At 40.8% G+C, this 288,358-nt stretch overlaps 6 protein-coding genes and 2 pseudogenes across 13 annotated transcripts; 4 read left to right on the top strand and 4 right to left on the bottom strand.

The window, feature by feature from the left end:
- The first annotated feature begins 3,179 nt into the window (after nt 1-3,179).
- TMEM245 (transmembrane protein 245) lies at nt 3,180-94,759 on the top strand. Of its 5 annotated transcripts, XM_014834455.3 has the most exons (18): nt 3,194-3,913; nt 13,646-13,763; nt 15,332-15,433; nt 24,274-24,390; nt 26,944-27,162; nt 29,558-29,727; nt 32,621-32,644; nt 37,275-37,379; nt 46,113-46,195; nt 51,703-51,793; nt 58,614-58,712; nt 60,943-61,074; nt 64,835-64,957; nt 65,086-65,231; nt 75,478-75,578; nt 77,218-77,392; nt 79,909-80,103; nt 89,718-94,759. In XM_014834455.3, the coding sequence occupies exons 1-18, from the start codon at nt 3,224-3,226 to the stop codon at nt 89,761-89,763; spliced, it is 2,736 nt and encodes a 911-aa protein (XP_014689941.2). In that variant the 5' UTR covers nt 3,194-3,223; the 3' UTR covers nt 89,764-94,759. The 5 variants fall into 5 exon arrangements, 3 of the variants coding, with proteins under 3 accessions (XP_070375172.1, XP_014689941.2, XP_070375171.1); XR_011506296.1 differs by lacking the exon at nt 75,478-75,578 and having other exon boundaries at nt 3,180-3,913; XM_070519071.1 differs by lacking the exon at nt 24,274-24,390 and having other exon boundaries at nt 3,186-3,913.
- A 1,712-nt stretch (nt 94,760-96,471) lies between these two features.
- CTNNAL1 (catenin alpha like 1) lies at nt 96,472-155,304 on the top strand. The gene is made up of 19 exons (XM_014834463.3): nt 96,472-96,778; nt 112,641-112,830; nt 118,754-118,941; nt 120,537-120,656; nt 123,072-123,161; nt 124,192-124,362; nt 127,295-127,495; nt 129,896-129,982; nt 133,147-133,305; nt 136,433-136,525; nt 139,383-139,533; nt 144,874-144,911; nt 147,014-147,064; nt 147,158-147,312; nt 150,352-150,400; nt 153,199-153,255; nt 153,397-153,510; nt 154,188-154,271; nt 154,410-155,304. Exons 1-19 carry the CDS (start codon nt 96,638-96,640, stop codon nt 154,473-154,475), a joined length of 2,205 nt encoding a protein of 734 aa, XP_014689949.2. The 5' UTR covers nt 96,472-96,637; the 3' UTR covers nt 154,476-155,304.
- Nucleotides 155,305-155,443: 139 nt separating this feature from the next.
- Nucleotides 155,444-162,147, bottom strand: ABITRAM (actin binding transcription modulator). The gene is made up of 6 exons (XM_014834464.3): nt 161,970-162,147; nt 160,824-160,875; nt 159,682-159,811; nt 157,629-157,705; nt 157,480-157,549; nt 155,444-157,383 (listed from the first exon to the last, which is right to left on the bottom strand). Exons 1-6 carry the CDS (start codon nt 162,046-162,048, stop codon nt 157,246-157,248), a joined length of 546 nt encoding a protein of 181 aa, XP_014689950.2. The 5' UTR covers nt 162,049-162,147; the 3' UTR covers nt 155,444-157,245.
- A 57-nt stretch (nt 162,148-162,204) lies between these two features.
- On the top strand, nt 162,205-214,208 carry ELP1 (elongator acetyltransferase complex subunit 1). 4 transcript variants are annotated; one of them, XM_014834467.3, is made up of 37 exons: nt 162,205-162,618; nt 165,503-165,665; nt 166,469-166,621; nt 166,834-166,915; nt 167,657-167,737; nt 170,969-171,054; nt 172,489-172,585; nt 172,924-173,014; nt 174,362-174,485; nt 175,476-175,569; nt 178,019-178,249; nt 179,581-179,751; nt 180,555-180,654; nt 182,391-182,573; nt 184,643-184,749; nt 185,077-185,180; nt 186,343-186,396; nt 186,481-186,586; nt 187,663-187,778; nt 188,137-188,210; nt 188,936-189,014; nt 189,110-189,189; nt 190,380-190,517; nt 190,627-190,712; nt 191,023-191,171; nt 192,863-192,986; nt 193,904-194,001; nt 195,506-195,707; nt 197,784-197,845; nt 203,056-203,118; nt 203,703-203,763; nt 205,154-205,267; nt 205,791-205,902; nt 207,026-207,153; nt 207,619-207,773; nt 209,323-209,398; nt 212,360-214,208. In XM_014834467.3, the coding sequence occupies exons 2-37, from the start codon at nt 165,516-165,518 to the stop codon at nt 212,425-212,427; spliced, it is 3,999 nt and encodes a 1,332-aa protein (XP_014689953.2). In that variant the 5' UTR covers nt 162,205-162,618; nt 165,503-165,515; the 3' UTR covers nt 212,428-214,208. The 4 variants fall into 4 exon arrangements, with proteins under 4 accessions (XP_014689953.2, XP_044635021.1, XP_070375170.1 ...); XM_044779086.2 differs by having other exon boundaries at nt 162,265-162,515; XM_014834469.3 differs by having other exon boundaries at nt 162,384-162,618; nt 166,491-166,621.
- A 4,008-nt stretch (nt 214,209-218,216) lies between these two features.
- ACTL7A (actin like 7A) lies at nt 218,217-219,877 on the bottom strand. Its single transcript, XM_014834501.3, has one exon. It carries the CDS (start codon nt 219,706-219,708, stop codon nt 218,362-218,364), a length of 1,347 nt encoding a protein of 448 aa, XP_014689987.1. The 5' UTR covers nt 219,709-219,877; the 3' UTR covers nt 218,217-218,361.
- Nucleotides 219,878-222,960: 3,083 nt separating this feature from the next.
- ACTL7B (actin like 7B) lies at nt 222,961-226,062 on the top strand. Its single transcript, XM_014834500.3, has one exon. The coding sequence runs from the start codon at nt 224,686-224,688 to the stop codon at nt 225,937-225,939; it is 1,254 nt and encodes a 417-aa protein (XP_014689986.1). The 5' UTR covers nt 222,961-224,685; the 3' UTR covers nt 225,940-226,062.
- Nucleotides 226,063-259,945: 33,883 nt separating this feature from the next.
- Nucleotides 259,946-260,261, bottom strand: LOC106826882 (large ribosomal subunit protein eL42-like; annotated as a pseudogene).
- Nucleotides 260,262-285,731: 25,470 nt separating this feature from the next.
- LOC106826872 (ribose-5-phosphate isomerase pseudogene) lies at nt 285,732-286,806 on the bottom strand (annotated as a pseudogene).
- Between the last annotated feature and the right edge of the window lie 1,552 nt (nt 286,807-288,358).

Here is a 288,358-nt window from a genome sequence, read left to right on the forward strand (position 1 = left end):
AAATTCTGTTGCAAGAAATGTAAAACCCAACTAAAACTGGCTTAAATGATTAGGAAATTTATTGATTCATACAATAGGAAGGCCAAAGGCAGTGTGGTCCCAGAGTCAGCTTGATCCACTCCTCTGAGTCCATTTCATCTCCACTGTATCCTGGATGCCCAAGGAGGCTGTTCTTCCATGACGTCGTCGCAGTGAGTTGCTGTGTAGGGCCAAGAAAGAAAATCCAAGTGTTTGCGACAACGTGGATGGACCTTGAGGGTATTATGCGAAACGAAATACATCAGACAAAGACAAACACCGTATGATTTCACTTATATGTGTAAGACAAGCAAACACTGGATAAGGAGAACAGATTAGTGGTTACTAGAGGGGAAGGGGTCAGAGGAGGGCAAAAGGGGTAAAGGGGCAAGTATGTATGGTGACGGATAAAAACTAGGCTATCGGTGGCGAACACAATGCAGTCTATACAGAAACTGATATATAATAGTGTACCCCCAAAATTTACATAATGTTATAAGTCAATACGACCTCAATAAAATAATTTTTTTTAAAAAGGAAAGAAAACCCAAGTACCCTAGCATTTTGGAGGAGATGCCTAAAAGCACATGCCCTGTGAGCTAGAGATTTAAGTGGAATGTGTGTGCCCTTCTCAAATTTAGTTTGTAGGTCCTACATCTCAATATTTTAATTTTTCTCTGCTCTCAACCATAAGAATACCTGGCAGAAACATCCCCAGTGTTTCAATACTATTTTTCACAGGAAGCACAAATAGGCTTTTTTGAAATCATACCATTCATTCACTTGCTCAGCAAACACTGAGCTTCCACTCTGTACTATGAAGATCCTATGCTGTGTCAGGTGCTGGGGACACAGAAATGAAGCAAACCCATGTAAATGATCGTAGTGTGGTGAGTGCAGTCCTATAGGGATGAGCAAAATCCTGCGGGAACCTAGCCTTGCGTTAGGCTATATAAATGTCAGTCTAGTTAGTTTCTAGTACTTCAGCCTTCATTTCTGTTAGAGTTCCATTTTTGACGAGAAATTCTGTCAGAGACCTGTCAGTTCTATTGCTTTGGCCATGAGAACAGTTTTGAAATGTTCAGCAATTTTGCCTTTCATTGACACTTAGAAGCAGAGCACCATGACAGGGCATTTTCGATTTGCTGAGCTGGGGCCCCAGCACAATTTAGGCACATTACCTCTGCCTGCTCATGTCCAGGGCATACATATGTCAGTTTCTGTTTGTATCCATTGATAGATGCTTTCGTTATGTAACATGGAGCTTTCCTCTTGTAACTAGAGGAAGAGAGCCGAGTCTTTGGTTGGAGGAGGACAGAGGGGATGGTTTGATCTTTGTCCCCTCACTGACCCTTGGATGGGTTTTGAGCCCCTGTACTTTGAGGCCTGAAGGCCAGACATGAAGGAAATCTTCATGAGAGGAGTTATCATACATTGGGCACAAGTGACCTGGTCTAGGGCTTGAGTGACAAAAGGGCACAGAGTCAGCAAGTCAGGAAGAAGGACTTCCACCCTATCTCTGAGTGGAACCCAGCTCTGCTTTTGCACCCAGAGGATTACAAGTTTGGGAGCATCCAGGATCTGGGAATAATGACACAGGTGCTGGACTCAGTGAGTTGTGTGGGCAGCAGGGTGGACAGAGGTGGTTGGTGGCTGACTCATGTCTCCGGGTGTGTGTGAGGCAACCCCTTTGGAACTCCCTAGAAGCTGCTGAGGACTTTTTGGGAGAGAGACTGAGGCATTGTTGTTATATAAGTGGGAGCCTGAGTCACTGTAAAATGGACACTGAAAGCAGATGTGACCATAGTTTGTAATCATAATCTCAGCAGCCGTAGACAAAGTAGTTAAGAAGCAAAGCAAATGGCAGTACAAGGGAAGCAAAATATTTACAGAGTCCAAGTCCAAAGACCACTTGAAAAACAAGGACCATGACCTGAAACCTAAAAACAAGGTGGAAAGGAATTACTTTTTCTTTATCCACTGAATCCCCTTGCCTCTAAGTCTTAGTAAGCAGGAGTTTCTTCATCTGAAAACTGTAGTTAAGGATACCTGTCACGTCTACTTTAGAAGAGAAACAAAAATTATATTGAAATTAGTAGGAAAGCTTATTGCAAACAGAAAAGGGATCACCTGCAGGATTTCAAAGCACTCACATATTGATATTCAATAAAAGCTTGCTTTCTTTCCCTCTTGTCTTTCCTTCCTTCTTTCTTCTTTTTTAAAAAATAAAAATCTGTTTGAGATATGTTATGAGTAGTAGGCTCGGATCCCAGGATCTTTCCAGCAGGAGAACAGAAGCACCTTGCACTGCTCCAGAGCTTCCTCTTTTTCACACAACGCTGAGACAAGAGCTTCTATTATTATCATTCCCATGTGACAGACGGAAAATTTGGGTTGGGGGCTTAATTGACCTGACTCCAGGTCTCAGAAAGAACTAATGGCAGTTTGAGACTCTGATCTAGAGCTCTTTCAGGAGTTTAGATTGCTCCCACACTGACACCTGCACCAATGGTTGTCAACAGTTGTTGCACATTACACGCCTCTGAGGAGCTTTAAAAAACAGGCCAAAGGATCACCTGTTAGACCAATTAGCATGGTAGGTGAGAGAATAGATTTAGGAGCTAGACTCTGAGTTTGAATCCTGCCTCTGCCACTTACTGGCTGTGCGACCTTGACAAGGTACTTCTCTGTGCCTCAGTTTTCCTCTTCGTAAAGTGGGGATAATAACACCGCCTTCTTTGTAGGGCTGTTCTAAGGATTAAATGAGTTAATGGGAATGAAGCACTTAGAACAGGGTCTGCCATATGGTAATCGCGATTTAAAATCCTGCCAACTACACCAGAGCAAACACTTTAAGTGTTTATTAAATAAATAAATCAATAAAATAGAATCTGGGGATACGTCTTTTGCTAAGTACTCCCCCATGGGATTCTACTGTGCAGCCTGGGTTTTCAATCTGTGACTGCAGTGCCTCTTTCGAGATTCCGCCTCCCGAAAAGTTCATATTAACCAATGGGGTGAAGGGAGCTTTTTTTTTTTTCCTTTCCCGGTGGTAAACTGTCGAGCCCAAAAACCTGTTACCTGGATCCTGCAGGGACCAATGAGCCCGGGGGGCGACGGAACTCGCCCTATACTTTCTGGGAGTTGTAGTTCCTCAAAGGTCCAGTAAGCGGTCGGTGGCCAACTAGGAACTACAACTCCCACAATGCCACGCGCCGCGCGCCCTGCCTCTCGCCCGCGGCCCTCGCCCAGCTTCCCAGTACCGCCTCTCGGGGGCGGCAGCGGCAGAAGTGCTATGGCCGACAACGACGGCAGCGGCGGCGGCTCTGACCAAGCGCCGAGTCCGCGGGGCTCCCCGGACTCGGCGCCGCGGGTCCCAAGCGCGGTCGGGCCGGGCAGCGGCGGCGGCGGCTGCGGGGAGACCCCGCGGACGGCGGCGCTGGCGCTGCGCTTCGACAAGCCCATCAAGCAGGCCTTCTACAACACCGGGGCCGTGCTGTTCGTGTGCCTGTGCTGCGGCGCCGCCGTGCTCGTCTACTTCATCCTGGAGGCCTTCCTGCGGCCGCTGCTCTGGGCCGTGCTGTGCGGCACCTTCCTGCACCCCTTCAAGAGCTCGCTCACGCGCCTGGGCCGCCACTGGCTGCAGCGCCTGCACCGCGCGCACACGCCCATCGTGCTGGCCGCGCTGCTGCTGCCGCTCTGCTTCGCCGACTACGGCGTCGAGGCCCTGGGCGAGCAGGCGCTGCGCCGCCGCCGCTTGCTGCTGCTGCTCGGCGCCGGCGGCCCGCTGCTCTACGGCCTCTACAGCCTGGGCAGCTACCTGGGCGTGCAGGTGCTGCTGGCCTACGCCGGCGCGCTCATCTGCCGCGGGCTGGACTACTTCAGCAGCCTGTGGGTGAGTGCGCCCGAGCCCCTCCGTGGTCCCGGCGGGCGCACAGCACCCGTCGCCACACCCCTGGTTCGCCGGGGTGCGGTCCTGCTGCTGGTCCTCCCTGGGCACGGGCGATCAAAGGTCCACACTTGGGCGGCAGTGATTGTCAGTCTCTGCCTTCCTCCTCATGCACTGGAGGAACTTGGCGCACTTCCTTGCAAAGAGAAGGAGGATGTGATTTGAAACAGCCTCCCTGTCCCCCGCCCCCATCCTATTAGACCCTCTTAGGGGACGTGTCCCCTGTTGGGAATCGCTGTTCAGCATCAGCAGGTGGACTTGAACTTACCCCTGGGCAGAAAGTGGGGGTGCCCCGGCCATCTTCCCTTCTGCTCACCTGGGACTTTTTTGTATGTCAGAGCTGGAAGGGACTTTAGAGATTCTAGTCCAACTTGCCGTCCCACAGATAGGAGAGGTGACTTCTTACGAGGCTAGAGCTAGTTAGGGACAAAGGGGACGGGTTGACTCACGTTTCTCAAGTTCTAAAACAAAGCTTTCTTAGTAGTCCGGGGCCGCGTCTCAGGTGATTTCAGGATGCTTTGTACGAGGCACTGGGAGCTGAGCCACCTGCGCCTGTTCCTCGCCGTGCTTTCCTTCTTGGGAACTACTTAAGTTGGACAGTACATCTCCTCCCGCCAGGGTTACTTGAGCAGACTGGGTGAAGGAGAGGAGGGTTTCTGATTCTTGGATCACTCTGAGCTTATTCATAGAAAATCAGGGAGCTTTAGAATTGGAAGGGATTTCAAAGATAATCTGCTGACACGTTTCCTAACTCAGAGCAGATTGTAGACCAGTTAATTATACAAATATTTAACTGGGAACTGTTAAAAACAGGTGGATATTTAGTGCACAAGAATGCTAATTCACCACCAACAACTACCATTTAAAAATAACTCCGTTCACTTTTGTCAGAGTTCAATGCACCTTGACATCAGGTTGCAAAGTAATTCCCCTTATCTGTCAGGCAGGGTTTTGACTTGCCCCAAGGTTATCGGTAGAGTGATCGTTGGTCACAGAACTCCTGTTTTTGCTTGCTCTATCATTACCACCTCTCAGTTCAGGTTAAAAGTTGATGATATTGAGGGCCAGCCTGGTTGCACAGCTGGTTAAGTTTGCACGTTCTGCTTCGGTGGCCCAGGGTTCACTGGCTTGGATCCCCCATGCGGACCTACACGCCACTCATCAAGCCATGTTGTGGCAGGTGTCTCACAATATAGTAGAGGAGGATGGGCACAGATGTTTGCTCAGGGCCAGTCTTCCTCAGCAAAAAGAGGAGGATTGGCAGCAGATGTTAGCTCAGGGCTAATCTTCCTCAAAAAAAAAAAAAACTTGATTATATTGTTAGGTACTGGGCTTTGTGAGGTATTTAAAAGGAGTAAGGTGCAGGCTGTCTTCAAGGTGCATATAGTCATATGTGAGCATATTGTCATGGAGGTGACAGACACAGATAAGTGTTAATTACCCACCAGTGATGGGCCAGCAAAGTATTGCAAGGTATTGGGGAGTGCCTCATCTGTAATTTTGGGATGCTGCCTGTGTGTACAACTGTTCAGTGATCAGGTAGAAGTCTTGGCCTCCAAGAGGCCTGGGCTCTTTCAACTGTAGTGGGAGGGAGGGATGTGGGATCACCTTCTCTCACTCATGGGCTTGCTAGATTGTCAGGGGAAAGTGATCCTAGAATTAGTTTACTCCACTGCCTGATGCTTGCCACTCTTTTTTTTTTAAAGATTTTATTTTTCCTTTTTCTCCGCAAAGCCCCCTGGTACATAGTTGTGTATTTTTTTTAGTTGTGGGTCCTTCCAGTTGTGGCATGTGGGACGCCGCCTCAGCATGGCCTGATGGAGCAGTGCCATGTCTGCGCCCAGGATGCGAACTGGTGAAACCCTGGGCTGTCGAAGTGGAGTGCGTGAACTTAACCACTTGACCACGGGGCCGGACCCATTGGTCCTGTGGTTTCTCAGGGCCAGAGAATGTGATTGTCCCAAACTCACTCAGATTGTCAGCAAATCCGCATTCACATTTATGGAGTCCCCGTTCAGCGTTATTTCTCCCTTACCTTGTTTCTTAAGTTGGTTGAATGTCTCTTATATAGAAGACAGAATACTGTATGCTGTTAAGAAATATGAAAACTATTATGACTTGATTCCTATCCTCAAGAAATTCAGTCTTGTTGAAGTCAGACACATTTATAGATTCTGCTAACATTTTTGACTGTTGATACTGCAATCTACTGTAAATTACTGTAGGCAGGACCAAGCAGCATATCCACTAAACTGTAGGAAATTAGAAAAGAAAGGCCTAACATATCTAAATAGTGTATTTTCATGCTAGAGTAAGAAGTTGAATACATGGGTAAATTGGCATGATTAGTGGAAAATGAGGCATTTCTGCCTGTCTCTCTTAAATAGTAGAAAGAGATGAGGAATTGAAGACTTGGGAAGAAAGGCCCGCAGCTCAGTGTGTATAGCTTTGAATATCTTCTTACTGAAAATAAACCCTCATCTTGTCTCTTACTTAAATACCCTTGTATGGGTTGTGGATGAGCGGAAAAGAAGTAAGGGCCAAGGTTGAATAAGCTGGAAGGGGAGAGGAAGGTCAAGCCAATCAATGATTTTACAAAGGCTTGAAACTCGGCTGTTTGGGTAAAGTGGTGGGGGCAAGGGAGAAGAGGAAGGGGTGAAAAAGCCATTCTAAAAGAGACAGTATGAGTTAATTAGAAAATGAGTAGGGAGTGTTAAAGGGGCTGAATTGAAAGTGGAGCGTCGTGGTTGATGTGAGTTTGAGAGAAACGCGGCCTACAGTTGTGTTTTCTTGAAGCGGCATTTAGGGGTGGGGTTGAGATGGGGGTGAGGTGCGCCTGGGAAGCAGAGACAGGGCGTCCTCAGCCAGAAGTGCTGATCAAGGCCTGACATGAAGTGAAATCAGGTCATGTGACCGGGCAGGGGGCCCACTCTCCGACTTTCTATCTTGTAGTTCACAGCTGGTTTGGTTTTGTGAGCCCAGGCAGGGCTGCCTGTTATAAAAAAAAAAAAAGTCTTTATGCTTGCTAGACAACTTGTAAATTTGGGCCTACTGCTGAAGAGAGCTATAGGTGGGAGACGCAGAGAGAAAAGTTACATGGAAGCAGGTCTTTGTTTTGGAGAGCTGACAATTCATGCATTTAAGATCCAACATTTGAGCATCTACTGTGTGCCGGACACTGGATTAGATGCTGTCATGTGTGTTATTTCATTCTCACAACGGTCCTGTGAAGTAGGAGGGAGGAGTTTCATAGGTGAGAAGACTGATTTAGAGATTGATCTGTTTGTTCTATTAGTAAGTAGCATTCAGCAGACCTGTCAGCACTTGAAGTCCCTTTGTCATCAAAACTTCTTCAATAAGGATTTAAAAAAGTTTTCACCCAAAATGTTGTATTTAAATTTTCTAGTTTAATTTTTTTTAAGAATAAATTGATTTTAGTTATTAGGAAAAAAATAGAAGAATATCAGGATTGGACTGACCGCACAAGTTCCCCCCAAACCCCCTGGATTCTAGTCATCTAAAAACTTTAGTCATCTTTCTTTTCTTCTCTTTTCTCCTTGTATCTGTTGAGTTGTTTCCAAGACCTGCCCAGTTTTCCTTTGTAGTGACTTCAGGACTTGTGTTTTCTTTTACCAGTTTATCCTTCCATTTCAGTTCCTCTTCACTCCGCTTTTGGGTGACTTCAGTCTCCTAGCTCTTTTCCTTGCATCTAATCTCCTAACACTCCATCCTGCTTACAAGTGAAAGACTAATCATTCATGGTATGAGTCATTCTTTTTAAACAGTTTGAACTGTGTTAGAATATTGTACAGACTTAGTAAGTGATTTCTAAACACCTAAAAAAAAATCACCTGTTGCCCCAAGCTCACATGTGATTGAGTCCTTAGGGTCCTTGGCCTCTTCCCATGGTGTAGAGTTGTCAAATCTGAGAAGCTCATTTTCTTTGCTGGGAGTGTTTTGGTCTCTGATAGTTCACACTTGTCAGGAAACTTGAAGACCATTTACAGTTTTTGCAATAGTAATGGATTGTTTTCTCCATGGTCTCTGATCCCGTTGTTTCCATTTTACTTTATAAGGAAGCGTGAGGTGGAAAGAATAGGAGCTGAAAGATGAGAAGTCTGTAAATTCTAAACTGAGCTCTGTCAATAACTTGCTTTGTGACCTTGGACAGACCAAGGTCCTTCTCTGGGCTGCTCAGCCCCAATTGTGTGAAGCGTGGGGTTGGCTTGGATGGTTTCTAGGGTTCCTTGCTGTTCAGTTTTACAGATCCCGAGAGTTCGGTACTACTGTCCAAGAGGCTCTTAGGAAGTGTACATTAGCCAGCCAGGCCTACTGCACTCCACTGCTGAACCTTTTCTAGGTGTGTTTTTGCTTGCCTTGCAACAGTATGGAGGAAAGTTTCCAATGCTTAGGTTCTTTCTCAGTTAAAGACTTTGATTGTAAGAGGTTCTTGACTCTAAGTTGACACACCACAAAGAGAACAGTTTCCAAATTAGAATAAAGCTGTTTTTTTTTTTTTTTAAAGATTTAAATTTTTTTCCTTTTTCTCCCCCAAAGCCCCCTGGTACATAGTTGTATATTCTTCGTTGTGGATCCTTCTAGTTGTGGCATGTGGGACGCTGCCTCAGCGTGGTTTGGTGAGCAGTGCCATGTCCGCGCCCAGGATTTGAACCAATGAAACACTGGGCCGCCTGCAGCAGAGCGCGTGAAGTTAACCACTTGGCCACGGGGCCAGCCCCAGAATAAAGCTGTTTTAAAGGAGAATGAAGTACCTGAAGGGATTGCTGATGGGGGCTGTGGCTCCAGAACTTGGGAAGAAGTCTGTCGTTTTATTGACTTTAAAAGACTTAGGAAACTGTTTTGGAAAAATATGCAACAGAAGAATGCCAAGTTGTTTTTCCAGTTAATGCCCAAATGACAATAAATAAAACAAAGACTTAGTCTAAAAGGCAAAGTCTACTTAGGCTTTAGGCATTTAAGATTTTATTTCATCAGAAATGTATATGTGGTTAATAAGTCAAATGAAAGGAAAATGTGATTGTTTATTAGTTTGCTTTACTTGCAGTGTTAAATAAATGTTGCCCCTTTTATGCAGTCTTATATAATATCCGGCGCACATTGATGCTTTAAAATGTGTTGAATGTATATTTTGAAAAGGACACATTGTTTGAAAGAGCATCAATTTGGGAAACTATGCCACCTCATGTATAAACTGTGGCTCACTGGTTTATGCCTGGAAAAAATTCATACTTGAAGGTTTGCTCAGAGGCTAAACGTATCTTTCTGAGAGACAGAAGTAAAAAAAACTCTCTTAAAGGCGTGCTTTTGGGAATCCATACTAGAAATTAATGACATTTGAATGTACAAATCCTATTTTCAGTAAGTTATTTTAAAGAATATTTAGCAGTTTAAAAAGTTGACTCGAGTAAAACATGCTTGTTATATAAAAAACCATTTAAGCAGCCTAGAAGTTTCTGTGGTAGAAGTTAATCGTCGTCTCTTTTCTCTGCCACCGTTCCCCCCGTGTAGTTGTCACTATTGTTAACTGATGAATAGCCTTCTAAATTTATTTCTATGCGTATGTGAACATTTGAAGTATAGGGTTTTTATTTTTTAAAACAAAAATGGGCTAACGTGTGTATAAAACTCCACACCTTGCTCTTCCGTTTATCATTCTATTGTGGACACCTTTCCTTGTTAGCACTTACAGATAGACCTCTTTCTTTTAATGTAGTAGTTCTATAGTATAAAAACTTTTTTTTTCTAGATGCCTTTTAGAAAGTGTTCCTACCAGATTATTTTAGCTCTGAATTTGGATTAGGATAATCTGATAAACATTGGTGATTGTATAATCATAATGGTTTAATAGAAACCGTAAAGTGTTTTTAAATGGCCATACTTTTTGAACTAATGTTCTGTGACTCTTTTCTGAGGAAACACTTCAAACTACTGAGAAAAAAATCCATAAGCCAAAAGAGGTTTGTGTTTTTTTTAAGTTAAAACCATTTACTGTTTATAAAAACAATAGTACTCTTAGGGGAAAATTCAGTATTTGAAGAAAAGTGTACGGAAGCAAATTACCCCCTGAAATTCAACCATCTAGACAGAATATTTTTTAACACTTTGGTGAGTATATTTTCACTGTTATCAATTTGCACACGCATAAATTTATACTGTGTCATTGAATATAGATATTCATCGCAGCTTTGGAAGTCTGAATAGTTATTCCATTTTTGGAGATACCGTTATTAAACAATCCCCTATGAAATGACACTTAGGTTGTTATCAACGTTTTTATATTTGAAACTGCCACAGTGAACATTTTTGTATCTGTCTGCACGCATGTAGTGCTTCTGTAAACCAAATTCCTGGAAGTGGAGTTGGGGAATGTATTTAATAAGCGGTTATTTTAAAGTGAAATGAGGTTATCTATGAGTTTCTGTTTTACTAGTTGGAAACACATGCTCTCTAGACCATGAATTTTCCTTAAAAAATCTGAAGTATACAATCTCTTATTTTTTCTCTCCCTGCAAGTGATACTAATTCCTTATAAGTACAGATAAGAAGCACTTCCTGGAGATTGGTTTAAAAGTATCATAGGCTTAAAATCTGAAAGTGTATACCTTTTGTGATTCTGTAGTTCAGCTTCTACTTCAGGGCAGGCTCTCTTACTTTGTCGTCCCTGACTTAAAGGTCAGCTTTTTTGCCCAGACACTTTTAGTGATGACCACTTATTCTGTTGTTAGACTACTAAAGTTTGTTAGAAAAACTTATCCTCGTATTAAGATGAAATGTTTTGCTTGCTAATTCCCACCTATTCCTTCTGCCCTCAGAACCACAGAAAATTAAGTCTAATGCCTCTCCCGGATGACATTTTCCCAGCTATTTGATGATAGCTTCAAATCTTGATATTGCCTTTTCTTTTCTAAGCTAAATTTTTTTTTTTCCAGCCATATCTGTATCTGCTGTATTGTGATTTCCATCTCCTTTCCCAGTCTGAATTTTATTGCTGATGTGTTTGATAGTGCAAATTCATTAAACACTTTCCCTGCTATGAGTGTTGCGCTTTTATTAGTCGACACTCACACCAGTGATACTCCTGACTCATACGGAGCTGACGAGTGGCTTAGCTGTCCTCTTCCCATTCTGTACTTCTGCAGCTGAGTTTTGAATTTAAAAGCAGAACTTGGCATTTCTCTCTAGTAAATTTAATCTTAGTTGGATTAGCTCATTGTTCTAACTTCAGGATATCTTTTTGAATCATTATAATCATCTCAGTTTTTATTGACTTCCCAATTTTGTGTAATCTACGAGTTCGATTAATATGCCTTCTAGCCTTTTCTCTAAATTACTGACTTAATGTTTAATAGGGCGGGACTAATTACCTCTGTAGTCCCTGAAGACCATCTGTTTGCTGAGGATCATTTTTATTTCAACAATTTGTAGTTTCCCAAATGGATTGTTTTTATTTTTCCTTGTGAATATTGGAGCAGCTTTTCCTCTTTGTTTTTCTAGCACCACCTGTCTTTCGCCTTATGGTTAAGAAGGCAGACTCTGCAACCAGATTCCTGGGTTCTAATTCTGCTCCGTCGCTTTTTAGCTGGGTGACCTTGGGCAGGTCACTTCTCTGAAGTCTCAGTTAGTTTCATCTGTAAATTGGGGATGTAAATAGTACTTACTTCTTGGGGTTATGAAGATTAAATGAGTTTGTGTATATCAAGTGTTAGAATGGGGCCTGTCCTATAGTGAGAGTTATGTAGGTATACTGTTACTACACTCCGATTTTGTTCTGAACTCTACAGTCATGTCTCAAATTCTCTGAATTCCCGGGGTTAAATTCGTGTGGTCCTGTAAGCTTAAACTTTTTTGAAGCAGCTTTAGTTTCACTTCCCATGTGCTCACGTATCTGGGGCTTAAGCTCTCTTTAATATTTCATCTAATAGAGTTGCTTGAGGAAGAATATTTTAATATCCTTTTCATTATGAAAGAATTAGTGCTATTAAAGGCAATTTGGAAAATATAGAAAAATAGTAGAAGGAAAAACGACATCTTACCACCCAAGAACAACCACTAACTTCTTAGTACATTTCCTTTTCCCCCCACCATGCAGTAGATATAATCATGTCTTATGATTTTTTTGTATTTTGCTTTTTCTTTAATAATATCGTGGGGATATTTTTAATTATGTGGTCTTTGTTTGAAAAAACCCTATTGTAGTGGTTGCATAGCATTTTATTGAGTGAATCATCCATAGTTAACCACTTCACAGTTTTTGAACTTTTAGATTATCGACTTTTCGCTATTCTAAATTACACTCTGATGAACTTTTTTATTTTTAAACCTTTTTCAGAATCTGTCATTATTTAGTGAGGTTCCAAGGCTGAATTCTCAGGTAAAAAGCTGTAAACATTTTTAAGACCTGAAGACTATTTTTATTGATAGTTATGACCAAAATAAAGTAGGAGGTAATTTTTTTCTGTCTTTTGTAATAATCCTATCAGTTCCTTTTTATTCATTCTCTGAGTTATACTTGAAGGTTTTTCTTTGTTTTAATTTGCCTTTTTTCCCCCCAAGGTTCAGGTTATTTTGATAAGTTCTTGGTGCTCACATTTGTTCTGGATTATGTATTCTGTCCATCTTTTGTAAATGTTAAAATATTAAAATATGAGATTATTAGAGAGTTTCTGTGTAGGCCACACTGATGCTCCGTAAGTGCTGGAGTCGTTTAGTTTTAGTGTAGGGAAAACTGAGGAGGGGGCCCTGGCTGGTTCTTCTGTTTCAAGTCCTGCTGTTTCTCCCTTTAGTACTGTTTTTTTCAGCCACGCTTCTTCAACTATGCCTGTAACTTTGGATGAGGTTCTAACCATCTGTTACCTTGATAATTTTAGCAGGGTCACACTTCAGCTGGCTGCCTTCTTTCTAGCTTTTAAAAATTTCTTTTCACAGTTACCAGCATATTTCCCAGGATCCAGTGGAATCTTTTAACCTGATTCTTTTCAGAAAGCGTCCCTTTTCTTTTCTAAACGTTAATCTATAGAGAAGACTTTAAGAATTCCACAAGATTAAACTGTTAAGTCCATGGCTTAAAAATGGAATATTATATCTTAAATGTCTTTATGCATGCAATAGTTTTTGAGCTTTAATGTAAATTAAAACTATATTTATGTAATTTTTGTTAAAAATATTTAAATAATATCACTACATGGGATTCCAAATGCCTGTTTCTTTCTTCTTCTTTTTTTTTGTGAGGAAGATTAGCCTTGAGCTAACATCTATTGCCAATCTTCCTCCTTTTTTGCTTGAGGAAGATTGTCTCTGAGCTAACATCTGTGCCAGTCTTCCTCTATTTTATGTGGGGTGCTACCACAGTGTGGCTTGACAAGCAGTGCTAGGTCTGTGCCTGAGATCCAAACCTGCAAACTTTGGGCCTCCGAAGCAGAGAGCGTGAACTTAAGCACTACACCACTGGGGCAGCCCCACCTGTTTATTTCAAAACTTGATTTATCTAAATGGAGGATGAAAACCTATACACACTCCTTCCAGCACCACCAGCTTTCATCTTATCTGTGTTGTATCCATAGCTCTCATGCTAATAGATGCTTGCAAATTTTATATAATTGTATTTTTACTTTCATGTGTATGTATTTTACAACTGTGTCTATATTTCATTTGTTTAAGATCTGGACGTTGGTAGTTGGCTATGTGTTGGCTGTTTCATTCAAGTGGAATGCAAGCACTGAACGCTACTTGAGAGCAGTTTCAATTCCTGTCTGGATTATATTGCTTTTTCATTTAGGTGGGTCTCTTTTTCTAAGAGAGTCTAGCTTAAGGTCAGCAGAGGCTGATCGTGTGAATCAAAGTGAATTTTTGATAGTGTGATATGTTGCATTTAAAATTCTTTAAAATAAATTCCTTAAAATAATCTTTAGAAAATGTTCTGGTTTAATCTTTCATTAATCTTTAATGAAACTGTTATGCTTTAAAATGTGTATGTTTTAATTATATTGAACGTTCATTTTCAAAAAGATCCTTTAAAGATAAACATATCTTAAAAAGTAGCGCACACGTGGACTACCATGGCCATTTCTGCGTGTCGTACTTAAGGAGCATAGAGATAAGGAGTCAAGGATGCTGAGAGGTGCTCAGATTCCTGTGTGAGAAACAGTTAAAGGAACCAGAGATGTTTACTCTGGATACAGGAAGGGGCTGGGACCGCAGGTGTGGGGAGGAAGTGGAGGTGGGAGGATGTCAAATAGGGAAGCCTGTTTCAAGTGTTTGAAGGACTGTCCCGTGAAAGAGAGGTTTAGACAGATCTCTGTGACCGTGAGGGAGAGATGTCAGCAACAAGTAGCTTCCGAGAGAGAAATCTCTGTTCAGCACACGGACGATCAGCATCAGAGCTCTAAGTACTGAGTTCCCTGTTATTTAAGACTCTTCACTGTCCGCTGAGTGGCTGCTAGGATGCTGTAGTGTGTGTTTTTGGGGACTCTTATCTCTAAGTCTCAAGTCTATGGAAACGTTAAGTTCTAACTAAAAAACAAAATTCAGTCATCTAGACAGGAATAGAGCCTATTTAGTTTTTAGAGCTGCTTATTGTTAAAAATAAAATATAAACAAAGTTGATTGAAAATATGTCTCTGCTTAGAGTCTGCTATTGAGCAAAGCAGCCTTCTCTAGCTCTGCTGACTTGGAATGCTAGAGGAGTTTATCAGCGAGGTCCCCTGATGTCTGATGTGACGCATTTTGAGTTTGGGGAAGGCAGAGGCGGGAGGCAGGCAGGTATGTCCATGAGATCCTAGACCAATTCAGGGAAATGCAAATGGCTGTGGGTGGACCTGATCCTTGGCCCCTTGTTAGCATGTTTGCACTATACACTAAGGAGGATACATTGAAGATTTTGTAGTGCTCTTTTGGGCCATTTCACCCCTTCTTAACAGATAGAGTTCACACCTAGTGGTATTTTCAGGAAATCAAGTCAGTGCTACGACTTTAGGATCTATGCCTAGTGCAGGTAGTTCTGGGGTTAAATGGAGGGGTTTGAGTTCCAGATGGTCTTAAACCCTGGATGCGCTTTAAAATGAACTTGATTCCTCAGGCGATACAAACCCATTAAAGGTAGGGTGGCACATGCCCAGTCGTTTAGACCAGGGACCTCTGAGAGAAGGGCTGGTCCTACTGAGAGAAGTCCTGAATTGAGGTTTTGTCTGTCTGATGGCCTTTTTTTGAAAAAAATTTTTCCCCATAAAACAATTTTGTTATTAACATATATGCCAAATTGTTCTGCCAGTCTACTAAACTGAGTCTTTTAAAGACAACTGCTGAGTTTTTATTTCACTAAAAATGTTAACTCTTAATAATTTGCAGCATCCCTGGCTGGCTCATGGAGAATTCCAGTATTCCTGGTTATTGTTTTCCTGATGTCTGTGGGCACCCTCTATGAAAAACAGAATGGAAAAGAGTCTTCTGGTAAGAAACAGGGCATTCTATTAATATTATTCTTAAGTATTTGGGAGAGTAGCTTTAAAAGAACATGCTATGATGAAATGGCTTTAAATCTGTTTAAAAATGTGCATTTTTTTCTGAACAGAAAATAAATTTGTTTAAAATATTTTAGGTTATTAGACCATATCCTACCTCCCCTTTTTTTTTGCATTTTTTAATTGAGGTATAATTCATATACAGTCATGCACCACATAATGACGTTTCGGTCCATGACAGACTACATATTTGACGGCAGTCCCGTAAGATTAGTACCATACAGCCTAGGTGTATAGTAGGCCATGCCATCTAGGTTTGTGTAAATACACTCTATGATGTTTGCATGACAATAAACTCTCCTGACCCATTTCTGAGAACATATCCCCATTGTTAAGTGATGCCTGACTGTAATATAAAGTTTACCTTTAACCATTTTAAAGTGACATTTCATACATTCACAGTGTTGTGCAACCATTCCTTCCATCTAGTTCCAAGACATTTTTATCACCTCGAAAGGAAACCCCGTACCCATTAAGCAACCAACTGTAAAGTTAGGTTATTTGAGATCTTTCTTTTTTCTTAATGTAGGCATTTGTCGCTATAAACTCCCCTCTTAGAGCTCTTGTAAACTGCTGTGGCATCCCATAAATTTTAATACGTTGTGTTTCCATTTTCTTTGGGTCAAGATACTGTTTCATTTCCCTTTTGATTTCTTCTCTGACACATTGGTTCATCAGAAGTGTTATTTTTTGATTTTCACATATTTGTGCATTTTCCAGTTTTTTATCGCTTGTGCTTTTGGTGTCCTCACAAACCATTGCCAAATCCAAGGTCCTGAATATTGACCCCTGTTGATCTTGTATCCTGCAGCTTTGCTGAATTTGTTTATTGGCTTTAATAGATTTTTTGTGGATTCTTTAGGATTTTGTATATATAAGATCATGTTGTCTACGAATAGAGAGAGTTTTACTTCTTCCTTTCTTATATGGATGTCTTTTATTTCTTTTTCTTGCCTGATTGCTCTGGTTAGAATGTCTAGTACAATATTGAATACACCATGTTCTTTGAAAGGTTATTTTTGAGGTACGTTGGTTGCAAGTGGCCTTTATCCAGAAACAGTTTGTTAAAGATACAGGTTTCTAATGAGTTGTGAGGGATTGGTGGCCAGATACAGTAATGGTTCTCAGGTCATCAGACTGGACTTGTACTTACCCAGCCATGCGGAAGCAGCTGCGAGGTAAATCTGAACAGCATGCAGTTTCTGCAGTGACCGACATTTGTTCCTTGCTCCTTTCTGATGGTGATATGTAAGCTAAACCAGCAAATTGCTAATTGCAGCAGATTTTTAGAAGAAAAAAATTTAGTTTCTCAGATATTAGTTTGTTACAGTTAAGTTAGAAAATACAGAGAAACAAAAAGAAGAAAATAAAAATCACTCAAAATCCCACCGCCCACACATTGTACCAAAATGTTAACTAATGGTTTTTATACCTTCAGACTTTTTTTTAAAACACAAGAAAACTGGATCATAGTGAACCTTCTCTTTTGTAACCCACGTTTTAAACTTAATTATGTCATAACTCTTTTTCTGTGTCGATGAAGATATTTCTACATTATTTTTCACATCTGCATTTTATGCTAATCACAAGGCTATTTGTGCCACTCTGGTGTATTTGTACAGCTACTTTATAAAAGTTTTTTTCTTTTTTAAATTAAGTTGCTCTTTTTTTAAAACAGCATTTTGTGTATGTGTGTGTGAGGAATATTGGCCCTGAGCTAAAGTCCGTTGCCAATCTTCTTTATGCTGAGGAGGGTTAGCCCTGAGCTAACGTCTGTGCCCATCTTCCTCTATTTTGTATATGGGACGCTGCCACAGCATGGCTTGATGAGGGATGTGTGGGTCCATGCCAGGGATCTGAACCTGTGAACCCCGGGCCAAAGCAGAGCACATAAACTTAACCACTATGCCACCAGGCTGGCCCCTGAAGTTACTCTTTGTTTATTATTTGATTTAGTAAATGAGTAATGTCTGACAACTTTAATACATCTTTTATTCATAAATATTGTTTAGAATTTTAAAATAACTACCTGCAACGAAGAAGCCTTAATTACTTATCTCTCAGACAGTGGTAAATAGGAAAGATTTTATTCTGTATTTTGCTGTCTTTCTAAGTTTTCCTTGCTCAGCCTGTCTTCCTGATCACAATCTGTCAGACTCTGTGGTTATATATCTGACCAGCAGAAGTAAATTTCCTGTTTGGCCATTAATATAGAAATTGGTGGTTTCCTTTTTCTTCTGGTTAGCCTTATTTCCTTTTTTGCCCCTAATAGTAATGAGTCAGACATTTGCTTATTCCTCATCCCTCATCCCAGGACCGTTTTCTCCTTTCGACTGCAAGTATACGAGTAATGTAGGTCTAAACCAGGGGATTCAGGTGGGTTTTCTCTCGGGTGTAAATTCTAGTCTGCTGGTGATGGCAGCCTAGAGAGCTGTGAGGACAAGAATTCTAAGACCAAGTTTTGAAATCAAGAAAAGACAACCATGTCTGGTTATTATAATCATCCATAAACCCAGGATAGTGGTGTGTTGGCATGCAAGCCAGATTGCTGGTATTTGTTTTCCTGACTGTTAGAAAGAAGGAACTCAGGGACACAGAACAAATCTTGAGACCAGATTTGGAAATGCTGGTTTTCCTTGGTTTGTTTGCTCTCATTCCACCCTGCTTCAGAATAGATTATTCCTGATCTAGAATCCTTGTATGGACTTCTAGTCTAGATAATCCGTATCATAAAATAAATCTTTTAAACATTTTTTCCAAATTGTTTTTTTCCTGTTGCCCCAGAACCTTGTTTCTCTTAGGCATCAGAACTCAAACTCTCTCTTCCATATTGGGAAAACTTTTCCATTTCATTATAGTCATTTCCCTCCTGTAGATGTCACTATAATATAGTTAGGTACAGAAATGCTTCAATGTACTGCCATGGCAGTGTGTGCTCTTACTCGTTTCTTGTCATTTCCACTGTCCTGTTGTAGGACTTGCTGTTGTCTCCTGGTCACCTGTGTAGGCATCTTTCTCTGTGTCTTCTGAGTTTTGAATCTTTTGCTGCCGTAGGATCTTTTATGATCTCTGGTTCACTGGATTCACCGAATTAATATTTTGGGTTTCATCAGAATTCAAAGCATGAATTTCTTTAGTACATAGACCCAGAAAACTTGTGGCTCACTGCTGAGTTAGTTTCACTAGTTCCTGCTGAACCCGGGGGCCTTACTTAGTGGTTTTCTTTCTTAGATCTTGGGAGCTCTTTCTTGGTATTTCCAGGAACCCCAAGATAATGTAGGGAAAAAATGTTAAGTGTTTACTATGCTTTTAAATGTACTGTATTTTTTAATCCACAAACAAAACAAAAAAAAAACCCCAAAACCTTATAAAGTCGATATCCCTGTTTTGCTGATGAAGGCATTTACTTCCAGAGCTTAACTGACTTGCTCACAGTCCCACAGGTGACTGTTAGAGCTAAGATACAAATCTAGGTCCTTGACCCTAAGCCCAGTGTTCTTCCTCTTCGCCAGGCTCTCTGACCAGGCGTCAGGCACCCTGAAATAGTATTGAGTGCTGATCCCCTCACACCCAGTTGTGGTTATCAGCTCCTTCAGTCTTCCCTGTGGCCTTATTGGCCCCCCACAGCTGCTGGACCCAGCGCCACTGCCTCTCGGATCCCAGGAGTCTCACTTAGTAGATCCTGGAATCCAGCTTTGGTGTGTCCCTTGGCCTGTGAGAAAAGAGCAACGCTAGCGTTATTGTTAGTAATAACAATATGGGCAAGGCCCTTTTAGGCTCTTTAAACACGCTATCTCATTTAATTTTCTTAGTAATCCAGTGAGACTGGTATTATACTTACTTTACAGATGAAGAATCTTAGGCACAGCGAGCCATTTACTCTGAGTATGAGAAGTGCTTCTTCAAAATCTAGGCAAACAAGCGTCAAGTGTACCCTTAATAGCCTGGACACCCAGCCTGAGAAGTCTGGGAAGTGCACCTGGATCTGTTCCTCCTGACATTGGTAATTGTTTATGAACAACCAAAAGTATCTTTGCAGGGAACGCTTGGTTGTTGCCCTAATCTTTTTGGGGTAGCATGTAATATGAATGAACAAGTTTGGTCCAGTTAAGCCCAAGTTGGAAAAAGAAAAGGAAAACATTAAATTTCTTATTGCTCGTCTCCACCTCCCGGTTCTGACACTGTCAGTTAAATAGGCCTAGAGACACTCCTCCTGGTCCACGTCTAAGCCCGTGTTACTGACCAGTGGTACAGTGAAGTGAGACTAGAAGTCGACAGGATGTATTTTCCACATTAGTGATGGGAACAGAAGCCTTCTTCAAAGGGCGCTTTGCACACTGGGGAGGTTTTACTTGATACGCAGGGCCTCCTTCCAGTGAGCATCTTTAGATATGTTTTTGGCAACTGCCACTATCTCTGTGAAAGAGAACAAAGTCGATCAAGTATCTCCTTGTTTAGACTGGTTTCAAAATGTATTTTTCCCTTGATTATGAAAAAAACTGTTCGTTATAGATTTAGCCATATTAATAAGTATTATATGAACATGTGATCTGTTTCTTACGTGCCTGACTGTGAGTTTCTGTTCCCTGGTGCTAGGCTGCTAATGTCAGTGGTCTGCTTGTTTGGACTTGTGTAGGTCCCTGTTACTATTTGGGCCTCCACTTAATGCTGGCCCTGTCCCTGGGCGGATTGACACTTGAAACCTTGGATGCTCTTTCCTTTTTTTGTTTATAGTTCTTGGATCCCAAGATTATGTTCTCTTGTCTGTGTGCCTATTTTTAGCTGGGCCTTTTTTTCCAGGACCATGGCTTTGCCTAGATTCTCGGTCCTGGCATTCTTCTGTCTAGTTTATCATCTCTCTGCCCGAACCCTCGGGGTTTTTGAAGTGCAGAAGGATATCAGAAGTCATTAAAGTGCATATCTGTTGGATAAGTAAGAGCAGTTGCCAAATCTTATATCCATGATTCTCAAATACTCTTGGTTGATTTTCTGTGCGTGCTATTCCTTTCATTGCTTCTTGAAGTTTCAGGTGCTATAAAAATTTACTGAATCATTTGTGTATTAACCAGGATGATGTTGCATAGTTTTCATTGATTTAGGTAAGGTTTATTGAATATTTATTGTATATTTTAGTGACATCAGCAAGTTGGAGAAAGAGTTTTAGTCTTTAAGGCATAGTCATGAAGGTTTAATTTATTGGTCTTAACTTTTCCTCAAGTCTTTCAGTGCCTGCTGCATGTAAGATGTTTTGTGTAGTTCTGTGGGGAGATCTAAAAATGTCTACTAAGGGGGATAAGACTTAGGGAAATGGCTATAATATAAAGTAGAAAGGGGGTGAGAGGTATAGAGAAACACTGTAGGAGTGCTTGTGGCTTCTCCTTATAGTTTACGATGATAATAATAGCTAACATTTATTGAGTCCTACATACCAGGCATTGTTCTAACCATTTTAATACATATCGTTTCACTTGATTATCACGTGAGGTAGGAATTTGTATAAGCCCTATTTTAACATGACGAGACTAAGGTCACTAGATTATAGGTAGCTTGCCCATGGTCCTCCAGCTAGTAAGGACTAGACCTGAGATTTGAACCTGGGCAGTCTTGTTTCCTCACCTGTGCTCCCAGCCACTGGATTGTCCTTCCTCTGTGCACAGTAAATATGAGACCTTCCATTCTCTGGTTCCATTGTCCCTCTGCATCCTCTTATCTCTCCACTCTTCTCATTGTACCTTGTGTTCTGGCCTTCGTGGACTTCTTAGAGTTCTTTGAACAGCACACTCTGATTTTTCTTGCCTTTGTGTCTTTACGCCTGCTTTTTTGTCTTCCTGGAAAACTTTTCTACCCCTGCCCTCTAAGACACCAGCCTCTCCCCTCCTCCCCAGGATAGGGAGATTGTTAGCAAGATAGACTAATTTGTTTAAAAGGATTTAAAGGATGGCATCTTTTACCGTTCTTGTCAGACAGCTCCTTTGGAAACCCTTCCCTGATCTCCGAGGTGTGGGTTAGGTTTCTGTCCTCTGTGCTCCCCAAATATTGTATACTTCCCTTTACATTAGCTCTCAACACACTGAGTTGTATCCAAGTGTTTAAGTGTTAGACTGAACTTGAGACTAGGTATACTCTCTTATCTCAGTGTGTAGCCTGGTCACCTGTTTGGTGAATGAATGCTTAGCGGGAGTTTAGGAATGTGTCAAAATGCAGCCAAAGTGAAAGTTCATATTTGGGGATCTACAAATTGATCTTGTTATTTTGGAGCTACTTAAAAACCGTCCCGGGACTGACTTTTTGGAGTCTCTCAAAGATGAATCAACACTTCATTAAATTACTTATGAAGAGGTGTGTTTAGTAATTCAGAATCCTTGACTGGTCTTTAATCCTATATAAGACAGAGTACTTTGATTTTTTTGAATTTTGACTGGAACCGTTACTTTTCTTTTTATACTCTACTGTCCCAGGCTATCATTCATTGTTCCCAACCTTTGCTCTTGAGTGGAGCCTGAGAAATCTCTCTTGCGTGCACAAGAAGCTAAGTCCTGTCTGGTTTCTGGTGTAGTCAGTTTGTTTTTGAAACTTGTATCTGGGAGTCTAAAAAGAATTTAAATATGGCCAAAGTCTTTATCCATTTCCCCTGCATGTTTATCTATCTAACCATCATCTGGAAACTTGGGGGTAATCTTTGATACCATCATCTCTTTCATTCCCTTTATTGGTTCATCACCAAGTCTAGTCTGCTTTGACTACTCCATGTCTCTTAAGTGCAGCCACTTTTCCCACTGCAGACCATACTATCGTTGTGTCTTGCCTGTATATTGCAGTAAGTTATCTCCCTGTGCCTACTCTTGGTCCCCTCCAGTTTGCTCTTGACCAGACAGCAAGAATGGTGTTTTTATATCCCAAAACGGATCATTTATTTACAGAATGGGGAGGTGGGTGTGGTTATGAAAGGGCAACATGAGAGATCTTTGTGGCATGAAACTAAACTGTTCTGTATCTTGTATCCATGCTGATATCCTGATTATGATATTGTACTACAGTTTTGCAAAATGTTACATTGGCGGAAACTGGATAAAGGATACACAGGATCTCACCGTATTATTTCACGTAACTGCACGTGAAGTTACAGTTATCTCAATAAAATTTAGTAAAAAAGACGTTCTTATCCTGTTTAAAACTCTTCAGTGCTTTCCTGCTTTTAGGATAAAGACTAAAGTCCTTCCTGTGGTCATCTGTGACTTGCATCATCTGGCTTGCTGTCTGCAGCCTTGTTTGTTCAATACCAATGTCCTACCCGCTGTCTGTGTTCCAGACACATGACCTTCTTTTACTGTCTTTAACACACCAGCTTTTTCACTTACAGCCTTCCTGCTTACTTTCTTCTGCCTAAAATACTATTCTTTACATGCCTTTGGTTAATTCCTTCTCATTCTTTGTGTATCAGCTTCATTTTTGCTTCTTAAAGAGAAGCCTTTCCTGGCTTCTCCAGACTGAGATTTCTTCTGTTAGGAGCTCATAAAATACCTCGTAATTTTCCTTTATAGCAGTCATCATAGTTTGTATACATTCATGTTTGTGTGGTTCTTTAATTCATATCTGTCTCTTGTACCAGACTCCATGGGGGCAGGGTCTGTGTCTTCATCCCCAGCATCCAATACAGTGAGAAATAAGAACATGTAAGACATGAAAGACCATGTCTTTCTCTCTCAGCCTTGTTCTCTTCTTGGCATCTAAGAGATACCTTAGATACTTAGCCCAGGAGAATAGGTCCCAATGCAGATATCTTGCTTTCTTCCCAGATCGTGAGTTTGAATTTCTCTCGGATTGCCTAAGAATAAAGCTCTTTCAGGTCACAGAGGCATTTCTTAGAGGAGGGATAGGATACAGTTGAGCAAGATGAGTGCTCTTGATCCTGGAGGCTGAATCTACGCCAGAGCCATCTCGTGCCTTGGCCTGCTTATCTTTGCGAGATGGCCAGCCTTGGATTTGTTGGGTGCAAGGAGTCTGTTTGGAGCTGAAATTCATTGACTTTCTGAAGGGTCGATATTGTGTGAGCTAATTTCTGTTTTCTGCCATAGCAGGTCAGAGACTGACCATTACAAACAGACCTCATTGACTGGTAAATGTTTTATTTGAATCTAATGCAAATGATTACTACCTATTGGTGTGCTACCTATTAGAGACTTAACAAGAAACAAATAACATGAAACAAGTAATGATGTCCTCTTAGATTTTCAAACGGTGGATTTTGCCTGTGCCAAATTATGTACTTCCGAGATCTGTGTGGTTTTGCATAATATCCATATGTTTGCATATTCATTCATAGAATGTTATTGAGAGCACCAAGGATGGGCTGTCTCATACTGTACTAGGAGCTAGTGATGCAAAGGAAGGTAAGACAGTCTGCATTCAGGAAGCTTACAGACTGGGTGTGGCAGTGTTTTTCAGCAGAGATGTATGTTAAAATTAATCTGTGAAGTTAAAAAATGAAGTGCGGCACTCTGTGTTTTTCTATCCTCTGTCACATGCAGTATCATGAAGTTCCCAAATGAGAGAGAGACATAGAGAGTCTAGGAGCCTGCATTTTTAGGAGACTTTCCTGTTGATTCTTAAGCATTCTCCCTTGGCAAAGAACCACTGGTCCAGTGGGTCAGTAATAACTGTTTTGTTTTATTGCTGTTGAAAACGTAGGGTTATGTTTCAATTTGTAAGTTATTTCATACTTTTTTCATTTGCTTTAAGAAGTTTTAAAAATGTCTGCTTGTTTTCCAGGGGCAGAGTTACCAGGGCAGGTTATCTCCATGGCAGCTTCTACTCTAGCGACGTTGGCCATCTCTATCACAGGGTATGAATCGGGCACTGAAGACCAGCCCTCAGCCCAGCCTGCAGGTGACTGACCTTATGAAGGAATGACTTCAAAATCGTTCTGGAAAATGAAATATACATAGATGTAAAATTAAGAAGGACACCAGCATCACAAAATGCTACTTACTGGTTCTTCATTTTTCTCTCTGATCTCTATTTTTACACCTTTTTGCCTTTCATCTTTGTTGTCATATATCCCTTTTTTCATGTGTTTCATTATTTACCTTCTTAGGTTTCATATCCTGATCTTTCATCTTTTCCTTTTTTTTAAATGCTTATTCTTCTTTTGTTATTCTTTCTCACTTTCCTTTCATATTATTTTTCTCTTCTCAGTCCCCAGTTTACCTCTGTCCGTATTTTCCTCCATTGAATCCTTTTCTTGCTTTCCATTTCTTCTACTTCTGTCAGTCCTCCTCCAGCGTTCTGTTTTGCTCTCACTCTTCATGTTGTTCTTTCTGTTGTTCCCTTTCTCCATCTCTTTCTCTTGGCTTTTATTTTCCATCTTCAAGTCATCCATTTCTTTGGCATTTCTTGCTCTTCTTCTCACAGTTTCCTTTGCTTGCCTCATCGCATGCTCATATTGACTGTTGCCATTAAAACGGAGCCCTCTGGTTGTTTTGGACTCAGTGCTCCTGGGGGATCCAGCTGGTAGATTTATACCAGCTTTAAAGGCACGCCGCGCTCACACAGAGTTCAGGAATGTAAACGGCTGTCCCTGTCTGTGCCACAAGGTCGGTGCCACGAGGTCCATTAGTGCCAGAGGTTTTGGAGTTAGGGAGTATTTTTGGTTAGTTCTTCTCAAAGAATTGACTATAGAAAAGTCTTGAAGGAAGGGATCAGCTGAGAAGAAGTCATTTGGGACTGTAGGAAAATTTATTTTTCTTTTTTTCCTTTTTTGTTTTTCCTTCTCACCAAAGCCCCCGAGTACATAGTTGTATATTTTAGTTGTGGGTCCTTCTAATTATGGCATGTGGGACACACTTCAGCATGGCCTGATGAGCAGTGCTAGGTCCATGACCAGGATCCGAACCGGCGAAAGCCTGGGCCGCTGAAGCAGAGCACGCGAACTTAACCACTTGGCCACGGGGCCAGCCCCAAAAAGTACTTTTCTTGCACAGTGAATCATGTTTGCAGAATGAAGAGGGTATGATGTTTTGGTTACGGACTTACTATTCTTCTGCATGTCTGCCACATCCACCAACATGAAGTTTCCAAATTAGAAAGATACTCAGAGAATAAAGTCCAACAGAAGCATATTGTAACTAGCTTTGGCTTTAGCCTCAAACCTGAGGTGAGGTGGGCTGACTTACCAGGGTGCTAGTTATAGCAGTAGTAAAAATTTACTCACGGCTAAACATTTAACTTTAGAAGAAACACTAAGGAAATGATGATATACTAATCAGAAGGCTGCTATGCACTCACTTATGAAAATTATGAAATAACAGTTAAGTCATTCTTTGAGCATATATTTAGTGAGCTTCTACTGTGTGTCAGGTACTGTTCTATGTGCTAGGAATTCAGTGCAGGGGGAATAAGACAGACGAGGTCTTAGCTGTCCTGGAGCTGACACTCAGCTGGAGGGAGGAAGTGGACAAGGGTAAGTGGAACGTGATGCAACTGTGTAAAACTATGTGAAGACTCTGAGGCAGATGGGGGGTTGGGATTATGGGTGTTCTTGTTTCTTTTTTTTTCTAGACTTTCTGAAATATGATATACTTTGTCATTAACATTTTTTTGTGGAAGGCAAAAATGCAAGTTTTAGGATCTTACTCATTTCTATCATCATAGGGTATACTGGGTTATATTGCTTTAGGAGTTATATGATTTCTGATATATATAGTATGTTTCGGTAAAACTAGGAAATGTAACATAGTAGTCGCATTGTTAGAGAACAGTACCTTGTGTGAAATAATTCAGTCTGATTTCCTTTATTTGAAAATTCCTCACCCACAGCAATCTGTCATTGTTTTATATCTCATTCTAAGAGAAAGACATGTTTCAGAGTCCTGGGTTCTTGTAAGAGCAGTTGGCTCCATTTTGGTAAAATGATACTGAAAAGTCATATTGTGTCAGAAATGTGTATAGGCACATCGAATATAAAGTTACATTAAAAGAGGAGGAACTTTTAAATATAGGAATTCTACTGTATGTTAGTATTTGTTGCTTTATATGGTTTGATTAATTTTCATGGACTAATTATAATTCTCAGCTATTTTGACATGTATTTTCTTTAGTTGTTTGTTTAAATAAATATATATAAATAAATGATATATGACATAAAAAACTTGAACAGTGTAAAGCGTATACAGTAAAAAATTCCCCGTCCCCAGCCCTACCCCCCAACAAACTTAATTTCCCTATTAAGGATTTAAGTACTGTCAGCATTGTAATTCTCCACAGATTTCCCAGTGCATGTGCAAACATACATCTAGATCTTTTTTCTTTTTGAACCCACTGTAATTATACTGTCAGAATACATTTTGAAGGCTTAAAATTGGGTAGCCTAGTGAATTGCTCTGTATCACTGTTTCTAATGTGAACTAGTATGGTGGGTGACTTTTTTCTTTCCCTCTTCAGAAACCATGGACAGAGGAGAACCCCCTCCAACCCTGTCCTCCTCTTCCTCACCCTCCTCCCCGTCACCCACCCTGGGCAGACAAAGGCCTGAAATCGGAACGTTTCTTAGAAAGAAGAAAACGAGCGACATCTACTTTGTGTCTCTCGTTTGGGCCATCATTGGAGTCCAGATCTGGTTGAACCTGTGGATTGTGCAGCTGCTGCCGGTGCCCATTGCAGGTAATGGGTTAGTTAGGATCTTTCCTGTCTTCGAAGAGGTTTTTTTTTTTTCTTTTAGATTTTAATATTTGAGATAATTTTCCTGTCTTTTTGAATAAAACAATTGTATGTTTGCATTTAGATAATCAACATTATTTTGGAAATTTATTACTTGGATACTTCTTTAATATTTCACTTTTAAGCTTGAAAATGTGTTTAGCCTCTTACAATTTTGTGTGGTATAAGAAACTGGTCGTTCCATATGGGGAGTTGACTGTTCTGCCATTCGTGATTCTGTGGAGGAGAATGTTAATCTTGAGTTTTGGGGTTTACGATTGAGTTTTGCGAGCTGCTCTTAGTGAAGCGCATTTTACATTGCATTGTTAATTCAAAGGAAATATGAGTTTTAAGAAATATGTATATGCAAAATCTTGATTCTTCATTTGATAGAAAATTGAATTACGTGTATGTGTATCAAAATGGAATCATGTGGCTTTCCATACGTCATTAAGTTGGGTCTTTGTCCTTGAATACCGTGGTAATTTAAGGCCCACTTCTCTTGTGGTGTTCTCTCTAAAGCTGTCTTCTAAGACTGGCAAGAGCAAGGAGGAGTTTTGTAGGTGCATTGTAGGAGAGTCTCTTATTCTATACTTTGCTGATTGTTCGGGCTTTCCTCTTATTGCAGTCATAGTCTGTGCCACATTCATTAAGGCCTCAGTGAATGCTCTGGATCCTGCCGTCCAGATACCTTCTAATTTGATTAGTCCTTGTCTCCTTTATGAAGGTTTTTCACTATCGATTTAAACACAGTCTGATTTTTAGAAGCCTCTTTCCCACCATGGTCCAAAAGTCTAAACTTAGTGGACCATTTACCGTCTAGGTCATTCGTTTTCAAACTTCTTATTCTCGTTAAATTGGACAGCTAATTAAATAGTTACCTTTTTTTTTTAAAGATTTGTTATGACCAGAACACTGTGTAGTACCTGTCCTTCAGGAACATGGGATATAAGTGGTTGAAATTTGTATCTGCTTCTTGCATTCTTCAAGCAGAACTTCTGTTTGGCAGTTGGAACAAGATACAGGTGTAATTAAGCAAGTCACACAGAGTACATACCATAGCCCTGCTTTCTATTAAGGAATTTATAGAAATGCTTAATTTAAATTGCTCTTCTGGATTGTTCCGTACTTTCTGTTTTGCCAGGTGATTTCTTTTATGCTGGCAAATCATGTGTTAGTTGCTGTTGGAACCTCCCTTTCTTTAAAGTTCATTAACAGGAGTTAAACATTTGTCCTAGTCATTTCTTAACCTACAGGCCATCATAGGAATTTGACATGGGCTTGGGAGAGCAGGCCGGAAACACGGTGGCGCTCAAAAGGTTTCTAGAGCCTATAATTACCCTAGGCTTATTCTAGGGGGTGTAGGAGCTTTCCTAAGACCTCTTTAGAGATTTAAGAAAGCTAATGAAGAAATTGTTGAACCAGTCTGTACCACTGAGCTCTTGGTTCAAAATAGTAATCTGAATTGTTAGGTTACAAGGCCAGAGATAAGGACACAGAAATCCCTGGAGTTAGGGAAATTACAGTGCTTGGCGTCAATTATCTAGAGTCCAAACTTCAAGGCAACCCTCACAGATAAGTAACACTTCCTTCTAGTCCCACCACCTTCTTAGTCGGCCTTTAGCAGGGAGCTTAACCCCAGCTTGAAGGGCCACCACCCTGCCCAGCTGTAGGGGGGACATTCATACTGTGGTCTGTGAATGGTCCCTGCTGAAGTCGTGCAGTGCACGGCCTCAGGCCATTTATAACAGCCCTGCTTGTACCCACCCCACTTCTCCACCAAGCCCTGGAAAGGATTCAGATGTGCAGAGCAGCATCAAGTAGAGAAACAGGAACACAGATGAAAATGTTACCCTGTGGTGGTAGAAAATCGTGATGCAAATGGAATACCTTATCCTTTTCTAGTCACTAAACATCAGACAGCTAAGGAGGAGAACAAAATTTGAAAAGAGCAGCTGTAATAGCCAAGGAGATCGGGACATGTCAGGGGTTAGAATTCTCTACCCTGGAAGGTGAAGGTATGAGAGGCCAAGAGTGCAGTCACTAGAACCTTCAAGATCAGAGTATCTTATGTTTATGTGGGCTGCGAAATAATCCCTGACTTCTTCAGGGATTCAGACTTCACAGAGAAGATAGTATCCAGGCAGGTGGGGATTGTGTGAAAACTTATTTGTCCCAATATCATCAATGTGGAACACCTTGAATTTGTTTCTCTCTCTCCCTCCTATTTTTTTTTTTTTAGTTAATCTTTATTTTAATACTAGCTTTACTGTTTTAGAAAGGTCACATGAAATTCAAGGACCTTTTTGTGTTATAATTTTGTAATCTGTATTTTGTTTCTGTATGTATTTCTTTATAGTCTGGATACTCAAAAAGCTCATCATTCACTTTGGAGTTGTGAACTTCCTGGAGAAGCGCTGCTCCGCGTGGTGGCGGGTGGTGGAGCGCTTCCTGAAGGAGCGGCAGGAAGCTCTAGCTCCATGGCCGATTATCGGGCTTGGAAAATTCTTGTTAAAAGTCGATAGTAAGGTATTGTATCTTAAGAATTTGGGCTGTTCTAATGGAGTTTATGTATTTCATGGTCTGAAGTATTCTGTTTCATGGTATTTAGTATTTACACTGTAATTTTTGATGACACATTTAATGTCTAATTCCATGATGAAATTTAAAGTTTGAAATTATAGCTTATATAAGGATAGGATGGATTTAGTTAAAGAAGTATTGTGTTAAGTAGTTTTTCCTCTTAAAAATGGGAGAAAAGGATCTTATGGAACACCTCATTCAACTCCCTCATTTTATAAGGACCAAATTGAAATCCAGAAGGGTTAAATGACTTGCCTAAAATTATATAGCTGGGTAGTGGCTCAGTTCAGTGAGTATTTCTGGAGTAATTCCCACGTGTCAGATATTGTGCTAAGTCCTGGTAAAAATCAGGTGAATCACAGAAAAGTAGATGAAGAAGCTCTGTTTAGTGGAGAGACAGCAATCCCTTAAAATTCAGAGGGAGTGTTCAGATTCAGAGGCTTAGTGGTTAAGAGCATGAACTCTGAATCCGAACTCTGATTTCAGATGCTAGTTCTGCTACTCATTAGCTGTGTGACCTTAAATGAGTTTGTTAACCTTTCTGTGCCTTGGTTTCCTTATCAGTGCAATGAGTATAATAGCATATACCTCATAGGGTGGTTGTGAGGGTTAAATGAATTAATATGTGTACACTTCCTAGATCAGGGCCGGGTGTATGTAAACTCTGTGTAAGCGTTAGCTCTTATACTTTGTGGAGGAAAAGGATGTACAGGATACAGTGGTAGTACTGAGCAAGAAATGACTCACTGTTGGTTTTACAGAGGAGGTGATGCCAGGGTAAGTTTTGAAGCCCAAGTAGGAGTTTATTAGGTAGACAGGGCAAGAAGAGCAAGGTGGATGGAGCAGTGCAAAGGCACCGAGCAGGATTCTTAGGGAACACCAAGAAAATGGTTGGCTGGGTTATATGAAATGGTGATTAGTGGGAGTGGAGACTGGAGAGTCAAGGACGAGACTGGATCAAGAAGGTCTTTGTGTACCGTGCTGTGCAGGCTGGGCTTCATCGTAGAGGCCAAGAAACATTTCCTTCTACAGCTCCTTACATGACTGAAGGTTGAGAAATGCTGTCAGGTGAAGCGAGTGTAGGTGGAGATGAGGATGTGTGAGTTCATGTTGCGGGGGTGGGGGGGGGGGTGAAGTAAACCTTTCAGATTCACAGTGAAATCTCCCAGGTCAAAGGAGATGCAGCGGATGTGTTTTCTTATGTGTTACCTTACTGTCTTCCAGAAAGTTTCCCAGTTTTAATTCCCACCAGTGCAACATATAAGAGTGCCCATTTCCTTGAGTTCTTGCCAATACTGGATATGATAAGATAACAAATGTCCTTTTTTAGTTTCGTAAAAAGAAGTATCTCAGTGTTGTTTTAATTTGACATTCTTAAAAGTAAAAATGAAGTTGACCATCCTTTTGTATGCTTATTGGTTATTTATATTATTCTTTTGTGATTTGCCTATTTGTATTCATATTAATTTTTTTCAACTTTTTAAAAAAGAAGCTAAGACTTCTTAGAAATTTCAACCTATTTACCACATCTCCTTGGTGCTGGGTGAAGCTTTATCTTACTAGAGCAGATTTAGCACTTCAGGCTGTTTAAGGAGGGTAACTCTTATTTCAGTTAACTTCTTTGTCTTACCATACTATCAGAAGGGATAGAAACTAGATCCTATTTTCAGCATTCTCCTGTGCTTGTATTTGAAACCCTTCGTTTAGGAAAACTCCACAGTTGGGTCAGTTGAAGTTCCAGGGGCAATTTTATGCCACTCTGTCCTTCTTAAGGAAGAGAGACAGTAAAATGAATAAAACCAGTGTTTTCTGTTATATATAACAATACATATCAGAATAAATGGCTATCACAAATAATATTTAAATATAATTGATGCTAAAATTATATTCTTTCTAGTGTAATCTATATGGGCTGCTGCTTTGGGGAATAAATCTATTTTTCACGTTTCTATTAAATTTTAATTGATTGGACCAGTGTTTCTGAAATGGTCCATCTACAGGAAATTGAATATGTGTCTGAACATGCATTGGGTGGACTTCTTTAGGGATAACTCTGCAAAGAGATTTATAGTCACTGATGAAATTATGCTTTTTAGCCTTTATACTGTTTATGCCACTAATAATGCCTTAAATCCTACGTCTACTGATTTTCAGATTATGTGTCTACTAACTAGCATTAGTTATTATAGTGATAAATATTGTGAGGTTTAGATGAGGTAATGTTTATGTGAAAAAAAAGTGGGATATTATCTATAGTAGAAAAATGTGTGCCTAAAAATTGGGATGGGAGGAAATGCACCAAATATTAACAGAATCTTAGATATATTTGCTTTTGGCCAGGTGTTCGCTGTTCCAAACGAGCACTGAATTGCTTTACTCTTGAAAAATAATGTGAAACAATTAATACTATGAAGCTGCGACTACAAAGTTCACTGAAAATGTTGTATATGAACATAGATCAGTTTATACAGGGACTAAAAATCTTTTTGGCGCATGATGTGTGAAAGAATCTTAATTATTACCCTCATCTTTGGAATTTGGTGTGACTGTTTAAGCCTCCGAGCTTTCAGGTTACTTTATGAATTTTTAATTGTTGAATTGCCAACAAAGCTTGTGGTTATCATCATTTCGGTCATTGTATATGTTAAAGGAATACTACATTCACTTGATTTTAAAACTTCGTTAATGCATTACAATTTTTTTTTCTAGTTTTTCCTTTGGCATAATTTCTTCCTCATGCCCTCAGTGACTTCCTTTTCTTTTCATACTATTATTGCATTCTCTAATGATGTTCCACTGTTCTTATCTTCTCTTTCTCACCTTACCCCCTGTCCTCAAGCTCTGGCACTGGCTAAATAAGAAGGTAAATGAACACACAGATGTTGGTTTTTACTGTTGAATTCTGTAATTCCCCCCTCCCCTTTTATCTCCCTTTTCACTCTGTGTTTCTGTCCATTTGTCAAACTAAGTTTTTGTTTGTTTTTAAAGTTCTAATTATAAGCTATGGAAGGTCGTGAAGCATTAATACTGTGACAGCACAATTTGCTAAAAACACAAAGGCCTTTAAATCGCCATTAAATCCTAAATGGATATGAATGGTATCTCCTTCCCCCAATGTTTCTAAGAAGTTCCATCCTGTAGTGGTTTTGTTCACTGTAAAAGATTTCCATTCCTCTTCAGCTTTATAATGTGGTTCAGCCTGAGGCTCTGGTCTCCTTTCACGTGTGAAGACACATAAGGCAATAGTTACTGAAAGGGAAGAGAACTCTTTCTTGCTGCTTTTTCTGTAAATGACAGGACTTTTTCAAAAAGATAAATCTGTGAAGTAATTTTATGATTCCCTCGGCTGGTAATTTTATATATTGTCTTTTTTTGTGAGTAGCATTCCAAAATTTTATTTTTAACTTAAAAAAGGTTATAGTCATAGCCTGTGACATCTAATTTCATGCATTTCCCAGGATATGAGGTTGTATCTTTGATAAGTTCTTCGCTTGATTGGCATGGAATTATAATAGGTACATTTTTAATAACTTCAATAAGGGTGAATCCTGATACATTAGGAGTGCTGTAGCTCTGACAGCGTCCACATCTAGTAGTCCCAGACTTAATTTCATTAAATCCTTAGGACAGATAGCAAGAGATGACATCATTTATGTGTGTTTTGTTTAAACACAGTAAGATTCTAAAACTCTTCAGTGGAAATATTATCACAAGCCTTAAGATAGATGTACCTCTTGGAAATAGATCAAAATGACACTTTGAAGTGCAGAGAGGCGTTCATTCTGGTGAAACAGAGGAGAGACTTTCAACAATGCCTAAAGTTTTAAACTTTGGATTGAAAATAAACATTGTATAAAATAAGTAAATAGACACAGACACCCCCCAACCCCCACCCCTACCCTCAACCCCCACATGTATAGTTGTGTATATAGTCATGCATCATTTAACCATGAGGATGCGTTCTGAGAAGTGCAACATTAGGCAATTATAGCGTGCACTTACACAAACCTGGATGGTGCAGCCTACTACGCACCTAGGCTGTGTGGTACTAATCTTAGGGGACCGCCATTGTATATGCAGTTGGTTGCTGACTGAAACGTCGTTATGCGGCAAATGACTGTACTTCCATTTCTTACAAAACTAGTATGAGTAAAGGAGTTCAATCCTTGGCAGATGATATTGCTGCAAACATAAGTCACAGTTTCTTATTTTGATCAAAATAGGTGGAAATATGTTTTTCCTTAATTTGTGTGTATTGAAATGAAAGTGTCCTCAAGAGGTGAGAGACAGGAGAGCTAAAGTCGTTAGGTTTAATTCAATTTAACCTTCGGTGACTAAATGAGTTACATTACCTAATTTGTGGGCCTAGTTCACAGCTGACTAGTGAGTTCATTTTAAAGGATTCCTAAGAGATTGGGTAACTTTTTTCTCTGATGATTCTGTGCAGCACAGATAAAGCACTGGTGTAGAGTTGGACTAACTGCTTGAAGTTCTGAGAGAGTGCTCCAGGAAAGCACACAGATAAGTCGGGGACTATTTTATTACGTTGCCTCTGAGGCCAGAAAGTGGCAGCATTGGGTATTTGGTCTTCCAAGTTCCAGTGGGGTGAATTAGGGAACCAATTCAAGAGAAGTGAGGACGATAGAGAACACATCTTATGGTTAATTGAAATGTAATCTATTTCTCAAGGCTTGTTTTATTTCTTAGTATATTGATTATTTGCACTAAGACTCAACTAGAATTTGGTTAAAAGACTCAGAGCAAAATGAAAACCTACAGGCCCAGAAAATGAAATAGGAGAGAAAACTCAGCCGTGGAAGGACACTTTCTTAATAGCCTGATGAGTAAGGCCAGGCAGTGTAGAATTTCAGTGTCTTTTGGTATAACTCTAACTTTGCCAACATCTCTAAATTTTAAAAAATACATGCCCTTCATTCACATTTGAAACATTTTAATATCATTTTAAAATGACTCCCTTCCCTTTTTATCATCGGAGACTGGGGGAATTCCTAGAGGCTGCGGCTTCTGAAGCAGGACAGTGATGACAGGTGGTGTGGTTTCCTTGACCCCAAGCAGAGCACACGAGCAGAGGATGGCCTCAGGGGACAGCACCTGTGGTGTTTCTTTAGGAATTCTGCCTCCATCCCTTTCCCCTTCTCCATTCCTCTCTGTTTCTCTTCCTGTGTCCGTGAGTTTCTCTTTCCTTGTGAGTCTTGTTCCATTCGCTTGTGCACGAGGTTCTCTTCCTCCGTGTGAGTTTTGTCTGCTTTGTGTTTTCCTCTCTGTTGGTCCCTAGTTCTGTGCACCACCTACCCTCTTCCCATATTTTTAAGTCTTTCCTGACTCTTTCCCACTCTTTTCTCTCTTTTGTTGTCTCCCTTTTCATCCTGTTCTTTCTCCTTATCTTAGCTGGCCATAATGTGAATAGAAAAAATTCCAACTTTTTAGCTTGTGTATTGAACATCTTAAATGACTTTGTTTTAAATTTTGAATGAAACATCTAACCCTCAGTGTTATCCCTTGAGTATAAATTTTTATTTAGATGACTCTTAGTGTGGATTTTTTCCAACCCTTAGGTATATGACTCGTGATAGGAAACTGCTACCCTGGCTGAAAAATATATAGTTTGATTTTGTAGTGTTGACGCACGTAAGGTGTTTGTGAATATTCTGTGTTTCATACTTTAAAATACCTAGACGTGAACTTAGGTATTCATACTTTCTAAATAGAATGTTGTGTTTAAAAATGTATTTCAGAATATGACTTTTCTAAAAAATTTGAGCCTCCCAAGTTATTTTCAGAGATTGTAATTTGTGAATACAGATCTCATCTTAATTCTGAAATTATTCTCACCTATTCAGACATCTATTAGCCGAGCGCTTGCTGTGTGCCAGGCACTGTTAGGGTTTGGGAGGAGGAAGGGGCATCCTCCCACGGTGGTGCTTTCCTCAGGAAGCTGAAGCTGGCTCAAGAGCTAGGTGCAGAGTTGGTTTCTGATTGTAAACCTTCCTGGTTTCATTGATTTTAGAACTTATGTTCAAAATATGAAATCTGACCTTCCATATCTTAGAAAGCCTGTTATTACTTATTTTAATCTCTGCATTGTCTTTGATGCTTTGGTAGCATGCACTGAAAATTAACTCTTCTGTTGGAAGCTGTAATTGTCAAGGTAAAAGATAACATTTTATCTTTGAGTTCATTATAGCTTTGATCTCTTAGTGACAGTATCCTTCATGAAAGATAAGAGGGATGCAAGCTTATAAGCATTGAGTGGAAAACAAATGTTTTAGGAGTTATGTTGTTTTTTAACCAGCATTCTGTGCTCTCGGGTGTTTAACTCACTGTTTGGAGAGCATAATTCAGATTTAAATTGAGAATAATTTATTCAGCAATGCTCTAGCTCATGTTGGGCTAAGTGTTGCAATGTGGCCTTTCAGCCATCATCAGTCTAATTGTACTTTTGAAATGTTATATGGTAACTTTGCATGTCAAGAATTCTAGAAATCTATCACAATTGTTATATATTCTGAAAAAAAAAATTTTTTAAGTGTAGGATTGTGATTGTGAAAGATGAGGGAAGTTCTACTCAAAATAGAATTTTAAGTAGCATTTAAGGAGAGCGTAATTTAAATTATTGATTAAAGAGTAACCATTACATTAATGATTATATTTTATTTACAGTCACTTAATAATTTGTCATAAAGCTTATGTTTTAAAAAATAGAAATTTCAAGTGGAAAGTCAGATTTTTAAAAGTATTTTACTATGAACTATTTCAAATATAAAAAGATATGAAGAACACCTATGTGCCCACCCTCCAGCTTGATAAGACATTACCTGTATAATTGAAAGCCATTTTATACCTCGCCCTGATTGTGCATCCACCTCTCTGCCCTGTGCCCCCCAGAGTGACCATTATTCTGAAATTGTTATTTATTGTTACCTTAATGTTAGATTTTTGTTATTGCTCTTATTGTAATCCTAATGACATCAAAGGGAAAAAATACTTTGAATGTAATTCCTATTTTAATTTGCTCCTAGTTTATCTGCATAATTTAGGACATACCTATTTTATAAGAGGCATACTTTTTCTAAAGTCATTCGTATTTGCTAATTGACAGTAAAATTTCATGAGCTTTGAGGTCAGCTAATGGATTGTCGTCATTTTGTTTAGAATATTTACCAGGTTATAAATTATAATTTGAAATGTAAATGTACCACATTATGTGATTTCACAACTGGATATAGGTTATGTCGAATTGACTGCCTTTTCTTAGATGTGACAATTCAGAAACTCGATATAACAACAAAGTAATTAATACTGTTAATTTTCTAAAGTTGCTTACAGCTTTCACTGCTTTAATCGTTATGCCATAGTCTGCTTTGCAAGCCTGAATATCCTATTTTGTCTTCATGATATTTGAATACATGTGTGTTTTTATTAAGTTGTTTGTACTTGAAAGATAAGTAATTCTCTTTCTCATTTCTGTGCAGATGATCATCTGGTTGGAGAAGATGTTAGACAAAATAATTAGCATTTTCATCATATTTCTGTTAGTGATAGGAACCCTTCTTTTAGCCCTACTCCTGACTGCAAAGGTAGAGTAAAATAATTACTATTACAATTAATAACCTCTTAATTGTTAGAATTGTAGTATGGATAAGATGATAGCAGAAGCAGCATGGAAAATGTTACTTTGTTTATAAATATGTATAATGTATATGTATAATGTATAAATATGTATAACATATTATGATTTTTGTATTACTAGTTTTGCCATGAACTTGCCAAGTATATGTTTTACATGCATTTTTATTTTATCATCAAAATTTTCAGAGGTAAATGCAGATGAAGAAATAGAGATACTGAGCCACAATTGGCTTCTTCTGTCAATAGGATAACTGTGATCTGGTCTCATGACTCCTAATCCAGTTAGTACCCTGTTACTAGATCAGAATTTCTTGATTACCTCCTTCCCTTCTTGTCTCATTGGACTTTCTGCTGGTATACCATAGGATCTTTATTTCTCACTTTCCAGGCCCTGCCAGCTTACATTTCCTCTCCCCCTTCTTGGTTTGGACTGCTATAACAGAATGCTGTAGACGGGGTGGCTTAAACAGCAATATTTATTTCTCACAGTTCTGGGGGCTCAAAGTCCCAGATCAGGTGCCAGCGTGGTTGAGTTCTTGGTAAAGCCCCTCTTCTTCTTGTATCCTCACATGGTGGAGACAAAGATCATCTCTCGTGTCTCTTCTTATAGGGCAACTAATCCCCTTCGTGAAGGCTCCACGCTCATGACCTAATTACCTCTCAGTGACCCTACCTCTTTTTTTTTAATTTTTATTTTTATAGCAGTAATATTGTATTGTAACATTATATAACTTTCAGATGTACATCATAATATATTTCAAATTCTGTGTAGATTACATCATGTTTACCACCCAAAGACTAACTATAATCCATCACCACACATGTGTGCCTAATTACCCCTTTTGCTCTCCTCCTTCCCCCTTCCCCTCTGGTAACCATCAATCCAGTCTCTGTTGCTATGTGTTTGTTTGTCGTTGTTTTTTATCTTCTACTTATGAGTGAGATCGTACGGTATTTGACCTTCTCCCTCTGACTTATTTCACTTAGCATAATACCCTCAGGGTCCATCCATGTTGTCACAAGTGGCCGGATTTCATCATTTCTTATAGCTGAGTAGTATTCCATTGTGTATATATACCACATCTTCTTTGTCTATTCACCAGTGACCCCACCTCTTACTCGTCACATTGGAGGTTAGGACTTCAACATATGAATTTCAGGGGGATATAAACATTCAGTCCATAACACCCCTCTTTCATCTCATCGAAGAAAATCACTCTCCAAAGTGCAGCTGGAAGTTTATCTCTACAGTGATATTTCTTAGTGACTTTTGTTTTTCCGACTTTTATGGCGTATTTTAACCTTTAGTTTCTCTGAACTTCACTGACCTCCACGTCCCAGATTTTGATATGTTGTCTCCAAGGAATCCTGAAGCTTACGTGAAATCATGGATATGAAAAATTTTCATACAGTGCTGTAGGGATAAAGTAGTAGCTCTTGTTGATAAATAATCTGACGTGCAGCACTTTGCTGAAGGGTTGCGTTCTTTCTTGCTATGTGACATCTCCACTTGGGAGTTCTGTTCTTAGTCATTCTCAGCTTCAGTATGTCCTCAGTCTTATCGTTTGCTTCTAAAATCCTGCTTTCTCAATACCTCTGTTTCAGTCTCTATACAGTTCCTATGTGTTCCTTGGTTATTGATCATGTGTAGTCCCTTATATACACTCTACAGACTTGTTTAGAGACCTTTCTTTGTTTTCGTCTTATTTCACCTAAACCTGCCACTATACAATCTTATCTTCCATTCTTGTTCTTCGAGAAACCTTTCACCAGTATGGTCTTCCATTTTCCTTTTTTCTCCTTCTCCTCTCTCTCCTACTCTTCTTCTATTCCACTTTCCCTCCTTATCCCTTTGCATAGGGTCTTCTTGGCTGCCCATCTCAATTATGTTCGTGTTTCAGGTCCTTTTTCTTTGTTCATCCCGTGCTTTCAGTGAGCTTTTGCTTCCCTGAACTTTGATAACTTGTATTACTGAACCCCTTCTTTGTGGTCTGGGACCAAGCAAACAGAGCTTTTGAAGGAAACTCATTGGTTACCTGTTCATTCTCCCAGCCAATAAAGGGATCATTCTCTAAAACACCATGACAGTAACTACCTGAATGTCTAATAGACATCTCAAAGGCAGCCTGTCAGAAACTGTGCTTCAGATCTTCCTTCACTTCTTGTCCATTCTTCTCATACTCTTCCCATTTCAGTAAATGACAACTCTGTTCTTCTTGCGCATGTGAAAAGTCTCAGGGTCATCCTTGACTACTTTCTTTCTTAGTTTGTCAAAGGATCCTTTTTGGCTCCATCTTCCTAATATATCTTAGGATAATAGCAGGGTGAGGATGTCAGGTAATTCCTCGCCACAGAAAGCAGGAATAAAACAGTATAAAATGTTTGAAAACACCACCTCAGGGTGTTGGAAAATGACCATTTAGGCAACAACTTGAGGACTGTTTGCTCATGAAAAACTGCTACTGCATCTGGTAAAAACAGGTAGCTTGTGGCTTTCTTGCTTGGCGTTATTCTCATCCTGCATAGCTTGGGCAGCAAAAACTTGCAACTCTTCCTGTGGGAGGTGGTGGACTTGGTTTGGGGCTGGCAACAGAGCAGCTGCAAATTAAAGGGAGAGATTCTACAGCAAGAAAGCTGTAGAAGGGCTGAAATTAATAAACCATACAACCTAGTCTGATTGCTAAACTATGCATGTGTATGGGAGACCCCAAGGAGCCCCGTAAATATTGATAGCCTTCAGAGAGTTGCAAATTTGTGTCTTTGATTGCATTTCTCAACTTACACATCTCAGGCTGTGGAGGGTGAAGCCTTCTAATGAGAAGTGTCTGAGCATACCTTCTGCCAAAATCATTTACTGATGCTAAGCTATGCAGGTGCAGGGAAAATCCTTAGGGAACCAGTCTTTAAAAAAATAAGTAAAAAACACTGAGCAGAGACATCAGTGACAGGGAAGACACATTTTTTTAGTTTGAGTAGAGATAAGTTAATTGCTTACTGAAATAAAATAACAGCTCTTAGAAGAACAAAACAATCCAGAGTTACTACAATGTATTTATTTCAGTGTCCAATTTTAAACCAAAAATTATTAGACATACAAAGAAACAGGAAAATGTGACTCATACTCAGGGGGGGAAAATACAGTCAAAGAGGTGGACACGTAAGTGGCCCAGATGTAGGATTTAACAGACAAAGGCTTCAAAGCAGCTATTATGAATATGTTCAGAGAATTAAAGGAAAGTATGCTAATAATGGGTAAACCAATGCAGCCTCTCAACAGGGAAATAGGGACTATAAAACAGAACAAATAGAAATCCTAGGGCTGAAAAGAAAATAACAAAAGAAAAATTCACTAGATAGTCTCAATAGCAGATTTTGAGATCCAGGGAAAAAACAATTAGTGAACTTGAAGAAAGATCAGTAGAAAGTATCCAGTCAGAACAACAAACAGATTTTTAATTATTAACAGATTTTTAAATATTGGTTGAGCAGAGCCTCAGGTATCTGTAGGACAATATCCAACATTCTAACAGACATATAATCAGCATCCCAGAAGATGAGAAGAGAGAGAGAAAAAGTGGAAAAAAATATTTGAAGAAACAGTGGTTAAAAACTTCCCAAGTTTGATGAAAAACATTAATAGAACCAAGAAGCTCAAGAAATCCTTAGTAGAATAAATACACACAAACACAAAACCATGCCTAGATGCATCCTAGTCGAACTGCTGAAAGCCACAGATAAAGAGAAAATCTTGAAGTGAGACAAAAATTATGCATCACACTGGGGAACAGCAAAACAATTAAGGACTTAATTCTCATAATAAACAGGGAATACCAGAAGACATTGGAATGACATATTCAAAGTCTTGGGGGGAAAAAAGGTCAAGCAAGAATTTTATATTCAGGGAAACTATTCTTTAAAAGTAAAGGCAAAATAAAGACGTTTCTAGACAGACTAAAACTGAGAGAATTTGTTAATATCAGATCTGTACTGTAAGGAATGCTAAAGGAATTCCTTTAGACCAGAGAGAAATGACTCCAGAAATAAGTTGTATCCAAAGGGAGAAATGAAGAGCTCTTGGTAAATGTGTTTTTTTCCTCTCTTCTTTTAATTTATTGAAAAAAAAGACTATTTAAAGAAAAATTGTAATACTGTATTGTAGAATTTATAATATATATAGATGAACTATGTATATGTACAACCATAGCACAAAGAAAACTGGGAAATGGAACTATACTGGTATGAAGTTGCTATAAATATTTTTATTTTACTGGAAGTAAGCGAATATTAACTTGAAGTAGATTGTGATAAATTAAAGGTGTGATAAGTTTAAGATAAATAGGAATTATTAAATAACACAAATTTTAGGGGAACTAAAATGATGTATTAAAAAATAATTGCTTGCCAACAAATTGGACAATCTAGAAGAAATGGATAAATTCTTAGATTCATACAATCTCCCAAAACTGAATCAAGAAGAAATGGAGAATCTGAATAGGCCAATCACAAGTAAAGAGATTGAAACATTAATCAAAAACCTCCCCCAAAATAAAAGTCCAGGACCAGATGGCTTCTCTAGAGAATTCTACCAAACATTCAAAGAAGACTTAGTACCTGTCCTTTTCAAACTATCCCAAAAAATTGAAGACGGAACACTTCCTAACACATTTTATGAGGCCACCATCACCCTGATCCCAAAGCCAGACAACGACAACATGAAGAAGGGAAAATTGTAGGCCAGTATTACTGAAGAACATAGATGCAAACATCCTCAACAAAATATTGGCAAACCAAATACAGCAATACATTAAAAGGGTCGTACACCATGATCAAATGGAATTTATACCAGGGACGCAGGAATGGTTCAACATCTGCAAATCAGTCAATATGATACATCATATTATCAAAATGAAGACTAAAAACCTCATGATCATCCTAATAGATGCAGATAAAGCACTTGACAAGATCCAATATCCATTTATGATAAAAACTCAATACAATGGGTATAGAAGGAAAGTATCTCAATATAATAAAGGCCATATATGGCAAACCCACAGCCAACATCATACTCAATGGGGAAAAAACTGAAAGCCATCCTTTGAGAACAGGATCAAGACAAGGGTGCCCACTCTCACCACTCTTATTCAACATAGTGCTGGAGGTTTTGGGCAAAGCAATTAGGCAAGAGAAAGAAATAAAAGGTGTCCAAATTGGTAAGGAAAAAGTGAAACTCTTGCTGTTTGCAGACAACATGTTTTTTTATATAGAAAATCCTAAAGAGTCCATTGGAAAACTAGTAGAAATAACAACTACAGCAAAATTACAGGGTAGAAAATCAACTTACAAAAATTAGTTGCATTTCTATACTCTAATAACAAAGAGAACTCGAGAATATCCCACTTACAATCACAACAAAAAGAATGAAATATCTAGGAATAAATTTAACCAAGGAGGTGAAAGACCTATACAATAAAAACTATAAGACATTATTGAAAGAAATCGATGGTGACATTAAAAAAATGGAAAGATATTCCATGCACATGAATTGGAAGAATAAACATGGTTAAAATGTCCATATTACCTAAGGCAATCTACAGATACAATGCAATCCCAATCAGGATCCCAATGACATTTTTCACAGAAATAGAATAAAGAATCCTAAAATTCATATGAGGCAAGAAAAGACCCAAAATAGCTAAAGCAATCCTGAGAAAAAAGAACAAAGCTGGAGGCATCATAATCCCTGACTTCAAAATATGCTACAAAGCTATAGTGATCAAAACAGCATGGTACTGGTGCAAAAAAAGACACACGGATCAGTGGAACAGAATTGAAAATCCAGAAATAAAACCACACATTTACAGACAGCTAATCTTCGACAAAGGAGCTAAGAACATACAATGGAAAAAGGAAAGGCTCTTGAATAAATGATGTTGAGAAAACTGGACAATCACATGCAAAAGAATGAAAGTAGACCATTATCTTTCACCATACATGAACATTAACTCAAAATGAATTAGAGACTTGAAGGTGAGATATGAAACCATAAAACTCCTAGAAGAAAATATAGGGAGTACACTCTGACATCGGTCTTAGGAGGATCTTTTTGAATACCATGTCTGCTCAGGAAAGGGAAATAAAAGAAAAAACAAACAAATAGGACTTCTTCAGACTAAAGAGCTTCTGCAAGGCAAAGGAGACCATGAATAAAATGAAAAAACAACCCAGCAACTGGGAGAAAATATTTGCAAATCATATATCTGGCAAGGGGTTCATCTCCCAAATATGTAAAGAACTCGTACAACTGAACAACAACAAAAACAACAACCTGATCAAAAAATGGGCAGAGGTTATGAACAGACATTTTTTGAAAGAAGGTACACTGATGGCCAACAGGTGAGTGAAAAGTTGTTCAATATCACCAATCATCAGGGAAATGCAAATCAAAAGTACAATGAGATATTTCCTTACACCTGTTAGGATGGCTATAATTGCCAAGACAAAAAACATCAAATGTTGGAAAGGATGTGGAGAAAAGGGAACCCCTGTAACTCCTGGTAGGAATGCAAACTGGTGCAGCTACAAGGGAAAACAGTATAAAGATTTCTCAAAAAATTAAAAATAGAAATACCATATGACCCAGCTATCCCACGACTGGGTATTTATCCAAAGAACTTGAAATCAACAACTCAAAGAGGCTTATGCACCCTTATGTTCGTTTGCAGCACTGTTCACAATAGCCAAGATGTAGAAGCAACCCAAGTGCCCAATGACTGATGACTGGATGGAGAAGATGTGGTGTGTATATATACCATGGAATACTACGCAGCCATAAAAGAGACAAAATCATCCCATTTGCAACAAGGTGGATGGACTTTGAGGGTGTTAGGTTAAACAAAATAAACCAGACAGAGAAAGACAAACACCATGTGATTTCACTCACGTGTGGAAGATAAATACATGGACAAAGAGAACAGATTAGTAGTTACCAGGGGGACGTGGGTGGGGGGATGGGCAAAGAGGTAAAGGTGCACATATATATATGGTGACTGACAAATAACAATGTATAACTGAAATTTCACAGTGTTATAAATGACTGTGATCTCAATTAAAAAAAAGTTTTCTGCAACTGAAATTTCAAAATGAAAATGGTTTTTTTTGGTCAGAAAGATTGGCCCTGAGCTAACATCTGTTGCCAGTCTTCCTCTTTTTGCTTGAGAAAGATTGTTACTGAGCTGACATCTGTGCCGATCTCCCTCTGTTTTCTATATGGGATGCCACCACAGCATGGCTTGATGAGTGGTATACAGGTCTGCATCCAGGATCTGAAACCGTGAACCCTGGGCCACTGAAGTGGAGCGTGCAAACTTAACCACTATTCCACCAGGCCAGCCCAAAAAGATTTTTAAAAGGGTTTATACTTAAAAAATTGCTTAACATAAAAGGCAATAAAAGAGGAACTATAGAGATGAGACAGATAGAAAGCAAATAGCAAAAAGGCAGACTTGAATTCAGTCATGTCAGTGCTTATATTAAATGGAAGGCAATTAGACAATGAAAAAGCAGAGATTTCCAGACTGGATATAAAGAAGCAAGTTCCATGGTATCTATAAGAGATTCACTTGAAATTCAAAGACATAAAAAGATTGATGGTAAAAGGATGGAAAAAGATAAACCATGCAAACTGTACACAAGAGAGATGTAGAGTGAGTATGTTAATGTGAGGCAACGTAGTTATAACAAGAAATACTACTAGAGACAAATAAGGACTTTTTTTCGTAATGATAAAAGTTTATACTGCAGTAAGGTATAACTATTATAAATGTGTATGTTCTAACAATAGAGCTCTAAAATATATGAAGCAAAATATTCAGAATTAAAAGGAGAAATAGACAAATCAATGATTATAGTTAGGAAGTCAGTAATACTCCTCTTGCAATAATTGAGAGAATAGGTAGATAGAAAATTAGTGAAGATATAAAAGCCTTGAAAACGAGTCAGTTTGGCCTGACTGACAACAGCAGAATCTTGCTCTTTTCAAGTAAATGTGGAATACTCACCAAGATAAACCATATGCTCAATATGTTTAATAAATTTGAACATAGTAAAATTGTATAGAGCATGTTTCCTGACATTGGCTTGTTACTTTTTTATCTCCCTCATTTTGTTGGTTATTGGGCAAGGTAAATTCTAAGCAGTTTCAGTTGGCTTTTTTTACTCAGAAACCTTACTCAGTTGCTTATTTGCTTGTATGTCTTACATTGCCTAATAATTCTATAAGCTCATGTAGTGTTGTTGTTGCTTACATATGTATATACATACACAAGATATGTATACATATACTATATAGTATATATACACGCACACACTTTTATATGTGAACTAAATATATATGTGTTGTGTGTATATGTATTTGTATGTATCTAGTTACATATATTTTTCCTTAAGTAAGTTGTTGAGCTTCTTGAAGCCAGGTACCTATTATGTACGTTTTATTTCCCATTATGTGTGTCATAGAATATTATCTATAGCAGCTGTTCAGTGCAAGTTTTTAAATTAATTGCAACTAAGATGTGAAATTATTTGACTCTAACAGCATTATTTCAGTGATAGTCTAGAAAAATAAATGTTAAATTGGATTTTTTTTAATTGAGATTTTTTTTCTTTCCTTATCTGTAATACAGGTGCATCAAGAGAGTGTACACATGATTGAAGTCACAAGCAATTTGATTAATGAGACTCTAGCAAATCACCCTGAGTGGGCAAAGTAAGAATACTATTTTGATAAAAACAGAGATAAATGACCTAGGTTCAGTATCCGTTTGCATGAAGTGGTCTTCATTGATGCAGCTACCTTGGAGGAGGAAAGATAGGGTTTGCCAAAGCTTTGATGAATGTTGTTGTTTTTGCATAAGAATTGCATGTAATGTGGGAGGCGGGGGAGTGCTTAAGAGTTGGGGAGCAATCTGTGGTAAATGATACCTTGTATTTGAATTGAGATTTGCAGTTTACAACATGTGTATAACGTACAAAGCACTTTCACCTGCAGTGTGACCTGTCTTCCTCACAGTGACTGTGTGTGGTAGGGTGAAGAAATTATCCCTGTTTCACAGCTGAGGAAACAGCATCAAAGGTTGAGGAACTTGAAATCGTAATCCCCCAGGGGCAGAGTCAGCATTCACGCCCAGTGTTTCTGATCAAGTAAAGGGAACTTGCCAGCATGCCATGTTGTTCCTCAAGTTTCTGTATAATTCTTGACGTATTCCCATGTTGTATCATTTTGGAGTCAGGGTTGGCAAAATGGCCCAGGACCAAATGTAGCCACCTGTTTTTTAAATACAGTTTTATTGGAACACATTCACCCCCATTCATTTACATATTGTTTATAGCTGTTTTGGGGTTGCAAGGGCAGACAGAATTGAGTAGTTGTGACACAGATTATATGACCCCAAAAGCCTAAAATATTTACTCTCTGGCCCTTTACAGAAAAAATTTGCTGATCTCTGTCTTAGAAGATCTCTTTGTGTACTTGTTTAATTTGGCTTCCGTGAGAAGCGTTTTCTGTCCCTGTGGGGAATGTTCGCAGAGCTACGCTGTTCACCTGATTGAGCTTGAGGACAAATTACATAGCTTCCATTTTTTTACTAATGCAAAGGTAGTCAGTAATTTATGTTAGGAAATACTCTGCCAGTTTTAGGATTGAAAATTGAGATTTAACTTAGTTTTCTCCTTTGACTCAACTTTACTTCATTATATAAAAGCTAGTTAGGACGTTTCTTTACTTGAACTTGGTTTAGAATCATATTTGAATATTTTTAAAGGGATTTCTTTCAAAATATTTTTCTGCCCACTTATCTCCTTTAACCAGAGCATACTCAAAGTGCTTGTCCTCATTATTTCTTGGTAGTTACAAATTGTGATATATCCATACAATGGAATAATACTTAGCATTAAATAAAAGTGATCTATCAGTACTGGCAGCCACATGAATGAATCTCACAATAATTATGCTGAGTGAAAGAAGACAGGCAAAAAAGAGTCCATGGGATATGATTCCATTTATGTAAAGTTCTAGAAAATGAAAACTGATCTATAGTGACAGAAAGATCAGCGGTTGTGTGTGGCTAGGGGTGAGCTCCAGCGGAGAGCACAAAGGAGCACAAGGAAACTTGAGAGTAATAAATATGTTCATTATCTTGACTAAGGATATAAGAACAGAAGGGGCATAAACAGATTTTATTCTAGAGCAGTCTTTCCCTCTGCACTGAGGAGAAAAGGTGGAAGGGGTACAAGAGTTGAGCCTTTTGACTAGTTAAAGGCCAGAATAAACCAGGTGAGAGGTGATGAAGCCCTGCATTGTGGACACTTGTAGTGGGGGTGAACAGGACGGGCCCATTGGTAAGATCTTAGTGGGGTTAGTTGGTGGTTAATTGGATATAGGCTGAAGAAATCTAGCATGACGCATGTTCCAGCTTTGGAAGTTAGTGGAATAATGGTGGATTTACCTATATAGGGAAGAGAGGAGCAGATTTGGAGGGAAAAAATAGTTGATTTACTTTTTTACCTGTTGAGTTTGAAGTGTCTGTGGTAAATCTAAGCAGAAATCCAGTATGTCATTGGCTATGTTGGTGTGCAGTTCAGGAGAGGGATCTAGAGTGAAGTTAAAAATGGCAGCCTTAATGTCTGAAGACCTCCTTTTCTTTCACGATCATGCTTTAGTGAAATGAGTCCGGAGCCCTTGTGTACTGGTTTTCAGTTGTGGTAGCACTATCTCTGCTAGCGTATTAAAGGCACACACAGTATGAGTAGCCCCAGATCAGGGTAGTTGTAGAAAGGTGGGGGTCTTTCTTTTGTTTTGAATTTTTAAATAATTATAGACTTACAAGGAGTTGCAGAGAAGTGTACAGAGAAACCCCATGGGCTCTTCACTGCACTTCCTCCAATATCGTCATCTTGCGTAACTGTAGTACAGTAACAAAACCAGGAAATTGACATCGGTTCAATACACAGACCTTCAGATTTCACTAGTTCTACCTGCAGTCGTGTGTGTGTATGTGTGTGTTCTCTGCAGTTTTATCATATGTGTGGCTTCCTGTGAGCTCTCAACACCGTCAAGGTTCAGAAGTCTTCCATCACCACAAGACTCCTCAGGCCACCTCTTTACAGCCACACCTACCCTCTACCTCCTCCTTCAGCTTATCCCTAACCCTTCCTTACCAATAATCTGTTCTCCATATCTATGATGGTGTTTCAATAAAGATAGATAAATTGAATCAGAGAGTATGCAGCCTTATGAGATTGGCTTTTTTCACTTCGCGTAAGTCCCTTGAAGTCCATCGAAGATGTGGTATTTATCAATGGTTTGTTCCTTTTTATTGCTGAGTCTTAAATTCCATGTAGGAAGGTTTTCAAAAGCTGTTTAGACTTTGGTGATTCATGGAAGGTCTGATTCTTTTGCAGCAGATTAGTGAGGGTGGCCATGAATTAATAGTAATGGTTTCTTGCAAATCTCAGTACTCAGTGGATTCCCGTCATGAAGATGGCGGTTGACCTAGTGGGAAATTCACGTAGATGCTCCTGGTGGAGGGGATACAGTTAAGAATTGATCAGGTGTGCTTTCTTCCATCGTGGTGCACGTTTTATATCCCCTGTGTAGATACCTTGACTTCCCATGGATGTGCTTCATGGGCTGTTGGATGAATTAGAAAGACTTAAGGTACAATCATCCTAGCAGAGCTTCAAAGAAGATGAAGTTGAAGCACACCTTAATTCTTGTCTTGAACAATTCTAATAGTCTAGAACCTATTTTCTACTTCCTACTGAGTAGTCTCAAGCCTGTTGATTCTCAGGGCCTTCGTTAGGAGATGGCATTGAGATGGTACTGAACGTGCCCTGCCCTTACTTGGAGGAACCCAGGAAGCTAAGCTAAGTTGTTGTCACTGTGGCTTGTTTTCTTGTTAGGTCGTACCGTGATAGAGATTAACGTTTTCTCAGGAGGCTGAGCGTGGGCCAGTCCAAACTGCAGGAACTTAGTTTCTCCTGGGGGATCCCTCTTGACTGAGAGTAGGGAAGCTAGTGATTGGCTGAGGTAGTGAATATCCTAAGGAAGGAGCTCAGTTAGAGGCGTTGGTTGGTATTAAGATGAAGGCACATCCCAGTTCATCCCAGCCAAGGTTGCTCAGGTGTTTCTGGCCCCGTGTCTCATCGTGAGGAGGTCTGGGCTGAGCCAGGGCCTTTGACTTGGCCTCACGACAGCTCCTCTTATCTAGTGCTGTTAGGACACCTGCATGAGTACGTTGGTGGAGCATTTTCACTGCAGCCAGCAAGACTTCTTGTCAGGCCTGATAGACATTTGTTAGTCATTCAGGATCTATTCAGGTTCTTCTGCGAATCCTCACACTTTTGAATAATGCTACAGGATAGAATTTTCCCCGTAAAAGTGCAGTACCATATAATTGAAAATATCCAGGAGTCCCTTCAAACCACTGATAAATCTATAGATACTGGAGTAATTTAAAAGCTGCTTAATTAATTTCTCCCAAATCACATCTCTATTTAGAGATCCAAATTTCCTGTTCATATCCTTATACTGTAAGATTATTACATTTATAAGCATCTCTAAAATTTTGTTTTACTTGCTGAGAAGAATCTGAACTGGCTGAGAATTTTCAAAAAGCTTCACAAACGTTTTAAGTATGTTTGGAGTGTAGCATGAGCTGGTTAATATTAAAGATTCAAACTGTTACTGATTTGACATTCCACTTTTTAATTTGTCCACGATGTCTTTTTTTCTGGTTAAAGACCATGACTTTCCTAGGCATCATTACTTCCATGACTATCAGTGGCAGTTGGCTTTCTCTGTAGGATCATTTTACACACACACACACACACACACACACACACACACACACACACGCAAGTTATCACTTCTGATTTACTGTATAAATTACTACAAGTACGTAAAGCTGCTGTGAGTCAAGGAGGTTGCACACTGGGCCTGACTCCCTATCTGATTCTCTACCATGTGCCAGCTGTGTAGCATGTTATATTTGGGCCCCAGGAAAGTAATTGGTTACTGCTTGCCATGGCCTTTTGACATCACTCATGAATAGTTAAAATCAGGACTGTTAAATTTGTGAATGTCAACATCTCTAATATACAGCATTGTCAGGAGCAGTTAAGAGAACATATGGGGGCTGGCCTTGTGGCCGAGTGGTTAAGTTCACGTGCTGCACTTTGGCGGCCCAGGACTTTGCCAGTTCAGATCCTGGGCGCGGACATGGCACCACTCATCAGACCATGCTGAGGTGGCGTCCCACATAGCACAATCAGAGGCACTCACAACTAGAATATACAACTCTGTACTGGGGGGCTTTGGGGAGAAGAAGAAGAGAAAAAAAAGATTGGTAACACATGTTAGCTCAGGTGCCAATCTTAAAAAAAAAGAATATATGAAAATATTTTCTCCTTTGGAGAACACCGGGCATATGTAATATATTATTGATTAAGGCAAACGGCTGCTTAGTTAACAGGAAAATGGGGAGGCTGCCTCTCTCTACACCAGGAGTAGAGCCTGTAGACTGCAATTCCTCATACAGCTGAACTCTGCTCAGGAGTCCCTCACATCTTAAAGAAAAAGGTCTTCAATAGATAAAAAACTGAAAATAGTGATTCACCCTCTTAATTTTCTTGTTTTCTTCCTCAGTTCACTTCCTTAGATCAGTGGTCCTCAAATGTTAGTGTGCATCAGAAGCTCCTGCAGGGCTTGTTAAGGTGCAGGTTGCTGGGCCCTAGCCCCACAGTTTCTTTTTCGGGAGGTCTGGGGTTAGGCCCAAGAATTGGCATTTCCAACAGGTTTCCAGGCCATTCTGGTGCTGCTGGTCCGTGGACCACACTTTGAGAACCACCATTTGGAATCCCTGATGCTGACTATCCCAGTGTCTCAGAGCCACGTCTGCTGGTGCTGAATGAGGCATATGACCCAGGACATGTATGGGCAGAGAAACCAGGTGGAGAAGAATGAAAGGGAGCTTGTGGGAAAAGTGGGTTTAAAAGATAAGGAAAGCTTGAAGAGAAATTCTGGATGTGAGAATTAGGCTACTTAGGCCTGGAAGTCCAGGAGTCCTGCAAGTAATTCATTTGTATCTGTGTTGATGACTGATCAACTGTTTATCAGTTACTGATTGCTTAATACATTGAGTTCAAAGAGTTATTGGTGCAGTACACTAAAAGTGTTCTAGTTTTTTCACTTTTTTCTTTCTTTATTTAAATTAGTTGGCTTCCTGAGGCTCAGGTAGTCCAAAGAGCCCTTAATTCTGCGGCTAACAACGTGTATCAGTATGGACGAGAATGGATAACCCACAAGGTAAGGAAGAGCCTCTCTTTCTGGCTTGCTCTTTGCAAGGTCTTCCTTGGAAGTGATTTCTTGCTTTGATAAAGTATAAGTAGAGATTCTGTTCAGAACAATTTCCGTATCTGAAATAGGCTTATGTCTACAAGTCAACAAGCAACACAGTGAAATTAAACCTTCTGGATGATCATACTGAATAGTGCTGGTAGCCTGAACAATCTGAGAGGCTGGCCCTTTGCTTCTTGTTCAGGATGGATCTGATTCATTATTTGTGCATTAGGACAGAGTGATCCAAAGCTTGGGTGGTCAAATTCGGCTTTGAAGAAGAAAGTATTAGCACATAGAAAATTTTATTACCTGCTGGTAACTGTGCTTGGCCGTTTCCAACAGGTTTCATTTAATCTTTCCAAGAAACCTGCAGTCTTCTGAAGTATTTTGCCCACTTTACAGATGAGGAAACAGACTCAGTAAGGCTCAGTAAATGCCGAGTGGTCATGTAGTCAGTTGCAGAGCTTGGTTTCCCATGGAAGACTAATGCCACATCCCTTGCTTGCTCTTCTGTGGTGTGCGAGAAGGGCGTGCCCGGAACTGGGGGGAGTGCTTCACTGTGGCAGGTGAGATAAAGCTTGAAGGAATGATAGGTCTTAGATGACTAAAGAGAAGGAAGAGAAGGATATTTATGTGAGCCAAGATGTATAAACAGGAGTGTGCTTGAGATTAGCTTGACTAAAGCTTTGTGAAGGGGAAATGAAAGAGAAAAGACAGTTGTCTCAGTTAAGGATCAGACTCCATGATTTGAGTTTGGGCTATCTTTTCCCCCTACTATTGCCTATGAGAATGAAGCTAATTTGAAGTTGTAGTATATTGAAGTCATTAGGATCATCTAGGGAATGACAGAATTTGTTGGAGTGAGATGTGTGCCCAGAAAAGTATTAGTTTGTGATTCTGTGTTCAAAATTCAAAACAAAGTCTCAACAAAAAAAAGGTATCTTGGAAATTATAATGCACAAATGTGTGTAGTAATCTATTAACCTAAGGATGGAATTGTGGTCAAGTTAAAAGTTAAGAGAAAGATGTGGGGCTGGCCCGGTGGTGTAGTGGTTAAGTTTGTGCTCTCTGCTTAGGTGGCCTAGGGTTAGCCAGTTGATCCTGGGCACGGACCTAGCACTGCTCATCAAGCCATGCTGAGGCGGCATCCCACATAAGAAGAACTAGAAGGACATACACCTGGGATATACAACTATTTACTGGGGCTTTGAAGAGGGGGAAAAACAAAGGAAAATTGACAGTAGGTGTTAGCTCAGTGCCAATCTTCCTCACCAAAAAAGGCATACCTTTAAAAAAAAAAAAGAGAAAGACATGTTATTGATTTTCTTGGGTCTATACCAGATAACCTAATCAACTGTCACATGGAAGTGTAGAAAATATTTATTGAAAAAGTGGAAGATAAGTATATGGATATAGATCTTGGAATTATCACAGAAGGAAGATTCAGCCATTGCAGAAGACTTTTAGCCTTCTAGATATATGTTGGCTGACTTATTCTGCTGAAAACGTAGTGTTCAGTTTGTTTTTTCTATTTGGGATAAATAGATTTTTATTCTAGAATTCTTACCTATTTGGGAAAAGTGTAAAAAAAGGAATTTGGGTGTGGAAATGTGCCTTAGATTTTAAAGAAGTGAGTTTCAAATTACTTAAGAGAAAAAATAGGTTTGAAACCTTTTGCTCAAGATTCTAAAAGGGAAGACAACTGAAGAGAGATGGTCATTGCTAACAAAGTTGTAAAATATATGTAATCATGACTTAGAAGACATGGGGATAATATCTAAAAGCAACCGTTGAAGGTCCATCAACTGATGCATGGATAAATACAATGGAATATATCCATATAATGGAGTATTATTTGGCCATAGAAAGGAATGAAGTACTGATATGTTCTACAACATGGATGGACCTCGAAAACATTATGCTTAGTAAAAGCAGCAGTCATAAAAGACCACGTAAGTATGATCAATTTATATGAATGTCCGGAAGAGAGATATCTATAGACTGTCAAGTAGTGGTTTCCAGGGGTACAGGGGATTGGAGAGAAATGGGGGAGTGATTGCTAATGAGTGTGGGTTTCCTTTTGGGGTAATGAAAATGTTCCAAAATTGATTGTGGCAGTGGTTGCATAGTTCTGAATATACCAAATAACTATTGATTCTACATTTAAATGAGTAAGTTGGAAGGTGTGTGAATTATATCTCAATAAAGTTATTAAAAAAAGAAAAAGGAGCCGTTATAATGGCAGAGGTAGCTTTCTAATAAGCTCAGATCTTATCCAAATAAGAATCATGTCAGGATTGGGTCCTAAGAGCTAAAGTCCAGAAGGGGCCAAGGCTAGGAAAAAATGTCATGCTCAGAAAACGAAAAGAATTTTTTAGGGTGTGTTTAGAAATGAACAGAGAAGGTTCCTGTCTGTCTGCCCCCCATCCGACTTTGTCAGCCTTCTCTCCTATGTCCTCTAGGCCTTGTTTGAATTCTACTCAGACCTCCCAGTTTGCTGTTTTCTCAGTATCCAATTTACTTTTTTCCTTCGACATCCTTGCTTGAGCTATTCCTTCTGCTTGATACGCTCTTTTTAAAACTAGTACCTGGAGATGCTGCCCTAAGACAGCAAGAGAATAAGTACTGAATGCGTTTCCTCTGTCGCTTCTCCTGTGCCTAGAATGAAGAAAGTGACAGCCAGTCTACAAAATGGCAGGCACTGTTCTAAGTGCTGGGGAAAAACAGTAAACCAGGAGTTACCACTGTTCTGGAGCTTTCTAGAGCTTACGCTCTGGTGAGAGGAAACAACCACGTAAACAAATAATTTCAGATCTAAAAGTGCTATGACCAGAGTTAACAGGGTAATGTGGTAGAGGGTGTCTCAGGGTGATGCTTTTGCTGAGATGGCCAGAGAATGTCTCTGAGAAGGTGATGTTTACTCTATGACTTGAATGATGAAAAGGAGGCAATTTCTGAAGGTCTGGGAAAAGAATATTTCAGGCTGAGGGCATAGACAATTCAAAGGCTCTGAGATGGGCACAGTCTTGGCTGATGGAAAGAAAGAAGGCCAAGATGGCTGGAATAGGGAATGTGGTGATGAGACAAGCCATAGATCATAACAAGACGTTGGGATTTTGTTTTCGTTACAAAGGTAAGCATTATATGGATTTAAAACAGAAAGAGATATCTGACTTAGGATATTGAAAGCTCATTTTGGCTGCTTTATGGAGAAGCGGGCAAGAATGGAGCAGGCCTAGAGACCACTTAAAAGATTATTATTCCAGTAGTCTAAGTGAGATGTTGATGGTTTAGACTAGGATTGTAGAAGTGGAAATTGAGGGAAATGGTCATATTTGAGCTATATTTTTGAGGTTGTTCTGACAGGAATTACTCATAGATTGGACATGGAGTGAAAGGGAAGGATGTTTTTGGTTCGTCTAGCTAGGAGGATAGCTGTGCCGCTTACTGAGATGGAAAGACTTGGAGGTGGTAGTGGGGTGTAGGTGTTACGGATAGATGAGTAATTCTGTCTGGGGCATATTATGTTTAAGATATCTATTTGATATCTAAGTAGAGATACGAAAAAAGGCTATTGGACATTCATAGCGGGAGCTCAGGGGAGAGACCTGGGCTATAGATGGAGGTTTGAGTATCATCATATAGTACCCACAGGATTGGATGAGATGTTATTTTGCTCGTTGAGTGTTAATTTGCTAGGGCTGCCGTAACAAAGTACCACAGACCAAGTGGCTTAAACAACAGAAATTAATTTTCTTACGATTCTAGAGGCTAGAAGTCCAAGATCAAGATGTCAGCAGGAATGGTTTCTTCTGGGGCCTCTCTCCTTGGCTTGGTCCTCCCTCTGTGTATGGCTGTGTCCTCATCTCTTTTTATAAGAACACTAGTCGTTGGATTAGGGCCTACCCTAATGACCTCATTTTACCTTATTTACCTCTTTAAAGATCCTATCTCCAATACAGTCACATGCTGAGGTACTGGGGGTTAGGACTTCAACATACGAATATTGCGGGGGCGGGGGGGGACACAGTTGAGTCCATAATATGGCCTAAGGAGAGAGTGTAGCTAGAAGAGGATCAAAGATAGACCCGTGGAGCACTGAAGCTTTTGAAGGTCAGCAAAGTCAGCCAGCAGAGAAGACTGAGGAGGAGTAGCCTGTGAGGTAGGAGGAAAACCAAACTTTGTCAGAGGCCTAGAGAAAAAAAAGTTTCAAGAAAGACATCATCCGCTATGGCAGACACTGCCAAGATTTCAAGCAAGGTGAGAAGAGAGAATTACCCGCTGACTTAGCATCTCCACTTTATAGATGAGGTTATTTGCCTTAAGTGATAGAGCTTTCAAATGGCATTTTGACTGCTCTTAATGCTTTATTGCCTTTCATATACAAAGAGCATCTTATATACCACCAACGGTATGTGTGTTTTAGTGATGATTCTTATAGCAGCGATATGTCCCTAAGACTCCGTGGTCTCTGGCCCACTCTTCCTTGTGACTTGCAATATGTATGTAATGTCACAGGACAGTATTCCGGGTGTGTAGTGTTCTGCTTTGGTTGATAGCACCATGAGTTTGAGAAGAGTGTTTTATAGCGTGCTGTACAATTATGTTGACCTCCCCTTTATTTTAATAGTTGTGATATTTTAGTTCTTCTCTGTTGTTCTGGGAGTGAGACTGCTAAGGAAGATGCCAATTTGAAGTAGTGCTTTATAGCAATAAAGGCCACTCCGCGGCCAACCTGGACCGGGTGCTGTCAGTAACCATTTTAGGCCTCTTCTGGTTAAAGGGAGATCTCAGAAGCTGATAGAGTGACAGAAAGAATTGGTAATGGGAAGTCCTGGAGTATCTGACTGTTATAATATATAAAAGACAAATTTAAAGTAACTGGAGGAAAGTAGACTAGAGGTAATTATGATTTTTAATTACTTTGGGTAATTTGCACTGTTAGGTGTTCTTTGTTCGTGGGTTATATACGCTGTAGTTGAAAGAATATTTGAGAACTTTTAATCCTGACTCTGCCACTTAGCTGCATGACCTTGGGCCTGTCATACATCCTTTCTAAATCTGTTTTCTCAAGAGAGCAAAGGTGATAACAAAACCTTTTCTGTCTAACTCTTAGAGTTGTAAAGATCACATAATGTAGGTGAAAGCCAATTGTAAATTGTGTAATGTTATGCAAAGATAAGTGGCCTTTACTCTATTCACTGGTTTATATTTGGTTTATGAATAAATCAAGTAAATGTAAAGGAAGACATTGGGCAGATGTATTTATATTAAACATGTCTACAAACTGGTTCAGGTATCTTTAAGGCCAGCATCAAGTGGGCAAAAGGTATGAATAAGGCCATACAAGAGGAAATACACATTGGAAACTAGCATGAAAAATGGTCACTCTCGTCACTAAAGAAGAAAAGTTTAAATAATTCTTTACCATTTCACACTTATTAAATTATGTAAAATTTATCAGTTAGTCCTTAAGTTTTTGGGAAAATTGGTTCATTCATGCAATGTTGGAAAGTATTAGTTGGTACAGTTCTTAGAGAAGACAGTTTGGCAGTGCATAGCAAGATCCATTAAAATGCTCATTTCCTTTGATTCCTATACATTTATCTTACTATTAGTAATAAGAAAAAAATTGTGTATTAGGGTATTCATTGCAGGGTTACTTGTGACAATAAAAATTGGGAATCATCTCTATATCCTATGATTGGGTAATGGTTAAATAATAATATTGAAACTTAATGAACTAATATAGAACCATTAAAAATAAAGATGAGGGGGCCGGCCCGGTGGTACAGTGGTTAAGTGCGTGCATTCCGCTTCGAGGGTCCAGGGTTTGCCGGTTCGGATCCCAGGTGCGGACATGGCACCACTTGGCAAGCCATGCTGTGGCAGGCGTCCCACATACAAAGTAGAGGAAGATGAGCACGGATGTTAGCTCAGGGCCAGTCTTCCTCAGCAAAAAGAGGAAGATTGGCAGCAGATGTTAGCTCAGGGCTAATCTTCCTTTTCCTCAAAAAACAAAAAATAAAGATGAAGGTTAAAGGTGAAATGCTTATGATGCAAAAGAAAATACAAAATTCTAAATTATATCTAGCCATAGGCAGAAAGTTGCAGAGGAACTGGAAAAATGGAAACAGTTGTGTTAAGGAAGTGGGACTACGAATCAGTGTTTGTCTGATGTAATATTACCATCTGGTTTTAATAATAAATAAAATATGGGATAGGATGTTATAATGAATAGCTTTCTTCTGACTTATCTTGTCTCAGTGCACTTGATTTCCACGAGCCCTGAAGCCAGACTTGATCAGCCATAACTCAGACCTGACATCTCTTAGCAAACAAAGGGAATACTGTGTGTGTGGCTAAGTTTCTAAAATTTTTCTTAAAGTTCTGTGGTAATTCTTATCATAGTGATAAATGTAACGTGAGACTTCTGTATAATAGACGGGCACTTGGGCCACATGCAACAGGTTTTTCTCTGGGCAGATGAGCTTAGAGAAGTCAGTAATCAAGGCTCCATTTATACCAGTCCCTTATAACCTAAAGTGACTCTCTTAGAGAATCAAGAATAGAGGAGAGAAAAAACGCAAAAAGCTAAGAAAGGCAAGGAAATTTACTGGGAATATTGAGGAGTAGAGTTTAAGAAAACATATGTGGGCAGAGGCAATTAAATGGTCTGGAACGTTTTAGTTTGGTTTGGAACAAATGTAAAGACCCAGCTTGTATTAATTTTACTGGATTGTTGCCTGAAAAATATTAAAACAGATTATATCTGTATTTCTTCCAGCTTCATAAAATTCTGGGAGATAAGGTGAACAATACTGCTGTAATTGAAAAGCAAGTACTGGAACTTTGGGACAGACTGTATCATTCTTGGTTTGTAAAGGTAAGTTATTTTATGAAAGGATTATAATGAAGTTGTAATAAAAGGATTATAATAAAAGGATTTTAGTAAAATTGTAAACTGATGAAGTCCTTTTATTTTACAGACTCATTGACTAGATAGGATTGTATTAACACTGGGATTTCATTTATTGAAAATTTTAAGCTGCAAGGTCTTAAACCGCAGGTCACTAAAAGTCAGCTTGAGTTGATGGTTCATCTCCATGGTAGAACCCGCTCCTCCCTCTGGTGTATCCGTATTCCATCCTCTGTTCATCATTGTCATCAGCAGCATCGCACCCTCTAGACTAGCTCTGTGCAGTAGAAATGTAATGCAAGCCACATATGTAATGCTAATTTATCTAGCGGCCACATTAAAAAAAACTCAGGGGCCGGCCTGGTGGCACAGGGGTTAAGTTTGCATGTTCTGCTTCTCGGCGGCCCGGAATTTGCTGGTTTGGATCCCGGGTGTGGACATGGCACCGCTTGGCAAAAGCCATGCTGTGGTAGGCGTCCCACATATAAAGCAGAGGAGGATGGGCATGGATGTTAGCTCAGGGCCAGTCTTCCTCAGCAAAAAGAGGAGGATTGGCAGTAGTTAGCTCAGGGCTAATCTTCCTCAAAAAAATAAATAAAATAAAAAGTCAGGTGAAATTAATTTTAATACTATATTTTAATTAACCCAATATATTATTATTTCAATATGTGATCAATGGAAAAATTTTAATGAGATATTTTACATCCTCTTTTTTTTTTTTAAGTAAGTCTTGGAAATCTGGTGTGTATTTTACACTAACAGAACATTTCAGTTTTTGGACTAGCCACATTTCAAGTGCTCAGTAGCCATACATGGCTAGAGGCTACTGTTTTGGACAATACAGCTCTAGACGTTTTCTCTTTGAGAAAGTGAAAATAGAGCCAAAAGTTTAGAGATCTTTATTTTAAGTCAACCTGGTATACTACGTGGGCCGATGTACTCTTACTTCAGAATTTGTGATGGAAAATAATAGCATTTTTCACTAAATGTAGAAATGCGGTTTTGAAAGCAGCTGGTTGTGCCGGGCCATGCTGTACACTGGGCTGGCAGGGCCCATGGGCCATGAGGAGCTGTGCTGTGGAGGATGCCTGTCTCGTGGGGAAGGAGGAGAGTGGGGCAGAGTTGATGACGATTTTTCCCGGGGTTGATCCACGGAGAGGAGGAGCATATCTAAATCTAACTTGGGGTGGAGGGGAGGAGGGCGCCATTTTAAATTCGGATTTGCTGCCTAGTGACCTGTTTGGGGTTTTGTACTCTTGTCCTGTGAGGAATTGAGGGAACAGTGTTGGTTTTTATGGGTTTCAGAGACTAGGAGTTAAAATTAATTGGGGAATCTCTAGGTAGGTAATCTACTGAAGAGTCGGACAGTTGGAAAAGTTCTCTCTATTCCTTCTGCTAACTCTTGGGGCTTCTGCTTACAAACGAACAGCTTTTGCTATCCCTCATCCCCTTTGAGCTTCATTTTATGGTCCAGGGAGGTCAGTGTTTTAAAAGCATCGGTTTGTAAGGGTAAGTAAATTGCTTTCTTCAGCTCTTTCACTGGGACCTAATGTCCATCGTGTAATAAAGATTGACATCACTGTTCTCTTAGCAAAAGTTGGAGAATGGGACACATGCAGAATGTTAAGAGCCTACCTCTGTTTCTGAATTTTAACCTCCCCACTGTGTTTATTCACGTCTCTTTCAAGTTTAACTATTCCTGCTTTCTCGCCAGGGTAGTTCTCTTCCAGATGGGCAAGTTAGATTCCCCCCTATTCTTGTTTGTTTTTCATATTCTTGTCTCCCCCTTGCTCTCTTTCTCTTGTATGGAAGATTAATAAAGGCGATGAGGAAAGGAGGAAGAAGCAAAAGTGGGAGACCGAGAAAAAGGTAGAGGGGCTACACAGGAGGAGAAAAACAGCTGCAAGTCAGTGCTGTGTTGGTGCACAGCTGAGTATATTGAGGAATAAAGTGTGTGCACAAATGTACTTAGGAGGGAAACACTTGAGCTAATCTGAGACACAGTAGCTAGAATGTAAACAGAAACATTATATTTCAGCTGTTTAGGTGGAGTTCTTAGTTTCTTAAATAATGCAGTTTTTCACCTTTGAGTAACTACTAAAGCGTTCAAGTGGACCTAAAACAAAATAGGCTATTTACACGTTTTAATCTGTAGATTAAGATGGAGATTTCATGTCTGAACTGTTTTATGCCGTAGAACGTAACGCATTCTGGAAGGCACAAAGGACACAAGATGCATATAAATCGTCAGAACAGCTGGCTCGGAGACATTCTGGACTGGCAGGATATCGCCTCCTTTGTTCATGAGAACATCGAGACATTTCTTTCGGTGAGAAATGTTATTTATATTTGAATTGGACTTAGGAAAAAACACAAACTAATTCCCAGTTTTCTTTACACGCTTAGAGGCCTTGAGTTTTTAATGCCATGACATTTACAGTTTTGAGGATTCTAAGTGCGCTAGAAAGATGTCCAAAAGCCATAGGCCCCAGGTGTAGCTTACCTGATGCCCTCTCTGTGGTTGAAGAGTAACCGAGAGATGCTGAGTCAGGAAGCATGTGTGCGGTGCTAGTGCGCTCAGATTCCGAGACAGGCGCCCTCGTTCCCTTAGGCTGACTAGACTGTCTCCAGCTGGACCACTGGAGAGGGTTAAAGCTGCCTTTCTAGTGGGCGACGCCCTTTGGCAGATGGAAATATGGTTTCAGTTACATCAGAGAGACTGGACGTTTAAAGGCTTAGCTTGTTATTGTCCCACCTACTCTCCCCCCATGCACCATCCACCTCTGCCTTGTTTTCCAAAAGATCCAAGGCAGCAAGGAACAGTTGGCAGTGTTGCTAAGTTTTAATGACTGCTCTTCATTCCATAGCGTGCTTGGTGAGGTGTCTCAGCCTGTGACTCATCAGGTTAACTGAAGTTGAAGTTCGCAATGCTAGTTTTTTTTAAATTTAATTTTATCAAACTAATAGATGGCCATAGTTGATAAGTCAAAAATGCTTTGAGATTTTTAATAAAAAAAATAGTAGTGTCCTACTCTGTGCTTCCTCACTTCCGTCTCATTCTCTAGAACCAGTTGTCAATTCTTTTAGCTTTCTCTGGGTATCTATCTCTAAATTTCTAAAATAATGTTTTTGCTGCTCTTTCTTCATTTTGCAATTTTAGATATTATCTTTTGGCTTCCTAATATGGAAGATGAAGATAAAGATGTGACTTTTTTACAAGTCCCTCAGTGCTTTCTTATACTTCCCTTGGGGTTTTTTTTTCAGCTCCTTTTGTTCCTACCCCAATCCCTGCACTCACATGTTCTCTTCCTCCCGTGCACCGAATATAGCTATAACAGTTTGAAATTAAGTTTAGAAATTCATGTCCTTCGGTTCTAAGAATTTTTAATAATCCCTTCCATCTGTTTTCTCTAGTCCAGTGGCTCGCAAACATTTTGGTCTGAGGACTCCAAAGAGCTTTAGCTTACATGGATTCTGTTGATGTTTATTGTATTAACAGTTAAAATTGAGAACTTTTAAAATATTTCTCAGTTCACTAAAAAGTAACGTTGCATGTTAACATAAAGAACACGCTTTTTGTTTTCCAAAACAAAAAATATGCGTGTAGGGTTGTTCCCTTGCAGTGTTACTTGTGACATTAAAAATTGGGAACCATCTCTATATCCTATGATTGGGTAATGATTAAATACTAATATCAAAACTCAATGAACTAATGTGGGTCCTTAAAAATAAAGATGAAGGTTAGTGATGAAAGATAAAGATGAAATGCTTATGATGCAAAAGAAAACATAGAATTCTAATTATATCTGTAAATAAGCAGAAAGTTGCAGAAAAAAAGGAAAAATGGAGACAGTTGTGTTAAGGGTGGGACTGCAAATCAGTGTTTGTCTGATTTTCCAAAACAAAAAATGATTTAGTGAGAAGAGTGGCTTTCTTTTATATTTTTGCAGATCTGTTTAATGCCTGGATTCTCATATCTACTTCTGCATTCAGTTTATTGGAATACTTTAGGTGAAGTGTATGAGGAGAATTCAGCCTCACACAGATATATAGTTGGAAAAGAGGGGAGTCTTTTAATAACGTTTTCAGATAATTGTGGTGGTGTTTCTTTGATACTACACCAAAACTCAACAAATGGATTTCTTAAAGGTTTGTTGCAGTGTGGAATTTGAAACCATGTCAGTGAACTTTTTGTGCTCTTATGTTAAAGTCCGTTGCTGTGTTTTGGCTAGGAATGGATCTTTTACCTGTACATGGTTTTGTAATATGCACTGGTCATTTGGAATATTGGTTCACTGATTTCTGTACATTATCTAAATATTGACACATTTTATACAGTATAAAAGGTCACATTGTTTAATATCACTGCTGATCTCATCAGACAAAAATTTTAAGCTGTCAAGGTCAACCCTTGATTGAACTTTTTATTTCTGCCATCAAACTTGTAATACCCAACAGCTCTTTTGTATATTCTGAACCTTCCTGCCTAATCCCCGTGACTACACGGAAAGGTTACTTGATGTTTTTGGCAACTACCAGTCTACAATTAATATATGCAGTTAATTTCTTAAGAATTAGCATGGACTATTTCCTATCAGCATGACCCAGAAACTATTTAAAAATTTTTTTGGATGAAAAATTCCAAAATGAATGAAGCCTCTAAAAGAATGCTTGTCAAAATCACAAGTAAGGGCATTGTTGGTTTGTTTCTCGGAATCAGTGGCATTATTCATTCATTCTTTATCCCACAAGGTCAAACAGTCAATCGTGCATATTTTTGTAGGCATAGTGAAGCGTTTTCAAGATTTTATGTAAGGAGTTATTATTGTAAATGAAACCAGCCTGCCAGAGTTCTCTTATGAAGAGCGAGCTGAGGTTTGCAAGAAATGCCGAGGACAACAAAATATGCCTTGATAAAGGGTACATTTGAGATAGGAAAGGAATGGATGGGCTTTTTACTGAACAGATGGTATAACTTGACCATATGACAAAAAACAGAACTTCTGTTTTGGAAAGGGCACCAAAATAAAATCAGATGTTAGGAGTTCTGGTTCCAGCTCTCTTTCCACTTATTAGTTCCATGCCTTTGGTCAAGTCTTTAAAAATCTCTGAGCTTCTTTTTGTATATATGTAACATAAAGATGGTATCCTCTGCATTGCTTGCCTCACAGCATTGCCGTGAGGTTGGTGGGAGCATTTTGAAAACTGTAACGGAAGGTGTTTTTCTGATCATTTTGCTTCCATGTTTTTCATTAGGAGGAAGGATAATTCTCTTAGGAAGAATAGAGCAGACATTATTATGAGGGAATTTAAGTTCACGAAGAGATAAAACATGTAGGAAATAAAAACATGTAGGTGTGCTATAGATATTGTACATCTTCTTTTAGTAATGTTTAACATATGTTAATAACCATTTTAATTCTGGTTCTAGTGGATAACCACTTGTAGGTGATGGATCGAATGAACTCAGTAGGTCTTGATGTAAGGGTCATGTCCTTCTGAGGAAAGATTTTCAGCTGCAGCGCTCTGCTCTCGACCCTGTCTGTTCAGTTCTTTTATTATGATTTTATTGAAGTCATTGAAGTGATGCTTTTGTGTTTGTAGATGAATCTGAGTTAGAGGTGGCAAGGAGGGAGGCAAGACACATGCTGGAATTTCATGGCCTGTGCTTGTGATCCTACAGGCTACCTAGAACCATAGGTTGCATTATGGCATGTTCTTCTGTAGGTATTTTTTCTATGATGCCATTTTTAGATAGTTGTAATCATGCTATCTATAAAATTTTTGTATCCTGATTTTTAAACTTACCGTTATATGGTAAAATATTTTTCTATGTTATAACAGATGTTTTTAATGGCTGCCTGATATTGTTTGGAGTAGATTCACCATAATTTACTTAACCATTTTCCTTACTAATCAACATTCAGATGTTTTCAGATGATTTTCTTTTTTCATTTAAAATAATAATACTCAGTTCTTATCTTTTCAGTTTCTGGTACTAAAACACATTATTATTATTATTAAAAGCATATATTAGACACTTCTTTCCTGAGGATGAGTTCTGATATTGAGCTTTCCCTCCTGGTCAGATCTTAGAGTCTCTGTGGATTGTTATGAGCCGGAATGTCAGCCTGCTTTTCACTACTGTCACTACGCTCCTGACCATCCTCTTCTACAGCGGGACTGCCCTTCTCAATTTTGTGCTGTCTCTGGTATGTACCCAAGATAAGTACACATCACATTTCTTTCCGCAGTAAAGCGTATTCTTGGTTCCATTTGTGTTTCCTTCCTGTCGTTTCCAAATGTGATTTTTTAGGAGATACTGTCCTTTGTTTTGCAGATAATTTTCCTGACCACACTATTTTATCTGTTAAGTTCCAGTGATGAGTACTACAAGCCAGTGAAGTGGGTGATAAGCCTGACACCACTGTCTCAGCCAGGTCCTTCTTCTAATATTATTGGCCAGTCTGTGGAAGAAGCTATCAGGTAGGGATAAGATGTATGTTATCCTTATTTCCTTCAGAAAGTGCTTTCCATGAGAAGCCCATTTTCTGTCCTGAGCCTTCTTAGTAACAATCAGTGCTAAACTAATGATGGACAATGGTATTTAAAAAAATTTATGTCTTTTTGAGAGGATAATATGAGCAGTGCAAATGATGGCAAGAAAAAACTTCAGCAGTTTCAATATCCTACCTTTCAAGCCTGTGATTTACAAAGACTTAATGGTCTCTCCCCATCAGCCTTCTATCCGCAGGCTCTTTCTCTAGCTCCTAATCATTGCTTGGGAGACACCCTCTTGCACCACATGCCTCACCTTCTCTCAGAACCCTCCTTCTGTGCTCAGGAGTTCTGGCTTGGCTCTGGGAGGAGAGTAGATGGCCTTCCTATTTCTTCCTTTCTTTCTGCATCTGAGCTGTGCCCTTGGCAGGGAGTGGTTTAGATACTGGAAAGGCAAAGTCTTTGGTCATCTCCAGGTCATAGGCTCTATGTGCATCACAGGTTCTGTTCAGAAACTTCCATGATGTCATCTGCGGTCTGTGTATTGCAGGCTGGGTTTCTGAATGAGGTGATTCTTCAACTTTTATTCTCCATACACTCTTTCCAAGTCAGTGGCTCCTGCCCCCTTTTCTTTTTCCTCTTAGCATTTCGGGTAGGGAGAGGCCATTTGCAGCCCAGGCCTGTCTCAGCTCCTTCCCCAACCCTTTTCCCTTATTGCTGTTAACTCGTTAATAAGCCTCTACTACATTTTTACTTGTTATGGATAGCTACTCAAATTGAATCCTCATGTTATCCATTAGAGCTCCTTTTTCTAAGAAGTTGTTAGCCAGGCAGTCTTAAGCTTGTCTTGAATAATGAATCTTTGGCTTACATTTTTGTTTTTACATATTTTGTAAAAATACCATTGCTTGGAACTAGTCTTCTGCAGAAATCTTGATTTGACCTGATAATCTTGTCTGACTGAGCTTGGCTTATTTTTTCACTGTATTCATGTCACAGCTGAAGATACTTCTTTGATCTTTGAAAAACCTTCCGTTACATTCAAATAGGATGAATGCTCCTAAAATATACTCTTTCTGAAAACTTGGGTAGGTTTTCTCCCCTTTTCCTACTAGCAAGGCCTGAGTAAAGACTTGATCGATTTTTTTCCTTCCTTGATTAGACATCAAGTGGGATAAGAAAAAAAAATCCGTTATACCCTGTAGTGCCCTCGGGTATCCACATGGGTCCATCCATGTAAAGATTGCAAGTTTGGGAGTCTATTATCTAATGTAACAGCTCTTAGGGTGAAGCTGTCTTCAGGAGGAACTTACTAAGCCGCCTAAGCCTATGTAACTGTTGGTTATCACCTTTATTGAGTCAACAAAATGATGGGAATTCCAGCAATAGATTAACTTTTTCTCTCTTTTTTTTTGAGAAAGATTAGCCCTGGGCTAACATCTGCCACCAATCCTCCTCTTCTTGGTGAGGAAGACTGGCCCTGAGCTAACATCTGTGCCCATCTTCCTCTACTTTATATGTGGCACGCCTGCCACAGCATGGCTTGATAAGCAGTGCCTAGGTCGATGCCTGGGATCCGAACCGTGAACCCCAGGCTGCTGAAGTGGAGTACATGAACTTAACTGCCGCACCACTGGGCCAGTGCCTAACTTTTTCTAAGTGACATCTATCTGACTCAAAAAAGTTTATGCAAATGCTCTACCAAAAAGGAAAAATCACCTTCAACCTTCTCAATAGGATAAAGCTATTGAATCAACCATGCCAAAGGCTGGCAAAATCCTCCTGTCAGTGTGACTTAAGCTAAGCTTTACAGAAAAATATCTACCTCGTCCATGAAGAACTTCAAGAAAGATGATACTCCATTTTCCTAAAGTAACCTTAATTAGCACTGACTCTTATTCTCACAAAAGCTTTTCTATCTTCAAATCACAGTTCTTGAATTTTCTCTGTTTCTGCTTTCTTAGATCATTCTCCAGATGTCTGTCATTGAGTCACTTTTTTTTTTTTTTTTTTTTTTTAAAGATTTTTTTTATTTTTTTCCTTTTTCTCCCCAAAGCCCCCGGTACATAGTTGTATATTCTTCGTTGTGGGTCCTTCTAGTTGTGGCATGTGGGACGCTGCCTCAGCGTGGTTTGATGAGCAGTGCCATGTCCGCGCCCAGGATTCGAACCAACGAAACACTGGGCCGCCTGCAGCAGAGCGCGCGAACTTAACCACTCGGCCACGGGGCCAGCCCCTTGAGTCACTTTTTTTCATGGTGTATATGGTATGAAATCAAATTGTCCCCCCTCCCTTTTTTTTTTTTTTTTTTTTGATGAGGAAGATTGGCCCTGAGCTAACATCTGTTGCCAATCTTCCTCTTTTCGCTTGAGGAAGATTGTCACTGAGCTAACATCTGTGCCAATCCTCCTCTATTTTCTATTTGTATGTGGGACACTGCCACAGCATGGCTTGATGAGCAGTGTGTGGGTCCATGCCGGGGATCTGAACCTGTGAACCTTGGGCTACTGAAGCAGAGTGTGCAAACTTAACCACTACGCCACCAGGCCAGCCCCACCAAATTATCCTTTGTTTTAAACTTAATTCTCTAATGTCATGATTGCTCGAAGTTGGTAAGCAGAGCTGTGATTTGCACCTTGGCCCAGTGCTTGAAAGCACGCGTGCTTCTGATACATCACGATGCCTTCTTCCAGGAGGAGCTGGCTGGGGAGAAGCTCATGAGTTACATTTGTGGTACTGTTAAGACCGTTCAGATGGGTACATGAGTCTGGTGGCTAAAAATTCAGTTCTTTGGCTCAGGAGGGAATATGAGATTAGAAAGAGTGTGGTCATCTACAGAGATATGAGGAAATATCTGTCTTTTTACAAATTAGATTTGTCTTATCTTCTTCAGATTGCGCACACTAATTATGCATTACAATAGTACCCCATGTCTTGGTTGCAAAGTATACTGGAACAAAAGCCATTCACTTTATCATCTTATTTTTAATACAGAAAAAATTTTAACAACCTTCAGTACCATAACTGTAGTCCTAATGGTTCTCAAACTGATCGATTTTTCTGAGTTGGAAAAATATGATACAGACTAGAGAACTTGTTATATAGCCTGCGCTGTTCTTCTAACCACAGCTACATCAAGTCAGATAAATTAAAGATTGTAATTCAAGGTGATTTTTAGCAGTCTAAGTGCTTTTGGTCTATTTCTTTACTCAGTTAAATTCAGGACTTCAATCAAAATGTACAGGTTTTCCATAGATGCCTCTAAGGAACCTTCTCATATATATGAGAGCAGTGAGTTCTAGTTCTAAGAGCTCTTGTCGGATCTTTCATTCTGAAGGATTGTGTTCAAGATGAAATGTTTCTTCATGGAGAAAGATTTTAAGAGGAAAAATATTATACACTTGATTATGAAAATGTTATAATGTCCTGAGGGTGCAGTTTAGTCTGCAAATCAGTGATACAGACTTTATAAGCATCAGTTATTAGTCACCTTCAGTGTTGCGGTTAAGTGGAAATCATTAAACTCATTTTATATGACCCATCAATAAGTTAAAAGTGGTATTGAAATTGGGAGTTAACTGCATGCCCAGACAGTGAAAATGTCTTTGTTCTTTAAGCTTGGCCTTTTGAAATATGTGGTTACTTTATAGTCACTGTCTCATTGAATTTTTGAACCTTAATTATTATTCTCAATCCTGAGTAAGTATTCTTCTAAATTGAATACATTTGTGATGGAGTTGTCATTTCGTGAACTTTTGAGAGAGTGGCATGCATCCTTTATCCCCAGACCATTTTCCCCCCAGAGCATGTTGCGTCCTGAATGTTTGCATCGCACCCTTCCTTCCTGATGCTCCCTTCTGCTTGCTCTGGTGGAGATATTGCACATTACTAAGTTGCACGTTGTCACGGCCTCAGTGCAATTTAGTGTGTGTGATATTTTCACATGAGTGCATGCACACGGGTATGGCTCTTGCTTGTGGGATTACAGCTTTTCAGTGCTGGCGGGTGGGAGTCCTACTAATGAATTAGGTGGGGAAATGTATGTACTGCGAGATTTTCATTTGGAAAGTGAACATGCTTCCCACCTTTACCCTCCAGTTTTGGAGAATTAAAAGTATTTGCGTTAAAAAAAATCAGCGTCGATCATTTGGTAAATCAGTATTTCCATTTTTGACTTTTAGCAAATTAAATATTCCTTGGAAAGAATTTCTCATGGATTTAAGATTATACTTTATAACCGTATTTGTTTAAATTAAAATGATAAGGAAGAGTTTAAAGCTGTTGGAAAATATATTTTCACTTATTTGAAGAGATATCTCACCTAACACTGGAATAGAGAGGCAAAATGTCTTTTTTGTAATTGTGAAAATTAAATTAGCTAGAGTTCTTAAGTAATAATTGTCAGTAAATACAATGCCTTTTTAACTACTTGATTAAAGATCAGTCTAATAAACCTAAACCTCTATTTCTTTAAGTTTCCAAGAAAAATGACCAGAAAAAACTTTGTCTTGTATTTAGTTTCTCATTGTGTTGCTTTAAAAATTGCTGAATTCACTTTAATAGGCTTATAATAGTAGTGTTGAGATACACGTTTGCTATTTGCCTATATAAGTGAGACAACCCCTTGTTAACTTTTTAGTTGGCGTTAGAGTAATCTTCATAATAACCCTATGAGGTGAATCCTATTATCTCTATTTTACAATCAAGGAAAGTGAGGCTCAGAGAAGTTTTACGGTTTTTCAAGATCGTGCCACTAATAAGTGACAGAACTGGAATTCCAAAGCAGTTGGCGACAGAGCCAGGACTATTTCAGGTCTTAGGACTGTCATTTCCCTGTTCTTTCTACTGAATCCATGTCCTTTTGTTTCTCCTCCTTAACATTTCTCATTTTCCGCGTTCTTTTTTCGTTATCTTCCTCCCCGCCACTCTGTTAGTTCCTTCTGTTGTTCTCTCTCTTATTAGTCTTCTAACTACTGGGCCCTTGGCCTCCAGTCTCATCCCTTCTCTCAGTCCGTCCTCCACCCTAACATTTGCTGTCAAGCACCGAGTTACATGCTTTGCGTATGTTATTTTACTGATTCCCTGTTAGGTCCCCTTGTTCATCCAGAAAAAGAGACCTTTGGTCAGAAATCAACTAAATTTATTAAACTGGGAGTGTAGCTCAGTTAAGAGGAAAAAAAATCCCTCAGAATGAGGGCCTGAGTTTTTCCAGGTAAAAAGACAAGAACAGCCCTCTCGAAACTGTAGGATCTGTGTACTCGATCACTCTGGTGTACTACCTCCCAATCCAGGCACCCAGCTCACTGAAGGCCGAGACACTGGGTGTCAGAACGGGATACGGCAGTTCCATATCTAGTTGTACCAACAAGGCGTGGACGCTCACACTGTGAGCACCATTCCTGGCTTGTCTGGTCTCTTGTTGCTCTTCCGTTTCTCTGCCCCTGTCCCCTGCCCCCATGTTCTATTTCTGTTTTCCAGAACACTTTACTCTAATAGGATGACTAGGATCCCAGTTTGTCTCAAGATGGGTATACTGAGCCCCTATCCCCTTTTGGAAGTGGTCAGCTAGGATAGCCATTTTATCAAATCAGGGCCCTGGCCAGGACCAGACTCACGCTGTAATGCAGCTGCCCGGACTTCTGTTGGGTGGTCTCTTGGCTTTGAGGACCATTAAGTACCTGGTTGACCTGAGTGAGAATATCTTAGTAATGTATAATAGAAATCTGGATACCAAAAACGAATATTCACCCAATGTCTTGGCTTTTGGTGACTGGGTGTCTAGATTGGGAGTTAGGACACAGAATGATCTAGTACCTAGATCCAATAATTTCCAGAAGGGTTTTTTCTTGCCTTTTAACTGTGACTACCTCAGGCCTGCCCTGCTGTCATTTTGAGTTTTTTTCTTATTTCTTTTCTTTTTTAAAAAACCATACTAGACTTCCAGTTTAACAGATTTACCTGATTTCTGACCAGGAGTCTCTTTTCTGCGTGGATGAGGGGACCCAACAGGGAATCCATGACATAAGCAGATGCAAGGCATATAACACAGTGCTTGGCACATAGTGGGTTATATTATTTTTCCTATTTCCTGTAATAGTTTCCTATTGCTGCTGTAACAAATTACCATACACTTAGAGGCTTAAACAAGACAGATTTTTTGTTTTACGGTTCTGGAGGTCAGAAGTCCTGAAATCAAGGTATCAGCAGGGCTGCATTTTCTTGATGGCTATAATAGGGGTACATCTGTTTTCTTGCCTTCTCTAGCTTCTAGAGGCTGCCTGCATTCCTTGGCTTGTGGCCCTTTTCTCTCCACGGCCAGCAGCATAGCATCTTCACTTCTCTTTCTCTCTGACCTCTGCTTCTGTCCTCATGTCTCCTCCCCTGTCTCTGACTCTCCTACCTCCTTTTTATAAAAATTTTTTTATTCAGATAAAATTCACATACATAAATGCACCATTTTAAAGTATATAATTCAGTAGTTTTTAGTATATCTGCAATTTGTGCAACCGTCACCACTATCTAATATCAGAACTACTCCCTCTTAGAAGGACTTTTGTGATTACATTGAGCCCACCCAGTAATCCAGGATACTCTCCCCATCTCAAGATTCTTAATCACATCTGCAAAGTTCCTTTTGTCCTGTAAGGTAACATATTCACAGGTTCTGGGCATTAGGATATAGACATTATTGTGGGGGCATTATTCAGCCTACCACGTGGGTACTTAGCAAATGTTAGTTTCTCTTGACCTGACCATCTCAATTCAGATACACTAAGCTCTTGAGGTGCTATAAACTTCTAGAGTCTTCATCATCATCAGAATCCTCTGAGCGCTGATCGACTGTACTGATCTCAGGAAATCTGATGACAACAGTAGCTCCAGTGACAGCTGTTGTTTATTGAGCACCTAGTGTGCGCCGGGTCGGTTACCAGCAGCTTCAGGTGCATTGTCATTTAGCTTTTCGTGAGCTGACTTGCTCTTTCTATCGGTATCCACCCACATAATACCATGAGTATGGAGTTTAGCCTCATACCTTGGGGGATGGGGTATGATGTAGCAGGCAGCGACTTCTGGCTGGGTGTTCATGGGCTATAGACATTTTCTCTAAATTGGGAGATCGAAACAATTGTTAGTGATTCTTAAAAAGTTGAACAGATACCATATGACCCAGTGTCTCCACTCCTAGGCATTTACTGAAGAGCACTGAAAGCACATGTCCACACAAAGCCTTGTGCTGAAATGTTCATAGCAGCAGTATTCACAACAGCCCCAAAGTGGAAACAGCCCAATGCCCATCAACTGGCAAATGGATAAACAAATCATGCTATATCTGTATAATGGAATACTACTCAGCAATTAAAAAGGAACAAACTACCAGTATACTCAACAATGGGAAGGAATCTCAAAAGCGTTGTACTAGGTGAAAGAAACCAAACACAAAAAGCTACATAATGACAGTGTGGATGTACTTGATGCCACTGAACTATACACTGAAAAATGGGTAAATGGTAAATGTCACGTTGTGTATATTTTACCACAATTTTGTTAAAAAGCTACGTAATGTATGATGTCCTGTTAACATGAATTCTAGAAAAGGCAAAACTGTAATGATAGTGACAAAGCATATTTAGTGGCTTGTCAGAGACCAGGGTTCAGGGGCATAGACTATAAGAGGGCATGAGGGAACTTTTTGGGGTGATGGAATTGTTCTGTATCTCGACTGTAGCGGTGGTTATGCAACTGTATACATTTGTCAGGACTTACTGAATTGTACACGAAAAGATGGTGAATTTTGTTCTTTGTAAATTATAATTCAATAAAGTGGTAAAAAGAGAGGAGGAAAAATGGCTAGGATTTTGAGGGAGTTAAGAAATTCTATCTCCCAGTGAATCGTTAGAGGGTCGTTCTCTGGTGTTTTGTAAAGCTTGTGTACCAGATCGTAAGTCATAAGGTAGAGGAGAATATCTTGTCTTTTCCTCCCTCCTTGGGTTACATGAATGTATTTAGTAACTGCAAACAATATGTAATGCACTTACGGTCCACAAAATTACTTAAAAGTTGCCTAAGTGAGAATATCACAAACAAGCAATATTCCTAGAGGAAGGAGAAAGAAGACCGTGTGTGTTTCCTGTAAGTGGTCCCTTTTGGATTGAGCTTTGCTTGCTTGCCACCCAAAGGGGTGACTCAGTTGAGATATTCTGTTGCACCTTTGATGTCAGCTTATTTTTGGCTTGAAGATTTTTAAATGACATAAAGTTGATGAAAGTACCACCTCTGTATCTTTTTTGATTGACACCCCGCCCCCAGTTCTAGTCAAATTCTGTGCTTTTTTTCTTAGACTTTATTCTCATTAATCTCTCTGTGGGCATTTGATATTATTCTCTCCTCTCAAAAGCTTCCTTCTTCCTTGATCTCTGGGAATGGTATACTCAAGTGATTTTCTTTCTCCTACGAAATGATTTCAGTATCTCTCTGGCTGGTCTATCTTTGTCCTTCGGTCCCCTGTGAGAACACGGCCCATTGCTCCATTTTCTCTGTGCTTGCCTCTTGGGACGTCTTATCCTTTCCCGTGGTTAATCCATTCTGATGCATCTCAAATCTGTTATCTCTGGTTCTCTACTAAGCCTTGTCTCTTATTTCCAGCTACCTCATCATCCTTTTTTCTTACAATCGCCCAAACTAAATGTATTCCCTTTTCTTCCATGTCCTCTCACATTCTGGGCTTTTCTGTCTTTGAGACACTGCTGTTCTTTTCCCCTCAGGTTTAAAACCTGAAGCTCCGCCATTTTCATTTTCCTCTGTCTCCTCTATCCAGTTACTGTTTAGATTTTTTTTTTTTTTTGAGGAAGATTAGCCCTGAGCTAACATCTGCTGCCAATCCTCCTCTTTCTGCTGAGGAAGACTGGCCCTGAGCTAACATCTGTGCCCATCTTCCTCTACTTTATATGTGGGACGCCTACCAGTGTGGCTTGGCAAGCAGTGCCACGTCCACACCCAGGATCCGAACCAGTGAACCCCAGGCCGCTGGATTTTTTATATTTCCTGTGGGCTATCTCCTTTCCTTTCAGTCTTTTTGATACCACTTTCATCTGTGTCCTTATTGTCAGAGATCACATGGTACCTTTAAGACATTCTTGAGTGAAAGCTGTTGGTCAGGATGACAGAGAAGGCACAGTTTAGGGAGCCGCTCTGTCACCAAATCCATGTCTCCGAACCCTATTAAGTGACTGAATCACCAGACTCCAGAGCTTGGCTTTGCGACAGTACACCTCTTGCGATGCTTTGGAAAAGCTTGGTGTTTGCTCTTGTTTGTACAGTGTCACCTTTGCTGCCGTGGTCTCTGCTTTTTCCATTGCAGATGGCTTTTCCTTCTCTCGTGAGTATGAGTATGCCTCCCCCGTGCCCCGCAGATTCCTGGGTGTTTGTAACTTTGGGGTAACTTAAGGTTTGCTGCCTTTGGGCTCTCTCTGAGAAGTTCCTTATTTCTCCTCCATACACAATACTACCCTAATAATCTTCCAACTGAAAGCAAAAGTGAAGCGCCTGAGATTGCAGATTTTCATGTACTTCATTCCTGTTAGTCACTGATTGTGTGTGTCTGTTTTTACCCCTCTTGTATTTTCCTCTCTGATTTTACTTTGGAGTTAATAAGATTTTTCTTTCCATAAATTCTCTCCCAATGACCTACATTCTTTGATAGCATTTGTAGAAGTTACCTTGTAGGTTTGGTTGCATAGTTGAAGAAATGTGGCAAAATTTTGTTAACAAGAGAAGAAAGATGGATGAAGTTGAAGTTATATTATCCCTCACTTACTCTTTCCAGAGGGTAGGGCTGGCTGCAGCCTGGATTTCTTACAGTTTAACTACATCCTCAGAAACATGATCTTCAATCTCAATTTTCTTTCCGTTTATTTTGATGGTGAAAAATCTGCTTTGGAAGTGAAAAGTGGATGAGTTATTTCAGTGAGTAGGGTATTTTAAGGTATTTTATTTCAGTTATCTTTTTATCAGAGAGAAATTTAAAGAACAGTTTAGTAAACCCATTTCAGGGTTTTAAAATACGGTCTTTATGTGTCTTTGAAACGAAATGAAAACACCATTCTCAGGCCATTGGAGATTTGGAAGCTATTATGAGATTTGGACTGCAGTAGCCAGAAACCTAGACATATTGATGTTTCTGAATCACAAGATGATCCTGTGTGTGTTTACTTTCCCTTTGTCTTGGGCCTTCTAGAGGGGTGTTTGATGCTTCCCTCAAAATGGCTGGTTTCTACGGACTGTACACCTGGCTGACTCACACTATATTTGGCATCAATATTGTCTTCATACCCTCAGGTAACAACTGTATCATGACTTCCTCTGTCTTCTATTTAAAGTTAAGCCATTTTACGTACATTGGGAAATGTCATCTTTCTCAAATTTTAAAATAGTGAATTTTGAAATCTAATCTAGTCCAGATTAGGAGCAGAGATATGATTTGTAAGGTTTATTTATTGCTGTGTCCCAGTAGCTAGAACAGTACCCAGCACATAGAAAGCGCTGTATCAGTATTGTTAAATGGACGAATGACCTAGCACTTAGCACAGCACCTGGCACGTACTTGGTGTTCAACAAGTGTTTGACTCGAACTGATGGCAGGGAACGGTGAGTCGTCAGATAGCTTTGTGCCGTGATGGGTACGGCCCCGGGGTAAGATGAATACCTCTGAAGACCCTAAGCTGTCTGCATACCTCCTAAGATCTATTCTGATGATACCCCCATTCCATAAGCATCAAGGAGGGTTTAATGACCATCTTTTACTTTTCCTCTGTGTTATCTCTGCTCCTCTCCTTCCGCTTTTTCTTCTTTTATTTCTGTGGCCGCTTGTCTTCCTAAATATATCTGCCTTCCACATTTACCGTTTTCCCCCCTTTTGTCTGTGTACCCTTCTTTACATTCCCACGTTCGTTCAAGTTCTCTCCTACTTCACTGTTCACTGAGCGACCCCCTGACATGCAAGCAGCCTGAGAGCACATGGAGGTGGTGGTTTCATAACCGCCCTGGGAGGCAGGCAGGGTAGGTCGTGTCCTTGTTGTGTAGAGGAGAAACCACAGTTTTCCAAGGTCACATAACTGCTTAATGGTAGAGCCAGAACCAGAGTCCATGTCTGCTTGTCTCTTAGTCTGGAGGGGAGCCAGACTCTCTCCAGAGTGCTCGAACCTGCACACTGCTCTAGAAGAGGGCAAGCGTGAAGTAAGGTCTTTCAGCTAGCAGGGTTTTTCTTTTTCTTTTTTAATTACGTTTTATTTTTATTAGAAAGAAGCAAGGTAAAGAATATACATTTGTATATGAGATTTAGAAACTAATTTCTGATTTGGCTTTGGACTCCATACAAATTTTGACCAATGCTCTATAGTTATAGGACTGTATAGTAACTAACCGTTGATTCAGAATGACAACTGCAGGCCACTAAAGTTTTGTTGCTTAAAAACAGATTCATGGGGGCCGGCCCAGTGGTGTGGTGGTTAGGTTCATGAGCTCCACTTCGGCGCCCCGGGGTTCATGGGCGCGGACCTACACGCTGGTCATCAAGGCATGCTATGGCAGCGTCACATGTACAAAATAGAGGAAGATTGGCACAGATGTTAGCTCAGCGACAATCTTCTTCAAGCAAAAGGTGGAAGAGTGGCAACAGATGTTACCTCAGGGCCAATCTTCCTCACCAAAAAAAAAAGCCAAAAGAGAAAACAGATTTGTGAGGTAGACACACACTTTAGAAAGGTTTCTAGTATTAAGTTTTAAGATACTGGACCTTCTTTAACTAGCAGATTCAGTTAAACAGGGCATATCATTCCCCTAAAATTTAAGTTTGTATCTGTTTAACTTGTTTTGGTGGACATTTTTAAATAGGAGGAGCTAGTGCTTGGGTTCTGCTGTTTTGTCATTGTTTTGATGATGATGTTAAGTTGCTTTTCCTCTTTTAATCCTTTCTCAGCTTTAGCAGCAATCCTCGGGGCAGTGCCATTTCTGGGAACGTACTGGGCAGCGATACCTGCAGTTCTGGACCTGTGGCTTACACAAGGCTTAGGATGCAAAGCCATCTTACTGTTGGTTTTTCATCTCTTGCCAACCTACTTTGTAGATACTGCCATCTACTCTGATATCTCAGGGTAAGTATTCCACGGAACTTCTGAAGTTGCTGGTGAATCATATCCAGGGATTTCTGTGGCCTTTTTTAAAGAGATTTTTTTTTTTTCTTCAAAGAGGGGAGAAACAACAGCTGGTGGGATTTTTAAGTGAAGTAGTCTTTTGTGATCCCACCAATTTAATCAAAGTTTAATTTAATATGATTAATATCGTTTACAAGGTGTATACTCATTTGTTATTATATAAATATTATTTACAATAATTGAGACCCTGGGTTAAAACAAAATTATGAATAATCTTCTGATTTAGTGACATTTAACCTAGGAAAGAAACATTGCATAAAATATTTCAAGTACAGTAACGAGTTAGAGTTTATTTTCAGAACTTCTTTGCTTTTGGAGAAAAACATCATTGGGTTGTATGTCTAAGGATTTCCATGTGAAACCAGATCTTATCAAGTTAATGTCTGACAAGCAGAGCTCTCTTACTTGAGGTCGTCAAGTATGGTTCTATGATGAATGCAGGTTAAATTTAAGGCAGAAGCCAGACTTTGGCCATATAATATAATAAATAAATATCTGTTTTTGTAGGTTTTACTATCTCTTTTAGAAATTGCATTAGGTAAATCAAGCCAATTCTCACTTAGTCATGTATCCAGAGTAACATTGCTTATTTGAATCTAGGATGTGACCAAATGTTGAATTTTGATTAGCTACTCAAATTCAGAATATTAGGACAGTCCTACTGAAGCTATCATAATAATTAATATATTAAATTTTCTTTAAGTAAAACTCACTTTCACAATAAGGGTAGACGGGGTCTGTTTTTATAGAAAGAGTAGCCTTCAGTTAATTTGAAATTTTGTGGAGACAAAGCGTATACCACCTTGTTTTCTCTCTAGTAAGTTAAAGTAGAAAATTAATGTTGTGGAACTACTCTGAAGCCCTGAAATTCCAGAGCAAAAAAGAAACAACTCATTAAGCAAGCCCTAGGGGAACTATTATGCCTAAAACATGAGGGAGAAAATTAAAGATAAAAGGAGAACGGCAGAGTGTGGTTTACGTGTTTATCGGCTGAGATTTTAACAGTAACAGCAGTTACATGATTTATGGTTAAGTGTTTTCATTTCTTTAAACTTTGCTATAAATTTTATATTAAGGTTTCTAGCTAGAATTTAAGACTTATGTGTGGTTTTATCTTAATAAAGTAATACCTTATTTAACCAGCATCATTAGGAAAAGAAAGGTTTTGCATAAATTGTTTTATTTGTTTAAAATGAAGCTTTTATTTAAAAGCTCCTACACTTTTTCTTTTAAGCTTTAAGCATTTTTTGATAAAAATTTTCCTTAAAATGTTTTGTTTAGGGAAAAAGCTTGCTTACATGGCATACGTGGAATACTGCCCTAAATCCTTTTTTGGAATGAGGAAGTCATATAAATTATGAATATAATGTATTGGTGTCCTGAAAACTGGCTCACCTTAAATATTACTTACTGAACTGTAAGATAATACAAGACATCCTTCCAGGCTCTTTAGTTAGTTGCCCCTCACTACATTGTTCTGACCATCCGTGTTTAAAAATTAGAAACAAACAGGGGCTGGCCCCGTGGCCGAGTGGTTACGTTCGCGCGCTCCGCTGCAGGCGGCCCAGTGTTTCGTTGGTTCGAATCCTGGGCGCGGACATGGCACTGCTCATCAGACCACGCTGAGGCAGCGTCCCACATGCCACAACTAGAAGAACCCACAACGAAGAATACACAACTATGTACCGGGGGGCTTTGGGGAGAAAAAGGAAAAAGTAAAATCTTTAAAAAAAAAAAAAAAATTAGAAACAAACAGAAATACCTCATTTCCAAGTCCCTCTATGTCAGTGGTCATTTGTGATCATTGTCACTGTGCTGTGCTGCTGTCGTCTGTCTTACTTCATTCCATTTATGTAAGTGATATTGTGATAAGCTGGAGGACAGTTATGACTCTCCCGTGAATTAAAAAGCTTGGGTTTTGTGACAGATATTTTCCTCATGAGGCCTTTTTTTTTAAATCACTACCTGTGTTAAAAACTATATTGCCAGAAATCTAAGCTGTGAATAACAGGGATGCTGTTGTATTGTTGTCATCTTATGAAAAGCATAATTAACTGAATTACATAGTAAATTGTGCTCATTTAATTATCCCTGATGGGGGTAAACTTCACAGGTGGACTTAGGTAACCAGTCCTAAGCCAGCATTAACCCACCTCAGACAGCCACCTAACGGGTACAAGGTACCTGTCAACAATCTGACTTTACTCCTTCGGATGCTGGACCTATAAAAAGGCAGATGTCACACATGTTATGTAGGCTGGAAAATTCTTGCATCTTGATATTATTACAATCAATGTTCAGTTATCCACATTGAGATGATCTAAAGAAAACTGATAATGCATCAAAAGCCTGGTATATTAGAGCATGAACATGGTGGCAGAGAATGTGTTTCAGATTTACTCTGAGATTTATGTTTCTTCAAAGTCATGAGCTAAGCAATGTGCTCTTCATTCCAGAGGTGGCCATCCTTACTTGACGGGCTTGGCAGTGGCTGGCGGGGCATACTACCTAGGCCTGGAGGGAGCGATCATCGGGCCCATCCTTCTCTGCATCCTTGTGGTGGCTTCCAATATCTACAGTGCCATGCTAGTGAGTCCCACGAACTCAGTGCCCACGCCACACCAGACCCCGTGGCCTGCTCAGACCCAGCGGTGAGTTAAAGCAGAAGGATCGTAAACCGTGTGTGAATTTGAATCTCTGTTATTTCTTTTTTTGCTTTCTCCTCAAAGCCCCCCGGTATGTAGTTGTATATTTTAGTTGTGGATCCTTCTAATTGTGACATGTGGGATGCCGCCTCAGCATGGCCTGATGAATGGTGCCATGTCCATGCCCAGGATCCAAACCGGTGAAACCCTGGGCCACCAAAGCAGAGCGCGCAGACTTAACCACTCGGCCATGGGGCTGGCCCCCTGAATCTCTGTATTTTTGACCTGAGCAGTGTTGTCAAGATACAAGTATTTCAGTGCCTGCGCTCTGCTAAAGATTGTAGGAGACACTAAATAAATAGAAGTGATTGGTTTGCAGACTTTGGGGCTTCATATACTAGGAACATTTAAAAGCTAAATTGGGTCAGAATTGTTAATGTCCTGAAAGACTAAAAATAAATGAAAAATGGAAAAGACTGTGTTGGGATGTGGAATACTGGATTAAAGGAGAGTAAACAAATAGGACAGCCGAATGCAATGCATGAATTCATGACAGGATCCTGGGTTAGGAGTGGGAAGAGTTTATAAAGAACGTTTCTGGAACAATTAGAGAAATTTGAATATGGACCAGATATTGAATAATATTATGTGAATGTTAAATTTGTTAGGTGTGATAATGGTACTTTGGTTATGTAGCAGACTATCCTTTAGGGCTGAGATGTCATGATGTCTGCAGCATATTTTCAAATAGTTCACCCAAAGCTGAGAGAGGGAGAAAGTGACTGTAGCAGAATGTCAGCAGTTGGTGACTCTAGATGAAGGACATATGGTTGGTAGTTGTACTAGTCTTGTGATTTTCTGTGGGTTTATACTTGTTCCAAATAAAAACTTGGGAAAAAATTATTTGAGTGTACCAGTATTGAGCTACAACTTATTATTTTGCAAGTACAGACATTGAAATCATAATTGTTGTCATCTATCACACACATTTCGTAAAATAAATTATAATGTAATATAAATTGTAATTTAAAAGATGTTCCTGATTGTGTCATAATTTTAAAAAAACTTTATTCACGTATATCTTACATGTGGTGAAATGCACATCTTAAATATACAACATGATGATTTTCTTCATATACTTATACCCATGTAAGCATCACCCATATCAAGATATAGAATATTTCTGTTTCTCTAGAAGGCTTCCCCATAGCCCCTCTCAGTCAGAGCCCTTCTCTACCAATAATCTGACCACCATCACCTTAGGTTTGTTTGGCCAGGTTTTGAACTTGTCATGTAAAAGGAATCATATAGTATGTACTCTTGAATCTGGCCTCTTTTGCTCAATGTCCTGTCTGTGAGAGTCACCCCTGCTGTTGCATATAGCAGTGGTTCATTCTTTTTTCATTGCTGTCTAGTATTCCAGTGTGTGAATTTATTTGGTCATTGTAGAGATGGACATTTGGTGATTTCCAGTTTCTCACTGTTAGGAATCATGCTGCTTGAACTTTGTTGTGCGTGTCTTTTGGTGGACATGGTTGCTTACTTCAGTTGAATATATACCCAGATGTGGAGTGGCTGGTGATACATCTGGTTTAACTTTCTTGGATACTTGCAAAACAGGTTTTCTGTGTGGTTGTGCCAGAAATTACATTTTAACAAAAGAAACGTAAGAAGGACTTTTAACAGCAAAAAAGCAAGAAGTCTCAGAATAAAGGATTTTAACTTTCCAGAGACTATACTGCATTGGCCTTATTATTCCCAGTTGGAAAACAGTTTTGCCTGCCATTGGGTATTCTAGTGTAATTGAGGAGTCATTAACAAGTTGATTCTGAAAATGTGTTTAATGAAACTATTTTTTATTTAAAATTTTTTTTAAATGTGGTTCTTACTTTAAGTGTGATGTTTTGTGAAGAAAGACATGGTCCTTCAACTCAGAACACGTAGAATAAAGTTTCTGAGTCAGAGCTGGTTGGTTAGAGGGCCATTTTAGCTAATGCGAGGTGCTCACTTGGTGGCAGGGAAAAATCAAGTCCTTAGAATAAAAGGAGACGAGGTACTGAGAGGGTTTTCACCAAGCCTTCACCATTTTGGGGGTGGTGACACTATGATATCCTTTTCTGCCTTTGCCTCTTAAAGGCAGCTACGTGGGTACCTGAGAAGCCAGTGGACAGTTACTTGAAAGCCATAGAGTGTGCTTGCTAACTGCATATACTACTCCTTGGGCATGCCAAACAAGCAAAAAGAAAAGTGGCTGATCAATATTTTGCAGTTATTTTAGAAGAAACTTTTTTCTTCTTCTTCTCCCCAAAGCCCCTGAGTACATAGTTGTATATTCTAGTTGTGGGTCCTTTGAGTTCTGCTATGTGGGACGCTGCCTCAGCATGGCCTGATGAGCAGTGCTAGGTCTGTGCCCAGGATCCAAATCGGTGAAACCCTGGGCAGCTGAAGTGGAGCGCATGAATTTAACCGCTGGGCCGTGGGGCCAGCCCCTAGAAGAAACTTCTAATGATTCCATGTTAGTGAACCAAGAGTTAATTTTTAAGGGGAAACAAAAGAAACTAATATGAATTCTTCTAGATGCAAATGACCTGTTCCCCCTCCTGAAGGTAGAAGGTTGTTAATCAGGTAGTTTGGGCGTTGAAAAAATAATGTGAGGAGGTATAGCCGTCATCTTTTTCTCCTTCAGTTGTTTATGCATGCAATTTAAAGAATCAGAAATGTCTACAAAGCTCGTTGTGAAGAGTAGCCGTCCTTTGCCTTCTCCCTGCCCCCTCTTCCCTCTAAGAGGAACCGCTTTTCGACTCTACCTGATAATGACCTCCATATCTTATTTATTTATTTATTTATTTTTTGAGGAAGATCAGCCCTGAGCTAACATCTGCTGCCAATCCTCCTCTTTTTGCTGAGGAAGACTGGCCTTGAGCTGACATCCGTGCCCGTCTTCCTCTACTTTGTATGTGGGACGCCTACCACAGCATGGCTTGCCAAGCGGTGCCATGTCTGCACCTGGGATCCGGACCGGCGAACCCTGGGCCACCAGAACGGAATGTGTGAACTTAACCACTGTGCCACTGGGCCAGCCCCCTGACCTCCATATCTTGAAATGTTTACTTCTTGATTTTTTTCATGTATACGTGTTATCTATTTACTTCCCACTGGGAAGGTGAGAAATTATCTCTCTTACTATGCATCCTCCCAATATTACTAAGCTGTGATATTGGTTAGATCAACATTCAGTGTTTGCATTATTATGACTCTCAATTGTATTTGTATTTGAGCCTTCTTGTATATTATGTCTATATTTCCTTGCCTATACAACTTTTTGCTTTCCTTTGAGTTATAAAGATACTGTTTTTTATTTGCTTTGTTTTCTGCCTGTTTATAATTAGTCCAACTCCAAGCTTTGGGCCCGCCCGTGTTTACATCTCCTCTGCTCAGTACATTCAGTTGCATCTGGTATGTTGCAAGTTTTGGCTTGCTGAAGAAGCTGCTCCTGGAGACTTCTGATCTGCTGCAGCAGAGTGCTGCCCTCTTGCCTGCTGTGCAGCTGGACCCTGGGGATTCCCTCAGCACCTCTGTGTTGGAATCTTTATTTTCCATAGGATTTCTCATATCATTTTCGTTCTTGATTTTCCCCCCTCTTTTTGGTGGAGCACATCCTCCTGTAGATTTTTGGGAAAGAATGTATCTCAACTTTTTGTTTTGTCTTTGCTGTTTTTCTATTTGGCTCCATTTTCTGGGTGATTTATTCAACTTCTAACCCCTCCATAGAGGTTTCCATTTCTGCTCTCATATTTTTTCAGTCTGGTTTATTGAGGCATTATTTACATAAATAAAATTAATCTTTTTAGTATACAGGTATTTATTAGTTTTCTAAGCTATGTAACAAATCATTGCTAACTTAGTGGTTTAAAACAAAATACATTTATTATATTAAAATTTCCGTGGCCTGGGAGTCCAGGCACAGTTTAGCTGGGGCTTCTGCTTAGGGTCTGACAAGGCTGCAGGCAAGGTGTCAGCAGGTGCTGGGGTTTTGTCTGTGGATTGGGATTCACTTCCAGGTTCTGTTGCTGGCAGAATTTGTTTGCTTGCAGTGTAGAGCCAAGGCTGGCAATTCCTGGAGCTGCCGCTCTCCATAGGCAGTTCATAACATGACTGCTTCTTCAAGGCTATCAGGAGAGTGTTTTTCTGACTTCTGTTTCTGACTGCTAAAATCCTTTTTTAAAGGGCTTGCCTGATTCATCTTGGCCCACACACCATCCTCTCCTTTTTGGTTAAATTTGACTGATTAGGGACCTTAATTACATCTGCAAAATCCCTTCACCTTTACCATGTTAATACAACAGAATCATGACATCAGATGCTTTTGGCTCTTGGCTCATATTAAGAGTGAGACACTCAGGAGCTGTGGGTGGGTTATTGTGTGTGTTACTATTATATAATCTGGCAGGGCCATTGTCTTGTGTAACCTTTGATGTCAGTGCTTCTTTATCCTTTTTTTGGGCTGGTAAATTCCTCAGAGAAAGATCTAACCTCCTGCCTAGAGTTTGACGGCTTGGCTGCCATCATTCTGGGAGCCAAGGGGGGAAACGGACCGGACAGCATTCAAGATATAAACATTCGCGTACTCTCCCAGTGTCAGTATGTACCCCTGCCCCCTCTCTGCCTGTCGTCCCCCAGTGCAGAGACTCTTTGTTTTACCTTCTCCAGAGGGAGAACAACTCTACTTTTCTGCTAGTGATAGGGGCAGTCGCTCGGCCAGGTGGAGGTGGGTGAGGATGTTGGAGCGCTGGAGTCTTATTGCTGTTTAATCCGACTTTAAAGCATTCCTCCAGTGTTTAGCCCCACCTTAACCCCAGTCCAGAGTTACTTGATATTACCAGTTCCTGAGCCTCATGGGGGATTTTGCTGAATAAATCAGATTGCTTCTTGACTCTTCCCACTGTTGGCTTAGGATCGGGTTTTGGCATATGCTGGGTCATAGGACTTGTCCATCTGCTTTCCACCTTCTAAATGTTTGTTGCTCTTACCTCTTAGATTCTCTTTTTCGCCTTTTTTCAAGTAAGTTTATACCTTAAAAAAATACTTTTACTGTCATTCTAACGGGGTTTTGAGAGGAACTGAAGGAAATGTGTGTTCAATGCATCACTTTTTAGTGGGAAGTCTAAATGACCTCTTAAATATAACAAACACAACCCCTGCTGACATTTATTGGTACTTAGTGTGTGCCAAGTTCTGTGATAAAACTTTGCATGTGTTATTTAATCTGTCCAGTGTTTTCATACGAGGTTAGGAACGATTGTTTTCCATGTTTTATAGATGAGGAAACAAGGCTCAGAGAGGTTAACTTCCCCATAGTCACATGGCTAAAAAGCAGCTGAGCTGGTGTGCTTCAACCACTGATCTTTCTTTGCCTTCTCTAACCATCCTCTGCCCTTCCACAGTAAAAAACATTCTCTCTGTTTCCTGCCTCAGTGAATGTTATTCTCCCTTACATATGCCAGTGTGTACTCATCCTTATTACTTCCTGTCTCCTCATTCACCATCTTTACCACGTCCTGTCAGTTTTACCCCATATCTGTCCTTGCCTGTTTCTCTCCCTGGTACCGCCCCCCTGGTCTAAGCTGGGCCCAGCCGCTGCATTTCTCACCTGGACTGCTGTGGTCATCTTAGTCTTCTAACTAGTCTCCCAGCCTCCGCTCTTACTGTTCTCCAGTCCATTCTCCAGGCTGCAGCTGATGTGTTCTTTTCAAAATGCAAGCCTGGCTGATAGTGATGCTCTCTTCCCGAAAATGGCCACCTGTTGCTGTTAGGAGGAGGATCAAAATCCTTAATGTGGCTTGCAAGGCCCTACGCGATCTGACCTGTGCCTTCCTCCCTAATCCTCAGACATTTCCCCCTTGCTCTCTGAGCCGCAGCCATACTGGTTTTCTGTCAGGGCCTCGGATACTCCAGGCTCCATTCAAACTCTGGCCTGTACACATGCTGCTTTCTCCATCTGGAGACTCTCCCATTCCCCCATCTTGCCTTGCTTAATGAACTGCTAATCATTCTTCAGATCTCAACTCAAATGTCAGGTCATGAGAGAAGCTTTCCCTTGCCTCCCACTGAGGTTACGTCCCTCCTGCTAGTTAATGCTTTTCTAGACACCATCTTGTGCCTTTCCTTTGCAGTACAGTTTTCATGTATACACTTGAATATTCATCTTTTGTCTTCCCTCTTGACTGTGGTTGCTGTTACTCCAGGGGCCATGTCAATTTTAGTTAATTGGTGTATCCACAGCACCTGTCGACAATGTTTTGCACTTGAAAGGCACTCAATTCCTAGTTGAAGGAAAGAATGGGCTGTGAAGGAATAGTCAATACAGAGGCTGAGGTGTGGAAGGGCTTGGCTTATTTTAGGAACTCTGTTATGTTGTTACAGTGTGATAACAGAGGGTGTGTGGTCGCATTTCATTAGGCAAATGTACCTTCTTGTTGCAGATGCAGGCACTGGGGTCTAAAAAGACACATTCGCAAGACTATTTTTGTGTACTACTCTCCATCCTGAAGGACAGAGGACTTCTTTTCTCTGATTTTCACTGTTACTAGTCGTGAATGCAGTATCTGATGGGGGTGAATGTCTTGGACACAGCACAGCACTGGGTTCCCAACTATTTTGACCTCAACTCAATAAACAGAACATAGCACTTCCTCTGTTCTGTTAACACCGTGGGGAAGGGCAAAAACACTCCTGCAATCACGCATGTTAGAGTACCATCTTAATTTTTTAGGTTGTGGAGTTTGTTTTCTAGGAGATAATTAGAGGTTTGTTTAAGATCAATGTTACTTCTATAGCGTTTTACACACCCGCCCTCCCCGTCTCCACCCTGAACATCTAGAGAATGCGTAATGTTGAGATGGAAAACTCTTAGTAACTGTTGTCTCAGCTTGCGTTACTTTGTTGTCTTCCTTAGTCCTTCTGGAGGCTTTCTTGGCCTGGAGGCAGAATTGAATAGTAGGTATGAATTTCAAGGTTGCAGCTAAGCTTGCTTGTCAACAAAAGGCAGTCACTAGGCCAACCACAGACTTAATCTTATTTCATGCATCTTTGCCTCGAGGCAGAAATTTTCCTTCATAATTTAGAAGCATTGAAGCGCGCTAGCGATTCAGACTTAGAGGTATCTTAGAAATTTGAAAAGATGTCAAAGGGTGAATTTAAAAACCTGTTGGGTGTTAGAAAATGCTTTGTAACATGGGCCAGTTTTTGGTTTTTGTTTGTAAAGAGTTTCCAGGGCTTCCCAGAATTGAGTGCTGCCTGAAATTCATAGCATCTGAGATAGCTTGTAGCCAGTTTTGCATGTATACAAACATAAAAGCACAAATTTAGGTGAGTGTGAAAAATAGATTTATAAATAAATAGGTAGATAGATAAATATCTAGATCAGTGGTTTGAGGGGAGAGTGTGTTTTTGCTCTGCTCCTGGGGACAGTTGGCTGTGTCTAGAGACATTTTGATTGTCACAACTCTAAAGGGTGGAGGCAGGGATGCTGCTGAACATCTTATAATGCACAAAAACATCAATAGTGTTGCTACTGAGAAACCCTGATTTGACAGGTATATAGACAGATGGATATTAATACATATAAAACGTGTGTGTGTATATAAATCTTCGTTTTGGGGAATTTTTTTCAGAGTATAACAAATATTTAAGGAAACAAAATTTATTCCAATTCTTTGACCTATCAGCTTATATTCAACATGGTGGGTCCGGCCACGTCACACACAAACCCTTTCATGGCCACAAGAGCTGTAGCCAAGAGCCTTACCCATTCATTCCTGAAAGCTGTTCCTTTTGAAGTAGAGCTCTGCTAGTTCCAGGCAGGCTTCAGAGGTACAGGAGGTGCCTTGAAGGTCCCTCAGGGCACCATCCAGTGAAAGAAGCTTGAGATAACTGACCATCCTTGAATGTAATCTCTTTTCTGTAACATGTTACCTGTGCCCCTCTTAACATTGAAGTACTTCCAGCATTGTGCTAGAAGGTAAGTCTTTAGTTTACCTCTGCCCTGCCTATCTAACTCTCCTAAATATTTGTATGACCTGAAAATGGAGAACAAAACGAGTAAGACAAAAGGAGAAAGAGAAGTAGCATGAGTGTGGAATTACCTCTGAAAGTCAGATTTTTTGCTGTATAAATTTTTAGATGATTTGTACCTAATGACAATTTTTTGTTAATCTTTTGTTTATGCAACTGTGAGCTGTTCCTGAAGTTTTGAAACACTTCCTTATATTTTAGGTCTATTTCTAATAAAAAAGTTGAGTAATCTGTTTACATTAACCAACACTTGGTTGTAGACATAAAAATAAAATGGGCTTTATTTGAGTGATAAATAATCCAAGAATGACGTGGCTACAAATTAATGTAACTTGAAGACTTTCAAATTGTTTTGAAAAAGGCAGGTGTTTCAAGCTCAGATATTTTTGTGTTCCTCATTGGTGCTATTGTTGTAAAGGAGCGGTAACCTCTATCTGAAAGATTGGTGATCAACTTGTGCTTCATATCTGATTCTTTTAAGATAGATTTGACTGTATATAAACAAAAACTGCAAAAGCCCCACCGTCAACAGAACGCAGGACAACAGTGACTTAAATCTGTCCTGGTGAAGGCAGTCCAGAGGCGGGCACTCCAGGGCTGGTATGACTGTTCCGCAAACCTCCATGCCCAGCCTCCCTGCATCGTGCTATTCTGCCAGCCTGGCATGAGGCCTTTTAGTCTAAGATGGGTGCTTGAGCTCGTGTTTGTTGATAGACTCTGACCTGGCCATTTGGCTACCAACCCAGACGCAGACCTGACCGGGTGACGTCATCCTAGCTCAGGCATATAAATTATGTAGCAAAGGCAAGCTAGCTACTATAGTGCTGAGGTAGGCCCCTCAGATATGCAGCAGACCACCTCCATCAAGCACAGATAGCACCTGCCAGTTCGCAACATTCACTTGGCTTGCCCGATGTGGTCAGAGACAGTACAAGCACAAGGGCATTTGATGAAAAGACCTACTGCATTTCTGCTGCCCTGAACCGTATCCCTCAGAGCTTGGCCTCTGCAGGATCTGGTTTCCTGTTTTGCAATAAAACTCATCCACTTAGCATTTAATCTTTGGTCTCTTTGTGTTTTTCTCTTTAACGTCGTTGTTTCCACTTTCCAGCCAGTGAGGAGGGTGAGGGGTCGAAGAAGATCACCCTTGTCTTTTAAGGACACTGCCCAGAAATCACACATAACATCCACTTACGTCTCATTGGCCAGAACTTAGTCACATGGTTTTAGTTTCAAGGGAGTCTGGGGAAGTAGTCTTTTGGACAGGAGACAGTGGATTCAGCAGAAAACTGGAGTTCTTGTTTATAAAGAATGAGAAACAGCTAGCAGGCTTTGAAACAATACTCAGTGAAAATACCAGGAAAAAATAATGACTATATAACCTCATCAAGGCTCTCAGGTTATAAAAATAAGGCATTGTTCTATGACAATTAATTACTGGTTGGTGCTCTTTTTCTTTTCTTTCTTTTTCTAGTATCTTTGTGGTTTTATTTTTTCCCCCTCCTTTCCAAAGGCAAAACTAATTATTCTATCTTTTCTTCTTATAGGACTTTCCGTGACATTTCTGAAGATCTGAAATCTTCGGTAGACTGACATGGCTTCCACTGCAGTGGTTTCTCTAGGAAGTTCAACCTTGACCATGAATTCAGCTCAGCTGTGGCCTTCTGTCCTTTCAGCTGTGCCTGGCAAGCAGAGCCCAGGAAGAGCAGCAGCAGCAGCCTCCTGGCCTTCCATACAGAATGCCTGGACACGAGAGAGCTTGCTGTGGGCTGCTTTGCATTTTAAAGCACCGCTTTAGAGCTCAGAAATGTGGTTTGTTCACTGAACTGTTGCTAAGATGGCTTGAAAAGTTTCAGTTTATACACTGGTACCATGGCTTGAAATTTTCCCACTTTGGTTATCTATATTATTATATTGTGTATTTATAAAGTTATTTTAAGAGCCTAAACTACCTGCTGTTAAAATTGTATAGATGTCATCTTCTCCTGCTTTAAGAAATCTATTTTTAAAGTTTTCTATGACGGTCGCTTTTCGATGAAGAGGGCTTTCACTTTTGAGTATATAGTTGCTTGAGCAGGAAAAATGAGTCTTGTCCCCTTCTCACACAGTGTATGGTCCTCCCTGTAAGAAAGAGCAGATCTTAAGTGTAAGGGCGGGGTAGCTTATGTGAAGTTGTTAGTTGTATGTAGCAACCATAGGACACACAGAAAGACTGACTCTCTTCCTCCCCTTTCTTCTCCCTCCATCCCCCATTACACTATTGCCAAATTTCTAAAACTTGACCCACCACATTGAAGTTAACTACTTATTAAGCTGCTATTAATGGTAACAGTATGATAGAATTCATGTTGTGATGTTTTTCTTTCCAAATGTTTTAACTGAAAAAAACCTCAGGTGCAGCAATACTCTGATCTGTTAAATGTGTCCCTGTTTCATTATTTGGAATTCTTCCGATTAGTACTTATTAGCAGTAGAATTTTATATTCATGTGGTATTTTTCCATCACTTAGCACAGTGCCTTGCACATAACACTCTAGACAAATGGTTGTTGAGTTCAGTTGTGACTTTTTAAATATCTCAGATGTCACAGTAACCAGCATAGTGCTTCACATTTTACAAAGTCTTTTTGCACATATCATTTCACAGCCACTTCCCATCAGCTTTCATATAGCTTTGTATTATTTTCCAACAGTTTCACAAAGATGGGGAAGCTAGGGTTCAGAAAAGTGACCAACTCAAAGACAGAAAGTTTAGTGAGATTTGACTTCAAATCTTTCTGACTCCATAGTGTGCAAACTGCTATACTATAGTGCTCCTTCCAGTATTTTATGCAGTTTTTCCAGTGCTATGAGACAGAATAGGACACCTCGAACCCAGCTCTTAGTTCTGTGCCCTCTCCACTGTACAAAATGATCATCAGGCTCTTTCTCTGCCCCCAAGGGAATATGGAGGAGAAAGCGTTCTTAAGTATCAAAGATTTCCCTTTTGGAAAACATTTAAAAGTAGAATCATCTTTTCTAAAGCATCTTCTCACCAAGAAGCATAGTTAATGATAATTACCTTAAATTTATTCTGATATTACACATAAGAAAAACTCCATCCAGAAAAGAGGCTGCCATGACGTCTTCATTCGTACAGTAGACTACATGCAGAGCTCTTATTTTTACTATGAGTCCTTCAAAAATTATAGCCTGATATTCCACCAAGTGTTACATTTGGCCACTAAGGAACTCATTCTCTTCTTTAGTCCGTTGTTCTATCATTCATTCAGTAAAACATTTGTTGAGACTTTGCCAAACTCCAGGTTCCATGCCAGGCACTGTCCAGGGTGCTGTAGGGGACAACTCAGAAGAAGGTCTTCTCTCACCTTAAATCTTAGCCAGATCATGTGTATTGCTAAAATTAAAAATTTTGCATTAAAAGACTTAAGAAAGAAAGCAGGTTTGTTTTTGGTAATGGTATACTGGTAAGTTTATAGATGTAATTAGCACATATTTATAAGAGGCAAACATTATACACAATGAGTTAGTGTGCATATACAAATTTTGTTCCTCCAAAGTGCTTTTAGCTGTATAAAGTGATGTTGCAAAACACTAGACTTGAGCTAATGTATGGCTGTTGCTGGTCATAATTACTAGTATGAATACCAGGTTCTTAGAGGGGAAGTCTGAGCTCTAAGAGAGTAGTTTAGAGCTGCCAAAAGTAGCAGTGGGGCAATATCACAGGAGCAGAGGTGCCCCAGAGTGCCAGACAGTCCTCACCAGGACCCTTGAACCTCCCCAGTCCTTCAGCAGCAGCATAAGGACTTGAAAGTCATCTAGCTGGGGGTGGTCTTCCTGGAACCCTCAAAGATGGAGAGAAACATGCCCGTCAGATATAGTGAGGAGGTTTTACAGGATTGTCACAGGGCATAGAGATCAAATGGTATGAAAAGGTAGGAAGCTCAAGCTCATGTCTCACAGATGACTTACCCTCAGATTCTCAGGATTTGACCAGGAGTTTCTCTAGGAACAGACAGTGCATTGGTGAAGTAGAAGGAGCCTCAGTAAAAACCACATGCGGAATCCTCTCAGTGTCTGGCATGGTATGGCTTTGTTAGAGATTAGTTTGGAGTGCACATTCACTATTTCAGCTGTAAACTAATGGGGGAATGGGAGAAGGAGATGCAAGCTCTCCACACAGTGTGCTTCGCTCTTTTCTGAGAGAACAAGGTTTGGGATTTTCAGCATCGACTCCATGTGACCCAAGTCCTGCTTCAGTTCCAAAGTTCCTGTCACACTCTGTTCCTGGAAGTGCTCTCTGTCAGACTGCCTTAGGTACCAGTCTTACTTATTTTTAAATTTGCAAGGATTCTAACACCCTCTTCCATTAGAGGTGGTTAGCTGGCAGAGTCCTTCCGTTAGAGGTGGTTAGCTGGCAGAGTTTTCCCTTGACTTCTGAGACTGGTGTCGATTGATTGTTGACGATGGGAGGATATCCAAGAAGTGTTATGGAGATGCTGTATTTAAACAAACTCAGTAGCTTTGGGAATAGCAGCTATATATTCCAGTTAAAGGGCAGCTAAAGGGCTTGCAGATAAGGTGCTCTTGCTAACCTTGGTCTTCACACAAACCCATCGTGACCCATCAGGACTTTCCAGGACCTCCAGTTCCCACTTTGGTTGTGTTTAGCACTTCAGGATGCGTCACTGCTGGACAAGAAATACTCAGAAATTTAGGCTGTGAGGGGTTAGATTAGAGCCAAGTAATTTTAGGTGAGCTATCCAGAGCTTTCAACCTCAAGGTTTATAGGAAGAACCCCTTCACAACTTGCCATGCTCTGGTCCTGACTGGCAGTCTCCTCTAAGGGTCTGCCAAGACCCTTCCAAGAGGATGACAGTAGGCATTTCACAGTGGAAACAGCCTCTGGGAACGTCCTTCTAAATGCGGATTCCAGATACCAGCTAAGAACAAGTACTTTTTGTTTTTATTAATTTCTCATCTTTACACATTTTGTCATCAAAATATATCCATTTCATTAACTTATTGAGGACTTGAGAAAATACACATGCTATCTGAAACCACTGAGCAGTTATTTTTTGATAGTTTAAAAATAAGAGAATTGTAAATCAAGATATTCCATCTACTGGAGTCATAGAAATTCTCTGTTAGAATGGGCCTTATTTTAATTAGGTGATCCTGGCATTTTTTAGAGAAGGAAACAAATCCACAGGTTAAAGTGGCTTTTCTAAGACACACACAGCCAGTTAGTAACAGAAGTCAGAATAAAAGACACTTCTTTTTCCCCCACAGTCCCTTGTTGTACTTCTCTTCCCTTTCCCTCATAGTTGAGTAGCTTTTGGAAAAATGTGTTCCTTATAGCAGTAGTTCCGAGGGATGTTATTAGACGTTATAAGAGAACAAAAGTGTGTGTGGAGGGAGGGAACTCCACGGTCAACTAAAACTGAGGAATGCTGAGTTTGTTTCCTTCCTCTGGGATTTCTAAGAGGTTTTAGTGTGCTATTATATATGGTGAATTTATAAGAGGGGACAAAGACTGTTTACTAGAGTAATTTGACCTTAAACCACACTCCCATCCTCCTCTTCTCAGAGCATCACGTAGGACTGCTGGTCCTTTGGGAAACATGGCTCTCGAGTAAGTTTACAGCTCTCCTAGAAGACATCCCTAATGGAAATTCTGAGTGGTGAATCTGCTACCATGGTACCATGTAAACTGTAATGAATCTCAAAGCTTAGAGAGGTACTAGAAAGAAAACATATTTGCTGTTCAGAGCTATACATAAAGTATAGAGATTCTTTTCCACCTATGGTGTGTAAAATCAGTATTTGTGTTTAGTTTTGCAGGTTTTTCAAGGATCACTTAATGTGAAAATACGGTGGTGATATACTGATACTCCATTTTAATAATGCTTTTGTATGGCACTTTATAGTTTTCAGACTGCTTTCACAACAACCCTGTGAGATAGGCAGGTGTTAAGTATTATCAAATGAGGCACTGGAGGCTCAGAAAGGTTTCTTTTGTGACTTCCCTTTAATTTATACCACAAAATGATGGAGCCAGAATTCACGTGTAGAACTTCTGACTCCAGGTCCAGAGTTCTTTGCTCCACACCTGGTTTCCTCTTCTTCCTCTAGCTTTCTATTTTATAATGAAAGATGTGGAAGCAAATCTTAAAGTAAAATCATTTGGCTTACTATCAAATACTATATATTTTTTTTTTTATTGCAGTGACCCAGAAAATGTAACTCTTATTAACACTATCCCAAAGAAAACCCTTCTTTTGTGTTTTGTTGTGCTACTTGTTTAGGTGACTGGAGTGTATTTTGAATATCATTTGATTTTGAAATCAAGATTGGATATATAGTTGTAATTGCTTATGTGACTTTCGGAAAATGTATCATCTCTGCATTCTCAGGCAAAGTAGAGATGGTTTGAAAATAAAGATTATTCAAATACAACAACACGTGTTCCTTATTCTCACACAAATGCTGTTTCTTAGCTTTAACTTGCTTTGACAACCTACTGATGTAACTTCTTTGTAAATGTAAAATATTTATATTTTGAAATAAAATTACTGGTGTTGAAAGAGTCAGGTTGTAAACTTTGTCTCATTTCTGTTGAGAAATTTGATCTTTAGCGAAGCCGAAACTTTCATGAATATATCTATCTGACTCTTAGGCCTTGTATCTTCCCTTTTCCACTGGCACCAATACCTACACAGAATTTTTATGAAATGTGGGTAACTTACATAAGGGAAGGTGCGTCTGGGGAGTGGATGCCGGGTACTTTAAGACGTGAAAAGGTCCACAGCTGAGGCGGGAGCCCTCAGTGCAAAGGGAAAGGTGGCCTTGTAGCAGATAAGGAAGTGGTGAGGTGGGTGGCCTGGGAAATTAGGAATCAAAGGAAAAGAAAGTTGGATACAAGAACTGCACATTTTGAAGGAAGAAAATCCTAAGTTAGGGCTATCTTCAATAGCACAGATATCTGTGGAGCACTGGCTGCCAGAGCCAAACCCCCATGTGGAAGTACTTAAACCACATTTCAACAGTGCTTGGGAAAGAACTTCCTGACACCTCGAAGTGGTGGTATTCAGCTCATGAATCCGACATTATGGATGGAGAAACGACCCTGGTAGAGGTGTAAGGGTGGACTAGCCAGCCTCAGATTCTTTTCTACTCTGATAGTTTCTTCTCAGCAAGTATGCTGTTCAGAAAATATTTCTTCATGTTGCTCAGTCTGTTTCTTAAGCCTGGGACCCTTTCACAGGGTGTGTGTTTCTGACAACCTCCCTTTAGCTTTGCTCCTGGAACCCTTAGGGTAAGGGGTGTTCAGTTTCCCTCCCATGTCAATCACGCCTAGGCTCCGTGATTTTAGCATTACCCTTGGTTTAGTCAGAAATATATACTAATGATCTTTTCAGTCCATGAACAGCTGTTAAGGAACTGCTCTGTGCTAGGCACCAGGGGAAGACAATTTTGGAAAGTAGTTTTAAAAAGTAATAGTGTTGAACAGTAGGTGAAGCTTTTCCATATGCTCTATTTAATTTCCTTTGGAAGAGTAATTCTGAGCAGTAGCCTGAAAGATACCCAAATAACTGTTTTCTTGCCGAGTACCCGGACACTCCTTAAACGACTGCATTACCAAATATTTCATCTTAGGTCCAGCTGAAATTGTGAGAAAGATACCGTCAGAAAAGGAGCAGGGTGGAGGGGAAATGGGACCTTCCGGAGAAGCTCCAGAAAGCATGCCCCTGCAGACTGGACTCGGGTCCTGCTCTACCAGTTAGTTTCAACGCCAGTGCAGCTTCCAGAAATCGTCGAGGGAATTCATAGGTAGGATGAATTACCTATCGAGGGGACGGGAAACTTTGCTGGGGACTATTGTCCCTGCCCTGGTAAGAGGCCACGTGGCCGTGCGAGGCCCTCAGGTATCTTAGTTACTCTGGTGCGAGCAGGCCGTGCGTGGAACCCGCTGAAGAGTGGTCTGAAGAGAGAGAGACTGGGCGGAGAAGCGGGAGAGAGGTGGGGGAGTGGGCGGGGCCGCCCTGGGGGGCGGGGCTCGGCTGTGGCCTCCAGGCCGGAGGCGGGGTCGTGCCAGGGGCGGGAACAGGTTGGGGCGGGGAAAAGGGGGGGAGTGGGCGGGGCCACGCCGGGGCGGGGGTGGTGGTTGCGGTGCGGCCCAGTTAGGGGCGGAGAGTGGGCGGGGCCGTTCCGGGGGCGGGGTCCGGCAAGGACCTAGCAGGCTGGGGGAGGGGCCGTGCCTTGGGTGGGCCCGGTTAGGGGCGGGGAAGAGGCGGTGAGTGGGCGGGGCCATTCCGGGGGCGGGGCCGGACTGCGGGCTAGCAGGCCGGGACTGGGGGCCGGGCCCCGGGCGGTGCTAGTGCATTGCCGCCGCCGCGCGCGGGCTAGCTGGCAGGCGGCAGGCCCGCAGTGGCGCGGCGTCCCGGCTGCGCGACGCGCGGAGGGCCATGGCCGCCTCTCCTGGCCCCGCCGGCGTTGGCGGCGCCGGAGCAGTGCAGGGCTCCGGCCCGTCGGGCTTCGCCTTCGACTCGGGACTCGAGATCAAAACTCGCTCGGTGGAGCAGACTCTGCTCCCGCTGGTTTCTCAGGTAAAGTGGCGCCCGGTGCGGCCCCTCGTCTCCCTCCGGCCGCGGCCCGCGATGGCGGCGGCCGTGCGCACAGCCAGGGCCGGGCCGGGCCCGGCGAGAGGCAGCCGATGCCCGACATTCCGCACCCAGATTCCGGTGTCGGTGTCGGATGGCCTGTCTGGGGCTTGGCTTGAGCACGGGGCTCGGCTGAGGCGGCGGGAGTCTGCACCATCCGAAATCCGGTGGCGAGTCGGCTGCGGGGCGGGGGCCCCGTGCGGACCCGAGTTTCCGGCCGGCAGGTGCGCCGCCCGACCTGCCCCACGGGCCCCGCCTTGGGGCTGCGGCGGCCCCTGGCCCAGCGAGGCCCCCTCAGCGGGCAGGCGGCGAGCCCAGTTCCCGGGAGGCAGAGGGGACCCCAGCGGGGGCTCCGCTGGCATTAGGGACCCTCCTCGGTGCCGCTCTTACCCGGCTGCTGGCACGCGCTTGCATCCCCAGTGCAAACCCGGACTTCGGGCATTCCCAGCCTCCGGTCCAGCGTGCTCTCCCGGGGCCTTTGTCCTCTGCCCTGCGTGTCGGCTCGCCAGTCTCCCGTTTCCCCCGGGCCACGCTGCCCCTGCCCCTTCACCTGCCTGCTCGCTCCAGTTGCCTTTTGTCCGGCCTCGGAAGAGTGAAGTGAAGGACTGTCTGATAGTTAATCTGGATCCTCGTCGTTTTGCTAAATCCCATTTGGGATGTACGCTTTACTGTACTTGTTGGTCATAACGGACGTCTGCAATCAGCTAATCGACGCGCTTAGTTTGAGAAGTTTTTCTGTGAGCCGAGTTCTCCGCAGCCTGAGGGCTAGAATTCCTCACCTAGATCTGTGGTAATGTGCCAAACACTGTGGGGAGTGAAGAATTCTGTGCCTTCGGGAGCGCGCTGGCGAGGTGTGACTCACAACTGGATTGTAACGTCTTCATGATTCACGCTTGTGTTGCCAAGATTTTAGAGGTGGAAGGAATCTTAGAGGTTAACTGGCTGTAAATGAAAAAATTCTTCCTTACAGCATCCTTGACACCTGGTCACCATCCCCTGCTTGAACATGTTCAGTGATGGGGAGCCTGGAGCTGTTCTATAGAATTTTTAATGTTATCTCTTCATCCCAGCCCCGCAGATATTTGAAAACAGCAGTCACACGTGTCCCTAGCTCCCTTTTCTTCACCTGTGCTCTTGTTGGCCTGGCTAACACAGCAGTGAAGGAATACACCTCACAGCCCCTCCCCTTCCCTTCCGTGTCTGATAGAGGCACTGACCAGGAGGAGGGAGCGCTCAACCAGTTAGTCACGTCTCCGCCTCTCCTGCCCCCCAAAAGAATACCAGCACCACCCATACAACCACAACCAAAAATGAGAAGTACTGGGGTAGTTTTAAGACAATGGTGGATTTCAAGCTGGCAGAGTTTTATCCATTTATTTAACATGCGTACATCATGCTTACTATGCACTAGGCCGTATTCGAAGCGCTTTATAAGTATTAACTCCTTTAATTCTCATAGCGGTCCTGTGAGGCAGATCTGTTTATTCTCATTATGTGGATGAGGAAACAGGAATAGTGAGGTTGAGTAACTCGTCATGGGACTTTCAACTGTAAATGTCAAGCTGGGGTTTGAACCCACGCTGCCTGGCTCCCGAGTTTATGCTCTTACCTCCACCATATGCTGTGTTCTCTCTAGCGTAGAAGCAGTGATGAGGTCAGCTAATAGCAGGTACAGAGCAGAGAGTCCACAGTGGAAAAACAAGCTGGAAGGTTGTTGTAATCTGGAGAAATGGTAATTTTTCACAGTATCACCACTAAAAATGTATCAGTCCTACAGCTCTGCATTGTGTAATTCTGGGCTAAAAGAGGGTGGAGAGAGTGGGAAAGTGGAGGAGGAGACGTGTGAATAGCTGCTGAGGGTTAACAAGAGGTCAGTGCCAAAGGGGGAAGATGCTAGGGTTTTTTTTCTTCTTTTTTCTTAAAGACTCATTCAGGGCCATAGCTGAGGTTCTGAATCCCACACGTTATGTATCCACAGTTGTACCATGACTGATATTCCTAATGATTGACTGCACTCAACAATAAAAAGTTAAATTGTGCTTAAGATCAAGAAATGTATAAACCATGGCCAGAATACTAAGAAAGCAAGAAAGCGTGGAATACAATTTAGAATGGTTTTAAAGTTTCAGTGAGTATCCGTGGATTTAAAACTGCAGCTGTATAGAAAACTCAAGTCCAAGAGTCTTATTTTTTAAGGATGCTGCATTGTTTCCAACTCGTCTTTCACCATCTTATCCACAAGAATATGTTTTTTTAAAAAAGATTGGCACCTGAGCTAACGTCTGTTGCCAATCTTTTTTTTCTTCTTCTCCCCGAAGCACCCTCAGTACACAGTTGTGTATTTTTAGTTGTGGGTCCTTCTAGTGGTGGGATGTGGGACGCCGCCTCAACATGGGCCTGACGAGCAGTGCCATGTCCACGCCCGGATCCGAACCAGCAAAACCCTGCGCTGCCGAAGCGGAGCATGCGAACGTAACCACTCGGCCACTGGGCCAGCCCTCCACGAGAAGGTTTTAAGCAAGCTTTTGTTGTATGCTTACTGGTTGCCGCTCTTTGAAGGCCTTGCATTCTGGTTGGGAGACAGGACATGTACAAAATAGCACATGCCAAGTGTCAAATGAACATCATCAATGGTAAGTGCTCTAAGAGCCCGAAAAGGCACGCCTGGGTTAGGAACGATGCTGTAGAGGAGACAGGGTCTGGAGGTGAACAAGTAGGACTAGCATTGTACAATTTAGTGAGTTTTAAATAGTTTCTACTCTGATAGCTTCTAACCACTTCTGACTTCAAGTAAAAAGTTGTAAGTTTCTACCCTTATTCTAGGAATGCAAGGTTGAGTCAATATTAGACAAATGTATACCATTTTCTGCATTCACATATTAGAAAAGCTTTGTGTTCTTAACCATAGGTGAAGAAAAAGCATTCATTTAAATTCAACTTCTAATTGTGATAAAAAGACTTAGCAAACTAGTAATAGAAGAAACTTCCTTAACCTGTTAAAGAGTAACTACAGAAAACCTACAGTCAATATCATAGCAACAAGTCAAATTTATTATTATTTTTATATTTATTTTTAAAATATTTTTATTTGTTTTATAGTACTTTTTTTTTTTTTTTTTTTTGGCTTGAGGAAGATTGGCCTGGAGCTAACATCTGTGCCAGTCTCCCTCTATTTTGTATGAGGAATGCCCCCACAGTGTGGCTTGATGAGCGGTATGTTGGTCCATACCTGGGATCTGAACTGCAAAGCCCAGGCTGCTGAAGTGGAGCATGAGAATTTACCCACTACACCACTGGGCCAGCCTGCAGCAAGTCAAATTTAAAACAAACATTTCCTTTAAAACCAGAAACAAGAGGAGGGATGCCTGCTATCATAGTTTCTATTCAGTGCTGTGCTAGAAATCCTAACCAGTACAACAGGACAAGGAGAAATGGAAAGTGGAAAGTCAGGAAAGGAAAAATCAAAACTGTCATTGTGATATAACTATCTACATAGAAAACTCATGAGCCTACAAATAAATTACAAAAATTAGGAGATTTAGTAAGTTCACTGAAAGTAGGATACTGAAGTCAACTGCATTTTCCCACTTTAATAACAAATAGAAAAAGTAATTCTAAAAGAAAAGACCAGCTAGAATAAAAATGACAGCAAAAAATGAAGTTCCTAGGAATATATGTACAGCAAAGGAGATGCCAGACTTCATGGAGAAAAATTAAAAATTTTGTTGAAAACCGAAGTAGATCCATATAAATGGGAGAGAAGTGCCATGTTCATGGCTAGATTGACTTGATATTATAGACATAGCAATTTTCCCTATTGATCTATAAATGTAATGAAATTCCAATGAAAATTTCAACAGGATTTTTTTGGTAGAATTTGATAAAAGCAATTCTAAAATTTATGTGAAAAAGCAAAGAGCCAAGAATAGCTAGAAGAGAAACAAGGTGGGTGGACTTGCCCTGCCAGATTTCAAGACTTTTTATAAAGCTATAATAATGAAGACAATGTGGATATAAGAGCAGATGGATAAGTAGACCAGTGAAACAAAATAGAGAACCTAGAAACAGACCCACACATATATGGAAACTTGGTAAATCACAGAATTGGCATTGCTGGTCAGTGGGGAAAGGAAGAACGTTTTTAAAAATGGGGCTGGAACAATTTGTTCTCTAAATAGAAACACATGAAATTGGATCCCTGTCTCACACCATATCCAAAAATCAGTTCCACATGGATTAAGGACATCAATATGAAAGTGAAAACTTTGACACTTTTAGGAAAAAAAAAAATAGGGCACTATCTTCACCACCTCGTGATGGGAAAGGATTTCTTAGTACACCAGAAGTACAAACTCTAAGCAAAGACTGATAAATTTGACTCCATTAAAATAAAGAATCTTTGGGGGCTGACCCCGTGGCCGAGTGGTTAAATTCGCGCACTCCACTGCAGGCGGCCCAGTGTTTCGTCGGTTCGAATCCTGGGCGCGGACATGGCACCACTCATTGAGCTACGCTGAGGTGGCGTCCCACATGCCACAACTGGAGGGACCCACAACTAAGAATATACAACTATGTACTGAGGGGCTTCGGGGGGAAAAAGGAAAAGAAATAAAATCTTTGAGAAAAAAAATGTAAAATAAAGAATCTTTGTTCATCAAAATTGAAAGGAGAAGCCATAAAGGGAGAATATGATTACAACACAAATAACCAACAAATGATTGGCAGTATGCAAAATAATAAAATGACTCCAATGAATTAAAAATAAGATTACCCATTAAAAATTGGTAAAATAAGTAGTCGTCTTGCAGAAGAGGAAACAGATATCTAAAAGATGTTCAACTTCATTAGAAACAATCAAGTACAAGTTCAAACCACAATGAGGACAAGTGTTGGTGGGGAATGTGGAGCCGATGGAAATGTCAGTAGTATAGCCATTTTGGAAAACAGTTTGATGTAATCTATTGAAGTTGAAAGTGAGTATTACCTATGGCCCAGCAAATCCACTCCAAAATCCATACCCCTGGAGAAACTCCTGCACGTGTGTTGGAGACATGCATTGGAATGCTGATTGTCTTTTTACTTCTAATGGCCCCAAACTGGGAACTACCCAAATGTCTTTTAATAGTAGGATGTTTAAATAAATTGCACTATGTTCATACAATGAGCTACTATACAGAAGTGAAATGGATGAACCGCAGCTGTAATTATCAACATGGATAAATTTCAAAAACATAATGTTGAGTGAAAAAAATTAAAGGTTCAAAACCAGGCAAAACAAAAATCGTATATCATTTAGGGATATAACATATATGCAATAGTTATAATAAAGGAGTGATAAGCACAAAATCAGGACAGTAGTTCCTTCTGGGGGAAGGGAGCAGGGTGATATAGAAAGGGAGGGGCCCACAGGGCACATGGGCTGTCAGAGGTGCTGGCAGTGTTCTCTTAAGCTTGGTGGTGGGTGCATTTGTCTCTTTTTCATTTCTTTAAAACCGAACGTGTGCATATTATATACATTCACTTGTTATATATTTTCTAATTCAGGTAGTTTTTTTGAAAGCCCTAGGTTAATTCCCAAACACATTTTCTGCGGAGCAACTCCCCACATTCTTTAATAATCACTTTATTCTTCCTGTCAAAACTCCCACTCCCAGTCTTATGTTTTTATCCAAGGAAGGGAAGAGAGAGATCTGCCACATAGCTCCACCCTAATGTGGAATGTTTTTCTACCACCCACTAGTCTTTTCCTGTCCATGATAGATTTAGTTCAGACCCTTTACATTTCTAAGGTAGCTCATTTCGTCTTCCCATTTCTCTCTGTATTGTCCTGGAAGATTTTCAGGATCCTTGTCTCACTAAGTTGGAGATGAATACAGTACAGATGGGGCCTTCTTTGCTGATGTGTGTTTGTGAATATATGGGTGTGTGTGTGTGTGTTTATTGAGGTCATACTGGCTTGTAACATTGTGTAGATTTTAGGTGTACATTATTATATTTCAGCTTCTGTATAGACTGCGTGTTCACCACCAATAGTCTAGTTTTTGTCATCAGTATACATGTGTTCCCCTTTATCCCTTTTGCCTTCCCCCTACCCACTTCTACTCTGGTAATCACTCATCTGTTCTCCTTATCTATGTGTTTATCTTCCACATATGAGTGAAATCATACAGATTTTGTCTTTCTCTGTCTGACTTATTTCGCTTAGTACAATACCCTCAATGTCCATCCATGTTGTTGCAGATGGCACGATTTTGTCTTGTTTTTATGACTGAGCAGTATTCCACTGTGTATAGCAACCACCTCCTCTTCATCCGTTCATCCGCTAATGGGCACTTGGGTTACTTCCACGTCTTGGCTATTGTGAATAATGCTGCGGTGATCATAGGGTTGCATAAATCTCTTTGAATTGTTGATTTCATGTTCTTTGGCTAAATACCCAGTAGTGGGATAGCTGGGTCATGTGGTATTTTATTTTTAATTTTTTGAGAAATTTCCATACCGTTTTCCATAGTGGCTGTATATATGTGTGTGTTTTTGTTGTTGTTGTTGTTGAGGAAGACTGACCCTGAGCTAACATCTGTTGCCAGTCTTTCTCTTTTTGCTTGAGGAAGATTCACCCTGAGCTAACAGCTGTGCTAATCTTCCTCTATTTTGTATGTGGGTTGCCTTCACAGCATGGCTTACAAGTGGTGTAGGTCTGCACCCAAGATCCAAACCGGTGAACCCTGGGCCACTGAAGCGGAGCATGCCAAACTTAACCACTATGCCATGGGGCTGGCACCTATATATATGAGTGTTTTTAACTGCAAAGATAAAACACATAAAATTCAAACAATAAAATGGTATATAAAGTGAGTGAAAGGCCTCTTTTAAAGCACATCCCATGATTTACTGTGTTTTCTTCCATATTGGTTTCCATAGCTGATTAGCTGATTTTTATGTCTAATAATTTTGAGAACTTACTGATGGGTTAAGCCCAGAGATGAGCTTCTCCATCCTGGGCTGGCTCCTTTATTCTTCACCTCAGGGGAAATCAGGCTTTGTTCTTTTCTCTGGGCTACAACCATTTCTTTTTTTCTTCCTGGTCTTCTGTTGCTTTCTTGCCTCCCCACAAAATAAGTAAATAAGCTAAGAAAATCCATTTCAATCAAGAGATTACTGTCATTTATTCTAGAAAATAAGAATAACATCACAAACATGAGGGAAGAACAGAGATTTTAGAAATGTAGACAGTGTAACAATATCTTACAATTAGGTAGTGCTAACTGTATACCAGATGCTATTCTAAAGTACTTTATTTACATTTACTAATTTATTCCCCACAGTGATTTTATGAGATGGGTACTGTTATTCCTGTTTTTACAGATGAGAACACTGAACCACAGAAAGGTTGGATAACTTGCCACACAGTCACGTGGTGGAGTCAGAATTCAAACCTGCCAGAGTTCATCTTCTTGACTACTAGGATATACTTTGTTGGCGATTGGTACTTCTTGACACTCTTTGTTAGAAGGTGTAAAGTAAGCCCTAGTTCTTATTCTTTTATCCTGAAACAGTGTTCTTAAATACATCAGATCCTCTTTCTTCCCCCTGGGATGCCTTCTCTGCCCTCTTTTCCGCTTCATTCAGGCTTTCTCTAGACTCCGGTGTCTGGGCAACTCCAGGTTGTGACTCCAAATTTAGTATGCCTCCTATTTTTGCAGAACAATGCTAAAATTATATTTGGCACATTGTAATTTACAAGGTATTTTCACCAGCTGTCTTTCCCTTGATCCTTGACATAATCCTGGGAGGTAACAGGCATTACAGTGAGTAAGGGTGTAGACAGTTTACTGACTGTAACCTTGGGCAAATTCCTGACCTTTTCAAATTTCTGGTTACCTGTAAAATGAGAGTAATAATAGTATCTATTTCATAGAGATGTAAACATTAAATGGATTAATGGCCTTAAAACATGTAGAATAGTGCTTGCTATTGTTGTGCTTAATGTTAAATGTTAACTAGTCTTATTTTTTGCGTGATAAGGGAATTGAAATTTGATCTCACTTTTGTAAAACTGTGTGTTTAAGTATGTATGTGTATAAAACAAGACTGAAAAGAATTATGCCAGAATGCTCACCGGCCACTGGGATGATTTTTATTTCTTTAGGCTTTCCTATATTTCCGATGGTTTTGGGGTTTTTTTGTTTGTTTTTTGTTTTTAAACAATTAATGTGTAGAACTTTTGAACCTCTCTTTTAAAAAGTTTGAAAATAATTTTAGGACATAAGTAGAGCTCTTAGTAGGACTTTTATAAATGGACTTGGCTTCACTAAATGTTAGTTTTAAAGGCATGACCCGTATTTGGATTGAATATTTTCCAGACTGCTTCAAGTAAGAGGAAGACAGCCACACCTAGTTATGCACTGGGGAGGATGCTTGTAGTGAAAGCAAAATGTGTGTTTTGGAACTGAACAGCAGTTGGTATTTTATCCTAATTGCAGGATCTTTTCTTTATAATTGAAATTTTAAAACTTTCTGTAAATAAGGGATTTAACAAACACAACTTAAACTTCCTTTACTCCAGAGTCTCTACCAACGTGGTCGTTTGGAATAGTCAGCAGTGGTCAAGCCTTCTGTTCTCCAGGTGGTATAAGAGTCCCCTAGTCTATCAGGTGTGGGGAACGACTAAGCCGGTGCTAATAGGATTCATTTTTGTTTCTCTGCTTCCCGGCATCATGACCCACAGTCATCCTCAAAATTCAACCATAGAAACTCTTCTTTGATGTAATTACCTAATGGGCTTTTAGATAATATTTTATTTTGAAGAAAGTGTTCTGCACTCCTTCAAAAAACAATTGGAAAGATTGAAAACCTCCGCTAAAGGAAAAGAGTACTGGGTGGGTTTTGGTGTCACATAAACCTGGGTTCAAATTCTAAACTAGGCTACTTCTTAGCTCTGCGAGTCAAGTACTTAATTTCACTCAGCCTCAGTTTTCTTATATTTAATGATAATTAAGGATTAAATAAGAGAGCTAATTATAATATACCTTTGAATGCTTACCATAAACTAGGTACTGAGTTAAACGCAGTCCTGGCATCATTTCATTTAATTCTCTTCTCAGCACGTGAGGCAGAGAAAGCAGTGTGGCTAAGTGGTTAAGAGGTTAGGCTCTGGAGTCAGACTGTCTGGATTTCAATCCTAATTCTCCTATTCGCCTTCATCTCCACTTTCCTCATTTATAAAATGGGGATAATATTAGTACATATTTTATTGGGACTTGGTAAGATGTAATAGGGTAGTATTTTAAAGTATGGACTCTGCATCATTATCCTGACACCAAAGCCAGATGAGGACACTACAAGGAAAGAAACCTACAGGGATCAGGCCAATATCCCTGATAAATATAGATGAAAAATTCTCAACAAAATACTAGCCAACCAAATTCAATAGCACTTTAAAATGGTCATACACCATAAACAAGTAGGTTTTATTCCTGGGATGCAAGGATGATACAACATATGTGAATCAATAAATGTGATAAACCACATTAATAGAATGAAAGATAAAAGTCATATGAACATTTCAATAGATGCAGAAAAAAGTGTTTGACAAAATTCAACATCCTTGCATGATAAAAACTCTCAACAAATTGGGTACAGAAGGAATGTACCTCAACATAATAAAGCAATATATGACAAGCCCACAGCTGACATCATCCCCAATGGTGAAATGTTGAAAGCTTTTCCTCTCAGATCAGGAACAAGAGAAGGAGGGCCACTCTCACCACTCCTATCCAACACAGTACTGGAAGCCCCGGCTAGGGCAGTCAGGCACGCAAGAGGAATAAAAGGCATCCAGGTCAGAAGGGGAGAAGTAAAATTGTCTATTTGCAGCTGATGTGATCTTATATATAGAAAGTGCTAAAGACGCCACCAAAAAACTGTTAGAGCTAATAAATGAATTCCGTGAAGTTGCAGGATAAAAAATCAACATGCAGAAATCAATTGTGTTTCTATATGCTAACAATGAAATATCTGAAAAAGATATAAAACAATCACATTTACAATAGCATGAAAAACAATAAAATACTTAAGAATAAATTTAACCAAGAAGGTGAAAAATCTTACACTGAACACTGTAAGACTTTGATGAAAGAAATTGAAGAGCACATATAAATGGAAAGATATTGTGTGCTCATAGATTGGAAGAATTAATATTATTAAAATGTCTGTACTACCCAAAGCCGTCTATAGATTCAATGCAATCCCTATCAAAATAACAATGGCATTTTTCACAGAAATGGAAAAAGAATTTTAAAATGAGTAGGGAAGCACGAAAGACCCTGAATAGCCAAAGCAATCCTGAGACAGAACAAAGCCGGAGGCATCACACTTGCTGATTTCAAACTATAAAACAAAGCTATATAATCAAAGCAGTATGCTATGGCATAAAAATAGACACATAGTCCAATGGAACAAATCAAGAGCCCAGAAATAAATCCATGCATGTATGGTCAAATAATACTTGACAGGGGAGCCAAGAATACTTAATAGGGAAAGGCTAGTTTCTTCAATAAATGGTGTTGGGAAAACTGGATAATCACATGCAGAGGAATGAAATTGGAGCCCTGTCTTACACACTAACAGAAATTAACTTGAATTGGATTAAAGACTTAAATGTAAGACCTGAACCCATAAAATTCCTAGAAGAAAACATAGGGAAACATCTCGACATTGGTCTTGGCAATGATTTTTTGGATAAAGCACAAGTAACAAAAGCAAAATAAACAAGCAGGACTACATCAAACTAAAAAGCTTCTGCATAGCAAAAGAAGCAATCTACACAATGAAAAGACAACCTATGGAATGGGAGAAAGTATTTGCAAACCATCTATTTGGTGAGGGGTTAATATGCCAAATATATAAGGAACTCATACAACTCAATAGCAAAAGAACCACAATCTGATTTAAAAATGAGCAGAGGAAGTGAATAGACATTTTCCTAAAGAAGACAGACAAACGGCCAAGAGGTACATGAAAAGATGCTCAGCATCACTAATTATGAGGGGAATACAGATCAAAATCACGAGATATTACCTCACACCCCTTACAATTGGCTATTAAAAAAGATAAGATAGCAAGTGTTGGCAAGGATGTGGAGAAAAGGGAACCTTTATGTGCTGTTGGTGGGAACGTAAATTGTTACAGCCACTATGAAAAACAGTTTGGAGGCTCCTCAAAAAATTAAAAATAGAACTAACATATGATCCAGCAATCCTGCTTCTCGGTGTTTATCCAAAGGAAATGAAATCAGGATCTTGAAGAGATGGCTGCACTCCCATTTTCTATGCAGCATTATTCACAGCAGTCAAGCTATGGAAACAACCTAAGTGTCTGGCTGTGGATGAATGGATAAAGAGGGTGTGGTATAAATATACAATGGAATATTATTCAGCCATGAGAAAGAAGGAAATCCTGCCATTTGTGACAATGTGGATGGACCTTGAGGGCATTATGCTAAGTGAAATAAGTCAGATAGAGAGGGCAAATACTGTATGATCTCACATATATGTGGAATCTGAAAAAGCTGAACTTACAGAAATGGAGAGTAGGATGGTGGTTGCCAGGGGCTGGGTGCTGGGGAAAATGGAAAGGAGCTTAGTCAAAGGGTACAAGTTTCTAGTTATAAGATGAATAAGTTTTGGGGACACTTGAGCAGCCGGATGCAGAGGCTGATATGAGGAACTAAGGCGTCTGACCACCAGCTAGCAAGGATCTGAGGTCTCCTGCTAACAGATAGACATGTGAATGATCTAGAACCACCTAGGTAAGCCCCTCCCAAATTCCTGACACACAGAAACTAAATAATACATGTTTGCTGTTTTAAACCATTAAGTTTGGTGGTAATTTGTTTTGCAGCAGTAAATAACGAATGCAATCTCAAATGTATGTTTTTTAAAAGAATACTCTCTTCTGGGAGAAAAGTAGATTGCTAAAGTGGCAAAAGTGGAAGGAGGGAGACCAGTTAGGAAGCTGTTGCAATAGTCCAGGTAAAAGATGACGATGTGGCTTAAAATAAGGCAGCAACAGTCAAGATGGAGAAAAATGGATGAATTGGGCAAAGTCTTGAATATGACTTGCTTGATAGATTAGACTGGTGCTGTCAAAGATGACCCCTAAACTTGTGGCATGAAAAATGGGGTGCACTGGCATGACACTAACATCTCTATGTGGCAGGCACAGAAAAATATTTTACGTAAATAACCTAATTTAAGCCCTACAATAATCTTAGTATGTAGGCACTACTTTATCTCCTTTTTACAGATAAGAAAACCAGCATTAAAAGATGCTTATTTAAGGTTGCACAGCTATGAAGTGCTTTCCTAACACCATTTATTGAAGAAACTATCCTTTCCCTATTGAGTATTCTTGTCTCCCTTGTTAAATAGTTGACCATATACATGTGGATTTATTTCTAGGCTCTGTTCCATTGGACAAGATTCAGAGTCAGACAACTGACTCCAAGGCCATACTTTATTTTTCAAGCTTTACTGAGATATGATTGACACGTAACATTGTGTAAATTTAAGGTGTACAACATGATGATTTGATACACACATATATTGCAAATGATTACCGTAACAGGATTAGTTAATAACCTCCATCACCTCACATAACTATCTTTTTGTTGTTGTTTTCTGGTGGTGGTGAGAACATTTAAGATCTACTCTCTTAGCAACTTTCAAGCATATAATACAGTATTATTAACTACAGTCACCATGCCTTATTTTGTAATGATCTGTCTCTTTCAGTCCAAGCTGGTGGTGTTTCTCCTGACATACTTATCTTAAAAATTTTTTGGGTCTCCTGTGAATCTTATTGGGCTCACTCCATTAGACAAACCATACCCACAAGTCTCTCTGCGATAAGCCCTTCTCTAACTTGGGCTTCTGCTGGGTCTCCTGAGGAACAACCTTCTTATAAGACCTGTTGTTTGACTGAATGGATCTGTGGAATACCACCTTGAATCTTTCTGAGACATTAATATAAGATTTTATAGTCATACTCAGCTTCATCTTTAGACCTTGCTTTCCTGACAGTGCCCTGGATTTTATTTTTGCCTGGAAGCCGTTCTTAATTTTAGCATCATTTGCCCTCTGGAGAAGCTAGGAATTTTCAAATCCAATAAACCCTGGCTTCTTTTTAATAGCTACTGTCTCTCCTCTTACATTTTACTGTAAGCAAAAAGAAACCAAGTGGCACCTACAAAATCTGCCTTGAAATCTTCTTAGCTAGATCACCCAGTTCATTAGGTATATTTTCTAATTTCCATGTTACTGAGGGTGACTTTCTGCCACCACATAACAAGGATCCTCTTTTCTCCAGTTTCCAATAAGATTTTTTCACCTGTAGCCTCCTCAATGGTCATCATGCTTCTACAAAGTTTTTTCACCTCTCTTCTAGCTTTTCTTAACTGCTCAAAATCTTTTCAGCTCCCACTGCTCAACTGCAAAGCTCCTCCCACATTCTACATTTTGTTACAGCACTGCCCCAGTTCCAGGTACCAAAATATGTGTTAATTATCTATTAATAACAAATGACCCCAAATTTAGTGCCGTAAAACAATAAACGTTTATCATCTCATGGTTTCTTTGGGTCAAGAATTCTGGAGTGATTTCACTGGTGATTCTGGATTAAGCTCTTTCATAAGATTGAAATCCAGATGTTGGCTGAGCCCATAGTAATGCAAAGGCTTGGCTGGGGCTGGAGAATCTGTTCCCAGGTTCACTCATCTGGCTGTTTGCAGGGAGCCTTGGTTCTTCACTTTCTTTTGGCCAGAGGCCTCAGTTTCTTACCATGTGGGACTCTCCATAGGGTTGCTTGAGTGTCCTCCACAATATGGTATCTGGTTTTCTCCCCCAGGGATTGATCCCAGAGGGAGAGAGTGAGATGGAAGTCACAACATGTCTTATGACCTACCCTCAGAAGTACACTATTGCTTCCACTTTCTTCTGTTTATTAGAAATGAATCACTAAATTTAGCCCACACTTAAGGGGAGAGAAATGAGGCTCCACCTCTTGAAAGGAGAAATATCAAAGAATTTGGGGGCACATTTTAAAACCACTACAGAGATTATACCACTTTCCTGCTTAAAAACCCTTCGGTGGCTTCCTGACACACTTAGAATAAAATACAAACTCTTTACTCCAATTCGCAGCCTTATGTGGCTGGCCCCTGCCCACCTGTTGGGTATCAGTGTTGCACTTGCCCTCTTACCCACTGTTCTTTAGCCACTTCTGGCCTTACCTCATTCCTTGAACAGGACAGGCTCATCCCTAAGGGACCCTCCACCCCATCCCCCTCTTTTTTTTTTTTTTTAACAGTTATTTCTTCTCTCTAAAATGCTTCATCCCCTGATGTTGGCCATCCTGGCTACTTGATATCATTTAGATTTCAGCTTAAATATGATTTCCTCATAGAAGGAAGATCAACTAATCTCAGGTCTCTACACATACTTTCTATCACATTACCCTATTTTAATACTTTGCATAGCATTTATGTTAAAAAATTTTTTACTTACCTATTTTTGTGATTATTGTATCTCCCTTCTACTAGAGTGTAATCTCCATGAGAGCGTGGGCCTTTTCTTTCTTGTGCATTGCTGTTTCATCATCGCCTAGAATTCTATTTGGCGTGTGATAGGTGTGCAACAAATATATTTTGTGTAATCGAGTTATTGTTATTCTACTAGACTGTGAACCAAATGGGGTCAGGATTGTGTTAGTCTCGTTCACTGATGCGTACTCAGGATGTGGCATCTAGGAAATATTCAGAATTTGAGAAGCAATACTATAGATGAGGGAATTGAGAGAGAGAAAGTAAATTTCCTCGGTCATTTAGCTAGTAATGGCAGAGCCAAGACTCAAACCCAGGCCTTCCTGATTCTAAACTATTAATACCATAACATATAAAGTGCTGGCACATCGAGTTGCTCAGAGTGATTCCTTTGCTCTTAATTCTCTATTTTAGTCTTTGTTAATATACTCATATAAATAATTTTAAAGTTATACTCAGTGGACATGTACTATGTGAGATCTGTATTTTTGATGTAACATTCTTTAAATAGTTTTTTATGTCAGCAAACTTTATGTACTAATTTTCTAAGATATTTTGAAGATTTATGTTTGTTTCAACCAGCTTAACTTGTCACCTTTTGTATTTTATTTCAGGGCCTGGAACCAAGTGTTAAAACTGTTGGTATTTCATTTACTTTGAGTGTACAACAAAACTTAGAGAAATATAGAACAGATTAAAACGGTCATTCTGAAGGATCTAGTTAATTCAGTAAACATGTATGGCACACGTACCATTCTGTGCAGCCCTTGCACTGTGCTAGGCAATGGAGCGGAATGCAAGGTGAAGAAGATGCTGTCTCTGCTCTCACAGCTGCTTGAGTCATAGTAGAGGAAATTAGACCCAAAGTGCTTTGGTTTTCTGCGGATTCTGTGAATGTAATAATCCATCCAGTCCTGCTTTTCTCCTGTCTTTAAGATTTATTGAAATATCTGGAGGGCTTCTGGAACTGTGTGCCCCAGATAACTGCCCTCAGGTACGCTTGGAATTGTTACCATGGAAACATTGTCCTGAGGAGGGATGCAGGATGCTTTGCTGCTTGTCTCTGGGTTGAAGCATTAGAACTATCAATTTAGTCTGTTAGGCTGGTTCAGTGTGCCAGGCTTAATTTCTTTGGCTTTTCTGATAGTTTTTTTTTTTTAAGGTATTAAGATAAAATTTAAGCAAGTTGTTTTTATCTTTTATTTTCAGATCACCACACTTATTAATCATAAAGATAATACCAAAAAGTCTGATAAAACTCTGCAAGCCATTCAGCGTGTGGGACAAGCCGTCAACTTGGCAGTTGGAAGATTTGTTAAAGTAGGGGAAGCTATAGCCAATGAAAACTGGGATTTGAAAGAAGAAATAAATATTGCCTGTATTGAAGCTAAGCAAGCAGGTATGTGGATATTGAGATTGAAGCCTATTTATACTAATTTTGTTGCTTTGGATATGATGAAAAATTATTATTTTAAGTAGAGATGTGTACTGTGCTTTAGCCTTGTGATTACAGATGCCTGGGACATGAAAGGCCAGGATTAGCTTCTAGGAATATTGAACTTCTCTCTGCTCAAGTCCTAAACCTGAAACATCGAACTCTGTCACCGGGCAGGGTGGTATATTACCATTTTTCCCATTTGCCATTGAAATGTGAGAGAGACAGAGGAGTGTGAGGGTTGGACTCTGCCATTGGGGTGCACATTAGCCTACGTTGCCACCATGTTGGAAATGGAAATAAAAATTAGCATGCGCCTGTACTCTACTGCAGACAAATCATAGTGACCGCAAATTTCATGATGATCCACAATTCTCTGTAGCACAGAAGCCTGAGAGAACCTGGGGTGTTTTAATGGATACAAATAGTTCAGCTTTGTTGAACTATCATTTATCCATTTATTCTTTAAATAAATATTTAGAGTGCTGGCTCTAAGCCATGAGGATATAGCCATGTACAAGTCAGTGGAAGTCTGCCCTCAAGGAGCTTGCATTCTAGTGAGGGAGCTATAACCCACTCTAGTGAGTGAGATCATAAACAATGAATAAATAAATATACAATGTCAGCTAGTGATAGTTGTCATGGAGAAAATAACAAAGTAGAGAAGGGTTAAGAGACCAGTGGAGGTATATTTTAGAGAGGGCAGGGTTTCTCAACTGCAATGCCATTGACATTTTGAGCTGGATAATTGTTTGTTGATAATTCTTTGTTGGGGGTGGGCGCTGTCCTGTGCATGGTAGAGTGTTTAGCAGAATCCCTAGCTTCTACCTATTAGATGCCAGTGGATCCCTTCTTCCCCATTGTGACAACTAAAAATGTCTCCATATATTGCTAAATGTCCTTTGAAGGGTCAAAAACGGCCCCTAGTTGAGAACTACTGAGATAGAGGGTAAGGAAGTCCCTCTAAGGAAGTAACATTGGAGCAGAGACTGCAGTGAAATGAGAGCCATGTGAATGTCGAGGGGAGGGGCATTCCTGGCAAGGAGAAGAGTGAGAACAGGTCTGGCCTTCTGGGCAATGGCAGGACTTTGCTCTGTGTTCTAAGTGTGCTGTGGGGCTAGTGGAAGGTTTTTTTGCAGGGTGGTAATGTAATCTCATTTATGTTTTGAAAGGATCGCTGGTGGCTCCTGTGTGGAGACTAGATTTTAGGAGGTGTAGGGGTGAAATCAGAGAGACCAGTTAGGAGGTTGTTGCAGTGGCCCAGGTGATAGATGATGGTGACTTAGACTAGGTGATAGCATTTGAGGTGGTGAAAAGCACATGCGTATGGATATATTGTCAAGGTGGAGCTGGCAGGATTTGCTGATAGTTTGGATGCAGCATGTGACAGAAAGAAGAGTCATGGGTAATTCCAGGGTTTGGAGTATGAACAGCTGGGTAAATCGTGGTGCTATTTACTGAGATAGGCGACGCTGAGAGAGGAGCAGGTGTTTTTGGAGAGTCATCGTGGGAGGAAGGGAGTGGGTAAGATAAGGCCAAGTAAATACAGAGGGGCCAAGCAGATCACTTGCGGTCCTGTAGGTTATATGAATGACCCCAGTGTTATTCTATAGGTGATAGATTGAGGAATTCTGAGCTGGATGAAAGAAATATAGTTTTGTGTTAGAAATCTTTCTGGCAGTATGGAGGAAATGAATGAATGAGGGTTGATTGAGAGAGAGTTGAAACTAAAGGCAGGGAGATTAGTATGGAAGCTTTTACAATAAGCCAGGCTAAACCAAGCCAGTGTCATAGTGATATAAAGAGTAGGCAGAGGACATAAAATACTCATTAAGGTGGTTAAATAGATAGAAATGGGTTATTGATTAAAGGAAAGGGAGCATTCTGGATTGACTCTTGGGTTTTAGCCGCTCACTGGGATAGAGAACGGATTTGATGTGGGGATGGGGGGATGGCCTTATTCTATTCATAATTTATATTTTGCCTACGTTTTTAAAAGGATTTGAAACAGCTTACAATAGAAGCTATGTTCAAGAAACCCATTAAAATAGGAGATGAAAATAGATACACTGGAAACTTCAGCCAACATTGTTACTCTAATTAATCATAAAATTTATCTTTGTATTTCCTGGAAGGCAAGACAAAAATGTGGGAAAGAAAGGGTTATGTAATTCTCATTGTTTGTTGAAAGGAAACAAGCCAGCTTGTCAAAAGGAGAGTGACTTTTTTCCTGGCGCTAAATTATTGTGTGGGCACTTATACAACAGACATTACATAATGCAGTGGACAACTCAACAGAAAATGTAGAGATATTCTTCACATTATTGTTTCTTATAGCAGCCCTTAATTAAAGCAAGAGTAGAGGTTTATAAATGAAAGGGCAACCTGAGTCCTACTCACCTTATTGGCTTTGTAGCACGCACCGTGCTCGGGTTGGGTGAGAGAAGAGGCTGTGGTCTGCGGAGCTGAGCTCCAGTAACTGGTGCTCTGCGTGTGCCGTGAGCCCAGGCAGCTCCACAGAGGAGTCTTTCTGAAGCCTGATGTCATGGGCTCCACATGTTGTCTCTTCCCACATGAAGTGCCCTTTCCTTTCTTGAGAATGGCTCCTTATAATCGCTCAGGGAAGAGAATGAGAATGGTGCCTCCTGGAGTTGTATGATCTGGAAGCCCTATTTTCTCTTAATATGTGCAAATTTAAGAATTAACTTAAATCACTGCTGAAGTGTTTCTAGCCCTCTGAACCCATAGCAATCGTTTTCTCCTCTGGACAGCTTAGAATTCACTGGAGGAAAACAACATAAAATAGTGATCGTGAACTGGGGCTTTGGAGTCACACTGCCTGGATTTCAGGCCCAACTCTGCCATTCTCTGGCAGTGTGATACTGAGCAAGCTATTAAACTTTTCATACCTCAGTTTTCTCATCTATAAAATGGGGATAATGTTAGTGTTTATAGAAGTGTTTTGATGTAATGCATTTGGCATATAGAAAGTGCTCAGTAAATATTGTCATTATAATTATTAGTTTTTTACATATCTTTCCCTGTGTTGAACTCTGCATTGTCTTTTTACTTTCTTTTTTTTTTTTTGAGGTATAATTGACACACTACATTATGTTAGTTTCAGGTGTACAACATAATGATTGGATATTTGTATATATTGCAAAATTATCGCCACAATAAATGTAGTTAACATTGTCATCATACATAGTTATAATTTTTTTTTCTTGTGATGAGGACTTTTAAAATGTACTCTCAGCAACTTTCAAATATGCAATACAGTAGTATTAACTATAGTCACCGTGTTGTATGTTACATCCCCAGGACTTATTTATTTTATAATCGAAAGTTTGTACCTTTTGACTTCACTCATTTCATCCACCCCTCACTGTGTTTTTACTTTTTACTTGGCTACTAGTCAGGTTTTATATTTTATATGGGAGCTCAGTACTCAATAAATATTTGTTTTTGAATGATTTTGGGTTTTTGCATTAAGACACAACACTAACTAGTTACATATAACAAGTTAAAAATGACAAGAAATGCTATAAATGACAGGAAGCTATAAAACAGCTTTGTGACTTTTTCAGAGAGCTAATTTCTGAACAGTCTACACTTTGAACAAGTTTATAATGTTAAGGAACCATTTGACCATGTTGGTGGAGCCAACCAAATGTTACCATCCCACGTACTTATGAGTTTAGTTCTTGGGGTTTAGTCAGAAAAAAGAAAGGTTAAATAATGCCGTATGTGCAGGCTCATATGTAATAGCTTTGGTGATTGAGAGCTACAGGAAAAAGTAACATTTTCCAGAGGTACAGAGGAAACATTTCTATCCTTTCAGCTGTTGCAAACTGATACTTTTCCTACTGCCCCTTTCTGTGTGCATTAAGGTTTAAATCTAAACTCTTTTTGTCTCTGTATATTTTGCTATATAAACTTTGTATTAGTTACCTATTGCTGTGTGACAAATAAGCCCAAACTTAACAACTTAAAATCATAAACATTTATTACCTCACTGAGTTTCTGAGGGTCAGGAATTAGGATGTGGCTTAACTGGCTGGTTCTGGGTCAGTGTCTCTCATGAGATGGCACTCAGAGTATTGACTGGTCCTCCATTCATCTGAAGCCTTGACCAGACTACAGGATCTGCTTTCAAGCTCGTTTTCTTGGTTGTTGGCAGGCTTCACTTCTTTGCTGGCTGTTGGCCAGAGGCCTCAGTTTCTCCCCATGCACGCCTCTCTGTAGTAATGGCTGCTTACAATGTAGCTGGCTTCCCTCAGAGAGAGAGAGAGCAACCAAACCGGCTACCTCAGTGTCTTTAATAACCTAATTTCAGAAGTGACATACCATCACTTCTGCCATACCAACCCTGGTATGATGAGGAAACAACACAAGGGTGTAAATACCGGGAAGGAGGGATCGTTGGAAGCCATCTTGGAGGCTGGCTAACACAGACTTCATCTGTTAGTAAAGCTGCTATTGCCGTGATACGTAACCGGTCCATATCTAGTGGCTTATCTTTTGGGTTTTCCTGTGTGGTTTCAAATTCCTGTTGTCAGAAACCAAATTTATCATCTGTCTCTCCATGCCCTTCTGATTTTTTTAAGTGACTTAGGTTCACAACCTCGAAGCCATTTTTTTTACTTTTCCGTTCCTTCTAATCACTCTTCAGGTACTGATTTTATGTTTTCTTTCCTCAGTATCTCTCAAATCATCTTTTTTATATTCCTATGGCTACCATCCTTACTAGGATTTTACTTGGCAAGATCCTTACTACCTCATACCCACAATTGAAATAGCTGCCTGATTAGTAGCCTGGCTTTTTGTCTCTCCTTTCCAGTCCGTTTTCTATGCTTCCACCAGACTGATCTTCCTAAGTTTTGACTTCATTATGTTACACCCTGTGGTCTGTCTGTTAATATTCGGATCCTTTCACTCTATGGCCTCACACACTGTTGGGTATATGTAATAGTATTGACTAGAGGGCTTTTATGAGAAAATCAGTCCATTATGCACCCAGGTTTATTTAGGACTTCAAAAATGATCTTGAGCATTACAAGATGATGAAACGTTTATTTTCTTAATCTTGTTAAGTTAAACAGTAAGGTTGGGAAAGAATTACAGCCTGGTTTCATTTTCGTGGAGAACAAATATTTATGTTGCTTCATTGATGGGTAATTGCTGTTACCGAAATCAGAAGGTTTGGATAGCCACAGTGAAGAAAGACCTTTTCTAGAGGGTGGGGAGTCCATTCGGTTCATGCTGGCATCACTCGAAGTCAAGCCTCTCAGCAGGCAGGCTTTGCTTTTCTTCTGTTTTCCCGCCAGAACCAGGCTGACCAGCAGATGAAACTGCTTCCCTTCACCTACGACTTATTCTTCGAGGCCCCCTTTTCACTGAGGATGCCTCCCACTCGGTTTTCTCTCCCTGGGTGTCTATAAAACCCTAACCAATATCCCCCATATTCCCCCTCTTCCCTCCACCCCCTCCCCCTTAGCCAAAGCCTTAGCAGCTGCTTACTACTCTGCTTTTAGATTCTTCTTTGCTTATTGGCTCCTGAGATTTCTCTTACTTTCCTGTGGAGCAGGAGGCTTTTTAGATCACATGGTTAACCATTCCACTGGAGACAAAAGTTAGAATGTTTTTTGAACTTGGTGAACACAAAAATTTGTCACAGCTCTTAAGCATATGCTATTATTTTCTCACTAGAGAGCCTCATGTGATAATCCTCGCCCTCATCAAGGATAATCTGTTTCTTGTTCCTGAAGGAAGACTCTGAAGCCGAGTTTCCACTCACTGAGCACGTAACCTTGAAGATTAGAGACAAGTCTGGATTAGAATTTGTGGCTTCCTCCCAATTTAACTTTTCCCTCTTGCCTTTCTTTAGGAGAAACAATTGCGGCGCTGACAGATGTCAGCAGCTTGAACCATCCAGAATCTGATGGCCAGATCACAATTTTTACGGACAAGACAGGAGTTATAAAGGCTGCAAGATTACTTCTTTCCTCGGTGACGAAAGTGTTGTTGCTGGCAGACCGAGTGGTCATTAAGCAAATAATAACATCAAGAAATAAGGTACTTGCCTTTCTGGTGTTTCTATACTTGTGTCTTTCAGGCTTGTTTTAAAAGTGTTTTTTTAAGTTAATTGTAGGCAATTTGGCAGTGCTTGTTTTTAGCGTTTATAACTTTGTAGCTTAAAATGATATTTCTTCTGTACCTGTAATTCCTAAATAGTGTGTGTACTGGGCCTAAACTTTTGAATGCAAAAAGTTTTCTCAGAAAACCGTTTTCTACTTGTTGAGGCTTATTGGTGAAAGCTTTTCATGTGTACAAATTTGGGAAGAAAAGCCAAGTGCCACGACAATGTATGTAGTAGAAACCTACTTGATAAAAATATGGAATTCCTCAGTATCTTATTTTTCCTAAGTCAGAGAGTAATACTTTATAAGCTTAAGAAAAAATTCAATCTTCTGAAACCACAGTTATCCATGCCACAAAATTTCTGCACGCGGAGTCCCTAAATATTACTGAATAATCACAGAACTTAGAGATTGGAATTAAACTCTCCCAGTCTAGAACTCTTATAGTCTCTCAGACAACGTTATGCTCCTCAGTCATCTGGGAAGCCAGGGCGTGAACAATCACTTCTCTCCCTGGAGAATATCCTAGGCAAGGAAGGGGGCCACCAGCCAGGGAAGGATTGTCCCAGTAGGGCTTGAGGAAAAACCTACCTGACGAGTGTTGAGTGAATTGCAAAGTGTAAGTTTTGAGAAAGAAATTGGAGAGGTGGATCGCACAGTGCTAGAGGAATAGGGGAAAGCTTCCTCTCTGAAAGAAGGACCTTCTGCTTGGTGGTGGCAGTCTGCCTTCTCTCTCTTCGTTGCCTGGACTTTCTGAGCTGCCAGGGCAGATTAACACGCCAAATATCCATCATATCCTCATTAAAAATAAGTAAACACAGGATATCTGTGTTTTCTTTACCTGTCTTGGTCTGACTAAAACTAATCCCGTGCTGTTATTTTAGAGAAAAGTATTTGAAAATATGTTTCACATCTATTTACTTTATTTCTAATGTCAAGAAAACACATAACGTTGCCTATTGGCTCTGCTACTGGGTCACACTCTCTCTTCACCCCTGGCTGCCCAAAGCTGCTTGGCAACTCCTGACTGACCCAGACTGTTTTCCTGCTCTTGAAGTCCCAGACCTCCCTTTCCACTCCTCACTCTGCGGGTAACCTTCCTTCCCCTTTCCTGAGAAGAATGGAGTTCCCCCAATTCTGGTTCACTGAACCTTAAAGCTTTCATCTTTTGTCCTTACCCCCTTCCTAGTTCTCTGAAGATTTTATTACTTTAGTCTTGCCCATTCCCACCTTCTCCAAACTTTGCTACGTAAATGACCTCTTGTGTATTTAGTCCTTTCTTTGACTCTTTTTCCTGTTAATTTTCAGCTAAGCCCAAGTCTGCTGTCTGAAAGCAATCATTGCCTAGAGGATTCGAACCTCTGAATCTGCTTCTCCTTTTCTGAGCCCCTCCTTCTCTGTCTTCTCTGACTCTTCCTCAACTTTCTCCTAGAATTGAGAATTTCTCTATTTTCCCGCTCTCTACTTAGCCTTGACATCTCAGTCTCTTTCATATCTACACCTGATAATAAAATATTCTCTGTTTTGCAGGTTCTTGCAACTATGGAAAGACTAGAGAAAGTGAATAGCTTTCAAGAGTTTGTCCAAATATTCAGTCAGTTCGGAAATGAAATGGTGGAGTTTGCACATCTAACTGGAGATAGACAAAACGTATGTATTGACCACATTTAAAAATCTTCAGATACATGCACTTTTCAATTTGGATGGAGGCGTGATCTTTGTGATTGTTTGAGTTGATTTCTTTGCTTATTAAATCTATAGGCTTGGTCTTGAAAGCCTTTCATAAATAAGCCAGGATAAAGTCAGTAAATCTGTATGTCTTTTTTGAACACACACATAATAGTTAAATATGTTCCCACCTCATACACTGGGAAAGGCCATATTTTGCCTTCAAGGGTCAACTCAAGTGCTTCCTTTTCTATGAAACTTTTCATTTGACTCTTCTACCAGGGCTTGGGCAAATAAATTGAGTCATCATATGTATTCTTGTAGTATTTTGTTGTGTATCTCTGTTATTATTCTTTCCGTAATTTGTTATAATTATTTTGTTATATGTTCCTGTAATTATTCTACATTAGATTAATAGCAATAACTCAAACCATTATTTATTTGCATTGGCTGTGTGTCAGGTACTTAATATACATGATCTCATTTAATTCTTAAAACATCCCTATAAAGGAGGTATTGTTATTACTGTTTTACTCATGAGGAAACTGACCCTGAGAGGATAATAAACTTTCCCAAGGTCACTCTTCTAGCGGATTGAACTCAGTTATGTCTGATTCTAAAGCCTATAGATTTCAAACTACACCATGATATTAGTTCTTTTTAGGTTTGTTCCCCAATTCAGACTCTAAGCTCCTAAATTTAGGGAGGTGTAACACCATATTTTATCCATGATTGACTTTTTCTTGTTGGGGTACTTCTGTATGAGTCCATCTTGTCAGCAGTTTAGATATATAATAATTGACATTTTCTTGAGATGATTTGGTATAGTCCCATAGACTATAATTTTGGGCATAAACTTTCCTGGTTGCAGCTGGAGTTGGAAGATGGGTATTGGCCTGGGAAGTGGCAGGCTAGATTGTGATGCTTCTTGGTACTTGGTACTTAGTCCTTCTTGGACCATCTGGGTTTTATGGAGGCCTCTGTTTTGTCCTCTGGACCAGCCCTCTAACAGATTGCCATCTTTTTCAATCACTTGCTATCACCATATAATATATGGTGTCATGTATGGCTTGTAAGTATTATGTATGGCGTATACACTTGATGTGTTGTCAGTAAGACTCACAGGTTGTTTTGCAAGAAGTCCTGTCCAGTACATTAAAGATGAGAAGAATGGGTGGAAATTTTAGAAGTGACCTCAACCTTTATTTTTGATAGGTATTCGTGGTGGGTGATATTCACTGGTAGAATACAGTCCCGTGGGATATGATCTTGTGACCTGAATTAGCTTTTGGGTTCTATGCAGTGTCCCACGTACTGGATGTAACTGTTTTTTTCTTTCCTACTAAAGAAAGCAATATTGGGATGCCAGTGAGTGAGAGTGGTATTATTTTAAGGATAACTTTGAATTGACTCTAATTTACTAAAACAAATAAAAGGCAAATCGTTCTCAAACTTTAGATGTTTGTTATTTGTTAGAAAGGGCTTTTCACTCAACTCACAAATGAAAAAAGACTAATGTGACAGGTAAAAATTTGATGTAATTCAAATTTCAGCGGCCGAAAGTAAACTTTTATTGGAACTCAGCCATGTTCATTTGTCTATGTATTGTCTAGGGCGGCTCTCACACTGCAGTGGCAGAATTAAGCAGTTTTGACAGAGACTGTATGGCCAAGAAGACCTAAAAAATTTATTTTCTGGACTTTTATTGAAAATGTTTGTTGACCTCTGGTTTAGGTAGTCATAACCAAATTATTATGAGAGCATTTGATTCTGGATAGGTCAGCACTATTCAGGCACCTTCTGTGATCGTACACATTCTGTCAAGGGCTCTGTTAAGAACAACCAAAAGAAAAAAAATGCAAAACACAGCGTGTGCCTCAGAGTGCATAATCTAGTTGGGGAAAATTGTATACCCAAGACACATCTCAAGAACATTACAGAGCAGCATATTGGTTAAGTTTAGGACAGACTTCACATTGAGATGAATAAGCTGAATAATTAGATGGGCTTAATCAGACACGGTGCCGGAAAGAGTTGACTTCTAATCGTCTATTTTGAAGGAAATAATAGCCCATAGATGCTCAACAAATAAGTCACTTTTAATTAAGTAAAGTGTAGGATGGTGGTTCCTGTTTAGGAGTGGAGTGTGTCCACGGGGGCACAAGAATGTAGGTCTCATTTCCTGGCTCTACTGCCCTTAATAAGGGCAGCTGTTTCTTTCTACTGTATTGTGTTGATGTATTTAAATTGAAGCAGTGACGTTTTATAAAACTTTATTCCGTTTTTTTTTGTTTTGTCACTTTTTTAACGTTACCTAATTGTCGAGTAAATGATTTTTCAAGAAATTGGATTGTTTACATGATCCTAGACTGCTCAGTGATTTTATTTCATTTTTAGGATTTGAAAGATGAAAAGAAAAAGGCAAAAATGGCAGCGGCTAGGGCAGTTCTTGAAAAGTGTACAATGATGCTTCTCACAGCTTCCAAGGTAAAAAAAAATTTTTGCTATTATAAATTAATTTTAAATACATCTAACTTAGATATTTTACATTTTTTAAAAGACCAAAGTGATAAATTGGAATCTAGACTACAATAGTCAAATCTTAGTTATTCTTTAATAAGAGTGCTAATAACTTCCTTCCCCAACTCCAAACAGCAATTTACCTACGAGTCAGCTTTGATCGAGCAGCTAAGCAAAAGATGGCTTATTAGGTGTTATGACTCGAGGCCTGTCGCTCATGGTCACTGTCTGCAGAGTTTTGCCAGTCTTGCTGGGAAGCCAGCACATGTGCTCTAGAAAAAGCTGGGCAAGTTAGAATCTATTAAGTAACAGTGGAGTATTAAGCTAGCCCTTAGTTTGTTTATTCTGTAAATTCATACCTCTAATTCCTTATTCTACTTCTAACAAATTGTCAGTCAAGAGCCTATAATTCCAAACAGCGGTTTGCTAGCAAATTGGTACAATTCGAGAATGAACTAGTAAACATCTCATTAGCAGTGTGTTTAGAATTGCCTGTTCATAATATTTACTCTGTGCTAAGATCAGGGAAGCCACAAAAACAGAGTTCTCTGGAGCCCACTAGGAAGGCTCTGTTCGTATCTAGGCCCTTGAGTAGTTTTTCATTTACATCATTTTTTAAAAGTCAAAGATGCATCTACAGTCATATATCATCTGTTCATTTTTCCTCATTCTTTTTTAATTCTTCACATGTAAGGCAACATTTTAAAATAGTTTTAATCGTGGTGAAGTAAAGGGTTTTTTTCCCCCAATATTTTAAGTAAACTTATTATTGAAGTATAAAGATACAGTTTTGCACTCTGCCTTTTTCACTTAACCTTGCTATCGCTTTTTACTCATCCTGCTTCCACTTGTAGTGAGGAGAAGCAGCTGGGTGAGCCAGGGACCCAGGAGATTTTGGTAAAGAACCATTTTTATTAGCATGACATGTTCTCTGTAAGATTTTGTGTATTATGATATGGGTCAAATCTTAAAATAAAGAGCTTCAATGGTTTCGAAGACATGTCTCAGGCATCCCCACTGCGAATCAGCCCATAAAAATAAAGGAGGAGTGTTTGACCGAATGAAAGTGGCATTGGATAAGGTAATTGAAATTGTGACCGACTGCAAACCAAGTGGAGAGACTGACAATTCATCTATCAGTATTTTCGCTGGAATTAAAGAATTCAAGGTAAGAATAAAGAGAATATATTTTGACTTTTTCTTTCCATTTCAAAGGAGCATCATTATATGTAGTATCCATATTTTTGTGTAATATTTTAGAATAGGTGCTTCACAAAAGCAGGTATTTCTCTTTAAAACAATGCCACTATGTACAAACTTAATGTTCACTAACATTTGGCTTAGTGTCGTTTGTACAAAGAACACTGGTCTTGGGTGACAGTAGCTGCTGTGGCCCTGTTTAGCTGTATGGTTTAGCTGTAGCCTCCTGTCCTCTGTTTAGAAAGGTGTTCCCTTCACAGTCTTTTGAGCAGTGCATGCCATCCATGGGTGATGACAGACAGCAAACCATTTCTGTTGGCATTCTTGCTCTTCCCTGTGTTATGGGGCTGATACTTTGAGACTATAGTAATAGTATTAATGATAATTAAAATTTAAAAATAAGCAATAATGCATGCTAACATTTATTTAGCGGTTTCTCAGTGCCAGCCCTGTTCTGAGTGCTTTAAATGTATGTATAGGTTTAATCCTCACAAGGACTATTGTTATATTATCCCCATTATATAGCTGAGGATACTGAGAAACAGAAGTCAAGTAACTTGCCAGCTAGGAAGTGCCAAAGTTGAGATTTGAAACTAGGCAGGCTGACTCAGAATCCTCACCATTTTAGGGAAGACCTTCTCATCAGAAGTCAGAGAGATGGTGAAGCTGCTTTTTGGGTAAGAGTGGTGTATGAATCAGGAGGGCCAAGGAAATGTTCTGGCACAACCCCCTCATCTGACAGATGGGAAAACCAGAGCCCTGAGAAGTTATCCAATATGCTGAGGGTAACCCGCCTCTCAGACAGGGCTACGACAGGGATGGTGTTCTTTTCATCTTACTACACTTCAACTTTTAATTGTGTCAAGGTCTAAGGAACATTAGGTCAAACAAAGTAATGGAAAGAACATTTATTTTTAGGGACTGTGCTCTTAATACATATTATCTCATTTAATCTCGAATTCCCCTTTTAGGTGGCTAATATATCCATGTTTTTGAGGAGGAAAGCTGATAAGTGGTGAAACCCTTCTTGAGAACCAGGACTCTCTAATCCCAAAGTCCCTGACCTTTCAGTTTACACCTCTGGGTTTGTTTATATGCTGCGGGACCTAGCTCTTCCTGAGGGGAAAGAAGCTACAAGGGCCAGTCATTCTCTTAGAGTTTTTATTGCTGAAAGGGATCTTAGAGATTATTTTTCTAATCCTCTCTTTTTATAAAGGCAAAGGGAGATGATGTCTTGTCAAAGGATAATTAGGGAAACAGGGTTAGAGCCAGGCCTTTTGCCTCTTGACCCTGCATTTCTGGTTCCAGGCTGACTAGGGGCAGTGCTATACCTGTGGCAGCTGCCGGCTGCGCTCGCTGCTGACCCTTTCACAGTCAGTTGTTCTGGAGCACGGAGCTGTCACGAATAGCCTCAGTCTTACTGTCAGTGGTTACTTTTTGGCATCTTACCTTTTTTCTGATGGAAAGTATAATCCGTAGAGGGAAACTGGATACTTTACTGCATTCAATACTGTGAATATGTGGACAAATCTTATAAACCATATAAATGAATGACCTTCAAAAGAAAAAAAAACTCTACTAAGTTGTTGTTTAAAAACATATGTATGTTCTTTCCGAAGGGAAAATCAAAAACCTTAACATAAACGGTGTGTGGTCAACATGACTGATTTTTATGTTGTAATTCTATTTAAATTCTCAAATTCTCAGATCTTCATTGATAATTCCATACCTCGCTTTTATTCATTTTCTTTCCTAACTTAAAAAATAATTCTGTCTACTTAGGATGATTACTGGAGACAGCTTGGGCCGAGAGCAGAAGGGGAAGCTAGCACCCCCTACAGCTTCTTGACCTTCCCAAATCTTAGTATTTTCCAGGGCATGATAAAGTGGTTATATGTAAGGATTAACTTGAAATATTGTTTGTAAAAGGACTTTAAAGTGCTAAACAAATGTATCCTTGTCATCACATTCATTGTGACCACAATTATGATCATCACTGCTTATTGCCTCTTGGCCCAAGTTGTTTCTGTGACCTATTTCAAGGGCTAGAAGTTAAAGAAGGTTGCGGTGACATGGCATATCTTAGAAAGCTGAGAGAAGGAGAGATTGCAGCAGTGAACGTGTGTCCATCACATATTCAGGGAACTCGAAGCACAGCGTGGCTGACGGGGAAGGTTGTCCTGGTATTGGGTGGGGCTGAGATAGACTGTTGGAAAGAGATGCAAAGATAAGACCCTAGAGGATGTTGTGCCATGTAGTAGAAGTTTGGGCTTGATTTTATAGGTGGCAAGGAGCCAATTGGAGGTGGCAATATCAAAAGGTTTAGATTTTAGAAAGATTATACAGGCCCACTGGTGGAGGACATTTTGGTCATGTAGGTGCTATTGGGGACATAAGAGAAAATGTAGGGAAATGAGTTAGGTGACTAGGAGAGTTTTTTGAATTAATGAAGGAAAAATCGATGCCTTTCTCACTCCAATCCATACTCCACACCCTCTGCACCCTTCTGCCCGGGCTCAACACATTCATATTTGTTTATAACAGCTTCCAGGACTTTGCGTTGGCATTTTCTCAGATACAGATCCTTTACCTGGAGGCTGGTTCATTTTTCCTACCAGTTGCTACATGATAATGCTCTTTCTGCCTTAGTATTCACTGATCTTATAGGAATGTTGTATTAACAACTATAGGAACGAAACTCTGCCTGGCCCTTGGTGGCTCTTGAGTAATGTGTCCTTCTGGGTTAGAGGAGAATATAGTCTTGACTGGACGCTGTATTTCCCCTCAGCCCTTCGGGAAAGAAATGGCTAGTGTCTTCTGTAGCACTATTAGAAATTATAGCCCATTTTGGTTAGGTGGGAATATTGATTCATATGGATGTATGTCCTTTTTGTTCTTAGATGAATATTGAAACTCTTCGGGAGAATCTTAATTTTCAGTCAAAGGAGAACCTTTCAGCGATGTTGGAGGTTATCTTGGAGCGTACAGAGGACTTCACAGATTCTGCCTATACCAGCCACGAGCACAGGGAACGCATCTTGGAACTGTCAACTCAGGCGAGGAGGGAGCTGCAGCAGTTAATTTCTGTGTGGATTCAAGCTGTAAGGACTGTTTTTCATCGAAGTAAATCTTCTCTAATAGCTTTTTCCCAAAGTTTTGAGACATGTGGAAGCTAACATAAGCACCGGGAGTATGAATGTGGTCCAGAATGAGACAAAGATGCCTCATCCCTGTTTTCGCTCCTACTCGGCCGAGGTGCCTTTCCCATCCAGCACTCACGGTACTCAGCATTTCTAGGCCTGTCGTTTCTCATCCAGGCCAGTCTGGGTTCTGTGCCACTGTTACCATCACTAGGTCACCCTGTTGTCCCCGCTCTTCCGCCAAAGTCACCTCTGGAAAATTCCTCCCCAGAATGCTTCTTCAGAGTGAAGAGCAGAGGAGTAGACCCCTACCTAGAGGTTCTTGGGACCTGAGTTTTACTGTTGGAACCATTGAGATGTACACACTTCTTAATTCTGAGGACAGCTGATTTACAGACATACCGATTTAGAAAACTTATTGAGATCTAGATGCAGTGAGGACAAGGGTAGACCCAGCTGGCAGGTAAAAGATTTTTCACCCTCGCATGGATTCCTGGTCTAAGATTGGTGGGCAGCCACTTACAGAGCCTTAAATAGGCTGCTGGGTTGCTTAAAACACGGGAGATTATTCGGGCGAGAGTGGTAAAGACTGACAGAAGCTGGACAACATAGGAAGCGTGTGCCCAGTCTCTTATAGAGCGTGGATTAAGAAATTGGGAGACAGAGCCCTGATACATATTTCTGGCACCATTTATTTATTTCTTAGAACTAGGGTATGTCAAAAAAGTAGTTGACATGGTTTACAACATATAGCATGGATGGAACAAATCTGGACATCATGAACAAGAACTTTGGCAGTAAAGATGAAGGAGAAGGATGAGTGTGGCCAAGAGTGTAGCAAACGAGGCAGCAGTTTACTCTCTTGTAAACAGATTGACTTACGAAGAGCAGATTTGAATCACAGATTTTTCTGGTGTTTTCTTGGTATCACAACGGTGCAAATGCTCATATTAACAGGGAAACTTAATGCAGAGTAGAGTGGCATCAGGGATATAAGCAATATTTTGCATTTAGTTTGAATTGTCTGTGATATCTAATCTGAAGTATAGATTGCCTCAGTGTTGAATTTTAAGTCCGTGATTCAGTATAAAGAGTTTCTGTGAGGAAGTGCTCTCTGTGTTGGGAATCCGATTCTATCAATACTTAAATGTGAAATTAGCCCCTTTCACATTATTCACAACACTCAGATCTCTGATTCTGCATGCCAGATGTACTGGTCATTCATTTATTTCAGCAGCCATTACTGAATGCTTTCTATATGCCAGGCACTGGAAATCTAAAGATGAATAAGATAAAATCTTTGCCTGCAAGAATTTTGCAGTATAGAAAAATGTGGGAAGGAGTGAGGCAAGTACAGACAGTTTTGCAAGTGTCCTGAGAGAAGGCGCAGACCATGTGTTGAGAGGGTTGGAAGGAGGGTGCATTTATGTTTAGGGAGAGGAATAGAGAAGGCTTCACGAAGATGTTGATATGTAACTTTGATTTCTGCATTCAAAGAGCTGAATACCTTCTACCTGCCGTTTGCTGTGCCAGGTGTTGTGGATTCAGTGGTGAGCAAAATAAATGTTATCTCAGCTTCATGGAGCTTTCCAAGGCCTAATGGGGAAGATAGACTTTTTTTTTTTTTGGAGAAAGATTAGGCCTGAGCTAACATCTGCCGGCAATCCTCCTCTTTTTGCTGAGGAAGACTGGCCCTGAGCTAACATCCATGCCCATCTTCCTCTACTTTATATGTGGGACGCCTACCACAGCATGGCTTGCCAAATGGTGCCATGTCCGCACCCGGGATTCGAACTGGTGAACCCAGGGCCGCGGAAGCAGAACATGCAAACTTAACCGCTGCGCCACCAGGCTGGCCCAGAAGATAGATTTTAAACAAGAAAATCAAAAAATAAATGTGTAATTGCAAGCTAGGATGATTATTTAGAAAAAAGATTAGAGTGGGTAAGAAGGGAGTCTAATTTAGATTGTGTGACCTGAGACGGCCTTTTTGAGAAAGAGACATTTATGTAAGAACTTGAAGATGAATAGGATTTTAATTTTTAACTAGGTTAAGAGTGAAGGGATGGAGCATTCCAAATAGATTAGATAAAGTAGATTCATTTTAGATATGATAACTTTATTAAAGAAAATTAGATTTTAAAGGACTCACCTGTTTATAGTTAGAGTAGAAAAATATAACTAAACAATTAAAATTCTATTTTTCACTCTAACCATAAACAGGTGAATTTTTTAAATCTGCTTTTCATATAGCTCACAGAATGATATTATGCATTTGTTATAATTTATAGTTCAAATAAAATTGGAATAACCAGATGAAAAAATGAGGTAACATTCATATATACTTTTTAAAATTTTTAGCAAAGCAAGAAAACGAAAAGCATCGCTGAAGAACTGGAACTCAGTATCCTGAAAATCAGTCACAGCCTCAATGAACTCAAGAAAGAAGTAAGTATAGTTTGAAATCTGGCCTTTTTTAATCCTTTACTAATTTTCATGTTGTGTGGTATGTACGATATACATTAGTGTTAATATGTCCACGTACCTGGAAAATGGTTTTAGACGTTTTCCTTTGACCTAGTTATTTTGAAACCACCATTTTATTAGTGCCATTATCCTCAAAGCTTGTATGAGAATGTTCCTAGCAACTTTATTTATAGTAGCCCCAAACTGGAAACAACCTAAATTTCCATCAACAAGGGTCTAGATAAATGAATTTTGGTATAACTATACCAAATACTATTCAGCCATAAAAAGGAACAGTATCAGTACAGGTAACAATATAGATGAATTGCCAAAATGTTACACTGAGTGAAAGAAGTCAGACACAAAAGAGTGTGTGTATGTATAATTCCATTTAGAAAAAATTCCAGAAAAGGCAAAACTAATTTATAGTGACAGAAACTAGGTCAGTGGCTGCCTGGGGTCAGAAGTTGGGGGCTATTTACTACAAAGGGGCATGGGGGAACTTTTTGGGATAAAGGAAATGTAAATATTGATTGTGGTGGTGGTTACATGGGTGTAAATGTCTGCCAGAACTCATCAAATCGTACCCTTGGTACATTTTGTTGTATATAAATTACACCTTAATAAAGCTGGTTTTTAAAAATATTCTTTCGGTTGAGAAGATTTCCCTGTTTCCTGAATGAAAACTTGGTCATCTCGTGACTTATTTGGTCATTCTCAGGTAATTGGTCTTTAAGTCTGGGGTTTGCAAACTATGACCAGGCTGTCTGTTTTTGTAAAGTTTTTGGGGACACAGTCCTGCCCGTTTGTTTAAATGTCGTCTGCTGTTTTTTCACTGCAACAGCAGAGTTGGGTATTTGCAGTAGTGACTGTGCGACCTGAAAAGCCTAAAATAGTTACTCTCTGACCTTTTACAGAAAAAATTTGCCAATCTCTGCTTTAGGTCATAAGAAACAATCTCAGTTTGAAAATGAGAATGTTCATTCCGATACATTAGTATTTAAATTCATCCCATTGTAGGACTTCTCCCCTGTTTCCCACTTCCCCAGCCCCACCTGGGGCTTTTGCGAAAGGTGTCCTGTCTCTTTTTCAGGCCCTTCTTCCCCTGTTGGTCTGGCTTCTGTTCCAGATCTTTGCCAGGTTGTGGCACAGGGAAAGAAGAGAGGAAGCGGGGAGGCGGGAAGTTCTTGGTGGCTGGCGCCCTTACAAGATGCACTCAGCTCAGTAGATGTTTCAAGTTGACTCTCCTCTCATGGGTACTTGGGCGTGTTCTACAGAGGCTCTCTTGTTGCCTCGCCTCCCCCAACAGCCTTTACTACAACTCCCATGTCATGTTGTTCCCTCCACTTTGGGGTGTGTCTGCAGGTGGGACTCAGGGTAAACGCCATCAGCTCTCCAAACAGATCCTCCTCACAAAAACCTCTCCTCCCTCATCTCTAATTTCTTTATTCTTTTATATTTTTGAAGCGGGTCAAGGGCTCAGGAGAATGAAATTGGTTTGGGACATTTCTTTTGTAAATTATATGCAGGGTGATCTGTTTCACATCTTACTTGGTATTGACCTCTATTGAAACCTTCATTTTTAACATCCTGTCAAATATGGAAGGATATGGTTTTCTATGGTTTATAAAAAGCCTACCCATTTTTTTTCAGCCTATTCAATTTTAACTAAACTGTTGTTAAAACTATGACTATCAATAGGGCATAAAATCCTCTGGCGAAAGGCTGAATGGCTCTCCACAGCTTCATTCCCCTTACCTTTGCAATGGGTACAACAACATCAGCCTAGAAGAATTTTTATAAGGATTAAGGGAGATAATGTCTATAAAGCTGCTGTTGGTACACTGCACAGAGCAGGAACTTGGGGTTTATTCACCCTTCTTCCTTTACGGTTGTTAATAAGTTGTCTCCAGAACCATTGGTAAGATGTGCGTGATCCTGGACAGGTCACTCAGTGTCTAACGACCTGTTTCCTCGTCTGTAAAATAAAGGACTGGCGTTATGCATTCTCTAGGGCCCTGATGGTTAAACAAAACCTTTTAAAACTCTTACGTACATTTTATTTCCAAAGGAAAATGCATTTTAATGTCTTTGTTTCTGACTCTAATTGTTCGCACTTGATTGCACGAATGTGGACTACCCTATTGTTGATTTTGTAGAAAGTCCTGTAGTTTGAACTGACATTGGATTACTTCCAGGAAAAAAAGAATCACTTCATTCGAATAGGCTTAATTCAAAGTCAGATTTTCCTTAGGACAGTGTTATTAAAAATGATCTCTTTTCTGGAGAACCCCAAAATAACCTGTCACATGATTAAAAAAACAACAACAAAAGGCAAGATACGGAGAAGAATAGATTTTGGAGTTAATAGTACCCAAAGATGCCCAGAGAGAATGAGCTGTGCTTAAAATCCGTTCCACCCAAAGTCAAGTAAAACTTTGGGGTTTTTGTTACTCTTTTCTCGATCATTTTTCTTGTGACCCAAGAGTTAGAGAATACAGCTCTGGATGGCAGCTATAGATACACTGTAACCCCGCGAAGGGAAGCGGTTGTGTCCTACTTGTCGTGTGTGCCCAGCCTTGAGTACAGTGCCTGCCATGATGTAGGTGTTTAACAAACTGTGTTGAATGCCTGATTGACTGAATCTCACAGAGGCTTTTTCAAAAGTCTGTTAAAAAACATATTAGTGATCGTGAACTGCCATTTGATTTTCCTCTTACGTACTCTGATACCATACTCTTAACACTGTTCTACTCCTCACTGACTTTAAGAGTTATTTCTTTAAGAAGCATTTATTTAAGAGAGAAGCTGTATGGAAGGAGCTGGTTGATAGTAGGATGGAAAAGGGACCAGGCTGCTCTGGCACTGGGTGACCAGTTCGTCTTCTACAAACAGCATTGCTGCTCCCAGCAGGGGACTCAAAGATGTCAGTATCCCTCCTGCTTTTGGGAGAACTGGCAAGCTCCCCAGTGCCACACAACGGCTGCTGTTACCACAGGGAGCTTTCCGTTTTCCCCTCAACAGATCTGGTGGGCTGCGTTGAGGTTGCTACTCTTTCGTTTTAAAAGTGCTGGCAAGGTGCTTGGTCACAAAGCCTTATTGTTTGTTGTCTTTCTTTCACGACTCTTCACCCCTGACGTCTGCAGCTTCATAGTACAGCAACTCAGCTGGTAGCAGATCTGTTAAAATACCATGCTGATCATGTGGTTCTAAAAGCATTAAAACTTACTGGAGTAGAAGGAAATTTAGAAGGTTTGGCTGAATATGCCTGCAAACTCTCTGAACAGAAAGAGCAGCTCGTTGAGGTGAGTAAGAGGTTTGCTTGTTAAAGAAATTGTAGTTTAATGACAGCTGTGCTAGCATCAGAGCATCTTCATGCAAATGCAGTTTTTGGTTCACTTCTATGAGCATTTTTTTCTCTCTCCTTTGGAATTTTAAAGATAAAATGTTTATCTGTTTTGTTGTTACAACAATCTGGCCTCTCAAACAAAACCACAACAAATGCTGGAACCCACAAATGCACTTCTTAATCTTCTTGCCCTTATTGTCTCAGAGAGATTAGACATTGGAGTAAAGCAATGGAGATCCATTGTATGACCTTGTTTCTATCTGAATCTGTGGGGTCTCAGGAGGAAAGAGATGGCACACTCATTGGGATAATTTAAAGAGGGTTTAGTAAAGGACCTATTGACAATTGCATAGATGGGGTGTGGGGGAAACCATGGGTATGCAGTAATTGGCGTTAGTGATAGCAAAGCTGGTACCACTCCTAGGCCCAAATTAACAGAGGGAGTGAGTGGTTAGTGAAAACTGGAAGGGCATAGAGTCTTTGAGAGAGCCACCTTGAGAGATGATTTTAGGACTAGACACAGAGTGTCCAAAGCGACCTTGCAGGGAAAGAGCGTGAGAAGAAAGGCCCTTACTTTCTTCATCCCCGTTGGTCTATTGGTGGGGCTTCGCATTGGCCAAACATAGCTGTAGACCTCATTCAGTCAGTCTCCCATGGCAAAAAGCAGGTTTGAGAAGGGAGGAGAGTGGATATGGAGGGACAAAGAGAAGATACTCAGCAAAGATTCCTTTTCTGAACCTCTCCTGCCCAAATCTCTCTTATGTGTTACTGGTGCTGCACCTTCCACTTTTGTTATAATTCCAATTATTATTTGATATTATAAGCCTTCTACCTGTTGAAAATGTCAGACATATTTTAGAAAAAAAGACATATACTTGGGGCTGGCCCTGTGGCCTAGTGGTTAAGTCCGGCGTGCTCTACTTCGGTGGCCTGGATTTGGTTCCCAGGCGCAGACTTACACCACTTGTTGGTGGCCATGCTGAGGCAGCAACCCACATACAAAATAGAGGTAGACTGGCATAGATGTTAGCTCAGGGCGAATCTTCCTCAAGCAAAAAGAGGAAGATTGGCAACAGCTTGTTAGCTCATGGCAAATCTTCCTCAGCAAAAATTAAATAAATAAATAAATATACTTAAGCTAGGTATACCTTATACACATGAGGTATGTCCAACACATACAGTCGTGCATCACTTAACAATGGGAATACTTTCTGAGAAATGTGTCATTAGGCAATTTCGTCATTGTGCCAACATTGTAGAGTGTACTTACACAAACCTAGATAGTATAGCCTGTTACACACCTAGGCTATATGGTACTAATCTTATGGGACCACTCTTGTATATGTGGTCCATTGTTGACCAAAATGTCATTATGTGGCGCATGACTGTATATAAATGCACAGATGTGAACCATCTAGCAGTCTTCATGATATCTAATATACCCTGCTCACTGAATCTCAAAGACTAAGGGTGAGGAGGAACCTTTAGACTAACTAGACTAGCTTCCTCTCCTTTACTTGTTTACCTCTGAAAACTGCTAGAGAACATTTTTTTTTTTTTTTTTAAGATTTAATTTTTTTCCTCTTTCTCCCCAAAGCCCCCCGGTACGTAGTTGTATATTCTTTAGTTGTGGGTCCTTCTAGTTGTGGCATGTGGGATGCCACCTCAGCGTGGCCTGATGAGCAGTGCCATGTTTGTGCCCAGGATCCAAACCAGTGAAACCCTGGGCCGCTGCAGTGGAACGCGCAAACTTAACCACTCTGCCACAGGGCCGGCCCTGAGAATATGCTTAAAATGACTGTAGATGCATCCCCATTTTAAAGTAGATTTGATGCTTATGTTTTTTTAAATAGTTTTTTTTTCAGATATAATTGACACTGGGGCCAGCCCAGTGGCACAGCGGTTGAGTGTGCACATTCCTCTTGGGCACTGGGGTTTGCTGGTTCGGATCCCGGGTGTGGACATGGCACCACTTGGCAAGCCATGCTGTGGTAGGCGTCCCACATGTAAAATAGAGGAAGATGGGCATGGATGTTAGCTCAGGGCCAGTCTTCCTTAGCAAAAAGGGAGGATTGGCAGCCGACGTTAGCTCAGGGCTAATTCCTCAAGAAAAAAAAGATATAATTGACATATAAACTTGTGTTCGTTTAAGGTGTACAACATAATGATTTGATATATGTATATATTATGAAATAATTACCACAATAAGTTTAGTTAACATCTATCATCTCACATAGTTAGAGAAATTTTTTTCCTTGTGATGAGAACATTTAAGATCTACTCTCTTAGCAACTTTCAAATATACGAAACAGTATTGTGAGCCATAGTCATACTATACATTACAGCCCCAGACCGTGTTTATCTTATAACTGGAGATTTGTACCATTTGACCATCTTCACTCAACCCCCCCACCCCCAGTGCTGTTATGTTTATAAACCAAATATAACTGTAGACAAACTCTTGCTCATTATAGGAATCCTGCAGCAAATATTTTTAAAAAGTGAAATTTTTTTTTTCAAACTTTGTCTCAAGATTTTCCATAATTTTCTCTGATATAGGCTCTCTATTTATTACATCAGTCATGCTTAATTCAGCGTTATCTCCTGTGAAAGGTGTTTTAATTAATTGACCATAAGGGGAAGTGTTGTTTGTTGATAGAAAGAATGTGTAACTGGTAGTAACTGTGACATAGTTTAGGTGAGAACCTTGGGCGAGTCACTTCTCTGAGCTAAGTTTCTTCATATATAAAATGTGTGGGCACTGGTAGATCCTTTTAAAGATTCCTCCTGCTTCTAATATTCTGTGACTGCCTTACCATGATCAGGTGGGAAGTAGAAACAATTTGCTCTACCCTCATTCGTGCTTCATTCCTAGAGAATCTGTTGGTAACTAGTATAAGATTATAATAATCTTCTCAGTAATGTACAAATGTATTTTTAATAAGGTTTAATGAGTAAGGTAATTTAATAAGGTTTTAGTAAGTTTTATGTGTAGAGTTTTTTCTTTATTAATTATAAAATGATACTATGAATTGTGAGGAATGAGCATGTGAAAGTTGAACTATAGAAATGTTTTCTCGTAGACCTGTCGATTGTTACGACATGTATGTGGGACAGAACCTCTTGAAATAACCTGCATACACGCAGAGGAGACATTTCAGGTGACTGGGCAGCAGGTATGATCAATAGCAGATTGTTCTTTCTTTATTGTGTCTTGTCTGAGTATCGTAACAAATTGTGTGGAAGGAAGATGTAAATGGTTCTGCTTAACTAGACACCAAATCTACAGAGAGAAATAAACATAATGGAATTTTCATAGGTAGTGTGCCAGAACATAGCTGACATTCCATTGGGTTATCTGGTCATCTGCCAAACTGAAGATTGGCCCATTTAATCGATGTCCTAGTTTACATCTATTTTAAATGGAGCTGTTTACAATGCAGGTTGTTATAACACGTTTGAAAAGTAAGTTATAATTATGTAACAAGCCATAAAAATATTCACACGTTTTCACCCAGTAATTTCTAAGGACATAAAGAAATTAAAAAGAAGAAAAAAACTAAACTAAAACGATGTTTGTTATATTACTTGTAATAAGATTCAATTGGAAGCAAAATAACTATCTTAATTTAGGCAAATAATACATTATGACTTTAAAATAATAATTATGGTAACTAGAGTTAGCAACATTGAAAGATGTTTGGTCAAAATTTTGGGTGATAAAAGCAGGATACAGATTTGTATATAAACTATAATTGCTACTATATAAAATGTACATATATAAGAAAATGTAAGGAAATCTGCAGAAATGAAAATTGTGCTTTTTTGGGAGAACTGTGAGTCTTTTTCTGAGTTTTCTATAATATTATTTTGTATTTATAATTTTCAAAAGCTTTTAAGAATGAATATCCCATTTAATACTGTCCCTGTCAAATTAATCTAAGGAAAAAAGTGAGGGACAGAACTTCTTTTCCTTTTTAGGTCTAAGCTCCAAACTACAATTTACCTGATGTTCTTGTTTCTTTTATCATCATCAGCCAAAAGGACTTACTCCTACTTGCAGTATTGCATGATAGATGTCGGAACCCTGGATTTATAGTTGAGGACAGTGAGAGTGACTTGAGACAGTGGTGGTGTGTATGCCCTGTAGCAGAACCATGTTGGATGTTGGAGGGAGTCAGAGAATAGTATCAAAGGCTTATCATGGAAGCAGGAACTGTATGAGTGATCATCTGCTGAACATTTTATTATAACCAGAGGATCTCTGTTTATTGGGAGAAACTTAGGCTTCGGTATTTGCTTGCCCACTTGGGAGTCATCGTACTTGCTTTGGCTATAGATATATTTCAGTAGAACTGAAAGCTTTGACTCTCCCGCCATATGCCATCAGCTCTTATCAGGCCCTACTTGCTATTTGGTTGCAATTCTCTGCTTCCTGATTTTATTGCAGCAGGGATATAAGGAAAAGCCAGATTTTCTTCCCCAGGATGGTGGTAGAGCCTGTTATCAACTTCTATAATTTGAGAAGTTTTTTCTGTTTCCATAGCCTCAGCTTTTACGCCTCGTCTTTGCCATCTGTCTCACAGAAGGATCATTTAAGGAAATAGAGCATGCCTCTGGGATAATTTATATTTATTTCTGAGCATCTCTGTTTTAGCAGTGTCATTTTTATATTTCCTGTAAAGTGTTAGATCATTTCCAGGGCACAATTGAACAGTTTGTACACTGTCCAATGGCTCCTGGTTGAGGGGACAGCAGTGCTGAAACCTAGCCCGTAGTCCGCTGGCAAGCCATGTGCCTACCCTCCCTGAAGATGGGGAATCTTGTTCCTCTCATAAAGCTGCCACCTGCTTGTCAAGCCCTGTGCCTGTGGGACTGTGCCCACCCGGGAGGAGCACCTAGCTGTAATTCCCTCGAAGGTAGCATGACTCTGATTATATCAGTCTTCTGAAAGCTCTCCAATGACTTCCTGTCTCGCTCAGAGTAAAGTCCTGTCCTTACTGTGCATCTTTCTCTATTACATGGCCACTGGCGACCTTCGTTTTTCTCATGTCAGTCCAGTCACACTGGCCTACTGGCTGTTCCTCGAACACACCGGAAATGCTCCCACCTCATCCCAGATGACTTTCCCGAGATTTTCCTGTGGCTCCCTCACCTTCTTCAGTTCTTTGCTGACGTGCCACCTTTTCAGTGACCACCTAACTTAAAATACTCTGAACCACCTAATGCCCTCCATCCTCCCTACCCTTTATTTTTCTACATATCACTTATCATCTTCTAAAAATTCTACATTTTTAATTGTTTGGCTCCCCTATTATATTGTGAGTCCCATGAAGACAGGGACATTTATCTGTTTCATTCACACCTGTTTCCCCAGCACCTGGAACATGGGTACAGTGCCCGGCACATAGTAGCTGAATGAACAGCTATATATTAGTTGCTCAGTATCTCTGAACCTCAGCTTCTCTAGCTGTAAAATGGGAATAATGCTTATTTGGGAAGGGTAGTATTTTGTTTCTGTGTTTTGGGGATTAGTACTAATGTATTCAAGCACCTAACACAGTATCTCAAGAATGTATCTACCATGTACTCATAGGTGTGTGTATATGTTACTACTACTACCACCGCCACCACTGCTACTACCACTCTTCCTGCTACTGCAGTAATCTCAGTACTCTCTTCTACTGCTGTGTGCAGGGTACTCTTTGAAGTTTGAGCCTAACTCTTTGAATTATGCTATAGAAATAACTTTGTTGAAACAGAGTTTTCCTTGAATAAATATAATTGCTTCCTGAATAAAGGTTTGTATATAATAATGCATACTATTTATTTGTAGATCAGGTTATAGGGAACAGAGAGCTTTGTTCTACTGTGTATCTCCACGCCGCCCAACATGGGGCTTATGTGTGGAAATTACTTCACAGTTGTTTATTTAGTTGATTTGAACAGTACAGACTTAGAAGTTTGGTCTCAAGGTTGATTCTGAGAGCTAAGATTTTGAAGTTCACACCTGTGAAAATTGTGTTTCACTAGATAATTTCTGCTGCTGAAACATTGACATTGCATCCATCTAGTAAAATTGCTAAAGAAAACCTAGATGTATTTTGTGAAGCCTGGGAATCCCAAATTAGTGACATGTCAACACTCCTAAGAGAGATCAATGATGTGTTTGAAGGAAGACGAGGTGAGAAATTGTCCACATGTTGAAATATATTATTATTTAATGTAACGCTAGCAGTTTTTAATGTCAAACCTCAGATGCAAAATGAATTATCTTGTAATAACCTAATTTGGTTATTTTTATAGTAAAATATCTTGCACAAAAAAATCATGAAAGTATTATCTGTCCTTCTTCATTTTAGTATCTAAGCTGTAAAATTTGTTCTACAGCAATATAGTAGATTTCTTTGAATTAATATTAACATTCTAGTTTTCCTATTGAAATTAAGTCATTTTATATACCTTCAAAATTATTTTTTAGTCTTAGTGCAAAAGCTCTTCTGTAATACAGTAATTCTCTGATTTAATTCTACTAACTTTGTAATGAAATGAATGTAGTTATTTGATTTTTGAATTGCTTTCCTTCCGCTTGGATGGAATCTCTTTCCTTGATGACTACATAGTCTTGGAATATTTCCTGTGGTGGGTAAGTTCATTGGTATTTCTACAACATGTAGAATAGCACCTTACAATGCACAGGAAGGCATCATTTTTATTGTTTATTTTAATATCAACTGGGGGTTTTGTTTATTTCCCATTGTACTGTGTCTTGTTATTTATGTTTATGTGTTTTTATGTATTTTTTTTCCTTCAAATGGCTTCTGTTAATGTCAAGCATGCTTTTTTAAAAAATAAAATGTCAAAGTCATTATAACATCAAATTACATATTTATTTTTACTGAATATGAACATTTAAACATTTCATATTTAAAAAAATAGCCATTTAAGATAATTGCTGATTTACTTAAAAATCAGGGAATGATAGAGTTTGTAGATATAATTTGTGAAGTATAGTAAATGTTTACCATGCTTCTACATTTAAAGATTTCTGTTGATAGCTAATCTGAATGCCATATCATTTTGATGCTTTGATAAAATATTCATAGTTACATGGATCATTATGTGAGGCAAGTTTCATATATTAAAATGTAAAGTGGTAGAATTAATCTACATTTAAAGAAGAATGATCACTTAACCATAGGACTCATTTAGGAAATTAAGAGAAGTGGCCTCCCCCTCTTTCTTAGCACTAGCATCCATTACAGATAGACTGGAGTTGAAATAGGAAAATCTCGTACTTATTTTTGGACTACATGGTCATTGTGGTTTCTTTTACTTTCAAGCTGGATATTACATAAAATATCTCTTCTTTAAGTTTGGGTAACCCAGCCTGAAAAAATCAAGGTTGCCTTAGCTTCCTTAGGGCTGAACAGAAATTCCTCCTTAGGTGGGAAACTCTGCTGCCTTCAATCAATGGGACTCCCATTGTTTAACTGGTAAAGTATCTTGCTGTCCAGAAGGCATCCTTACGTGGGGTTAATTGAGATAGGGTTGGTTGATGTCTTGTACTGCCTTTCTTTGTCCTGGCTTTCATCATGAAGCTCATAGAATAGCTTTTTCCACCAAGAAGTTCAACTCTGGACTAGCCATTATTGACCAGACTGAGTCCAGTGTCACAGTGTTGCTCTTCCTGTTCTGTATGGTTATTATGACAAGGCTGCCTGTTACTTGCATCTGCCCACTGCTTTCCACACAAAGGACAGAGTGCATTCTTCAGATCCTGATTTCTCTTTGCTACTGTTATAACTATTATTGAAAAGCCTTTGCTGTATTCTACCTACCTTAGTTCTGCTCTGCATAGCTTGACTCTTTTGACTGGGAAAATTATCAGATATGTTTGCAAGTATCATTTAATTAAACAATTAAGTAGCAAACAGCATGCTAAGCAATGAGAGGGAGGCTTTAGTGTTCTCACACTTGAAGTCAGTCTGAGAGCTAGGTCATTGTCCCCTTACTCTGAGACCCTCATATTTCATAATTGGGCGTCCTGGGATTGCTTCAAGAACTCAAAAATCAACTATTTTCCTGCCTTCCTGCCTTCATCCAATTCTGCCTTCTTACCCAAACCTCCAGGGCGGTCATGGTCCTTGTATTGGAAGGGATCAGATCAAAAAGACTCCACTTTCCCTTAGTGATGACTATGTATCAACATTTAGAATTTGAGATTATTTTAGACAAATAAATGTCAAAAACAAGCCTTCTCTCATGGCTTGCAGACTCTATCCCTCCTTTCAGGAAGCTGAATTTCCCTTGTTCTGTTTGAAACATCTTACAGTTAATACGTCTAGGCTTCAGTTTATAGTGATGCCCAGGGTGGCCCTGTTCCATAGTTGGGCATCTATTTTGTCACTTGGCAGATTGGATGCATGAGGTGCTGTCCACTAAAATGGGAAGTACAGGAAGAGGAACGTGCTTGTGGATAAATAGGAGTTTATTTGCGGGATGTATGGGTCTGGAACAGGAAGTGACCCATCTAGACAAGAGATGATGGGGTGAGGATAGTACAAACGGAGATAAGAGGACTGATTTAAAACGAGTTTTACAAGTAATAGTGCTAGGATTTGGTGATTAATTGAAGGTAGAGGTAAGGGAGAGTTTGTGGATGACAGCTGGGTTTGGATTAGAATACCTCACCCTTACTCCTGAGGTTAGCTCATAATCTGCCTGTCCCCAGTAGTAGGGGATTCACTTTAAGTGGGTCTGGGGACATGATTTTCTTTTTTTTTTTTTTTTGATAGATCATGCTATTCAGAGACCCTTCCAGAACCAGAAAAAGCTAATTGTAAAAACTTGTAGTCAGGAAAAATATAGCACATCTTCAGTAAAATAATAAGGCTTTTCTGGCCTTGGGGAATTAGCTTTATTCCCTGGAGATGCAGAAAAGCTCTGGATGTAAATGAGAGCAGCACTTTTCAGTTAGGTTTTCATCAGAAATAATTTTGGTACCCCCATAAGATGAGAGGGCCTTTTGAACTTAATTGTGAACTTAATTTATCTCAAGGTGTAAACTTGGAAGTAAAGATGGCACAATTGTGGTGTTGATTTAAGGAGTATTAGACAAAGGATTTAGGGAGTATTAAATTTATGATACCCCTGTGAAGACAGTGCTTTGAAAACAATTCTATAAATCAAATATCTGTACCAAGTATGTTTTCTCCAAATATTCTGTTTTTTCCAATGAAATTCTAGCGTTTATAACATGTTTTCATCAGAGAGAAATTATTTATTTATGCTACCTCTTTGATTTGGTATAATAGCTAAACATAATTGAGTCAATATATTCTTGCTCTGCTTAGAATCAATGGCAATAATTAGACTTGTATGGAAAAAACAATTATAAAATGATTCAGATTCATCATTTTTATCAGCTTATTTAAGTTGGGGTGTTTCTTTTTGTATTATTATCAGCTTATTTGGTTTATGTTAGAATTGAGGGAAAGAGGAACAACCTTACTGGCATAGCATTCGGAGGAGACATATCTGAAGAATGACCAATTTTTCAGTTGTCCTCAAATTTGTAAACTATTTTGAGTCTAACCGAAGGGTGGGAATAGGGAGCAAAACAAAGTCCCTGTAAAAGCACCATGGGGATTGGAACTGCCAGGTGATCAATAATTGGTGGATGGTGATGGGAGCAAACCAGAGTGTGTAAAGGCTCTCTTTTCATTGCATGTATTTCTCCCTGCCTTCTGGTTTCTTTAACTCTGTTGTGTCTTGGAGAAATAAAGATACTGAAACAGTTGGGGTTTCTTCCCCTCTTTGGATATGCAATGTGAACATTTCAGGGTCATGGGCAATAGGAAGGACCACAGGGTTAGATGATACAGGATCGCTCACCTAAGCTAACGATATTTAAATAATGATTATGCCCTCTTCTGTAGCTTAAGTAGAAGCTTAAGTAGTAGCTTAAGACTACTTTTTAGGGATATTAGGGACAGGATTCAGACTTTGAATTAAGATATATGATGAATTTTGAGCTTCCGAGTGACCTGAAGACCATTTTCTGTTAATCTCACAGCTAAATCAGACACTTATTACATCAGAGCTAGGAAACAAAGCATGGAAATAACTTTTTCCTCTTTAAGTTTTATTCCACTCTTGCACTTCTGAGATCAGAGAACCACTAATAAAATTCCCTTACAATTCTGACATTACAAAGAAATGATTTGAATCATAAACCTATTACCAAGTACCATTAGCTGACTCTTAATGACATTTCATCTTCGGAATCAGCACTGTCCAATAGAAATATAATGTAAGCCACATATGTAACTTAAAATTTTCTAGGAAGCACAAGGAAAATTTAGAAAGAAACAGGTGAAATTCAATTTTAATAATATTTTTAACTTAACCCAATATATCTAAAATATTATTTGTTTATAATCAATATTTAAAAATTATTAATGAGATCTTTTGCATTTTTTTCTTTATATTAAGTCTTCAAAATCTAGTATGTATTTTACACTTAGAGCACATCTCAATTCAGATTGGCCATGTTTCAATTGCTCAGTCGTCACATGTGGCTAGTGGAGTACAGATTCAACAGCATAGTTCTAGATGAAATTTTAAATATGATACGAGCAAATTTGCTCCATTCATGCAATAGTCATTTTATAAGAAAGGGCATGATTTAGTGCTCTTACATTTTATTTTCTTTTATTAAGTGGAGCCATATGAAATTGCTGTTTTTGTGTTGCAAAGTGGTTGAATATCAGCAATTTCATATGGTTCTACCTAATATAGCTGAACACATGTCCTTCCCTTGAAATCAAGAACCAATTACTGTTCAAATATTATTTTGAAATCTTACCCAAGATATAACAAACTAGCTTAAAAAAAAAGTCTGTCATCCATTGTAACCTGACTTTATACATGATCCAGAAGCTGGAAAGATGAAAGTGCAGGAATGAAGTGGGAGTGACACATCTCCTTCCTTTCTTTAGTTATTGTGCTTCTTGCCATGTGTTAATTCGCAGCCAACAGACTGTTATTTGCTTTTTTTCATCTTCCTCTCTTTACACTAGAGTTGTCCTCTTCCCTGAGTGGGAGAGTACAGTACGAGGTTAGCTGTGAATGATTCGGTCTAGTACTTGCAGAAAAGGAAGCCAGCACTGATAACTAGTCCTGATAAAAGAGAATCTGCTTTCATTAGAGGCAGCTGTTGTAAGAGAATTCTCTACAAACAAAGCTGCTTATAAATATAGTAAATGTCAGTGAGATTTTTTGCCTTTCTGCCATTATGTTGGGAGAGGTAGAGATTGGCCACCACAGATGCCTTAGAGATACAACTGTTGAAAGTCTTCATGTTCAACAATCAAATTACAGTTTTATTTCTCAGTCACATGTAATTCATAGACTAAATTATCACAACTAATATACTAACATTCCTGTTTATTTAATAATATTCTAAAACTTAAATGTGAATAATAGAAAATGTGTTGTAAGTTATGTATCTTATTTGTAGGAGAGAAGTATGGCTACCTTTCACTTCCAAAGCCAATGGTAAGTAGAAGAGTTTTGTACATTTCAGAATGTTTTTATTCAGAAATTGAATTTATGCTCTTAATGCCTATTGCTACTCCCCCCTACCCCCCAATAATTGACATTATGAAAGAAAGGATATCAAATGTTGATTGTTCAGAGTTGTTATTCGGACCAGCAATCTCGATGTAGCCCACACTCTGATTATTTGTGCTGGGTTTGGGGAGTTGAGGGAACAGGTAGGTGACAGATTTTATGATTAATAAGAGGTCATAATTGGAAGTTGGAGGTATTTTTGGTCTTCATATCTTCAGTCTAATGCACAAGGTCATGTTGGAACCATTTTCTACAAGCTAAGAACTTTTTTAATGCTTTCTACCTTGATGAAAATATGTCCTGCTATTTATATTTAGAGACTTGAAATGTTTGGCTTTACGTAACCGAAACTCACTCATCTGACTGCATTCCAAAATAGTGTCCACTAGATGGCAAGCTTGGTTACATTATTAAGATAGTTTCTGTACCTTTTTAGGCAATTCTCTTTCAGTCTCCATTAAACAATTTAATAATAATAATTTGTAAAAGTAAAAATAAAAATAATGAAAACACAACTAAATGTAAAAGAATAAGATGGGGTGTAAAATTATAAATAAAATAAAACCTAAAAGCCTCTAGGCTATTCTTAACTTTCGTAAAGGCTTTATCAATTGCTTTATAGACCCTAGGCTAGGGAAGAAGATAGAGATGATGTGGCTATACAGGAGGGAGCAAAGAGATCAGTGGTCATCTCCATTTATTTTCAAATGGACATAAGAAGCAGCTTGTGTGTGTGTGTGTGGAACCTTATAGTTTCCTTTATTTATTTTCTGCCCTTTAACTTCTCCTATTTCTTCTATAGTAAACAGCATTAGGAAATCTGTATGTTAAACGAGCACTTATAAACTATGGGATAGCAAAAAGGGAAAAATTGAGACTGTTCTGTGCTGCAGTGAAACTGGTAACAGAACAGCTGGTCAGAAGTAATAAGTCATGGTAATAATAAGGGAAAAACAAAAACAGAGAGGTACATGTATATCTCAAAAATATTGGTGACGATGTTTCTTAAGCTAAGCAGACACGAGTGTTATGTTTTCATACATAGTATACACAGTATTTTATACACAGTAATTTATACTGTGTGGATATGTGTGAATATATACTCAATGTGTGTGTGTAGTTTAAATAAATGTTTCCTTAAAAATAAAATGGCTCCCTGCATCTCCTGGCCTCTTTATCTCCACCAGCCCAGCTGTTCTGGAACTCCTGCCCCAACCCTGGGAGTTCCCACCAGATCCCAGAATGAAAGGAATGCCCAACCTGGGCCGCCATTTCCAGAGAACTTCTGAATATATTTTTCAGAGAAACGCTGATATTGGTAGTGGTTTCTATTCTTCAAGTAAATAGGCATCTGTGGGCCAGCCTTCTAACCTAACCAGTGTACAATGTTCTCTCTTCTCCTGGGGAAATATATTCCGAGTTCCATATAGCCTACATAAAAACAAACTTGCTGTTTCAAAAATAGGGGCCCATCAAACATCCAGGTTCAAATATTAAATCCTAAATTCTACGTATAATGTTCTCTACAACCTGAAATATAGGATGAGGAATCAGGATGTCAGTGAAACTAGGATGCTGAAATTTAGCCCTCAAAAGGGCAAACTGGTTAAAGGAATTGAATTCCTGAGTCATCACATTAAGAACATACGGACAACCACATATGGTGGCTAATTTTATTACATCATTTCATAAGAATAATTTAACAGAGGAGCCAGGGAGGTCTTGGAGTATACTAACTGGACTCTGAGAAGACTGTGGAAGTCTTTAAGTCCTTCTGAGACTCTGATCTGCTTTCCCCGGCCCCAGGTTTCTAACTACCCCTTCAAAGCTGAACTCACATACTAGTAGAGTATTGACAATTAGTTGTTTGTTTTAACTTAAACAATTGAATATAGTTTAAGTATGTACTGAAAATGTTTAAATTAAAATTTTATTACAGGTACTTTGCTGTGCTTTCTATTACTACTGTATTTCCTCCCAGTTAACTGTGCTGCTTTTAGTATGTCTTAATCTGTTTATTGTTACAGAAGAATAATGCAAACCTGAAATCATTAAAGCCAGACAAGGCTGACTCTGAGGTAAGACCTTTTCCTTTGTAGTAGTCTTACCTCTAATCTTCCTTTTACCTCAATAATGACTAAATTGTTGTGATTAAAATGGATGTTTTGTAGGAGCAAGCCAAGATAGCAAAGCTTGGACTTAAGCTGGGTTTGCTCACCTCTGATGCCAACTGCGAGATTGAGAAGTGGGGGGATCAGGAGAGTGAGATCGTTCGATGTGGACGGAACATGGCCCGTGTGGCCTATTCTCTTTATTTATTTACCAGGTAAATGTAGTTACGTTCTGATCTTTTTAAATGAATTTAATAATATCTGGTGTAAAGAGAAAGTGCCATGTTAAATCATTGATAAGTTAAAGTCAGTGTCAAATATATGGTAAAAAGTCTCTAAGAAGTTCTTATGACAATTAAGTGAATGCAAGAAGAAGACATTTATTTAATTAGGATTTAGATTTAGAAGAGATCCTTTTCTAAGTTTGTGTCCCATTCTTTCCATAATTTTGAAATAATTCTGCATTCTGCTTTTTATCATCCTGTATATCAAACGAGTCTTTCTCCCAGCCAGCATCAGTAATTTAGAAAACATGCCTTTCAAATATTTATGCAAGTGATTGATTAGATACAGATCAAAGAATAGAACCATGAGGCCAACTGCCTCAATAGGGAAATCTCAAGAGTCTCCATGAATCAGCATTTATTATGTAGCAGAGAATTTCCCCAGCTTTACTTTTACCTGACCTACATTCTCTGACTTGTCTTCCTTACAAGACTCTTTGATCAAATGCCTTGTTGAAGTCAATGTTGATCACATTGCACAGTCTTTCGTTATAATAATCTATACCTATGGTAGAGTAATTCCCTGTTGCTAAAAACTTATCAATTACCTGCTTGATGATCTGTTCCAGAATTTTCTCAAGGAATGATTTTAAACCTTTCATTCATTTTCTAATATCTATCTTTTTCATTTTTGGAAACCTGGAGAATACTTGATATTTCTAGTGTTGTGGCCCGTCTCCTACTCATTTGGATTTTGAAAATTTCAGCAGTGGTTCACACCTGCAAGTTGTTTCAGTATTCTGGAATGCAATCCATTTGGTCTGGAGATGTAAGCTCAGTTAAAGTACTTAGGATCTCTACATCTGTGTTGGCTTTGGGACTCAATAAATAGCAGTCCTTTTCCTGCCCAAGTTCTGAACAAAATGAAAAAGAAGCAAAAGAATAGGCAGATGGGGCCAGTAACATTTAAATTGATAAAGCTGATATTGGATAATGTAGTTTTATAGCCACAGGCAAGTAGCTTTTTAAAAATGATCCCTAGAATTAAGAATCTTACCCTGTAAGGGCACAACCTATTTCTTAAAACACATGGAAAAGCAGGTAAATCCCAAAGGCAGCTTTACTTCCAAGAGCAAAAGGAGAAAAAGGGTTACAGTGTCCAATTTATTTTTGCGAAGGCACCAAAAAGACTGAAAAGGTAAATAAATGTCCATCCTCTTCTATGGGGTGGAATAAGTGAGAGAGCAGAGAGAAGTGAGGGATGTTGTGCTGGTGAAGATTCCTTCATATGGAAAGAAGATGAGGAGTTGGGAAAAAGCATTCATTTCCATCTTGATAATGTCTTCTACCTTTTCAAGATCATTCTCTGGACGGTGAAGGAGAAATGATAGGAGTTGAGTAATTTTGCCTCTCTTTAGCAGTCATTCGTTAATGCCTTTCCATATTTTCCATCACTGGAGAACTTTCTTCTTTGGTGGTTTTCTTCCTTTGTTCTTAATCGTTCTTAGCAAGCTTCTCCTGGGATTGAGTCTTCCCAAAACTAACTTTGACTTCCTTTCTTAGTTCATACTTTAAAAAATCTGATGAGTCAAGTCTGCAAAAGAAAGTAAAATGGAACTCCTTTGTTTACCCACACTAAACATGCACAGATTAACTGAAATAACAAAGATCTTTATTTTTGGCTGGAATTATGCTAGTGATCTCATGGTAATAAAAATTAGATCTTTTTTAGAAAAATGTTTTGACTGATAAAAACTGGAGAAATAAATTATTACTTAATGAATGTAGTTGGCTATATAAAATCTTCCCAAACACAGGATTCATCAGTAGAATTTTTTTTTAAGTCTGTAACTGCCCCTTTTATTTCTTGTTTCTTAATTCAGAATATTTCAGGATGATATGGTCAGCATTTTTTGTTTCAGAGCCAAAAAGTCTTGGTAATATAAAATCTCAAGCCGGCTTTGTTTCCTACCCTCACTGTCCGCATACCTATTTTCCCCCCAGCAATTTTTTGTTTCCTCTGAAGAGCTGTGGTTTACCAGCCTCATTTGGTTGCTTCTTTTGAGTCCCACCTGTTGGCCTTCAGAGTACCCAGTTTTGTAGTTTTCCTGGGCAATTTGATAGCTCTTCCTCAGGCTGTTTTTTAAGGTTGTCTTAAAACTTTTATATAATTTCTTAAATATGTCTTAATAATTCATATATTCGTTTTCTAGTGCCTTTTAGTTTAAAAAAATTTCAAACTTACCAGTGCCTTATAGTTTTTAAAGTGGTTTCTGCTTCATGATTTCATTTGATCCTCACAAGAGTTTATCAGCAGACTGGTATAATTTGTTCACATCTCAAGGCTGCTAACGGGCAGAACTAGTAGCTACTAGATGTCAGATCTTCTGGTTCATGTCTAGTCCACGGCTCCTCTTAATGCCTTCTGTTGCTCTTTGCTGTAATTTAGCTTTCATTTGTAGAGGTCTTAATGCTCCTTGGTGGTTCTCCATCTGATACTCCCTAATCTTCTGATGAGAGTGGTAGCACAAATGTTATGGTTATTTTATAGACTCATAATTGAAACTTGAATGACATGGCTCCTCAAAGTTAGACCTCTGAGTTCCTACTAGAATTGAAGTTAGAATTAGAAATGTGAATTCTCCTGACTTTTGGTCTGATCCCCTTTCCATTATGCAACAAAGGACTTTTGGTTAAGACATAATATCAGATCTCACATATTTAATTTATGAAGCAAAATGAAAAAGGTTAAACAGAAAAAATAAAACAAGTATAACTTGTCAGTTTTAAATTTCTTTACATTATAAAATTAATGTATAGAATGTTTGCTTGAAATTTTTAAAAGTACCCTCAGAAGTAATAAACAAATACTAAAGTTGCTTCAAGAATAAAGTCACGATATTAATAGTCTATTCAATAGTCTTCAAAATTTGGGATCGATCTGCTAATTCACAAAGTGCTCTAAAGCTTTAATATTATAAAACCAATTTCCAGGTAATGACTTTTTACCTCCTTAACAATTTATTTCAGAGGAGAGGGGCCACTGAAAACTTCCCAGGATTTAATTCATCAACTAGAGGTATGTTTTATTTGCATTTGTATGCTACTACTTTAATTCTGGGCTAAAAGTAGGAAATAACTGGTTTTCTAAGTGATTTACTATATTGTGTTTTGTGTGCTTACCTGTGCACACACATGTGTACTATACAGAATGGTAGAAAAGTGGAAAAGTAGAGGGTTTGCAGTAGCATTTTGTGGAGGTTTTTTGGTTATCTTCTTGGAAAAAAAACAAATATTTATAGGGTTAAAGCAGAATGGGCTTTGTTGACAATCAATAGATGCAATAATAGGTTTAGGAAAATATCCTCTCAGCAGATGCATACCCTTATACTTTCCTGAATGCTAGAAAGGCTTTTGGCCTCTTCATCATTGAATTGGATGAATGATATTGATTAAATGAGAATAACACGTACGAAAGCATCTGTCATAGGCTTGAGACCATGAGAGAGTACTCAGTACATGTTCATTTCCTTCCTTCCTTCCATATTCCTGCTGATTCAGGGCACTCAGGGAGAGACAGACAGACCAACACCCACCCTTGTGCCCCTGGGTCTAATGGAACGTCACATAGGCCCGTCTCTAATTCTCCTCCCGTAGTTGGAGGCTTTAGATTGGCAAGTGGGTTGCAAGATTACTTCCTTATTTTCCCTAACTCTCATGTTAGTCTGTTTGCTTGTCTAGAACCAGAGCATTCTTGCATTTGAAATTTGAAATTTCTGTCACTTTTTCACCTTTATATAGTTTCCTTTGACATTCCCACATGCTTCCACCTGAGCCTTGCTTCAGGAAAGGGATTTCAGCTTGAGAGGATGATTGTCAGCAGAGTCAGAAGAATTATAGAAAATATTTCATTTGGATTTTTTTGCCAAGTTGACTATAAGTGAACTATTTACCTTAAAACAATTGGAAAAAATTCTAGATTCCTTCTATTTGGCTCATAGCCATTCTAAGTCACACCACACTATAGGGGGTATTTCACTGCAAATGATCCACTGTCACCTTCTTCCAGTGTGAGCTTATTCATTAAACCGGTGTCTGTTGAATTGTCTACTAACTGTGACGAACCTAAGATGTTCATCAAATATTTACTGAGCTTGTACTGTGTGTCAGACCCTGGGGATAAGAGCTCTGTGGAGGAAAGTGAACAAAACAAAGCCCTTGCTGCCCTGAAGCTTACATTCTACTGGGAGGAGACTGACAGTAAAAAGTTAAATATATAATGCCTATATATAAGTATTTAGAGATAAAACCTTGTAGGATAAGAAGGGAGTGGTGATGGACGGGTGGTCAGAAAGGACCTCTCTATGGAGGTAACATTTGAGTGGAGATATTAATGAAGTGAGAGAGTGGGTATCTGGCATGGCACACAGAACACGTGCAAAGGCCCTGAGGTGCAGGGGCAGGCTGGAGGTATCTGAAGGACAAGAAGGAGGCAAGTGTGCATGGACTGGAGTGAGTCAGAAGGGAAGTGGTAAGACAGGACATCTCTGTAGCCATGAGAAGAACTCTGACTTTTTCAAGTAGGATGAAAACCCATTGAGGGTTTTGAGGGCCCGTGGCATGATCTGACCCATGTTTTAAAAGGTTTTGACTTGACCAACAGGGTAAATGGTAGTGCAATTTACTGAGAAAGGGAACATTGTGGGAGAACACCAGATTTAGAGGGTGGAAATCAAGCATTTTGTTTTGCTCAAGTAGGATATAAAACACTGGTGTCAGGATGGTTCAGAAATGGAGAGAGAGATTTGGGAGACAGCAGCTTTAAGGTGCTTTTAAACCCTGATCCTCTATGAAATAGACATGGATCTTGCCCCCAAGGGGTTGGCAGGCTAGAAGGGAAGAGATGTGTAAAACAGGAAGTGGTAACGTGGAATGATGAAGAACATATGGGCAAGTGAGTCATTCCTTTTGGTTAGAATCTAGGTGTTACACTCATTGGTTTCCCTCCTAAAGGATCAGGAAGGATACAAAGGACTATTTGCCTTTGAGATCAGTTAATCCAATGACAGCCAGCTGCTAAGTCTGTTGGACAGAGGGTTAAAGTTAACCCTGAACTTATTGCCTCCCTCTTCTTCATATTCTTTATCTAATTTATTACCAATACCTGTTATTTTTCTTCACAAATTACTCTCAAAATTTGCCCTGTTCTCTTCATTTTTACTGCTGCCACCTAAAGCTTAGTCTTCATCCCTTTACTCCCCTGCTCTCTCTCTCTCTAGAATATTCTACATACTATTTAAAAGAATCATCTGGAATATTTTTATGTGTCCAGCCTTATTTTTCACTGTTTTTCCCCAGCATCCTGTTCTCCTTACTGAATTGTGAAATGCATGGTGAACAGTCACAAACAGTCTGAGCTGGTTAACCACTCTCAAATGCGTGATTAAGGAATGTGTATGGGTGACAAATGTTTTCTTGCTTAGCTGGAAGCTAACCCTTTTGACCTCCTGCTCTCAGATTCATCACCCTTTTATAAGTGGGGCAATTAAGAAATGAGCTCTGGATCCTTTCAGAAGCGCAGACATACTTTGTATGGTTAAGTATCATAGGGCTCTGTGATCCTCCGGAGCACCTGGAAGGGTCCAGGTGTGGAGGAGCCTCTGCAGGGGTTGATTGTTCATCGGGTCTGGAAAATCTCCTTCTGAATATGGTTAAACTCGTGTTTTCCTGGGTACAAGAAACACTTTAGGAGTTCCATGGCAGACCTTTTACGTTTAAGTTTCAGGTTTAAAATTCTCTATGAAATTAGCCATGAGTAGATTTCTTACCAACTATTCATAAAACATCTAAAGTAGTAATGTTTTTCCTTTCCACCAGGTTTTTGCTGACGAGGGCTTACAGCTTGCTGCAAGTGTACAAGCTTTCTCAAAACAGGTAAGACAGGTCTACTGCCTGCTGCTGGTGGTATGTCACGAGGACCCACTTTGGGGGTATATTATTAAGGTATAAAGGTATTTAATGTTTAAAAGATGGAGTTTTGTTGGAATTGTTATAACTTCCTAAATTACATTTCAGCTAAAAGATGATGACAAACTTATGCTTCTCCTGGAAATTAACAAGCTGATTCCTCTGTGCCACCAGCTGCAGACAATAACTAAGACACCTTTGCAGAATCAAGTGTTTCTAAAGGTAAAAGGGCGGGTGGGTTATTCAGGTAGACATTTTAGAAACTTTCACACTTCTTGGTTTATCAGATTAGCTTCCTGCCCCTTTTTCTTCAAAGTGTTAATACCCACAGAAGGGCAATTTGTTTCCCTTTTTCATCCCATGACTTCAAGAATCACTTATTACCTGCAGTTATAACTGACGCCAGGGAGCAGTAGGTTCACCAAGTAAATTAGCTTTTTGGACATGATTAATTCCACAGCACTGAGCAGCTACCCGTAAATCCTGATGTCATCACATGTCTAACTAGGGCACAAACTCCTCAGAGTATGGGCCCTCATTTTTTGTGTTAGGGAATTGGACTTATGCCAACAACGCAGAGTGCAGGGAATTGCAAAGTTGGGCTTCACTCCACTATTTGGAGTGCTTTGAGAAGCTCCTAAACAGCCTGAAGTAGAACAGGTTGATTTTCCGTCCATTCTTCCTGGGGTTCCATGAAGTCGGCATGACACCTGGGCAGCAATCCCTGCACCTGTGTTCCAGGGCCTCAGGTCAGCTCACCTGCCCTAATCTATAGACTTTTCAAGATCACTTAGGTTTCCATAATGGAGAAATTTTATCATTTTAAAACTAAATAGATGATAGTCTTTTGAAGTACCCTTTGTAAAGGAATTTGATTTGCTTGCTTTCTGTCACTATAGGTTGATAAGTGTATTACAAAGACAAGATCCATGATGGCTATCTTGGTCCAACTTCTTTCACTTTGCTATAAACTGCTGAAAAAGGTGAGATAGTTTTTCTATCTTCAACTGACATTACAAAAGCTACCTTAAAGGAAAATGCAAAAGAAAATAGTTACTATTTAATTTTGCAATCTTTATTTTTAGAGTAAAGCAGAAACTAATTGTCTTAACTCTTTCCAGCTTCAGATGGAAAACAACAGATGGGTCTCAGTTACAAATAAAGACTCTGTGGATGGTAAAACTTGAGAAGCTTTTGGGGTCAGATCCCTGGAACATCACGTGACAAGGCTGACATTTTTAGAAAGCAAATGATACTTTATATTTTCAGAAATTCAACAATTTTATAAAGAAAACAATACTGAAATCTTGCTTTATTTTCTGATCATGAAACTGATTGTAAAGCTTTTTGACAACTAATAAATGCCATGATAGCTGCTAGATGCTAATTGCAGTATGATTTTAAAATGGGACATTGCCACTGATAATGTTCTTTAAAAGTCAAACCAAATATTCAAACTGTCTTAATGACAGTTTAATCCAAAGAAGCTGTTTTGAATATGTGCTCACCTTTGACATATTTTACCTTAACTTCCTATTTTCTTTTTTTGTTTAAGCTTATCATCCAGAACACTGATTTTCAGCACAGGGTTTCCTTAAACCTGTGGACTCTTCTTCAATCCCTCTGTCCACCAGTTGTGACCATCCCTCTTTGCTGTCCCCTCTGTCACAGAGCATCCATGCTGGTAGCACGCGTTTGTTCTCTGACACACGTTTCACACAGCACAGGCTGTCTGTTGTGAGGCATGGCCCTCTCCCATTCCCAAAAGCAAGGTCATGGAGCTGACTCCGTGGAGTCCTGGAGCTTACTAGGAGATGGTTTTTGGTTCTCATTCTAGCATATCTGGCCTCTCTGCCCTGAATGTTAGCTCGAACTCCAAGCCTATCTTACTGGCTTAAAAAATATTTTTTGAACTCTCCTTCTCAGTAGTGACTGATGGAATGGAAGACATAAGACACAGAATGATGGAACTAAGAAGCTGTTTGAAATAAATTCTGAATAATCATACATTTTAAATATGTGCCTTTGGAATGTTCATTATAAACAAACATCTTTCTTTAGTCTTTTTAATCTTAGGGTTTAAAGCCTTGTGTTTGCTTTGAGGTGGGGTTTTGATTGCAGGATCCTGTTTATAGGTTCTGTCCTTATGATACAGTATGGTAAACTTTTCTGAACTCTCGATAGTGCTGGTATCCCAATGCTTTGAAAGGCATTTTGAAATCTAACAGGACGTGCCAGTTGCCAAATGGCAGTAGTTACAGCAGCTTATCTGATGATCATTATCTGGGTTAGCCATCACAATCAATATTCATAAGATACTGAAGAGCCACAGTACTACCAATTAGCTAAGTCAATATTATATTGAAGGAAACCTGAACTTTTACCATAGGCCTCAGGGAGAAAATGGGATGCACTCAGCTTGGTTAACGACCTTTATAAAATATTCTTTTATAGAAATTATCCAGCGTGATTTTTATTCCCTGAAACCAAAGTTTTCCTTTAAATTACAATAGAAATAATGGGAGAATGTAAGGTAATGTTATATGTAAAACAGATGTAAATTCTTTTACTATCTTTAGTGTCTTTGTTTTATGACGTCTTCAGGAATCATTGTTTGTGCTACTTGAAATGGGGACCTGCTGGTTTGTGCTGACATTTTCAGCTCATAGCACTGCCGGTGTAGATGTTTGCAGACTTACTGCCTGTATCACGTCTGGTGGGTATATTTAGGGGGCAGTCACGCTAGCACTCAAGTTACAATAAGTTTTTCTTGTAAGTCAAAAATAATTTTAAAATTTTATTTACAAAATACTTTTACATACCTGAAAAGAGAATATTCTCTTATTTAAGTGCAAGTAGGGGTGGGGAAGGGATAACATAATTATTGATTTCAACAGCATAAGAGTATGATAGAGAACCAAAGAATTTACATGTCAAGTGATTTCTTCTGTATTAAATAATTGTTTTATTTAAAGACAGAGATATTTAAATATATGTATGTGTTGCAGCCCTTAAGGAAAAATAACAATTTTTAAAGTCCTTTCATTTAAAATTCAATGTAAAGAACTATACAATCTTAAACCATAAATTCATAGGGTTTTTTTTAGTTTAAATGTGAGAGCTTTTGTTCCATTCAAAGGCATCTGTCTATGAATTACAGTAACTTCTTTGCTTGTCTCTCTGTCACTAGCGTGTGAGACTGAGAGACTACAATGTACGTATTGGCAATAACCAGCTTAACACTGCATATGTTAGGAAAGCCCTTTGTATTTTTCAGTCTTTTCACGCATCGCTCATTTAAGCCACAGTGTTAACAGTTCTACTTTGCTCCAGAGAGGAAGGCCGCCCCAGCCCATAAGGAGTAGAGAAGGTACACTTAGACACTGCCTCTCCCTTGCCACCTAAAAGGAGAGGAGCTGGGGCAGAAGGGATGGGCCTAGACGTTTTGGTAGCGTCCCACTGAAGCAGACTGGGTAAGAAAGGCTAGCTAGGCTTTTTAAAACTTCACACTCATGAAAAATTGAAGCAAAAACAATAACCATGCCCTCACATTCAAACAGCAGTATGTCAAAATGTAGTATTTACTTTCAGTTTGCAGGATGATGGGTAAATTATTTTTACTTTGCTACTTAAAACTTTTCTGTCTTTTCCAAATTTTCCTCAAAGTGCTTTGTTTGTTAGCTTTTAATCAGAAAAACATCCCTTGCCTGCCAGTTGTTAGAGAGAAGGAAAAGAAGAACAGAGTGAGTGTGTGGGCAGGGCAGATCTGGGAGGTTGAAGACGAAATGGGAACCAAGGCCTGTGACACAAGACAGAGGGAAGACTAGGTTAAGTTTTAAGCTCAGGCCTCCTTGCAGATGGCTTTGTATCTTCACATACGCCGGTCCTTCTTTAGTGCACTGATTTAGGCCAAGTAGGAATGAGAATCCTGCGGTGCGTTTTACTCCATCTGAATCCTCATGAAGTAGCTGTTGCGGCATTAATGCGTTTTACCACAACTTCTTCATATTGCTTTTGTGTTAGTAACCCTTCTGTTATGCTTTTACTTTCTTCAAATTTGGGCAACACTACTGCAATGTAGCCTTCAGTGGATGGCTAGGAAGGAAAGAGAATCTTTAGTACTGTCAAATGATAAAAAAAAAATCAGATAAAAAGAATGTGGATGGGATCATAGTTTTTTCTCTCTTTTACCTTCTCTTGAAGAATAGATGGCTTATGGAGAATGTTTTCATTCACTTCCATCAATCGTCCTCTAACACAGCTATTAAAAAGAAGAACTCTTTTGAAGAAAAATACTACCTCTTTTGTTTCTCCAAAATTATGGTTAAAAAGTAACTCACCTAGATATGGTGTATTCTTCTCCATCTGAGCAGTAAATCTTACACAGAGGTGCAAGTTCTGTTAGAAACTGCGCCCCCTGATAATAAAAAGGAAGAAGTAATTAATTGATGTACATTTTCACTTTCCTTTGAGAGGCAGCCCTCAGTGTTATAACAGGATATATTCCTGGAACTGGTGTTTTAAATAAAAATGACTTAAGTATAGAAAAACCATTCATTTGTTCAAACATGCATATGACAGGTACTGCTGGGCACAGCCAGTTACCATCCTAGGCTCTTGGGGAAAAGCAGACTAAGACACGTGATAAAAGGTAGTTTAGTTACAGATTAAGAGTGTATTTTATCAAATGTAAATGAGAAAGCTACATGTAGCCCAGTGTAAAGATTTCAAAATTGCAGGGAAATCCATCAATGGGCAATTATAGAAAATTCAGCATGACAGAGTGACAGCAATATTGTACAAAGTTAGTTTCAGTAAGCTTCCTACCTTACTTTTATATTAGAACTTAATAGATAAAAGAACTTCTTTCTTAGGGTCAATCACTGAGACTTTTTAAAGGGGTATTTTTCTAATTAAGAAAAATGCACTTTGAGGAAAATTTGGAAAACAGAAAAGTTTTAAGTAGCATATAAGAATAATTTGCCCATTATCCTATAGTCTAGAAGTAAATACTACATTTTGACATACATCTGATTGAATATTATGGCATGGTTATTGTTTCACGTACTCCACTCTCTCATGTGTTGCTCTCTTTTTTCCCTGGAGTTTTTCCTGTAGTGAACATTGGCATTTGAGGTCAAGATGCTATTCTTTATGACCTCTTTATCATTCAAAAGATTATCAGACCACATTCAGATGTTACCACATTGACTTCACTCCTCTGCTTGTGGGTACTTCCTTTCAAAATATTCATCAGTGCAACACCCCACTTTTGGGAGGAGGGGCTGGGGATTCACCTCAGAGGGTTTGTCTACCACTGGGTCTGTGTCAAGACAGCAGAAGTGTTGTGACCCTTTTTCTTAACCTCCCTTGGGAGAATAAATGATTGGCAGTGCTGAGATCCAGGCGAAACTTATCTGTGGTGGGTTCCACATGCAGGTCCCTCTCTGTTCTTCAGTAGTAATAATAGTGTTACTGTTTCAGACAAAGATTTATCGTAGGAACTTCACAAGCACCAACTGTTGTAATTTGTAGACTTTATCTTTTAAGAAAGTTTCATGCTTTTCTAAGTCCCTTTGTTTCCTGACCAAGGAAAAATCAGTAATTATAAGGCATGTTATCAGGGGATTTCAGGCCTACAAAGGGGAGTATAAACAAGGGTCTCTTGGATCTGTGAGGGTAATGAGCAGAAACTCTGAGTATGAACGCAGTAAATGAAGGACCTAAATCACCTACTGAAACTTTCCTATCCAGTTGGTATGTCAGGATACTTTAGTATGGTACCGAATTATCCTTGGTGGATCCCCTCTTTTAATAAAATGTGTCCATCTTGCCTAGAGTTGTAGAGGGGAGAGAAAACGTTTTGTACAACTGAGCTTTGTATGGAGGTAGAGGGTGTGGCTAAACATGCATTAAATGGGCAACAGTTAAAGAATGGAAAATGCTAAGGAGCAAATACTGTATTTTTTCTCAGATTGATTTTTTTTCCACTACCTCAGGATATTTTTTTTTCTTTTTTAATTTACTTGTGAAAAATATATGGTAAAGAAGAATTGGTCACTTAAATTTTACAGAACTCAAAATACTGGTTTAATAAAACTACAAGGGAGAAAATAGCTCATTATATTGGTATTAGAATTGTTTCTTCAAAGGCCTGCCTTCCCCATCCTCAATCCTGGGCATGATAGGGATGGTGGTACAGCACTCAATATGAGAGATACTATACCTCCTGAAATACCTCATTTTTTAGAAGGGAGAATTTCTTTAGAGTTAAAGTATTCTTAAAATCAGCACCTCAAACGGCCAGGAAGTATGCGGAGTGGATTCTAAGACTGACTGGATCTATCATTACTATGATAGAGAGGATTTAAGTAGAGAATTATAGGAACATACCCGCTTAAATTTCCCAGAGACCTTGTTCTGAAGTCTGCTACAGTTGGTACTGATTTGATAGGAAATGCTTTCAATTGTTTTTCCACTTTGAAGAACTGGATGAGATTCTGCCAATGTGATGACACATACTCTACAAGGAGCAAAAATTGATCCTGTATTATTGCTTGGTATAATTCTTCCTCCTCTAACAGTATTCCTACTAGCACAAGAATATCTGAACTGACATTTGTTTAGTCAAACTATTCTCTCCCCCCAGTCTCCTCTGGCTGCTATTGGAGCATAACTGTAGAAGGGAATACAATAATAAAAGAGGAGAAAATGGGACTGAATATCCTTCTCAGAAGAGGGAAGAGTACCAGAGGTCCTTAAGTAGCACTGAGGTAGAGGAGAGAGAAGTAAGGCATGCCTCCATGTACAGGATACCTGTGCCTCTACCCAGCCCTCTCTATGGGCTCTGGCAACTCAGTGGTTAGGCACAGACCAGTATTTCAGATAGCGGCTGACTGAGAGCCAGCCCTGGTGGTCCAGTGGTTAAGATTTGGCACTCTCACCGCTGTGACCGGGTTTTGTTTCCTGGTCAGGAAACCACATCGCCTGCCTATCTGTTGTCATACTGTGGCGGCTTGTATATTGCTGTGATGGTGAAAGCTGTGCCACCAGTATTTCAAACACCAGCAGGGCCACCCATGGTGGACAGGTTTCAGTGGAGCTTCCAGACTAAGACAGACTAGGAAGGACCTGGCCACCCGCTTCTGAAAAAATTGGCCATGAAAACACTGTGAATAGCCATGAAGCAGTGTCTGATATATATCACTGATATAGCCCCGGAAGGTGAGAGGATGGCAGGGTTCCGCTCTGCTGTCCACAGGGTGGCTAGGAGTCAGAAATGGGAATGTACTCGAGAGCATTAATAACAAGCTGACTGAGGGGTGTGGTCCTTCATTTGGATGTTTGGGTCATCAAGTTTAGGGTGAATAGGCACTGAAAAGGCTCATCCTTGTCAACCAAACTCCTCTAATAATACCATTTCAACACAGTGGAAGATAACCATTTAGTAAACATTTGTTCAGTCCAAGACCATATCAGTCTAAAATACTAGAAAAAAGGGTTTTTTGATGATTTAAAATTTCCCATTTACTCACCGGTTAGAGTGCTGTAGTACACAGTGGTCCTCACAGGGTTTTCCTTTGACATCTAGAAGAAGAAATGAGTCTGTTGGTTGTTGGGTCATTATTTACTACCACTGTGCGGTACTTTCTTTGGTTTGTAGAGATAATTATGAAGACTGGGCACGTACAGTTCATTACTCAAAAAGATACATCTGCAGGCTTCCTATAAAGTATTTAAGGGGACCTTGCTCAGATGGAGTCATTCACTCAATGTTATCTCACAAATGTGATAATTAACTCTTTGCTGCATCTTGCTTTATCCTCTTTAAAATGAGTACACTCATTTCTATTAGGAAAATGAGATTGCAATGCATTCTTTATATAGTAGGATATGCTTTACCGGTCAGTTTTAGAGTGACTAGCATCCTGGTTTGTGTAGGGCTGTCCTGATGTTAGCGCTGAATGTCTCAGATTCCAGGAAACCCCCTAGTCCTGGGTAAACTGGAATGGCTGGTCACCCTAAATATGGCTAATAAAACGTTACAGCATTTTTTTAAAGTACACCTCATCTCTGAATGAAACGGAGCACGTAGGGGTTAGAGGAGGGTCCCCAACGATGCTCCCACCACTGATATTTACTAGGTACGTAAAGTAGTAAAAGAGGATACCTACTTCTAAGTGGCAAATATATAACACCGGCGGCTTCTCTTTGAGTAAAACTGTTAGATTCTGCTTTCTAGTGCCTCTATTGTAACCCACCCTCTTTTCTCCATCGCTACTGGCTCTACCTTAGTTTCGACCTGATCATTTAAACCGTTTTATCTATCGGCACTTCCTATAGGATTGAGCGCCTCAAATCCCTTTAGGCTCTCAAGGAGATAGCAATGCAGCCCTGACTACCTCGGGGGCCTCACCTTAGACCACCACCTTCCCGCAAGCAGCCCACCCTCGAACTCGCACTGCCCTCGCCGGCCCTAGAAAGCGCCCTGCTGTATTTCAGGCCTCCGAGCCTTTGCTAATGCCATTCCTTGGGCCTAGAAGGCAACAGAGAGGTCCAGTACCTTCTGACGTGGAGGTGAAGCGCCAGGGAGAGCACGCGTGGTTTACGATCTGTCACCATAGTCCCCACAGCATCAGGCCAACGTGGCCGAAGAGAGATCGACATCATTCTTCACTTACCTGCTTTGTACCAGCGAGTGAAGTAACGATCTACGAGCGACGGCACCGCGGGCTCTGCGGCCAACTGCTCGGTAGCCATGGCGACCCCGGGCGCCGCTAACCCCGCCTTCCGGGTCTGGAGCGCTTCCTGTCTGCAGGCCCGGGAGGAGGGTGTCCTTCCGGCGCGCAGCCCGCAGCGTGCGCATGCGCGATGCTCTCTTGGCCTCGCAGGCTCCTCCCACCGGCGCCAATTAGTGCGCCGTGCTGTGATGTCGACGTCAAACCGGGATCAAATACAATAGGCGGAGCAGGAGGGCGGGGGACAGTGGGCGGTGGCCAGCGCAGCACCTCCCCTCTACCTTGCAGGGGCCAAGGAGAAGGCCGGCCACGCCCCCTCAGCCTCGTGACGTCAATCCCGCGCCGCGCCGCGCGTGTGAGGCGTAGCTCGCTAGCGTGTCACCCTTTTGCCCGTCGGCCCCCTGCCCCGCTGCAGCCGCTACCCCCGGGGGTCGGGTGGCCGCGTGGCCCGGTGCGCGCCGCGAAAGTCCGCGATCAGCGGACAGAGAGGTGCGTGCGCAACCCGGGGCGGGCTCCGGGAGGCCGGCCGCGCGTGGCCGGGGAGGCGAGGGCGGACGCATCGCGGTTGAAGGGGCCTCAGGGCGCGGCGCAGGTGAGCGTTCCAGCGACCCACGCAGGGTGGGAGGCGCGGAACAGGCCCAGTCCGCCAGGCGGTGTCCTGATGAAGGGGACTTCTGCGCGCCCACCCTGCCTGCTGCAGGCCCGGGAGTGGAGCGCGGTGTGACCATCTCTGCCCTCGAGCCTGAAGTTCTCTTTCTGCGGACTTGCCGCCTGCTCCATCCACGGCCTCCCAGGGGCTCTGCGGGGCGCGGCAGGCCGGGGATGACGTGCTGCTCCCTCAGCTGCAGCCTACTCAGCCTCTGGGTTCCATGCAGGAGTGGACCAGACCGCTGAACCAGTTAACGCGCCAATTAAAGCGAACCAATGAATGCATAATAGAAGGCGACGGTCATTAGAGGTTCGGATGCTGTGCTGCGGGTCCCTACTCGCGTCCGCGACTTTTTCGTGGAGATGTCCCTTGTGCTTCTCCATGTAGTGTATATCGTGTGGCCCTCTGCCTCCTTAAACTGTGAGCTCCATGGAGGCAGTGACAGACAGAGTCGTCTCTGGTCCTCAGATGTAGCACTTAGCAAGTCCTCAGTCGTTGTTTGATGTAGGTTACAAACCTGATGGTAGGATTAGATACTGTGTAAAGGATTCAGACTGTATGTTGACAGCCATGGAGGTGACCAGTGAATAGTTTAATATGAAAATGTAAGCAAAAGGGAGGCAGACACGATTTTCAGCTTGGGGGACAGAGAGTAGAAATGCCATGTCCCCAAATGGGGAGGGTTGGGGCTAGACATTTAGATCTAATCAGTGTATTAGTGATCTGCCTGGTCCTTGTAGTAAAGGGCCAAGAGGTGGATGGATGAAGGAGCAGGGGAAGGAAATGATGAGCTCATCATGAAGAAAGGGAGATGAATGATGAGCTCACCTTGGCAGGTGATTTTGAAAGCTCTGTGATTTGAGAGCTCAGGTTGTTTGCTGTGTTTGTCAGTTAGGGAAGTAGAAACCACACATTATTTCAACAGAATTTGATATGAAGAATTGATTAAATACCTATTGGAGGAACAAAAAGCAAAAGGGGTCAATGAAGTAAGATAAAAGGTAAACTGATAGAAGCAGCTACAACACGTAGCTAGGGCTTGGGTTCAAAGCAAGGGAAGATGTTGGGGTTATCAGAACCTAACCTTGGAGGAGAGGCACTGTCAAGATGGGACTCAGACTTCTGGTGTTGATACCTCCAGAATTCAGAGAAGCCCCTTGTTACTGGATTTCAGATGGCTGGAGAGGGGCCTGCCTGGTTAGTGCTGGTATCTCTGGGGAACAGTAAGATAACAGAAAAAAGTGAGTCCTTCTCAAGTCCTTCTGCCTTTACCATCCAGATTCTTATCCTTGGGTCTGTGGATGCCAGGGCTTCACAGGTTGTCAGTGAATAGAATCCAAGTTCAGAGGGAGGGATATGAAGACATTTGAATGATCTGATCATGGCAACAATAGTAGCATGATTATTATTAGATAAACTAGCGTGAAAGACGGACAGGAAACTACACATCTGGCCCCCTGTCTGTTCTCATCTCTTGCTACTCTGTCCCTTGCTTACTCTCCTATAGCCAGACATGCCAGTCATTCTTTCATCTCAGATCTACCCATCCTTTCAGATCTACGTCAGTGGTTATCTCTAGGATGTTAGAAGTTGAAATATATATAATTTTTATATGCTTGGAAAAACCTAAGCTTTTTAATAGAATTAGATCTAAATTAAAAACCTGCATAGTATAATACAGGTTCAAATAATTTCCAAAAGTTCTTGAATATAAATGTCACCAAAGCTTACAAAACCGTTGTCTGCCTTGATTTTCTTCCTCACTCCCACCGTATATGGTCTTGCCTTCCTCTTAACCCACATTATATGTTGTATCATTCATATTACACTTAACATTCTCTGCTGTGTAGTATAAGGATTAATGTCTTTATTCTTTCATTGTCATATGTATGAAATGCAAGGCAAGAGAATTTACCTTGGATTAAGGTGACAAGGCCAGTGTGGTCTGTGTAATTTCCACCCCTAGCATAAGTTAGGGACTTCCAATTATACGCTTTAAAGGGATCTGAATGTGAATATCCAGCACATTAACATTTATTTTTTTCCTCTCAGATAATGTTATGCAGTAGAACAAGTTTGATTTTGCCTGACCAAAATAGGTTTCCTGTTTATCATTCTTTTCTCACCTTTTCTATTGCGCTGGTAAAACCAGGCCAGGAAGGCAGAGTTATGTGAAATAGTGTTATCAGGTCATCAAGCTCCTCAAATGTTGGTCATCATTTTGAAGTAAATTGTTGTAATTTCACTGTCTTCTTTTCCCACTGAGAACAGTATTTTTCTTTATTTCTATATTTGATTTCAATTTTTATTTTTTAATGAAGATATAAAGTCAATTTATAAATAAATGTACGTGGTGATATTAATTTTATTCCAGATTTTCTTCAACTGCCAGGGTATATATATTGTTTTTTATATGATTTTATGAATCTGTCAGGTTGTAAAGATATCCTCATACGCAAAAATAAAACATTTTCCCATCCATTTTGTTCATTTCATCTTACCTGAGGAATAACCAATGTTAAATCTTTTTGAAGGAAAAACTCTGAAGTTTGAATCTTGCGTCTCTCACAGAGTAAGAATGTAAAATGTATTTCAGAACCTCAATTTGTAGACCATAGATATACACAGTTGGTCAGGTTGCTACCAAACATCCCTGTGTGGATTCAGATTAGGTCGGGTTTTTTTTTTCCCCTTGATTATTCTAACTACCACTTCCCTGCCCTCTGAATCATTTTGCTTATATGAGTGTCGTTTATCACCATTATGCTGTTTCCTTCTCTCAGAGAAATTAAAGCTTCATCAAGGGATATTTGTACTTTTCTCTTAGGAATCACTTCATCATGAGAAATCTAAAGTTACTTCAGACCCTGGAGTTCGGGGATATTCAGGCTCCGGGGAAACCTCAGTGCCTCTCTCTCCGAACTGAACAGGGGACAGTGCTCATTGGCTCAGAACATGGCCTGATAGAAGTAGACCCTGTCACGAGAGAAGTAAGTTATTGATAGCGCTAGCACTTGGTGTAACCTTGACTTGTCTTCTTCCAGACTTCCTTCCCCCGGATAGTCTTTACTGCAGATCTTACTGAATTCACATCCTCCTAAATGAACATTCTCTTTCCTTTGTATAGATGTCAGATTACACATAACTTATATAGTAACCTACGTTTAACTCTGCTTCTATTTTAAATTTAAGTTGACAAAACTCTGACCTCATATTTAGTGTGGGTGCCCCTGCTGTTTACCCTTTCTGTCATGTAAATGCTACTTAAAACAGTGGTTCTCAACTGTGAATGCAAATGAAAATTCCCCGTAGAGCTTTTAAAGCCGTTTCAGCCTCCATCCCTTAGCAGCTAAATCAGAATCTTTGCTGCTGGGTCCTGAGCATATGCATATTTAAAAGCTCTTTGGATTGCTTCTGATATCTTTTGTTAATTATATTTTGCTACTCATATATTTTAGGTGATTACATTCTCAGTCCCTTTTCCCCATGCTATGGAAATCTTAGAAACCCATAGTTATTAGCCTCATGTTTTATTGGACTTTTTTTAAGAGACTAGGCTTCTTGCTTTTGTTTAGTGTTTGCTTGGCAAAAAGGTCACATTAACTATTTTTCTTGTTAAAGATAGTAAAGTTGTGATATTTCTCAAATGAAAGTTTGGCTTTTAATCTGTAAAACATTTTTCAAAGCTTTTGTATTATAAAAAGCATTAAAAATATTTTATTTCTGGAAATGTTATGACGGGTTCTTGGAAGTAGATTCGCTTTATTTGCTTTTGTGTTTGTTTTGGTGAAAGGTGAAAAATGAAATTTCTTTAGTGGCAGAAGGCTTTCTCCCAGAGGACGGAAGTGGCAGCATTGTTGGTATTCAGGACTTGCTGGATCAGGAGTCTGTGTGTGTGGCCACAGCCCCCGGGGACGTTATACTCTGCAATCTCAGCACACACCAGGTAAGTGGAAGAGTCCAGTGAGGAGGAAATTTCAAGCATCCTCAAACACATCACTTGTTTTGTGTAGAAGTTTAAAATGTCAGGAGCCATAATATTTAAGTGTTTCGTGGATTAGAGGCTTTGCATTATGTATTTCTTTACAAAAGGTTATTGATATGACTTTAGCTGTATTTCAGGATTCTTCTAAAACTTAGTCTTGTCTGTTGACATAGCTGGAATGTGTTGGGAGTGTAGCCAGTGGTATCTCTGTCATGAGTTGGAGTCCTGACCAAGAGCTGGTGCTTCTTGCTACAGGTAAGCTTGTCACTGGTTCCTAACTCTGACTTTTATAAGACATGGCTCCTAATATCTTAGAAGCTTAAGTTTTAGGATGCTTTGATTTCAAAAAGTTTCCTTGAACAATGATACCAGCATTATAATCTAGAGGGAATGTGTTCTTTTTGACTTAAATTTTACCTCTGAACATATTGTTTTAAAAAATGGTTTCATGTAACTGTTTCAGTCTTTGGAAATGGCAAACAAAGTCGTAAAACCTAGAGAGATTACTAAGTCCCCAATTGTGGTTAAAAATGTCAGCAAAATTTATTTTATCCTACTCAAAGAGGAAGAGTTGCTATATAAGCAGATTCTGAAAATTGTTCTTACAGCTCTTTTAAGAGCTCTTACAAGTGCTTAAAAACTGCTCTCTTTCCTCTCAGTCTCTCTGAGTTCCTGTAAACTAGCACCCCTGCTGAGGTATACATTTGAAGAGGTATGTTGGTGACTAAAGTGTTGAAGTTCGTGGAGGAGGGCTGTGTGGACTCTTATGTTGGCTTTGCATAAATACATAAATAACTGAGAATAAATACCAGGTGACTTATGCACTCAAGGCTTTTTTTTGGATGAGAGTCACAGCATTTTGAATGAATTCTGTCTGCCCTGTTCTGACTACAAACTCCTCCACTCCAGCTCTGTAGCTTCCAGTGCCATAGATACTTATGGAATGGCAAAGGTGTTACATGAAAACAAAATCATTCTTGTTTGTGCCCTTCCAAGGTCAACAGACCCTAATTATGATGACAAAAGACTTTGAACCAATCATGGAACAGCAAATCCACCAGGATGATTTTGGTGAAAGTGAGTATAGCTTTGTTTGAAACATTTTGTGACCTGAAGTTCCGCTCAATTTTGATCGTTTTCTTGCACACTGATAGCCACATCATAAACCCAATGAGCTGTGAAGTGTAAACCCCCATTCGTTAAATGTCTGATAGCCCGGTTCCTTTAGCCCATCCCAGATCTTAAAAGGCATACCTCTGGTGCCTCTCCAGCTCTGAGAGTTGGTTTCGTCAGTAACCTGGGGAATAGAAATCGGTGCTTAAGGTCACCTAGATAGTTGTTGCCCAAACTCCAGGACAGGCTTAGGCTGGGGTTTCAATGCAAGGGACTATACTAGCTAGAAAAGGAGGTACAATTTTGGGGAGAAGACAAGATAGGTGGGACAGAAGGCTGATTTTTGTTCCTACTGATTAGACCTGAATGTACATTTTCTTGGGAACCATCAGATTGTTTTTCTGCTAAGATCTAGCTGGGGTGAGTTGGGCCTTAAGGCTGTGGGAGTATTGAAGGGGGAGAAGAGAGGAGATGCTTATTGAGTATAGGAAGCTCTGGCCAACATGAGGGCACCAAATAGCTGGCCTGATGGAGGAGAGAGAGGGGGAGGAGGTATTTTAACTTTTGCTGAGGTCTAACCTCATGCCTTCTTTCTCCACCTCTGAGAAATTATTTAGAAAACTGCTACTCATTTATTCATTGAAAAATAATTTATTTGTTCAGAAATAGTTTTGAATAGGTACCTGGCAGTGTGTTTGGTGCTATATAATTTGGCTCTTTCCTTGAGTGGTCCCGTTAGTACAAAAATAACATGATATGCAGGTGTTAGGGTCACATAAAGGGAAGAAGGGAGTGATGGAGAAGGAAGACCTCCCAGAAGAGGCCAACTTGAGCTGAGTCTTGGCTGAATTGTTATTGGGTAGATGAGAGTTGAGGGTAGGGGAGTGGTCCAGTCAAGTAAATTAGTCCATTCCAAGGCAGGGATGTTTCCTAGAAGCCTTCAGTACGTCATGGCTTATTCAGGCAACTGTCAGAGTACTGCTTCAGTATTGTTGGCCGGCAGGACATGAATGTGCAATGAAATAAGTGGGATAGATTTTCATTAAGTTTGGTAAGGGATTTGGACATTGAGTTATAGGTGATCAGCCATTGAAGGTTTTAATGATGCAAGATTGATTGGTGGAGAGGGAAGAGACTGGAGGCAGGAGGATAGGGTTACATTTTTGGAATTATTGGAGAGTTGTTTTTTTTTTTAAGATTGCACCTGAGCTGACATATGTTGCCCATCTTTTTTTTTTTCTTTTTCTCCACAAAGCCCCCCAGTACATAGTTGTATATTCTGATTGTGGGTCCCTCTGTTTGTGGCATGCGGGACACCACCTCAACACGACTTGATGAGTGGTGCCATGTCTGCACCCAGGGTCTGAACTGGGGGAACCCAGGGCCACCGAAGTGGAGCACGCGAACTCAACCACTTGGCCATGGGGCTTGCCCCTAAATTTTTTTAGAATATATGTGCATGGTTCCCCTCCTGCCCTAGCCATTTTGAGAAATACCAGTTTAGAAAGTGAAATAAACAGGCTTTGGGTATGTAAGGTGAGGAAGAGTTTAGTGGAACTGCAGCCAGAAGCTCAGGTGATGGAAATAAAGATGCCAGTAATGAGAGGGAAGGTGGGCAGTGCTGGCTTGCAGGGGGTATGTGGTGAGTTCTGTTTTGAATTTGTTTAAGAGCCATATGGGATCACCACATGGCGTAGGCAAATATTAGGGGCTGAAGCTCAGGAGAAGCCAAAGCTGTGGACTGGGAGTTGTTGGCATGTAGGGAATCTTTACAGTCTTGGGAGTAGATGAACTTGCTCAGGGGGCTGATAGGGCGCTGGAAGAGTCTAGGATCCAGGGTGGAACTCTGGGGCATCCAGCTTGGAGGACAGTCATAGAAGTAGTAACCAGCACACCATTGGGTAGGAAAGGGCACAGGCTAATCCCACTGGCTCTTCCCTAAGACGCTTAATAAAGTAAATCAAGGGAGAGGGAGTCCAAGTTAGGGTTGTAGATCTTAGAAATGTATTCTTCAGTATGAAAAGATCACTCTGTGGAGTGGTGCATAGATATTTTACCTCTAACCCAGGGGTTGACAGATTTGTTCTATAACAGGCTAGATAGTAAATATTTTCAGCTTCTCTGTTGGCAACTACTCAACTCTGCTGTTGTAGCGTGAAAGCAGTTATAGACAATACATAAAGGAATGGGTATGTCTGTGTTCCAGTAGAAGTTTATTTGTAAAAGCAGACACAGGCTGTAGTTTGCTGATCCTCTCTCACACCATCACTTGTTGTCTGATCCCATTGAGAAAGTTTTCTTGCTTCACTCCCTGCGCCTTTACCTCTCTGGAAACTTTCAGATGGAAGCCCAGGGGTGTGCACCAGGATAGGCATTGCTATTTGTGAACAGCAGCAGGGTGTGCTTTGAGGTCCTACAGTACTGGGATGTACCCATGCAAAGCAGTCTGGAAATGGTCATGCTCACCCATAATTGATAGAAATTATGAACAGCTCTGCTTCATCAGAATCCAAGTTAATGGCAGGAGGGAAGTATTGGGTCCTGGATCTGGCTGATGCTTTCAGGGTCATCTCTGTAGTACCTGTTGCAGGTAGATGCCGGATCCTCCAGGAACAGAGGACTGCGTTGTTCAGCAGCTCTAACTTCATATTTTACGTAAGAGAAGCAGCATGATTTGGGAAAGAACCTTAGCCTGAAAGGCAGACGTCCTGTGTTCTAATTTTGGTCTCTGCCACTAGAGGGGCTCAGTCTCTGTCTGTGTGAGGGGTGGAATTCCACAATCTTCAGTTGGATACATTTAGTCAATTGAATGCTTATGATCAGAATTTTGTTCCCAGCTCTTGTGTTGAGTTTTAAGTTTTGTTATCCATGGGCATATGTTATTTCTTCATGTTTCATTCTTCTTACTTGTAAAATGGGGCTTGCTGACTGTCATGAAGGGAATTCAGAATATATAAGACAGCAGTAAAGTGCTTTCTAAAATAAGAGCATTTAAAATTCTTTAAAATCACTGCTGCATATAATATGGAACATAGGTTTTTCAAATATTGACTGTGGTCAATTTATTGAGAGGTCTCAGAGGACCCAAGTAATTGCCAGTGGCTAACTTAATGAAGAATAGCAACAAAACTGCTTTTATTTCATTTCCTTTAGCTTATTGGTTGTCTTGCATGTTCTCAATCAATTGTTCTCTAGGCAAGTTTATCACTGTTGGATGGGGCAGGAAGGAGACGCAGTTCCATGGATCAGAAGGCAGGCAAGCGGCCTTTCAGGTGCAAATGGTAAGTTTGGCGTGATGGAGAAAGAACCTTGATTGGAACAACAGAAGTTGTGCCCCCCCCTCCCCAACTCTTAGGTGTCCAGTTACAGATCTCTTCTGCTTTGGTAAAACTGAAACTGTTTAGAGCCCTCAGGGAATGAGTCCTGCTAGAAAGATCTTTTTTTTTTATTGCTAAGTTCCTTTGTCATTTTTTTTTTCAGTGTAGAGAGTAATTATAACCAATATTCAGTTTAAAAAAGAAATCGCCACAGGTGAAAATGACACGGTGTATCCCTTCCTGACACCTTCCCTTCCTCCCCAGCAGGAGCTGCTGTTCTGCATTCACTGTCGATCATTCACATGCATGTTTTTATATTTTCGGACATGTGTATATGTTAGATACTAATTCTCATTTTTCCTTTTGGATGAAGCTCTTTGTTTTCTTTCTTTCTGACATACATTTTGAACATAGAGCTATAGGATTTATTGATAATAAATCAAATGTGGGATGTGAGACACAAGAATTGAGGATGATCCCACAATTTGGACCTGAGCAAATGGAAGCATTTTATTTATATTTTATGTAGAAATTTCCATTAGCTGCCTTTCTAAGGTAGATGAATCAATAACACACTCCCATTTACATTTTGCCTCCTTAATTATTTCTAGCCATATTCCATGTGACTTGTATTTCATCTCTTAAACCTTCACTAGAGGACGTTTGTGTTCTCTACCACAGGGCAGTTTCGTTGAGAATAAATCTTGTTAGGCTGCCTGTGTACTCCCTACTGTGCAGACTGTGGCACTGGCACCATTCTGACATAGCCTATCACTGGAATGTGATGATGGATGCTCAGGTGGTCATTTGTCCCTCACCCTGCTAAGTTGGCTTCTGTCTTCAAGGCCTTCGGGATTGAGATGCAGGTGGCACTGGAGAGTTTCTTTCTCCTGTACTGCGGAACGCAGGACTCTTCCATGTTTTCATCACTGCTGCTGGCTTTATCACCTCTGGCTCTTCTCTGCCCTCTTTCCTCTTATCTCCTTAACTCTTCTGTGCACTGTTGTGAAGCTTACACAATAATCAAATAAACAGAACTCTACCCTCTTAGATTTAGGCAAACAGAACATTTATTTCCTTATCATAGTTACCTGATAGATTCCTCAGATCGTTATTTTTAATATCTAGATCTGCAGCTATTTTCCTCTGTTGCTATGCTTTGAGGCCACTTTTTTAACACCCAAAGAAGGATTTTGTTTAGTTTTAAGTTCTTTTCTCGTTTCTTGATGGTTTCTGAGTCTAAGAGGCCTTCTGGAAGGGTTCCTGAAGATTCTATGAAGCTGTTTTTCTAGATGGCTTAAATCTCATATAAAAGATTTAACTTTAATAGCCTGAGGCTTGTTTTGTTCTGGGCCATTTAAATCCCCCAGTAATATTTGTGTTACCTCCTGTCTTTAGCACGAATCTGCTTTGCCCTGGGATGACCATAGACCACGAGTTACCTGGCGTGGTGATGGACAGTTTTTTGCTGTGAGTGTTGTTTGCCCAGACACAGGTATGGAAATAAATTGCACTAAAACAAAACAATTTTTATCTTACTTCAGTCCGGGAGAGTTTTCTTCCTTTTACTTTGAGGGTTTTTTGAAATTACACATATGAGGTAAAGATGTTCTGCTTTAGGTGTTAAATGAATTTAGAGCTAAGAGCTAGAAGAGTTCTTTGAGGCCATCTGGTCCAGCCTCCTACCTGTTGGATACAATTTTTTAACAAGATAATCTGAGTGGCTTTGTAAGACCATGACAGTTTTTATTAGTAAGAAAGGCATTTGAACAGTTAGGACTTGACAGCATTTATAACGTTTTAAGTTTGCTTTTAACTCTGCCTGTTGCACAGGAGCTCGGAAGGTCCGAGTGTGGAATCGAGAGTTTGCTTTACAATCAACCAGTGAACCGGTGGCAGGCCTGGGACCAGCTCTGGCTTGGAAGTGAGTGGGAGAAGAAACTTGTAACTTCCTGCTCCGAGAGTTTCTTGGAACTGGGATGGGGCTGGTGGTACCTGTTGAATATTGGTGTTTATGTAACACAAAAGGATATTTACTTTTCCTCATTTGGCTATAAGCCTGAATCCTTTCCTTTTTTTTATTTTCTGAAGTCTAGATTTTGAATAGTAGATTCTGAGCTGCTTCACAGATCTCAGCATTCTGAGGCCCACACATTTTGCAGGTTTCAGCTAGGGCCTATATGAAGCCACTGTGTAAAACAGAAAATGGTGCTTAGAAGGGAAGTCACTGTCTGCAAGGCTCTGTGAGGCAGTGAAGCTTTGGGGAAAACTTGGGAAAGGGCTTTCTTCCTCTGTGCAGACTCACACTAGGATCTGCTTGCTGAGGAACATGCAGGCTGGATTCATGCCCTGTTCACCTCTTGGCCCACTACCCTTATGTAGGTCACAGCCTGCCTGTGATATGCAGTTGCCCTGATTATAGATACAAGAGAGATCTCCTCTGTGTCAGTAGCATCTGTTATATGCAAAACCGTGAGGTCTCTAGGTTTTAGACATCTTCTTTCATGCCGGTATTTGAGTGGCAATTGGATGACAGAGCAAAGAGAGAAAAGTATTTGAATTAAATCTCTAGAGACATGGGGCCGGCCCATGGCCAAGTGGTTAAGTTCATGCCCTCCGCTTCAGCGGCCCAGGGTTTCGCTGGTTCAGATCCTGGGCGCGGACATGGCACCACTCATCAGGCCACGGTGATGTGGCGTCCCACATGCTACAACTAGAAGGACCCACAACTAAAATATACAACTATGTACTGGGGGGACTTGGGGAGAAAAAGCAGGAAAAAAAAAAGGAAGGCTGGCAACAGTTGTTAGCTCATGTGCCAATCTTTACAAAAGAAAAAAAAACAAAAACGAGACAAATATAAAAAAGATGAGACGATTGAGGTGTTTTCAGTAGATTGAGAAGTCTTAAAAAATACCTACCTGAGCATGGAGTATTTGCTGAAGTCATGTAATTGAAGGAGAAAGGTTATGGTTCTATAGGACATTATATTAGGAATGTTTTAAATAATTAATTTGTTTTTTAAAAAGTCACCCAGTGCGGTCTGAATCTGTAAGGTTGTGAGGGTAAATTAGGAAGAGGTAGTCTTTCCTCTGGGCAGGTATAGTCACACACTAGGGTGACTGCTTCCCAAGAGACACATGGGATTTAAAACTTCCTTAGATGGAGATTTTTTGTTTTCGCTGGAAAAGTCGTTTCTCTGGATTTCAGCCTATTACTTAGCCCGCTGGGTGTGCTGTCAGATGCTCTAACGCTCTGCGTTTGCTTCAAGGCCCTCAGGCAGTTTGATTGCGTCTACACAGGATAAACCAAATCAGCATGATGTTGTGTTTTTTGAGAAAAATGGACTTCTCCATGGACATTTTACACTTCCTTTCCTCAAAGATCAGGTTAAGGTAGGTACCTGTGTTGTTTCACCATCAAATTTGAAGGGCTTTCCATAGCTAGAGAGGTTTGTATTTGATGTGGGTATGTAGATAGAAGCTCCAGAGTAGATACTAATGAAAATAGTGGCTTCTTATAATTGATTTGTGTGTGTGTGAAAGAGAAATTGTCTTTCTTAAGGAGATTTTGCAAAGAAGAAATCACATTTCTTCTCCACCCTAGATAAACACAGACCAGAAACAGAAATGCTAATTTTTATTGTTTATTTTGACAAAAACATAATTTTTCTGGTGATAAAAATACTTTTCTTTGATAACATTTAAACCTTAAGCAGTTTGTGTACCATTAGGATCTTTACTGGTGTGGAAATACATCAAATGGTAATCTTTAATTATGTAAAAATTTAAATGTAAGTCTAAATTAAATAAGAAATTTAAACTGAAAGTTAAAATTTAAAAGTTGAGAGAAGAGTATAATGATTTCCCATTTATCTACTGTTTACTTTCAAGAGATACCAGCATTTGGCAAAGTTGTTTTTCTGTATCTACCACTCTTTGGCTTATACACACACACACACACACACACGTTTTCATTTCCTGGGGTTTTTAATTCTAGAAATCTCATTTTCAGTATTCATTTCTAATAGTTAAGAACATTTTCCTTTGCATACCCACAATTCTATTGTCACACCTTACAAGTTAGTAATAATTCCTTAGTATTGTCTAATACTTAGTCTATATTCGAATTTTCTTGTCTAAAAATGTCAACTTGCATTAGGTTGTTAAGTGTCTTAAGTCTTTAAGCATAATGTGTTTTCTGAAGTCCTCTATATGTAATGAGATACTACGCAGATTTGTTTAATGACTGTAGGTTAGTAATTTGCAGCTAAGGATCACCTCAAGTATGGGATTCTTTGGTTAGTGAAAGCAGGGAATTCAGCTATAGTAAAGATTTTGAAGTAAATACATAAAGGCCAGTGACAGGTCTTTTTTCCCTCCTAGGTAAATGATCTGCTCTGGAATGCAGATTCTGCTGTGCTTGCAGTTTGGCTGGAAGACCTTCAGAGGGAAGAAAATGCCAATCTAAAAGCCTATGGTAAAACAGCTGTGGTATCTCAGCCTTATGCCCCGTAAAATGTCGATAATAGTAGGCTGTGGGGTTGCCTGTATCCCTTCTACTTAGTTCTGTAGAGTAATCAAAGATAGCTGAGGGGGTAGGTGGAGATGAGGGAGTGGTTAGGTTTTGATTATTTGTGGATTTCAGTCATGTGTCAGGGTTCTCTAGAGACATGGAATCAGGGCAGGTTGACAGGTTGGAAAATCAATTGAGTTGGTGTTGCAGTCTTGAGTCCAAAATCTGTAGGCTAGCCTGCAGTCTGGAAACTCAGACAGGATTCTGTGTTATGGTCTTGGGGCAGAATTTCTTCTTCTCTGGGAAACCTCAATTTTTGCTCCTTAGGCCATAAACTCTTTCCATGAGACCCACCTACATTATGGGGGGTAATCTGCTGTAGTTAAAGTCAGCTGACTGTAAAGGTTAATCACATCTACAAGATACCTTCCCAGAAACATGTAGACTAGTGTTTGATCAAACAACTAGACGTTACAGCTTGGCCAAGTTGACATAAAAAGTTAACTATCGCAAGCCATCAGTGCTTTCTCTTCGTGGGTGGTATTACTGCAGGAGATGAAAACGTTAGCGAAGGGATTATTGTGGAAGTGAAGGAGAAATGGGATTGGATATAAGTAAGAATCTTCTCTCTGTAGCTTTTAAGTTGTAAACCAGATTGTAAATATGTATCTTTCAGTGTTTATGTAATATGTGAAAACGTTGGAAAATAAAGATAAGGAAAAGCAAGTTATTCTGTAATTCTATCACTCGGTAATAATCACTATTAAAATTTTGTCTTCCGCATTTTATGTGTACATAGCTATGATCTCATTTTTGTTAGATAGGTATGATACAGCAGTTTTGCAACTTGCTTTTACACTATGTTGCAAATATTTCCACTTCAGACATCCATCTGCATCATTTTAAATTGCTATATAATATTGATTTGTGCCACAGTTTATTAAATCCCATGCTATTAGACATTTAAAGTTTTGTAATTTTTCGCTGTCATCAACAGCAATGCACTGAACATTTTTGTTTATAAGTCTTCTTACCTACTTTTTTCTAAGTGGCTTTCAAACTTTTTAATCAATAGAACTTTTTCTTTAACTGAAATGTTAAGGAACTCATTCATTCATTCAACACAATAGTCTTCAACCCTGGCTGCACCTTTAGGGAAAAAAATGCTGTCCAGGCCTCATCTCAGAGTTAGATTCAGTGTGTTGGAATGGGGGATTATACATCAGTATTTAATTTAAAAAACAAAAGGCTTCCAGGTGATTTTTAGTGTGCAGCGAGAGTTGAGAACCACTCGTTAATGAGGCTGTCAAGGGCTGGCGTAGTGATAGGCTCAGGATAGAAGTGTTGCATGAGAACAGCCATGGCATCGTTCCTCAAGAACATAAATATGTGGTCTAACTTAACCAGCTCACAGCTAGGTAGAAGTAATAGCCTGGTTAGAAAACTAGATTAGGTTTGCTGTGTTTGCTGAGTTAAGCATTATGAGCAGGGAGATGTTTAAAGAAAAGAAATTCCTTTATATAATTAAAAGTTTCATTTATGTGTGTCATCTGTTTAATAAAGGTTGGTTTTGACGTGATTAGGTGTTTTTTTTTTTTTACCAATTTTATTGAGATATAATTGACATTTAACATTGTGTACATTTAAGATGTACAATGTGATGATTTGATACATGTTTATATTTTGTGAAATATAATCAGGTTGGTTAGGGCATCCTTCACTTCACATAATTTCCATTTCTGTTGTTATGGCGAGAACATTTAGGATTTACTCTTTTAGTAACTTTTAGATATTAACTATAATCATCACGGTGTACGTTAGATCTCCAGAACTTATTCATCTTATAACTGAAAGTTTGTACCCTTTGACCAATGTCTTCTCAGTTCCCCCATCCCTCAAGATTAAGTCTTGTTCTTTTAATAGATGTTGGAAAGGGTAATTGCCTGCTAATCTCCTTTGGACAACTAAATCATAGTTAATACCAGATAGTCTTGGACATAATTGCACACAAAGCACTTGGAAGAAAATCAACATCTTAAGCCTAATACAGCGTAGTGATGCTGGTCTCGTACTCTTGGATTAAGTGTTAATACTTTAATTGCTAAATTTTTATGAAAAAATAATGTTCACTAAAACACTGTCTTATCGTAGTAGCTTTCCATCCTCATGATCATAAAGTTCGAAGGTAGAGGGAAGAAAAACTATGTGTGCTTGTGACTTTGTTGATGCTTGACGTTTTATCCCCCTGGAAAACTACCTTTTAACAATTATTGTTAATATTACTATTTTAGTGAAGAGGCTGACCAGGAACGGTCATTTGAGAAAGAAAAGATTGCTTCCATCCTCCTCTAGCAAGTGGTATGAAGTTTGGTCCCTTGGCCTCTGATGCTCTTCCTTTCATTTGCCCTTGCAGTTCAGCTATGGACTGTTGGAAACTATCACTGGTATCTCAAGCAAAGTCTGCCCTTCAGCACCTCTGGGAAGAGCAAGATTGTGTCTCTGATGTGGGACCCAGTGACCCCATACCGGCTGCATGTGCTCTGTCAGGGCTGGCATTACCTCTGCTATGACTGGCACTGGACGACTGACCGGAGCTTGGGAGATAATTCAAGTGACATGGCAAATGTGGCAGTCATTGATGGAAGTAAGCAGCTGGAAAACGTGTCCATGAGGCCACAAGGGGTCCTGAGCCCACTGCCTGCAGACCTAGTGGTTTCACTGAAACAGTGGGGAATTTTTGTTTGATTGGTTGTTTTGGTGGTTTGGTTTATTTTTATTTATTTGTTGTTTTGTGTTCGATTGGATGGGGTGCCCTTTGGTGGGACTTCCACTCTCTTGAGAACGATATTTCCTCCTCTCCTCCCCAATTCCCTACTGAAGACATTGACAATTTTCACCTTGAGTAGAGAAGAAGACAGCAGTCGTCTTGCATTTTTGGGCGTGTTGGCCTTGTCTTTTTGCCCTGACATAGATGTACATTGACCCTTGCACCACTCCAGTTGTGTTCCTTTGTTTTCTGATAAAATACTTGTCAATTACGTACCTCTCCAATATGTTCAGTTTAAGTCTGTCTAGTGTGAGAACTGGGTTGGTGTTTTATAATTAGGTTGAGGGGGTTTTTTTTGGTGAGGGGGAGGAAATTGGGGAGAGGAATAGTCACTTGAATAGACAGTTTACTTACTGCTGATAACATAAAGGAAGACTCACTTCTGAGATTGTAATGTGAGTTGTGCTAATTTATGTTCTATGAGGGCGTAATACTAGTTTTACAATCATATGTTCTGTATAGAGAACTTAGTCAGAGATAGCTTATTACCAAATCCGTGCATAGGAAAGTGCTTTAAGGATTTTGAAGGGAATCATTCCCATGGTTTAGTCTGGCTTGATTGCAGGCCCAGGTTTAAAGCTAGAACTCTGACCTCTTGCCATTTTTCTCTAGTCCCTGGCACTTGAAACCTCTAAGCCCAGAATGAACTGTTCTAGGCCTGGAGGTGACAATAGCCAGATATAGACAGAGCCCTGACACTTACTTTTCTCCCTGTACTGTGTTTAAGCTTATTCGTGATAAAAACACCAAAAATTATTTTTAAGAAATACTGTATATTTTCCACCACCATCATTAGTTAGTGGTACCGTGCTGTTCAGATGCCTTATTTATTTATTTATTTTTTGGTGAGGAAGATTGGCCCTGAGCTAACATCTATTGCCAGTATTCCTCTTTGCTTGAGGAAGATTGTCACTGAGGTAACATCTGTCCTACTCTTCCTCTATTTTGTCTGTGGGCTGCAGCCTCAGCATGGCTTGATGAGTGGTGTGTAGGTCTGTGCTTGGGATCCAAACCTGTGAACCCTGGGCCACCAAAGCAGAGCACATGAACTTAACCACTATGCCACCAACCGGCCCCTCAGATGCCTTATTTTTGCAAATTGAGCATCCATGTGTCTAATCCTCCTTCTCTTTCTCTCTCACTTGCAGATAGGGTATTGGTAACTGTCTTCCGGCTGAGTGTAGTTCCACCACCCATGTGCTCCTACCGACTGCTGCTCCCACACTCCGTGAATCAAGTCGTGTTCTCTGTGCACCCAGAAAAGAGTAATGACCTCGCTATCCTAGATGCCAGTAACCAGATTTCTGTTTATAAATGTGGTATGTTGAAAAACCAAGATGTTATCAAGATGTTCTGAATCAAGTTCCTCCTACAAAGGGAAATTATAGTTTGGTGTTGCCTTAGCTCTAGTTACTAGAAATTTTGAAGTTTGTAATTAGTCATTATCTTTATGATATTTAATTGGCTTTTGGGTTTTTTGGGGGAGTTTCAATCCTACTCTGGCTTATAAGAACAATTCCTTTCTCTTTATTGAATTGAAAACTCAGTTATTTAAGAGTAACATTCAGTCCCGGAAATAACTGCATCCATTGTGTCTCTAACTTGTTTTACGCTTGTCATTGCCTTTGCATATATTTTCAGTTGATCTCACAGTTTTGCTAGGAGCTGTGTCAGAGATGGAGTTTTCCTGTTTTATAGATGAGGGAACAAAATACCAGAGGATTTGCAGTTTGCATGAGCAAGAATGGACAAGGACCTCAACTTAGGTGTTCTAGTTTCTAATCCAGTTGTCCTATACTCCAATTGCTGTCAGTTTCTAGTTGCTTTCCTGATATACTGGAAGAATCTGAAATTTGTTTTTGTTTGTAAATTCTGTGGTCCTGTTGTAAAGTATACTAGCACATGACACTGGTAGCCTTTTTTTTCAAATACGTTTTGAATTCTCAGCCTGAAAGGCAGGGAAAGATTGAAGAAAGAGGTTAAGATGTGATTATTTTCTAGATTCCTTTATTTGTAAAGTTGATTACCTTCTAGAAGTCATTAAATGCAGGACCGCCCCATCCCCTTAGTATTGGGAAAAATGTTTGTAGTTTACTATTGTATTTGCATTTTTGTTTTCTAGGTGATAGTCAAAGTGTGGACCCTACAGTGAAACTGGGAGCTGTGGGTGGAAATGGATTTAAAGTTTCCCTTAGAACACCTCATCTAGAAAAGAGATACAAGTAGGTTGTTCTTAATTATCTTGATCTCTTGGAACGGAAACAGCCAGCATTTAGTCCTAAATTCAGCCAACTGTTATTATTCTGTGCCTGTTGCTGTGTGGAACAAGAAGTAGATAGAACACTTGGGCCCTGGTTTTTCAGCCTGGTTGGGAAAGCCAATTACTTGTATATCTGAATGCCATATATACCGACAGGTGGCAGTGGAGCACAAGCCATAAGCTGGCCTAGAACCATTCCCCTGTCAGCTCTTGGTTCTCCAGGGAAAATCACATGGGAAAGATGGAGATGAAGATGATCGGGCGGAGTAGCATTTGCTTACGTAATGAGGATGCATACGTTTGTTAACATATGGCTCACCTAATGCACTGTCTGTCTTTGCATCATCCCATACTCCAGAACTTATGGTTGCTGGGCTTTGAGGCTCCCAGGTTGGAAATCAGAATGCATTTTCCCACCGTAAAACTGTAAAACAATATTATAGATGACTTGGTATAATTGAATACTTCAGGTACATACAGGTATTGTAAAATGACCCAGAAGCCAAGTTGTTAATTATAATGCCACTTCTGTAAGAATGCAGGATTTGATTCTATTCTATTTGATAAGCCCTATGTCCTTAATTATTGCGCTACTCTACCTCCTGGGAGCATTTATTCATAAATTAATAGGAATAATGAACTGAAGAGAACAAATAACCAAATTAATAAATAATTTTTCTTAAATATATGCAATATATTTAATAACTGTATGTAAGTTTCCAACTTGCATATGATTTGGGGGCTGTCTGTATGATGCTTAGTAGTTTTCAAAGAACGTTTACATGAATTATTTCATTTCGTAGACTTGAAACCACTAGAGGACAAATTTAAGGCAAACTAGAAAGTGTGAGGCAATTTAGAATATAGTTTCATTTCTAAAAAATTGAGAGAAGGATAACTCTGAGTTGTTGAGAGAAGATTTCATGAAGGTCATGAATACTTATCTTGATCATTGAAGAAGAGAGAAGTTTAGGATTGGCAAAGAAGGATTGGGAACATTGGGTACCATGAACAGAAGGGTGTCGGCGAGAACCAGAGGTAGGAATGCTCCTGCATGGGGCCACATGCAGTGGAGAGACAGTCCAGGGAGAGCTGCTTGAGGAGGAAGATCAGGCTAGTGACCCAGCTCCTTCAGTGCGTGCTGAGGATTTGCTGTTTGAGCTAAAAGTCAGGTAGTAGCCATTATGAGTTCCTGCATGAGTTGGCAAAAACGTTCCCTCCTCTGGTGTGTAAATGCTACAGAAGGAAGGCATTAGAAACAGAGAAACCATCTCTCAAGCTAATTAGTTATTTCGATCTGAGATGCCTGGGAGAGGACCCATTCTTCTGAGACCCAAATATCAGCTGGAGCCTGATTTGAATGCTGATAAGTGGTGACATTGGACAGCCTCTGGGGTTTATTAGTGTAGGACCTGGGGCAAGTAATTTTCTTGTGTAATCAGTTTCTTAAAGTGTTCTCTTCAAATCTAAAGATTTCAGAGTGTAAGAAACTTAATTTTAAATAAATAGAAAAATATATGTTTAAGCCAGGCAAACATTATTTTTGGATTTTCTAGTATTTGGCATTACCAGAGGTTTTATCCCTCCAAATAATTAGGAGTTGACCGTCTACAAGGTGGTTCATTCTTTTGTTCAGGAAAATCTCAGTGATACTAAAGTTTTATTTATGTCTTGGATATTCTTCAATGTTTAAAACAGAATTCAATTCGAGAATAGTGAAGAGCAAGAAGTAAACCCACTAAAGCTCAGCCTTCTCACCTGGATTCAAGAAGACGTTTTCCTAGCTGTAAGCTACAGTCAGTCCAGCCCACAGTTTGTCATTCACCATCTGACTGTGGCCCCTTCCGAGACAGATGACGAACAAGGACAGCTCAACATTAGGTATTGCAACATGTGCCTCTATTCCATGTGTTAATAAGCAGATGGAGTTAGGTTTTGTCTTTTATGAACATAGAACTTCTCTGGCTTCTAGTGAGCAAGGTTGAGGGGCAGTAGCTTCCTTGTTAGACACACTTAGCAAAACGGTGAAGGCTAGTTTTGTCATGTCAAAATACAGACTAAAAATGTTTCAAGAAGTGTAAGATGCGTTAAAAACTTTAGTTCAGCTTATATTTACATTCCAGCAGGGTAATTGTTAGCCCATGAAAATTAGCCACTCTGATCACCCTTGTTAGTTATTAAAATCAATTATAAGATCTATCTATCTATCTATCTATCTATCTATATATGTGCTTCATTTTTATGTGGCGACTTCACAATACTTCTTTCGACTTTCTTTTCTATTCATTCTATTTTGCACTTGACTACATTTACTAGTGGAAAGTCTCTTCTATTTTTCTTTGCTAAAATTTCCCTGCTCCCTGGCTCTGAGTTTCGTTTTGATTCCTGACTGCATCTTTGTCACATAACCGGTTTTAGTTAATGAGTGCTGTTTGCTATAATGCAAGCCTGTCGTGCAGTAGTGTTGTTTAGACATCTTCAAGAAATCCTCAAGTTTCCGGTGTTAAAACTGGGCACCTTAGGCATAACACGAATATTAATCCCTACATTCATTTGTGATTAAAGATCTACTAGTTAGATTTAAATTCTGAAAGCCCTTGTTAGGAAGGAACCTTTCCATATTGTATACATGAAACATATTCTAATGTAGGCATTAACTCCTAATCTTTGACTCATAATGCTTCATATTTTTAAAAAGCTTTTTGTGAATATGTCTGGATGCAGAATATGTTCTAGCTGCGTGCTGCACTTTAAGTTAACCAGGGGCTTGCTTTTCAAAAACAATAATTTACATTAGAAATGTCTAAATTATGCAAGTTTCTACTTCTCCAGGTTTGAAATTTTTTATCATTAGCTTATAGAAGGAAAAGCTAGGTGCTGTCATCTCATTTGTTGTAAAGAAATGAGAAGTCATTTAAAATAGATTTCTGCTGCCTTGATGTTTGTTTTTCAAAGAGTATTTTGTTCATAGAAATTATTAATGTCTTTGAGGGATATAAAGTATCTCAATAGCTTACATTTACTACAGCTTGTGCTTTGTGAAAGGCACTCTTCTGAGTGCTTTGCCTCCATGAAGTCGCTTCCTTCTCACAATGCCTCTTTGAAGTATGTACTATAAACACCCTCGTTTTACAGTTGAGACAGCTAAGGCACAGATCAGTTAAGTAATTTGCCTGAGATCATGCGGGTGGAGCCAGGATCCAATTCCAGCTAGACTAGCTCCAGTTTCTTTACCTGTTTGTGGATAATTTATCCTCACAAAATTTGGGGCATTTGGGTTTTTTGTAGATTGGTTAAAAACTCTGAATAAATGTTAGCCTTGGCACCATTTGCTTTTATTGCTACCTCTTCCACTTCCCTTAATACATTTCTCTTTATTTATTGACTCAGGTAAAAATATAATGGCAATAACAGATTTCCCTCTTCCTATTAATGATGACCCACAGATTTCCATGAATACAGATTTTGAGCATGCTCAATTTCCTATCAATTCACTGCTTCATTTGATACAGTTTATCTTTTAAGAAGACAGAAATTACGTTGGTACTATGCATGTCTAGTGAAGGCAATAAATTATAATAAGTTGCAATAAGTTGTATTAGGTTGCTGCCAGAATAGGAGTGATGACTTTACAATGTAGACACCTAGCTTATTGGCATTGTGAGAAATAGTGTCATGTGACAGGTAATTGCTTTATCTGGGCTTGCCCTTGCAATAGTTTTTCTATCTGTCTATATCTGTTGGTGTGTATATATATGTGTGTGTTATGTATAGTATTGTGTGTGTATATTATATCTATATATGTATTATGTATATTGTGTTGAAATAGGCAGTGTAACACCAAAGGGAAATTGCACATTTCTTTTTCTGTTTTGCAAAGTCAGTGAAATGTCACTGCTTTTGAGAAAAATGATCTGTTCACACCCAGCCTCCTTTTTCACTTTTTTCAGTTCATCAGTAGCAGTAGAGGGCGTCATAATCAATCTGTGTTGCAATTCCAAGACCAAGTCAGTAGCATTGCAGCTGGCTGATGGCCAGATACTAAAGTACCTTTGGGGTGAGTATCATAATGTTAGGAAAGCATATTTATGCTTATATAGATGTTTAATTCTAGAAAACATGTCCCTATGAATATCTTGTCAGTGCCATATTGATTGTTAGGTCTTTTAAGTACCCTGGAAAACGCTAAGCTGTAATGTGGAATTGACAGGTGTGTTCTACTTCTGTTTTCTCTTGTAATGAACTGGAGTACCCTAATAAGTTTCCAAAACACATTCGGAATGTGATCCAGATTCCATGTTAAATGTTTTCGCAAGTATCGATGTGACAGTTTTTTACAAAAAGCAGATCAGCTCTTTGTGAACCTCCTCTGCCAATCCTGCAGAATCACCCTCTCTGGCTGTTGAACCATGGAAGAACCCTGGTGGATTTCCTGTTCGACTTCCTTATCCCTGCACACAGACTGAATTGGCCATGATTGGAGGAGAGGTAAGTGAACACAGGGCAGAAAAATTTACCGTTAGAGCAGTGACCCAGGAACTGATAGTATTAAATAGAAAAAGTGGGCTTTGGGGGTGAGCCTGAGTCTCTGCCAAATCTCAAGGCAACAGTGAGAAGTTATCCACTTTCCTGAGCCTCAGCTGCTTCACCTGTGAAATGGGATTAAGAGACTGCCTGGCATGTAGTGGTTGATTCCTTTCTTTGGAGGTATAAATTCAAAAATAGAAAAATACAGTTGACAGACTTTTATCACCAGTTGTAGAAAACGTTCAAAATTAGTTTTATTAATACCATTTGGGAACAACAGAAATGTAATCTCAAAAATAGTGTACAGTAGGTTATTATTCATCAAATATTAGAATGCCTATAATTGTGGTGGGTGGTAGGATACAAAACAAAATAGCTAATTCCTGTTCTTCTGGATTTGCAATCTGTCACTGTAGGTGTGGTTATCCCTTTGATAGGAGAATGAAGGAAATGAAAAGAGTATAATGGTAGAGAGAGGTGTTTGGAGGTGATTTAAGGATGGTAGCTATGAGATGAGCAGACCTACTTTTGGTGGTCAGAGAAAGCCTCTGTGAGGTGCTGGTGTGTGTGCTGAGATGTGAAGAAAAAGAAAGCTCTGTGCCCGAGAAAGAGAGTGTGTTTCAGGGAGGAGGAGCTGTAGACACCTTGAGCTTGGAAAGAGCTCAGCTTATTCAAGAAACTGAAAGGAAGCAGCGTGGCTGGAGCTTAGTGATAGGCCATAGGAAGAAGTGTTGATTTGTTTATTTAACAAATACTGGAAAATTATTGATGATTTTAATCGGGGAGTAATGTCATCTGCTTCCTGGTTTCAAAGGTTATTCTGGCTGCCCAGTGGAGAGTTGGTTGGAAAGGAACAGGAGTGAAACTGACTGTTGGAGTGGAGGCAGTGAGGGGCAGAAAGGTGATATATTTGAGACATACATAGGAGATAGAAATGACAGGGCTTACTGATGGATTGGATGGCATCAGGCTCCATTTTCCACTGGACCACATCTTAGGTATTCAGTCCTGATTACAAGGACTTCACTGTGAAATCACAGGGCAAGAGAAGTATGTAATAGAAAAGTTGGGTTTAAATAGTTGGGTTAGAATTGTTTGTAATTTCAATTTTATGTCTTTGCAGGAATGTGTCCTTGGTCTGACTGACAGGTGTCGCTTTTTCATCAATGACACTGAGGTATCAAGGTTTGGTTTGGTGCTAGATCCTTTTTACTGTTGGCTCCAAGTAATAAAGCTAACTTTCCCCCTTGCCTTGTTGTAGGTTGCTTCAAATGTCACATCATTTGCAGTATATGATGAGTTTTTATTATTGACGACCCATTCGCATACCTGCCGGTGTTTTTGCCTGAGAGATACTTCATTTAAAAGTAAGTTTTCAGTGTTTAAAATAGAAAATTGTCCTCTCTCAATATCTTGTATCCTTTGAAGTCTTTTTTTTTTAAGATTTTATTTTTCCTCTTTCTCCCCAAAGCCCCCCAGTACATAGTTGTGTATTTTTAGTTGCGGGTCCTTCTAGTTGTGGCATGTGGCATGCTGCCTCAGCATGGCTTCACAAGTGGTGCCATGTCTGCGCACAGGATTCGAACTGGCGAAACCCTGGGCTGCTGAAGCAGAGCGTGCGAACTTAATCACTTGGCCGTCCCCTATGAAGTCTTGATGAGTGTTAAGTTTGTCTCTTACTTTGGCTTTTTATCATGGAGTCCTAGACTGGAGAAAACTTTTAGAGTGAGTTTACTTAGCCCCTAATCTCAACATAATATCTCAGTTAAATCATCTATACCAGTTAGCAAAGAGAAGTAGGTCCTTCTGTAAGCAGCACATCCTAAAGTTAAACAAAAGTTTTTCAGAAAATTTTATTATATAACTAATCTACTGTTTTACTTTGAGTTACCATGTAGATACCAAACTGGCAGTATGCTCTAACTTCTTTGTCATCTTCCTTTGCTCCCCGTGGCCACCCTCCATTGTACATCTGGAGGACTCCATCTTGTGGTTTGTAGGAAATTGGCTCCATTTTTTCTTTCATTCCGTGTTCTCCCTCCCCCTGTGTATGTGTGTGTGTGTTTTCCTTATTTTTTTTAACGAGCCCACTTATTCTCTTTGCTTCTAACTTGAGAGCATGGAATCTTTTCACTGATAGGATCATGGCATACTGATAACACTAAGAAATAGAGAAGCTGCCCAGTCCTCCCTGTGTTTTCCAAACTAGTTGAGAAGTTGTCTATGTGTATATGCATGATGGCTCTGTGAGAGAGAGCAGGATCCAGGGGTGAGATTGTTTATCAGAAAAGCTAGTGGTCTTGAGGCTGAGTGGGAGAGCAAAGAGGCCCTGTTGTTAATTGCTTTCTTCCATTTCAGATAACATGTGCAGTTTCAACTGCAGTTAAAGGAGGGTGGTTTGTCATGACAGTGATTCTTGAGGCTTAGCCAATGGTGTCTTTAGCATTGCAGGCAGCTCTGAGCAGCAACCACGTGTCTAACGGGGAATCTCTGCGGAAGGTGGAGAGGGGTTCACGCATTGTCACTGTTGTGCCCCAGGACACAAAGCTTATATTACAGGTAAGCCGATTTTTCAGGCTGCGTTTCTGATTGTCATTAGGCAGTCAATGCCAAACAGAATTCTTGCAGATTGTATTTTAGGCTCTCTTATCATTTCTAGTAATTTGTTATAAGCCCTTCCTTGCTAAGTTCTCTGTTAGCTTTATCCAAAGAGTGTCAATACAGGCTCTGCCCAGTGAGGCTGAAAGGAAAGCTTCTCGTAAAAGTCAAAGTAAATACTGAGCACAATAAAAACTGTGCTCATTTTACAGTGTTGTGGTAGTTCTCTATGAAGAGTTAGGTAAAGTTGTATATCCTGGGTAATTAAATTTTTTCTATTTAATTGAAAAGGTTATTGATTTGATTTATTTATTTTAAGATGCCAAGGGGAAATTTAGAAGTTGTTCATCATCGAGCCCTGGTTTTAGCTCAGATTCGGAAGTGGTTGGACAAGTAAGTATTATATATATGACTAGTTAATTTGTTATGACTTACGTGTGAAGACAATAAGTATTCCATTAAAATTTTTAAAACTTAGAAGTCTGAAAATCCGTCATTACAGTTGTACTCAATCAGATTCTCAGAGGCTTCTTTTTTTTCCACACTTTGATTTTAATACCGTTTGGTGTAATAGACATTCCTCGTAGAAAGAATCCTGAAGCTCATCATATAAAACAGGGCTTCCTGCCTGTGGGCATCCATATGGGCTTTAGATGGCCCGTGAACCCAGGGAAATTGTGCATCAAACTGTGTCTCTGTGTATTTACCTTGGTAGAAGGCCCAAGGCTTTTAGCAGATTAACGGAGGGGCCCAAGACCCCAAAATGCCTGAGCCAGTGTTGTGAAGGATATGATCCATTGTCTGAAACTATTAGCGGGAAACTTTGCATTAATAAAGAAAGATCTTTATTAACATTTTGTTAAGAAAGAAAGTAGTCCTAAATTCTGTGATGATTTCTGTCGTGTGTATGTGGAGATGTAGTCCTCAGCCTTCTTAAGAAGGTAAATGAACCTGGTGTCTGATTTTCGTCATTCTGTGATTTCAGAGTGCAAGTCCAGTTGTAGTTGTTTGGCATTTGGGCTGTAATCTAATTATAACTGGTTTATATCATAACGGAAATGTGCTGGGTCCAGGGAGCTTAGTTTTTGTGAAATGCTTCATTTTCTGTCTTTTCACAGACTTATGTTTAAAGAAGCATTCGAATGCATGAGAAAACTGAGAATTAATCTCAATCTGATTCATGATCATAACCCTAAGGTAATGTTCTAAATCTGAGATTTACCATATTTTACTCTAGACTTGAACTAATATGATCTCAACTAAAGTATTTTGTCTTCTTTTTTGGGGGGTAGGTGTTTCTTGAAAATGTGGAAACCTTCATAAGACAGGTAGAATCTGTAAATCACATTAATTTGTTCTTCACAGAATTAAAGTAAGTATTTTAAGTAACTCATGAGTATCATATTCATAATTTTCTCTCTTCTGTTAAGGATTTCAAACAGATAAATAGCTAGATGAGAAAAATTACTTACTGTTCAGTATTTTTTTTAAATCACTGAAGCTCTTAGATGTCACATGTACTGGATTTTTGTTTTTTTCCCTCCTTTTAAAATAGCCTTATGTTATTTAGAATTATTACTTAACTTTATTTTTAGATGTACTCATAAAACTATTGTTCTTATGAAATTGAAATCAAATGGTGTCTTTTTCTGCAATGACTTTTTTCTGATTTTTTAATGAGAAATTTAAAACATATAGAAAAGTTGACATAATTGTCCGGTGTGCATCCTGTACCACCACCTAGATTTTACAGTTCATATTTTCCTGTATTTGCTTTATCACTATTTGCTGTCCATTTATCATTCATCTTTCTTTAAGACAAGTTTCAAGGTAATTGTAGACATCAGTCTCCCTTACTTGTCACTGCTTCACCTTGCATGGCATTAACTCGAGAGTATTTTTTGTGTATGAGGTCCCCCTGCAGGTCCAACTTTAGTGAAATGCACAGATCGTAAGTGTACCATTCAGTGAATTTTGACAAATGTATACTTTTGTCTACCCCAAACCCCTATCAAGATAGAGGACATTTCCTTGTTCTCAGGAATTTCCCCCAAGTTTCTTCTCGGTCAATCCCTAACCCCTAGGCAACTACTTTTTTCAGTTTTTCTTCATAGATTAGTTTTGCCTGTTTAAGAAATTTATATAAATGGAACCATACAGTAATTACTCTTCTGTATCAGTAAAGCTTTTTTCACTCAGTATGTTATCTTGAGATTCATCCATGTTTTTGTATGTACCAGTTTATTCTTTTTTGTTGCTCAGTAGTATGTCATAGTGTAAACATACTGCAGTTCATTCCCCTGTGGATGGACACCTGGACCGTGCCCAGTTGGGGCTCTATGAATAAAACATCTAAAAACATTACAAGTCTTTTGTGGACATGTTTTCATTTCTCAGTAAGTTTCTCTGTTTTTCACCTTATATAAATATTTTTATAATTAAACTGTTTTCTAAAAGCCATTTTTATTTATTATCTTGTCAGCACTCCTGGGTATGTGTTAGTAGTTTGATAGCTGGGACATGTGTTCAGTTAGTGACCTTTTAATACACACTTGTTCTTAGGGAAGAAGATGTCACAAAGACCATGTATCCTCCACCAGTTACCAGCACTGTCCAGCTGTCCAGGGATCCTGATGGGAAAAAAGTAGACCTCGTCTGCGACGCTATGAGATCAGCCATGGAGAACATAAATCCTCACAAGTATGCGCGCTTTCTGTAGTTGGCATCTTTTGAGTAAGAGAAGTGTATGGTTGTCCTTACTCATCTTATTCATCCTTCTCATTCTGGTGTTCTTCACTTACTACCTCAGGTACTGCCTGTCAATACTCACCTCTCACGTGAAGAAAACAACCCCAGAACTGGAAATTGTGCTGCAGAAGGTACACGAGCTCCAAGGTAGAGACCCGTTGATAGGGACAGTGTTTAATGGGCCCTCGACTAACATCTGGTCTTTCGGTCTTCTGGAGATCGTACTAATAGGACCAGTACCTCATCAGAGATTTAACGTGTGGCCTTTTGGTCTCCATTTTAAGACCTGTGCCAGTTTTTTTGAGTGCTTTCCTACAAAAGAGTCAAAAGTATATATTCATCTGTTGTCCACTTCCCTCAGGAAAATGTGTTGCTTTGTCTTTTAAGTTATGTTGCTAGTGCGTGGGTTTGCTCCCCAAATGGTTTCATTCTGCTTTGTTTTCTTATGTACTGACAGGACTTGCTCCATCTGTTCCTGATGCTGTGACTGCTGAGGAGGCCCTGAAGCATCTGCTGCTTCTGGTAGATGTTAATGAGTTATATGATCATTCGCTTGGGACCTATGACTTTGATTTAGTCCTCATGGTAGCTGAGAAGTCACAGAAGGTGTGTGGAGTTACTACTTTGACATCCTTTTGGTTCTTGTTCATGTGATCGTGGTAGTACGAAACCCTCCTCCTGACAGAACAGCATTTTGTCTGATGTTAATGCTGTGAGTACAGGCCTGTGAGTCTCCAGAGGCTTCTGAGCCTCATTCTCTGTCATAGTTCTGGGCTAATCACAGTATTTTGATTGCTAGGTTGAACAAGTGAAATAAAATTACTTGGTTATTTTTAAGATTATAAGCATATGTGTGAACAAATTTTCCTCTTATAAAGGAAATATAGCAAATGATTCGTATTCCAGTGCAGTTCTTTATCACATAGCTTTTTTTTCCAGTAGAAGGAGGGATCATGGAGAATAGAAGGGTTTGGGGCCTCTTGTCCCACCTCAGCATGCCACGTCAAAGCGTGTGAGCACCACTGGTCTATACATTTTTCATCTTTTTTCTGCAGCCTCAATTTCATCCCCTGTCATTCCTTTGTTTGCTCTTAGCAGAGTGATCCTCTCCAAAAGGAAAACCTGATGGTTCATTCCTCTGTTTAAAATCCTTCGTGGGCTCCCCATTGCCACTAGGATAAAGTTTAGAAGCCATAATGCTTAAAAACCCTTCCGTGATTCTGGGGTTTGTGCATCCTTCTGTTCTCGTGTCTTGATGTCTGTTTTTCTCTGCAGAGGAGGAAAGGCAGTCCTTTTGTCCCCCCAGCCACCATGTATCTTTGTAGGTAGGATTACTTCTTTCTCCCGTGGACTTAAGGGCTTCCACCATTTTCACCCTCCCCCTTCACTTGGCTAATTCTCACTCATCTAGGTTGAAGGATGCCAAGGTGACATCTTCCCAGTAGGCCATTCTTGCCTCCTTGCCCACCACACAGACACTGGATGAGATGGCCCTCATATGTGCTTCCATTGCACCCATTGCCCACTCATGCGTACTAGTCTGTCTCCTCTACTAGATTGTAAGTTTCCTGAGGATAAGGGTTGTATGTTGCTTTCTCTGTACATAACGAATTCTTACTAGATGTTGATCGATTAAAAGTTTTGGCTTGCAGTTATCCCCTACATCACATGCGTGAGCACTTGGTTATTTACTCTCTTGGGTTTTTTTGGTTTTGTTCTTATATATAGTCATCCTGCCTGATGAAATAGGAAACATTTCTTTTTTAGGAAGAAAACAGTTTTATTACCGGGCATGGCACAGAGCTAGAGATGATCAGTGCCAGTAAAAACTTAGTTGTCAGGGCTTCAGAGTTTTGCGTCCAACTCAGTATAATTTTACCTTTAACACTTGCTCATTGCAAATGGAGGGCATGAAATGCCATGAAAACAGCTCCAGTTGCAATGCCTGGCACTTCTAGGAGAAACTTGGGTGCATTTGTTGAATATCTTCTAGATTGCAACCTTGTTTTTCTTATTAGCTATGAAATAAGTGTCTCTTGTGAGACATAAGTGAGAGTTAGCCACGATTATTCTGAATGAAAGCTAATAATGCCCATATGTTACAGCATTTTTTCCAAAACTTGTTTTAGGTAGTTTGATCTTTATGTGTTATATAATATGTAATTAATATATTGATATAGTACATATTTTAAAAATCATGTAGCTTTGGGTTTATTTCTATAATATATATTTATTTTTATAAGTAAATATGATCACAAGCAATAAAGCAATAAAGTTCTCCTATTTTTTTTTTTTAGGATCCCAAAGAATATCTTCCCTTTCTTAATACACTTAAGAAAATGGAAACTAATTATCAGCGGTTCACCATAGACAAATACTTGAAACGGTATGAAAAAGCCATTGGCCACCTCAGCAAATGTGGTAAGTGTGAGGATTAGTATGTTTATTTCTGCTTCAAATCTTTTTTGGAACTAGGCAGCATGTAAGTTAAAATAAAATGTTACTTTTGATATGGACTGATTTCAATTTCCACTCCTGAAAACTTTAACAATTATGTATGTGCACCTTATTTCATCATATGTTCTGAAAAGCGGAGCATAAGGCAGATGTCTTTGTGGACTGGAGGAGCTCCATAGCTGAGAAAATAGAGCAGATCCTTTTTAGGTTAAGAATGACCATCTCCTAAATTCACTGCAGTCTCAAAATCAAAATTGGTTGATAATTCACTCTTCTCAGGGTGTTTGCAAACACCTGAGGGAAACCCAGCTTGCCTGGGGTGAGTGACAGTGCCCACCTGCTGTGCCCTGAAAGACGCAATTTTGATTGGCAGTGATGGAGTGGGAGGAGCACAGTGCCACTTCTGCTTCACCCCTGGGCTGGAGCCTCCGGCCTCAGCAGCTGTGATTCTTTCCTGAGCGCTGAGACAGGCACAGGGTGTCACCTGGGGTGCTTGTTAAGCGTTCAGCTTCTGGCTTCCTTGGAGAATCTGATTGAGCTGGGCTGGGATAGGACTCAGGCATGTGTATGTTTAATAAGCTCCCCAGGTGATTCTCATTAAGAAGGTTGAGCAAACACTGGGCTGGATAGTCATTTTCCAGGGGTAGTGTAAAATTTCCTTTTAAGTAAAACTCTGATCCCAATCAGTGCTTCTCATACCTCAGAATCTGCCGTGGTGCTTATTAAAATTCAAAATTTCTGGATTCTGTTTTCCAGTTACTCGGACTTTGCAGATCTTAAAAGGTCCCTTGTTGATTTTGTGTAGGGACCATTGGTAGAGATAAAATACATTATGTTTCCAAAGTCTTAAGTTTGCATGTGTGTGAATCTTATTCTTGCAGGACCTGAGTACTTCCCAGAATGCTTAAATTTAATAAAAGATAAAAACTTGTATAACGAAGCCCTGAAGTTATATCCATCGGACTCGCAGCAGTACAAGGTGTGTGGTGTGTGAAATGAGGCTATCCTGATTTTGCTTTGTGTGTTAGTTGGAAAGGGGTGAGGATCCTGAGTCCATAGCCCCATCCTTGGTTTAAGGTTTATCTTCAAACTAATTAGCCTCATCTTGAACTTCTTATCTGGGAGAATGGCCCTGACCTGTTCCTCTTCTGAAGAAACTACCCATGCCAGAAGCCTAGCAGTTGTCCCTGATTCCTCGTCAGGGATACCCCAGCGGCTCCCACCTGTGGTTTCCTGCTTCCATCCTGCCCTGTCCTCCAGCCCAGCCTCACTGCTGCATGACTGATCATCCTGAAAAGTGCAGATCTTTCCCATATATTTCAGAATAGAGCGATAGTTTGGTTTGTTTCTTGAAACAAATATTTATTTAGCTTTTCTTATATTCTAGATACTTTGCTTATAAGCTAAACATCTTTGAGTCTCATAACATCCTAATAGGTGTTGTGCACAATTTACAAATAAGGAAACAACGTGCCTAAGGACCTGGAGCTATAAAGTGGCCGATGTGGGATACAGAGCCCGGGCCAGCGTCACCACCATTTTCAATTTCGTCCACAAATTGCACATGTCTTTCTCTGATCTGGCCCCTGCCTGCTTCTTCAGCATCTGCTGCTCTTCCAGCCCTCCACCTTCCCCTTCCTTTAGCCCTACTTGTCCTTCCAAACTCTCAGGTTGTCTCTGCCAAAAAGCCCTTCCTGGACAGGGTACCAAATGCTGAACTCCCAGAGCACCTTGTTCTAACCTTGGTGATGGCATTTATCAAACTGCTAATTTCCTGATTTGTCTCCCCCACCAGGCCGTGGGTTCTTAAGGGCAGGGACTCCGTGTTATATTCCTCTCTATGTCCCTGCCTAACACTGATTCTGGGGAATAGGGAGTTTGGCCAATGGCTGCCTCTCTGTTCTCATTTTCATTTTCTATTCCTCTCTCCTATGCTCTCTCCGCTCCAGTCACACCAGCCTTCTTGTTATTCCTTCCTATGTTTTCCATACACATTCTTGCCAGGTGGCGATGGTGCCGTCTGTGCTCTTGGCCTTGAATACTCTGCCCTAACTCTTCAAATGATGTATTCTCCTTATAGCCCTCTGAAATAGCAGTCCCATTGCTCTCTGTCCCTTTACCGCAACTGCCATTATGTCATGGGCCATGTTGTGTTTATGAGTCATTCTCTGTCACCACAAGAGCAGGAACTTGGTGGTGGGTCTTGTTATTGTTTGGTTTTTGCTGGTTTGGTTTTATTTTTTGCATTGTTATATTATTCCCACTAACCTGAATAGTATTCAGTAATTATTTGTTGAGTGAATAAATGGCACATCCTTAGTACAGTTTTGAATTGAAGAATGACTGAATTCACTGATCAACTGCAGGATTTTGCTAAGTGATTCAGGAGAGTTTCAAGCATAGTGACTGAGGCAGCCTACTTTGGAAATTTAAAAAATGATTGTCTCTTTTCCTCACCAAGCCTACGTCTTCTCTTGTCATAGGATGTCAGCATTGCTTATGGTGAACACCTGATGGAGGAGCACCTCTGTGAGCCAGCGGGCCTTGTGTTTGCCCGCTGTGGTGCCTACGAGAAAGCTCTCAGTGCCTTTCTGGCTTGTGGCAGCTGGCAACAAGCTCTCTGCATGGCAGCCCAGCTTCACTTGACCAAAGACCAACTGGCTGGCCTCGGCAGAACTCTGGCGGGTAAACACGGTCATTTAGGTTCTTCACAGTGAGAACTCTCCAGAGGTGTTTTGTTTGTTTGTTTCTTTCTTTCTTTGGCAATTTTGCAAATAAATTTAGGGCAGCATACCTTGAGGCAGTCTCATATTCCATGATAAAAATTAGTTTAGAATGGTTTATTAAGTAAATGTTAAACTGCTACAAGAATCCGAAAGTGCAATGGCATAATAAAGAAAGCAGTTTATTTCTCTGTCATCTTAGGACTGATGAGTCCTTCCACCGTGTTGCTCTGCCATCTCTTGGGCAGTTGGTGGTAGCGGGATTCTCTTCATATCTGCATTCCATTCCTTGGGAAGGGGAAAAGCCAGAGTCATGGGAGAACACTTAGCTTTAAACTGGGAGTGACCTAGAAGTTACACTATCACTGCTCCATCTCATTTGCTGAAACTTACATCATATGGCCACACCTAGTGCAGTGTAGCTAGGTGGCCGTGTACCCTCTAAAAAGGTAAAGATGAATTTTGGGGTGGGGCCATTCAGGTGTAGACAACAGCTTGTTGGAAACCATATTAGCAGTTTTCAGAAATGTGAAAGAAAAAGTCAAATGTATAAGCATTCTGAAAGCAAAGGCAATTTAGCTGTTTTCAGGGTCTAGGGTTTGCCTAGAACAGAGGCAAAAGTTATACCAGAGTCTGACTTCTTAGAATGGTTAAGAACTGCCTGGGAAAAGAGATGAATGGGGGCTCTGGCCCTCCCAACTGTGCTTGAAGTAAGTGATTGGCTGGTATATTTTCCCCTTACTCTTTCAAGAGTATTCTAAATTATATCCTGTTAAATGTATGTACATATCTTCCTTAGTTATTTGCATTATTCTTTTTTCCTTGGGATTATAAAAATGTGTAAGATTATCACTTTTGTTTTTCTGTCATTCTCTGGTTGTTAGATCTCTAGGTTCTTCTCTTAAAGCCCTCTCAGTTTCCAAGCTGGACTCTTTTTACAAGTGTTGAGAATTCCTAACTTTAGGCCTTTTAGTTATTCATTCTGGCTCCATTGTTACTTCTGCTTTAGAAACTTACATTATTGGTAGTTTATACCTTCTAGCTCTGTTCTTAGGATCTATGATCTTCTCTTACAGTCTTTACAACTCTTTAGCTTGCTGTCTGCCATGGCTTATGATGGAGTACACCTAGCTCTTTTAGATGTTTAGCAAAAAAGGTGGGGAAGGCAGTGTGGTCAAAGATTTTTGAGCAATGCTCTATGGTGGAGTCACTTCATGTGCACTTTTAACTTCATCAATTTACGCACGCCAGCAAAAGAAAGAAAAGGTAGCTCTTTAAATAATGGAAGTGACTCTAGTTGTTTATGTCAGTGATAATATGCCCTGGAGTTAGCATGAGATGGGAGGCGTGAATCTGCCAGCCCCTTAGTCAGCCCTGGGTTCTGTGTGTCTCTCATGATGATTATCTCATCTGGGCTGAGAGTGATTCTAGGATTTAAAGACACTGCATGGCCCTCAACAGAAGCCAACTACCGCCATCTAGTGCTCAACCAAAGAGACAGCAGTCTCTTCCGTAGAGGAAAAAATGGATTTAGTGAAAGGTGTTAGGTCAGTTTCCCATATGCATGCCTTTGTAAGCATTTTTCCTGCCTAATTTTGACTATACATGATTTTCACATCCTTGCTAAATTTATATTGTAACTGCCATTCAAAATAGGACTTTATGGAATTCCAGCCTCTTTCCCTCGAAAAAATTCACAGGGTATATCGTTTGATACATAATAAAGACATTATTAATGAAACACTTCGGCAAAATAACCTGTTTAATTATGTTACCCAGTGCCTCCTCACACACTTACTTGATCTGAGAATTTTTTTTGGTACTTCCTTTTATTATCCTATGGAATAGTCATAGGAAGTACTTTTGAAAATGCTGTTTTAAAGCAATTTGATTTGAATGTATGCTCTTTAGGGCTTATCTCCAATTTGGTTTTGATTTTGATTTAAATAGTACCACCGAAAACCATTTCAACTTGAGTTTTGGTAATACTGTTCTTAGCAAGCCAACTGTGGTCAAATGCTTGTTGTTACCTTTGCAGGAAAGCTCGTTGAGCAGAGGAGGCACAGTGCCGCAGCCACGGTTTTGGAACAGTATGCCCAGGTAAACGCAGTTCCTCCCTCTAAAACCCTCAGTCAGTAAGCAAGGACTTCCTAGTTGTACCTTATGGATCATTAAAATTAAAGGAGTTGTGGATAATTAGGAAGTCCAGAGATACTGTTTGCCCTGCAGGTCTTCCATCTTGCTTACTAGACTTGGAAATCTAAACTTGAGGTATCTCTAACTAATTTTAAGTTCTGTGAGGTAGAATACCAAAGAGCTCTGCTATAATATGTAGTAGTGGTTTGACCTTGGTACGAAGTAGTTAATTAAATCTCAAGGTAGTTGTAGTTTTTAATGTTAACTTGCCAAAGTAGCAACAGTGAGGAAGGACCATTCTAAAACAAAATGAGTGAACTGTAGATGCTGTTTTGGCTTTTACTCTCACTCTCTCTATTGGAAATGTCTCTTTTACCTCAGATAGCTTGATGAGTTCCAATTTTCTAGCAGATTATAAAGATAAGTACCTATACCAGCTTTAGATAGAATTATAGGATTTATTATGAAAATAATAAAACTGTGCATTGACACTGGCCACAGACTAACAGGACACACATACACAGTTGACAGCAGGGATTACTGCCTTCTAGAGTTTTAGCCTTTGACAAGAGAGTGTATTTTACAGTTGTTACTTGTGGGCACATTTCCATAACATAGTTGTACTTTTGAAATACTTCAGTGTCTTTCATGTAATACGAGCGAGTGAAAGAAGGTAATTAAAATTTGATATCAGTAGATCCTGGAAAGAAAATATGTTGGGTGACTGGCTGAAAACATCAATGAATAAAATATACGCAATAGAGTAAAGAAGTTGAAATAGAAAGATATACCACTTAAGATGGCTAATTAAATGTGTAAGATGCCACCATGTTTTTTTCTTTGTAAATGAAGATTAATCCATATATGTATATATTTAAGTGTTATATATTTAATTGGGGTGAAATTTACATACAGTAAAATTTATCAATTAAAAATTAACAATTGGATGAGTTGTGAGAAATGTTTACGGTTGTGTAACCACGACTACAATCGTGATGTAGAACATGTCTAACATCCCAAAAGTTCCCTCTTTCCCCTTGCAGTCAGTCTTCTCCCTCCACTCCCAGCCCCTGTCAACCACTGATCTGCTTTCTGTCACATTACAGTTTCGCTTTTTCTAGAATTCCATGTAAATGGAACCATCTGATATGTGGTCTTTTTAGTGTGGCTTTTTACACTCATGTAATGCTTTTGATTTCTAACATTTCTTTTTGATTCCTTTTCAGAATTTCCATCTCTCTGCTTATATTACCCATCTGTTCTTGGATTTTGTCTACTTTTTCCCTTAGAGTCATTAGCATATTAATCATACTTACTTTAAATTCCTGGCCTCATAATTCCAACATCCCTGCCATATCTGAGTCTGGTTCTGTTGCTTGCTGTGTCTCTTTGAACTCTTTTCTGTCCTTTTTGTATGCCTTGTAATTTTTTGTTGAAAGCCTGATGTGATGTACTGGGTAAACAGAAATTTGATAAATAGGCCTTTAGTGGGCTGGCCCCATGGCCGAGTGGTTAAGTTCACACACTCTGCTTTGGTGGCCCAGGGTTTCACTGGTTCAGATCCTGGGCGTGGACACGGCACCACTCATCAAGCCGTGCTGAGGCAGCATCCCACATGCCACAACTAGAAGGACCCACAGCTAAAATATACAACTATATACTGGGGGGATTTGGGAAGAAAAAGCAAGGGAAAAAAAAAAAGAAGATTGGCAACAGTTGTTACCTCAGGTGCCAATCTTTAAAACAAACAAAAAAATAGGCCTTTAGTGATAAGGTGTGGGGGAGGAGAAGCATTCTATAGTCTATGGTCAGGTCTCAGTCTTTTAGTGAGCCTGTGCCCCTAGACTGTGAACTTCACCAGCGCTTCTCAGCTTTTTCACCCGTTAGGCGGGACAGGAAGGCCAAAGGGAGGTGGAGTTGGGTATTTCTCTTCCCCGCATAGGTTAATCCCTTCTAAAACCCATTTTGGTTAGGTTCTAGCAAAATAGTCTCTTGAGAGCAGGGCTTATTAAGAACAGCTTGCTCTGGGTGTGTTTTAAAGTGTGCCCCCTCTCCCCTCCACCCCGCTGCTGGAAGCGCAAGGAGGTTTCCCTCTGATGTTAAATGTGAGAACCTGGTAAGGCTCCTGGGGGTAAAAACTCACCAAAGCAAGGGAGCCTCCCTAAGTCTGGGCCCCCAGAGAGTTTTTAACTCTTAGCCTTGTCCACAGTGAGCCTCCGGGCATTTGTCCGTTACAGTTTAGATTTTTCCTGCCCTAGTACTGATTCCGGTGGAGATTTCTGCTTGTGGGTTTCTGCACTGGTGAGTAGTAATTGTCTGCATCTGCCTGTCTCTCTCTCCACTTTTGGGGGCAGCAGTTTGCCCTGTGATCTCAAATCTCTGACAGCTCTAAGAAGAGTTGTTGGTTTTCAGTTTGTTCAGCTTTTTACTTATTGTTAGGCTACAGTGACAACTTCCAAGTTTCCTATGTGCTGGACCAGAAACTGGAAGTCAGGTAATGTTTTTGAGGTTCATCCATATTGTAGCATTTATCAATTTATTCCTTTTTATTTTGTTGAATAGTATTCCTTTGTATGAATATATCAGAATGAATCAAAAAAATGAAAAATAAGTGTTGTCAAGGACATGGAGAAATAGGAACCCTTGTACATTGCTGGTAGGAATGTAAAATGGTGCAGCCACTGTGCAAAACAATTTGGTGGTTCCTCCAAAAGTTAAACATAAAATTACCATATGACCCAGCAATTCCACTGCTAAGTATATACTCAAGGGAAATGGAAACATTCACAAAGAAACTTGTCCATAAATGTTTATAGCAGCATTATTTATGATAGCCAAAAGGTAGAAACAACTCAAATGTCCATCCGTGGTGGCTAAATGGATAAATGAATTGTGATACACACACACACACTGAGGAATATTATTCAGTCATGAAAAGGAATGAAAAACTGATACGTGCTACAACCTGCGTGAACCTTGAAAACATTATGCTAAGCGAAATAAGCCAGATATAAAAGGACAAATATTGTATGATTCTACTTATGTGTGGTACCTAGATTAGTCAGATTCATAGAGACAGAAAGTAGAATGGTGGTTGCCAGAGGCTGGGGGTAGGGAACGTGGGCAGTAATTATTTAATGGGTATAGAGTTTCAGTTTTGCAAGATGATAAGTGTTCTGGTAGTGGATGTTGGTGATGTTTTCACAATAGTGTGAATTTACTTAATGCCACTGAACTATACACTAGAAAGTGGTTAAAGTGGTAAATTTTTTATTAGGTATATTTTACTACAATCAAAAAATGTAAGGAAAAAAAAAAGGAACAAAGAACTGATACATGCTACAACTTGGATGAATCTTGAAAACATTATTCTAAGTGAAAGAAGCCAGACACAATAGGTCACCTATTATATGGTTCCTTTTATATGATAGATCCAGACTAAGCCAATCCAGAGAGACAGAAAGCAAATTAGAGGTTACCAGGAGCTGAGGGGATTGGGAAATGGGTAGGATTACTTAATGGGTATAGAGGGTTTTTAATGGGGTGATAAAAAAAACTTTCGTGGTTATACAACATTGTGAATACAGTAAATATCATCAAATTATACACCTTCAAATGATTAATTGTATATGTTATATGATTTTCACTTTGATAAAACACACACACACACACACTGTCTGCCCGTTAAGTAAAACACATCCTACTATGTCCCTTTGTGGACCTGTGGTATGGGCCTGTTAGTGTGGCATATGCAAGATGATCTGTTGGGGTCTGGGAAGAAAATACTTTTATTAAGTCTTTTTAATTAAAATTAACTTATTTAAGGTAGTATATATATGTATGATAGATGGTTTAAAATGCTGAAAGCAAATACAAGAAAATCAGAACACCTCCTTCCTACCACTCAGAGATTGCTGTTATTAGCACCTCCTATTCTTTCTAGAGTTCTCTCTCTATCTACACAAACACACATACTTTTTTAACCAAAATGAGATTACACTGTTTGTGCTGTACTGTTTGTAAATTTGCTTTGTTTGGTTATGACCTTCATCTTTCCATGTTAGTAACATTTTAATTTATCTAATAATTCAGGTTCCCTCAATGGTTCCAAAATTGTTTACGGTAGATTGATCCAAATTAGGTTCCAATTTGGGCCATGTATTGCATTTTGTATCTTCTGTCCTTTAAATCTCTCTTAATCTAATGTAATCCCTTGCCCTCCCTTTTCATGACAGTGACTACTTGAGAAAACTTAGCCAGTTGTCTTAGATAGTTCAACTTTTAAAAATGTGTTGTGTTTTATATGCTTTATAAGTACATTAAGTAATTATGTATTGGGGTACAGGATCACAATTTTTTTTTTTTTTTGGAGGAAGATTAGCCCTGAGCTAACTACTGCCAATCCTCCTCTTTTTGCTGAGGAAGACTGGCCCTGAGCTAACATCCATGCCCATCTTCCTCTACTTTATACATTGGACGCCTGCCACAACATGGCTTTTGCCAAGCAGTGCCATGTTCGCACCCAGGATCCAAACCGGCGAACCCCGGGCCGCTGAGAAGCGGAATGTGCAATCTTAACCACTGCGCCACCGGGCCGGCCCAGGATCACAAATTTTTACTGGAAGGGGTATAAACATCAAAAACACTTGAGGACTGTAGGGTATGCAAGTTTTTATTACACTTATTTATTATATGCATTCTTCAGTTTTCTGTAGGTTTGAAGTTTTTTTGAAATAAAAAGTTGGAGAAAAACATTAAAAGAGCCAAAAAAAAAGTCTAGAAGATCACTGTTCTAGTCTACCATTTTTTCTAAGTATGGGCTTGTTAGCTTAGGAGCCCACCTAAACCTACTGAATCAAACTTGGTGGTGAAGCTGGGGAAATGGGGTTTTTTAACAGACCTCTCTGGTGGTTTTGATGCTGAGGAATGTAGAGAGATGATACTTAGCGTGTGTTTTTTGATTACCTTCAGAATCTATACCCCTCCCTTGTCTTTTGTATCAGTATTTGTTGAGCATGTACTCTAGGCCAGGCACTATGCTGAGAACTAGGAGTCTAAGGGATAGCCTGGAAAGGCGGATAGAGGCAGCTCTGTAGGCAGTTTTGCAGTTTGTTATGGTGGCATCTAACACACTCACTCCATTACTCTTGCCTTCCTTGATGTTCCCTCCTCAGGATTATGAAGAAGCTGTGCTCTTACTGTTAGAAGGAGCTGCCTGGGAAGAAGCTCTGAGAGTGGTAAGAGAACTTTAAAAATCCTCCCAGTGCTAGGGGCTAAGCAGAGCGAGAGCGCGGGGGTGACAGGGTGAGCTGGAGCTGCTTATCTTCTGAGGCTAGTGCAATTAAGCAGAAATAGCTCAGGTTCCCCATCTAAGGACAAGCAGTGGTTTTTAAACCATTTTAAAAAGTTATTCCTGGGGCCGGCTGGGTGTCACAGCAGTTAAGTTCGCACATTCCCCTTCAGCAGCCCAGGGTTCACGGTTTCGGATCCCAGGTTCGGACATGACACTGCTTGTCAAGCCATGCTGTGGTAGGCGTCCCACATATAAAGTAGAGGAAGATGGGCACGGATGTTAGCTCAGGGCCAGTCTTCCTCAAAAAAAAAGTTATTCTTGATGTTTGGAATTAGTTGGTCCTCTAAATGTGGAGTATTACTATTTTTTACTGAAGTGAGTTGAATTTTCATTGGTTGCCCTATGCGAGGTCTGTTCCTCTGGAAGATATCCTGGTCACTTCTAAAGTGATCCATTTCTTTCCAAGTATCTTAACTCTCCAGGGCTTGAAGTTTTCCTGCCTAAAATTGTTGTATTTTTTCCTTTTAGGTATACAAATACAACAGACTGGATATTATAGAAACCAACGTAAAGCCTTCCATTTTAGAAGGTGAGGGTTACAATTTTAGGTAATATTCCTCATTTGGAGTTATAGAGATGGGGAGAGGAAGATGGGAGCATTCCCTTCCTTGTTATATCTTTTAATCATGTGTTATATGGAGTCATTCAAAATTCTCCACTAGTTGTAATATTTAATTCTGACCAGGGTTTTTAAACATGCTAAATTGTTAAATAGTAGCACATAAAATATTTGAATGTTAAAGACCTATGAGAAGGTATGGTTGAGAATCTTTCTATTTAAGAATAGCTGGTAAACTTGAATGTGAACTATATATTAGATAATAGTATTGTATCAATGGTCACTTTTCTGCACTTAATAATTGCATTGTGGTTAAATAATATCCTATTCTTAAGGGAGATAAGCTGAAATATTTAGGAGGGAAGGATCATATCTGCAACTTACTCTCCAAAAGATTCCACAAAAATAATAGAGAGAGAGAGAGTGTGTGTGGAGAGAGAAAACAGGAAGCCAGAAATATGGCAGAATGTTAACAATTGATAAGTCTGAGTGAAGGGCATAGATGTGTACATTGAACTTTTGGGACTTTTATGTGGGTTTGAAATTTTTTCGAAGTGAATATCGACAAAATAAAAGGAAGACGCTTTACAAATCAAGTTGATGGTTCCTAGAGAACAGATGAGTGTTATCAGTTCTAGAATATACTAGTGGTCACTATGACGCTTAAAGCAAAAGTGAAAAAAGGACATCAGTTTGACTTCTAGAAATCTTTTGAGAGTAGGGTTGGTTTTAAGCTCTGCCTTTTTTAGCACAGTCTACCTTGTAAATAATGTCTGCCCTTTGTGACGTTAACACACATTCACATGCTTACCCTCTCTGCTCCTTTCTCCCCCATCCTCATTAAAACTGCGGGAGGGTTCTGCATGTATCGTGCACTTTAGGTGCCCCGACTGGATACTGAAAGCATCTGGCCCTGCAATCCATACAGTCTGCTCTTGGATTTTCTCCACTACTGAGAACCTGGGAAAATGCCGACAGTTCATCTGCACAGGCTTAATACCTCTGTTTAGGGAGTATGTCAGTGACTTTCCTCCCATTTTTATGAACAGCTTCCTGTGAGCTCCTTTTATTTGCCTGTCTTCTCTTGGGTTAGATACCAAGTCTTTGTTCAGGTGATTTTATAAGTTTAGTGGTAGAGAGTATTCTAGAATGATGTTGGTGAACTCTGAGGTCTGGAATGTCAATCTCTAGTTTATTTTCCTAAAACAATGTAGATTAATTCTCATTAAGGAAAAAATCTTGCTTGGAAAACCTAGTAACTGTTTCTTTTTGTTAAATTCCAACTCCCTCACTGCCCTGCTCTAGTTTTTTCTCTTTGATTAAACATCATACCCAAGTTATTTTCCATCTATACCCTCAGCCCAGAAAAATTATATGGCATTTCTGGACTCTCAGACAGCCACATTCAGTCGTCATAAAAAACGTTTATTGGTGGTTCGAGAGCTCAAGGAGCAAGCACAGCAGGTGAATCTGGGTGAGTGTCTGCATGAAGATGTTGCCGCGTGGTGGGGAACAACATCACACATTGTCAGGGATGCTTACTGTGCCTCCTGCAATGTGATTACCGTGCCGGGTGGGGGTGGGGGGGGCGTCTGAGGGCTCTGAAAGCCCTCAGGGCCTGTGTATGTATGGATGTCTGTGTTTGTGGGTGTTGGGGAGGGCTTGGGGGCAGGACCACGCAGAAGGGGGAAGAGCTCTGCCTAACAGTCCCCCGCCCCTTAACCAGAGCAGCTGACTACTGTGTTTTACAAAAGGATTCTTCTTGTTTCTGAAAGTTTCTTTGCTTGGAAAACATGAAAGAAAAGAAAAAAGTTTTGTAAAGTACTAGTTTACAGTAATAAAACTGTATTTAATATCTCATTTCATTTTGAGATTAACTTTGTAATAATTTTCATCCATCCTTAAATATGCCCTGGTTAACTATAATCCACTTACCTCACTGAAGGTAAACCCACGTAGCAGGGATGTTCATTCTGCATCTGGTTCTTCTTTTCTAGATGAGGATGAGCCCCATGGTCAAGACTCAGATCTATTCTCTGAAACCAGCAGTGTCGTGAGTGGCAGTGACATGAGTGGCAAATATTCCCATAGTAACTCCAGGATATCAGCGTATGTATCACGTTTATTCAGCACATTGACCATGCCCTGGGTATATGGGGAAAGTACAAGTAAATGGGTCAGTTTTCCAACAGGACAGTGCAGTGGGAGGGAGAGGGCATTCTTTAAGGCCGTGTGAAAGCTGGACTTTCCTAGCACGTCTAAGAGATTAGACTCAGCATTAAAATGTTTTCTGCTGCAGCTTCGTGGCCTGTGTGTTTGCTCAGTGCCCATGTAGCACTTACACTGGGTACTCAATTTATATAACATCTGATTTTATTCATTTAACAAATGTTAAGTGACTATAATGTGTAGGCACTGAAAAAATAAAAATATTATGAAGAAAAAAGATTTCAGGCTTCTTCAATTCAAGATCGGGATTGGAAGAAGTCATAATATAAAGTGAGTCGTTGCACTTTGACCCAGTGTAACCATTGGTCAGAAGTATTTGTTGAACATCCGTGTGCTAGTTGTAGTGGAGGTTACCAAAAAGCTTTAAGGAGATATGAGCTTATGGTCTTGCTTGGAAAACATAAACTGCAAGATTATATTTTTAAACTGAATTTGCTTTAGGAATTCAGAATAGAGATCTATGAGGTTGTACGGGGCGATCAGAAACTATAAGAAAGGCACCTAGAACTGGGCTTTTAAGAGCTGAGGTGAGAGAACCTCTGACAAAACAAATGGCTTATTTAAAGACCTCTGAGACAGGAAAGAATGTGAGATTTATTAATGTTTTATTGTATTCAAATTCCTGTCTGGTTTTTCTGTATCTCCTTATTTTTATTTTGTTGGCTTTAAATTTGTTTTTTATTACAAAATTCAAGTTGGTTGTTCTCTTCATTGTTCGAGCTCTTATTATCAGATGTAACGTATTTTACTCTGATATTAATCAAAACTTCCAGGCCAGACATTACTTTTTAGGGTTTTCCGTACTACTTCCTGCCTGTGAGTCTTGCTTCTCCCAGTTTTGTTTTAGGTGTCGCTTTAACACCTTGTCACCATTTTTCCCAAAATATAAATACCATCTGTATACTCTCTGGTTTCCCAGAAACTTAGTGGCCAACAGTTACACTCATTTTAATCTGTTCAGCACAAGGAGAGTCCCTTTTTCAACATCTCTAATTTCTAACAGGCGATCATCTAAGAACCGCCGGAAAGCAGAGCGGAAGAAGCACAGCCTCAAAGAGGGGAGTCCCCTGGAGGACCTGGCCCTTATGGAGGCGTTGAAGGAAGTGGCACAGGGCACTGAAAAATTGAAAGGTATGTTCTCAGTGCTGATGATTCTTGCCCACAAAAAAATAGTAAATGCACAGCACAGACAGACACAGTCTAGTAAATAATTGATAGAATTTTCCCAACTTGAGGAAAGACAAAAACTTTCAGCAGGAAGTGTCATTTCAGGGCATATTCATGAACAACACTTTTCAGCTGGTAACCTATAGGGCTTCCTCCATTGGCATCCACCTCCCTGAGCTCTGAGCCATTCGCACTGGAACCGGGATAAAGGATTGTGGAGACACTGCTTCTGCTTGGGCCCCAGTGTGTTTGTTTTTCTTTTAGTAGTAGATATGTTGAATTATTCCAGCATTTGGGAAAAACGAAAGTGTAGGAGATGGCAACTGTAGTGTGATACTAGATATTTTTTGCTGGGAAAGAAGCTATGTCATGATTCAGGCAGTGAAACTGGGATGCACCTTACTACTCTCTCAAATTTCTTCTCTCTAGATGAAGTATACCATATTTTAAAGGTGCTCTTTCTGTTTGAGTTTGATGAGCAAGGAAGGGAATTACAGAAGGCCTTTGAAGATACTCTGCAGCTAATGGAAAGGTCACTTCCAGAAATTTGGACTCTCACCCACGAGCAGAATTCAGCTACACCTGTAAGTTTTCCTCAGACACAGAATGTGCATTTTTTTCATCATTTTCACAGGTTATTACACTCACACAATCTCTTAAAAGTCAAAGCAAAAGACTTTCCTGTTCTTAAAACATAATATCCCATGGTTAAGTTATTTTAGGCTTACGTTTAAGTTGTCAGTAAGAGTATTTTAATTTGACTGCACAGTGACTAGTACCCCCTGGCCTAGTAAGCGGGCTTTTATGTCTCCTTTCCCATGAAGCAGCGCCATGGAGAAGATGGGAAAGTCGGATGGTTGCCCCCAGCTTCAGTGACAGTAGGTTGTGGAGTCTGGGAGCCAGTCCTAGAGCTGGCTTCTCACTTTGCTGCTCAGACTTATGGGTGGGATCAGACTTCTTTAAAGTCTTTATGGAAAATCTGACTTGACACTTCTATGTTGTTGTGACAAGCTTTGCTAATTATGTTTAAGCATGTTGTGTCTCATCAAGAATTCTAACGTATTATCTTCTATTTATACCTCTGCTCAGTCTCTCACACCTCAGCTCTATTGTTAAGAGTTTCGATTTTGATTCAGAAAGGCTGGTGTATCAGTCAGGGTCCATTAAGGAAAAGAAAACCCACAGCTAATATTTTATTGGAGAGAATTTAATATGTGGAACTGCTTAACCAAGTATGGGAGCACTGCAAAGGCAAAGGGGAACACGGGAGGAGCACTGAGGGCATAACTGTGCGCAGCGGCTTCTTCCCCGAAGGCTGAGGGAGCAAGACGAAGAGTTGGGGTTATTGGCATTTAGAAGCTTGGAGCTAGGACCCTGCTGAGCTGCTTCTTGACCCTCTGAGAAGGGGGTACCAGCCAGCTGGTGCTGATATTTCTGAGGGGCATGTTGAGGCTGGTTCGAAGTATATGGAAATAAACGGAAACTGGAGTGAACAGCTGCTTCTGGGGTAAAGAGCTACTGTTGAGTGAAAGGAAGCAAACGAAGGAGCCAATTCCTTCCTCTTGCTCTCTCCCTCTGGTGTCTGCTGTGGGCGGAGCATAGCCGAGCCAGCTGAGAAAGGAGTGTTTCCTCAGGCTCTGGGACCAGCATCACAAGCAGCGTACAGAAGGCTGGGTTCGGAGCTGAGAGGGAGGTTGGTAATCAGCTCACTGATTCGAAACACATAGCTTTACTGGGCCTTGATTTCCTGTTATAAATGAGGATAATACTTCCCCTGTACACTTTACTGGAATCTTCTGAAGGTTAGGTAACAGGGTACATGTAGAAGCATTTTACAAACCTTAAAAATAAACGCAACTAAGAATCATTACCTCCACAAATACTTGAATTTACTGTAATAGGTATTTCCTGGAAGAAATGTGATCATCTTCAAAACTATAGTGATTTGAAACTAAGAATTTATAATGCCTTCCCGTGCCCTCCCCTCCCCTCTTCTGTTCAGATCATGTTAACTTCTCAGTCTTCTGGGGCAAATGACCAGAAAATTACATTTTTGCTTTTGTTGGTAGAGTATGATAATGGCGTGTGTGCAGGATACCATTTCTTTGCTGATACAGTCTGCTTTCTACTTAGGTTCTAGGTCCTGATTCTACTGCAAATAGTATCATGGCCTCTTATCAACAACAGAAGACTTCGGTTCCTCTTCTTGGTTAGTACTTTTTCCCTGTAAATCGTTACAGTGCTAGGCAGAAGGCATATCTTTCTCTGAGTGTTGAGAAGGTCAGCAGTATAAGGAGAGATTGGCTGTTGACTACAGTATGCCCTCAATTCTAAGACTCTGTCTTTAGTAAAATCAGTTTAATGTTTCTAGTGTTAGGAACTTGGCAGGCGGGGAATCCAATGTGACATTAAACGTGTAATTTTTTTAAAAGTTGTCCTGACATACACTTGTCACAACAAGGGCATACGCTCACCCGTACAGGCACATCACAGCTGAAGTTTGAGTCTAAACAGTCTAATTTACATACACATTTTAAAGATTCTTCTGAATCATCCTTTTTTGCTATTGGCAGTTACGCATTGCATCTTAGGGACATTTTCATAATCCTTGCGTAAGAGCTGAACCTTTAAATCATCTTTAGGATTGACAGTATAATTTGAAAGCAAATCCAAAGGCTGTTAGCTTTTTATCTGCATTTCGTATTTAATTCTACCCAAAATGTTTTGTTTGTTTGTTGGGGGAGATGATTCTCAGTTAGATTGCATATCCCTCAAAGTTAAAAGCCCTAAAGGCTTTCTTTTGAAAGTTGGCTAGAAGCTTTTGACAGATCACTTTGGTGCCTGAGTATTTGTGCTTCGGGTGGATCAATCAAGCATACCAACCTCACAGCTCTGAAAAGTTAGTGGTATGTTCTAAAATAATTGGCAGTTTTCTCCTATTGTTATTTGTAGTTTCTAGCATGTGACAGGCAGTGTTTTGAAATTTTTTCATTTAAATGCTGTACTATAATAGCATTTTGATGACATTTGAAGTAGCCTTTGGGTGTTCAAATTAAATTTAACTTTAAGAGTTTATGTTTCTACCAGGAATAAACAACTACCTCCCTTCCATCCCAGCTAAGCTCATACATCTGAACAGTAACTACTATATCGCTAGCTTCCCTTCTTCCTGGAGGCTGGCACACACGATGCTTTTGATATCGGTCCCAAAACACACAGTTATTTCTGAGGTGCTGAAATTCAGCTTAGACCCGGGGCAAGTTTGGTAATTGTCTAGTTTGTACTTTGTTCAATTCAGTTGTGATTTTTACCCCCTTTTCCTTGTTGCTGGCTTGATGCTGACCTTTCCCTGGGGTAATCTAGAGGGCTTTATTAAAGAGCACTTTCATTGTCCAGCTGAACCTTCAAGACTCTTTGAAGCTCATTACCTGAGTATGTAATGTCAGTGTCTTCGTGAATGCAAGGTTGTGTAGAAGGAAGTTCTTATAATCCAAAAGTAGGCAGATGAACTACTCACAACATTAGTCCCACTCAAATATTCCTCAGCTGACCCCCCCACAGCTGCCAGGAGTAGCTAAGTGCACTCACACATCCCCACAGTGGGATCAGTGACTTATTGGGGCGTTTTCTCTGATTGTTTCATGTTTGTGATGCAATGCAGCAGCATGCAGATCAATTGCAAGTCTTGCAAAAATGTAGCATTTCATAAAATGGATTAGAGAGTTATCAGAGAAGTGTTTGAATCATAGCCGTTAGACTTGTTACAATTGATAACAAAATAAGTGCTTCAAATGAAAATTATTTGACTGTCAGAGGATTAAGAGAAGTCTCTGGAAAAATTGACAAAGCCCTCAAAGTATCTTTGTAAAAATGACTGTGTTTGTGCTGTGAAATTCAAACATAGAGATTGAAAGATGTTGTCTGCTGCTGTACAGTTTGTCAGAGCGCTTACTCTCCTGCCAAAAAGGCAGTGCTTGCTCTTTATTGTTACTTAAGTCAAGGAATCAAATATCATTGTAGTTATGCCTAATTTTTAAAAATAAGATAGACTATTTTCATAACTTTTCTTTTTTTAAAAAATATAAAGTTTTATTCAAAGTTTAATCTTTATTTAATATGAAATTATGAGTCTTGTTAACAATGAATTTCTTTAAGTAGGGTTTTTCAGGGTCAGTATTTTTAAATAACCAAAACCTCCTGGGGCCTTTTTGTGTATATAGTTTTTGTTTGAGGGATTAGAGAGCAGTAATTGTATGTGAAATTATAAAACTGATAAGATTGGTAGAGAAAATCTAGATTGTACAGAAAAGTATGTCAAAGAAAATGAAAATTCAATAATTTCTGGTCATACCATATGTATGTACCTGCATGTATTTATGTATGAACATCATGTTTTTAAGAACTTTTTATCTTGAACATTTTTTCTCACATTGTTAAATATTCTTGAAAATAATTTTTAATGTCTGTATGGCTCATATGTACAGGTGTATTAGAAGTTTATCATGAATAATGCTGGGAAAGAACATCCTTCTATATACATGTCTTCTCATATCTCTGCTTCCTGTATATGATTCCTTGTTAGATGAGAGACTCCATAAATCTAACTGAAAGAGGGAGGACCGGGAGTTTTAGGTAACAGTGACAGAATTTTCCCCCAGCCATCCCCTGCTCCTTCACTTTTTTTTTAAAGTAGGGACATTATTGATCATTGTGTTGATGGAATTTTTTATCATTAAGTATTTTTTGTCTGTTAACTTTATTTAATCCATGCCACCACAATTTTTTACTCTTATAATAATTAAGGTGAATTTTACATACAGTGAAATGCACAGACCTTAGGTGTACAGTTTGAGAGATTTAATAAATGTATATGGCTTTGTAACCACCACCCGCATTTGAAATATACAACATTCTTCCACTCTGAATCACTCAGTGGGCATTTTTTCTTCTACCTTCCCACATGGCTGAAGTTGAAATGCAATCCGTGTTCTCAGGGTGGGGCCTCCGGGCTGTATTGCCCTGACTGAAGGTTGCAAGGGTAACAGACACGTTAACTCTGGTTCTGAGGTCATCTGGTAGCTGCAAAGCCCGCTCCCTTAGTGTTAGTTACTGCCTCGGCTCCCGCCAGCAAGAGAGAGTGTCTGTCACAGTTCCCTTTCCTTTCTTTTAGATGCTGAGCTTTTCATACCGCCAAAGATCAACAAAAGAACCCAGTGGAAACTGAGTCTCCTAGAGTGACTCTGACCCCAGTTAGAGGGCTCTGGCAGACAAGACCATTTTCCTTCCACTCCTCGCTCCACGGGCCCTGGCTGTTGAGAACTGGCAAGAGTGAGACGGAGATCTACCTTAGCATTATGGAGAGCTGCTCTGTATAGCAGACCTCAGCAGACACCAAGCAATTTTATTTTATTTTGCATATAATTTTAATCATTAGCAAAACTTTAAGGTTTAACCAATGTAACATCATTTCTTTAGTGCTGTTTGAGAGCATATTTCTGGTATTTATGGTAATCAGGAGATTAGGTTTCAGTCCCACTACAGGTCTGATTTATACTGGGACCTTAAGTCACATAATTAATTTGTGCCTCAGTTAAGTGGGAATAATGTTTCACGGTTGCTACCTCAAAAGTGTAAAGAAAAGTAAAATGTTCCTGAATTGTTTTATGTTCCTGGAAGAAAGCATTATATGTAAACAACATGGCTATTAGTGCTACCAAAATTTGGTCAAATCAAATCACTTAAAAGGCTTCTTCACCTTGAACTAAAGCAGAATAAAAAGGTTTCCTATGCTAATGGCCGCTATTTTTAACATTTTCCCAAGTCCTGTGCCTCCAGTTATAACTGAGCTGAGCCTCCTGTCCCTATAATGTCCATAGGGACTATTTATACTGCCTGTGAATTTTCTGCTAGAGAGTTAGCCGTGTTAGAGCTAGAACAGATTAGAATTTCTGAAGCAGTATCATGCACATTTGGTATGGTAAGCACTGTGCATCATATGGCATGCAGAGTTATAATTTATTCTTTTTTCTCCAAGTATTGCTGCTTTTTTTTTTTCTTTTCTTTTTTTGAGGAAGATTAGCCCTGAGCTAACATCTGCCACCAAACCTCCTCTTTTGCTGAGGAAGACTGTCCCTGAGCTAACATCCATGCCCATCTTCCTCTACTTTATGTGTGGGACGCCTACCACGGTATGGCTTGCCAAGCGGTGCCATGTCCACACCTGGGATTCGAACCGGTGAACCCCGGGCCGCTGAGAAGTGGAACGTACGAACTTAACCACTGTGCCACCGGGCCAGCCCCTAAGTGTTGCTTCTTTTAAAAATATTTTGTCAGCGTCTAGGCTATTTCATTTCTTTATCGTGCTTAACTGACCTCTGTACCTCTGTCTTTCAGTTATTTTCTTTGAAAGAAATGAGAATGTTTTATCTTTTTGGTAAGTCTAGAAAAAGTTCAGTTCATTTTGACAGTTTCTGATTCTTGGGTAAGGTCTCTTCCACGTGTTTAATACAAGAATCAGACCTTCGTTATTGTACATAAACTAACAGGAAATGCTGCTTTTAATCATCGGAGTATAGATAATACCCAGAATTGTGATTTAAGAAACTTTCTCTAACATAGAAAAATGTTAACTATAGAATCTGGGTCTGTTCGCTTTATGATTCAACTTTTCTGTATGTCTGGAAATTTTCACAAAATAATAGGAAAAAAAGAAGAAGAAGATGATATATCCTGCTTTGGAGAAATCTGCTTTTTGACTCATACCCATAATGGATTTGCTATAATTAAGTGCCCAATGTTGAAATGCTAAAAGTGCGTCGTGACTCCTCTTTGGCATAGGTAAATGAAAATGGTAACTTCTGTGACATCTTACTATATTATAGTGATCCTGCTGTGGAGCACAGTAAAGGGATCGACGTGGATGGGTTGGAAATAGAAGTAAATGTGTCTGTTGATAAAAGTGCGACTTTTCATGGATGTTCAGTTTCCTTAAAATAATGTATTGAAGCAGTGAGAACGAATTTGTGTGGATACAAATTACTATCAGTCACTCTCTCTCTCACCTGAGCAAGGTGGAATTTTGGTCATTTGGAGAAGTAAGCATGGGCAGACCCTCCAAATTAAAGGCAGAATCAAGGAAGAATTCATGGGGAAAGATGTAGTGTATGGGAAAAGAAGAAATTCCTGGGAGTGATGAATGCTTAATTTGGGGGAAAGAGTCTGGCAAGTTCTAGAAAAGGGTATGTAACTCTTTCCCAAAATTTGAACTGTGTCCCAAGGGAAGTTCGTGCTGCAATAAGCTAAAAGCCTCAATTATTTTGTTGCTTCCATTGTTTTAGCTTTGCTCCGATGCTCCAGACGTCAAAAGGAAACTTGCAAAGGACTACCTCCTACAATCCAAGTACATTTGAAATTTACCCTTTTTAAAAAACTGAGGCAGGAGTTAATGTTTTTATGATGTCTTTCTAAGAATAGCTTGATGTAATTTCTTAGCACTGCTGCATATTTTAAAATAAATTTTACATATCTACCTCCATATACACACATAATATTTGTGTGTGTACACACATAGGCACACATTTGAGAGATTTTTCATGGCCATAACTGAAGAGGGTGTTTTTAAAAATAAATAAAATTGACAATTCTTAGTAATTTAAAGTGACTGCAAGTTTAGGAAGCAAAATTAGTTTTTTCTTCCTGTGCTGGCCCGTAAACTTCTGTGCCTCACTAGAAGCACCGCCTAGACGAGCCCTTGGGAGTGTTTAGTTGTCCTTCGTTGTCTGTCATGTTTATTAGTAACTGGGGTGAGGATGGAAATCTGAAAAACTTGATAACCATAAATATCCAAGATGCTGTAGACAAGCCAAAGCTCATATGGTGACATTTGGTGACACTGAAGGCCTGCTCTTGATTCCTGAGGTTCTCTGTGCTCCGTGAGCTTGCCTGTGCCTCATGCCCACAGTAGGCCGCTCCACCGTTACTCGTACGGGGTCTGAAGTCCCAGGAACTTTAAGACCAACGGATGTCCTCCTGATATTCAGGAAAGGACTAGGCTGTGGGTCCATCCATCTTAATGTCCTTGGAGAAAGTCATTTAATCTCAGTGAATCTTGTTTTCCTCCACCCTCGTGTGCCTATTGGGCTAAAGCTGCGTTTCTCAACCTTGATACTAATGACATTTGGGGGTGTATCATTTTTTGTTGTGGGGGCTGTCCCGTGCATTGTAGGATGTTTAGCAACATCTCTGGCCTCTACCCACCAGATGCCAGTACTACATACCCCCTGCTCCTGTTATGACAACCAAAAATATCTTTAGACATTGTCAGATGTCGTCAGGGGGTCAAAATTACCCCCAATTGAGAACCACTGAGCTAAGATAACTTCCACATACTTAATAAAACTAATCATCTTTTTTGTGTGTGAGGAGGATTCTCTTTTTCTACAAGGGCAATTGTATAAGGATCATGTGAGAGAATTCATAAAAGTGCTTTGAAAAAGACTAAAGACTAGGCAGTTGTTCAGCCTGTATTTGTATTCTTCATTTTAAAATGCAGTATAACATTTAGGCTTAGGATGGCCTGGAGAGTCCCATCCTCCAGAACCACCTCCCATGCCTCCTCTTCATCAAGACCCTCACCTTTTTGGGGGTTCTTGACTTGGGGTTCATAGACCCTTGAAGGATCTGAAGATAGTGTATTTCTGTATGATTTTTTTCCTCTGTAATCCTGTATATTTTATTTTATGCATTTTAAAATATTGTTCTGAGGAGGAGTCTGTAAGCTTTACCACTCTGCCAAAGAGGTTCAAAGGTTAAGAACTAACCAAACTTCAGCCTCCCCTGTCAGTGATGTTCGTGGGGTGTTGACAGTAGAGTGGTTTGTGCAGAAACTGCGGGGAACAAGACAGTCCTCTCCCTCAAGTCAGTGTATCCAGCTCCCAGCTGATTCCTGATGCTCCAGGGTAAAGCTTAGTCATCCTTGCTGAACTGTAGGAATGCCAGATGCCCTTTGTGATTATCTTTGCTTCCCTGCTCCAGCGTGCTGGTGCCAGGCCTGGATCCAGGGTCAGGCATATAGGTCTTTCAGGGCTATCTAGACAAACCTGGAGGCTGTGAGGGTGACTCCGTAGGGCTTCTCCTGGGGGCGGTAGAGATGCTGTAGCTCCCCTGTGAGTGCTTGAATGTGTGCCTTTGAGGGTACGTGTGGCTTGGGACCACAGTAAGACTTTTGGCCTCCTGTATAAAGGAGAGAAGTCTACAAGATAATACTAGCTAGCTCTTATGATCACCTCCTGGAGGCCAGGCACTGGTATCGAGGTGTTTATCTCTGGTTTTTACATTAGCTGTGTGAGGTAGGTATTTGAATTCAATTTCACAGGTAAGCAGACTCAGGTCGCACAGCTAGGTGGTAAACTAAGGTTTCAAACCACAGAATCCAGAGCCCACGTTCTTTCCATTATTTTGTGCTGCCTGCCGGTCTTGTTCAAATGTGAGCTTTAGGGACGGCAGAGAATGTCCTGGGATCTGTTCTAAAAACCTATGTTCCAATTACAAACTGCCCCCGCAGGAATACCACAGAACATGCTGTGCCCTGGAAGGGCCTCCCTGGCCATGAGGGTCTGTATGTTCCCTCGGACTCCTCATTTGGGTTAGAATTACCATCATGGGGCAGCCTCCCACAGACCCACACCATCAGCCCCAGAACCAGCAGCCTCTATCCTGAGCCCATCCCATACCCCAGCCGTATACGCTTCAGGCTGATGGAGAATCCAATCTGGTGGGAGATGAGCAGCTGCTTCTTGAAGTGTCTGGAGAAGATCATGGCTTGCATCCTCATGACCTCAGTGCTGATAACCTAAGATAATTCTGACCTCTATATATTTTTTTTTAATCTTTTCCCATGCCTTTATTGTCAATTTTTGTGCACCTGTTTTTTTGGTGAGGAAGACTGGCCCTGAGCTAACATCTGTTGCCAACCTTCCTCTTTTTGCTTGAGGAAGATTGTCACTGAGCTAACATCTGTGCCAGTCTTCCTCCATTTTGTACGTGGGATGCCGCCACGGCATGTCTTGATGACTGGTGTGTTGGTCTACACCCAGGATTCAAACCTGCAAACCCCAGGCTGCCAAAGTGGAGTGCATGAACTTAACCACTATGGTTGGGGGCAGCTCCTGACCCCTGTTTTTAAAAAGGGGGAATCTATTTGGCACTTGTTCTCTGAAGAATTGCCCCTGTAAGACGTATACACATACCTTCTCATAATGTACCAGGTTTCAGCAGCCAGTCACCGTGATGGCTTGATAAGAACTGGTATTGAGACATAAGTGACTGTTGGAACTAAAAGAAAGTACAGTTAAAGCAGGAATCAGACATCTTTGTGAGCTTTTCCCAGGCCTTCAGAGTTGCTGATGAAGTATGAAAATACTCTGCTGATTTGTGGGAGATCGAACCATCACTGCATACTACTACTTGGTGTGTATCGAAAGGGATCCTCTTAATATGCCCCAGCGACATTTACTCTATAATCTGCGTCACAGTCCTCTTCCTGAGCATATTTTAATAATACAATAGTACCTAAAATGGGGAATACACAAAATAAGGGACAACATAATTTTAGAGCTAGATTCTCCCAAGAATGTGTAAGCAGTCAATATGCAATGCATGTCTTTTTCATCCGTCGTCCACACTCGCCCCTGCCTCACCTTTTTTTTTTTTTTTTTTTTTGAGGAAGATTAGCCCTGAGCTAACTACTGCCAATCCACCTCTTTTTTTCTGAGGAAGACTGGCCCCGAGCTAACATCCATGCCCATCTTCCTCTACTTTATATGTGGGACGCCTACCACAACATGGCTTGCCAAGCGGTGCCATGTCCGCACCTGGGATCCAAACCAGTGAACCCCAGGCTGCCGAAGTGGAACCTGGGCACTTAACCGCTGCGCCACTGGGCCGACCCCTACCCCACCTTTTGTTTTGGCAGTTGTATATTTTAAGGCAGCTGCTGCACATATGAAGTTGTTCTCATTAAGTTAGGAAATAGAGAAACACTGTGGAGGGGAACATGAGGATCGTTTAATAGTACAGGAGTGTCTGTGCTGGCTCAGCTCCCTATATGTAGGATGGGTGCTCACCCAGCATAGCTGATGCATGGCAACCACAGCGACCATGCCTCATCAGAGTTCAGAAGCACCTTCTGTGGAGGAAGAAAGGCCCGTGTTCCTCGTAGTCAGAGCGGTGGACCCACAGTGGTTGGAAGCCCTGAAGTGATGCCAGGATGGACCCGCCCGTCCACACTGCAGTGTCTCTTTCAGGCAACACGTTTACCTGGGGGGTGTCATTTGGACACATGCTGCTCAGCTCCTTCTGCAGACGGTTAGGGAAGCCTCTGAGCATAGTGCTTCCCCCACAGAGCAGGATGTTCCCCATGAGGTCTCGTTTGAGGGCGATATCACACTTGTTAAGGCAGGACACTGTCTGGGTGTGGAGTCCCAGCTGCATGGACTTGATCAGAGAAGGCTTGAAGAACATCTCTGAGCAGAGGAACCTTTCCTGGCACAGGTGTATCTCCTGCCCGTCTGGCAGCGTGTACTGGATCATATGCTCAGTAGCTGGGACTTTCTTCTCTTCAATGGGGTCCAGGGCCACAAAGCAGCATTTCTTCTTGATGTCCTCCACAATGCCCATCTGGTCCTCAGTGAAGTATTTCCCCGAGTTGTTCATCAGGCCCATCAAGTAGGCTGTCATGTCAGATCCCGCATAGTCTAGCCGTCCAGTGATGCTGGGCAAAGGATAACCCTCGTAGATGGGGACTACGTAGGAGACACCGTGGCCAACCTCCACAACCAGGCCGGAGGTCCTTCCATAGGAGTACATGGATAGGCGGGACTGGTAGGCGATGTGCATTGCAGGAGTGCTGAAGGTTTCAAACAGCATTTCAGCATACTTCTCTCTGTTGGTGTGTGGGCTCAGGGGTGGGTCTGAAACCAAGACTGCATGCTGCTCTGGGGCAATCTTCATCTCTTGATGGAAGAGATATTCCCAGATATCCTGCACTGTATCCCAGTCCACGATAATGCCATGTCGCAGAGGATTAGTTAGCTTGAGACGAACCCCTGGATTGATGAGCTCCTGCCCCACGTATGTCTCCTTGCGATTGTCCCCGGTTTTGGCAGTCTCCATGTAGGGCTTGCCCACTGTCGATGAGACATTGTGGGTGGGCTTTGGCAGCCCAGCAAAGCCACATTTACAGTAGCCAGTGCCAAGGTCCACAACCACTGCTTTGGTCACCCCTAGCTTGGGCTTCTCCTTGACCACTGTTGATTTGGTAGGTTCTTCTGGCTCCAAATGGTTAGAGCGGACCCACACTGCTCGCTTTGCCGGGCCGTCCTTTAGGGAGGCAGTCTGGAGGATTTGTGTCTGCAGGGATGCCTGTTCACATACTCTCTTGGCAGGCCCATCCCCTGTGATTGCTGTCTGTGGAGCCCACACACTATTAAGAGCCCTCGTGCTCTCAGAAAGCCCCTCCATCCCACTGGCTTCAAGGCCTGAAAGGCTTAAATCAGAGGGCAACTTGAGAACTTCCCCAATGATGACATCACTGATTATGACATAATCCAGTGACCTGGGGCTTTCTAGATACTGGGAACTTTTGTCCCATGTTGGGGTAAATTTGGGGTAGTTTTTGAAGTGGCTTAACTTCTGAATCTTGTATTAAACCTGATTTATCCAATCTGTTAATATGTATTGAGTGCTTGCTAGGTGCAAGGCAGCTGGGAATACAAGGCAGCAGTGAAAAAAAAAGACAAAAATTTCTGCCCTTGTAGAGTTTACATTCTATTCAATGGGGGTTGGTGAGAGACAGACAATATCCAACATAAATATTTGTTATAAGATGTTAAGGGCAAAAGAAAAAGAGCAGGGGAGGGCGGCTGTGTTAGTGTGCCTGGCCAGGGCTCTCTGAGATGGTGACACCTGAGTGAAGACGTGAAGGAGAGTGCCACATGTGTATTGGGAGCAGCAGGTACAGACTACTGGAAGCGGACGTGTGACTGATGATTTAGAGGAGGGGTCCGCAGACTGGTCGCTTGCCTGTTTTTGTAAACAATTTTATTGGAACACTCATTCGTGTACATTGGCTGTTTTCGTTCTACAACTGCAGAATTGAGTCATTACAACAAAGACTGTATGGCCCACAAAGCTGAAAATACATATTGACTATCTGGCCCTTTACAGAAAAAGGTTGTCAATCTTCAGGTTAGAGGATCCCAAGAAGATCAGTGTGGCTGGAGCGGAGAGAGCAGTGGAGATGGGAGAAGTAATTGTGTGGGGAGGGCGAGCAGCTCACATCAGGCCTCATGACCATTGCTAGGACTTTGGGTCTGACTCTGTGTGAGGTCAGAAAGCACTAGAGAATTTTGAGCAGAGAGTTGACACCATCTGATTTAGATTTTAGCAGGACCAATTGCTGCTATGATGACTGCCAAGTACTTCTGTCTCACTTGTTCCTTAGGACAATCTGCAGAGGAATTATTTTTGGACACAAATTTGGACATATACTCCTCCTTCATCCAGGGTCATTGGCTTGGCAACAAAACTAGACCAGAAGTCCCACTGATGAGAACATTGACGCTCTTAGCTGCATAGCTCACCCAAGGAGATTTAGCTAGCAGTGGCCAAGTTCTCCTAACTATGACTTCTTCCTAGGGATGTGCTGTGGACACAACTTGATGAGACCTGATGTGTGTCTGAGGTTGCTTGACCACCATCTCACTTGCCATCTCTGAAGGTGGGCATGTTGGTGTTGGCACCTGCCATGCTCAAGGCACCCAGAATCCAATCTTTTTTTTTTTTTAAAGATTTTATTTTTTTCCTTTTTCTCCCCAAAGCCCCCCCGGTACATAGCTGTATATTCTTGGTTGTGGGTCCTTCTAGTTGTGGCATGTGGGACGCTGCCTCAGCGTGGTTTGATGAGCAGTGCCATGTCTGCGCCCAGGATTTGAACCAACGAAACACTGGGCCCCCTGCAGCAGAGCGCGCGAACTTAACCACTCGGCCACGGGGCCAGCCCCCCAGAATCCAATCTTATGGACTCCTGTGCTCTTCATAAAACAAACAGTTACTACAGTGCTGGACTTTCTCCCTTGAGGAGGTTACTGTGGATGCTGTTGGCTCGTTGTGGGGTGTGAGAGAAGAAAAGGACCATGTCCAGTCTCATGAGCCTTGTGACTATCTGATGGGGGCAGCGAAGCTGTCATCTCAAAAACAAAATCTCAGCTTCTTGGTTCAATGGGTAGAGGATGAGATGGCATTGGATTTGAAAGAATAGGAAAGTACTTTTTTCTTGCCTGGCTGCCTGAAAAAGTTTACTTGCCTCTGCTACTCAGGGGTTTGCATGGCCAACTTGGATTGTTTGACTCTATTTCAAAAGAGCTTCTGTGATAAACAGAGGCATATTTAATTTAGAGTCATCTATTTTCCTTCTTAGCCCTGCCTCTTGAATGCTGAGAAATCTGCCGCTGCTTAGTACATTTTCACTGCCCTGGATTCCTCTAAGAGCTTGTATTAGTTTCTTTTTGCTGCTGTAACAAATTACCACAAATTTGATGGCTTAAAACACCAATTTATTATCTTACCATTGTGGAGGTCAGAAGTCTACAATCAGTCTTAGTGGGCTAAAATCAAGGTGTTGGCAGGGCCGCTTTCCTTCTGGAGGCTCTAGGGGATAATGCTTTTCCTGCCTCTAGAGGCCGCCTACATTCCTTGGCTTGTGGCCCCTTCCTTCATCTTCAAAGACCTCTCAGACTTCTGCTTCTGTTGTCACATCTCCTTCTCTGACCTCGACCCTTCTGTCTCTCTCCTAGTAATACCCTTGTGATTACTTTGAGCCTGCCAAATAATCCAGGGTAGTTAATCTCCCTATCTCAAACTCTTTAACGCTCACCTGCAAAGTCCCTTTTGCTATGAAAGGTAACATTCACAAATTCCAGGGATTAGGATTTAGACATCTTTGGGGGCCATTATTCACCCTGTCATTTGACCTGTGCATCCCACTTCACTAAGTCACTCAAAGCCTGGGGCTGGCCCCGTGGCCGAGTGGTTAAGTTCACGTGCTCTGCTTTGGCGGCCCAGGATTTCGCTGGTTCAAGTCCTGGGCGCAGACATGGCACCGCTCATCAGGCCATGCTGAGGCGGCTTCCCACATGCCACAACTAGAAGGACACAACTAAAATATACAACTACGTACTGGGGGGATTTGGGGAGAAAAAATCAGGAAAAAAAAAACGACCAATTAATGTCTTCTTCAGAGAGGTACAGATGTCAATCCAGTGTGAGGAAAAGTTTATTCCTCACAGCTGCCCGTGCCACACTGCTGGGTCAGACGTTCTAGAAGGGATTCAAGTGTACAGTCCTCAGGTTCTGTGATCTTGTAACACCACCAATGGAGCTTCTAGGTGATGCTCATAGCTGTAATCCTTATAAATCCTTAAAAATCCTACCCAATACAGTTTCGTAGTGCCACATTCCAAGAAACAATTCAGCATACAAAAATTCCCACGAGTTTTTTTTTTTTTTTTAAGATTTTATTTTTCCTTTCTCTCCCAAAGCCCCAGGTACATAGTTGTGTATTTTTAGTTGTGGGTCCTTCTAGTTGTGGCATGTGGGATGCCACCTCAGCGTGGCGTGATGAGGGGTGCCATGTCCCCACCCAGGATCCAAACCAGCAAAACCCCGGGCTGCCGAAGCAGAGCGTGCCAACTTAACCACTTGGCCACAGGGCGGCCCCCACCCACACGAGTTCTTCATTAACATTCGTACGTGCTCCACAGCAGTATTTCATAATTACATCTTAAAATCCCTCTTTCCTATCCGGATCACCTAATTTCTCAGGTACTTCTGCTGTTCTTAATTCTCCAGAAAACTTCCTCAGCCCCAGTTGGTTCTCTTCCCCCTTTTCTCCTGTTTCTTTACCACCAAAGCCCTAATCTGTCTTGTCTTTTTTTGAGGGGGCTGCAGTTTGGGATGGAGGTCCTTATGGGTACCTAATGAATTTGTCCATTCTGGATGACAGGCCATCTTTCTTTGCTTGGACGGAGGTAAAGGATTCATCTTTCCCTCTCGCTCATGCCCCACATCTAATCTACTCATCTAATAGAAACGCAGTGCTTGAGGCTAGAGAGGTCACAGGAACCAAGGAGAGAGGGCCTCAAATGCTAGACTAAGAGCCTGGATTGAATTGAGGATAGTTGGAGAACCAACCAATTAGATTCTACCTTCTAACCTTCTCTAGAACCTGGTCTTTGTGCTTTTCCACACTATCACAGTCCAGCCTCGGGCCACCTTCAAGTCTCACAAGGACTTCTTCAATGGCCTCCTTTCAGGCCTCAGATTGTGCTCTTGCCCCTCTACATTATCGCCAAATGCAAATTCTCCTACAAGGCAAATCTGAGCATTCTCCTGCTTAAAAATTGTTTCCCCAGGTGTCCTCAACCCAAGCTCTTACCCCTAGCATTTGAGGCCCTCCCTAGTTGGCTCCCTCTAGCCTCGTCTGTTTTTCCAAACACCGTAACTACCGTGGAAATTGCCCACCATGCCCGCTCTGAACCTTTGCTCAGGCTGTGCGCTCTGCTTGGGATGCCTTTCCCTCGTCTTAGCTACTTGACACATACCCACATATCTTTCAATACTCAACTTAAGCTTCACCTCCTTTCTAGAGAACCTTCTGACGCCCTCCCTCCAAAAAGCTCTTCCTCCTTTATGCATCTTTGTTTTTCAAATAGACTTCCACCTGCAAACTCCTTTGCATCCATTCTATCTTCTTCCCACCTAGCTTGGCAGTGCTTATGGCTGGAGTTTCTGTCATCTATCACTGGCAGGCTGCACTGGGCTGGACTCACTGCAAACCCCAGTAAATGTTGAATAAAGGGATGAAAGTACTGTTGGGGCCCTCATGCTCTTTAAGGAGACCTGGTACATTGGAGTTGGATGAACATGGATTAGAGTACAAACACTCCAAGAACTGTTTGCTCATGGGCAAGTCATTTGAATTCTGAGCCTTGATTTCCTGTTCTGCCTACCTATCAGGATTCTTTGAAATAACATATATGAGGTGCCTGGCTTACTGTAGAGACTCAAATATTTATCACCCTCTTGGCTAAGAAGCAGAGGGGGAAAAGGTAAACGGGATGAGGAGCATGGATGTAAGGGGAGGGAGCTGAAACCTCTGAACCCCAGTGTGCTTGCATTTCTAAAGCTGTGCTAGCCACCTGCTCTGTCCTGGAGCAAAGTCGAGTTAGGTGGATGGGGTGGGGGTGACAAGTCGGGTACGGGTGACAGATCAAGTGCCTGCCAAGGCCAAGCCCTCCCCCAGGCTGCCAGAATGGACCAGCCCCAAGTGACATCACAATCCTGGGGGGGGTTGCCAAGGCACTGCTGGAGGTGGACCCTCTTATTTCTCCCCATGGAGCTCTAGGATGTGGATGTGAGAAAGGTGAGCAAGGAAGGTAGATGGCAACGAGAAACTGCTCTAGCCCCATGCCCATGGGCACGGCTCAGGGTGACCCTGGAGAGATGGGAACACTGCCAAGTCCTGATGTTGGCATTCTGGACACAGGTTCAGCCACTCAGCTGAAGATGAAGCCCAAGAAGGTGCGTAAGATCAAGGCACTCATCTTAGACCTGGGTTCCCAGTACTGTAAGTGTGGCTATGCAGGAGAGCCAAGGCCCACCTACTTCATCTCCTCCACTGTGGGCAAGGGCTACTCTGAGGCCGCTGATGCTGGCGACAACCGCAAGGAGACCTATGTGGGCCACGAGCTGCTCAACATGGAGGCGCCTCTGAAGCTGGTTAACCCGCTAAAATATGGTGTCGTGGTGGACTGGGACTGTGTCCAGAACATCTTGGAGTACGTATTCCACACAGCCATGAAGATCCTCCCTGAAGATCATGCTGTGCTGCTCTCCGACGCCCCGCTCAGCCCCATCAGCAATCGGGAGAAATACGCCGAGCTCATGTTTGAAACCTTTGGCATCCCTGCCATGCACGTGACGTCCCAGTCGCTGCTGTCCATCTATTCCTATGGCAAGACCTCAGGGCTGGTGGTGGAGAGTGGGCATGGTGTCTCGCATGTGGTGCCTATCTCAGAGGGCAACGTGCTGCCGGGCCTGACGAGCCGCACCGACTATGCCGGGAGCGACCTTACCAACTACCTGCTGCAGCTGCTCAACGGGGCCGGCCACCAGTTCACGGACGACCACCTGCACATCATCGAGCACATCAAGAAGGAGTGCTGCTACTCGGCACTCGTGCCCGAGGAGGAGCTCCGCCTGGGTCTGGAGGAGCTGCATGTGGTCTACGAGCTCCCTGATGGCAAGCTCATCACCATCGGTCACGAGCGCTTCCAGTGTGCCGAGATGCTCTTCAAACCCACCTTGGTGGGCAGCAGTGATCCGGGCCTTCATGCGGTCACGGCTGCCTGCCTGGGCCGCTGCCAGGAGGCGGGCTTCAAGGAGGAGATGGCGGCCAACGTGCTGCTGTGTGGTGGTTGTACCATGCTGGAGGGCTTCCCCCAGCGCTTCCAGAGGGAGCTGAGCCTCCTCTGTCCTGGGGACAGCCTTTCAGTGGCTGCTGCTCCCGAGAGGAAGACCTCCGTGTGGACCGGCGGCTCCATCCTGGCCTCCCTGCAGGCCTTCCAGCAGCTCTGGGTCAGCAAGGAAGAGTTTCGGGAGCGGGGCAGCGCAGCCATCTACAGCAAGTGCTGAGCGGCGGTGCCCCGATAGGCAGGCAAGGCCTTGTGGGCAGGCGGCCCCGTGCCATTCTATACACATTTACAGAATTTCATATAAAACTTTAACATGCAGTGGCTCTTGTCTAGTCTGAATTTCTTGCTCTAGTGTGATAGCAGAAGGTGGTGGGGAGTTGGGCCTAGAAGTATCAGCACCTTTTGCTCTGCTGGCTCAGGAGCAGCAGGTGGGGGTGGGGTTGGGGGTGCTCACTGACTCCCCCATCCCCGTCAGGAGGGTGACATCATCTCAGAGCCCAGAGTGAGGCTTCCTGTTCCATTAGCTCCTCGGGTTCAAAACCTAATTCACCAGACACACTGCTTGTTCACGCAAGGACCAAGGGGAAAAAAAAAGGCTCAGACTAAGGGAACAGCTTGGGTCACATAGTTGAGTGGTGGGTGGGAGACTTACAACCAGGTGTCTGACTTCAGTCTCCTCTTTCTGCCCCTGAAGGTTGCCTGCCCACAACTTTGTCATTGCTTGATTGCCACAGGCTTCCCACTAACCTCCCCTTATTGCCTGCCCCTTTCAAAGGGGCAGCCCCTGTGTGGTGAGTCCACCCATTAGAGGCTCTTCCTCTTTGGACCTCAGCCAAAATTGCAGCTCTATTTGCAGTCATAACGCAGAACCACTGAATCCAGAGGATGTTGGAGGAAGGCCCTTTAGAAATCATGTTGTTCTCTCCCTTCTGCAGAGTTGGGGAAACTGAGGACCAGAGAGGGAGGGGGCCGCGTCGGTGGTTGAGCCCAGGTCTCCTGACTGAGGTCATGATTATTTCCAGAAGGGCAGACAGGTATGCTTTGGTTTGGGCTGCTATAACAAAATACCACAGACCGGGGGGCTTATAAACAACAGCAGTTTCTGGAGGCTGGAAGTACAAGATCGGTGCCAACATGGTGGAGGCCCTCTTCTGGGTTGCAGACTGCTGACATCTCACTGTGTCCTTACATGGCAGAAAGGATAAGGGATACCTCTGGGGCCTCTTTTATAAAGTTACTAATCCCTTTCCTGAGGACTCTGCTCTCATGACCTAATCACCTCCCAAGGCCCCAGCTAATACCATTACCTTGGGTGTTAAGTTTTCAACATATGAATTTGGGGGGCTGGGAGGAACAAATATTCTACAACAATGATTCTTCATGGTTAGTAACTGTTAAGCACTTACTTGGGTGAGGCCCAGAGCTGGAGACAGAAATGACCAGAATGTGGCTCTTCCCTCGAGATCACGCACAGCTAGTGGGAGATTCAGTGGTCAGCCACATTGGTAAGGAGATGAGGCCTGAGCTCAGTGTTCTTGGGGGTGGAAAGGAAAGTGGAGGAGGTGTATTGGAAAGCTGTAAATGGAGAAGTGCTAGGCTTGGTGGCCACTTAGTGACTTTGGGGCTGAGGGAGAAGCTGTTGAGTCTTGTGAGATTTCAGTTGGCGAATGACTGTGCCTAGAAGTCGGTGGTTCCTGCCTTTCCCACTCCACCTCCTGGTGGAGCCCATGGTGTTTGTGGGATCAGACATTGTGAGCTGTATAATCTGATGGGCTATCAAATGTCCCTGAGCCACCTCACCTTAGACAGAGTCCTGATTTGGGGCATTCTGTGAGGCTGACTCTGTCCTGGGTCCTGTGCTGGGGGCTGCAGCCTTGGGAAAGAACCAGACATGGTCCTTATTGCCTAAGGCCTTGCTGTCTAGTCCTTCCCATTGCCCAGAATTTGGCTCCTCACTGGGAGTTTGGATCCCCCTGGGGCTGGCAGGGCCCTGCTGCTACACAGGAGCTTGGGCTCTTTCCTGTAGAGATGTGTTTCAGACTGGAGGCCTTATAAGTTGCTGGTGCCAGGAGACACATTTTGTCTGGGCAGTACAGTGTATAAATTTTTTTTCTTGAATGCAATTTCTTTCAGTGGGGCCTACATTCTTCATGTTGCCAAAGTTTCTACCACCCTGGTGTCTTCATACATACTTCCTGCTTCAACATAACTTTCGCTTAATTAGCCAACATTTGTTTCTATTGCTTGCAACCCAAGATCATTTGATTAATACTATTCCTAAAACCTTTTGAGATACAGAGAGAAATAGAGGCTTATAGAGGGGAAAGTGACGTGCCCCAAATCACACAGGCAGTAAGCTGTCTGCACATGCACTGTCTTCCACGCGCTGGTCTTGAAGATCTCCAAAAACCATGTCTGTGTCTGCCCCACTCCGCCATCCCCTCTTCCTCACTCCCCACATCCTCAGCAACTTCTGTCTCCACAGTCACAGCTTCAGTGCCCTCATTGCTTGGTCATCTCTGAAAGCATCCCTGTGTGGCAGAGGCTGTAAAAACACGAATCACTTAATCCTTGACATGAACTTATTTGAGCCAACTACAGGCACAAGAGGAGATTTTAGATTGGCAGAAAAACATGGGTCGGCAGATTTTAGTTTAGGATGACTGCCTCCCTGCGCGTGTTCATCTCTCTCTCTCCCCCCTAAGACTGCATTACAGTGATGTTAGAGGAATATAGACATAAAATTCCACTGCAATTGAGGAGGATGGTAGGGGGATTGCAGGAGGCTGGAGATTTCTGACTGTCTGGAAGAAGGAAAGTGGGTGCAGGGCGGGAAGGCTGCAGGCTACAGTGTGCAGGGTGCTCCCAGCGGGGGAGGGAGACTTCTTATCCTGCAAAATGAGAAGAGGTTTGGGACTCAGAAATGCCAAGTAGGGATGGATAGAGGAGTGAAGTCTGTGAGACAAAATGGGATAGGGGAGAGAGTGGTAACTGATGGTCTCTGTCTGAGCACAGCCCCCCCTCTCCCCACAGGTAGACACTGGCCAGCCTCTGTCTATTTCTCAGGCAAAAAATTGAAGAATTATCTCAGTGAAGGCGGTGCTAGTACAGGGAAGAGGAGAGGAGTGTCCGCAGAGCAGGTCGTGAATCCTGCCTGCATCTCCTTGTCCCTCCCCAGACCATGAGTCACACTCAGGTCTAGCTAATATTCCCCAGGCGGAACCTATAGTTGATGCCACCATTTCCTCCTCATCCCTTCCCCAAAACTCTCAGTTTCTGCATGGGCATCACATGTAGCTCAGGGCTGACTCCCCCATCCAACGCCGACGGTGCAGCATGTGACCTAGGATAAGCCAATCAGAGCAGTCCATCTCTCTGGCCACAGTGATTGGCTGGGGATGGGCATAGGACCTCAGTCCGCCCATGTGGAGTGAGTTACAGGCCTTTTGCTTGAAAAGTTGACGTGGGATTTGGGTGTGTGGCCTGTAAGTGCTGTGGCAACATTTGTTACCAGGAAGAAAGCCAGCTTGCAGCTGACCCACCAAGGACTGGGGAACTCAAATAGCTGATGCCCTGATGACAAAGTGACTTCCGATGAAACCACACCTAGAGCGCCCTCTACCGTCTGACCTTTTGTCTCCGTGAGCCGAGGCATTCGTCCTCATCACTCACCAGGTAGAGTGTGTGTCTGCCCCTTGCCACTGAGAACATTCTAACTGCTTCTGTTTTCTTCTCAATAGTCGTGTTCCTCAGGAGCACGTTTGCATGGAGGCGGGGCCTCTTGTTATTGAAATATTGAGACCAACACTTCATTTATTTCCCAACAAAAAAGCTATTGTACGTGAAGAATTTTTATCAAGGTATTAGAGAATATCAAATAACACACTAATGCTGAAGTGCAGAAACCTACGAGTGTCTACTGGCCACTGTCCTGTATTCTCTTGTTTAGCTATTTGTCCCCAGGCTGGACTCGGAGCTCCTCAAGGGCAGGAACTTTAACTTCCTTGTCTTGGTTTTCTCCGTGCCCAGTGCAGAGCATAGCCAACTGAGATGACTTACTCCCCGTCTGTGAGGTAGAAGTTACCATTATTTTCTCCCATTGTACAGATGAGGACACTGAGGCTTGGAGAGGTTAAGAATCTTGTCCAAGTTCACCTGCCTGGTAAATCAGTCTTGTGCTAAACCGATGTTTTGTGATTCCAAAATGCCTTTTTGCCCTTGTCTCCTACCTTTCTGCAAATTATCAATCTCTTTTCCAAGAAAAAGACATATAAAAATTTGCTTTCAAGTAATGAACAACAAATATGATGTAATTTCATAATCATCCTGAGGTATAAAAGTTAAGAATGCCAGTCTTACAGAGAAAGAAATACTGCATGGTTTTACTCATATGTGGAAGATAACAAATACATGGATAAAGAGAACAGATTAGTGGTTACCAGAGGGGAAGGGGGTTAGGGGAGTGGACGAAAGGGATAAAGGGGCACCTATGTATGGTGATGGATAAAAACTGGACTGCTGGGGGTGAGCACGATGAAGTGTATTCAGGAATTGATAAACAGTAATGTACACCCGAAATTACACAATGTTATAAACCATTATAATCCCAATCAAGTTACTTGGAGAAAAAAAAAAAAGAATGCCAGTCTTAGCAAAAGAATTAGCTTGCCTAAGAGTGCCAGAAACACAAATAAACCAGTATTAGAGTGACATCATGTGGCCAAGTCCTACTCTTTAGGCATGGCAAGAGGGCCTGTCTGGGCAGCCTGATCTCTCCCCACCAACTATTACCAAGTTTGCTCTGAGAGTTATCTGCATAAGGTGGGTTTAAGCAATTAACTTTATTACAATACAAACCACTAATAGTGTTCTATTTGATGTAAGGTGTTTTTCGTTATTTGATCCTACATTTTCTTGTGGTGGTTCTTAACCAGCGGGAGGAGGGAGTGTGGGGTACTGGTTATGCTAGAGCTAGCTCTTAATGCTGGTGAGAGCCCATAGTTAACTATTCAGGAATTTTGCAAGCCACTTGTTAAACTGTGTTGATAGCTTGAAATTGGCTGTGGTGGGAGTAGTTACCCCCACAGAAACCAGAAAGTGTTACAAATCAGGGTTTGTTTTTTTTTTTACTCCACCACCCCCCACCCAGAGCTTGCTGAAAGAGAGGAGCAGGGGAGCGGGAGAGAAAAGGTGGGCAGAAGAATCACCTAAGGAGCTCGTTCCAAAAGACCCAAACCAAACCAGTGTGGACCTTCCCCCAGACTCCGAATCAGCAGATCTGGGGCAGCACCTGGGAACCTGCAATTGAAAAGTTGCCCCGGTGATTCTAACAGACACTGCTAGTAAAGAAGCTGCTCAGGAGTGCATGGCACATACTAAGCACAACGTGAGGGTTTAGAATTAAAGCAGAAGCTGTGGCATAGTGTGGGCCAAGCCAAAGGTGCCTGGTGACTAAGATGCTGCCCCTCAGGTCAGAACGTCTTTCCCCACCTATCCAAGCTCCTCTCATCCTTCCAGACGCAGCCCAAATGCCCTCTCCTCTGGAAGGCATCCCCTGATATGCCCCCGCAGGGCACTCCCTCCCTGTGCCCCTTCACCCTGCTGTGGCCTTGCACGGCTGCCTTGGCTTTTATCGTCTGCGCAACTTGGCGGAAAGGGCAGAGACTGCCGATTCAATCAGGAAGTCTAGGGTGGCGTGGAAGTTTCCACGTGATCTCAAAGACCCTCAGTGATTCTGATGTGCAGCCCAGCTGAGAACCGCTGCTCTAGGGAAGCTCAGGGCCCACCTAGTCTTTCATTTTCACAGCCAGAGATGCCAAACAGCCTATCGTGCAGCACTCAGTCTAGAAGAATGTTCTTTTCCTGAGATGGAGCCCCTAGCGTCTGTGAATTTTCTGAGCCTTTTGCCTTCCAGAGGCCACTGCATAGCTTCTGAAAGGAGTTCCACCCCTCCTGGCTTCTATATTTGCATAAATACAGGTAAAATATCAATTAGGAACCAAATGAGTCATAGAAGAAGCAATAGAACTATGCTTAATGAGTTCTGGGAAAGTCAGGCCAGAAAGCCATGCCTTAAGGATGACCCTTGAGCAGTTGAGCGAGTCTGAGAGCCACTTCCATGGTTTCGGGCACAAAGGGTCTAGCAGAGAAAACCATGAGAACCGGAACTGGTTCCCCAAGATCTTGCGTGACGGTATCCCCTGAGCCACAACCTTGGAAGTACCCCTCTCTCTTTTTTAGGGCCAAATAAATGCACATGGGGTTGAGTTCTGCCACAACCGCTTGAGTTTTCCCCTCGCTAAAACAAGGGCAGCTTGTACATTTCCACAGCTCTAAGCACTTTCTTTCTTCTTCTCGCTTGAGAGGACCAGGCCTCTTCTCTGTGCCTCACCCTGGTGTGCATGCTACATTCATACAGATGTGCATACATGTACACACACCACAGAGCATACAGTCTGGTTAGAGGGATTTATTTTTGGGGGAAGAGGGGCATTAAAACAATGGAGGGCAAAGTCCTTGTCTTGACCTTGTGGTTCTCAAACTTTGTTGCATATTAGAATCACCTGGGAAGCTTTTAAAAATGCTAATGCTGAGAACTGGTTCCACAAGATGGAATAGTCTTATTCTCTCAGGTCCTCCCTCTTACAACTAAAATCCCCTGGATGTTGACAAAGAGTCCCTTGAAAAACACCAACATAGGTTTTAACAGCTTAAGGCCCCATCCCTAGGATGACCCTATCCCCCTTAAAATGCCTGCCTGAGAAAACTCAAAGATGCCAAAAGAATTTACTGTGTATTCCAGCCAACACCTAAAGGAAGACAGGGTACCTGTCTCCCAGCCCCTGTGGCAGGGTAGGAGCCTAACTTCAATAAGCAGCAGAGAGCAAACCCATATGGGTTTCACATGGACCAACCCCTGCTTCCTGCTTTTTGTAATTTTTCACTTCCCTGACTCTACTGAGCCCCTGCTCACCCTCTCCCTATGCTCTCAATCTCCCTTTAAAATGCCCATTCACCTTTATATAAATTGAAGTGGAACTCTTTTCTCTCCTGTAGTAGTATTTTACTGATTAAAATCTCTTTACCACTTAAACTAGCGTCCAGCTTTATCTTTGACAACATAACACAACAAATAAGCATAAGAAGACTCCAAAAAGTGAAAGAACAGGTACTCATAGGTAAGTTGTTATTATCTTTAGGAATTAATTATATTAATGTATTTTCTTATTTTTGTAAGGCCCCCCAAATGCCAGAGCATCAGGAATACAAAAAATAGGAAAATATAATTAATATAATTGGCCTTGTGATGAGTGGATACCAACTAGACAAACATAGAGTTTAAGAAAATAGAGTTAGAATAGGTTTCAATGGGGATGAATGAAGACTTGATCTCCTACCCCAACCCTCCTGCTCCATGGAAATGGGTGCCATACTCAGATTCCCCCAATGGGCTAGTGCCCGTGGGTCCAGCGTTGAGCTGTACCTCCATTCCCACCTAGCAGCGATGAGATGGAAAAAGGTAACTAGTTGGCACTTACCTCCCTCTTGGTCATCTTCTAGTGTTAGTGAGGCCCAGTGGGAGGTCATCTTACACCCCCACTTGGAGGCAAGTAATTTGTGAATATCGACAAACTATTTCTGAACTTTGTATAGAAAGGTAAAAGACCCAGAAGAGCCAACACAACATTGGGGAAGAAGAAGAAAGTTGGAAGACTGACACCATCTGACTTACCGTAAAGTTACAATAGTGAAGACAGTGTGGTATTGGCGAAAGAATAGACAACTAGATCAATGGAACAGTATAGAGAGCTCCAAGATAGACCCACACAAATATGGTCAGCTGATTGTTGACAAAGGAGTAAAGGCAATGCAATAGACAAAGGATAATATTCTTAATAAATGGAGCTAGAACAATTGGAAATCCTTTTGCAAAAAAATGAACCTAGACGCAGACTTTACCTTTCACAAAAATTAACTCAAAATGAATCGCAGGCCTAAATGTAGAATGGAAACCAAAAACATCTAGAATAACATAGGAGAAAATCTAGGTGACCTTGGGTTTGGTGGTGAAATTTCAGATACAACATCAAAAGCACAATCTGTGAAAGAAAAAATTGAATTGATAAGTTAGACTGTATTAAAATGAAAAACTTCTGCTCTGTGAAAGATACTGTTATGAGAATGAAAAGACAGGCCACAGGATGGAGAAAATATTTGCGAAACACATATCTGATAAAGGATTTGTCTCCAAAGAACACTTAAAAGTCAACGATAGGGGCCAGCCCAGTGGCGCAGCAGTTAAGTTTGCACGCTCCACTGTGGCGGCTGGTTTGGATCCTGGGTGTGGACATGGCACCGCTTATCAAGCCATGCTGTGGCAGGCATCCCAAATATAAAATAGAGGAAGATGGGCACAGATGTTAGCTCAAGGCTAATCCCCCCCTCCAAAAAAATGTCAATAATAAGAAGACAACCTAATTTAAAAATGGGCAAAAGATCTGAAGACACACTTCACCAAACAAGATATATGGATGGCAAATAAGCATATGAAAAGATGCTCATCCTGTATAAAAGATGCAAGATGGTACATGCACTTTGAAAGGCAATTTGGCAGTGGATTTTTTTTTTTTTTTTTTACTAAGCTAAATCTATTCTTACCTATGATCCAACAATCACATTCTTAGGTAGTTACCTAATTGAATTGAAAACTTATGTTCACCTAAAAACCTACACGTGAATGTTTATAGCAGCTCTATTCATAATTGCCAAAAACTGGAAGCAACTGAGATGTCCTTAAATAGGTTGATAGATAAATGCTGGTACATCTATACAATAGAACATTATTCAGGAATGAAAACTATAATTTAGTTAATAGTAATGTCAGTAATGGTTCATTAATTGTAACAAATGTGCCACACTAATGCAAGGTGTCAATAATAGGGAAAATATGTATGGGTGGGAGGATGGTATATGGAAACTTCCTGTATTATCTGCCCAATTTTTCTGTAAATCTGGAACTATTTAAAAAACAAAATCTATTTAAAAATAAACAGAAACCAATCTGTAGACTGGGAGAAAATTTGCAAACCACGTATGCAGCAAAGGATTAGTATCTAGAATATATAAAGAATTCTCAAACTGAACACTTAAAAGCAAACAATTCAATTTAAAAAATGAACATAAGACATGAGGGGCCGGCCCCATGCCTGAGTGGTTAAGTTCACATGCTCCACTTTGGCGGCCCAGGGTTTTGATGGTTCGGATCCTGGGCGGGGACATGGCACCGCTCATCAAGCCATGCTGAGGCGGTGTCCCACATAGCACAACCAGAGGCACTCTCAACTTGAATATACAACTATGTACTAGGGGGCTTTGGGGAGAAGAAGGGGGAAAAAAAAGAAGATTGGCAGCAGATGTTAGCTCAGGTGCCAATCCTTAAAAAAAAAGACATGAAAAGACATTTCACTAAAAACGATATACAGTTGGCAGATAAGCACGTGAAAAAATATTCAACATTACTAACCGTTAGGGAAATAAATGTAAATTAAGATCATGCATCTCTAGTCCTCCGATCTACCAACCGAGCCATCAAAGGATTTTTAGTAAATGCAAATTAAAACCTCAGCAAGAACTGTTACATGTCTATCAGAATGGCTTTTAAGAAAAAGTAGTGATGACACCAAAGCTGGTGAGGATGAGAAACTATCTCACTAAGAGAACAGTTTGGCTTTTCTTATAAAACTAAATGTGTAACTACCGTACCAGCCAGCAATCGCACTCAGGCATTTCTCCCAGAGAAATGAAAACTTATCTTCACACAAAAACCTGTACACAAATGTTCATAACAGCTTTATTCACAATAACCAGAAACTGGAGACAACTCAGATGTCCTTCAGCGGTTAAATAAACTGGAATATCCAGACCATGGAATATGACTCAACAATAAAAAGGAATGAACTACTGAAAGACACAACAACTTGCGTAAATCTCCAGGGGATTATACTGAGTGCATATACTGCATGATTCCCAAAAGGGCACATGCTGCATGATTCCGTTTATATAACATTCTTGAAATGGCAAAATTGTAGAAATGGAGAACCGATTAGTGGTTACCACGGGTTAGGGATGGGTGTGTAGGGGGAGCTGGGTGTGGCTGTAAAAGGAAAATTCAAGAGATCCTTGTGGTGAAACTGTTCTGTATCTTGACTGTATGAATTCAATATCATGGTTATGATATTATACTATAGTTTTGCAAGGCGTTACTATTGGGGGAACTGGGTAAAAGGTACACAGGATATCTGTAATGTCTTAGAACTGCGTGTGAATCTACAATTATCTCACAATGAAGAGTTTAGTAGAAAATGAAGAGAGAGACTGAGAAAAAATATATCCTACTATCCAGGCTGCCCTTTAGACCAGTTAAATCAGAATCTCTGGGAGTGGAGATTAGGTCTCTGATATTTTTATTAGAGTATGAGTATTTATTTTTAAGTTTTCCATGTCGTCCCAGTGTGCAGCAAAATTTGAGAACCAATACTTCAGCCAAGTGCGGAGCGTGGGGTTTCAGCGTGAGGGCAGTAGAGAGCTTAGGGGTTACACGGATCAGCTCAGACCAGCTGTGTGGTCTTGGGAACGCCAGTTAACCTAAGGCTCTTCATTTGTAAAATGGCGACTACCTGTCTTTACTTCCCAGTGCTGTTCTGAAGATCAAAGAGAAAAAAGGTAGGTATTTCATTAATTGTGAAGTGCAGTATAAATATTCTGATCAATGTACAATGTATATTGTATGTATGTACAAATGTATGTGTTTTTAAATATGCACAGAATACCTACTGCATACAGAAATCTTCATATTTATCTCATTTAATCTCATCAACAACCAGGCATTGTAGGAATTGTGATTCTTATTTTACAGAGAGGAGGAGCATGAGTCTCATAGAAATAAATAATAACACTCCTGGTGTCAGGAGTGTAAATAGATTCTCCACAGGCTGTGTGTTTGCTCAACAGAAGCGGTTGTCAAGGTCATTTAGGTTAAAAAGTAAGCCCCTACTTTCGCTTCTATGAGACAGAAGCAAACAAAATTCCTGTAAGGGCAATTTTGGTTGAATTTTCAGGGTAATAGTCTGAATTCTTCACTTCATCTGCCAATACAGATGAAGCTAAGTGTTAAGAGAGAAAAGCGAAAGTTGAGAATAAGAAAGAACCTGGTTCCTAAATGATTTACAGCCAGCGTGAAGCCAGAAGACGAGGCCACCTGGGTTAGGAACAAGCTAGGACTTGTGGCATCCCATTATCGAATTTTAAATCCCTCTTAATGCCTCTGTCTGATTACAAAGGTGGTTAGAAACACATTAAGTACAGAAAAGCAGTTCTGGCATCAGACTTCCACAAAATGAGAAGAATGCCAATGGAAAGGAGAAGGAAGCTATCACCTTTTTATGTGCTTCTGTTATAAATTAAATTAATTAAACTACTGGAACATTTGTAAAAATAAAGCCTAAGAGGGATTAGTTCAAAATATATCAGAGAACTGAGACAATTATATGTTAAAAAGTTATCTAGATCACTGGTATGCTCTAGGATTAAGACAATTACTTGATTGACCAGCTGTGTGTGTAAACAGACCAAATAATTCAAGGTCTTCTACCTCCCAGATGGATTTGGAACAAGGGATCAACCTCAATGTTGGCCATCTGGCAAAGTTTTTCTAATAATCTTCCAAGAATTTGGAGCTTTGCACGAATTGGCCACCATCTTTCCACCTCTGAAGGACGTTTTTCCATCTACTTTAATCTTTGATTGTGTGTGCTGGTTCCTAAGTAAATTAAAACCTTAAATTTCTGGTTCAATGAATTTTGAAGGCAACTCACCAGATGAATATTGAGATTGGGGAAGGGGAAGATAAAGACATCAGTAGAATATTTTTTGCTGCCTGTTCCCTTTTTTCCTTTTGAAACCAAGAAGGAACCTTCCTACTAACCCAGGTCTTGGGGGAAATGGCTGGATTCAGTCCTACTTGAAGATGTCTAAGCCATAAAGAAGTTGGACATGGTATTTCACCATTCTTGGTCTTCTTTTCCTAAACTGGTGAAATGGTAATAAGAAAAATGATATGGAAAACCATTTGGCAATCTTGGGTGAGCTTCCTGGCATCGGCCAGGGTTGCTGTGGATTGGGCTTTCTGCAGGGGCACCTATCAGGGCAGTGTCTGGGCAGCATCTGCTCCTGTCTCTTCCTGGCTATCAGGGAACACCTGGCCTTTCTCACCTTCTCAAGTCCTTCTCCGTCTTTGTTTGAACTTCCATGACACCTGGGTTCTTAGATTACCAAATGCCATGTTATTCCTTAGCAAGCAATTAGCAGCTTTCAATATTTAAAACTATTGAAAAATCAAGTTAGATACAGGTTGTGTATTTGCGATCACTAATTTAGAAATGCTAATGTTGGTAATAGTAGTCATCTTTTGCAACTGTGCAGTCTTTCGGTTACAAAGCACTGTTGCACCTCCCTCATGGCATTCGGTCCTCACAGGTAGCCTAGAAGGAAGAGTCGGGAGTGGGTGTCGAGCAGTATTCTCATTTTACAGAGGAGAAAGTGAGGCTCAGAGAGATGTTGAGTTTAGTTATTGTGCACAGTGCACTGTGTCTGGTGCATTGCGGGGACGTAAGGGACATATTCCTCCTGGGAGGGATGGTAAAAGCTCACATGGCAGACAGTCACCCTTCACTGTGGACCTGACTTCAATTCAGTACAGTGAACTGGATTAACTGCACTGGTGGCGGGGGGGGGGCGGGGGGAAGGGGGGATGGCGGGAGTGGCATGGCAGGGGAGGGGGACATGAAGATGAATATGCTCTGCTGTCAAGTGGCTTATAGTTTTGTGGGGTACGGTTGTCAGATTTAGCAAATAATGATAAGGATGCCCAGTTAAATTGAAATTTCAATAAACAGGGAGTGATTTTTCAGTATAAATGTGTCTCACACAATTCTATCTGACAATATTTTACATGGAGGAAGAGAGACTAAAAGTCTGAAACTATTGTGACAATGGTGGGGACTCTGGGAAGATTTTCTGGAGGAAGTAACAGCTGAGTTTAGTCTTGAAGGTAGAAGAGGCCATAGAAAATCTAGTCAAAGGAGGCACAGTAGAGTCTTGTGAGCTTAGGGAATGGAGTATTTATCATTTTGGTCTCAGTTTCCTCATCTGTAAAATGGGAATAATAATAGCATGTCCCCTGTAGGGTTGTTGTGAGGGTAAAGTGATTTTACGTGTGTAAGCACTTAGGACAGTGCCTGGTACAGAGTAAGTGCTATATATCTGCTCCAGTGAGAGGTGATGACGAAATTCACTAGGGCAGTGGAAAAGGTGAGGAAGAGGAAGGGACTTTCCAGAGTTACTGGACTCAACTAATGGGAGAAGCAGAGCAGTGAGGCAGAAGGTGGAGTAAAAGAGAAGTGACGTACATCCCTAACAGGGGTGAGTGGGAAAAGCTGGAGCCTGGGATGAGGTGAAGAGGAGTAGGTTTGGGGAAAAGTGACCAATTCCTTCTGCATCTGAGTTGGGGGTGCCACTCCAGGTGGAGAGATGTGGCTGGAATTCAAGTGCAGTCTCACAAGAAAAGAGCAGGGCCGGGGTAGAGCCCAGGAGGCTTTAGATCAGAGGTACAAAAAGCCAAGGGCAAGGATGAAATCACCAAAGGACTGAAAGAGAGGTGAAAAAGAACGCTAAGGTCACACCGCACCAATGTTCTACTAGCAACTCACAGATATTCTTAATATTTAATGTAATTTACACTCCGTAAAGCAATTCCATAAAAACCAAGGCGACCATCCCATTTACATTTCCTTCTTTAGTCATCCTGGAAAGGGTTTTGTGGAAATCTATGGTTTCGGTCATTTTTACCCCTAGAAACAAGGATTTATACCTCAGGACGTCTCGTGCCTTGGCTGTGTCCTAGAGTCTTAGCTTAAGGAGCAAAGATTGCTCCAACCATTGCACACCTTTTTCATTTCTCTCAGTGCCTGCTGTCTACCTCAGTCTCTCTGTAGATTTGGGCTTGGGGGACCAGTCATCAACTCTATATTCAAATCCCTTTGACTCTGAGACTGGCCCAGAGTGCCAGCCCAGGCTCCTGGTCCCCAGGAGGTGCAGAAGGGTGAGTCATTTTGGAGAGAGACCTTGGATTTTCCTAAATCTGGTAATGGACACAGGAGAAACAAATGAGCAGGAAAGAGCTGTCTTTTCCCTTTAGTTACTGTTAAAGTGTTCCAGACGAGAAACAGATAGGAAGAGGTCATGGACAACTGGGGAATTAGAACAGGGAGTCTAGAAATGATCTGATTAAATTTTTTTTTTTATTGCTGAGGAAGATTCACCCTGAGCTAACATCTGTTGCCAATCTTCCTCTTTTTTTGCTTGAGGAAGATTAGCTCTGAGCTAACATCTGTACCAGTCTTCCTCAACTTTATGTGTGGGTCACCACCACAGCATGGCTGATAAGTGATATAGGTCCACACCTGGGATCTGAACCTGTGAACCTGGGCCACTGAAGTGCAGCACGCTGAACTCCACCACTACATCACAGGGCTGGCCCGTGGTCAGACTTTTTTAGATGAGAAAACAGAGGCCCAGGGTTGGGAATTGACTTGTCCAAGGACATGTAGCTGGTGAAAGGAGGAGCTGAGATCATGAAATTTCCCAGGGTCTGGTCCCGCACTCTCTCCATACCATTGGAGCTTCTAGTTCAGCTACGTGCAGCTCGGCACATCTGAAGCCTTTGTACTGTATGCTTTTTAATCCTTTAAGAATCCCTTAAAGAGGAACAGATGTGTCTCCAGGTGCCAGTGACCTGGCAGGAGCACACTCTTTGCCACAACAATGTGACTGTACTCCCTCTGCAAAGAGCAGGAATGAGTCACCTCCAGTAACAGCGAAGCCAGTAACTCTCTTGATACTGGGAAAAGGGCCCACACATCAAAACCATATCTTCAGAAGACAGCCAAGGGGTGCTCTGGGAAGAGCCCTGGCCCTGGCCTGAGTTCCCAGAGCTCCCTCTTTGGGCCTCAGCTTTTCCATCAGTGATAGGGAGCCCAAATGGCCAATTGTATCTCACCAGGACGTCTGATGGCATTGAGGAGACTTCCCCCAACCAATTTAGTAAATGGCAAAGGCTCACAGCGAGACCAAGAACAAACCAAGCATTCCTGATGAAGATGAGTAAAGCAGGAGGAAGCTGTGCCAGGCCATGGCACAGAACGATAGCTGTCCAGCAAAACATTCCTCTTCTTCAATAGGATTTTTAGCTGGACACAGAGCTGCCCAGTTGGAGACTGCGTTTGCCAGCCTCTCTTGTAGTCAAGTGTGGCCATGTGACTAAATTCAGGCCAATGAAGTGTGAATGGAAGTTGCTATACGCAACTTCTGGGGCTTCTTCAGCTCGAAAGATGATGTCCTGGAGCACCCTTTCCTCTTCCCTTCAGGTGGAACGTGAATGTGCCTGTGCCCTAGCCTTGACCATGCAAACAAGGATAATGGCCCTGGTGATGGCAGAGCAATAGCATGGAAGAAAAGTGGATTCCTGAATGGCTGTGTGGAGAAAAACCACTCACCAACCTGGATCTCAGGGCTTTTAGTGACAGAGAAACAAATCTCCATCTCCTTTACACTACTATATTTTGAGGGGTCTTTGGATATAGAAGCGTATCCTTTACTCTGACTTATAATGGGGAAAGCACGATAGAAAGTAGGTGATGTTTTGAGCAAAACTGGAAGGACCCTAGACCGGAGCAGTTAGAAGTCCCATCCTTGGAAAATTACTGGACTGGGTACCGAGTTTCTTTGTAGAGCTTTTCCCCATTCCTTTTCTTTTTCTGACAATTTCCTAAGTGAGCAAATCAGCTTTCTCATATAACCCTTAAAATAATCCTGTGAACAGAGTTTTCTCCCCTTTTATAGTTGAGAAAACTGAGACTCAGAATGGGGAGGTAATTTGCCCAATATCACACAGTTAATAAACGATGAGACTATGATTTGAACTGGGGTCTCTGTGACTCCAGGGTCCAGGCTCTTTGCTCTGTAGCATGCTGCCCCTCCCAATAAGCCAGAGTGTGTTTTGAAAATAGGTTCCCAGTATGCCTTGGTGGTTTTGAAGTCTGAAGCCTAAATAGAAAAGGCTTGGTTGTTTCCTATAGGTAGAGGCTGGCAGGAAGCTGTAACTTCAGTCTGTATCCAATTTATAAATGACCACTGATCTGACAATGCACTTGCATTCCTGTTGTTTGTAACTCAGACCATGTTTTCCCATAGAATCAATGTGCTTCGTGGTGACACATGCCCAGGCTAGCTCCCAGACCCCTCTATAATTCTAGCCTGAGGTCTGGGTCTAGGGAGAAAGGAAAGAGCATCACGGTAGAGATGATGAGTCTCCAACGACCAGATGCCTCACGCCCATTCTGCCCTATGCTTCTGACTGCCTTGCCTCCAAATTGTCACCTCCCCTACATTTCAATCAAACCCCCCAGCTCCTTAGTCTAGCTCATTTCACAAAGGAATAAAGAAAGAAAGTAATCTGATTGATCTAATTTACACTAACATGATTGTTATCCAAGGAAATCTATGCCATTCAGTATGGCGGACTTAGAGAAATTTGCTTTCTATTCAGTGCAGTTCGTTACAGTGCAGTTGTGGTGCACGAGCATGCTTGGATCAGGCCGGGGAATTAGGTTATTTTATTGACCACACTTAATTCTTGCAGACAGATGGCTTCATATGGAAAGGCAGAAGTAGTAGCTTAAAGGGGAGTGAGGTGGGCAAACAGTTTCAAAAGACAATCAGTTACATAGCTACCTAGTTCCATTGCTAGAAGACTGGGTTGCATTTATGGAGTTTGGAAAGCAAAGGAATGATCTGGAAACACAAGAGGTGTGTTATGAGTCTGCTTTGTACCGTATCCATCAGAATTTGGTTCAGGAAACAGAATCCATCCTGAATATTTTAAGCAGGAAGAGATTTTAACACATGAAATCTTACATTTTGCTTACTCAAATAATGGTGAGCTTTCGGGGAGCTAGCTCTGGTTCTGGGCCTCTAGGTATGCAGAACACTACAGAAATGACCCACTAGGAAAGCTACCACCTCTTAGGCTACTTGAAACTATTGAGTTCAAGAACCCATCGCTGTAGTTTTGACCTGGGATAAGGAAGTGGGAATCACAAAGCTGCTGCCGCTGCCATCAAGGGAAATGCCTATGCCACAGCTGCCTTTCATACCCAGGAAGCTGAACAGATGCTGCTGTGCTGTTGCAGAAAAGCTTGACATCCTCATGGTCACGCTTATTTTATTTTTGCCTCACCAAAGTCATACAAACATATCTAATTGGTAAACAAAATTTGTATCCAGAACCTGCAAAGGAGTATGGGAAGTGTAGTTTTAGCTTTCTAACCTCTGCCATACAGAAAGGCACTCGAGATCTATGCTGTCCAACAGAACTTTCTGTGATGGTGGAATGTTCTCTCTCTGCACTGTCTAGTACAGTAGCCTCTAGTCAGAGTTGCCAACTGAACCCTTGAAATGTGGCTAGTGCAATTGAGGAACTAAATTTTAAATTTTATTTAATTTTAATTGTGTAAATTTAATCTTGAATAGCCACATGTGGTAAGTTGCTAGTGTATTCATTAGTGTAACTCTAGAAGGAGGGTGGAATGGAGGTTGAATGAGCCAATCCGTCGTATCTGTAACACTGATTATAGTCCTTGCGAATCACTGTGGAGAGTAACCTGCATGGCCTCTATTTCTGCACCTGTAAAATGCGGATAGCTACTTCAAAGGGTAACAGTACAGTAAAGTAGCTGCAAAGCAGCTTATGGTTAGCAATGAATTCAGGATCATGAATACCAGGGGGCTGGGATTAAGATGTTGTAGGAAAGATTATCCCAGAGGATAAATACACTTGAAACTGGGTCTGGCACAGTACTTTTGACAACTCAAGGGCTTTACAAAGTGTACCTTTCCAAGGAGAAAGCTGCTGCTGTGTGCTTAGCTGAACTTGGCTTCCCCAGTCTAGACTTCTCTCCTGAACTCCACAGTTCCACACAGGAACTCCACATAGAGTTCCATCTGCTGAATGGCTTCAACTGGATGCCCAGCAGTCACCTCAAGTGGAACACATTTATCCATCCACACATCCCTCCATCCAGTCATCTGTCCGTCCATGCATAAATCCATTTATCCATCCATCCAAACATACACAAACATGTATTATATGCTATCATATGCCAGGTAATGAGTTAGGCACTTGGGGTGTAGTGTTGAACAAAACAGATAATACCTCTCTCTCTAAGCTTATGCCTTAATAGGAAACAGAGAAAAGTAACAGACAGTGGGGTAAGTGGAAGTACTGGGCACAATGGGAGTACCTTGGAGGAGCACCAGGCCTATTACCTGGAGGTCTCATGCTGTGTCAGAAAAGGCTTCCTCGAAGAGCAGAAGAGTCACATCTAACCAAAATAGACAGAGGGGAACAACAAAGGCAGAGGCCCAGAGGCAAGAGAGAACGCAGTGGCGTCTAGGAACCAGAGATGTTCAGTATGACTAGAGTATGTGAGGGAGTGGTGTAAGATTGGGTAGGAGAGGTGGTAGAGACAGATGCAGATGCAGGACAGACGCAGGATCTTGAAAGTCAAGCTAATTAGACTTTATCCTAAAGCATGGGGGAACCACAGGAAGATTTTAAGCAAGATATTTGATTTTTGGGAAAAAGCCCTGCTACAGACTGAATTGTGTCCCTCCCCAAAATTCATGTGTTGAAGCCCTAACCCCCAATTTGGAGATGAGGCCTTTGGGAGGTAATTAGGTTTAGATGAGGTCAAGAGGGTGGGGCTCTCATAATGGGGCTGGTGCCCTTATAAAAAGAGACACCAGAGAACTTGCTCCCACTCTCTCTCCCTGCCATATGAGGACACAGTGAAAGGGTGGCCTTCTACCACCTAGGAAGAGAATCCTTACCAGAAACCAACCATACTGGCACCCTAACTTCTACTTCTAGTCTCCATAACTCTGAGAATTAAATTTCTGTTATTTAAGCTGCCCAGTCAATGGTATCTTGTTATAGTGGCCTGGGCTAACTAATACAAGCCCTCTGGTTGCAATGGGAGTGAATTCTAGGAAAACAAATCTGGAGACAGGGAGATAGTTGGAAGAAGTTGTTGAAGTAATTCATATAAAAGATGACTACCTGCACGAGGGTAGTAGCAGTGGGGTAGAAGAGAAGAGTACAGGATATGGGGATAAATACAGATTTCTGACTTGGGCAATGGGTGAATATTGGTGCTAAGGTAGGGAACACTAGAAGATAAGTTGGTTTTGAGATGGAGAGATAAGTTCAATTTGGGATGTGATAATAATACACTCAATTTGTTGATCCTTTACTGCACTATGTCTAATAACATAACTTCACTTGATCAATAAGTTTCTCTAGTGGCCTTTTAGGGAGATGAGTCAATGATTGGAACCATTGCTAACAACTAAAGTTTTTGAAGGTTTGAGGAAATAGACCTTGTAGTAGGCAGAATAATGGTCCGCCCAAAGAGGTTGACATCAGAATTCTAGGAATCTGTGAATGTTACCTTCCATGGCAAAAGGAATCACCAGATGTGATTAAGAGATAGGGAGATTATCCTGGATTATCTGGGTGGGCCTAAGCTAATCACAGAGTCATTAAAATGGAGAGCCTTTCCTGGTTGGATCAGAGATGGGATGGAAGAAGAAAGAGGAGAGAAGAGCTCAGCCCTTCATTGCTAGCTTTGAAGATGGAGGAAGGGGACCACCAGCCAAAGAATGTGGTAGCCTCTGAAAGCTGGATATGGTTCTCAGTTGATAGCCAGTAATGAAATGGGGATCTCAGTACTACAACCGTAAGGAGCTGATTTCTCCCAACAACCCAGTGAACAGGAAACAGACTCCTGCCTAGAGCCTCCAAAAGGGAATGCAGCCTGCTGACACCTTGATGAATCTAGTGAGACCCATACTGGACTCCCGACTACAGACCTGTGACAGAATACGTCTGTGTCATTTTAAGTCACTACTCTGATGGTAATTTGTTAGGGCAGCATAACAAACAAATGCAGGCCCTCACGTGCATGGCTGAGAGGCACATCAGTGATGGTCCAGTCAGCTGAGACCACACTAGTAATTTGGACAAATTTATTATAAAGAATTGTTAACTAGTAAAAGGTGATTAACAAATGAAAAGAGTAAAAGAGAACTTTGAAGAATACAGGAATAGCAAATTAGGGAGCAGCTACTAGCTCTAGGGCTGAGAGAAAGTAACCAAGGAAGGAACAAACTTGTCCATATGATTTTAAGGAGGTCTTACAAGGTGGGGAATTGACTGGGATTGTTTAGAGTTTATGACATAAAAGCTTTGGATTGGTGGGCACAACAAAGCAAGCCTTGATGAGCAACTGTTAGTCCTGATGAAGAAATCATCTTAGTTGTTTTGTGCTGTAATCTTCCAGGAGTAAAGCATTTCCTGGTACAAATAGCTAAATTATTTTTGCTTGTTCTTAGTACTATTTAACATAGCAATAGAAAAGTATGCAGGTCCCAGAATAGTATTATTTTAATACAGGTACAGAAAATTATATTGGTTTAAATTCTCATTATCCTGTCATTCTGATAGGGGAAAAAAGATACCCTCATTGTTTAAATTTATTTTTCATAAATGAGTTGAACAGCTTTTCATATATAGTTCTGTGTGAACTCCTTCTGTGAATTAATCATCTTTTTCTGATCGATTTGTAAGAATGTTGGATAATAAGGGTATTAGTTCCTTATCCTTTGAGTTTTAATTTTTCCCAACTTGTCATTTGTTTTGACTTTGTTTTTATTTTTTAATACAGAAATATTGTGTTTATATTGTCCTTTGAATTAGCCTTTTCCCTTTAATTTCTTAGTTTTAGGTTAGGCTTTAAACTGCCTTTTCACACAGACCAAATTTTTAATTGTGCTTCAGGGAGTGGGAGTGTAGAGGGATGGGAAGGATGCTTACACTTTGTGATTAAAACATTTATGTGTTGTTTAAATTTATTATAAAAAGCATGTTCTACTATTATACTTTGCAAATATTTTTAAAACATAGAAAAGCTTTGCCCACTCTAAGAAAATAATCTTCTAGAGCTTTTTATATATATATATATATATTTTTAATATGCTTATTTAAAGAGTGAGTTGTATCCAGTTTTCCCTCCCTAATGTCTAGGCAATTGCCCCAACTTTGTTGGATATTCTGTCTTTTCTCACTGATTTGCCATGCCACATTCTTTTCTTACTGAGGAAGATTTACCCTGAGCTGACATCTGTTGCCAATCTTCCTCTTTTTTTTTTTTTGTTTGAGAGAGATTAGCCCTGAGCTAACATCTGTGGCCAGTCTTCCTCTATTTTGTATGTGGGTTGCTGCCACAGCATGGCTGATGAGTGGTGTAGGTCCACGCCCAGGATCTGAACCCATGAATCCAGGCGGCTGAAGCAGAGCACACTGAACTTAACCACTACACCACAAGTCCAGCCTCATGCCACTTTTATTAGATGCTAAATTTCCCTACACATTTTGGACAATTTATGGACTCTTCGTTCACATCCACATTCCTGTATACTCCTGTGCCAATACCATACTATTTTACTTACCGCAACTTTATTAAAATATTTTAATACCTTTGGGCCACTTGCCCCTTTCATTACTTTCTTTTTTTCAGAATTTCTCTGGCTACTCATATGTTTTTTCTTTTTGTATTAATTTTGGTAACATTTGACCCAAATCACCACAAATCATGTTGGTATTTTCATTACAATTGCAGTGATTTATACATTTAGGGAAAACTGACATCTTTATAATGTTATATCTTTCCGTCCTAAAATAAAGTGTATCTTACTTTCCTAAAACAAATTTTCTTTCCAGTCTTAAGTCCCTAAGGAGAATTTTAGAAACTCATGATTTTTGTGTGTTTATTTTTTTACTTAGCTACTTTATTATTTCATTGTTCTATCAGTTAATTCTCTTGGCCTTTCTAAATTTTCTGAGACTCTATTTTATGCGTGTAGTTGATAGACAGTATAGAGTGTGGTTTCATTTTTTGACCCAATCTGAGTTTTTCATTTGCTCAGTATTTTATCTCGCTTTCAGCTGGTGCTATAGCAGATGTTTCGTCTGCTTCTGTATTCTTGTTTCAAATATCCTTAGTCTGTTCAGGCTGCTATAACAAAATACCATAGACTGAGTGGCTTAAACAGCACCCGTTTACTCTCACAGTTCTAGACACTTTGAAGTCCAAGATCAAGGCGCCAGCAGATTCAGTGTCTCATGAGAACCTGTTTCATAGATGGCCACTGTCTCTCTGTGTCTACACGTGGCACAGAAAAGAGAGACAGGAAGCAAGCTTCCTTGTGACTCTTATTAGGGCCCTAGTCTCATTGATGAGGACCCCTGCCTCATGAACTCATCTAATCCTAATTGCCTCCTCAAGGCCCTGCCTCCTAATACTATCACATTGCGGGGTAGAGTTTCGACATATGAATTTTGGGGGGACACAAACAGTCCACAATGTAGTCTCTTTTGAGTTTTCTTCCTTTTTATATCTTTTCATGGTAGTCTCTCATTACTGCCAAATCTGGTATTTTTGGTTCTAATAGCTAAAATAGTTACTTTTATATCTCTTCAGATTTGGGTTTTTGTTTAGATCTTCTGAGCTTTATTCCAAACTATTGTCATATGTTATTATTATTTCTACATTATGTAAAAGGATTTTAAAAAGGACACCAAAATTGAGCGACAAGTTGGTCCAAAATTTCAAAGTCCTGTTAATCTAAGATAAAATATACTGACTAGCTCTCATTTTTTGAGTACTTACTTAGGGACCAGGCATTTCACATAGGTTAGCTCATTTAAGCCATAGAACATTTTTAGGAGATGAGTATTATTACTCTCATTTTGTAGAAATCTAGTCTCAAAAAGTCTAGGAAATGATCAAGTTCAAACAGTAAGTGGATTTGAACTGTAATCTTTTTCAAAAATGTCCCTCCTCCTCACATTCCTTCCACATCTTGAGAGAAGAAATAAAAGCTAGGTCATCATCCCCATGATGTTTCTGTTTATGGATCAAATGAAAGGGCTGGAGATGAGACTTTTCTGAGTATAATTTATTTACTTTTGACTTTTGAACTATGTAAATGTTTTACATTTTTCGAGAAATAAAATCAACAAGGAAAATAAAGCTACCTCTAAAATTGAAAATAAACTGAAACTAATAACTTTAACTCTGTATCAAATTGGTTACATAACCAGACAGAGAAAAGAATTATTTCAAGTGACTTTGGAACATGTTCTGGTATACTGTCTTGGTGGGGTACATTCTAAGGAAAAACAAGTTGGAAATAATTTCAAACTTTACTCAGTATTTATTATTGGGAGTAGTATTTGTATTATAAATTTGAAAGCACTTTATGTATATATTAGGATAGAACAATAAGAATGTTAATGTTATTAAGATCCAAAATTTTCATTGAAAGAGAAACGAGATACGTATAAAAATCAAGGTAAAAACAGCGTGTTAAATTTGAATTGTACATATTAATATGAACGCATGGCTAAATTTCTTTTTTACTTTCTTTGCTCGCTGGAAGGACCTACAAGCAATGATATTCCAGTAGCAATGTCAACTGAGAATCATTCTTGAAAGATAGTTTTGCTGCCAGTTCTGGGAAAGCCTCATCATATGGGTGGGAAAGGATTGGGTGCCCTGGGCCAAGATTGTTTCAGGTAAGGAAATAATTCAGTGTGTAATTCAGCAGTTAGGCATTTTAAAATTGTTTGCCAGGGGTGAGGTCTGCCCTGGCCCTCTTCATCACCCTCACAATATCTTTAGTAAAGGCTACATTGCTCACTAATGCTTTTATGTGAAAGTAGACTCTTTTGGGTGAACGTGAAGATAGAGTTGTGTCCTTTGTCTGGGTTGGTGCAAGGTGGGAAGCTGGAATTGAGAACAGAGGGAATCCTGAGAATGTAATTCCCTGGGAATTAGCAAAATTTCCTGGAAGAACTTCAGATTTTCAAAGGCTATATAATGGGTAGGATCAAAGCTGAGGTGATGGACAACCTAGCTAATATCTGGATTGTAGGAGGACTAAAGAGAAAATAGCATTACAGTGTATCTATGATATGATAAAAGGATTGAATTGGAAAAATACCAAGGCCCTGAGAAGGATAGAAGGATCTAGAAGGCCCAGGGAAGGGTGGAGGGATCTACCAGGCTGGATGCTGTGAGGAGGGATTGTGGGGTCACCTTTCTCCATAAGGCCCTCTCCCACCCTCAAGAGCACTGTCACTGCTCATAGTCCACGATGGGGGCCTAGAGCTCTAGTCTACAGGGCATATTCTCAGTGCTCAGTTGTCTGAGGCTGATGTACACTTCAGGTGAACTCTGCTTTCAGATGCATCTCACTGAGTCTTGGAACACTATTTCCATTTTATACCTTCTGTGTAGTATGGGGTCTGTTTTTCCATTCCTCTGCTATTAATAGAGGAATCAAAATTTACTAACATTTAGGAAAAATGGACGCATCAATTTGGCAAAGGAACCCTAGAGCCAGCTAGCAGCACAAATTAACCTTTTCCTCTTCCTCCTTTTCTAAGCAATTATGTTGGCACAGGGAGCCAAGTGAGTTGGAAACTCTCAGGAAAGATTAGAACTGTCATTGAGGGGAACAGGGCTGGGGTGGGAGTGGGAACCAGGCTTTATATTTGAAGCTCACAGGCCCTCTATCTGGTTATGGTAGAGGGCTCCATGATAAAACCCTGATCACAGTGAGTCACTGGCCGTGGATTGGATTGTTGAGAGTTCAGGATACCTGTAAGAGGACAGAGTCCCTCAGTTCTTATTCAGCGGTCACGGTTCCATCTCTGGTGTCTCTGGGCCAAGGCTTCCCTTTGCGTTAGGGCTGATATGGAGAATAATGCTCTAAGCCTTTGAAAGCCTTGAATCAGGTGCTAGAGTCCAAGCCCTGGCATCAGGGGCGAGTCCTGTGTGGAGGAGTACACATGAGCCTGCACTTGTGGGAATCTGTGCCCTTCATCTGCAGAGGATAGGGCCTGAAAAAACCAACTGAGCATGACATACAGAAAACTCTTTTTGAACTTTTCAAAGAAGGAAAAGTAGAAAACATTTTTATCCACTTTAAAGTGAATAACAGGGATAGATCACAGAGCTCTATTAATTCAATATAGAAAATCAGATTATCTGTGAGTAATGAATGTCTGTAGCTTGCCTGAGAGAGAGAAGAGTGAAAATTCAGTCTTAGCCTCTCACTTTAGTCTCTTAAGATCAGTGCAGAGTCAAAAAGAGGAACAAAGGTCGAGCATTAAAAGGTAAGGTTTTGTTTAGTCAATGCTGGGCCGCCTACGAGGGTAGTGGCAATGGGGAAAGAGAGAAGAGTACAAGATATGGGGATAAATACAGATTATTCTACCCAAAGTTTAACCTTACATTTTCAGGATGCAAAATAAACACATCATCCAAAGGCGTTTACACAGTCTACTAACCTAGAACCCTTATATGATGCATATGAATAAGGATAAATTAAAACTATAAATACATATGGTTTTTAGCTTAGAAACTATTCTAAGGTATCCAAATAGCATATTTCAAGTAACTCAGCATTGTTTAAAGTTGTAACATGTTAAGTCAGTATTTGGAAATTAGAATTTTAGCTAAAACATCAAGTCCTCATGATTTGTAGTAGGATTTTACAAGATGAGAAGCCTTTAAAAGACATCTGTCCTATGATTGCACTTAAACACAATTTTATATTTGTAATCTTAAAAAATTTATTCCAAGAATGATTCTTGTCTTCTCCCATAAAACCAACATACAAAATTTAGAAAGTTTAAATCTTGAGAAGCTTTAATCTTAGTCTTATATAAACTAGACTTTTGTCATAGCATTAATTTTATATAATAAAACCAGCAAAATATAAACATAGGGTTGTGTTTAATCAATATGATTAACTCATTCCAATTTGTCCAAAACTTACTTCTCAGAAATATTACAGAATACTTTTAAAAATATAGTTTATAAACTTAGTATTCATTAACAAAATTTAAATAATCCTAAAATCAAACTTAAAAGCTCTTATATTAAAGCTAAGATCTTTTCTTCTCTCATAGCTATAGTAATGAAAGCTATTACGTAAATACATTTGTCTGCACTTTATAATGCAAAATAAACAGTTTATTGACTTTTTTCTTAGACATTTTCAACTATTTAGTATGCAAAATAATGACAATGATTTTTTTCCTGAGGAATTAATCTTTAAAATTTCCCAAGTGAGAGGAAAATGAGGTATAGAACAATAACAACAAAAAAGTGAGAGGTGGCTTTAGAAAAATATGAAATTATCACTACAAAAGGTTATCTTCTCCCTGTAAGGAGAAGGGACAAAGTTTAGATGCAGGAAAACCTTTTTCATATACACACAGACACAAAAAAGAAAGTCAGTACAGCTGGTTTAAACAGTAACTCAAGCCCTTGACAATTTTATCAAGCCATAATTAAAAGCCAGTGTTTATTAATCCCTAAAGAATGGAAATAGAGAGGAAATCTACATTAATCACAGAGATCTCTCTCTTCTAGACAAACTAGTTATACAATCTCCTCCTGAGAGTTTCTTTTTCCTTTTGGCCTCAGGCATTTCTCAAATGAACATTCTTGTTCATGTCAAGGTTCCCCAAGTGGCCACTATAATTCTAATTTATCTTCAGTGAAGTTATGCCAGGAGGTAGCACAAGCTTATTAGCAGACAAGCCCATGAGAGATTGCTTGACTGTTGATCAAAGGTAAAATATCACTGTGTTTCGAGTCCTCAACCCTAGGGTTAAGCTGCCTCGACTTGCTGACCTGAGAAATCAGCAGCCACCTGGCTCATGGTATGTGTGGAGAGATTTTTCCCAAAGCTGATTTCTCATACCCAGAGAAGACTGGGGAAAGTTCTTAGAGACAAACAGAAGATGGTGGACAAACAGAAGGCAGGAGATGGTGTTCAAAGCCTGATTTCACTGGCAACACCGAAGTCTGACTGGAAACCAAAAATTCCAGGAGGTGAATAATAAACTGATATTGAAGGACCAAAGAGACAACCAGAGTCTAAATTCAGTGCAAAACCACACAAAGAGGGAGAGACTTTGAATGTCTTCAGACCCAAGGAGTCTCGGATATGCACATTATCACTGAGTTAACGAGGCCGATCCTTAGTAGGGACAGTCTTGACCAAATATCAAGAGAACCTCCAAATGTCCTAATCAGAACCCTGGGAGCAAAAGCTGTAGTGTGACAAAGTCAGGTTTATTGGCTCATTGCAACAAGGGAGGTCAGACACCAGGGGAACCATGTGGTGTGTCACCAAGAAAGGGAAAATTTAGGATATGGTTTTGGGGAAGGGTGGCATCAAGTGAGATTTATATGAAACAGTATTTTGCTAAGTTAAAGCAAAGCAGGGCTGTGTGTACAGGACGACATCAGGTCTGGATGGCAAAGTGGACACGGGGTCTCCTTTCCTTAGAAACTGCAAATTACGATAGATGTGGAATATTGTATCCCAAACCCCCGTATCTGAATCTGCATCTGGGTTGGAAATCAGGGCGGCTGCTCTGTGTCAAAGTGAACTGGATCCTGTAAGTAAGAGCGGGGTGTTTTGTTCTTACTGAGATGATTTCAAAAGCAAAGTTTCTGATAAACTCTGATTTTAGAAAATAAGATTTCTCAGTAATAAAGTAACAGTCATGCTACTGAGTGTTATTAGGACACTTTACAGCTGCAGTGTTTCCTTGGGAGAAAGAGAATTTTCTGCTAACTTTGCAGCTGGCTTTATCTGTGTTCTGTGTCTGTTTTCCCAGCTTGATGAATGGCGTGGCGGATTTTCAGTTTCTCAGGCCAAATTAATTTTTACTTTCTCGACATGTAACCCAGTCTCTTGTTTTACTGGCTTGTGAAACTTACCAGAAAGAAGCTGTGGTGGCATGGGACCTTTTCTGGAAGTGATTAATTTTTTCCCTTCTTTCTTGTTTCCCACTTCCTAGCATAGGCTATGCAAATTTAGGGCCCCAGTGCAGCCTGGGGTTGTTCCTGAAGGAGGAACCCATAGGGAGCAGAAATAAGAAGGCAAGCCTGGGGGTGAGGTATAAAAGGAGTATTATGAAGTCTAAAATGTGGGGGAACAGGAAGGGGCAGCATGGCATGCTTCAGGTGCCCCTACCCTCGCCAGACCCTCTTCTTCCCATTCTGTTCCTGGCTGCAGCTTGCAGCCTCTTGCAGTTTGGGTAACCGCTGGGTCAAATCTCTGCAGGTAGGGTTGGAAAGCATCATCGTGGAAGCTGACCTGCTGCTGGGAAGCCTGAGGAAGATGCTCCCGCTGTGTCCCGTTTGGTTCCCACAGCTCCTCTGCCCGAGCCCCCTTTAACTCTGGCCTCACCCTTTTACCAGACCTTCCAGAAGACCAATTACCAGCCCCTCTGTCTGAGCCCTTTCACTTCTGGCCTATTTATTGGCCTCTCTTCCCAGGATCGTACGGAGCCTCATCAACCCTTGCTGCTACCTAGGTTGTGTCTGACTCTGTTCTCGCATAGTCTGTTTTCTTCTCATTGTGCCCTGCCCTTCATAATGGGTCCCACTCCCTCATCATTCCTTTCACCTCCATTTCTAGTCTTCTCTCTGCCACCAGAGGCTCTGCCATTGGCTCCCACATTCTCGCTCATCTCCTTTTCCACTCTCAGGATGGCTTTATCTCCTCTGCCTGAGAGTCCTCCTTGCCTTGGTCTTTCCTAATCTTTCACTTATCCTTCTTTCACCCCCACTACCAGCTTTCTCATTTTTTCCACCAAGGTCCTCTCCACCTCACCCTGCTCCTCAGCTTCCCTTATTCAGTCTCAACATTGGGTACCAGATCCCTTTGCCTCTGGAGCTACAGTCTCAATGGGCCATCTTCTAACCCCATCATTTACCCTTCCTCCTCTCCCCTAGATCACACTCAGATACTAGACTTTCTTCCCCAACCAGATCCCACATTTTCCTATGATCCTACTCTTTTTGTTAGCATCTCAAAGTCTCATCTCTCACCAATATCTCATTCATTCCATGAATCCTTCTGATTCATTTGCCTGTCACCGCCCCCTCCCCCCGCCCCCCGCTGTTTCTACCCCACCATTGCCAGATTTTACTTTAACAATGACTCAGTTTGGCTTGATTTCAATCCTACTGAACACTATCCCAGAGAGCTCATCTCCAGAAAATCTCCTTTTGTCTGGCTTCTGTTGCAACAACCTCAGACATTGACTGCTCCAAAAACTTGCCTATTCCTACTTTCTCCTGGTGGCAGGTGTCTGCTGAGGACTTGTTTCTCCCTGCCTTCTCTAACTGTGATTTTCAGCAGGAGCTCTTTTCTCTCCATCTGTCAGGTTCTGCCTTTGGGCAGACGCTGCAACCAGACGTATGGAAGCAGGTTGACATTCTTTCCTCGGCCTTACTCTCCAGAAGCTCCTGGAGATACAAGTCACAAAGAGTGTGGATTTCCAGATTTGGGAGGAGAAAGAAGAAGGGGTCATTTCTAATACAACAGAGGGCATACTACCAACTTCATTGTTCTGCGACTCCCTTAGCCTCACCTGCTGTTGAGCACTACTCCACAGCTCTCCAACGCTTCTGGAGATATGAAGGTCAACCAGAGTAACTGCATAGTCTGTCGGAGCTTCCAAATCCCAAAACCTTGGGAGACTGCAGCAGAAATATAGCTAGCTCTTCAGAGGTCTCCCCTCTCTGCACAGCGAGTCCCTGCTGACTACTCTCCTGTTCTTTAGTAGCCATTCCTCACCAGTCTCCCTTTCTCTTATTCAATTTCTAATGCCCTCCTCCCCCAATCCGAATGCAGATAACCAACCCCCTTGGCTTCCTCAGCCCCAGAACTTGCCCCCACCTTAAAGCCTAGCCCTAGCCCTTGGGGGAAAGTTCCAGAGGGAAGGAGCTCACCGAAGAAGGACAGTATTTTCTAAGTTGAGTTTCCATGTTAGGAATATGATGATGAAGATGAATTTAGGAATCCTTTCAAGGGTTAAACAGCCCAGGGAGATAGTCAAGGCCAAGGAATCCCCAGCTTTGGAGCAGCCTGGGTCAGCAGAAGCCCTGTGTCCCTAAGCTTCAGGCCCCAAGGAAAAGCCAGAAAAAGAACAGAGCCGCAAAGGATGAGAGAGGACCTTAGGAGATCCAAAACGTAAATGCATCAAGGAGGAGAGGTAGGATTAGGGACCGTCCAAGACAAACAATCACGCTCCCAGGCCAGGGACTTAGCTGACACCCGAGTGAACAAGAGCCTTAGTTTTTGCCCTAGATGGAATAGACTTCTACAAAAAGTCGCTTGGAAAAAAGGAAGAGATGCTTGTTTCAGTGGCTTTGTCCCTGGACACAAGGTTAAGAGCAAGAAGGTTGCTTGGAGAAAACTACGTCAACTGTGCATTGTCCATATCCAGTTGAAACCAGAGGAGTCTTTGGGTGAAGTATCATAGTCATTGTTCCAAGCATTTGGGACACTTCAGTAAGACAAACAGAGCTCCCTGCCCTTGTGCAGCTTACATCATTGGTCCTTGAGTCAGCTCCCTTTCATCCTACTCAAAATGATATCAAACCTCCTTCACTTTCCTCACCCCGGCAACAGACTGGCAGCATGGCCCGCTTTTGCAAGGAACCATAAACCTTCAGATGGAAACTTTCATCCTCAAATCTTCAAAAACTATTGCATCCCCCCCTCCTGTCCTCCTTCCTTACTGCTATGTGAAAGAGTCGTCCTTCTGGGAGACCCTTCTTGACCCTCCCAGGAAGGGACTGGTGCCTTCACTTCCCTCTCACAACTCTTGTCACAGTGTGTTGTAACTTGGGGCTACTATCTAGCTTCCCTGAGAACAAGGACCTTCTTTATCTCCCTCACTACTGGCCTGGTATGTTACACCTAGTTAAAAGTGAATTACCTTCTGGTGAAACGAACCAACAAGGGTTGCGCCGAACCTCTGGAGGAGAGGCCCCGCCCAGCGCGGCCTGGGGGCGGGGCCACATCCGGGGCGGGGCCTGCATGGGGCTGGCCTCCGTTCACCAGTGGTAGTCCGACCCGCTTCTCCTCAGAGTTCTGAGCGTGGCAGCTAGAGCTGAGGGCTCAGCCTCGCAGATGCCGTCATGAGGGGGCTTTCCACCTGCCCGGCCTGCGGCGCTGCACCAGCTGTCCCTCCACCTCAGCCCTCAGGGCGTCGCTTGGGGGCCGCGTGGGCCAGGCTGCGGCCTGCGAAGGCCCTGAGAGGCCTCAGAGACGCTGAGCGCGGGCCCGGCCTCTGCCTGAACTGCGCGGAGGTCACCTTCCTCGTCACCTCGTGACACCGACCGCTGTCTGTTGAGGCCGCCCCCCCCCCCCCCCCCCGCCCTGGCTGCCCAGCTCTGGGCTGGTCGTTGGGCTCAAGCCCCCGAAGTCCCCCTTCCACGGGGCTGGACCGGGGCGGCACCCCTACCGAGGGAGGGCGTGCGAGGAGCTGGAGGAGCCGTGAAGCCAGGGCCGGGCTGGCCCCGAGGCTCCGCTGCAGCGCCACGCGCGCTCCCCGTGGGACCGGTGACCGCGCCCTCGAGGGCCCGTCGCCCCGCCGGGAGCTGTTGTCTGAGGCGCCGTCGGCGAGGCCAGAGGGCTGGTTCGGAGCGCACCCGGGGACGGGCCTGCCGGGCGGCGCGACGGTGGAGGAGGAGACCGGGGCCGAGGGCAGGAGAGCCGGGGCGGCCTCGGGATCGCCCGCCCCGCCGCGTGGAGCCCCGCGGACCCGGGGAGCCGCCCTCCCGACGCAGGTACCGACGGGCCGCGCCGTCCGCGGGCCCCGGGGGCGGGCTCCGTGTCAGGCGCGCGTGGGCCGTGCGGGCGTCGCCACAGCGGGAGGGCAGCGCTGTGCGCGGCTGCTGCGGACGGGGTTCTTTCTCGAGTCAGCCTTACCTCGCAAATCCGCAAGGTGGGGCACAGCAGATGGCAGCACCCCGTAGGCTCCAAACCTCAAAGTACTTAGTGCCTTCCAGACTCTGCGTATGTGTACAGCGTTTAAATTATTGTATAGACGTATATTTTTAAAAAGGTGGGAAAACAATTTATCGTAAGCAATTTCAGCATGATTGTGCGCTCTTCCTAAACATCGTTTTAAATGCCTTTCGTATTAATTGAACCATTCCGTATTTTTTTGATGTTTAAGTTGATTCCGTGTTTGATGTTGTAAGACGTGGCTTAACATCTTTGTGCTTAATCGTGCTTGCTTAGGAACTGTCTTATTCCAACACTCATCAAGCTTTTCCTGAACCTCAGATTGTTTCCTAATCCGGGCTCTGCCCTTAAGCCGTTTCTCTCCTCTTGTCTGGGGTCCCTTAGGTGAAACATCTGCCCGTGCGGAGCTTCTCTCGGTGCTGACCTTCCGCCCTTTGCTTGGGTTTTATGCATCGAGATGCTTGCTGAACAGCTGCGATCTTGACATCCCGCAGGCACCCCAAACCCAGAATCTGTGTATTTAGCCTGTCATCTTGCTCTGCTACCCGCCGCTCTGGCTCTCCTGTGCTCAGTCTCAGTTCCTAGTTCCTGGTCCCCAAGGCAGACCCAGAAGAGCCTTGCTGTGCTCCTCCTCTTCCATCCTGCCATGAGACAGTCACCAAGTTTCGCTGACTTTTCTCAAATTTTATTCTCCTGTCAATTCTTACCACCCTGGCAGTTGAGGCCCTCATCCTCTGTCACCCAACTATGCAGTCGTCTCTTAGCTAATCTCTTTTAACTAATCTGCCACTTGCTGATCTCTCCCAGCTTCTTTTTTTTTTTTTTTGAGGAAGATTAGCCCTGAGCTAACATCTGCTGCCAATCCTCCTCTTTTTGCTGAGCAAGACTGGCCCTGAGCTAACATCTGTGCCCATCTTCCTCTACTTTATATGTGGGACGCCTACCACAGCATGGCTTACCAAGCAGTGCCATGTCCGTACCTGGGATGCAAACTGGTGAACCCCGGGCCGCCGAAGCGGAAGTGCCCGCTTAACCGCTGTGCCACCAAGCCGGCTGCTCCCTGCTTCTTTAGGTGCTTCTGCTGCTCTCTACTCTGCGATTTTCTGCTCAAGTAATAAATGCCTGTTTTAAGTGCTTCCACGTCTTCACTGGTTATGATTTCTCCACCCCGAGTTGTGCAGGTGTATAAACTCTATAAAGTTCTCACAGCGTACTGCAGGAGGTCAAGGGCTGTATTTTTTTTCCAACGAATTTGTCCGTCTCTAAGTTGTTGAATGTATTGGCATAGTTGTTTGTAATTTTTTCTTGTTGTTCTTTTAATGTTAGTAGATCTGGTGATGTCCCCTCTTTCATTCCTTGTTTTTCCTCCCGAAGGCCCCGGTGCATAGTTGTATATTCCAGTAAGTCCTTCTGGTTCTTTTATGTGAATGGCCACCACAGCATGGCTACTGATAGTTGAGTGGTGTGGTTCTGGGCCCTAGAACTGAAACTGGGCCTCTGAAATGGAGCACACCGAACTTTAACCACTAGGCCATCAGGGTTGGCTCTCTTTCATTCTTGATAGTGGCAATTCGTGTCTTTATTTTCTTGATTGGTCTGACTAGTGGTTTATCAATTGTCTTTTTTTCAAAGAAACAGCTTTTGGTTTCATTGACCTTTTTTTCTATTATTTTTCTGGTTTTTAATTCATAGATGTCTACTCATTTTTTTTTTTTGAGGAAGATTAGCCCTGAGCTAACATCTGCTGCCAATCCTCCTCTTTTTGCTGAGGAAGACTGGCCCTGAGCTAACATCTGTGTTCATCTGCCTCTGCTTTATACGTGGGACGCCTACCACAGCATGACTTGCCAAGCTGTGCCATGTCCGCACCTGGGATCCGAACCAGCGAACCCCAGGCCACTGAAGTGAAACGTGTGAACCTAACTGCTGCACCACCGGGCCGGCCTCTCATATTTTTATTATGTCCCTCCTTCTGTTTGCTTTGGGTTTATATTTCCTTTCTTTTTCTAATTTCTTAAGGTGAATACCTATTAGGTCGTTGACTTGAGACCATTGTTATTCATATAAACATATTTTGTTTAAGTGAACACAACCCCAAGATTTTATTGCTGTTATAATAAAACAAAAGATGAAGCTCAGAACTGGATCATTTGGCCCTTTCTCTTATCTCTTCCCAGTTCAGAATGCTTCCGTCTCTTAATAGCCAGCATTCTTTTAGATCTGTAGTTGGGCTCAATGCGTTCAGGCCTTGGCACAATCTTCATTGTAGTTTTGGCCTTTTTTTGAAAATTGGCTTAGTCTGCTCACCGTAGCCACTCTGCTTCCTGTTGTGACACTGCTTTCCCTGGACACATGAGAATCCTTGGCCTTCTTGTACTGTGTCATATTGTGGGGTTGGTGCTCACCACACTTCTTACAGAAAGTCTGATGGGTTTTAGAAATGTTAGCCATATTTGCAGGAGCACTATTGCTATATATTTTTAATGCTGTGAATTTCCCTGTAAACACTAATTTATCTGTATCCCACAAATTTTGATATGTTGTATTTTCATTTTCATTCAATTCCAATTATTTTATAATTTCTCACTTGACTTTATCTTTTTTTATTTTTTGCTGAGGAAGATTGGCCCTCAGCTAACATCTGTTGGCAATCTTCCTCTTTTTGCTTGAGGAAGATTCACCTGAGCTAACGTCTGTGCCAGTCTTTCTGTATTTTGTATGTGGGATGCTGCCACAGTGTGGCTGCCAACCAGTGGGGTAGGTCAGCGCCTGGGAACTGAACCCGGGCCACTGAAGTGGAGTGCATCAAACTTAACCAGTAGGCCATTGGGCTGGCCCCTGACTTTGAGTTATTTAGAAGTATGTTTTCAGTTTACAAATATTGGGGAATTTCCTGAGTATCTTTCTAGTCTTGATTTCTAATTTAATTCCATGTGGTGAGAGAAGATACTTTGTACAATTTCAATTTTTACAACTTTGTTGAGATTTGTTTTATGACCCGGTATATGTTCTGTTTTAGTGACTGGTTTATGTATACTTGAAATGAATATATATTCTGCTGTTTGTTGGATAGAGTTCTCTATAAATATCAGTTAGGTCAAGTTGGTTTTTAGTGTTCTTCAGGTCTTCTATATCCTTCCTGGTTTTCTTTCTGCTGCTTTTATTACTGAGAGGAGTGTTGGTGTGTCTGACTATGATTGTGGAATTGTCTGTTTCTCCTATCAGTTCTATCGGTTTTTGCTTCATGCATTTTGAAGCTCCACTGTTAGATGTATATACCTTTAGGATTCTTATGTCTTGTCAGTGAATTGTCTTGTTTATCATTATCTAATGACTCTCTTTTTCTCTGGTAATATTCCTATTCTAATGTCTACTTTGTCTGACATTCATAAAGGCACTCCGGCTTTCCTTTGTTTAGAGTTTGGAAACAGGAAAAAGTTTTCCTTTTTCCATCTTTTTGGCTTATAACCTATTTATCTCTTTACATTGAAGGTGAATTTCTTGTCGATGGAACTCGTAGGGTCTTGCTTTTTTATCCAATCTGACAATCTCTGCCTTTTAATTGGGGTGTATAGACCATTTACATTGTTATTTTTGATATAGTTATATTTAAACCTAACATCCTGCTAGTTATTTTCTGTTTGTTCCATCTGTTCTCTCCCCCTCTTTGCCAACCTGCTTTTGGATTATTTTTTATGATTCTATTTTGTATTCACTCTTGTCTTGTTAAACCTCTTTTTATTAACTTTTTTTCCCTGTGGATGTCTCAGGATTTAAAATATTCATCTTTAATATTCATCTTTAATTTATCACATTTTTCAATAGTCATCTTCAAATAATATTATACCACTTCATGTATAATGTAAGAATTTTACAGGGAGATACTTTTCCTTCCCTTCATCCTTTGAGCTATTGTCATTACTTAGAGGCTATATTATTTCAAGTTTATTGTAAATTTCTTAAGTAATAGTTGATTATATTCTTTGAGTAAAAATATTAAAACATTCCACATAGTCTTAAGTCCCTTTGACCATTGCTTCCTTGAAGGTAAACAATGTTACCAGTTTGTTATACATCATTCCAAACCTTTGCTATGCATTTACGATGTGTGTATATATGTCTGTGTGTGTGCATGTGCATATGTATATATATACACCTAGAATATGTATAGTTTATTTTTTTTACATAAAAGATATCATACTTCTATATCCTTCTGTAGATGCTTTTTTAATTCAGCAATATATCTTGTCAGTCTGCCTGTGTTAGCACCTGTGATCTGTCTCATTCATTTGAGCTACTACATAGTACAGTCATGTGCTACATGACATTTCAGTCAATGATGGACTGCATATATGATGGTGGTCCCATAAGTTTAGTACCATATAGCCTAGGTGTGTGGTAGTCTATACCATCTAGGTTTGTGTAAGTACACTCTATGATGTTTGCACAACGATAAAATTGCCTAGTGACACATTTCTCAGAATGTATCCCCATCATTAAGCAATGCATGACTATATTCCATTAAATGGATTTCCCGCAGTTTTTCTTTTTAAGTTGATGGACATTTGTTTTCAGTTATTCATTATGATAAACAAGGCCCCAGTGAACATCCTTCTGTATGCCTTATTGTGGACATTTGCAAGTACTTCTCTAGAGTGCATACGTAGAAGTGGAATTGCATTTCTCACAGAATCCTCCAAGCAAGGAATAAGTGGGAGAGGAGAGGCAGAAATTAAACCTAGGAGGTTTTAGGGTTGCATAGGGGCTAGTGGGTATGGCAATGGGAGTGGTTGGTGTGGTAGCCATGTGATAGAGGATTTAAAGCCTGGAAAGTCGTTGGAAAACCTTATACAGTAATGGCATCATCTTTGGAACTCAGGAACCTCTGAGAGAACACGGGTTGGTTAATATTTTCATGCCTTCAGTGTAAGGAAGCAACTTGGTTGCCTCTTCAGAGGTAGAAAAAGGAGTATGACTCATTTTGCTGGTCTATCAGAGGAGTTAAATAACTTGCCTAAAGTCATATGGCTAGTAAACGGTTTGTTTTCTGGTCACCTCACAGTGGAATGAGTGACAGCCCAATGGGCTTATGAAAATAATTGAATTTAGAGATCATCTGGTTATATACCTTCACAGTTCACATGGGAAACGAGGTCTTGTGAGGGAGAGAGACTTGCTCAGGTTGTGGTATTGGGTAAGTGGTAATGCTGGAGCTCCAGCCCTAAAGGCTGACATATTTCAGTCCAGCTGTAGGAGGCAGAAAGCAGAAACAGGAAGGAGATAGCTTCGTCCATCTAGGGGAAGTGGTGGTGGGGGGCCAGGGAGACAGAAGCAAACAACATTGCTGCCTACTCCGCCCCCTGCAGCCCACTCTCTTCCTTTCACCAGATTCCTGCGGACTTCTTTCTTCAGCAGCATCAAAGATGTCCAAAAAGGAAAACTAAACAATCCAAATTACAGGATAGGGAAAAAGACCCATTTCCATGTAAATGTTACCATTCTGTAGCAAAACAAACATAGTAGAAATAACGACGCTTTGGTTTGGGTCTGTGATGCAGAAGAAGGGCATAAATAGTTTTAAACCAACAAAGGAGCTGCAGTAATGCTCTCCTGGATGGTGGACGGGTGTGGGCTGGGCACATTACCCAAACGCAGCTATTCACAAACAGGTCTAGATCCCCTTGCAATAATTGTTAATTTCAGGCAACCAAATGAAAAACCAACAAAAGTGGGGAGTAGATCGTTAAAACAAAAAGCTGGGCATTCAAAGGACTTCTCACAGCTGGAAAGTTGTGGAGGTTGAATTTCAAACTGTCACCTCATTCTTGCCCACTTTTCAGCAGAGGTCTTCAAACTGGCCTGCCTACAGGCAGACAGGATGCCCACTGAGAAATGCAGCATCTTGGGTGCTATCTTCTGAGTACTTGGGAACAGAGTATTCTTCTGGTCCAAAAATGCAACAGGGGAATTCCCACTAGAGCAATCTCCCTGCCTTGGGATACCTAGGATGCCTTTTTTTTTTTTTGAGGAAGATTAGCCCTGAGCTAACATCTGCTGCTAATCCTCCTCTTTTTGCTGAGGAAGACTGGCCCTGAGCTAACATCCATGCCCATCTTCCTCTACTTTATATGTGGGATGCCTACCACAGCATGGCTGGCCAAGCTGTGCCATATCTGCACTTGGGATCCAAACTGGCGAACCCCAGGCCACCGAACAGAAGGTGGAAACTTAACTGTTGCACCACTGGGCTAGCCCCAGGGATGCCTTTTTAAAAAGTAAATTCCTGGGGCTTGCCCTGTGGCCGAATGGTTAAGTTCGCGTGCTCCACTGCAGGGGGCCCAGTGTTTCTTTGGTTCGAATCCTGGGCGCAGACATGGCACTGCTCATCAAACCACGCTGAGGCAGCGTCCCACATGCCACAACTAGAAGGACCCACAACGAAGAATATACAACTATGTACCAGGGGGCTTTGGGGAGAAAAAAGAAAAAAAATTAAAAATCTTTAAAAAAAAATAAATAAAAGGTAAATTCCTCAACTACCCCACCCCAACTTCAGTACTAAATCTGTATTTCTCCTGGTGGGCCTGGGAATCTGCATGTTAAACAATCACCCAGGTGATTCTTGTGCCTGCCTGCTGATGTTTGCCCCAGGATGAGCATATCTATTCCTTTTGCAGGGATAAAGGAACTGTCTTTTTGAAGACCTGCATCAATTATGTCGAATTCCTTTTGTAGTTTCACATGGTTCAACCTAATATCTTTGTTTTCTTTGAATTTCAACTGAGCTCTAGAAAATGTTTTCTAGATTTTTGATTGGACACACTCAGGGTGAAGAGAATTTTCCAGAGTGTGAACATTAAATGACTAGTGACCTAGGGCAGAGGTTTCCATATTGGTAAGTTCAGAAACGAGTTTAGGGGGCATTTTAGAATTCTCATTTGTATTTGGAGGGTAAAGTTCAAAGATACATTTTATGAGGTAGCAGGTCTTGAGTTTGAAAGGTAGTTACATTGTTATTTATGTTTCAGACCTAATTCCTTTTTCAGGATCTCTACAAAGGCTTTGGGAGTAGTTTCTCCCCGGACTACAGACAAGGATTTAGGGCAGCCATGTTAAATCTCTTCTGGAATAAGGCAGTGGTATCAACCCATCAGTCTATCAAAACAAAACTCCTGGTGGTGAATTGACAGGGCCGGGATCACAGACATAGCAATTGGGAGAATTAGCCTTCGAACTTAAGTCTCTTGGAAGCAACCTGGTGTTGTAGAGTATGAATTAAGTTAAATTTTGATCCTAAATTAGGATTGCAGTTTACTAGTTAGTTATGTGATCATGGTCCAATCAGGTAACCTCCTTGAGCTGTCTGTGTCTCTGAAACAAGGAGAATGACATCTTGCAGAGCTGGTGAGGCTGAGGGTGCTGTTCTTGGGGAAGATGTGTGAGACCCTCAGTACACTGCATGCCCATAGGAAGTGCTTAGTAATGGTTATGATTAGTGAATTCCAGGTTGAAGTTTTTTCCACAGTCACACAGCAGTCTCTCAGGTAAGAAAAAGAAATCTCCTAGTGCCTTTTAGGCCAGCTGCAACTCTTCCTTTCCTCCCCCGCCATCCCCTTCACACATACAATTGCTCTGGAGCGTTTACTCTCCAGGGGATAATTCCCTGATGAAGCTGGCACATCTTCCCCGGATACCAGCAGATGCCAGCACAGGCTAAGCTTTCAGAAGGGCTGCTTCATTTGGTTTTATCATTCTTCCATCCCTCAGTGTGACTCATGAAAGCCCAGGCTTCCTTTCCTTTCATCCAGAGTGATTTGTCTCACAGCCTTTCTTGCTTGTTACTCTGAGCCTGGAAGAAAATGCTCAGTGTTGCACTATCAAATATCAATGAAGAAGAAAGATCCTTTTGGAGGTTCCTTGTAACAAAACTAATAAATACCCATGGCTACATTTGGGCAGCACTTTACAGTTTGCAGAGTACTTTCATATCCGTTAGATCATTTAATATTTGCAAAGTCCTCACAAGGCCATGTGATGCTTAAAGGCCGGGCTCTGGAGTCTGCATATTGCATTCAAATTCCCATCTTCACCTCTTCCCAGCTGAATCATCTTGCACAGGTAACTTAGCGTCTCTGAACCCCATAGATTTAAGTGGGAAGTACTTAGAACATGGTGATAAGAGATTGATAATTGTTAGCTATTATTTCTATCATGCCCGTTTTACCAAGGGACTTCCAGGTTTTTCCATAACGTAACCACTGGTCCTTAACCTAGTAGGTCAAGTCTCACTTTCTTGACTTTTATACTCTCATCCTTTTCTCTCAGTCCCCTGCCTGCACATCCTCCTCAGCCTCACTCCCCTTACACATAAACAAGACTGAAGTTTCCTTTTTCTGTTTAGCACGGGTTGTCTCAGGCCTTTGCATGTGCTCACCTCTCTGTCCTGAGTCTGCTTCCTGAATCCTGGTAAATACCTACCCACCCTTCAAGTAAACAGATTCCCTCTTATCCCCATGCTCCCAGTTTCTTTCTGCTCTCCTTGGTTACAACAGTTGTGTGGAGTGAGATTGTCTCTTTCCTTATCTGTCTGCTCATCAGACTGAGTGCTCCCTGGGGACAGGGACCATATCTTCTCACTTGTGTGACCCTTGTGCCTGATATCTATGAGGTACCAAGTAAATATTGGTTTGAATGAACAAATATTGTAGAATTCGTCAATCCAGCTAAAATTATCTTAGGTAAGCATTCACGTCATTGAGCCCAAAGGCTGTGGAGCCGGTCCTGGAACCTAGGCCCCAGCTTCCACTCCTCATATTCTCTGGGCATTGTCCAGGCTGCCTCTCACTATGGCCTTCTGACATTACTGTGTAATTTTTCTGACCAAGCTGGGCACAGAAACACAAAAATGAATGATACGAAAGCATGAGACTTCATATTTACTGGCCCAGTAGACGTTTCCAAATGACACCAAGCAGCCAGTGTGCAAAGGCCTCCTTTCAGTGTATCAGAAAACACAAATTACAGTATGCCTGCCTTTGATGTGCCGTCTGTTTCGTCTTTCTGAATAAAAGGGAAACTCTGGCTCCAGGCTGATTTTCAATTGCAAAAATAGACTAAATTCCAACCCTTAAATTATCAAAAGTGCCACATACTTGACAAGCAGCTAAGCAGAGAGCAGAAACTACCAAGTTAGTAATTAAACAGAGCTTAAGTCAAATTAACAGAGACAGACATTCTTGTCTGGCGGTCAGAACAGAGGCCTGGAGAGCCCCGGATCTGGCCCCAGTGCCTGCATGTGTCAGAGTCAAGTCCTGCTGTGCAGCCACAGTTGCCAAGGAGAGACCCTGTGGGCTCCCTCCACCCCGTCTGTCTTCCTGGAAAGGCTCCCAGGGTGGGAAAGGGGTGTGTTCCTCTTGAGAGATGGGATGGGGGGAGGGTAGGCCTGAAAGGAGTCAGGAGGAGGCTGAGAGGGCCCAGCTCTCCTCCATTTCAGAATTAGATTCCAAATATTACAAGGGGCCATGGAAGTTTTTTTATGTAAAATTATTGTAGCTTAGGATCTCTTATAAGTAATATAAGTTGAATGCCTACAACAGTGGACAAAGCAAAGTCCTAGTCTTGGATTGCTGACATGCTAGTAGGGAGGGCAGATACTAAACAAGCAAATAAATGTATAAGTATTTCAGGTAGCTCTAAGTGACATGGATATTACTATACTGAAAGGAGGAAGATATGGAGTTCAGAAGTAGGAGAGAAGGGAGTAGGGGAGAAGAGGAGGGTGGAGTTGCTATTTATATTAGGCAATTAGGAGAAGCTTTTCTGATAAGGTGATATTTGAACAGAAACCTAAAAGAGGAAGAGAATTCCAGGCAGAAGGAACAGCAAGTGTAAAGGAAGAGTGGAAGAGTGCTTAGCAAGTTTGAGGAAAAGCAAGGAGCCCATTGTGGCCAGGTCATGGCAAACAAGGGGGCATGGTAGGAGATGAGTTTTGAAAAGGATAGGGGGCTAGATCATGTAGGCATGCTAAGAAAATTGCTTTTTTTCTTAAGTTAAAAATGAAGGCATTGAAGCATTTTGAGCTGATCTTACATGATTGACAAGGGTCACTTGGGCTGCTGTGTTGAGAGCAGAGCTTAGAAAGATGAGTAAAAACAGGAAGACCTGTTACAAGGCTATTGCAGTAATGCAGAGGAAACACAATTGTGGTTTAGATCAGATGGTGGTAAAAAATGGTTAGATTCAGAATAACTTTTGAAAGTAGAACTTGTAGGATTTGCTGCTGGTTTGGAATTAGGATGTAAAAAGAAGAAAGGATACAAGATGACTTTAAGGATTTTGGCCTGACCAAGTGGAATGATGGGGTTCCTGTTTGACGACATGGGGAAGACTATGGGAAGAGTAGGTCTAGGGGATGGAAATCAAGACTTAGTCTTTGGGTATGATAGTTCTGAGATGCCCATGATACCACTGTTAGCAGGTGTCGTGATAGTGCATTGTGTAACATAACAGGTATTGTGAGGAAGCCCAGCTTTGGGAATCAGTCAGAATGCAATTTTATTTTTGTGTCCTCATGTCCCTTTAACATTTATTCGGTGGAGGAACAGCTTTCCCTACTGTTGGGTGAAAACTCTGACAGGCGCTATGATTTTTCTGGTTATATACCTGAGCAAGGGCTTGTTCTGCTCACCGCAACCTGATGCCAATCAGTTACTTTTAAGTATCTCTTTAAGTACGTTCTATTTAAGTCAGAAATCAGAGTCTTGATTCAGAAATAAGAATGTTCAGTTCAGTTTATTAATAATACTTACATATTCATTAAAAGGTCATGTTTCTTCTGCTTCCGACTTCCTCTGCTTTCAAACCTCTCAAGCTTGGTCTGTAGCAGGTTGGCCATCCCCATTGGAGGAGAAGTTATGGTTGGCTTTTTTCTCTTTCTTACTCATCTCCTCATTAGCTATGGTTTCAGCCACTCCAGAGCTGGAGACCTTGGAGGGTAGAGGGGAAAGAGAGTAGAAAGTTCTTACTTGGCTGGGACTGTCCTAATGCAATTTCACTTTCCTGGGGCTGACTCATATTTAAAGCTGCATCTTCCTTGGTTCTTTTGTGGCTTCTGTGGCTGCTCCCCTGCTGTGGCTCCTCTTTCTGCAACACCACTGGTGTGGGTGTTGCATCTCATTGCTCCAGCTTCCACTGATTTTCCTGCAGCTCACTCCACACAGACTTTCTCGTTTACCGTCCCATCACCCCACTAAGCAGAAGACTTGAGCAAGAATAACACTCCTGGCTGACTCTCCTGCGTGGCCCACCTCTTGCCTTGGCTGATGGGCGAGGGAATATCTCTTCTCTGCTACCCCTCTGCTTTAGCAGCCTTTTACCTTTAGATTCCTCAGGAGGGAGTCAGACTTCAGTTAAGTAAGCAGCTCCCCCAAGCCTCCTTTCTCCAAACTGCTGGGAACACAGATCAGCTCTCCAAGTCATGCTCACTGATAGATTCTGAGCTGACCGGGAGGTGGGGGGTGGAGAAGGTCTGGGGGGGGGAAGGCCCCACCCCGACCCTTTCTATTCTCCAGGGAGAGGAGCTATTTATTCACAGCACAGCTTTCTTCAAAGAAAACCTTTCACAATGTCTAGGAAGGGGACCATTTTATGACCTTGATTACAGTGAGGGGCCCAAGTTAAACTGCTCTCAGATACCCACCTTGAAAATAGTGATTTGCATCAGCCCCTTTAGTATTTGATATCTGTTGTTTTAGAGCCTTGGCCCAAACTCTCTTTATAAGATTCAAAATTTGGGAGTCAACACCTTATGAACTGTAATTAAAGCCATGAGATTAGAGGAAATTGTCTATAGAATGAACAGCAAAAACTGAGCCCTGAGACTTTCAGAAGTCGGAGAAATGAAGAACCAGCAAAGGACACTGAGAAAGAGCATTCAGAATTTGCCCTGTTTCTGGGTTGGCTTTAAAAAAAATAAAAATAAAAACAAATAACACTTACTTCAGGCTTTTAGAACTCATCTTCTATTCTGAATTATAAGAAATGCTCTAACAATTGGCTTTTCCAAGAGTGAATTTTCTGGTCTTCAAGATGCCACTCTTCATATGTAAATGGGTTTGGTATTTACAAAGTGTTCATTATCTCATTTCAACTACCTGATACCCCTGTGAGGAAAGTTCATTACAGATGGGGAAACTGAGGGCCAAAGAACGTAAGAAGCTTTCCCATAGTCCAAGAAGTAAGAGGCAATGGGTGGATTTGAGTTTAGGTCTTTGGCTCCAGGTTCTGAGCTCTTTTTTGCACAGCTGCTTCAGAGACACTCATGACAATCATAGCTTTTTTTAGGTTTTGCTAAAGTAGACTTTAATAAATGGATGGCAAAGGTTTCATCTCATGTGCCAGTTTCCATGCATTAATAAAGCTTACCTGGAGTGGTGTTGAGAAGGATTCTGAGGCAGAATGAAGTTTGGCAGGAAAGAGTACCTTGATTGATTAGTGATGACTGCCATTGGTGTGGTAGGGGTTCTGGTGGCATATATGCCATGCATTTGGCATCACTGATTTAATTTTTCCCGTATGAGTTGTTCCCTGGAACATTTGTAGTTTCTCAGAACGGATTAAAAGAATGGGAAAAGAAAGAAAGAGCAGCCTAAACCCACATTGGGTTACTGGAGATGACAACATTGTATACATGCAATCTGAGAGCACAAATTTTTTAACATGTGGCATGAGCAAAGGAAACAGCCTGAACTAGGAGCAGCCTTGCAAATAAATAAAATTAGTCGCTGTTCCCCAGAAGTTTTCTCCCGAATTTTTATTTTGAGAAATTTCGAACAGAAAGGTAAAAGAATAGTACAATGAATACCCACATATCATTTTCCTAGATTCATCACTTGTGAACATTCTGTCTCTCTGCTTCTGAATTATTTGAAAGTAATTTAAAAATTCATGACTCTTGAGTATTCAGCTCTTAAGAACAAGGATCTCCTACATAATCACAATACTATTATTATAGCTGCAAAAATAATATATAGGCCATATTTAAATTTCCCTAGTTGTTCCTAAAAGTGGGAACAGATTGTATGTACTACTTTTTGACCAGACTTTATTTTGGTAAATGAGATATTGTAAGATTTTTCACTTCATCGATAAAATGTCCTTCAAAAGTGAGCATGTTGTTTTTGTTACCTGGATGTAGTACACTTTATTTTACCAGCTCTTTACTTTTGGGCATGTAGTCTGTTTTCTATTTATTTATTGCTCTTTTAAATGCTGCTGCAATGAACATCGTGGGCACATGGTGGATAGTCCAACTTCTTTTTCAGGGCCTTCCTATACTGAGAGGCTACATTTTTCACAGCCTGCCTTGCAATTCGAGTTCTAGATGTAATTCAGGTTCCACGAATCACTTGCACTTACCTAAGATTTGGAAGGCAAAAGCAAGGTACAGGTCATGCTTTTTTTGCTCCTGCATTTCTCCTGGAAAGCATGGCTATTTATTATTATTATTATTTTTTTCCCTGTTGTGTTAGGAGAGGCTGTGGAAAGCCATTGGAGAGTTGAGGGCAGAGGGATGGCATGATCTGATTTAGTTTTTAATATCACGCTGGCTGCTGTTTGGAGAATAGATTGTAAAGGGTGTAATTGGAATCAGGAGCCAGTTAGGAGGCTCTGCTGTCTGGGTGGAGATGATGGTGGTTTGGACTAGGATAGTTTCTCTTGGTAGAGGAGGTGAGAGATAGTTGGATTCAGAATACATTTTAAAGGTGGAATCATCAGAATTTGCTACTGGATTGCATATGGGGTGTGAGAAAAATGATCCCTGACTCCCTTGTAGCTAGAGTTTTGGATGTAAGTCAGCTTCCACCTCACAGATGCACTCACATGAGATTTGGAAGGCAAATTTGAGGTAGAGCTCTTGCCCTTGCTATTTCTAACATGATCCACTGCAACTGGAGAGAAGGCAGAGTGTGTGGGTCTAGTTGTAGGAAAGATGGTAGATTTGGTGGTGGGAGCATTGGGACGTTGTCTCCTGGTGTTTCACTTTTCTCATGAACTAAGAAGCGAGGACATCAGCTGAGACCAGGGGGACATGGGAGAGGGACTGGGGTTTATGATTTATCATGCTTCCTCCTCTGCCAGTACTCTGCATAATGCCTGGCCCCTGGAAGATAGCCAGTTTGTTGTTAACTGAGCAATTCTCTACTTTCACAGAAAGATTTACTCATAAAACGTCTCCTTTGACTTCAAGATAAGTCAGTGCAGTAAAGCAAGGAGCTTCTCACATTGTTAAAAGAAGCAGTCCTTTTGATATTTAAACCTCAGGTTTCAAACAATAGTTGTCTTTGGAAATGTTGCTAGGTTTAGAAATGTCTTTTGATTCTGACCTATCCCCAAAGGTTCTATACCTTTTCAGGAAATGTCTGATTCTCTGCAAGAGCTGATAATGTTTCTTTAAAGGACAAATAGCCACCAGTATTTGAAAACCCTTGAGAAATATCTGGCATTTTTCTGACAGTCTTGAGAAATACTTTGGTAAACCAGCCTTTAGAACTTTATTTGGTAAAACTGGTCATTCCTGTCATGGTCAGTATTTCTTTTTAGAGCATGTTGGGACTTTCTCTTTTTTTTCCATTGTTTTGCTATATTGAATCTTAATTTCTTGATTCAAATTTTTTTTCTTTATTTAACCTCTAAATATCCTGAGATTGGAGTTGTGTTTAGATTTTATATAAAACATGTGTGGTACCAATAGTGGAAAAAATATTTGATTTGGAGCTAGAAGATACAGTTTTGGGTCTCTCCTCTGCACTGTCCTGGCTTTGTGACTTTGGGTTATTTAATTAAATTCTCGAGACTGAGTTTTCTTATTATAAAATGACGATAATACCCACCTCATATAGTTACAATAATAATGACAACTAACATCTCTATAACTTTCAATAATTTTTCCATGTATCATCTTATTTGAGCCTCAAATCAACCCCATGAGCTTGATGGGGTGTATAATATTAATCCCTTTTACATACATGGAAACCAGGGCTGGGCAAGGCCTATGTGAAAGTTGAAATAGGAGGTGTTAGAGCTGGAATTTGAACTCAAATATTTTTCCTGTCAAAACCCGTATACGGTCCACCATACTCCATTGGGTTTATATAGCATTTTATAAATCTCCAAGGATTCTGCAAAAGCAAAGGATTGTTATTTCTGTTATGTTACTGTTTATTCCTGAGTGGCTGTTAGTAGCGGTTCTTTGTGAAAATTGCTAAGCATGCAGTCTGATAGAACTGTGCTGTTCATTATGGGAGCCATTAGTCACATGTGGCAACGGAGTACTTGAAGTGTGGCTAATATTACTAAGGAACGGATTTTAAAATTTTGTCGAATTTTAATAAATTTAAATTTTGATACCGATGCTCTGTTCAGTTACTGGAAAATTTCTAAGGATACTTGACACAATTTGGGCATGCAAATGTATTTTTTCAGCTGTAAATTTTATGACCTAAATACAGATAAGTATTTCCAATGAAAATTTAGCATTCATATTGAGAAGTGCTGTAAGTGTAAAAAACACACTGGATTTTGAAGACTTAGTATGACAAATGTAATGTAAACTATCTCACTAGTAAGTTTTATATTGATTATATTTTGAAATGATATTACTTTGGATATATTGGGTTAAGTAAAATATATTATTAAAATTAATTTCATCCATTTCTTTTTACTTTTTAAATGTGGCTACTAGAAAATTTAAAATTACATGTGTTATTTTTCTTATTTCTCACATCTTATTTTTCTTGGACAGCTATACTCTAGAATTAACTATGAAAGGACATTTGTGCTTTCTTAACTAGGGATTTCCAGACCAGACCAGTACAAATCCTAATTCAGATGTCACATTTTCTCTCAAACAAGGAATTTCCAGAGCAGCCGTATGCTGTATTTGGGCACTGGCTAATTACTGCTCCTTCAGAACTAGTGGAGACTCCTGTGGGTACTCACTGAGGTCTGTTCAGACCTTCTGTGAGGAGGCTTCGTAGTTCCCCTCTGGCTTAGTCCCTGTAGCCAGTCTGGCAGGAGTAGCCTAACTTTCCTTCCTGCCCTCAAGGCTTCTAGGGTTTGTGGTCTTGGGCCCCACTTTGACCTGGCTGGTGCCATCTGACTCTATAGAGGCTTGGTTTTGGTGCTTCCTGGTGAGCCTCAACCTGGGTCTGTGGCGGCTTGGCTGTTTACTTGGAGTGCCCCACTGTGCAGGACATGATTGGACACAGCTAGGGAAAAAGTTAGATTGCAGGTAATCCCTTACTGTTAGATGTATCCACACTCCTGAAAGCTTATGTGAAAGTTCAGCACACCCAAAAATAGACATACCAGCTATAAGGTGAGGACTGTAAACCCAACAGCTGAAGTATAGTGTAAGTCTCAAATAACACCTTGTCTTTTATTTTATTTTGATTTGATATTTGTATATATATTTGTATATATGTGAAAGATATATTTATTTATTTATTCTTTATTATTATTTGCATATATTGTGAAATGATTACCACAGTAAGTCTAGTTAACATCCGTCACCATACATAGTTAGATAATTTTTTTTCTTGTGGTGAGAACTTTTAAGACTTACTCTCTTAGCAACTTTCAAATATGCAATACAATATTATTAACTATTGTTGTATATTACTTCCCCAGAACTTACTTTTTTATAACTGGAAGTTTGTACCTTTTGATCCCTTCACTTGTTTTGCCCACTCCCCATCCCTTGCTTCTGGCAACCGCCAAAATGTTCTCTTTATCTATGTTTTTTTAAAAAAAAGATTCCACATATAAATAAGATCATACAATATTCGTCTTTCTCTGTCTGACTTATTTCACTTAGCATAATGCCCTTAAGGTCTATCAATGTTGTTGCAAATGGCAAGATTTCCTTCTTATTTTTTAGCTGAATAATAACCCATTGTGTTTATAGTCCACATTTTCTTTATCCACTCATCCATCTATGGACGCCTAGGCTGTTTCCATATCTTGGCTGTTGTAAATAATGCTGCAATGAACATGGACGTGCAGATATCTTTTTGAGTTAGTGTTTTCGTTTCCAGAGGTGGAATTGCTGGGTCATATCGTAGTTCTATTTTTAATTTTTTGCTCAATCTTCATACTGTTTTCCATAATGGCTGCATTCATTTACTTTCCCACCAACAGTGCACAAGGGTTCCCTTTTCTCTACATCCTCACCAACACTTATTTCTTGTTTCTGTGATAAAAGCCATTCTAACAGGTGTGAGGTGATATCTCATTGTGGTTTTGATTTGCATTTCCCTGATGATTAGTAATGCCGAGCACCTTTTCATGTACCTGTTGGCCATCTATATGTCTTCTTTGGAAAAATGTCTAGTCAGATCCTCTGCCCACTTTGTTTTTTGGTGAGGGAGATTGGCCCTGAGCTAACATCTGTTGCCAATCTTCCTCTTTTTGCTTGAGAAAGATTGTCCCTGAGCTAACATCCGTGCTAGTCTTCCTCTATTTTGTATGGGGGCGTGCTACCACAGCATAGCTTGATGAGTGGTATATAGGTCCATGCGTGGGATCTGAACACACGAACCCCAGGCTGCCGAAGCAGAGCGCACGAACTTAACCACTATGCCACTATGCCACCAGGCAGGCCCCCATCTGCCCATTTTTTTAATTGGATTGTTTGGTTTTTTTGCTATTGAGTTGTATGAGTTCTTTATATATATGTATATATATAACCCCTTATCAGTGAGAGGGCAGAAACTAGGATTCCTGTGCAAGTGAATGGTTTATCAAATTGTCCTGTGAATGAAACCAGGTAAACAGTTGTCAGACATCATACCTGTCAGCATTCAACTTCTTTGGCTCTGTACGATGGCCTTTAGTTCTTGAAGAACATGAGAAAAAGATGAGAAAGAAGATGCCAGGTTTAGATTGTTTACCATATGATTGGCTCCCTGCTATATGCTTTAAACAGTTAACCTCACTGAGTCCCCACAGTAGGTCTGTGAGGTGTGATTTATTTTTCCATTCAAATATGAGAAAAACCCGACTTGCAGAGGTAGAGTATTTGCTGAAAGTCATACAGCTGGTAACTAGGCATTGCTTGTGTAACATTAGGAAAACATTAGAATGAATAGTTCCCACTTATTATCCCTATAGGCTTTTATACACAATAGAATATAACATGCACCGTTACTTGTGTTATGCACTTGTCTGCCTCCTTCACTATATGTATGTACCCTGAGGCTAGAGACTGGGGCAGATACTTCTGGTTCTCCTCCCATCAACCATTCCTTTCCTCTACTTTGCCAGTAGGATATAGCTCGTTGCTCAGAATATAGTCACATGACCATACTTAGCTGCAAGGAAGGCTGGGATATCTAGTCTTTTAAGTGGACCATTTCTGCCCTGGACCATTATTGTCCATATTTGCCCACTAGGATCCCAAATAAAAATTGGGTTCTATTGATAAGATAGGAGGGGAGTTTGGATATAGAATAGGAAACTTTTCTGCATAGGGTACTTTTAAAAATTTGTGTTTTTAAATACCTTTAGGAATGGCACATTTTCCAGACCCCTTTCTACTTCTTTTTTCCTTTAACTTGGCCCAATTCACACATTTCTGTTACATCTAGGCATCAAATTTAGAACCTGGCATAAACCTCTGTGGAGGCAGCACCCACCTCTCTTCTGACAATTTCTCTCTGAGGTCAGGAGTGGGTTCTACTCACTTTGTACTTGGAGGGGCCTCTCAACCACTGCCAAAGTTCCCAAAATGAAGCTCTGACTCCCCGGGGAGTGATCCTTCAGATCTGTGCTTGCCCCATCCTTGCTTTCTAAACCTTTTCTCCTGTCTTTTTTTTTTTTTTTTTAATATTTTATTTTTCCTTTTTCTCCCAAATCCCCCTGGTACATAGTTGTATATTTTTAGTTGTGGGTCCTTCTAGTTGTGGCATGTGGGACGCTGCCTCAGCGTGGCCTGACAAGTGGTGCCATGTCCACGCCCAGGATCCGAACCAGCAAAACCCTGGGCCAGCGAAGTGGAGCGCGTGAACTTAACCACTTGGCTGCGGGGCCGGCCCTTCTCCTGTCTTATCAGGTTTTTCTCACATGTTTAAAACACAATTCAATGTGACTTTCACCCTATTTGCAGGAAAATGTCCATTGAGAAAGGTAGGGGTAGAGGTACTTGCCACACCTATTCCATTTGCCTGGAAACTATAAGTGAGCTAATGTTTTATTTCTTCAAGTAGAAATGCATAGAATTCCCATGAATTTGGTGCCTGCTCTCTTACCTAGTTGCTAGTGCTAGAGCAAATATGGATGGAAACTGACTGTTGTCTCTCCTCCCTCTGGAATGAACTAACTTGGGTCTTTGTTTTAGGTGCTATGGTTATTAGTATTTGTGATATAATTAGCCCTTTTGGAGAACGGATCCATGGAATCTGACCGAATGGTTAGAATAAAACTATTTCCCACTTAAAAAAAATCATTTATTTATTTAAATTTTTCCAGCAGTTTCTTGGATTCTTGGGAAGACTGAGGGAATTGGTGAAATTCAGGCGATTTCCAAAGACTTCCTCAGTTGTTTTCCACAGGAAACGTAAAAGCACACATTTTAGTTCATTTGGAAATACTTCAGGAAAACAGACCTAATATGGAAATAGGAAAGGATGTATAAATAAATAAATAAACATTTTTTTAAAAATCAGGAAATGGGGGGGCTGGCCCCGTGGCCGAGTGGTTAAGTTCGCGCGCTCGGCTGCAGGCAGCCCAGTGTTTCGTTGGTTCGGATCCTGGGCGCGGACATGACACTGCTCATCAAACCACGCTGAGGCGGCGTCCCACATGCCACAACTAGAAGGACCCACAACCAAGAATATACAGCTATGTACCGGGGGGGCTTTGGGGAGAAAAAGGAAAAAAATAAAATCTTTAAAAAAAAAAAAAAAATCAGGAAATGGGTCATTTCATGTTGTTCTACTGAAACTCAGTTAATACTAATGATGCCTACCATTATTTGAAGTTCAGTTGTCTTTTGGTGGGCAGGATTGCTAGGTAGGCTGGCCCTGTAGGGCAGGGCTATCGCACTGGATTCATATTAGTCTTCTTAGTGACCAGCACAAAGATCAACAGAACCAGTGGCCCAGGACATGTGTGTTGAATTAAATGGGCACCAAGAGTAGAAAGAGTTTCATTAATGGATCTAACTGATTCATGTCTTAAAACTGGGGAGAACATTATAGACTTCCGGCCATTCTATGCAGGGAATCAATTTGTAAGTTAATTAGCCTCAAATGTATTATTGTGTTCAGTTCTAATTGTTTATGAGCTTTAAGCAGATGGTTTTGCTCTGAATGAGAGAATCAGAGCCCATAAATAAATGAAAATGTTTGACTTTTCTGTACTCTATTTATGTGTCTTTACTATGTATAATACAGCAGAATCCAAAATTAATAAATTATTTTGACACAGAATTATAATCAGGAACTTTTTACCTAAGAAAGGATATAAGTGGTTCTCCACAGTGGTAGTATAAGTAGAATTTTGAATTTGTTAATTGGCAAAATTGGTAATTTTTATCAGGTCAGTCTTATAGCCAATGGAACAACCTTTTGACTATCCAGTTAAAAATATCAGCAGTTAGAGATCCCTGTAGAAGCTTGTGTTGTGTATTTTATATTAGTAGCTATGAAATAGTAAAAAATGCATGTTGGTATCTGCCCCTGTAGAGCTCCTAAAACCCTTGTAATTTCCTAAGTGATAAGAACACTAGGAGCATCTCTTGTTCTACTATTTGGTCTTTGACCCTGATTCCTGACACTGTGCCCCTAAATCCCTTAGAATTTCTTGGCTGTTAGCAGTGTCTTTTGTTTTAATGAGGTGACTCTTGGTGGGCTCCTGGATGGGCGCTGGTCACCAGAAAGACCAAACCATGTTTAGAAGCTTGAAATTTTCAGCTCCACTCTCCATTCTCCAGAAAGGGGAGAGTGGCTGGAAATGAAGTTAATGATTGATCATGTGATAAACTCTATAAAAATCCCAGAAGTACCAGGTTTGGAGAGCTTCTAGCTTGGTGAACAAGTCCATGTACTTGGAGGGTCATGCACCTCAACTGTACGGGGACAGAAGCTCCTGTGCTCAGAACCCTCCCAGACGGGCCCTATGTCTCTCTTCATATGGCTATTTGTCTGTATCCTTTATCATATCCTTTATTATGTAATAAACTGGTAAGTAACTGTTTCCCTGAGTTCTTTGAGCTGTTCTAGCAAATAATCAAACCTGAGGAGGGGGTCATAGGAACTTCTGATTTATAGCCCATCAGTCAGAAACAGGTAATAGCCTGGACTTGTGTTGGCATCTGATGTGGGGATGGGGGCGCCAGTCTTGTAGGACTGAGCCCATAACCTGTGGGCTCTGATGTTATCTCCAGGTAGATAGTGTCAGAATTGAGTTAAATTGTAGGATACCCAGCTGGTGTCGCAGAATTGCTTGGTGTGGGAAAAACTCCCATACATCTGGTGTCAGAAGTGCTGTGAGTGTGACAGTATGTGAGAGTGAAGGAGAAACGTAGGAGTAGTGTAGGTGTTCCTTATAGTAGCCTTTGGAAATAAAGTTGAATTTGCCACATATTTGAAAGACTTCTTTATTAAAGTATAATTACATATAGGAAAACATAAAAATTGTCTGTAGCTCAGTTTTTTACAAGTGGAACCCACTCATGTACTTAGCACTCAGATTGCGAAACAGAATGTCATTAGTACCCTAGAAAATTCACTCATGCACCCTCACAGTCTACCACTTTTTTGTTTTATAGACAAACAAGTGCACCTTTTTCTTCCACACAGAAGGAAGGAAATCTTTCTTTGTTTTCATTCATTCTTGACATTGTCTAAAAGTAAATGAGTTCTGCTAAAGGCAAAGCCATTCCTTGAATTATTCTGAAAATAATAATGATAATAGTCTATTTAAAAGTAGTTTAATATTTCCATTTACATTACTTTAAAAGCAGTTTTATGTTTATTTTTTCATTTAATGTTCATAACTGCCACTGAAGTAGGTATTATTTTCACCACTTTATACATGAGGAGGGGAGGCTTAGGGAGGTCACAGAGCATACAAGGGATCCCAGGACTGAGGGACTCCAGGGTAGGGTCTTGGCTGTTCTCCCAGGAACAGAAGAAATGTGTTACCCTTCCCTGACCAGAGTGTATTGTGGCCTCAAAGAACTTGAGAATCCCTGGTATGTGGCTTAACAAAGGAGACATCTTCATCCTTCACTCAGACATTCTAAGTATGCAGATAATTCAGAACAGGGCTGGGAGAGAGTTGTTACCCATTTATTCATCTATTTGTTCTTTCTTAATTACTCTTTGCCAGGCACTGTTATAGACACTAGGAATACAGCATGCAATGACAGGTGTTGTCTTTGTTCTCTCTTGGTGCTTATATTCTAGAGGAGACAGAAAATAAATAAGTAAACAGAAATATAGACAAGTTAATTTAAGATAGTTAAAGTGCCATGAAGATAATAAATAAGGCTAACATGACAGTCAGAGTGTGGGGAAGCATGGGATGGTCAGGGAAGGCTTCTCTGAGGAAGCCTTATTTTGTAGAATAAACTTATTTTGTAAAATAAACTTTGTTGAAGTGCACAAGTCTTAAGTGTACAGCTTGATGAATTTCTGCAAAATGAACACACCTGTGTAACCACCACCTAGGCCAAGAAGTAGAACATTGCCAACACCCTAGAGGTAGCCCCATAGCCCGAGAAGGTGACATTTGAGTTAAGACGTGCATGCTAAGTAGGTGGCTATGCAAAGATCTAGGTTCAGAGTGTTCCGGTAAAAGAGGACTAGAATTGAGAAGGCAAGGGGAAGAACTTGGCATGTTTGAGGAATGGAGCTAATTTGTACAGTCTGTTCATTTAGCACAGCAAAATTTGAGTTATGTGTTTGTAATATGACTCAGCTTGGAACTGGAAGGGAAGCAACACTTTGATTATAACTGCTATTCAAGCCCCATCCATCATCAGTAAGTTGGGCTCTTAGGATCCCAAAGTAACTTGGAGGTGAGTCTTAGCAGTAAAGTTTGTGGAGATTTTATTGATTACATAGTGTCCACCACATCCAAGGAGGGCAATATCCCAGTCCATGCCTGACTCAGACATGGATCCTTTCACGAAGATTTTATAATCTCTCACATTATAGTAATTCTAGATGCTTTTGATTCCATCAACCTCCTATCACCATGGTAACACATTAAACAAAAGAATTCCTCCTGTTATCACATCCAGGGCTCTGGTCTTGAATTTGATATTTGAATTTCATATTCTAAGATATCGTCACGACCATGTGTTTGAAAATCTCAAGTTACTAAACATTTGAATGTAGGTCTGGTTGATTCCTAAGAAGGAATGTAGGGAAATAACAGAGGTATTGGGAGGCACTTACATAGCCTGGAACAATAGGAACACTGGGAAAGTCATTACACAAGTGTCTGCCACTCAAAGCTATTAAGTTCAGAGGAGATGATGTCGGATTGTGGCAGAGGGGGCAGTCTTAAAAGTTTTCTGCCCGTCCTAGTTAAATTCTAATTCTGCTTCATCGTTAGACTGTCCCACATTATTAATATTTCCTTGTATGAACAATACTTCATTCAGAACTTGACAAATGAAAACTTCAGTGAGGCAGTCCTGCTTTCACTTTGGGATATAATTAACCTACTTTGGTCCCTGACTATCTGTGCAGAGGCTCCATCCACGTCACCAGCAACTTTTTAAAACTCATTTCCCATGAGTTCGGTATTTCCACTGCTCTCATGTCCATGGCATGCCACCATGGAGGACTCTGCAGGGTGGGGCCATCCTGTGGTGGGCATTGCTGCTGCAAGGTAGGCATGGCCTGGGACACTGTTGTGTGCCAGTCTGTAAATGGTTGTGACTTCTCTTGCATTTTTCTTTCCTTTCTTTTTTTTTTGAAGATTGGCACCTGAGCTAACAACTCTTGCCAATTTTTTTTTTCTGCTCCTTCTCACCAAATCCCCCCAGCACACAGTTGCGTATTCTAGCTTTGGATCCCTCTGTGGCATGTGGCACGCTGCCTCAGCGTGGCCTGATGAGCGGTGCCATGCCTGCCCCCAGGATTCGAACCAGTGAAACCCTGGGCCGCCAAAGTGGAGTGCGCGAACTTAACCACTCGGCCACAGGGCCGGCCCCCTCTCTTGCATTTCTTCACTGCTGCCACCCGGAGCCCTCAGGTACCAGAAGTTATGGAGGAGGACTCTCTCCTCCACCTTTGCTACACTCTGTTAGAGGCACCCCGAAGCAGAGCTGCCTGAGGTCCAAGCTGTTTCCATCTTATAGCCTTTTGCTCAACAGAGAAGTCTGACATGAACCCAATGGAGGCTGAGTCAAGAAACAAATTGGAGGCTCAGACACTTGGCTGAACTCAGGACTTAGGACTTTCTTATAGGCCTAGCAGGATCTTTCTTCCCTTAGGATATGTTCCTTCCCGGGAGGCTCCTTAGTTACCCTCCATACAGACATCTCTCAGACCACTTCCCATCTACCAGCTGTGCCCAGACATCCTGACTCCCCAGCCTGGACACAGCACTAGATCTTTCTCAAGAAGGCCCTCAGAGCACTGATGGTTCACCATACAGGCTCAGAAGGTCTGAATCTTGTATCCTGGAGCTGGGAGCCTCCACCCCTTTTTAAACAGTTCTCAATGCTTTTTTCCTTTTTCAATCAGCAAGAGCCTGATCCTGGTTTTGACAAGTCATGTCTCGACAAGAGAAGGGAGTGCTTGTAGTCAAACCACCTTAACATGTAAATCTCTGGGAAGTCGGATCATTTCTTTGGCTCAGGCTTAGTGAGGAGGATGAGAGGAGGCATTGGACTCCTAACTGATGTCTCTGACCAGAGTCTCGCCGCTTCTAATTTATCTGCTTGCAAGGGGCCACTCTATTAGTCTTTCTAAAATACTGATCATACACCTGCTTTCAAAACTGTTAATGCTTGTCCATTGCTTAAAGACTGAGTTCTTTATCATGACAGACAAGGTCCTTCCTCATCTGGTAGCCACCTTACTTCTCCTGCCTCATTTTCCCCTACTTTTCTCTGCATGTTGCACTCCCCAGTCACCCCAGTTCACTCCAAGCTTGTAGCTTTCTTCATGCTATTCTCTTTGTCTGGAATACCACTCTCTTCTCCCCTTTGCTACCCAGCAAACGGCTTATCCTTTAGGCCCAGCTCACATGTCCCCCTCTAAGAAGCTCTTCCATCCCCATATCATAGGTCATCTCCTTACTGCAGAGAAGGTTTCCCCAGCAGGATGCACAGGGCTTGGCTCATAGGATTAAAGCAGAGTCAAAGTTATACTTACAGGTTGGTTGTACCTGAGGCCTAGCATAACTCTCTACAGGGCATGGATTTTCTCCCTGGTGTGTGTTTGTGAAATGCACTTTCTCTCCTTACTTGGCCCTGGGGCCCAGTGTGCCATTCATTAGTACATCAGGGAGTTGCCTGTTTGTGGGAGATCATCAGCCCCCTTAATCCTCCTTTGTAACTGTATTATGTCAGACTTTAATGTGTGCCTTGAGGCTTCCTATGGGTCTAATTTCAAAATAACAGAGAAATGTCATACTAACCACCAACCCCTCCAAATCCTCAACAACATATTTTGTTTTTAAAACAGTTTAATAGAATAATATCCAGGGAAGAAACAGGAGCAAGAGGAAAAAGAAAAGCCCTCCCAAACTCACAAGACAACTAGTGCACTGACTATGTCAAAGTGCTCTCAGCTCTTCTAGGATGTCTGCAGTGGAACAAAAAGTTGTCACCTATTGATGATTTGGTGCAGAGGAGCGAGCACCCTTCCTCACTGGACGGATGATACTAGATTGACTGCCAGTGGGGAGGGCCCATTATCAACAGGACCCTTTAATTAAAACCCAAGCCATTGTTAATGCACTAGGTATTAAAGCAGCACGAGGCAGCTTCTGAGGGTGGCAGTGGCATTGGGGTAGGGGTGGTCTGGGCCTGTGCTATTCATATCTCTCCTCTGCTCAAAAGCTTTTGTAGCTACTCTTTTATAGCCACTTCCCTCCCTCCCCCATTCCCTAACCCCTGGCAACCACTAATGTTTGCATCTCTATAATTTTGTCATTTCAATAATGTTATATAAATGGAACTATACAGTATATAAACCTTTTGAGATAGGCTTTTTCACTCACCATAATTCCCTTGAGATCTATCCATGTTGTTGTGTGTATCAATAGTTTATTCCCTTTTATTGCTGAGTAGTATTCCATGGTATAGATGTACCACCTTTTGTTTAACCATTCCTTGAAAGAGCAGCACAAGGGATCCTAGTGATGGAACTATTCTGTATGTATCTTGACTGTGGTGGTAGCCACATGAATCTACACATGGTAAAATTGCGTAGAATTAAACACATGCATACAGGCACAAATGAGTGCATGTGAATTTGGTGAAATTTGAATAAGGTGGGTAGATTGTATCAATGCCAGTTTCCTAGTTGTGATACTGTACTATAGGTCTGGAAGATGTCAGCATTAGGGGAAACTGGATGAAGGATATATTGGATTTATCTGTATTGTTTCTTACAACTGCGTATGAATCTACAATTATCTCAAAAAACAAAAACAAGAGCAGTTGGTGGCACTCCTTTGCCTGTGGAACAAAGGCTAAACCCTGTGGTCTGGAACTCAAGGCCCTTCCATCTTCTGGCTCCCTTCTCACCTGCCTTCAGTCTTCTCCTTCACGACTCCAGCTAGGCTGACTTGTTCAGCATTTCCCATCATACCAGGCACTTTTCTTTAAAGTAAACTTTTCTTTTTAATTGAGATGAACATTCAAATAGAAAAGCAGTCAAGTTACAAAGGTACAGCTCTGAATTTTTACAATGTGAACCCACCTATGTAACCAGAATCAGATCAAGAAATAGAATATCACCAGGACCCCAGAATCCCTGCTCCTCCTCCAATCCATTTATGACCCTCCAAATGATAATTGCTATCTGATTTCCAGCCTGTGTGTTTTTGAACTTCATCTTAATGAAGTCATGAATACTTTTTTTGGGGGGGGCACCATACTGTTTTATTTCAAACAATATAAAGAGGTGACAACTTCTGATGCCAAGTCATGCAAGTAATAATAAAGGAATGGAAAAAATATTAACAAAAAGGCAATCATTAAAAAGTATTTCACATTTCACAGTAGTGCTTTGGCAGTACTGGCAAGTGTTTCTGGGCAACTGCTTCCAACAGGGGTCTGAATGAACCCCCTGATCTTAGCAGAAGAACCACCACATTTTCTCCCTGATAATTTACACTGGGTCACTACACACCACACTGCACCACTCACCAGACTTTTGTAAACCTCATCTTAAAATATGTAACCAGGTATTGTGCGTGATCACAACGAAAACTAAAAACTAAACAGAGTGTGGTAGAAAAGTAAACCAATGTTTCCAGTAAGGCATCAGGGAATCACTGCCGGGCGGGTCCTTCATTTTACCAGTTTAAAGAAAAGGTTTGATTTACATTTCTCAGCAAACCCAATATTCAGAAGCTTAACCAGCAGGCTCAAGTTAAAAGTTTAAAAGATAGTCCCCTTCTTTTTTTTTGGTAAATGTTTCATATAAAACATGAAATCAAGTTCTACATTATAAAAAAACCCTGAGTATTGTTCATAGTAAAAATATATATATTTCTCTTTTTAAAAAGACATTTAGTAACAATACTTCAAAAGACTGGATTGAATCCAACCCTCGACCCTGCCAGCTGTCCGCCTGGCAGATCCATTAAGGCAAGGACCCCTGGAGAGGCATGTGCACCTCAACTGTGGGCTGGAGGCTCAAGGTGAACACACTCTGCTCTTACAGGGTCAACAGAAAGGCCTCTCCCTCATGTTCATTGAGCCGTCCTGCAACCCGAAATAAACTCTCTCAGCCATGTTGTTGAATAGGCCTGTATCCACCACGCCTGGGATCATTTTGATAGCTGTGTTCACTTCACTCCATTTGTGTACCCCGTCAAACTTCCAGTCCAGGATAAAATTCCCATTATCTGTCACCACAGGACCTGCCTTTTTGATGGCCATTCGAAGTTCAGTCGCACCCCCAAACTTCTAGGTCACAGCTCGCCTCACTGGGACACAGGCCATTGGGATGACCTCGATGGGGATTCCTTTGTGCCATTGATCCCCAAGGTTCTTTGAATCTTTCCTGAAATCAGCAATCACGATGAAGCGACTGGCATAGCCAGCCACAATTTTCTCCTGGGTCAGGCAGTCTCCACCGCCCTTGATGAGACTGAGGTCAGCATCTACTTCATCAGCACCATCAATGGCAAGGTCCATCTCTGCATGTCGGTCCAGGTCACTGAGAATTAAGCCGTATTGCAGGATGAGCTGACGGGCCTGGAAGGACGTGGGAATACAGACGAGGTTCAGATTCTCTTGTTTCACTCTTTCAGCTATTCGTTGCACAGCAGGGACAATTGTAGAACCACTTCCAATTCCCAGTACTTGGTTATTCCTCACGTGGTTCTCCACGGCCGCGCGGCCCGCCAGCTTCTTGACCTCCTTGGCCTTGGACATCGTGGAGGGGGCCGGGCAAACGCTATTAGCGTCCTGGCCGCTGGTGTTTGTGTTGCCAGCGCCGCTGCGGGTCCCGGACTGCGCCAGCCCCAGCAGCTGCACGTGGGAGCCCGGGACGTCCCACTCCAACCGTTCCCGTCTCCGCCAGAGGCCACGCCCCCGGCCCGCGACGCCTCACTCCATGAATACTTTTATAATTGGCATCTTTTGCTCAACATGTTGGTTAGATTTATTCATGTTACAGGTAGCAGTAGTTTGTTCATTAACACTGCTGTATAGTATTCATCCCATTGTGTGAAGAAACTACAATTATATATATCTTCCTTGACTTACGGTAGGGTTACATCCTGATAAATCCATTGTAAGTCGAAAGTATGTTTAATACACCTGTGGGGGATCAGAATTGGCCACTCCAAAATGTGTCTCTTTGGCATAAGGATTATTTTGGGCTAGTTACTTTTAAAAACTACAGACATGGGGGGGCTGGCCCCATGGCCGAGTGGTTAAGTTCTCGGGCTCCGCTGCAGGCGGCCCAGTGTTTCGTTGGTTCCAATCCTGGGTGCGGACATGGCACTGCTCATCAAACCATGCTGAGGCAGTGTCCCACATGCCACAACTAGAAGGACCCACAACGAAGAATATACAACTATGTACCAGGGGGCTTTGGGAAGAAAAAGGGAAAAAATTTAAAAAAATCTTTAAACAAACAAACAAACAAAATTACAGATATGGGGAAAGGTGTGAAAACCAAGTAGAAGTTACCCTTTGTAAGAGACATTTACATTTGTAATGTAATGTAATGTAAGGGAAATCTCCATTTGTAAAGATGTCTCCCTTTCTGTACCAGGAAGAAAGGGGAGGTGAACTTATCTCTAGAAACTCTTATCAACGTGGAAGGCAAAGACTTAAATCTGCCTAATAACCTTACTCTTGTTTACTGTGCTTTTCTGGTAATCCCCCATAACTGACTCCCCCCTCACCCCCAACATCCTCCTTTGTCTTTAGCTGAAGATAGTATTTAAGGTAACAGCCTTGGCCATTCTGATGAATTACTCAGTTTTCCTGGGTTTCTCGCATGTGTGCTTGTTATAAAGCTTTGTTTGACTTTCTCCTTTATTCTGCCTCATGTCAATTTACTTCATAGACCAACCAGAAGGACCTATAAAGGGTAAAAAAAATGTTCTTCCTCTCCTACACACCTGACCTACTGAACATCATAGCTTAACCTAGCCTACAGAATGCTTGCATTAGCCTACAGTTGGGCAAAATCATATAGTAAAATGTTGATTATCTCATGTAGTTTATTGAATACTGTACTGAATGTGAAAAACAGAATGGCCGTATGGGTACAGAATGGCTTTAAGTGTATTGGTTGTTTATCCTTGTGATCACATGGCTGACGATCTGCTGCCCAGCATCATGAGAGAGTGTTGTACTGCATGTCACTAGCCTGGGAAAGATCAAAATTTGAGATACGGTTTCTACTGAATGCGTGTCATGTTTGTACCATCATAAAGTTGAAAAATTGTAAATTGAACCATCATAAGTCTGTACAATTTATACATGGTACTGTTGGTAGTTATTGGGTTGTTTACAGTTTTGGACTATTTCAGGTAGTTCTGCCATGAATGCTTTTATATGCCTTTTGGCTCACATATGTACTCATTTCACTTGGATGCACACTTAGAAGTAGAATTGCTGGGTCATAGGATATACACATGTTTAGCATTAGTAGGTACTGCCAAATAGCTTTCCAAAGTGGTTGCACCAATTTACACTCTTACCAGGAGCGTGTGAGAGTTATTGTTCTGTATCCTTGCCAGTTCATGGCATCATCACTTATTCTGGTGGGGTGTGTAGTGATAGCTAATTATCGAGGACCAGTTTGCAGGAGGCTTTTCTGCTCTTCCCC

Source organism: Equus asinus, chromosome 10, assembly GCF_041296235.1.
Source record: "Equus asinus isolate D_3611 breed Donkey chromosome 10, EquAss-T2T_v2, whole genome shotgun sequence".
Taxonomy (NCBI): domain Eukaryota; kingdom Metazoa; phylum Chordata; class Mammalia; order Perissodactyla; family Equidae; genus Equus; species Equus asinus.

Excerpts from the sequence above, each read along its gene's own strand:
- ACTL7A (XM_014834501.3), bottom strand. The coding sequence starts at position 219,708 with ATGGAGGGGCTTTCTGAGAGCACGAGGGCTCTTAATAGTGTGTGGGCT.
- ABITRAM (XM_014834464.3), bottom strand. The coding sequence starts at position 162,048 with ATGGCTACCGAGCAGTTGGCCGCAGAGCCCGCGGTGCCGTCGCTCGTA. Across the intron at positions 160,876-161,969 it reads CACTCGCTGGTACAAAGCAG|ATGTCAAAGGAAAACCCTGT; the intron begins GTAAGTGAAGAA and ends TTCTTCTTCTAG. Across the intron at positions 159,812-160,823 it reads GTACTACAGCACTCTAACCG|AGTATGTGTCATCACATTGG; the intron begins GTGAGTAAATGG and ends TGCTCCTTGTAG.
- ELP1 (XM_014834467.3), top strand. The coding sequence starts at position 165,516 with ATGAGAAATCTAAAGTTACTTCAGACCCTGGAGTTCGGGGATATTCAG. Across the intron at positions 179,752-180,554 it reads GATTTCTGTTTATAAATGTG|GTGATAGTCAAAGTGTGGAC; the intron begins GTATGTTGAAAA and ends TTTGTTTTCTAG. Across the intron at positions 189,190-190,379 it reads TTGTTCTTCACAGAATTAAA|GGAAGAAGATGTCACAAAGA; the intron begins GTAAGTATTTTA and ends ACTTGTTCTTAG.
- TMEM245 (XM_014834455.3), top strand. The coding sequence starts at position 3,224 with ATGCCACGCGCCGCGCGCCCTGCCTCTCGCCCGCGGCCCTCGCCCAGC. Across the intron at positions 13,764-15,331 it reads TATATTGCTTTTTCATTTAG|CATCCCTGGCTGGCTCATGG; the intron begins GTGGGTCTCTTT and ends AATAATTTGCAG. Across the intron at positions 64,958-65,085 it reads TCAATTTTGTGCTGTCTCTG|ATAATTTTCCTGACCACACT; the intron begins GTATGTACCCAA and ends TTTGTTTTGCAG.
- CTNNAL1 (XM_014834463.3), top strand. The coding sequence starts at position 96,638 with ATGGCCGCCTCTCCTGGCCCCGCCGGCGTTGGCGGCGCCGGAGCAGTG. Across the intron at positions 136,526-139,382 it reads TTCAGGTGACTGGGCAGCAG|ATAATTTCTGCTGCTGAAAC; the intron begins GTATGATCAATA and ends GTGTTTCACTAG. Across the intron at positions 144,912-147,013 it reads TTTCACTTCCAAAGCCAATG|AAGAATAATGCAAACCTGAA; the intron begins GTAAGTAGAAGA and ends TTATTGTTACAG.
- ACTL7B (XM_014834500.3), top strand. The coding sequence starts at position 224,686 with ATGGCAACGAGAAACTGCTCTAGCCCCATGCCCATGGGCACGGCTCAG.